This window comes from Eretmochelys imbricata, chromosome 19, assembly GCF_965152235.1.
Source record: "Eretmochelys imbricata isolate rEreImb1 chromosome 19, rEreImb1.hap1, whole genome shotgun sequence".
Lineage (NCBI taxonomy): Eukaryota > Metazoa > Chordata > Testudines > Cheloniidae > Eretmochelys > Eretmochelys imbricata.
In genome coordinates, this window is record NC_135590.1 from 8639561 (window position 1) to 8927341 (window position 287781).

A 287781-nucleotide genomic window follows, 5' to 3' on the forward strand; every position below is an offset into this window, starting at 1 on the left:
TTACATAAAGTGTTCATTAGGGAAGCCATTGGTCTAACAGCATCTTTCAGATATTTCCTGTGGCTCCAAAGGGTGAAGAGGGTAGAAAAATAAGAGGAATGCTCTTGTTCGTGGTATTTGATTTGTTGTATTTCACTGTACGGTAACTGAGAGACATCTCAGTCAAGTTCAAATCTTTCATTGGGTTTAAACAAGTCCAGTTTCAATATTTCTTTTTCTCTTTTGGAAGAGCAATGTGATTCTGTTTTAACAACATTTTGTCACCAGATCCCATGTTTGTATTTTAGTATTAAACTTTCTGGATTTAATAAAACAAACAACAGCCGATGAGATCGATGCATATCTACCTGTTCCTGGCTTTCAAATGACACCATTTGCATAAAAATAGATGGAGAAATGGCAGAGCCTTTCTCTGGAAATTCATGAACTAATTTACTCAGACATACACTGGAAATGCTATTTTAGATATAAGGAATAAAAAAACATACAATAGACTTTGGATTATTCTTACAGCCCTTTCTGTTGGTAGCTCCTCTCTCTAGAGGCAGCAGAGGGATGTGTCTTGTAAGATTTTAAAGAGTCCACACCAAAGTATTGCATCTCTGCCTCCTTCAGGCTTTGGGCTGGGGTTTAAAATCAAAACCCAAATCTGGGTATGGTCCCTTCTCGGTAGAAAGAGAGAAACTGAAACCTTTGATCTGAATTCTCTCCCCAGTGGGATATTCAAATGGCAGACTTTGTAAGCGTTGGCCAATCTCTGATCTTCAAGGAAGTAAGAAGGGCAGCGGCTGCAAGGGGTGCAGAAATGCACCCCCCTCCCAGTTGTTGTTGCCCATTTTTCTACTAACACAAAAGCATCGCCAGCATTAAGAGCTGCAAGGCCCCAAGCTGCCAGAAGGGGAGAATCAGGCAATGAATCAACTGCCCCATCACTGGCCAGGAGGTGATACCGGGGAGGATCTGACAGCTAGTTGTCCACGGAACCTTCCACTCCTGTTGCCTCTAAATGAGTGGGGATCCTTCCCAGGTGGATATTTGCACTGCTTAAAGGCAGCCTGCCCCTCCTCCCCCTTATACATCCTCCAAATGACTGAAGCTTCTAAATCAATTGCAGGGCATAGACTGGCTTTTGCAGCATTTCATCTGCACAGAGATGGAAGCAAGGTGAAAACTGGAGCCCCGTCTTCATTCCTGCAGGCTTGAGCTGTACTGTGCCTTTATGTAGGGCCCTACCACAGGAGAGGGAACCTGCAAACAATACATGCTTTGTTTGTGTCTCTGAACCCTGGGCACAAACAGAGGCTGAGCCCAAACATTTAACTACCAAATGCATTAATTACTATCCCTGGGGAGGCAACACATGCCAGTAACCAGAGAAAACCATGTTGCTACTTGGAAAGGGACATGGATTGTTAAATGATTCTTAAAATGCAATTGCCACCACTAGAAGTTGCCGATTTCAATTTCCTAGAACTATTTGTCCTTGAAGCTCTGCTTGAAGAGTGTTAACCTAAGCTGAACAGCTGCCCAGGGGCACAAAAATTATGAACTGAAGTCAGCTTCAGCATGAATTAATATTATGGGCTAGATCCTCGCTAGCGCCATTGGCTAAATCACTAGCTCCATTGACTTCAGCCGTGCTATGCTGATGGACATCAGCCCAGGATCTGGGCCTGTATTTTCAGCAGTATCAGGTGCCAACTTTGGGACCAATCCTGCAAGGTGCAGTGCCCTCAGCTCCTTTAACTTCAGCACTTCACAGGATCAGGCCCCTTCAGAATGTGAAGTTAATGCTAAAGTCTGACATTCGGTCACTCCCAATGAAAATGAGCCATCTAGGAACAGCTGGTTGTGAGCTGTAGCAAATGCAAACCAATTTGTCCCAAAGAAAAGTTTGATTTTTTCCCTGTACCACCCGTAAATCTGACAGGCTAACATCCGCTGATGAGATTTCGTAAACAAATACTGCTTGACAAGGGGGTAATAAAATAATAATGAGCAATATCATTGTAGTGAAATACTGGATGATAGATAGGAGGTGATGGATCTAGCCGAACTGCATTCAGTTTAGCAAACCTGCCTGGGTGGGAATTACTGGGGCTACATTCCTGAAGGGGGGTATTTTAAATTATAAGGAGGAAACCACTGGAACAGCATATAGGGGCACAAGGATTTAACCTCAGCTTTCCCTTCCTTTTGGACAGATTCTCACAGGAAGGACCCTTGAAGTACCAAGGTCCAGACAGGATGTGTTAAGCTCAGACCGAGAGCCCCACGTCTGAATTTCCCTGTGTGTAGCAGTTGAGTAAGAATGTTTAATAGTTTTTAATCATGAGAGGTTGTGTGGTTCAATGCTTAGTGCAGGGGATTGTGAGTCAGGGTCCTGCCTCCTATTCCCATCTCTACCTTTCTGGATGGCCTTGGGCAAGTTACTCTGTCTCTCTCGCACTCTCTTTGCTTCAGTATGCTCTGGTTTAAAGTGGATCTAAGAATCCTTGCTTAGTTTCCAGGAGCGCTGTGCTATTGTAGGAACATAAAGTGCCACACCAGACCAGATCAGTGGTCCAGCATTTCCTCTCCATGCAGAAGATGCAAAAACCTTTGCAAATAAGCAGTTACGGAACAATGTAGCTATAGAGTCTCTTTGTAATGTTCGCCAGTTAGTGGTTGGCTTATACCCTGAAGCATGAGGTTTGTATCCCTGCCAAACTTTTGTTTGATTGTGTTTTCTTATTAATCCTTCCTTGGATAGTCTCATTATCCACAAAGGCAGGGATTTTCAAATGAGTCTAAACACACACATCCTATTTAATTTCAGTGAGATTGAGTTCCTAATTCCTTTAAATGCCTCTGAAAAGTCTATCCATAAATATGGATCCTTTTTGAATCTTTGGCTCAGGGGCATCATGGGGCAATAAGTTCAAAGGCTAATTGTGCATGGGGAGGGGAAAAGCATTTCTTTTTATAAGTTATAAATGTACTGCCTTTCATTTTCAAAAGCATTTTAAGATTTAGGGATGAAAAGAGGCTGTACAAATACCAAGATGCTAGAAATGCAAAATCATAATATATTGCGTAACGGTTCTGTAGAATGGAAGCCATGAATGCAATACAGTACAATTAACAGAAAGGGCATAGCCTAGTGTTCTGAGGATAGAAGAGAGAGAGAGGCGGGAATCCCTGTGTTCTAATTCCCTAGTTCTGATACCAGTTCCCTCTTTAGCTTTGGATACACCACTTTTCTGACTCATTTCCAACCACTGCAAAATGTGGACAATGCTTATTCCTACATAAAGGTGTCATGAGGATTGGTTATTTATTTTGTAAAGCATTTAGAAGGTAAGTACTAAGTATTAATTATTATTATGGAAACCTTCCAAAATAACACATCTACCAATCACAGAAATAGGAAAACATCTGAAAGCTTTCACGATTCAAAACCACTGTGAACCTCATTAAAGAAAGAAGCTTCCTTTTAATGGAAAAGATGAGGGGTCAAGGAGTCCATTGAAATAGAAGAAAAGGTCACCCACAAGTGAAAGAGCTTAAAGAATGTTAGAAAGTAGGTGAGGCTAATACAGCTGGATAGAAATAAACTGATCCTTAACCACCCTGCAAGCCACCACCATATGCTGCCTTTTAATAGAGAAGAAACTCAGTGGTGATTAATGGTAACGGTAATGGACTTGGCACACTTTGGAGCTCATTTATATCCCATCTGGGGTAAACAGAATTTTTGGGGGGGAGGGATAGCTCAGTGGTTTGAGCATTGGCCTGCTAAATCCAGGGTTGTGAGTTCAATCCTTGAGGGGACCATTTAGGGATCTGGGGCAAAAATTGGGGATTGGTCCTGCTTTGAGCAGGGGGTTGGACTAGATGACCTCCTGAGGTCCCTTCCAACCCTGATATTCTATATTGCTGATAAAAATGCAACATAGCACAAAGGGTACTGCAGCCCAGAACTTGTGACTTAACATCTTCACCTCTTAGCTTCCAGAATGTGGACATCAGCGTAGAGTTGTGCAGGACAGCTGTTTCTGTACATTAGAAATATTGCCCTCTCGTGCTGTGCTCCTTGAGGGAGAAGTGGGCATCACCTTGTTTACCAGTAAGCTAAGTTTTACAGTAGTTTGACATTTACAGAAATCTGCAATTTTAACATCTTACGTTGCAAGATGGTGAATTTATATACCTGAAGGCTTCTTCAGTCCAAATGCTGGAAGCTGAAACTGGACAAATTCAGAGTGGAAATAAGATGTAGTATTTTAACAGTGAAGGTGATTAAGCATTGGAACAATTTACCAAGGGTTGTGGTGGATTCTCCATCATGGCAATTTTAAAATCAAGACTGGATGCTTCTCTAAAAGAGTGGTAGCCATGTCAGTCTGTATCAGCAAAAAGAACGAGGAGGACTTGTGGCACCTTAGAGCCTAACAAATTTATTTGAGCATAAGCTTTCGTGGGCTAAAGCCCAGTTCATCAGTGAAGTGGGAGTGGGCTTTAGCCCACGAAAGCTTATGCTCAAATAAATTTGTTAGGCTCTAAGGTGACACAAGTCCTCCTCGTTCTTTTCTCTAACAGATGCGCTGTAGTTCAAACAGGAATTATTCTGGGGAAGTTCTGCGGCCTCCGTTGTGCAGAGGGTTGGACATTGGTCTCCTCTGGCTTTGGAATCTATGAAGCTATTTAGTCAGAGAATAGGTACAGCAGGGGCAGTAGGAGCTTTCCGTGCACTCCCTGTCGCAGTGTGTCCTAGTCCCGATTCAGAGGAACCACCTCTGGAATGAGTGTTTGTCAGTCCTTGGCCTCTGAGCTGAAGCCACCAATAGAGGTGGTGGTTTTGTGGTGTGGGTGAGTTTGCTGGGAACTGGTCTGACCAATTCAGTTCATCGGGGGCCACCAAGCTGTCAGCAGATGGTAATGACTTTCAGCCACTACCAACCTGGGATTGATATGAAATGCAAGGAAAGGCTCCAAATCCTGTTAAGTCCCTGACTCCCCCGTCCTCCACTGGTTAGTGGCATGAATCACTCCCTCAGCCCTGTTGTTGAAGTGTTAGTTCATAAAGATACAGCGTTGCAAATTGGCAATGCTGGTGTCTCAGTTCCAATCTTCTCTAGGGGAGTAAACTTCGTCCCCCCTCAATATCTGCGTACAGGGTCTTTTGAAGTATAGGGAGATGAGAATTGATTGCAGTTAACACAAACGGAGATTCTCCACTGAAGCCCCTAGACACAGCTAGACCCTGTGGTTCCCTCTAGCTGCCAGACTGACAAGACACAGCATGTGCTGCCTAGGGGGTTTCTGTATAGGGCCTCTCTACATCCTCGCCTGGACTAAGCTGCCACAGAAGAGCCAGTTGATAACCCTACACTGATACACCAGTTTCTAATGTAGAATGTCTCATTCCAAGAACTACAGGGATTCCTTGGAATCGTTGCAAACTAATAAATAAATAGCCCTCCTACTGACTCTAATGGGAGTTAAGCCCTCCTACAGACTCTAAATAGTTAAGAAGAGCTGCAGAGGACCCATAGAAATCAGTCTGAAAAGACTCTCTCAGGTCAACTGTCCAACTCTGCTACCAGTGCATCAAATTACTTGTAGAAAAGGGCAGTCAGATTGCCTACAATGGCATGCAGCCCATCAGTGACTGCCACTAACAAAAATCCACAACTGTTGAAAATGGGCCACTAGATGGGAAGGGCTCTAAGTTACTACAGAAAATTCTTTCCGAGGTATATGCTCAGGTCTAACTGATTGCCATATCTGGAGTCAGGAAGCAATTTTCCCCCAAGTCAGACTGGCAGAGACACTGAGGGTTTTTCACCTTCCTCTGCAGCCTGGGGCATGATTTAAACTAGTGTAAATGGTGAATTCTCTGTAACTTGAAGTGTTTAAACCATGATTTGAGGACTTCAGCAACTTAGCTAGAGGTTAAAGGGGTCTTTTTCAGGAGTGGGTGAGGTTCTGGGGCCTGCTGTCTGCAGGTCAGAGTAGATGATCACGATGGTCCCTTCTGCCTTAAAGTCTGAGTCTATGAAAACACCACTTGCCTCTTTCCCCCTCTCAGTGAAAATTTGGTCAAGTACATTTAAAAAGGAAAAACATTTTTTTAAGATGACACATTTTGCTCAACTCAAAAATGCCTGCTGGGGGGGTGGGGAGGCTATTAAATTAACACCGCACACTCTGTTCATAATATTCTTCCTCTGATCAGTGTCTGGCTGCATGAACCTCCTTGAGTACAAACTGGAAAGTTGTATGACAGCATGTACAGGTCACATAACGGAGGGCCACACAGCCCTGCTGCACCCCGTCCTAGGGATGTCCCAGTGGGGCAGCCTCACTGAGTGGAGGTAATTTGGTACAGCTGTGCTTACTTAGATTCTGACTCTTTAAAAGGGTTTGGGCCACAGAAAGTGCGGGCATGGGGTGAAGATATGACAAAGCTGCTCTGTTCATAATTGGTCGGGAGACTACACACTGTTCAGTTGCATGGAGAGAGTGTGATCAGAGGCTGTGCTATTCTGGTTGACCACAAACCTTGCAAATAAACTGGAAAAGGCAGAAGGTGTGGTTTTATTTTGTTGCTTAACCTAGATCTGCTGTGAACTTTCTCCCGGGCGACTCAGGTCCTGGCCCCACTATGGGAGAGAAATCAAGACAAAAAATCTCCTCCACATTTCTTTCCTGACTAGGTAATGTGTATTTCTCTCTCCTGCTCCAGATGTTTCTTTTGTGGTGAAAGAGGCCTGCCTCCTAGCTGACAGGCATGTAGACAGATGTTCCCTGGGCTGGGCAGCATCAGACAGATAAATTGTGGATGGCTGGGCTGCTGCCTAGCTCTGGTGAGCTGGGTTTCACCTCACAGGCCATAACAGCAGCTCTACAGTCTGGGGCAGGAGGAGGAGGGTGCTGGTTTCCTGCCCCCTCTTTGCCAAGCACAGCCCCATGAGGTGGCTGCTCCCAGACATTAGGTCATTGGGCAGCGCACCAGCAGCAGCGGGCTCCGCAGTGCCCCCCTCCCCAGAACAATCTTAGGCAAAAATAACAATCCAGAATTAGACCAGGGTGCGGTGGGAGCATTTCTCATGGAATGGGCGTGTGTGGGTGTGTGAGAATGTGCAGCCTGGGTGGGCATCACCCCCAGCAGCCTCTTTGCACCCCCCTCTCCCCTTCTTACCCCCCCCAAGGGCAGCCTCCCTCTCCCCTCGGTGACCTCCCTTTCCCCCCAGGGCGACCTCCCTTCTCCCTCACCTCCCCCCCCTCCCCACGGCAGCCCCACCATCCCCCCTCTCCCCACGGCAGCCTCCCTCCCCAGGGTGACCTCCCTCTCCCCTCCCTTTCTCCCCAGGGCGACCTCCCTTCTCCCTCACCTTCCCCCCCCTCCCCACGGCAGCTCCCCCCCCACCTTCCCCCCTCTCCCCACGGCAGCCTCCCTCCCCAGGGTGACCTCCCTCTCCCCTCCCTTTCCCCCCAGGGCGACCTCCCTTCTCCCTCACCTCCCCCCCCTCCCCACGGCAGCTCCCCCCCACCTTCCCCCCTCTCCCCACGGCAGCCCCACCATCCCCCAGCAGCGTCTTCCTCCCCTCAGCCAGCCCGGCTCTCGCTGAAGGGATCCCCCCGTCTCCCTTCCCCCCCGTGCCAGGCGGAGCTCGGAGGAGCGGCCCCCCCGGCGCAGCTGCACCACAAGCCCCACCCCTCGGAGCTGCAGCCCGAGGCCCACTCAAGCCCGGGAGCCATAGGCCACGCCCCCTCCCCCTGGGACCCCTGAAGTCCGCCCGGCGGGGCACCCCGTTTGTCCCAGCCCCGCCCGCCGACCACGCCCCCTCCCATAGAGACTCACTGATCCGGCCCCGCCCCCTGGGGCCCCGCCCCCCTCTGGCGTCCCGGCCGCCGCTGGCTGAGGCCGTCGCGCGGGGCTGTCGGTCAGTCACTCAGTCGCTCGCAGGGCGGCGGCGTCTCTTGGTCCGGGCGCGGGGGGAGAGGAGCGAGCCGGCGCTGCCGGCCGGGCGGAGGGAGCATGGCGCTGTCGGTGCCGGTGAACGGGCTGAAGGAAGGTGACAAGGAGCCGCTCATCGAACTCTTCGTCAAGGTACGGGCGGCTGGGGGGGGCTCGCCCTCCCCCCCCGGGACCCCCCCTCAGTCTCCTTCGGCCCCAAGGAGACTGGCCAGCCCCCCGGGACCCCCCCCCCCAGCTTCCTCCAGCCCTAGGGAGACCGGCCAGCCCCCAGGGACCCCCCTTCAGCCCCCCCAGCTTCCTCCAGCCGCCCCCCGGGATCCCCCCTCAGTCCCCTCCTGGGACCCCCCCCAGCTTCCTCCAGCCCCAGGGAGACCAGCCGCCCCCCGGGATCCTCCCTCAGTCCCCTCCTGGGACCCCACCCAGCCCACTCTGGCCCGCCCCCCCCTTCCCTGAGCGCCAAGTCTGAATTCCCCCTCCCCCACCCCGGACTCGGTGATTCACCCCCAACCCCCCCCCCCGATAGCCCTCCCCTCCGGTACCCCCCCCCCGCCTTGAGGGAGCCGCAGTGGCCAGCGCCGGTGAGTCCCGCTCCGCTCACCCATCCCTGGGCGGCTCCCTCTGGGCAGCGCTAGGCTCCGAGCGGGGAATTCCCCCGCGTCCCGCCTTTGGGCGAGGCCTCCGCCTCCCCCTCCCCGTGGGTTTTCCCGTTGCCGCCTTTCTCCTCTCCCCCCCAACATCCTCCTCCTTCGCCCAGGGTCTCCCTCGCCATGCCGGCCGGGCTGGGGCTGGATGCACACGGGCTCGCTGTATAAAGGGATCAGAGTTTAGAGGGGGAAAGGGTTTTTTGTTTTTTTTTTTTGGATGAAACTCCCCGGATCTCTGGAGTGGGAGAGAGGAAACGGCCCCAAGAGAGGAGAGAACTTCAGTCTTTAGAGGTCCCTTATTAATGCGCCCCCCCTTTGTTGCAAATGTAACTTTATTTTGTGGTTTTCATGGAACCCCTCCCTCCCCCCGGAGTCAATAATCAAATTAGTTCTATCTCAGCCCCTTACTGAAGCGGCACAGAGAAGAGATGTCTTCAGCTGGGATTTGAAAAAAGAGATGGAGAGCCGACGCTAGGGCATCTGAAGTCATGCTCTGGTGAAATCATTGTGTTATGCAGACAGTGAATAATCTGTTACTCACCCGTTCTTGGTGTGAAAAGTGGCACGTGAATTTCTTTTGTTTTTACTTAATTTCCTCAAAGCCTTTTCTTAAATCTGCAAGATACTTTTGTCCTCAGTGGCTGCAGGTAATGCCCTCCTTCCTGCATGCAGGGCTGGAGACAACTGGAGACAGGGCACTCTCTGCAGTCTTCAATTTAAAAAAGAGGGTGTGTCCCAATTTGTGAAATTTTCCTGGGAAGTGGAAGCTACAAACATAAAGGTCTTGAAGCTGTGACCTGCAGTAAATATGTACATATAGTTAGCAAATGATAATACAAACCACAGACATATTTGAAGATACTAAGAATATGTACATACTTTACAGAAAAATTGTCCAAACAGGGAAGAGCTAGCAGTTGTTGCTATTATAATTTCTTCATAGCAGACAATGTGCTCAACATTGAAATGGCAAGGAATAGCTTCTATGCTCCATATGTCAGTGCCTCACAAGTGCACCACAGTTCACCTCCCTACACTTTGTTGGAATAAGTTGGAATATCCGGGAACATTAATAAGCTTTTGCTCCTGTGCAACAATTTAACTATTTTGACTGAAACATAATAGGCCTTTAAATACACAACTAATTTTTCTTCCAGACAAGGAGAGAAGTGTGTGGTGTTGCACTGTATTTGCATTTATCATAAAATAATGCAAATGCCATATGGTTCTCAAATGTGTTGTATTTGTATGATGTAAAATCTTGGTTCCTCTGGGGCTCTTTGGTGATGCAACAGCATCATCCTTTCTGCTTCAAAGGGGGGAAGACAATTCGGGGGGAAGTGGGGAATAAGTAGCAATTTTTTTTGTTTACCCATAGGTTAAATTCATCAAGGGAAAAATGCCTCGGGGGACTCACTTTTTAAAAACCGTTTTTAACGCTTCAGATGAGGTTTCTGTCCACTGCCAAGAGAGGATAATGCAAGATTCTTAGTCTCTTTTTTGGAAACTGCTTATATCAGCCACAGGGATAGAGTTGAGGAGTTAAAGCTTCCACCAAGACCTTCTTGAGTTTGCGCTGAAGTTAAGTGGCCCACTTTAAAAAGAAAAAAAGAAAAGCTAAGATCTTTCCATTATTTAAAAGTTTGTATCAAGTCTGTACCAGAGGATATACCAGTAACCACCCAGAGAAGACACTGCAGCAGAGCATTCCTGTTTCGTTTGCCCTTTTTGTTCAAAATATTTTAAATCATAGAAGCACAGTTCACATGGTGACAATAAAACAGTAAAATATAGATAATTCCAATTTGAAATGTTAGTCACAACTGTCTGTAATGTTTATTTAATATTATAATAGCACCCAGAGGTCTCAATGAGGATTTGAGCCCTATTGTGCCAGGTAAACCTATGAAATTATTGAAAATATCACCCTAAGTCACTGACTATGGTGGACTTATGCTTCTAAGTCACTGAGGTGCTTTTGAAAATTCAACCCGATAGCGTCTGTCCTGAAGAACTTCAGTCAAAAACAAATGGAATATGAAAAGTGTTGGAAGAGGGATAAAGCCAAATATATACATATCTGTGTATGTATTTCTTGAGATTTATATTGTTGCATCCATCTGCTACTCTGGGTGACTTTGACAAATAACAATACAACAGAAATAGCAGCAAATTTCCATAAAAATCCCCAGTGAAACTTTATCTCTGTCATGACCCAATAGATGGGCCTTTCCCTACCAAATGTGTGTCAACTATAAACAGTTGCCTTCAACAGGTCCCGACCACATCAGTCCTGTCTTTGCATTTTTTCTGATAAATTGGCCCATTACATATTTATATAATTATCTATATCTACCCTACTCTCCATTATTAATTGTCTGGTTTCTTATAGACTTCAGGGCAGAGACGGGTCTTGAGGTGGGGTTTGAAGGAGAAGAGGGAAGTGACCTTGCGGATCTGGTTAAGGAGGGCAACCCATGCATAAGGGGTTATGAAAGAAGGCACAGAAATGTTTGCATGTAGGACATGTTGGTTGTTCTATAATCAGGTACCAAGAAGGATGCTGGACCCCTTAAGGGAACTTACTGTTCCTCTTCCATTATCCTGTTTCATTCCATAGTGTTATATGTATATGGAATACATGTGTGCTATTTTACAGAGTTTTTTGGCATGAATTTGGAATGACCGCATCAAGGGCTATACATGAGTATTGCCTACCACTAGGAATCTCTCCTTCTCAATTTTATGAAATTACCATCTCACAACTCCCAGCAGGGGGTATGATATCTGCCTTTAAAGTCAAGTCCTCAGACCTGAAGAAGAGCTCTGTGTCGCTCCAGATCTTGTGTATGTCACCAACAGAAGTTGGTTAAATAAAAGAAATTACTTCATCCATCTTGTCACTTTAAAGTCAGGATCAGCTTTTTTTAAAACAAACAAAAAAGCTAGTAACTGGTCCAGGGCATTATCTTGCCCTTCCTGATGTTTTTTAGGTCAGGGAAATCTTAGAGGAAGATCCTGCATTTGTAGGGAGAGAAGGAAAAGTTTTTTCTGGCAACTTGATTAAAAGGCCATTTCCACTTCCTATGCTCTGTAACCTATCCCGCATTGTGCTTAAATCACTCTGGGAACAATAGTCTGTCACTCAGTTATTGTTGAGTGGGGAGCCAGCTGGTAGGAAATAGCAGGACTATTAAGGTGGTCATTTCCATACAAGCTAACATCAAATAAAATAGAACGTTTAAAATAAGACACCTATTAGTTTTTAGTTTAACCTCAATGGCAAGCCAATTTGGTGTTGTAGTCAGGCATTATGTTCCATAACCAGGGAGCACGGTGTATATGTTCCAGTTAATCAGAAGATGCAGCCCCATGTGTGTGGAATAGGTTAAAAAACATTAGGACATTGTCTGCAGTCAGTTAATGAATGTAAAACCAAAAGATAGCATTGAATAGGGAACCTAGATAATCAGTTTCCAAAGTGAATACTACAATCTTTTGCTCAACCTGTGCACAGTGAGGCTTTTAAAATAGAGGTAATGTAATGGAAAGACTCTGACCAAGCAAGAAGTCTGGCTCATGAAGTCTTTGCCAAATGACCTGCATACACAGGATTGCAGGAGCTGGACTGAAATAAAATACAGGTATGGATTAAAGTTTCAGAAATCTATGAAGCATTAGTCAGTCTGGCTATATTCCCAAAATTTAGGTCTTAAAACCATCTTACTGGGTTGTGATCAGTGACAGAACTGTCTAGAGGAAAATGTGTGCACATGGTTCGCTTTCAATCATGTACAACTGTAAAAAGCTGTTAGAACAATCAAAACAATTTGACGGTTCCTCTCAAGGCAGTATTTATACTGGGGGCTGTAATTCATATTTGTATTTTCTGTGCTGAGGCATATTTGAAAAGTAAGCACTAGATGTAGAGATAGGAAAACAGTTTCTGTTGTACAAAGCTATTGATGTGATGTGCGAAGAGTAATGTATGGTGTTGCTTGTGGAATTTATGCTGGTGGTCTCTGGTAATGAATAATTTTAGTATTTGTATAATTTGTCTTTCATTAACCCCGCTGGTGGGCTGCCTGCAGCCCATTTTAACTTATAAATGCAAATGTTTGCTAAGTCTTTCTTTACGAGCTGATTTGGAGGAACTAGTGATGTATCTCATTCCTCATGTGCTTTCAGGGTAGCTTCCTAGCATGTTCACGTGAATTATTGATAAGAGAGGCCTGCTTCCATTGTCTAACAGGAATGTTTTTAAAAGACCCAAGTGGCATCTTACAGTAATGAAGACTGAAATGTAACGAGCATGGGGTATCACACATAGCAACTCAGGCAATGTGATTTGATTAGAGCTCTTATAAAGCAGCCTCTGGTAATTGCAGTTCAGTTTGTCTTGTCTGGATTTTACTTTTTTCTTTCTTTCTTTTTTTTAAGTGTTGGGTTAATGTTTCTTTAGTCAAATAAAAGCACTCATCTGTGAAACCTGATGACAGAGTACACAAAACTGTAGGGTTTGTTTAAGATGGCATGCAAAAGAGCTGTGGATGAAGGTTGCCCAACAGCAGGGTGAAAACAGAGCACATCAGTATTCCCAGACAGTTTAGGAAAGGAGGGGAATGCCATATTACACTGAAACTACAGGGAGCATTTGAGAAGGTAAATTATAGGTAGCCAGATTGGGGCTAACATCCTTACTCCTGAAAAAAAGTGCTATGGGATCTTTAATAACTGTGAGTGCCAAAGACCTTGGGTTTGTCATATGTGTAAGAGCGCCTCTAGCAGCAAATGCCCCATGTTGAAGCATTGGTTCAGTGCTGAGTGAGAGGGAGGAATACACTGAATTGCCAATGTTCAGTGTTTTCTCTTTTGCCTTCTAGTCACATTTTGACAAGGCCCATCCCTAGTTCATTTAATATCTTACATCTCATGGGTGGTATGATAGCTGTATATTGATTGTAACAGGTCACCCTTCAAACTGCGTCATTGCCATACTTGTTTGCTTTGACAGCAAAACCATGCAATCAAAACAAGACCCAGTCAGTAAATAAGCAATGTCCTAAGAAGATGATCTTGTCGGGGTGGTTCGTCACAAGGTAATCTCATTAGACACAGTCATTTCTCTAGGTACAGTATTCTCAGCAAAGGATAATCTTGTAATAACCTCTGCACCTGAAAATTTTCTCACCCTACATCTGAAATACATTTGGTGTAAAGATAAACATTGTGTTATGGGTAACAAACATCTTGTTGTTCCTCTCCACCTGGTGATCCTTTTCTTTGTCTGCTTTTATTTGTGGGGCAGGTGGGGAGTGGTTTCCCAGTGTTTGAGAGCAAATATTGGCAAAGCATAAGTGATTCTTTATACACTGAGGATTAAATGTCTTGCATGTCCTCAAAGGCAATTGATTATAATGAATCATACATTAGAAACTGGCATTGGACTTCTTCCCCTTCTTTGGTCAGGCAAATCATATTTCTTTAAAAACTGTCGTTTGCTTTGGAGGAGGTATTAGTGCTCATAACCATAAACCCCATTGTTTTCTCATCTGCATCTGTTTTCTAATATCTTTTTTTTTAACAACAAAAAAAGGAGAGCTGTGATACTTGGTACAATATTCAGCTTTTTTCAAAAAGTTTCAAGTTTCAACATTAAGTTCTGTCTAATGTTTAACCAGCAGAAAACAGGATTAAAAACTTGGAACAATTAACCATTAATAATGGTTACACATGTGAATTAGCTTCTCTTCGACTGGAGGTCACTTGCAACATTTTGCTGAATTTCTGTTGTACTTGTTTTAACCAATAATTCTATTTCTGGTAGGTATTCCCCTTTAATGCTATAATTAATGTTTAGGCAGTTCCATTTATGAACATCTTAGCTTTTTCAAGTTTAAAATCTGCATTTAGTTTCTCAAGGGAGCCTCTGTTTCACTTTGCAACTGGAAGATGTCTGACAGTACACTGATTTCCCCCCAGTGCTGAGAGCATTGGCTGTGTGTGGATTTGAACCCATTTGTCTTCTGGCCCAAAATCAAGTGCTACAAATAGGACCATGCTGATATCTACAGTATATCTTGTGAGGAAAACAGACTTTTGCTTTGACATCCTCTGAAGACGCTGTAACAGTTTACACCATAAACACTTTATATGAACATGGCGACTGCCAAGAAAACCCTCTTCAGATGGGAAGCATCTCACCCTGTGTATTGGGAGCTTTATTAGTACTGTATAAGCAATAAAGGGGGGGAAAATGAAAAGCTTTTGTGTACACAAACCTTGTGACTATTTTGACACCCAGTAGAACAAAGAGTTTCAGCACATCAACCTAATAGAGATCAGTAAACAGAAAAGCACATCAAAGGCTATGGCAGACTGAATCCATTGATGTTTGAGATGCATTTTTTTAACGTCATTGTCCCTAATCATAAGTATATTAGGGAATGCACAGAATCATGGGAATATAGTACTTATGAATGCGACATCAGAGGTCGAATGTAAGTATTTGAGAAGGTGACGCTAGCTGACTGCTGGAAAGTAGCACACTTGTGAGGAATGTTTGTGTAAACTCATGAGTTACCCTTAGAAGTGAGTGGGAGAGTCCATAGTTTCAGATAATCTTTCATTGACAGTACCCTGAAGACAGTACTGTATTAGCATCCTAAGAAGTTAGGCTGCAAGGGTAATGATTACCTGAAGTGACTCAAGGTCGCTGTCGAGTACAGCAGAGGTTCTCAACCTTTTTCTTTCTGAGCCCCCCCCCCCACCCCCAACATGCTATAAACTCCACAGCCCACCTGTGCTACAAATACTATTTTTCTGCATATAAAAGCCAGGACTAGCATTAGGGGATAGGAAGCAGGGCGATTGCCTGGGGTCCCATGCCACAGGGGGCCCAGTGAAACTAAGTTGCTCAGGCTTCAGCTTCAGCCCTGGTGGCAGGATTCTGGGCCCCAAGCTTCAGCAGTGGGGCTTTGGTTTTCTGCCCTGGGTCCCAGCATATGTAATGCCAGCCCTGCTTGGTGGACCCCCAGAAACTTGCGGTCCCCCCAGGGGCCCTGGACCGCTGGTTGAGAACCAGAGCAGTGCAGGATAGCGAGCATAAACTAACTTGTGGAGGAGGCAGTCAGACTACCTGATGGAAGAAACAGTTCTCCTTATAAGAATAGTTGGAATGACGATTCCTTTTTTTCCTTTGCATACTTATCCCCAGGGTGGACAGAGAAGAAAATTCCCCGTTCTCTACAGCTAGCTTTTCACATCTCCGCTGCAGGCCTTTCTTGGTGTTTTGTCCCCAGTGTCTCAGACCTTGTTCAGAGACTGGAAGTAGCTTATGTCAGACAGCTATATGAATCGAATACACTAGCCATGCATAGGCTGAGTTGGAATGAACTAGCAAAGAGAGTTCTACTACAACAAAAAGGGAGATGCAGAACCTAATTTCTTTACCTAGACCCATGAGCTGAGTGCTTCTCATTCTCCAGAGAAGGCGCGAGCTCTGAGTTGCATTTCATTATAACATCTGCGTCTGTTAGTGCAGCTGCTAGTTAAATAGTAAGTTCTGTGCTTCTGAGACAGAATGACTTTTGTACTTCATGAGGTTGCATATTTGTTTAAAAAGTTTAACCCTTTCAAAAGGGGCAATTGGGGACTTGAATTTGTGTTAATATTTCTTGTTTGGTTGGCTTGTGAGAATTTACTCATGGGTTCATAGACACATTTTTACAACCCGGACGACAATTATGACACCTAGCTTGACATGCAAAACACAAGCCATAGAATTTCACCTAATGATTCCTGCATCAAGCCCATAAATCCTGATTGAGCTAAACACATCTTTTAGAAGGATATTTAATCTTAAAATGAAGTCTGAGTGGAACTTGTATACCTGTCAGTAACTGGTATGTTTTTTTGGGTAGAGGTTCTCTATATCAACCAGTCCCCTGTAATTGAGGTTGGCTGCATTCAACTTTTTCTGGAGGTTGTTGGCCTTTTGTCCTGGATTATCCAAAGAGGGTCACTTGAGCAATGTAGGGGCGGTGTTCTGGGCCAAAACATATGGCTTTCATGGTACTCTCACTCTGTTGGACTAGGGAGTGAAGGACTGAGCTTGGACCAAGGATATAGGTGAAACTAAACTGAGTTAGTAATTTTTTTTTTGGATGCCCTACTGCAGCAAGATCTCTGTCGGGGGACAGTTTGCACAGAAAACTGATGTAAATCTATATTTGTAACAAAACCCAACTTATTTGTAAAGCACTTTGATGATGGGAAAACATATAAAGTGATCTTTATTAATAGGTTTTATTTACAAAGTTTTTCTTGGAGCTACTCAGAAACTGTGAATAAACTTAATTTGTAAAATTGCTCCGATTTGATCTATTCCACCCTTGAAACACTTAGTACTCAAAAAGGCAGTCCACTTATATTGTGCTGATCACAGTGGTATCGGAGTGCCTGAACATATTCTTGATCTTCAGGAAACTTCCTGATTAACTTTCATACTTCTGTGACTTCAGGCAGAAATTTAGTCTTTGGTTCTGTTAAACTCCTTTATCGGTCTCTTGCTAAAGAGGAGAGTAGCTATAAAACTTAGGTTGAATATCTTCCATTTCAAGTAAAAATTTGCTGTTGTGGCACAGTCTGATTTCAGTGTGTAGAATGCTGCATTTGCTTATATTAAAGTTTAAAACATTAAACCAAACTCCACATTAATTACAAGGCTCTTTGTGTTGCAGTGTTTTAAAGAGACCAAACTTAATCTTTGTATTGTTGGCTAGACAAAGGGCCAAGGGGCCTTCTTTATGCAAGGAAAGGAAATGGTTTTCAGTTCTGTAGTTTAAATGTCCATATTAGGTATAAACTAAATATAGGAGTGTAACCCAGGAGTGAAGTCACATCTGTATAATTTCATGAGAAGACCTAATGAGATCAGTCAGTGCTACTGGATCGGCTTCAGATTCCTTCCCCTCCTCCTTTTATATTTTTGGCTCTGTTAAAATATTACCAGATTGGCAAGGGCCTGTTGGTCTGCATGTTGAGCTTCCTTTATTTAAAGGAAATAGTTTCTACAAAGAATCAGTATGGCTATAGAGAAGTTCAACAAATGCAAGTGTATTAAAAAAAAAAACTTTCAGAGCTAGGCTATATTTCTCTCTAGCAGAACTGGCCATACAGATAATTGTTTTAATGATGGGTTTGAGGTGTATTCGCTCCCAGTAGATGAGAAATAGGTTTGCCATAATCTATTCTAAGGCGAGTAGAGTGCATGCAGATGCTGAAGATATGATTGCAGATTTCCATCTCGAAAAGATGGCTCCAAATGAATCTACTAGTGTGCCGGCTGTTTAAAAAAGAGCTTTGTCAACTAAGATGCTGCTGTTTTCCCCCTACAGATATGGAAAACTCCAGAGCATGTGCAGTGTCAGTGCTTCATTTTGATTGGCTTTAACAGCTTGAATTATTTTTTTCACATGCACATTCCTGATATGAAGCATAAGGCAACTGTGAGACTTTGGAATCCTATTGTTTAGTCATATTCTTCTGGCTTTATCAGAATATCAGACCCCTCAACTTTCTACTTTTGCCTAGCGTTATGACATTAAGTGTCACCTGAGCACTCCCCATTGCCTATAACTCTCCTGATCCACGAGGATTATAATTATGAAAACAGTTTAACATAACAACTTGAATGACTTGAACTTATATTTTGTTTGAACAAAAATTGCTCTTCCAGGAGTTTTTGCCTTCTGTGCTTTGTTTTTACCATTCCACTCCACTAATTTACCCAACTTTTTCCCCTTAATTTATAGATTAGTTTACAAAATACTCAGAAGTTTTTTTGCATTACTCTGCACACCTACCAAGTTATGAACCTTTAACTGTCAACTTTATTCATGTTTCTGAAGTCCAGTGGCTGGGGATATGATTCTTTCTACTACAGTTTTATGAGCCATTGCTGTATTTTGTGAGGAGGCCAGGCCAAAGCTAGGGAGTAGGTCTGTTGTGCTGTAGCCAGAGCACATGCTGTACCCTACCAAACTTAAGGGAGGGGGGGAAAAGCTCTCACAATAGCTGTTCCAAGCTCTTGTGCTAAGTATGCAAGTTTGAATTCCAAGCACTTTGTTGAACAAACTCACCAGAGTGCAGTTAACTTTGTACTTAGATTTCCACTAAAATATTGTAACATTTTATGTCAACCTATTACACACAGTGGATTTTAGTCAGTTTTATCACATATTACTTTATTCTTTTGTAACAAAAGCCTGGCTCATTTTCTCAGAGAATTTGCACTCAACAAGTAGAGATTGCCGAGGAGAGACACCAGTAGAATATCTGATGTGCCAGTTTTTCATGCCATTACTTAATAGGTGTTGTGGCAAGGCAAGAAAACTTCATGCATGTGGAATATTCCACACAATCCAAGCTTTTATTCATGTGATTACATTCCTTTGTCCACTGAAGGACTGACCTGTATGTAATGTAGATTTTGACCTGACCACTTAGCTGATTCCCATAAGGATGAGTTCCTGATGAATAACAAAATAAGAACAACTTATATATTTTAATATCCTGCCATGAAAACCTCAGATTTTTTTTAACAGAATTGCACTTTGAGAATTGGGTAATGGCAAACATAATTCTTCTGGAACCATAAAAAAAGTCTCACCTTTCCTTTCTTGTAGAGCTCTAAGGAACTAAAGACAGTAAGTAATTGCATCATCAATTCTGGTTCATACTGGTTACTAGTACAATAATATCTCTTTGTATTGTGGTGGTTTATTTGAAAGGTGTAATGTTGGGTTTAAGGTGGAGATTCCTATCCCTGCATTGGTGATAGTTAAGTACAGAGAGGGAGGGGTAGTTCACTCCATTCTTTCCTTTGTTTTTGAGGTTACACAGAAGAATACCAACTGATGTGGCCAGGGATTACTTAAAAAGATCACCAACTAATTTCATGTAGGACCACCAGAGTGTCATCAGGCAGCAATAATCTTTTGTCACTTCTTACCTAGGCCAGGTTTCAGCTAATAACTTGTAAGAGAAATGTTCCAGATCCTGTTGTCAATCTTTTGAGCCTTTCAGTCCCTCTCACTTCCCTTCCAGTTTCACTGAATCAATACAAAATTCTGCTACAGTCTGGTTAATGTACTTTTATTAGCCCTACTATAACTTCTGGTTATCAGATTTGCCCATTTTTTGTTTTCATTTTGATAGGTCTGCCTAAAAAGGCTCTGGATATTTGAGACTTGCCCAAAGTTACTTTTGATGATCTTTGCTATACAGATAAGAATTCTCACTTTTGAGATTGAAGAATACCTTATATCAATTTAGCTTAAGGCAATAAGGAATTAATTTATATGGAATTAACTTAAGTCACTCTTAAATTGACTTAAGTGCCCAAACAAGGGGGTTGCTCTGACTTAACTAAATTGATACAAGTTTTGTGTGTAGAGGAGGCTATAGTCTAGCTGCTGTAGATTCATTCATTCATTCCTTGGTGTGTTTCCTCTGAAGTTGCAGAAGGAGAAAGCTATAGAAGTGACTGTAAATATGCTAGTTCTCCTATTTGGAAACTCTTGAAGTAAATGTTTGTTTCCCTTCACTCTTGTAAGGGTTTTTTGGGTAAAATTGGCCTGAGAATAATACATACCTGTAGCTACTAATTTTGTCCTTTCTTATATAAATTAGATTTCAATTTTGGAAATATTTCATTTTCTGAATACTAAACCAGTTTGTGTTCCTCAGTAACTGGTAATGTAGGATGCGTTTAGTGTATAATTATACTGCTCTGGTTCTTTTAATAGAAAATAGGACTTTGGAGGAAATGGCATAACGTAGTGGCACTGCCCTTCCTGCATTGGCAATAGTCTGTAATATGCTCTGGGTATGTCTGCCCAGGAAAAGGAATATGGTGGGCAGAGGTAAATTTGAAGAATTAGATATTTAAAGCTCTCACATAGTAAGTTATTTTACACAACTTCCAGAGTTTAATATTAGGCATTTCAGTAGGATATGTTTCCAAACATCTATACACCCAGACTTTTTTTTTTTTTAATGTTTATTGGTTCTTTTTCAAATAGCTCTGATGCGGCAAAGGAAGACAAGAAACCCAGATTGCTTCATCGGACCTGCAGTGTGAATCTGAGAGCTCAATTTTTGCCCTAAACTTGTTAGTTATAACTGTACTCTGTGCTTAGAATTTTGTGGATTGAGCTGAGAATACATATAAAGCTTTCTGTACTAGATACCGGAAACAGACCTGAGTGTGCTTAGACACAGTCTCACTAAATATTTATATAAGCACAAATCTCCTGTGGTTTTTCTTGATTTCTGCTTAATATTTAGTTAATCAAACTGCTGTATTTTTATGCTTTTATAGAAGTTTTCAGATATTCCGCATCTTGAAACTGAGATTTGCCTTTGTTTGGTCTGATTTTGCTGAGAGTCTCCCATTGGTTAATTTGCCCTCAAGAGATAAACAACTTTGGTCCTAAGCAGTTGCTGAATGTGTCTTATCTATGGACAAAAGATATCAGAGGAATGAGTTTTGGATCTCATAAACATGACAGACGTGTACTGCAGGAAGCTTCCCAAACTGGAACAAAGAAATGTAAACAGCATAAACTATTTAGTGAATGTTTTGATTTTACCAAATCTTAGCTCTAATACCCTGCCACACAGAGGTTATGAAGAACGCTGGCTTAGAGGGAAATGTTCTGAAATGTGTTCTGTTCTATCCCCATATGATTGGTTCTTGTAGATGTACTACTTTCTTCTTCATGTTAAGATCCACGTAGCTCTTACAGGTTTCAGAGTAGCAGCTATGTTAGTCTGTATCCGCAAAAAGAAAAGGAGGACTTGTGGCATCTTGGAGACTAACCAATTTATTTGAGCATAAGCTTTCGTGAGCTATAGCTCACTTACAGTGAATAATACTTCAGCCTGCTTGCAGCTTGGGAGTAGAACTGTCAGTCACAGTCACCAGTTGAGTGACCTGTTCTTTCCCCACCCTACCCCTTATCTGCCTCCACAGCAGTGGGCCAGTTCTTTTTTTGAGGGAAAATTCCAAATTCGAGTTAAAATTTCTGACTTTTTGTGCTGGATGTGTCTAATTCCCAGCTGTCTCTCTGGACTAGGTTTGCTTTTTGGGCAGACTTTCCCCTCACCTCTGCTTCCCCTTCAGAGCTGTTTCCATGGCAGGCTTCAAGGAAAGAGTTAGGCTGAGCAAAGCTAGAGGCAAAAGGAACGGTCTGTCTCCTGTTTCACCCCTTTATCGACTGCCTCATTGGGGAGCTTCGCTGGGTGCGGGGGGAAGATTGCAGTAATTGGGTCTCCTTGGCCCTGCTCCCTGAGGCAGGAAAGGAGGTAGGCAGGATGTTGCCAATGACTATTTCCCTAACTAGAGCACAGTACCTCCCTGAAAAATTAATTACAAAGATCTTAAAAGTGGGGAGGGCTGTTCTGAAATGAATGTGGGTGGGAAGTTAATATCACACTGTAGAAGCCACCATTACAAAGGTGCAGTGGTGGGATCCTCAAAAGGTTGTTGTTGCACAGATACTGAAATACAACGGGCTCACTCCAAAGTGATTCCTTTAGAGAGATTTGCTCATTAGCAATTGATTTAACTCGAAAGAATCACACTTCCATTTGTTAATGGTTTGCCTGCAGTTGGCTTCTCTAGCTCTGTGTTACACCCATACATATAAGGAACAGAACATCTGCGATGGAGAGAGGTGAGTGGAAAACGGGCTAACAGTGCTTTCGGTAAAGTGGATCTAAAATAGACAGCTTCAATTTTAGAATTTGAATGACTCAACTGCTCCATTTCAGTGCATCTTGGAGACACACAACTTAGATGTTCTGAGTTCTTGTATTATAGCAGGACCTGCATCTACCACTGTTGTTAAGGGCTTGCCAGTGTTCTGATTACCAGTTCAGTAACTAATATAAGTTCACAGTAACTCTGCAGTAAAACATATTTGCTCTAGGCTGAAACTTGGCAAGAAGATCTTTATGGCATTCCGAGAAGTCTCTGCCTTGTGAAATGAAGTCTTGCTGGCTGTTAGCTCTGTGTGTGGACTAGGCCTCTTTGTTGTCCTGACCTTCAGTTTTTCTCTTGCATATTATGGCAAGGAATTCTTTCAGGCTCTCAGCAATATCAACTTCGTTGGTCACTAGCTTCCCACTTTTCAGAGTGGTAGCCGTGTTAGTCTGTACTGTATCAGCAAAAAGAAAAAGGACTACTTGTGGCACCTTAGAGACTAACAAATTTATTTGGGCATAACCCCCATCTTTTCATGGTGTGTGTGTATCTATATCTATCTGCCTACTGTATTTTCCACTCCATGCAAAGTGCAGAGTCCAAAGAAAATCCTGGAAATATGCAAGTTAATTGTGAGCAAGTGGGAGCATTGCATGTTGGATTCAGAATACATTTTGCTTTCCTGAACTGCCACTGTAATTGGACACTTGGGTTTTTTGGATGACACTGCATTAATATTTTAGACAGAGCACTTTCATCTTGAAGTGATCCTAAAACTATTCACAGTGCATATAATGTCACTGAGATTCAGCCATTTCTCAGCAGAGAACAACAAATAACTGGCACACAGCATGCTGCACAACAGTAGGGACATGGGACATTTTGGTCAGTGCTATAGCAAACGCTTAATCTTATATAGTTCTTGCATGGACACTAGTTTTTATGTTTTATCTGAAAGACTCACATGGTTAACTATATGGAACTCTATTTATACAGCTTGGTAAGATAAAGGTCCAAGTTGGATTTGAACCAGTAGTACTGGACAGTTTTAGGTATTTGTGTATGGACCTCTAAACCAATCTTTCATACCCTTTCATCTCTCTGTGGGATTTTTCAAAAAGCTGCATACATTTTTCCCCTCTGATCACTTCATGAATTACCTCACTAATCCGTCTAAAACTGCTTCTCCATCTATAATCCTATGTGGATCCAGTGTTTTATTTAACTTTTTTGTGGGTAAACTTACTGCTCATGAAGTTCAAGCTAACTCTGCTAGCATGCCCAGTACCTGGTGCATCATGCTGGTGTCCTCATAACTTCTCTAGTATATTTCTATCCTGACTGGCAACATCTCTGCTGTCCCAGTATTGCAGAGCCCAGGTTTTCTTCCTGCTCTGTTTAGTCATTTGTGTGACATCAGTCTCCAGAGGTGAAACTTATTGAGTCCTCAAATCCATTTAAATTTTTTATTCAAGGGGCAGGGAGTTCTCTCACTAATGTATCCAGCAGCCTCAGTATTCACCTTCTTTCACAATAGACTACTCAGATTTTTTTACTATTTTGCACCCCCAATCCCGCCCGCTTCTTCCAAACCTCATTTTCTCTACTCTCTGGCATATCAAATCTGGGAAAGTTTCCCTGGCTAGTTACTGATGAATTAGGAAATAATCCTGTGCAAGGTCTTCCAACATTCTGCCCTTTGCCTCAATTTTATTTACAGAGCCAGAGGCTGGGATATATTAAATATCCCACTGCATGCACTTTGACCTTATTATTTCTGCCTCATAGCGTGTCCCTGTTACTGATTTGCTATTTGAAACAATTCTACCTTGAGTCCAGAATTATACCCCAAATTTAATGATACTCTGGTTCCATAAGTTCCTCATTATGTTACATGGCCTTCAAACTCCTCCTGCATATTTCCACACTGCTCTTTTATATTCCAGTTCCTGTCCTGCTGAGCTGAAGAACCACATGCTATCCAGTTCTATTAAAAAAAAAAAAGGGGGGGGGGGGAGGGGAGGGGTAGGAATGGATATGAAGGGGAAAAATAAATCTAAGATATTTCACAGCTGAACATAAGCATAGCCATAGTGGATCAGGTCAGTGGTCCATCTAGCCCAGTATCCTGTCTCTCTCAGTGGCTTGTGCCAAGTGCCTCAGAGGGAATGAACAGAACAGGGCAATTTCAAGTGACCCATCCCGTCATCCAGTCCTAGCTTCTGAGCCAGCTGTCAGTGGAGTGGTAGATTTTTTTTTTTTTTTTCCCCCCAGCCAGCTTACCCTCTCATTTGGACCAAACTCTTTGACAGGGGAGCAGTCAGTAATTTAAAAAATGAAGCTGTGGGCTGTGATAGTCCTGGTTCTCATTGCCCTTTTAACAATGCCTGCTGATATATTTGCCCAATTGCTATAGTGTTTCTCCTGTTAGCTTTATTTTGGGGGGGGGGGCAGGGGAGCTAAAACTCTCCCTTCTACTTCCATTCTTTGGCTCTCTTGCTCCTCCTTTCTTCTATAAAATGATACCAAAAAAAATATTGCAGAGGTGGTTATAAAGACTTCGGCTATGATGTTTGAATACCCGTCCCTTTCTACTAAGATTTTACATACTATAGAGTATTTTAATGTACTCGTCAGTTACGTTATAAAGCGATTGAGCCTGTTTTGCCATTTTTTTCTAAACAGTGTTAAATTAGCACAGAAGCAACTTGAAGGAAATATAAAAATTTCTCTTCACAGAACTGTGCATCATCTACCATAATGAATCTGCTGTAGCTTGAAAAGTTTCTAGCTTAGTATCCAGGCTGTTGTCAGTGTCATCTCTTAAACTGGGCATGACTACATTGTAGTTCAGGGGCAAGGTTACACTTCGGGTGTCAGCAGCTTACCTTTCTTGACAAGATAAGTTTTTCGGAGCTAGTGATCCCTTAATCTTTAATGAGTAAAATATTCACTTGCAGGTGAAAAATGTCATGTTATCTGCACAACATGGGAGGTAAAAGATAACCCTTGCCTCTAATCTCTCTCACTGTACAAATGAAATGCCAAGGTGTGGTGACTCAGATTAATGGATGAGTGGAAAGAGTGCTGCAAGTATGAAGTTCTCCTAAACCTTTGTTAAAATTATTTGTGCAAAGTTAGGTCTGATTTGAAAGAAACACATATTTGTCCACTATCAATACAAACCCTACAATTGATGACACTGGCATGATTTAGTGATATCCATTAGAAATAGCCCTACATCATGGTTTTTCATTTATTACTTGCGTGATGATTCTGAGAGAGTCTTTACTAAAATTAGTTTTATGTTTGCCAGTTAAGTGACAAAGCATTAAATAAAAGATCAGATCTGTGCTAAATGATTCCAAGCAGATTATTATTCCTCCATTGCGTCTATATAAATCCATGGTATGCTCACATCTTGAATACTGTGTGCAGATGTGGTCGCCCCATCTCAAAAAATATATACTGGACTTGGAAATGGTTCAGAAAAGGTCAACAAAAATGATTAGGGGATAGAACAGCATCCGTATGATGAGAGATTAATAAGACTGGGACTTTTCAGCTTGGAAAAAGAGACAACTAAGGGGGTATGTTAGAGATCTATAAGATCATGACATGTGGAGAAAGTAAATAAGGAAGTGTTATTTACTTCTCAACACAAGAACTAGGGGTCACCAAATGAAATTAATAGACAGTGGGTTTAAAACAAACAAAAGGAAGTATTTTTTTCACACAATGCACAGTCAACTTGTGGAACTCCTTGCCAGAGGATGTTGTGTAGGCCAAGACTATACCAGGGTTAAAAAAAAACTACATAAATTCATGGAGGATAGGTCCATCAATGGCTATTAGCCAAGTTGGGCAGGGATGATGTCCCTACCCTCTCTTTGCCAGAAGCTGGGAATGGGCAATGGGATGGATCACTTGATTACCTGTTCTGATGCACCTGGTATTGGCCACTGTTGGAAGACAGGATACTGGGCTAGATGGACCTTTGGTCTGACCAAGCATGGCCATTCTTATGTAATTCAGCACAGAAATAAATCAACACTTAATATTTTCCTCCCTAATGTGAAGTGAATTGGTGGTACTTGGCTCACTGAAGCTGCCATAGAATGTTGCAGCGTGATCTCAGTTATGCATAATTTCATGGTGTCTTCGGCAAGCTAGTAAGTGTCATTGCATTTTATGGAGGTGGGGAGCAGTGGGCTTGATTTCAGATGTTAACTTAATGTGCTGAAATCCCTCTTTTCCTTACTTTTTCCCTCCCCACAAAATATAGTCTGGAGCAAAACTAGGGCATCTAGGCTTAACTCTATTAGTTAATTTTAGCATTGCAATTCCCTGTTTGAATAGGGAGGGAATATAGTCAAATGGTTAAAGCCACAGGGCTGAGAGCTGAATTCTGGTCTCTTCCTGGTTTTGCCACTGATCTGCTTTGTGACTAGAGTCATTTAACCTTGCCATGCCTCAATTTACCCATCTATAAAAAGATCTAGCTCACAGATTTGAGACTTCACTCTTGTTATTTGAAGTCCATAGGTGAGGTGCTACAGAATTCCAAACTACTGTTACATTGTTTCCCAGGATTATTGTTGTATTTCAGCACAACATCCTGTTGCAGTGGAGACAATCAGTACTTATTTAACAACTAAAATTATTTACCCAGGGATTCTCAACCTCTTTCTTTCTGAGACTGTCACCCCCCACCCCCAACATGCTATAAAAACGCCGTGGCCCAGCAGTACCACAACTGTTTTTCTGCATATAAAAGCCAGGGTCAGCGTTAGGGGGTAGCACACAGGACAATTGCCTGGGGCCCCACACCAGAGGGGGCCCTGCAATACTGAGTAGCTTAGGCTTCTGCTTCAGCCGTGGGTGGTAGGGCTTGGGGCCCTGGGCTGCAGTCCTGTGTGGTGGAGCTTTGGCTTTCTGCCCTGGGCCCTAGCGAGTCTAACACCAGTCATTCTTGGTGGACCCCCTGAAACATGCTCACAGCCTCCCGGGGGGCCCCGGACCCCTTGTTGAGAACCACTGATTTACACACCATATTTTGCAGTGCACTACAGAACATTTGCTTTGAGCACAAGTATCAATGTGCAGTTATGATGTAATGGTTTGAGGACTTTGCCGACTGTTAGAACTCTCCTACCAATGTTGTTCAGAGTGAAGCTAGTTTGACTGCCAGAATTGTTTACATGCTTTGTTTTTAATTATGGAAAGAAAAACTAACTAAAATTCAGATCTGTCTCAAAGTTTTGTCTTCAAAATACCACTTGAGTAGCTCCTCTTTTTTCTCATTGTAACAAATCGCACATGCCGTACCCCCAAAATATGTCAAACATCAGGCCTATGTAAAAATGGCCCTCTCATGCAAACAGTCACATAGCAAAATTCCTTAGCTCAACGGGACTGAAGCCAAAAGTTCCTTGGCATTCTTACTACATTCTTTCATTTTCCAGAATGTGCTCAGAATTTTTACTCCAAAATGTCCCAAGATTTTTAGTGTGTAGACAAAAACATGCATTCAATTTATAGCCCCTCCGTTGCAGATTTTTTAAAAAAATGGATCTAGATTTTATTTAAATCACAGGACGTTGTTTAATGGACTGTAATATTTCTCATCTGATTCGAATCATACAGAAAACCGAGACAAGCTAAGTGAAAGCAGATGCTATTGGAGTTAATTATTTATTTGAAAACTGCACTTGGGGTGGGAGAGGAAAGTGACTAATAGAAGTTAATACTGTATTTCTAATCTATTTCACCTTTTTTGGGTGGGAGCAGCCTCATAAGTTATATATTGTGCACTGCGATATCGTAGTAGCCATTAAATGTAACACTACCTAGAATGTTGCATCTGCTTTCTAAGAGCATGCTTATGAGTAAATATTTGAAATAATGATTGGAATAGTTTCAAATTTCCAAGATTTGCTTTGGTGCAGTTCAGTGGTTTTTAACTAAGATCCTTTTAACTAAGTTTTGGACCTGTGAGCTAGATATAAAAGCAGTCCTGCTTTGGGCTCCAAACTGACTAATCTTAGTTCTGTCCCCATGGTGATCTTATTAAACAAAACTATTTGCTGCACTTGAGATTTGTCTATTCCGGTTGCAGCTCTTGTAATCTTTCACTATCAGTGCATGAAATTCTACAGTGGAATTAAAACTGAAGTGATGGAAGACATGGCCTTCCATCCAGCACCAAGCTTCTTTGAAACAGTTCCAGTTTCACAGCTGATAAATTTTTAGAGATTGTGAGATATGAAATGCTTTACATCTGCAAGTCATTAACATTAAAATTCTTTTCTGCACCCTGTGAGTACATCATTTTGGAGCTGAATGTTACTACTCCTTTCTATCAGGCTGACAGGCAGCAGAGGCTGCCAAGGCTAATGGTTTCTTGGCACCTTTTCTTGAGCCGTAATTTCTCGCGCAGATTGACATTTTCATAGCCAATCCTTTGATTCTTTTTTTTTAATTTCAAAATCTCTTTGCTGTAAATGTTTTTTGCCGTTTTAAATTATCAGTTTTCAAACCTGGCCATTCTAGTTTGGTACACTTAGCAAACTGTGGCTTTTTCATCTCATTTCGAAGCACTTTACAAATCTTCTCAGCACACCTATGAGATAAACCTTACATTTTTGGCACAGAGGTGGAGTGACCTTGTCCAAAGTCACAAGTTGTATGGCACACAAATGAGCTTATGAGCCCTTACTCAGTCCCCTCTTGTAGTCATTAGACTAGCATATCATAGAATATCAGGGTTGGAAGGGACTTCAGGAGGTCATCTAGTCCAACCCCCTGCTCAAAGCAGGACCAATCCCCCAATTTTTGCCCCACATCCCTAAATGGTCCCCTCAAGGATTGAACTCACAACCCTGGGTTTAGTAGGCCAATGCTCAAATCCCTTCCTTATGTGAAGTGAGACTTAATTTTTTACAATGACCAAGTTAACTTGTGAAATAAAGTCCTGTACAGATGCTTGCCTGTTATGCATCAGAACTGTGTTTCTGCATCCTCAGAACGCCAGTTTGGAGCGATGGGATTTAACTAGCACTCCTGTATCTTGGACAGCCTTGAAGAAACTGCCAGTAGATGGTGGATTCAGTTACCTACACTGGGACTAGCATTCAGGCTAGGAATATGCTTCATCTGGTGGGAGGGATCTTCCATGCATTTAAGGCATGTAGGAAAGTCCAAGCGATTGCCTCATCTACTAGAGCCCAAGGTAAAGCTGTGTAATTGAAGGTTTTTCCCAGTCCACATATAGAGAAGGCCTTTGGCCAAACATGCTACGTGAAACAGGTTCTTTACTAGTTGAGGGAAGATTGAGACCCTCTGCATAAAGTGAAGAGGAAGGACTATTACCAGCTTTTCAATGAATTGAGAATAGTTCTAGACCCTTGGAATCTTGAACGTACTGGGCAAAATAAATCTTGAAAGGGAGACTGCTGTAAGTAAAAACTAGCCCAAATGCTGTGGTGCTCGGTAAAGTGTAACATGTTCGATCCTGGAACTCCTTTGCGTTATTGACATGGTAAGACTTGGGTAGACCAGGTATACTTTTTTGCACCAGTATAACTACAGCTATGTGTAAAGTCTACCATGGCATGCATCCACAGTAGAGGTTTGCCCCGTTGGAACTGCATTTATGAAGCTATATTTGTGCAAAAGCCCTCAGTAGCAATAATGCATAAGACATGAATTTAACTGCCAAGGTAATAGCATGTGTTAGAGATCCCTCTATCCATAAAGAAGCACTCTCATCTGAAACTGGCTACGTAGTGAGTGCTGATCCTGGTGGCACAATCCATTCTCACCAGTATGTTATGATATAGGAACATCTATATATAACTTTATTACTGAAGGTCATTTGATAGTGTTGGACAATTTTTACATGTACACAGTAGAATAGCTCTGTGGATTTGTCTAGTATTTTGGCATAGTTTGGTTATATGGGCCTTCTGCTTAGTTTATTCTTCTCCTACCAAAGGGGCGTGGGAAATCAAACAGTTAAACTAGTGCAATGGGACCTACAGGAACGAATACTTTTAAATGAAAATGTTAGTGGTGAGAAGCTAGTTTGTAGTATTCTCTGACCAAAGTATACTGTTCATTCCCTTAGGAGTTGCTCCTTGCTGATTACTGTCGTGGGATGGGGTGAGCTGTTTACAGAGACTTTTCATGTTTCAGTATCATAGCCGTTACATTCCCACTGGCATACAGTAAAATTTAGTATCTCCAGTGTACTGAATACTTTACTTTGAGCTATACTAAGGAGGCACAATCTGCAATTCTTTAGCCTGGGTTTTGTCTTTCTCTTCCTTGAAATCTTACATGATGATGGTAAAAAGGTGACTAAAACAGTCTTCTGTCCCTTCTGTAGCAAATAATTCAAAAGAATGGGGCAGCCTGACAAAAGGGATATTTTTGGTAACAAGACTAGTGTTTGAGGAGAAATGCTGAGAAAAAGGGGTTGTTGAAGTTTAGTATCATTACGAAGCTCTGATGATGGAGTCCTAGTACAAGCTTTGCAGTTAAGGCAATAGCTATGTCTCCATTATAAACCAGATTTGTGACTCCTTTCTAGCTTTGTGTGTGTTTAAAATAAAATCAATTAACTCCACCTGAAATTTCTAGTGGCTGCCTTCCAGAAGCTCCTGTGGTACTTCTGATTTTTAAAACTGTCTCATAAGTATTTTACTAGTTGCAGAATGTTCTGACTCTTTTGCAACATCCTGTCTGAAAAGTGACTTGGTCTGCAGATTCCAAACTCTGTTTGTTCAAGTGTCCTTATTTGGGGGCTTGTGCCTCTGAGGAGTTTTGGAATGTTTGAATGATTACTGGTACTTCTGCAGTTGTTTACTGACTTGTGAACTCTCTGAACTTCATGCAGTCTGCAGGCTGAGAGTGATGCGGGCATTGAGTTTTACAGGATCAGAACCACTGAGTCCAAGAATCACTCTGTTTCTGTAGAGCAGAAGTGCTGCAGCTTGTCGGGACCTGGTGGGTCTTTTGGGTACCAGTTCCTACAGCATATTTGCATCTTTAGTGTTCATAAGAGTTCCCAGAGTGAGGATGCTTTTCTAAGCTTATAAACCTCATTGAAGTGGATCTGTATGAAGAAACTCTGCCCAGGACAATTACTGAATATTACAGTAGCACAGCTTTTTGCAAAACTTCCATCTGCTTCTCAACTCAGGTGACTAATCTGACGAAATGGAGGAAAGTCCCTGGGGAGGAGTTTCTACTGTAGCGTGTTCCCAGATGGCAGATACACTATGATCAATACCGAGTGTTAAAAATCATGAGTTAGGCCCCTCAAAATCATGAGATTAGTTTATCGTGAGGTTTTAAAAAAACATTTTGTTTTCAGTTGCTTTCTAGTCTCTGAGCCTTTAGACATTTTCACATTTTCAAGCTTGTCTACAGAACCATGAGGGCTAGAAACTTACATTTCAAAATAAAAACTGAGATTCTTGTATAGTAATTAGTCCAGGAGCTGGGACTTCAAGCAAAACTCCAAATCTAGCTGGACTTGTGATAGTCATGAATTGGCAACAGTTCAATGATCTTTTATTTTTATTAGATGACTTCTATGGAGGTAGGTAGGATAAAACTTTTTCAAACTTAAAAACTGAATCCTTCTAATGGTCAACTTTAGATGTACTTCTATTTCTTACCTTAAAAATAAAGGAATTTAATGACCATAAAGCCCTAAGATTGATGAAACCTTAAGATTGCTTCTAGACTTCTTTAATACTTAGGCCTTTTTTTTTCTTGAACTACTGGTCAAGTGTTCTAATTACCTGACTTTTCAATGTTTAACTACAAAGTTCAAAGGTTTTAATAGATTTACCATGATGTCACTTATAACTGCAGATAGTGAATCTTGCTTTTCATCAAAAGATCCACAATATAATTGAGATACAAAGTCACTAGTTGCAATTGGCTGACTGCAGTACTTCTCACTCGATGAGGGGTAGCAGAAATGCGGTAGAACATTATTATAGCAATTTTCCCCAAAAGAAGGGAAATAAATGGAAAGATCCACAAAGAATGATCTGTTGGAATGTTGCTATCAAAAGGTGTGTTCATGTGAAGAAGTTTAGTTGCCACTTAATGTTAAAAAGCTCATGATTCATCTAATACTTGAAAGATGAGCTATTTTTATGTACATCAAAACTGTTTAAAAATATCCATAAACAGTCATTGAAGGAAATGAGAAGCAAATGGGTTACTCAGCTTTGCAAGTATGCAAAACCTCAGTATAATTCACATCTCTACTAAAATGCCAGTCCTGCCTTTGTTGCAAAGAATCATTGTACAAAGGTCACAACAAATGACTAATAAAAAGCAACTTGGCAACAAACAAAACAGATTCAGGCATCCAAGTTGATGCTCCCAAGGGAGGCATGCACTTCACACCTCTCCTTAATTATCCCTCACTGCTGATTTCCTTTGAGTCATTGGGAGCACAACAAACCAGTGCCTGGGCAAGAGCTAATAGTTTAAGAGTTATTAGCTGTAGCTTTTCCCATGGTTGGCACCTTATTTAGGATGGAGATGTGTGTGGCCAGTGTGTCTGTCATGCTCCTTTTAATGCTCACCACCGTCTTACAGTGTAAATGTATTTATATTATTATTACCTGAATGTATTTATAAGTCACATCACCAGCACATGGGAGAGTAGGGGTTTGCATGGTGCTGCCAGATGGGAGGGAGAGTAGAAAGTCTTCTATACTCTTGAGATTAAAATGCATATATTGCAATTCTCCTCCCTGCCCTATTTGTTCCTCACTGTGACTTCTTGGGATGAGGGGATTCAACGTCAATGGCTCATACAGTTCTCACCCCCCCCACCCCCCGCCCCCTTTGGGGAAGTCAGTTGCGGTTCCATTTGTTCTGATGGTTTTGTGAGATGAACATCTGTCCTTTGGGAATGGGACACAGACTTCCCCCACCCCCAACTTGGTTTTATGCAGGTGGCTGAACAGCCATCCGGTGATAACTTTCAATCACTACCAGTCTGTGTTGGATTCAAACCAAAACCTTATATTTGAGACAGCCTTCCACATGGAAACAGACTCCTAAAGCAACTCCCTTATCTTCAATGTATATTTCTACCATGGCTCCTGTGAGAAATTAACTCACCGAGGTTAGTTGTTTAGAGGGGAAGTTGGGAAGCACAATATATCATTTTGATGGTATGGCTTATCCCTCTATTCCCATCCTTCATATGTTGCTTATCTTAGATGGTAAGCTCTTTGGAACAGGAATTTTGCCTTACCTGGGTGGACAGCATCTAACACTCTGTAGGATATTCTTAAATACAAATAATACTTTGGCGTGTACATTCAACCCCCAGTGTAGCCAATCTGGAAGTTCTACCACTAGCCACTTAAGTGCAATAGGATTGATAGAGCTTCCTGCCACAGAGGGTTAAAGGATAAAATGAAAGACAGATGTCTAATAGAAATATTTTTAATAAAGCTTTTAAATCTGTTTTTCATGCACTATACTAAGGATGGTAAACGCAACAATTCTGGAAATATTAATTTAAAGCATGCTGAGGAATCCCCTCCGTTGGGTATTGTATGGTAATATCTGAGGATATCCCTCCGGGTACTTGAGCAGGACTTTTGAACAGTCAAAGGACTGCTCCCAGAGAATCCTTCGCAGTCTTTACTCTGAGCCCAGTGTTTGTCAGGATGAGACTCTGGGAGTTGTTAATGGTGCATAATACAGATGCTCCCCAACTTACGCAATCATTCCCTTCTAGAAAGCCTTGCGTAACGCAAATTTTGCGTAAGTCGGAAACATTAAATAAAAATTTCCGCAACTCAAAAATCCTATTTCTGGCTTATGGAGCTTTTTCCATAAGTGTGAATTAGTGTAAGTCAGGTCTTGCGTAACCTGGGGAGCATCTGTACCGGCATGGTGCAGGCAGGATGAGTAAAACTTAGTCATAGACCTTACTACTGAGTCTCTGCTTTTATTTCAGGAGCTTCCAGTAATGGGAGGGGTGTGTGTGTGAGAGACACTGAATGAATGGATTGTGCAGCTACTGCTACCCTTTGATATTAATGACCTGTTTCTCTTTCACAGGCTGGCAGTGATGGTGAAAGCATAGGAAACTGTCCCTTTTCACAGAGACTTTTCATGATTTTGTGGCTCAAGGGAGTAGTGTTTAGTGTCACAACGGTTGACTTGAAGAGGTAAGAAACATTGTTTCTCTGCCAAATGTACAGTAGCTTCATTTCTCAATCTGATGTGTGTTGTGTAGGTCTAAGGCTTCCAGATTTTACTTAGTACATCTTATTTCAAACATGACTGACTTCTTGCACCAATTACTGTGCCATGGGTATATTCTTTAAAGCACTTATGGTCGAATACTAATTTGGCGGTGTCTGTCACTGCACGATGGTTGCAAGATCTTGCCTGATTTGAGTTCTCACATCTGTTTACATTATTGAAAGCCAGCTTTAATGTCCAATGATGGCTTCTGCAAAGCTAACTCATGGGAAGACATGTTAATGGATGCTGCCTTAACTGATAACTGAACAAGTAACATAGGACACTGACTTAAACAAGAACTATAGATAACTAGCTCATAATCCATACACAGTTTGAGAAGCTGATTCAGCTTCTTTCAGTTTTGAACAAATTCCTATATTTACTTACCTTTTTGAGATGTGGAGATTGCTCTCAAGGCCTCAGTTACTCTTATCTTTCCTGTTTTTTATTTTTAATGTGCTATGCTTGCTTGATCATTTATCTGGAAAACTTTTGCCATGCACAGAGGCTTAGATGATCAGTGCTTCATTAACAGAACAACCATATTCCTGTGTGAGACACTGAATTGTATCTATATGACTAAATTGTCACACATGACACAAAAAATGTAGCACTTGTCAAATTTTCAGCAAAGTTTCCTTTTTTTTTTTTTTGCAGCTTCATCGAGTCGAGTTAATATCTTTAATGCCCTGAACCTCAAAGGCATTGTCCTTTTTAATATGAGTGGCTCAACACAATTCTGGTTAGAGTGAGACAAACGGGACAGTAACCTAGAATCAAATATTGTATCCGTGAGCTAGGAGAGAAATATACACTTGCTTCCCAAAGGCCATCTGTAGTGTATGCCATAAATAGGATACAAAATAAAGTATATTCTGTCACACAGATCACTTTATATATTCCTGGCTCTTATTAACAAGGGGTGAATGGAGTGTATCTTAGTGGGAATTATATGACCCAATGTGGTTATAGCTTCCTTAGCTTTCCAGCATACCTGAAAATTTATATTGCATGACAGTGAAAGTTGGAAAGCCTTTCTGTACCACACCACACAGAAAATCACTCAGTATAATTAAAAAATATTTTGTCACAAGGCACACACCCTTAATATTTCCTAGAACAGATGAGTTTTTTCCAATCCAGTTTCTTTAAAGAACACACTAATAAGTTGGTCTCTTACAATTAGCCATTGAAAGTGAATATTGTATTGCAGGATAATAAATATGCAGGACATTCAGTAATGACAGATTATGAAAATCTATAATTCAGAAAAGAACCCAGCATGGAATGGCCCTTGCATTTGGATTGTGTCTGGTTTTTAATGATGTACTCTTACTGCATAACTTAGTAGTTTACATATGGTCTTGTACAAATAAGAATTGCTTCATAATTCATTGCAAAGGAATTTTGCCAAATGAAGAATCGTTGGATGGATCCTAAAGATCATCTGACCTACAGGCAAACTACCCATGAGTTTGTTGGGTAATTGCAGATTGTGGGACGCAACTCTTAGAATCCTCCTTTTCAGATCTCTAAGATAAGCCCTGCTATCATCACATAATAAAAACAAAGATGGCATTTTCACAAACTTACATTGGTAGAAGGAACACTTTCCCAATAAGAGAATGAGTAGAAATCCAATGTAATATAGTCTGCTCTTATTTAGCACTTTACAAATATCAGGTCTGTATCAACCTATGCCCATTTGTAAATGGAGAAACGGTAGTGCAGAAATGAAATGATTAGCTCAATGGACATGCAGAACCGTATGGTGACAGAGCTGGAAACAAAACCAGGTATCCTGATTTCCCAGGCCTTGACTCTGCCCACTGTGTTACCTAATGTTAAGTTCAGTAGAGTGTTGTTTTAGTGTGTGGTACGAAGTAAGTTTTTTTAATAAAACTAATCTGGGTTGAAAACAAATGTTTATCAATTTGGCTAACTTTGAAGTGGCAGAAGAAAGGAAAGCCTATAGCATTCTAGACTTTAATATTACTTACAAACTTAATTTTTCCTATTGGGAGTAAAGAACATAATGTATTGTGTTTGCCTAAGAGTAAAACCAAAGAAGTATGTGGATATTGCAGTCAGAGCTTTTTTAAAAAGTCTAGCAAAAGGAGGCCAGCATGAGACATCCTGAACTCTATTTCTAATAACAAACTAGTTGATTTAGCTTTTGTTGATATTGCTAGCATTGGAACAGAAACCTTTTAGCACCACAGATTGAGGTTAACTCCATACTGGTAATCCAGTGTAGCTATTCACTGTTCCTTCATACAGCCATGAAACAGGACACATTTAAAAGAAAAGTCTTTGACATGCCTGCATTTGTAGCAATGTTATAAAGTTCTTTGGGCTGGATAAGATTTCCTTGTAAACATTGGTGTTGCTTCCAACTCACATAAACTACATGTACTGAACCTTCCATTTAACTGTGTGGCTTGTAGACCCTCCAAAACAGGCTTCTACAGGGTTTTAGCTCTGGGCTCTCACTGCTGTTATTGATTGCGTACTTTAAAAACCCAGTGCAACTTCTGGAAAAAAAAAATTAGAGGACCATGTTAATAGACCCATTATGTATTTATAAGCATCAGAAGTATCTGGGTCACTTCTTCTCATGTCAGACACGTAATTAGAAATGCAAAAGATTTCTGTTCAGATTGCATTGTTTCTGTATACCCTTCGCATCTGGGCATTAATGGAAAGAAATTTCAGGTTTAACTTAATTTAAACCTCTTGCAGTCATCCTCTCTCCATCCTAATAAGTCTTTCCTTCTAGTTCTCTAGGTTTTGATTTAGGGGAAAAAATGCAAAGTAGATTCAAAACTGAGAAATAGAACTAGAGAAAACCAGCTGGGATTTTGTTTTGTACTTGACCTTATAGTGATGGATGTGTGCTCTGTGATAGAGGGACACATCTGCAGTCACTACAAGTAATTAAAATCTTGAATAGTGGTGGGATATCAAGTGAATCTTTGTTTAAAAAAAAAAGTTCAAAATAAGGCTAACATTTTGCTGTTAACTTGTTGATCAATGTGCCTGGATTACCAGTGCCTAGCAGTAGTGCTGCTTGGCACATAAGAGTAGTTGAATGTTTTGATTAAATTGGAGCCTTATTTACATGTAGGTTTTCTACCATTTACCAAGAGAAGAACGGGTGCTGGCATTTGTCCCCATATTCATAATAGTGCCATTAGGAATGGCTTCCAGGAATACAGTATTCAATGAGTATCATATGCTCTTTTATACTTTTTTCCCCCCAAGTTTAACATGCTGTACATATTCTTAAGCTTCACTTTCCAAACTTCGCTACTCCTGTTTTGTCCCGTTATGGACAGCCACAAACTTGTGAAAGTTAGGTGCTGAGAACTTTTCACTCATTAATTTATCTCACTAACTTAGAAATTGTGGGTATACTTGCAAACCATCCTCTTGCTTGACAGTACAATACAATTCGTATACAATAGCAGGCCTAGTTTGCATTAACTAACTTTTGACACTATAAGGTCAGTGTTTGGCCTTAAATGAAAGATCTAAGGGAGCTCTAATTCAATTCTGTAGTTGTCTTAGCAGGTCATGGTTTGGTACAAAAGTTCACAAATAAGTAACTTTGGGATACACCAGAAGAACTGAGTCTTATTTGATTTACTTTTTATGATGTGTATTTTCCTTTCCTAAATTGTGTTAAATATAGTAATGTGCAAACAAAAGAATATTTTGCAGTTCTCAGTTCAACTATTAGTTACTAGGGGCACGAGAAAATATGCACACAGACTGAATTAAATGAGACATACCAGCATTTCAGTAAGACCAAATGTTTCTTGCTTCTATGCAGTCAAAGACAGAGGCTCTATTCTTTCCCTTTTCAGTAACAACTTTTTATGTGCAGAAATTTAACTTGTTCTAATGACTGGAGCAGTGTAAAAACTGTTAACCTTGTAATAAAATTCAAGGCAAGTGTGTGTTCAATTTAATTTAGAAATCCTGTTTGGAAGCATTAGTTTACACCTTTTGAGATTCTATTTTTAGACTATTCTTCAAATTTATAAAATTGACACCCAATCCATAACTAACCTCCACCCCTAAACATTCAAGGACTGCCCATACATAAAATCACGTCTTCAATAGCCTGTGTAAGGTGGAGGAAAGTTTTCTATTTACCAATGTATTTATCCAGTGATTCTTGGAGATTTTGCTTCAGCATGTATCAGATAAACACCACTCAATCATGCTAACCCACTGCCTCGGCTTTTACTACGCTATTCAACTTTAAGAGCTTGTGTACACACAGAGTTGTTCCTGATCAACTCCGTGTGTGGACAGTTATTCTGAAGCAAGAGGTCTGGAATAAAAGAGTCTACACTTGGACATGATTAGGAGCAGCTTTTGTGCTTTAAATTTACACCCTACCATAGTCCATGTTAACCATCGAGTTCAGACAAGATTACTTTCCTAAAATATGGTAAATATCCAGACTAGATTTCAGTTGTTGTCACCAGATAATTAAATGGGCAAATTGCTGTTAATAAGGGCCTGTCTACGCTGTGCCTTAGTCTGCACCAGCTGGGGTTTAAATTCTAATTGGCCCATGCTAGTGCGTGCTAAAAGTTTGCTTATGTGCATTAATGTAGTCCTGTTCCAAAAACATGGGCCAGTTAGTGTGCAACACACTGGTGCTCGTTAGATGTTGCATCCTAGCTGTTTGCAGAGTAAGGCACCATGTAGACAAGCCCTAACATAGATCTGAGCTGTAAACTTCGTATAGCCCACACTTGCAAATCAAAGTAGATATCTATATGGTGACTTTTTAGAAGCTCAGTGACAGAGACAAGAATTGTTTAAAGATTTCTGTTGCAGCCCCTAGGGCCTAGGCACAATATATACTAAAACTTTCATTCTAATTTTCATATAAGGGCTAATACTAGGCCACTTTGCTATCCAGTCAAGTCATTTATAACCAAATTCTGTTTTCTGTAATTTCTGGGATATAGCTTTTAAAGCACACCATTGGCCTCTTACCCTGAACTTCAAAGGAGTGAAGACAGGCCATGTGGCCTGAGAAGATTCTGATAAGCTCTTTTAAGGACATGCCACTGCATTCATAGGGTAACTCTACCTTGCAGCTGGGAAGGTGCTTCCCAGCTCAGGTAGGCAGACATGCTATCTCTCCTCAAGCGAGTGCAGTAAAAGCAGTGTAGCCAGGTATAGCATAGGCAGCAGCACCAGCTACTTGCCGGAATACAAACTTGCCTAGAACACCAGATACGTACTTGTTCAGCTGGTTTGAGCCACTGCCCAGCTACGCTGCTCTCTTAAGCATGCTAGTTCGAGCAGAGCTGGTACATGTCTGTCTGCCCAAGCAGGGAAACATGCTGTCAGCTGCAGTGTAGATGTACCCATAGATAATCAAATAGCATTTGAGATTGTGGCTTTGAGGTTATGGCTTGTAGTTCTAAGATAAGTATGATCTAATGGTTAGCATAGCAAACTGTGGGTCATAACTCCTGCATTCTGTTCCTGGCTGTGTACTTACTGGACCTTAAACTCTGTGCCTGTTACCTCATTTTCAAAATGGAAGGAGGCAAACATCACAGCATTTGAGGTTTTGTTTGTAAATTGCTTTGAGATCCTTGGGTGAAATGTGCTGTGTTGACCCAATATTCTATACTGCACAGGTGTCTATACAGTATTCCACATGCTTTGTTTTCATATGTGCATTTTATTTAAGGACACAGTGCAGCTAATAAATTACTTTAATGTCATTTGAAATCATGTGGAAACCTTCCCTTTTGATATTTCATTAGTGTGAAGTCTTGTCTGTTTCTCAAATTAAACCTTCTCCTTGATAGCATTATTGCAAGTGGTTTTGGCTGCATTTATTTATCTAGTCAATGTGCAAAATTGGAAGGGAGCCAGGATGGCTTCCTGCAGTTGTTGCGGGTGTACAGAGCTGTATTTTAATACAAAGTTAAGGTATGAATTGACTCGCAGAGCCCTCTGGCATAAAACAGTGGGTGGAAAGGACAAATAGGAATGGCACTCTGCAATGAGTGAGAACTACTTCGGAAAATTAAAATTGCCACATTTGCCTCAATATCTGACTTCTACCATCTTCACTAAAATGCCACCAGAGTAAAAGTGGGTGTTTAATCTTAACACTGAGGTGCCTGAGTACTGACAGTACAGAGTGAAGTCTCTGGTTTAGTTTTGCATGTAATTTCAGCTGCATGTAATTCATAGGTATGCTTGTAGCATAAGTACAAATGATCCTGTGTACATCTGCCAAAGCCTTAGAGCCTTTTTATGGCTATTGCTACTTCCTTTGTTAAAGGGTTTGTGTTGTAGCCAGGGAATGAAATCTAGCATATCTTGTTTAAATTCTGTAGGAATTTACACTGTCTGATTGCTGCAGTACTAACTGGCATACCTATAGTTACTTGATTAACTAAATTTAAAGATGTTATCCACACACCCCTGTGCTTTTCCACACGAGTTGGAAACAATCTTCCTTAAACTTACTGCTGTTAGCATAGTTTCGCTGATTAGTGTGGACAAGGGTTTTGGTTTGAGAATCATGTTATCAATTACACCCTAAAATAGAGCATGAAAATAACCTCAAATTCCTATTTATGCTTGCCAGAGAAAACTGTTCTTGACCATAAAGAATCACTGGCTTCAGTCCAGGATTTAACTTCCGCTATAAGACTGATGAAAAGTTGACACATAGTATTGTAATTCCTGTTTGAGTTAAGACTGTCACACTAACATGGAAGTATTGCATTCCATGGGGGTTTCTTATAGGAGAGAATTTAAAGGGAGCTATTTTTAGATGAGACTGGATTCAGAGCCTGCATCCTTTATTCCTATCCCGTGCCTGAACTTCTCAACTTCTGCACTCGAACATTAAATGTCCCTCTGCTTCCCTATGTCTGATGCTACAAATGAAATAGCAGATGTGCAAACACACCTTGTGTTGAAAGGAATAAATTACGCGAGTCAGAATGAATGTGAGTGGACGGATGCACGTGTAGCTGGCACACAGCTTTTTAGATGTGTGCCTGCAATGTCGCATGCTGTCACCTCTACACCACTACCAACTAAGGGAAAAGGAGCAGCCGTCAAGTGCCCATAAAATAAACTAGCTAGGCTTGATAAATACAGCGTGAGAGACATTGTGGGTAGACATCCCGGAAAGCAAGAGGTGTCACCAAATCTCTTTATAAAAAGACTTGATGCCTCCTTGCTCATCTCTGTAGAATCTAAGTACTTATGACTGTGCCAGTCAGTGATATCCTCCTCTTCCCACCCCAAGTCCATGGTTCTTGCCAGGAAAATCTTACTTTCCTCAATATTTACTTAGAGAAAAAAAAATAGCCTCCTATTCTTAGATTGTTACTAGGGCACACTTTTCTCCTTACTGCTTGTTGTTTTTTTTTTGTTGGCAAAGAATGGCATGCGTGGTGTTTTAATTTATTTCTGGTTTAATTTATATCCATTAGGAAAAATTTGGATGTGGAGAGGTAGAGGTATTAGGGATGCAGACAGGTTCCATGCAGGTTGCTCTATGTACCAACATACATTGGGGGTAAAACAGACCTGACGGTGAGGAAAGAAGTTACAATCCTGAACATCTCAAAATAACTATATACAGTAGAACCTCTGAGTTAAACACCAGAGTTACCAACTGACCAGTAAACCACACACCTCATTTGGAACCGGAAGTATGCAATCAGGCAGCAGCAGAGACCCCAAACAAACAAAACAAAACTGCAAATGCAAGACAGTACTGTATGAAACATAAACTGCTAAAAATATAAAGGGAAAGTTTTTTAAAATTTTTTTGATAAAGGTAAGGAAACTCTGTGCTTGTTTTAGTTAAATTAGAATGGTTAAAAGCAGCATTTTTCTTCCGCGTAGTAAAGTTTCAAAGCTGTATTAAATCAATGTTCTGTTGTAAACTTTTGAAAACACAACCAAAACATTTTGTTTAGAGTTACGAACATTTCAGAATTAAAACAACCTCCATTCCTGAGGTGTTCATAACTCTGAGGTTCTACTGTATTCTACTATTCCTATAAAGGAGATCTGAAAACAGCTAATTAAGAATTAAAGCAAACTATGAAATACCACAAATACACTGAGATTAAAAACTTTACTAGTGTAGTTGTCATGAAATTGCAAGGCATTGAACTCCCTTTCATATGCTGTTGCTTACTGAAAACACAGTTTCACCACTGATGCTCGTGTTAACTCTTGGAGGGGCAGAGCTGGCATGCAGAGATTGGCCTCAGACAGTACCTCTATAATCAGAGGTAGCATTGATAGCTGGGATCATGGTTGTACTGTGCTCACTTGTTCCTTTTAAAATTGTTTTGTATCACATTTGCATTGCACCATAGGAAACCAGCAGACCTACAGAACTTGGCTCCAGGGACTCATCCACCCTTTATTACCTACAATAGTGAGGTGAAAACAGATGTGAACAAGATTGAAGAGTTCCTTGAAGATGTCTTGTGTCCACCCAAGTAAGTATTGTGTGGAAAATGTATTTGGAAACAGGTTATTTGGTAACAGTAGCATGGGTGTCTGGCCTCAGGTTTGTTGGTGTTGCTTTGTTTAAATTCCTGTTTATGGAGAAGCTTCCTGCAATAAATAGTGCAAGTATTATTGCTAACCAAGGTTAAGATGCTTTCCATATCAACAAACTAATGTGGATTGAGGCCTTAAATATTTCATCCAGAAGCCACATATTTTATAAATACCCATTTGTTTAGGAAGAAATCAACGTGGAAATAGACTAGAGGTTATCTGTAATCAAGGGTTACCATTTTGTACATGCATGTTGGAGCCTGAATATTTTTCATTTTTGGTGGTTGAGGGTGGGGCTGTGAGCTAGAAGGGAGGCAGGATACGTAGGCCTTGCTAATAAGATTGTATTCGTGTAACTGAAAATGGGGCCCCACTTCGCAGAACTATATATCTGTGCATTAACATTAAATCATTAGGGAAACCTATTTTCTGGTGATCTCCTTATGGTCTTTTGCAAGATTTGTATTTGCAGACATTCTTCTAGAAGTAAAAGACATGGCATTCAGCCGTTTAGGTTAAAATGAAAAGTTCATTTCAAGTAAGGATGGTAAATGTCAGTGACTTGCATGTTTTCCATTAGAAAGCTTTTCCTCATTCCTTCCTAGCTTATTGAATAAGAAGAAGGATAATCATTGTGTATACCTTGCAGAATCAATCATATCTATGTGCAAGTTGGCAGTAGCTTTCTGTGGCTTGGGCCCATCTTGCCACGCATGATGATAGGCTCCCCGCTTCTAAATGTGTACGTGAGGCTAAGGTTGAGCCTTAAGCCTGTCAAAATTGTGATGGAAAAATGTGAATACATGTTTTATTCATTAGATTATGTAGTGCGAGAGCAGGAACCTGTATCAAGTACCCTTTAAACGCCAACTGGCAGGCTGTGGTGTTGATCAGACATGGGTCGTCTCTGGCTAGCTGAGCTCTCTCTCCTCTGAGCCTTCAGGAAGAGGAAGGATTTCTGGAACATCACACTTTTCTTTTTCTCTTGTTCGAAATCTTGTGGTCAATGACCACGTATCTTCTGGGACAGATGGTTTTTAAGTCACATGTTTTTAAAAATGTCTCTTTTCCCTTGGGCTGGCAGGACTAACGGAGCAAAGCAGACTGTATGGCTGTGTATAGTTATTCTACTGTGTATCAAACCCAATTTTCCATTCCCTGAGCACTGGATTGCAGTGATAAGGGGGGCAGCTTTCCACTGTAATCCCCCTCTATTATGTTAAAAGCGCCATGTGCTTGATTGTATATGCTTGCTCCAGAAAGCAGAAGAGTGTAATTATAGTCTTTACCCCAGGGTGGTTTAAGAGAATCTGGAGCAGGACTTGTCCAGTTCTCTACAAGTAGAAAATTCATTGGGACAGATAATGTACTTGACTGTCCATAAAACAAGTCTTCTCTCTTTTCCAAACACACACTTTGCTTTAAGAGTGTTTTGAATTAAATTAACATCTGCGAACATTTTCATATCTTTTTGGGGCAACAGGCACTATGTAGATGTAAGAGTAAATGAACTGAGATATTTTTATCCCACATAGGAAAGGGTCAGAAAGTTAAGGTTACAAAAAGTCTGTTTCTTCGAGCTGAGAACTATGAACATCAAACATACCAGTCCATCTTAAGCTGTTCTTGGAATAGAAAAGAGCCATTGTGTTTATTCAGTCATCTGAAAAAAGGAAGGTCAAAAGGGACTGATCAATTACCAGTGAGATTGTTTTACTGTACACTAATAAAACCATCTCTTGTTGATCAGAAAGCAACTTTATTTTTTAATCTAATTTTTTTCTGATTGGATTTTATGTTGTAAACCACTCTTGAGTTTTGACTACCTTTTTGTGCAACATACTGTAAGTGCTGTCCTTACCTAATGTGTGAACCCTATGTATAATCTGCAGGGGTTTGCACCAATTTTAGAGGAGTCTAGGGACAGTGAGTGGTCTCCAGTTAAAGGTGGGCTTGAGTAAAACCCTGGATCTCAACCATCTACTCTGAAGTTGTTCAAAGTCTAGGATAAACTTCTGGGAATGGCCTCTGTGTATAATGGGTTAAATCAAAAACTCTGATCGAAACTTTGAGGTAGTTGACATCATTGAGCTCACCCTTAGGCTCTCATTGCAATGAGAGCTGTGACTTCAGCACATGTAGACGTTATTTAAGATTGCTTTGAACTAGCTAGCTTAAACAACAATAGCAACAACACCATGGCAGCCTGAGCTCTGCAACCCCACCCAGGACGTGGGTATGTACTGAAGTGGCTTACTTGTGCTGCTGTCCATGCTGCCGTGACTTCATCGCTATTGGTTTTTGAACTAGTTAGATCAAAACTAGTTTGTGTATGTCTGCATTCGCTGCATCCACACCTCTTACTGCAATGTCGACATACCCTTGGGCTTTGTCTACACTAGCACTTTTGTCAGCAAAACTTTTGTTGGTCAGGGGTGTGAAAAAACAGCCTCCCCCTCTCCCCCCAACCGACATAAGTTTCACCGACAAAAGTGGCTACACAAGAGAGGCTACACAAGAGACCTTTCAGCAGCGCAGCTGCAGTGGTACAGCTGTCCTGCTGTAAGGTCCATAGTGTAAACGTAGCCTAAGTCTCAATGGCTACTCCACGAGAGGGAGGGATCTGGGAATTAAGAATTGCTATTAAAATCGCTTATTTTGATATTCAGTGAGTAGTAGGGGAATCCTCTGGGGGAAAGGAACAAGTGAGTGGGTGGTGGTGCATTTGGACACCACTACTCATTTCTGGCCCTGTGGGAGGGTTCCAAAAGTCACTTCAAACCTAGTTCTCATTTAAACTAGTTGATTAACATTAGACAGTGACAAATTCTCTTCAAAACACTTCCCACACATCAGTATTACTGTTTACTTTGCACAGAGATATTTGATAGGCATATTTTTTAATTGCTTAACATGGTTTTTATAAACCATTTTCAAATTAGTTTTGATGCTCCTGATCAAATTACATTACAACAGAACTTAGTAAGGTTATTTTTTTTAATACAAGACTGTAGTCATTTGCTCTGTCTCGTGGCTATTGGTTTTGGGAGATGAAAGTTGAAAAAACCGCATATATGGCAATTTTTAAAACCAACTGAATCTCAGTTGAGTAACCAGTATCATTTGGGAAGAGAAACATGGAAAACAAACATTTTTAGTGCTATAAATTTATGTCTAGTCTCAAAAAAGGCAGCAGACAAGTAATACATAATATGAACACATTTGGTTCTTATTTTAGGGAAAAAATAAAAGGGCACTAATACCGAAAAATCTCTAAATATAACTTCAGCAGAAATCTAGAAAGCTAGTCAACATGTACATGCTTCAAGTCTCACACTGACTGAATATTCCAATTTTCATGTTTAGGAAAAGTATCAGTGCAGTCTTGACTTAAATAAGTATAAGTTTGCCTGTCATTAACTAGGCAAGAATGAGCACTATTCTTTGTTCAATGTAACTGACATAGCAATATTCAGGGCCAGCCTAAGGGGTGGGCAATGAGGGTGGCTGCCACATTGTTCCAACACTCAACCCTTTTCCCCCTGCTCAGGGCTCTCTAAACATCCTAGGGCAGGCCCTGACAATATTGCTTGTATTGATCAAGAGATTCCAGTTACACAGTGACAGGGAACCTTTTAAAAATATCCCTACTTCACAGAACGGAGCAATAGGACAGAGATCTCAGTATTCAGGAGAGCAGTGTGTTTCCCTTTGCACAGGGTTGTGCATTAACATTTTTGTTTGTAAAGCTTAGCTGGGCATTTTATAGTCTCCTGATCTTTACAAATATGTAAATAACATAAAATGTTAAAGGTCTGCTGGTGAACATGTAACTAAAACCCACAGCCAGCTCAGAAATGCTAGCTTTGTGACCCTCAGTGTAACTGGATACCCATTTTACGTGCTGTATGTAGGTTTTTTTCATATTCTCCAGTGGAATTGGCAGGTCCTCTGGTAATCCTTATCGCAGAAATAAGCACTAAAGTTCTTCAGAATTCCAGGTCCTGACTCATGTTATAGATAGTTTAGTCACATTGAGATAAGTCTAAAGAACAATTTAAAGGGGAAGGCACTTGGGTTAAACATAATTTGTTTTTTTAAAATTCCTTGCATGTTGTTGATACCAATTTAAGTTAATAAAATTGAGTTTACCTTTCACTGTTTATGCTGTTCAGTATTTGCAGATCACTGAGTTTTACAGTGAAAGTAGAACAGCCAGTTTCACATTTGGCAGTCAGTTTTATTTTCTGATTCTGATGGCACTGTTTCATTGCAACTGTTTAAATCAACACAGTTTATTGATATTTGTTTTAAAAAAACGCTACCAACATTTCCATTTGGATCTTGTAAACCTAAATTTTGGGCCTGAAAATGACTAAATTGTGGTGTTTTTTTTTAAAAGGTGCACATAATCTAGAACAATGGCTTTCAATCTTTTTTTCATTTGCGGACCCCTATGAAATTTCAAATGGAGGTAAAGACTTCTTTGGAAGTCTAAGACATAGTCTGCATACCGACGGGTCTGCTGATCACCAGTCGAAAACCACTGATAGTGTGTTAATAACCTAAGTAGAGTGTACACATTTCTTTGCCTGTTTAATGCTAATAAATACATGGCTGACTGGTCATATTGTTTCTGCTGAATATTACAGAAGAACTGCTGTTGGAATATTTTCCCACAAACAATTGCATCTTTCTGCTTAGGTACTTAAAGCTTTCACCAAAGCACCCAGAATCAAACACCGCTGGAATGGACATCTTTGCCAAATTTTCTGCATTTATCAAGAATTCCAGACCAGAGGCCAATGAAGGTAGGAGACCTCAGTCCTGTAATCTCTGGTGCCTGGGTATTTCATTGGGTTGTGGGGACGGTAATTGAAGCTGTCTTTTTTTAAGTGCTTATAGTTTTGTACTGTTTTCTCCTCTCTGTTTACATCTTTGTTCGTCCTTTCTCCAAGGTAGAACAGGGTATGGTAGAGGTTTTGTGTCCAGGCAGCACTGCTGATGTTCACAAATAATTTTCCTGAACTAGACATCCCTTAAATCTGATTCTTGTTTTATGAAAGTCCAGGGCTACCCAGATCACCTCTTTGATGGGTGTGTTTAAACTACGTAAAGACACTATTTCAGGGCAAACGAAGGTATTGTAGACAGTTCTGAGGGCTACACATGCAATGTGGGACAGCACTACTTTCACTTAATCTCACTTCCTTTTTTCTCCTGGGAGAAGCCAATGTCTGTTACTAATTCTGATCTAATTTGATGGTCCTATTAATTGAGGGATTTATTTGCAATTCATTTGTTACTATTGGTACCATTAGTGGACCTGCCCCTTAATTGCTGGTGCACTTTAGAGGTGTAAAACACACAAACAAAGCTATTTTAGTTTGTAATGGCTGACTGTAAATCTGAAATCCTATTAATCAAAATCTCCTTGTTTGAGCAGGTAGCTTTTAGTTTTTTGGGTTAATGATCTCAGAACCAATGACTCAGTGTCTACCTTGAGAGAACCAGACCAGTTAATATTCATTTTGGGAATTTAACCATGACATGCAACTTCTTTGAAATGTGCAGTAATGCTCAGCTTGCCCCCATGCAGCCTCCCTGTGACATGCTGTAAACTGACTCCGTAGATAGTGCATTTCAATATCTGACTTTTTAGTCAGATGTACACTAAACTTAAGGATGTCTTGATCAGCTGGTCACGCTTTTAAACTGACAGTGTTCCTTTATAGTTAATCACATTTACTTTGAAATATTCTGTGTATTTAGAGATGTATTCTACCCTGGAAGCTTACTTTGGGTTCCCCACTGGCTACTATTGGCCTAATATTCAGAGATGCTAAGTATCCCCAATTCCTGTTGATTTCATTTGAGGCTGTTGGTGCTCAGCCCTTCTGAAAATCAAACCCCAGATGGGTAGAGGCAGACTTTGGCTCTTAAACTGTGCACAAAAATTCATTAGAAACCGACCTGGACAGCATTAGTAATTCTTAGTAACTTATTGAAAAGCAGAGATGTGAAATGCATTGATTTGCTGTCCATGATAAAGTGCTGTCCATGATAAAGTTAAGGACTTGTGTGTAAAAGCTGAGTTTTAATTAACCTTTAACTCTGAGAATGAGTGTACTTTCCCATAAACTAGTGCTGAAAATGTTCAATGCCTTCCTGCAGTCGCCTGAAGGCCTCACTCCGTCCCATCTCTGGAACCCACCTTCGCTCCCTTCCCCCACTGCTATAAGTTTCCAGTTTGAGAGCCGTGCCACTGGAAACTGGATAGCATTTTAAGAGTTAAAATGATCATAGACTCATTAACGTTCCCTGCAGCTTTTCTCGTGAAATTAAAGTATCAGTTTAATATTAAACATCTGTAAATTCACATTTCTCTTCCTTTCTGTCTTGTATCTTGCTGCTGCTTGTTTCAACCTTTGGTTTCTCTGAGCAGCTCTTCCCTAGAGCTAACTCTGGTCTAGATCCTTTGTCTAGCAAATACAAGCTGCTGTCATCCCAGTTGGTATCCTGCTGTTCAAAGGTCAGTTGCATCCTTTACATCATCCAGGTAGCTTCTGCCAGCTGGAGGCTTGTAAATCTAACTTGCGCACTCTGCCACTGTGGCAGAGTTTTCATGGGTTATATTTTTAGGTGAAGACAGCAAACATACCAGAAGCCACAAAAAGTAAATAAAATGCAAATGCCAGTTACAAAAGAGCAAGAAATTAGGCTGGTTAGGTAAACAGTCTCACTCACACTTACTACCAATCCATACGCTAGCACATTAATGAGCAGATGTCTGATAGCCCCTTTCAGTTATTGATACTCTAGTGCACTTACTGTGCTGTATCTGGACTATTAGTGTGATCTGTAATCAATTGCATACACTTGTTTTTGAAATATTTTTTACTCTTATAAAATAGACGTTAATTTTTAGGGTACGTTTTCAAACTTGTTGGATAATGGCATAATACTAGCTCATGACTTCTGTTACTACACACACTCTGGCTCCTGTTTATTGGGGTTGACATCCAAAGAGGGGTGTGTGTGTGGTGTGTGTTTTTTTTTTTTTTTTTTACAAGAGACACCAAATCTTGGTTAAAATGAAACTGCTAAGGAACTGACTTGATAACAAGGATGGTTACTCATTCCAGAAGACTCTGACCAGATTTGAAAGTGTGTATTATAGAGTAATTTATTTACCATTAGACTAGAAGCTATCTGGTCCACTGACTGCTTTTACTTTGAGTGATTACTGCTGCTGCTCAAGCATAATTTTAAGTAAAACTATGTCTAATACTTGCATTGTTGCTGCCAGGAATAACTGTCTACCCTCACTAACCTCATAATGACATAACCAAGCCGGACTAAAGGCACAATGGGTTGTTCAGTTTGCAACTTGTAGACCTTAGATTAAATTACTTATTGGTAAATAAGAACTCCCAGTTGCCAAGCAACCTTCTGCCCTAGGGACCTATTATAGCAGCTGTGTTCAAGAAAACAATATTCAGAACAATTCTGTTCAGTAGTGTCTCCCTGGTGGATTTTGTTGTTGAAGGTCTATGGACTCTTAGCTGTTACTTTAAAATATCATTTAATTCAAGATACAGGATTCAACAAAATGATTTCAGCATTTCTTAAGAGAATCCTAGTTAGGCAATGCTGTGTTCAAGCAGCATTCAATTGAAATACACCCATGATTTCTTAAAAATCTAGTAAAATTTGGGTTTTGGGTTTTATTACTTTAAACTGTCCTTATAGCATATGTAACCAGAGCATCCCTGTGTTAATGTGAGCGTTATGTACAGTTGACACTGACCAGTCTGTGCGCTGTTTGCACTGCACTCTGTGAAACTAAGGTAGCATAAATGTCTAGAAGTAAATAAGGTTTCTAAAATCTGTTCCAACAGCCTAAGGAGCTACTTTGAACAAGCAAGGAGATGGTTTTAAATTATTTTTACTTTGAAACCGTGAAGGGGCAGGTCACAGGGCTAGCTGCGCTTCCGTTTCCTTGGACGCTCTCTGTGCACCCCCTCGGGTGTCAGTACAAATGCTTTTACCTATCCTGGGTAGAATTCCGCAATTATCCCACTCCTAGACAGGGCTCTGGGCTCCCGCACCCTGTGTATTGAGAGCGCTTACTCAGCAGGTGGGACTGAATTCTGGCATCTACGGTTCTTCCTGATCAAACAGCCTTCTGAAAACCAAAGTGGTGTTTGTTTTTAACAGCAGGAACAAAGCATTTAGAGAAAAGAGGAGTTTAAAAGTCTTAAACGTGTCTCTATATTATTGTCTCCTGATGGTAAGCTAGGTAGCCCTACGTTCTTCAGACATCCCAGCATGTGTCTGCATGTCAATCTGATTGTCCCATCTCCCCCTTCTCCTGAGAGGGAGACTTTTTCAAACTCTCATCCTTTTAATCATCTGGTTCCCAGGCTTTTCCTGTATTAGCATTGTCTCTTAACCCTCAAGGGCTTGTGGAGAAGTAGCTTATCTTGAGCCATTGTTTCCTTCCTACTTGTTTTCCTACAACTCTCCATTAAACTCAACCAATATATTCATATAGTAAACATTCAAATAACTAGGTCAACATATAGTAGTAATAAACTAGAACAGAGCAATTCCATTTCTTCTATAAAAAGCTTATCATTATAAATACTGTCTGTGGAGGAGAGGAGGCTGGTTGTAAACTTGCACAGACTTGAAACTTGCCTATAAAATGTATAGAAGTTTTAGCCGGGTGAAAGGGGGAGATCTTGTTAAATATCTTTTTATACTGATCACCTGAACATGCAGTACCAAATTTCACATACAACTTAGTGTTCTTTAAAGATTTTCAGCTGCTTTGGACTAATGGTGGAAGTGAGCTGCAAACTTCCTGAATGCTGGGAAAGTTCAGATATGATGTTCAGATCCCAGGTTTTGATTTACACGCACTACTTTGGCTTACATCATTTTTAAAAAGGCGTAAAGCTTTAACCTTGCCATGTGAAAAGTAAATAGTAATATTTGGGAAGTGCTACTGCTTTCTGATAACACCCCAAATTTTGAGATTGACAAGCCATGAGCCATGCAGGATTGGACCCTTGAATCATCAAAGGAGTCTTCTTTTATTCCTAAATGGTTGTTGCATGAGAATGTAAGTAAAACACACAATCTTACTATTTTTCTGCAGTGTTTACATTTAGAAAAGAGATAAAATTCCTCCAATATAACCAGTGTTGTAGAACTAGGTTTGCATTGGTTTTATGGGCTATACTGCCCTCTGCTGTTGTCTTTGATTAATTTGCTTTTTCAAGAGTTCAGACTTACCTGCATGCAGAGTTGCAACAAATTTAACATGTGCTTTCAAAACTGAGAGTACCCTGGCTTAACCAGGAGATCTTCAGCGACCTGAAACTCAAAAAAGGAGTCATACAGAAAGTGGAAACAAGGTCAAATTATGAAGGATGACTACAAAAAAACCACAGGTGTGTGGGGACAAAATTAGAAAGACCAAGGCAAAAAAGAGATTAAACTAGCTAGGGTCAGAAAGGGTAACAAGAAAACATTTTACAAATACATTAAAAGCAAGAGGAAGACCAATCACATGATGGGCCCATTTCTCAATGAAGAGGGAAAGACAATAACAGAAAATGCAGCAACATGTGAAATGTTAAATGCCTTTTTGGTGTCAGTTTTCACCAAAAAAACAAACAAACTGTAAGTGATTGGGCAATTAATATAGTGAACATCAGTGTAAATGGGGTATGATCTGAGGCTAAAATGGGAAAAGAATAAGTTAAGAACTATTTAGACAAGGTAGATATCTTCGGGTTGGCGGGACCTTATGAAATGCACCCTAGAATACTTAAGGAACTGGCTGAAGAGATGTCTGAGCCATTTGCAGTTATCTTTGAGAACTTGTGAGGTCTAGGAAAAGGGCAAATATAGCACCTGTCTATAAAAAGAGGAATAAAGATAACCCAGGGAATTATAGACCAGTCAACTTAACTTCAGTATCTGGAAAGATAATGGAGCAAATAATCAAGCAGTCAGTTTGTAAGCACCTAGAAGATAATAGGGTGATAAATAAGTCAACATGGATTTGTCAGGAACAAATTATGTCAAACCAACTTAATATCCTTCTTTGACAAGGTAACAAGCCTTGTGGCTAGGGGGAAAGTAGTAGAAGTGATATATCTTGACTTTAGTAAGGCTTTTGATACCGTTTCATATGACTGTCTCATAAACAAACTAGGGAAATATAGCCTAGATGCACCTGCTATAAGGTGAGTGTACAACTGGTTGGAGAAGCATAGTCAGAGAGTAGTTATCCATGGTTCACAGTCAAGCTGGAAGGGCATATTGAGTGGGTCCTGCAGGCATCTGTCCTGGGTCTGGTTCTGTTCAATATCTTCATAAATGGTTTGGATAATGGCATAGAGAGTACATGTGTAAAGTTTGCAGACAATACCAAGCTTGGTGGGGTTGCAAGTACTTCAGAGGACAGGATTAGAATTCAGAATGATCTTGACAAACTGAAGAAATGGTCTGAGGTAAATAGGATGAAATTCAATAAGGACAAATACAAAGTACTACACTTAGGAAGGAACAATCAGTTGCACAAACACAATGGGAAATGACTGTCTGGGACCGAGTACTACAGGAAAGAATCTAGGGGTGAGAGTGGATCACAAACCAAATGTCACCAATGTAATACTGTTGCAAAGAAAGCCAACATCATTCTGGGCTGTATAAGTAGGAGTGTTGTAAGCAAGACCTGAGAAATAATTCTACTCTTCTTAGTGCTGATAGGACCTCAACTGGAATATTGTCCAATTCTGCAAACAAATTGGAGGAAGTCAAGAGGAGAGCACCAAAAAATGATTAAAGGTCTAGAAAACATGGCCTATGAAGAAAGTGAAAAAATTGGATTTCTTTAGTCTGGAGAAGAGAAGACTGGGTGATGGTGGGGGACATGAAAATCTTCAAATACATAAAAGGTGGTTATAAAGAGGAGGCTGATAAATGTTCTCCTTAACTTCTGTGAGGACAGGACAAGAAGTAATGGCCTTAAATTGCAGCCAGGGAGATTTAGGTTGGACATTAGGAAAAACTTCCTAATGCTAAGTAAGCATAGTTAAGCACAGAAACAAGTAACTTAAAGAAGTTGTGGAATCTCCCTCAGTGGAGGTTTTAAAGAACAGATTAGTCAAATATCTGCCACTGATGGTCTAGGTTATACTTAGTCCTGCCTGAGTTCAGGGTACTGGACTAGATGACCTATTGAGGTTCCTTCCAGTCCTATGTGTGTATGATTCTGATTTAGTTAAATCAGAGTAAATCTTGTGTGACTTATTTTGGTTAGGTATCAGAGTAACAGCCGTGTTAGTCTGTATTCGCAAAAAGAAAAGGAGTACTTGTGGCACCTTAGAGACTAATCAATTTATTTGAGCATAAGCTTTCATGCATCCGATGAAGTGAGCTGTAGCTCACGAAAGCTTATGCTCAAATAAATTGGTTAGTCTCTAAGGTGCCACAAGTACTCCTTTTCTTTTTTTGGTTAGGAAGAGATTTAAGATAAAATGACATAAGCCATTCTTAAATGAAAAAGAAGTGTCCACTCAGGGTTTTGCAGTGATTTAACTAAACTGGTGCAAGCTTGTATTTAGGCCAGACCTTAAATAGCAATAAACCCTTACAGGTTATATTTTAATGATTTTAAGTTACGTCAAACTGACAAAAACAAGGAAGAGCTAAGAGTTTGTCTACATGAAACTGGCACTGAAATAACTAAATCAGCTGTTAATTTATACCTTTAGTCACTTGAGTGTATGTCTGTGTGGATGCACTTGTTCTGGAATAGAGAGCCCTATCCTGACATAGGGATCTCTTATTCCAGAATAAGTGCATCCACGCAGACGTGTGCTGAAGGTGTGAATTACAGCTGATTTAGTTATTTTGTGTCAGTTTCCATGTAGACAAGACCTAAGATTGAACTTCCGCTTAAACTTCAGTTTGTCCTGTTTTGGTCGGTAGCACAGATTTCAATTCGGTGTCTAATGCTACCAGCTACCACTAACGCTGATTTAAGACGGACTTTGCCATGATAGCTGTGGCAAAGGAGACTGAATGTCTATTTCAGTGGTTTGGCACTGCCGTGGGTATCACAGCAATGCACATTCATGTAAGCAGCCTGAGTGGTGTGTAGGGCTACATAAGTGCCAAGTAACTATTATAAAGTGCATCTGCTGTACTGCAGTAGGTACAAGGAGATGAGTAAAAAGGTGAAATCTGGAGATTGGAATTTTGTAGATACACACTTCTTTCCACTTAATATACAAGTCCTGAATTCATATTTTTCTTAAAACATGAATTGTAAAATACAGATTGGGTCTATAAACTAATCCCTGCTTCGTGCATTACTGAGGTGCTTTAAGCTTAGCCAATTCTCTTACATTACATCAGGAAGAGGATGCAAGAACCAGACGTGCTTCCTATATAGATATCAATAGCGAATAGATTGATAACTCTTTGAAAACTGCTTTATGGCTTGCTTTCTTTCCTTCCTTCCTCTTTATTGTTCTCACATAAAACTGTATTCCTTTCCTGCAGCTTTGGAACGTAGCCTCTTGAAAACTCTGCAGAAACTGGATGAGTACCTGAACACTCCTCTCCCTGACGAGATAGATGAGAACAGCATGGAGGATATCACAGTTTCTACCCGCAAGTTTCTGGATGGCAATGAGATGACATTAGCAGACTGCAACCTGCTACCTAAACTACACATTGTCAAGGTAAATGATTTTATTGGGAGGGACTACAGTCATTTCAGTTACATTTCTTATAGTGTATATAATAGAAAAAATGTACAAGATCCTGGATCCCATCCCATTGCAAGGAACTTGGTAAATAAGACTGAATACATAAGTCTTCGTTAAGTGTAATCACAATATTAACACACTGCATAATAATTTAATGAAAGATTCTTGAAATGTGTGTGAAGCTTCTGTGCCTACCTTAGTTACTGTGACACCTAATAGATAACTAAGATAAAAAGATTTGTGGCCCAAGTCAAGCCAGGTTTTAATGTGCTGTAGAAACAAGGAAGTCATGAGACTTTAAGAAGAAAGAAGAACCATATGACTACAGTTTTTCCATGTTTCATTAAGCACATGTTTTTTCTGTCTGTATAGAAAATGGCCTTAGTAATACAAGTAAATTGCACAATGCCAAATATAGGACCAGAGGACAAGTTAGACACACCTGAAAGAGATGGGAGAGCATAACTCCGCAAAAATGAAGATTTTTCTTTATTACCAAAAAGAAAAGGAGTACTTGTGGCACCTTAGAGATGAGCTATTACCAGCAGGAGGGGGGGACGGGGACCTTTTGTAGTGATGATCTCGTTGGAATCTGTGTTTGAAGTTTTTTTGTTGAAGAATAGCCACTTTTAGGTCAGAAATTAAGTGACCAGAGAGATTGAAGTGTTCTCCGACTGGTTTATGAATATTAAAATTCTTGACATCTGATTTGTGTCCATTTATTCTCTTCTTTATTACCATGGTCTGACTTCTGTTCCCCTTGCCTTGCACTGTTCTAGGCAGTCTCACGCTGCAGATGGAGCCCCAGGTTAAATTTATATGCCTGGCTGTAGCAATAGTTAATCTGTAGTACTAGTTTGCTCATTGTCCTCGGATAAACTGGGCCATCTTGATTATCACTACAGAAGGTTTTTTTCTCCTGCTGATAATAGCTCATCTTAATTAATTAGCCTCTTACAGTTTGTATGGCAACTTCCACCATCTCTGTGTGTGTGTGTGTGTGAGAGAGAGAGTAATATATCCTTACTATACGTTCCATTCTATGCATCTGATGAAGTGGGCTGTAGTCCACAAAAGCTTATGCTCTAATAAATTTGTTAGTCTCTAAGGTGCCACAAGTACTCCTGAAGCATATAGTGTACCACCAGATCTACATACATACCAGAAGGGCAAGATGTACTGATTTTGACCTTTAATGGAAGTTACATTGTAGGGTTTATACTCTGTGAGGATAGTATGACAAAGAATGGAAGAATTGATGTAACTTAAAGGACATGAAGTAGTCATTGTATATATTTTTTTTGTTTTAGGTGGTTGCCAAAAAATATCGCAATTTTGATATTCCCAAGGAAATGACAGGGATTTGGAGATACCTGACCAATGCCTATAGCAGGGATGAATTCACCAATACTTGTCCCGGAGACAAAGAGATTGAAATAGCTTACAGCGATGTAGCCAAGAGACTCACTAATTAATCAGCACTTGCAAAAGAGATGACTTCTCACATATTCCATAACAGAATGCTTCTCCTAACAGACTGCTCTTTTGCATATAAAATAACAATTTATTTTGCATGAATTTGCAGTTATGCAATGTTACGTTGGATAGAGCAGGTACAGTAATTACCAAAAGTTCGCAAAACAGGAGTAATGAGGCTTGTTTTTCTTTACCTTCTATAGCAGCAAATACGAAGATTATCATTAATACAATTTGTGTTTAATGTTGCATTGGGGTACTCTAGACACCCCAGGATAAAGGGTTATTTTTCTCCACTCCTTTTCTTTTATCTATTAACTATAGCTAAACTTGCAAACATTTGGTCCATTTCTGTGTAGACACACTTTTTTGAAATTCACTGGTATAAGAAATATTTATGTATTTTGGAATTTACTACTTCTTAAAGGTCTGCATGTAGGATAAAATAGTTATCTACAACATATTGATCTGTACCTGCTTGTCTATCCCAGCCGTATACCAAAGGATCTTATTTCCAAAAAAGCCTTTTGCAGAATACTTGGCAATTTTTTTAACAAGAAAACAAAATACTGTTGGATTACAAACAAAAGACCCCAGAAATATGGCCACCACAGACCCAGATATGAATGCCCCAAACTGCAGGAGTTGGGACCTTGGTCTGAATTTTGTTTAGGGGCCTGTCAGAGAAAATGTTTAGGTATGGGCCTTCTGGAGCCCGATGAGCACTAGTTTAAAAAACAAACGGTGCTGTCTGAATGGAGTTTTGGGTCTCACCAGATACAGTTAGCAGAAGGTCATTTTGATGGCACATCATGAAGAAACCAAAAGAGCTAGACATCCACCATTGGTTCATTTTAAGAACTGCAAGTGGCTGCTTTTTTGGTAGTAAAGAGCCTTTGTTCTATGTAGGTCGTCTTAGTAACATTTATTTAGGAAAACTGTGCTGTCGTAACAATGTACATGTAAAGTTTAGGGTTCTAGTTGAAAATAGCTACTGTATATGATAGCTAGGAGTGCAATGATTAGCAATGCAAGACTGAACACACAGCAACTAGAGTAGAAATCTTGAGAATTTCTTTAAAGATATTTTTTCTGAAGCATGTTTAAGTGACCTTTAAAAGCGAATATTTGCCTTAACATACAGTATGCATTTTTCTAAAAGAAAAGCCCTCTTGTTTTCTCTTTAAAAATAATGCTCTGTGAAGTGCCAGCCTTCCTACGTATTAATTTATCCCCTGACTGTCACTTGTCTACATACCTGGACGACAGTTTTGCATAACCGTAATCATTGCACTACTATCCGTTTAGGTTTGCTGCAGCAACACTGAGGAATAGCACTGCAATTTTTTAAAAAGCAATTTTCAAATATTTCTAAACCAGGGAATAGTTTTCTTGTTTAAAACAAAAAGGCAAGGTTTTGATGCATGAAATAAATTACTAGGTTATTTTAGAGGCCATCAAACCCCCTACTCCAAAGAGCATTAACATATTTTTTGTAATGATACTTTTTTATATTTAACTGATTTTAGAAGTCTGGAAAGTGCTATTCCTTGTAGGTTGTTTTTCCAATATTAAACCTACTGCAATAACATGAAAATGCTCACAGAAACACTTTTATACACTAACATTTTGGTAAGCACTAGTTTTATGAAAAACAGCATGACTTTCTAAGCATCCTGCTTTTGCTATTTCATATATCCATAAAGTTAGCTTGAAATAAGTGATAGAGTACTCCATATTTGTATACGTGGCTTATGGTGCCTGTCTTGCCTTCTTAGGTCTAGAATTCCATTACTGTAACAACTCTCAATTGTTACCTGTCTTTTCAAAGACAGCGATCGATATGCTTAAAATCAAGCCCTATTATGATTTATTGCAGGGGCGTTCAGGAACTGAAAGGAAAATCTACAGAGCAGCCTGGTTAGAAAATGATTTGTAGCCTTCTTATATTCACTGTATCCTAAAGGCCCATTCAGACCACGAATAAAGTTTGTCTAGCAGTAAAAATCTTCTTTAGGGGTTTAATACTTGCCAATGCTACGTCCAGAGAGGGGAATTATTTCATTTTTTGTCAGATTAAAACCTAGTTTGGTTTTGTTGTTAATACATGGAGGGTAACAATGGGAGTTTATTGGTTTGGTGCTTTTTTGCCTTTGTATAGCTTAAGATGCTCAACTAAAAATGGAATATAGGAATCGGTTTAATTTTGGGTATGGTTTAGTCAATTGAAATTAATCTATTAAATTTAGATCAGGATGGCCCTTTGGAGTTGTTTAATTAGTGATCAGGCCCAATTTTTTTGTAAACAGATTAGGCACTCAGTATGCACACAGCTTGTGTGTGCTGGGTAACTGTGGATGCACACGATCATAATTAACCATTTGTATATACAGTGACCCAGTTTGCACACTCAGTTGTGGTAATTGGCCACAAAAAAGCATGCCTGTACACGTTTACCTTGTTAAAATATCAGGCCTGTAATCTACTATAAACCATAGATGCTTTGTAATTTCCCGTGAAAAATCTAATTATCATTCTCAAAACATGGATGTTGAATATAATATGCTACAACGAAGTAATTTTAATGGCTGACATGGTTAAAAGCTTGGGAACCAAGTGAAAGCTCCTGCTGTCTCTGGCACCCATTGATGTATTGCTTGTCTTAACACAATGAGCTATTGAGTGTCAGAGATTGGACGGCAACTAAAAACGAGCTTTTTCCCTTATAGTCACAGTTCAAATGAGCCTCTGGTTGGTTAGTAACTGAAAGGGGATATGCCATGTGGTGGCTGCTTGCTGACCTCTGTGAAATGAGTGGCTGTCTTTCTGATTTCCCATTGCATTGCATCACTATAGCTGTCCCATTTGTTGGCATCCTCCGTATAGAGCTTAGTGGAGACTGAACATCTTTCACCTCTACAGGTAGTCACTCCAGGTCAGAACCGCAGGGCGTTGGCAGGGTGGTGTGTGGCGGGATTAGCCATCTGTGCTATATGTATTTTTCAGTCTGACCCCAATCACCAGCACTTACAGTAACCCTTATTAATGGGAAACTCCCTGTCCTCATTCCCTCCCACTTTGACTGGAGAACAAGGTATACACATGAATTTGGTTTTTAAACAAAGTTTTCCTTTCTGGAAAAGACTTCCTGCATGTGCAAAACTGTTTGAGCGGGATGCATGTGAACCTTGAAATGATTTCATGCACTGCAAACATTTCCTATGTGTCTGTTTTTCTCTGGCATTCAAAGTCCCACATGGACTACTGCAGCTGTGTAGTTGCATAATTATATTTTTCCCATAAAATTGGTAATTTTCTGGAACGGGTCTGTTTAAACTGATTGAAAAGAATTCTGTGCATTTCCGTGATAAGATAAAGATGCAATCAACTTTCTATGCTAAAGAAGCAAATTAGCTTTTCATATCAAAGGAACAGACACGTTGGAAAAAAACAATGTGTTGAGCCAAACCCACGGATATCTATCTCCATGTAGGACACAGTGGCTAAGAACAGCAAAATGTACACTCTGCCATTCAGATAATGATTTGAACGTGTTAAATGAGCATCTTCAGAACAAAACTTTATCTATCCCAAGTAAGCCCACTTAGCTTGTGACACTAATTCTTGCTTTTTGTATGTGGGTGGGACGAAGTGGGGAGAGATGCAAACTCCGAGAACTGGACATCTGGAATTGGGGCATGGTATGCAGAAATACTTGACAAGTCCATACAATTTATTGTAGTATGCTTATGGATCATCTTTTACAGATATACCAGTATATTGCGGGCAGCTAAAAATAAAATTATATTTTCACTACCAAACAGATCTTGATGGTTTTTGTGTGCGCACATATTTCCCACAATTCAAGAGGGTGCGTTGTGATGCACTACCGTAGACACAATTTTTGTCTGACCGTTAAAGCCAGTGATAGGGCATACCATTCCCAGTTTTGCCATTGGTCTTGTGACCTCTAGGGCAAGTTGCATTTAACCTCGGTCTATCTTTCTGTAACTAGGTATAATATTTACCCACTCTGCCGGAGTGTTGACTAGAACAAGTTTTAAAATGCCAGTTTTTTCCACAAGTAACTTTTAAAAGTGATCATTTGTCAATATTTCCTATGGAAAATATTTTTTGATAGAAAACTTTTTTAAAATGTGGGGGTTTGGTTTTTTTTAAAAGACTTTGGTTTTCAAAAATTGAAAGACCAAAACATTTTACCAAAAAAGAAACTTTCACTTTGTAGTTTTTTTTTAAAAAGTCAAATTTTTTAAAAAAAGTCAAACATGAAAATGGTTTGGTTTTTTTGGTTGAAAAAACATTTTTCATCATGTTCCAACAAAATATTTCAACCTCAACTGTGGAGGCTTAACTGATACTTTGTTACAGAAGAGAGTTAGGGTCCCAAGCTGGGATACTTTGGTTCTGAGTTTCAACCACACACCTCTCAGGACTTCTGCTTGGCAATGTTTCAGCCTGAAAACTTCCCTCTTTGCTCTGTAACCTGTCAATACCTAGTCAATAAGTCTGGTCGTAAGTCATCAATTTCCATAGGAAGGTTCTAAGAAAATCCAGGGCATTGCTAAGCCAGCCATTCATCATCTAGCTCACCATGGGGGTGTGAAGTATATCTCGCATCTGATTTACAAAGAGATTTGTGTTCTGGAGAACGTGCTCCAGGATGCAGTCACCTACACTCAACATGCCAAACGAAAGACCGTTCTAGCCTTGCATGATGTAGTTTGCATTCTCTAATACCAAGGTTGCCCTCTGAAAGAATTTGAAGGCTAAATCCATGCTAAGACTACATGATCTACACCCTTCTACACTCATCTACACCCTTCTACTCCACCTTGGCTAGGTCAACTGATGGCATTAAAATGTGGTAATCCAAACAAGAGAGTTTACTACCTGTGTTGTTTTGAGTCATCCAGCAAAGGATGCAGTCCCCCGCAACAGAATGTGTAACTAACTCCAGATCCTTTGGGGTTTGTGGGAGATCAGAGAGCCTGTTTTTGCCATAACAAGATCCACAGTAATCTTGTACATTACCAGATTCCAGCACTTCCTTGAAATCTAAGTGGGACATATGCTGCCTTGCAAATCTGGAGAGCAGAATGAAGGGAAACAAGCAATCTGTGGGGTAGAACAGAAGACTTCTGCCCATGCACCACACAATACTTAAAGGATAGGTGATGAGCTTGTTTGCTTAGTGCTATTTGCTGCACTCAGTCTGTTTAACTGTTCTTTATTTAACAATCTCCTCTGTTTCTCTTTTACGATGCTTTAAAAATGGGTGCCTAGATTGTTACTATGTAAAATCCTGGCTGAGTGTCCCAGCCCGAAGAAACTGGCTGGTTGGCCTCAGATGCTGTGGAGACCACTCCGCAAACAGTGCCATGAAGATGGTCAGCGTGGGCAGGGAAAGCTTAAAACCTTGAAGGGAGCTAGGGGTAGTTACAAAGACACATCATGAATGTGTCACGTATGACCCCTGACCACAGCATTCACCCTATGTTGGTTTCAGTGAGGGTCCTGATCCCAACTTCCTTGAACTTCGGACAAGTTTGGGTCCGAACTTTGCAGCTGAGGCTAGTCTCTAAGGATGCGGCCCTGCTCCCAGTGAAGTCAATTGGAGTTTTGCCAATGACTTGATTGCAAGTGTCGCTGCATTTGCTAGTGGGAAGGGCCAGGACCGAAGTATGCTTGAATTGTCGTCCTCTCCTTTCTCTTTTCTACTTCAGCCTGTTCTGACCAAGCCTAATGACCCATGCTGAGCCGGCCACTAGCCTTTGGTATTTGGCCAAGGAGAGATTTGGTACAGTTGGAATACTGGTTCACCTTGAAGCTACACACAATGGCTGGGCTTGCATTGGTGCTCGCCTCTTGTGTGGAAATATTCTTTTGGGGGCTAATCAACTTATTTATGTGAAGTTTTTGCTGAACAGTGTTAGTTTATTTCTATGAACTGTTAAAATGGTTTCATTTTTACCTAGGGCTACTACATTTTTATTATATATATATATATATATATTTTTTAAAAAAATCCAGAGTTGTCTTGGTTCATTCCTTTGGCAATTAGTACATTTAATAGGGCTCCAGGTTTTTATTGCAGAGAGGTTAAAATATACTAATAGCTGAAAGCTGCTATAATAATTGGGCTATGGAAATTCCAGAAACAATTTCCTAATTACTTCCTCCTTCACTGAACTCCCTTATAAGCAGCAGTAAAATACAGTAGCGAGCCGGGCCAGGACACCCTGCCAATGCCTGCTAGCTGCACCCTGGTGGAGGACTAAGGAACCCACTTTTTGAGCTAGTTTGCCTCATTTGCTCAGAGGGTGGCTAAGAATTGGTCAGGAAGAGAGAGTTTTGTGTTCAGTTTTTGAGTTCTATTTCAATATTCAGGCCAGTCATAAAATTGATGGACGTATGTAGGTAGGTCCAAAGGCTCTAGGACAGTAATGTGCAATCAGTGCTGCAAGAGGCTACCTTCTCCAGCTCCTGAAAGGCGTCATGTATCCTCCTGAGCACTGAGGCTGCCCTTAAAGGTACGTAAAAATCCATGTCTAGCAAAGGGGATGGTTTAGATATCTGAAGTGTCAGGCTTGAAATGCTCTCTGGAACCAGAGGATGGGAGCTCGGCCTGGCTAACACAGACCCGCTTTCCAAGTGAAATAAAACTAGTTCCCTGCAGGTTAGATGGTGGGGAAAACTTTCAACTGAGATCTTGAAGTGCAGAGGAGTCCAGACTGCCCTAGGAATGCCAGAGGGCCTGGGGCCACTTTTCAGAAGAGCATAGGGCTTTAGTTTGGTAACCTGGCCAGAAACTCCCTCCTCATACTTCCCGCTTTGTTTTGTAATTTGCTATGCCCTGACTATTCACTTGCATTTCGGTAGGTGTGTATATGTGTCTATATAGAAAGAGCATCGAAGTGATTTGGGATGCTTTAGGGTGAATGTGCAGGGTAGAATTACCTATGCTGTCAATCTGGTATGGTAGCCAAGTTTACCAAAAACAAACAGTGACTTTTGAGGGCCCAGTTTAAGGTACCTTAAAGGGGCCTGATTTTTGGAGGTAATGTGTTTGCCACTTTCTGAAATTAAGAGGCCTCACATCCTAGCCTGTCCCCACAATGTACAAACAAATAATGTGGGATATGCAGCTAAATGGAACTTTCTCGCTGTAGATTTACAGCAGTTGGTCTGACTACATTTTTGACGAGCTCTGTCGACTGATGCTGGATGCATTCCTGGGTCAGATTAAAGAGCTCATGATTCTTTGAATCCGGAGAAGAGCTCCTGTGTTCTTCCCACTGGACAGAGAGATGAAAAAAGTTTTAAAGACAAAGATCAAACATGAGAACTTCAAAAACAACTGAATGAATAAAGTGGATTCTGGGGGACATTTCAACTCTTTTGATTGCTAAGAGAGAGGACTTGGTAGGACCAGGGAGAAGGATTTTTGTCAGTGTTTTTAAAATGAGGATTCCACATACGGAAGCTCTGGTTAAAGTAATATTGTTCAGTAAGTGAGCTTGAAGGTTAAACTGGTTGACATGTCCCTTTCCTTCCAGGCAACCAGAGTGCTCAAGAGGGTTGATCCATCTAGGGCAGAGTGGAAAGAAAGACTAATGGTGTTGTGTCCCTGACTGTGAATCCATGGGGCAAAGTTGAATTGTGAATGAATGGGAAACTTTATTGTCACGTGGAGTTTATTCGACTGTGGTGACGTTATCAAGGGAGCTGTGAGAAGCTTCTTCAAGACTCTGCCAAACACACCAAGAGTGTTCTGTAGGGAATAACAAATGCTTCAGTAGAGCAATGGGTTACGTGAGACAGGATCCCTTCCGCGTCGGATGTCAAGGGAGCAGGCTTGGTCCTTTGTTTGAGCATCTCAGAACCTTAACCTTTGAACCGCTCCAGGAGATGGGTAAGGCAATGTTAGCCCAATTTTACAGAGGGGAAAGTGAGCCATGGGGATTGACTGACTTGCTCAGGGTCAGACAACAGTGGCCATGATGGAAACTGAGTCCAGGGGTAGAGACAGCTCTAGTTCAAAGCTCCACCAAGAGTCAAGAGATTAGACTAACTAGGAGCTGGATCTCAACCATCACTAATTTTGCCCTTAATGTATGAGCCGAGGAGTCTTGACTCCTCCTCCTTCTCTACGGAAACCGTGTGATCACGCTCCAGCCTGCATAGCTGTGTCGCTTTATCTCCACACCTTCAATGTACCTCTCCCGTGAGCAAGTCCAGTTTGTCTCCTTGCCTGCCTCACTCTCTGCACGGCCCTTGTAGTCCCTGCTGCATGATGCTTTGTGCATCATGTGGAGTGGAACACAGCTCCAGTTGACTTATGGATTTGATCCCCGGAAGTCCAATCCATTGCCTTTGCAATGTGGCTCGGCTGCGTCCAGGTCCTGTTGCTCCCCTAGGCGTTAGAACCCCGTAACATGTTCCTCCTTCAGAGCCTCTACTGAATTTTGCCTGTTGTCCTGCATGTAAGGAGCTCACACTGGATTTTCCATCTTTCAGCTGTTCTGTGATGCCGCCAGGCAAAAGCACCTGAACAGTATCGAGCTGGAAGCTATAGGATCCAGTGGACTTGAGCAGAGGGTTTGGAACCAGGAGCTCTAACCACAGGGCTGCTGTTAACCGCTGTGCTCTGCGGCCTTTGGCAAATTGTCAGCATCTCTGTGCCCCTGTTCCCTGGCTGTAAAATGGGGATAGTTGTCTACATCCCAGGGATGCCAGTAGGAAGTAGCTTAATAGAGAGAGGGCTAATCCAAAGGGCCAGGGCCAACCTCCCCCTGCACCCACCCTTCTGCAAGTTGGATCTGAATGTAAAAGCTGGCCAATAACAATCCAGTCTTAACCCTTGTGCTTTGGAGCATGAAATCCACAACTGAATTTTGCAGCTCACGCTCCTCTCTTGTTAGGTGCCTCAAAAACACAAAGAGCAGGCTCCATGCTACTTGGCACAGCCTGGGCCTGAACAAGCAGCGCGAACCAGCTCCCCGGTGACCCTTTCCAAGGTCCTAGGGGCACAGTACAGGAAAACGCTGCGAGCCACTGTGACTCCTGGTTTTGTTTGTGTGGGGAATGGATATAGACAAGCATGTCGGCTCCTCCTTTGTTTTAATTTCCAGGCACAATATTTCTTATCGTGATTGAGGTTTTTCTTCGAGTCCTCTGTGTTTATTAAGGCAGTGCTTGGCTTTTTCTCTGCTGTCCCGCTGCAGCCGTGCTGTTAAGGATCACACGCATAACAGCATAACCAAGTGATCTGTGATTCTTTCATTTTTTTTTGGGTGCCTTGTGTGAGACTTCTCCACTGCTGAACTCCCTCCCTCTGCAGTCAGGCCCTTTAAGGAGTGGCAAGTGGGGAGGACCCAAAATCAAGAGTCCCTTCTGAAAACCTTGACCCCAGCATGTGAACAAATTTACCCGGGCTGGCTGCACTCCTGTGTTGGTGTCCTATCCCGTTACGCACTCATGGGTAGCTGTTAATGATGGTGCCATGCTGACTGATGGAGTTAATGTTGCCAACCCTGAGCATTCAAAAATCATGAATCACAGCCTTGAAAAAACCTGACATTTTTAAAAAAAATAACCAGGGCTCTTTATATTCATTTTCTAGTGTTTGGAGCCATTAAGGGCTCATGTTTTCCAGCTTTACTCTGTCGCCACTAGGGCGAGAAACTTTAAAAAAAAAAAAAAAAAAAAAAAGTGGAGATTTTTCATGTATTCACATGACTCCAGGAGGCAGAGCTTTAAGGAGAACACCAAATATTGTGAGATTTGTGATGAAATCTCAAGAGCTGGCAACACTGAAAACAAAGTAGCTGATGTTGTAATGGAAACGGAGTGGAGTTTGCTGAAGCTCTCTGGTTTTGTATGTTCCGATCCAAAGGGCCTAGTCATATGACACCCACTGTAATTCTGTTAGGGTAGGTCTTTACTGCAGAGCTCACTCCCAGCAGCCAGACTGCCTTTGCCTGGCTGTGAGTAGCCGGGCTGGAAAGCCATCCCTGACTGTGTCCTCATGAGAGCTGCACTTGCCCCTTGAGTCACTAGGACTTCTTAGGCACACCTTATGCTGCTTTGGGCTGCAGAGAACTGAGCCACTCGGATTCTTTTCCAGTGAATTGTAGGAGAACTTCTGTCCTGGGCAGCCAGAGGGAATTGTGGGAAGGCACTGGTGGACTGTCAGCACTGGTGTGGCTTAGCCTCTGTCCTTGCCAAGGATATGGGTAACCAGCTCATGTGTAAGGTGGCCAGTCCGGCCCGGCTTGCCTAGGTTGAAAGTGCCACCAAACTTGAGCGAGAGGGTTTTGTGTGTGGACAGCCAGGGGGTTAGCACTAGCATCTGGGGCAGAGCCTGAAGTAACTCTGCCGTGAAGACAGAGAGTGAATGGGGGCGTAATGCCACTCAGACTCCTCCACCCAGAGCTCTCATCCTGTGGTAAAGCCATTATTTAACCTTAACTGAAGAAGAGGAACGGGGCGGGGGTAAGCGCCCTCCCTCTTAGTGCAGCTGCGGGAGATGGATGGGGTGCGGTTGGTAACACATGCTGCCCCTGCCCCTGTGCGACTGAGAAGCAGGTGTTTGGTTGGCTGGGTCTCTAAATGGTTAAGCTTGTTTCTCTGCTGGGAGAGGCGCCTGCTGGCACTTCACGCTGTTGCGGGGGGGCAGTTCGGAGCATCAGAATGTCGCCGACATATTAGAGTTCTTTGAAGTCTTAACCTGACATGCAACTCGCCTGGTGCAGCTTTCATCCCTCTCCAGTGCTTCCCCAGCCAAGGCTGTTAATGGGAAACTCAGAGCCATAAATTTTTACTGTTAACATCTCCTGCGGTAAGGATTTCATAATGAGCTGAAGTCGCAGTGGAAGATGAGTGAAAGGCCTTTAAGCCAGCCCAAGTCCTGACCGGTTAGAGCCCACCAGGGCTGGGAAGAGCTGAACTTTAGAGCTACGCTGGGGGTCCCTCTCTGTATCGCTCTGTGCATCACTCGGGGCCTCGCCTTGCTCTGTGGACTTCAACGGAGCAGTGTGGTTCATTCTCCTCTGCTGTGAACTGGGGTGATGCACACCCCGTGGCTAAAGACTGAGACAGGAGCGGGAAGCTCTCATGGCACCTGCTAAGGACCAGACGGGGAGTTACAGGGGAGTGCTGTTAACCCAAACCAGGGAGAGGCAGGGGAAGCTTTTAGCAGAGGAGGGAGAGCTGGGCCCCTCTTATTTTAAATTCCTATACATGTCTTCCACTGTTCAGCCTCTCCACAGGTTAATGGAGCAGGATACAAGGCCACCTGTTGGGTATCCATTTTGCATATGAGGAAACTGAGGCACGGCGGTGCTGTGACTTGCTCAAGGTCACACAGTCAGCCTCAGTGCTGGGAATAGGACCCAGGAGTCCTAACTCTTAAGGTGCCTTGGGTCACACTGCCAGACTAGAACAAGTAACAAAAAGGAAGGCCTACTCATCCCTTCATTTCAAGGTGGAGAGCAGAGGAAACCAGGTGGGGTGGGGAAAAAACCCACCCCAAGCCAACGCTGGAAGATGGAGCAGCAGGGATAACGCCTGGGAATATTTCCTCTAGTGGAGGGACACATTGTCAGTCAAGTAGGAATTGAGGTTATGCTTCCATTTTTATTACATCATTGCTGTGAGCCTAATCCCTACCCAGCCTAGAACACACAGGTCTCCACAGCATCCGGGTCATCCCAATAATTTTGTATTGCACAAGGGGAGTCTATGCTGGATTGACTGCCAGGGAATTTCCTGAATGACGCTCTTCATGGGAGCCTGATTTTCTCGCATCTTCTGCTCAGTAGAAGTCTTGCAACTTCATGCCAAGCCACAGGCTGTGAGGAGACCGCGTGCCCCAAGAATGAGGATCAGGGTGGGAAACTGTTCTGCTTAAAAATGCCAAGGTAGCACTCCCGATTGGTAATAGTCTCTGACCTCTTCAATGAGGGTCCTAAGTGTTCCTCCAAGAGCTTTTCCATGTGGTTTATCCAGAACATCTTGTCCAGTTCTGGGAGAACACTTCATCTTAGTCTCTGGGACCCAAAAACTCAGTTCGACTCCAGATCATCATGCAAGCTAACTTTTTAGGATGGAACAAATCTAGGCCCACCCTGGCCAGGCCCAGACTCGGGTGAAACCACAATTCCAAGTCCTAGCATACCCTATGCAGGTTTCATACGTTTTCCCTAGCTACTAATCCTCCTTGAACGTAATTGGTTTGGACGTCCTACAGCTCAAGTAGCGACCCATCGCTTTGCAGATGGTGTAAGGACCAACTACTTTCGTCCTCATCCAATCTACATTTCAAGCTTCTCAATTCAGGGCGTTTCCATTTATCTCAACCAGCCTGACAACACCGGCTCCAGCACACAGCTTATTGCACCCTTGTTTACTGTGTAACCTGGCCCTCAAATCAAGCTATCTGTGACTTTATTCATGGCCGGAATGATCTATGCCTACCCCAAGCTAGTGGTTATTTATGCAATAGCATTTATAGATTGAGCCTGGATTGTGCTAGGCGCTGTCCATACATCTCTCTAGGTACTTGTGACCTCATGACTGCAGTATCAGAGTAGCTCACGATCAGTGAGGGATTTCACTCTCACAGAAGTCCAACGGGGTATGGAATCTTATTCCTGTTTTGTACATAGAGAACTGTGACTTGGGGAGTATTAGTGACCTTGCCCAAGGTCACATAGGAAGTCCGTTACCTAGCCTGGAACTGAACTCCAGTTTCTTGAGTCCCTGTCCAGTGCCCCTTTGATTTGACCATCCTTCCTACTTTCCCTGCTTCGCAGAGCTTGCAATCTAAACAGACAGGACAGCGATGGAGCTGAAACAGAGGCATGGAGAGGGGATGTGCCCGGCTCATGCTGTCACGTCTAGTCAGAGCCGGGAACAGAACCCAGGTCTCATAACGGCCCAGTCCAGAGTCCTCCTTCCCTGGCATCCCACAGCCTTGCAAGTGGTATTTGCTGCTTCCCTCCACTCCCGCTTGTCCTTTTAGGCAGCAAAAACAATCCCTGTGAAGCAGACTTGTTGAATAATCCTCCTTGGCACGACTCAGTCATTCCTCAGCCGCTACTGCCCGTGTGCCCACAGCTATTTATATTTGTGCTAGCTCTCCTCAAGCTCCCACAAGTGTGTATACACGAGGAGGGGAATCACGTCCCTAGCTCGTAGTGTCGATGTAACCTTAGAGCGTCCATGAGGGTTGCATGGGCTTACCAGGCACACTTCGTACCTACGGTACAGGTATAAATAGTTTATTACAATAATAAAACCTAGCTCTTCTCTTCCTATATAGTGCTTTTCATCAGATCTCAAAGCACTTTACAAGGGAGGTCAGTGCCAAGGGTTAGTAAAAGACTGAGGTGCTTTATTAGATGGTTAATCAATTGTTAGAGAGGCCAACAAGTCAGTAAGTTGCTCCTAATCCTCTACAACGCTTTTGACAGATGTTGTCCTGATCATCTATTACACGTATTCCTCATAGAATACCAGGGTTGGACGGGACCTCAGGAGGTCATCTAGTCCAACCCCCTGCTCAAAGCAGGACCAACCCCCAATTTTTGCCGCAGATCCCAAATGGTCCCCTCAAGGATTGAACTCACAACCCTGGGTTTAGCAGGCCAATGCTCAAACCCCTGAGCTATCCTTCATGCCTGTGATGTGCTTGGAGCATTTATTAAACAGGCTCCTTTAAGGATAAATATTTGAATCGGACTTGGCCAAAACCCAGAGGATCTGGCGTTGGAGGTCCTTTCCTGCCTGAGGTACTTCTCTGGCTTTCCATAGCGTCTGAGCACACGCAAGCGCTTATCTGTAACGTAGTTCATCCGCACTTACCCCCGTGAGGCAGGAAAGTCCCGCTATCCCCACAGGAAGTCTGCAGAGGAGCAGGGTTACCTTAACCACTGAGGTTCCCCGTACGCTGGGCTGGTGGCTTCATGGAACTCCATGGGCCTGAGTCTGCTGCTACCCCCATCAGTGACAAAAAGCTTCATTTGATTTCAATGGGAACAGGCTCTGCCCCTCTGTGAATCAAATTTCCATGCATTTATCTTACAAACTTCTTTTCCTATCACTTTTGAAGGGCTGGGTGACTGGGAGATGTCCAGAACATGTTGGCCTCTAGAGGTCACCCTAAGCTAGTAGAATATCTCCAAAGGCTGTAGCTGGGACGGGGAAGCTTCCTTACAGAGCCGTGTGGGGTAATGCTGCTCCACAGATGGAATCGGAAACATTTTTTATAGTCCCATGTCATTCCATTACTGCGAGAGATGCTCTTACTCTAGGGATTTGATGGCTTCCCCCCTCGCCCACCCCAAATGCCGAAAGCTGCTTTTTTTTTATTCGTCTGGAGAGAAGAATATTAATAAGGTGTCACAAAAATGTTTCACTTCCGGTGTTAATATACCTCCTGCTGCCCCCGTTAAAAAGTGTCTGGGGGTGGGGGCGGGGTGGGAAGGAAAGGCCATTGCTGTGTATCTGATCCATTAAATTCAGGGCCAGATCAGCCAGTGCCACTGGACCCTAAAATGTCTTTCACTTTCCCCATGTTCCTGATGCACTTGCAGTGGGGAGTCAGCAGCAGCATGGGGCTCAAAGGGCTTGCAGGGGGGCTCTGCATTTTATATGGGAGCATTACAAAGGCCTGCATCCTGGGGCTAGCGCTTTCCTGCTGATTGTGCCGAGCTCTGTGTCCCATGTTCTTAGCTGCTTTCCAAACACACATTCCTCTCCACAGAACCTGCTATACCGGAGCTGCGGAGCATGCGCAGAAAGACTTAAGTATTGGGGAGGGGAGAAATGCTTCTGGTGACAGGTTGACCCCCGTGTGGGCAGGAAGGATGGGCTAGGAGAATGGGCCCTGGCCTGGTACTCTGGAGTTCCATACCCAGCTCAGCCACAGACTACTTGCATGACCTGGGGCAAGTCTCAAGCTCCTGAGCCCCATTTGTGAAGAAGGGATGGTACTTCCCTGCCTTACAGGGATGTTTGTGAGGATTACATCCATTAGTGATGATGAGATGCTTGGATACTATGGTGATGAGGACCAAATAAGCCCTGAAAGTTACAATATTTCTTTTCAGGCTGGATGTTTGTCTCCAGAACAGTCTAGATACATACTTCACAAACCTTCCACTGTAAACTCTCTAGGGAAGAAACCATTTTTTGTGTGGTAGGTGTGTGTGAACAGCACCTACCACAATGGAGTATCCGCGTCCCTTCCAGCAATGCGATGGCAACAATACTCAGAGCCATAGAGCTCAAAGAGCTTAACAAGGGAGGGCTGTATAAAAACCTGAATAGAATACTGTTTTCAATGCGTCCTCTGCTGGTCATAAAACATCACTGTCAGAGGGGGAAACCTGCCCAAGGTCACCCATAATACACACCAGTCTTGCCCACTGAGTTCACGGTGTTCCTTATAATAAGGGATGAACTCCTGATTAGCTTTGGTCTAGGGCCACCCCCTTAGCACAAACTCTCTCCCTTTTCTGAGTACTGGATCTTTACCAGTCCATGATTTTACCTGTGATGCTGTCACGGGAGGTGTATCAAGATAGTCCATTGGTAACACTCTCTCTTCGCTTTTGTCTTTTTCACATCTCCGGTAAAGAAGAATGGTTTCACACGTCTGTATTTCCCAACTGCTTACCAGGTTTGTACACAATGCTGTATTCGTAGCCTCTAATCGCTGCTCATCTCTGGATTCTGGGGGATGCCTTTTGTGGCACAGCCTTCATCTCACTAAACGATGCGATCAGAGGTTTGTGATTGGAGCAAATTGTAAACCTACGCCCAGATATGTGTTTGTGAGACTCCTGCACCCCAAAGACAGCAGCTAATCCTTCTTGATCTAACTGTGAATAATTATATTCAGCAGAAGACAGAGTCTGGGATGCAAATCCAGTTGGTTTCTCTGACCCAGCCTCCTTCCAGTGAACCAAAACAGCTACAATTCTATAAGAAGTTGCATCTGAAGTCAAGATCAGCTCTTTGTCAGCTTGTTAATGGACCCGGACTTCTGAGGGCTTTGGCAATAGTTTAGAATCTGGAAACGCTTGTTCCTGAGCTGATTTCCAATATCATTTATTTCCTTTTAAGTTACATACACAGAGGCATTAGAAGTGTTGATCAGCTTGGCAAAAACTTACTGTAGTAATTCAGCAAGTCTAAGGGCTTGGCTACACATGCGAGTTAGAGCGCATTAAAGCAGCCCCGGGCGCCCTAGCTCGCTCCCTGCACACGCTGGCAAGGCACGTAGAGCGCTCCTGGTGCTCCACCTCGGCAGGAGGATTAACACTTGTTGCGCCTTGGCTGAAACGCCCCGGCGTCAATGTGAACGAGGTATTGCATTACTGCGCTCTGATCAGCCTCCAGAAGTGTCTCATAATCCCCTTATGTGGCCACTCTCTTCTCATTGTTTTGGAATCGCTGCAGAAATGCGGATATGCCCTTTGAAAGCTCTGTTTCTGACAGCCGGCTGCTTATCTGCTTCGAGACAAAGCAACCATTAGTGTGGAAGGCTGTGTGTGTGTGAGCGAGAGAGAGAGAGGTGGGGGGGAAAGAAGAGGGGTCTGCTGCTGTCTGAACTTACAAGACAGCATGCTGACATGCTCTCAGCCCCCCCCAGAACCCACTCTCTCCCCCCCCCACATATACACCACACACTCCCTGTCACACTCCACCTCCTGCCCCCATTTGAAAAGCACGTTGCAGTCACTTGCATGCTGGGATAGCTGCCCACAATGCACCGCTCCCAGTGCCACTGCAAGTGCTGCAAATGTGGCCACACCAGTGCGCTTGTAGCTGTCAGGGTGGACAGATCGCAGCGCTTTCCCGACTGCGCTCTCCGAAGGCTGTCTTAACTCAAAGCGCTCTCCATCTGCAAGTGTAGCCATGCCCTAAATAAGCCTTCAGCTCTGAACATGTGTTCTTTTCCAGGCACAAACCTGCTTCCTTTAGCCTGTTTAGTCCTTCTGCTAAATTTTGTCACTGTGGTACATCTGTGGTACTGGTGACTAGTATCATCCACGTGTGGAATGCCCTGAATCAATCCTTCCATGGTTCTTTGGAAAATAGCAGCAGCTGGGGACACACCAAAAGGTAACTGATGACACTGAAGCAGTCCTGTGTGAGTATTCACAGTGATATACTGTTTGAAACCTTCTTCCAGGATGATCTGTTGGCAGATGTGAACAAATGCCCTCCTGCTAAAACTGCAAATTCTTCAGTTTTTGGAAGTGGGTATTCTAAATTGGGAGACCCTATTTACAGTCAACTTATAGTCGCCACATATGCTTACAGAGCCAGCTGGCATCAACACTGACGCTGTCCGGTGTAGCTGATTCCGACAACTTTACAGGTTCAGTAATACCAGTTGCCTGTAGTCTTTTTAACTCACTTTGAACTTTCTGTTTCATGGCAAATGGTAGAGAACTGGCTTTGAAATAACAAGGCATGACATTTGGGTTTCTGTAGATTTTTAGCAGGAGCATCTTTTAAAGTGCCCAGTTCATATTTAAATACTTCCTTGGATGTATTTAACAGTTTCCAGAACTAGATCATCTTCTGATTTCAAGTGATGCACTTTTCCTTTCCAATCCAGTGAAAGGTCAGCCACCCACCCTCTACCGAGCAAGTTAGGGCCTGCAACCACTAGCAGTGGTCGATACCTCAGTGAGGACTGGTGGCAAGCCTTCACACTGGTGTCTCCCTGGATTTTTACTGCTTCTCTGGTGGCTGTTTTTAATTTTATCCTGCATTTCTGCAATGGAGGTGGTTCATTATCTATCCATAAGGTCTCATACTCTTCTTGGCTCATAATAATCATGCTACATCCTGTGACAAGCTGAAATCTTACTCCCCCCCCCCCCGCATTTACATTCAATCCAACATTAATGAGACCTCCTTTGGAAATATTTGTTTCCAGTCTACTATAGGTAGCATAAGCTACTTGACTTTCCTCCTCCAGGTCATGAAAGGTACCATGGCTGCTTTTTATCGTAGTTTTGTGTAGACTTTTTTAGTTTTGTTCTGACATATTCTTTGAATGTGCCAAGTCCATTTGCAAAGGTGACATTGTTCATTTTGAAACCTGCAGACCACTGGGGTGAATTTGCCTCCACAAGGATAGCACTCTCTGCTAGCTGATTGGATCTGCTTCCTGGGTTGCCTTGCAATTTTGTGCACAGTACTTTGTGTCTCCTGTGTGCTATTTCCATCTCCCCAGGCTCCTGTGGCTTGTTTTTGTGAAGTTTGTATATTTTTATTTGCAGATTCCATAGTCTGGGCCAATTTCAGAGCTGTTTCAAATATTAACTGTGGTTCAGACAGTAAAATCTCCTTTGCATTTTGTCATCATTAATGCCACAAAGTAATCTGTCTCTTGGCATTTGTCAGAGTCACACCATAATTACAATCTTGAGAGAGTTTCCTCAGTTGTGCCACAAATTCTCCTACTGTCTTCCTGGATTTCCCCGACCGAGAGTTAAACTTAAATCAATCTCCTGTTTTACTGGGTTGAAATGGTTTTTTAAACAGATTTACTAGCTTGTCAAAAGTTTTATCTCCAGCCTTTTGAGGGGTTAACAGGTTTCTCATTAAATGGTAAGTCTTGGCCCCTACCTTCATCTGTAATATCATTTATTTAACTTCACCTAATCATGGAAAATATAAGGTATTTCAGTCTTCTTCCCAAGTTTGGTGTTGCAGATTAAATGGTGAAATAGTCCCAAATGATGCAGCCGCTTCCCTGGTGTTTGTAAGGGCACGTAGGGCCCTACTTACAGATGACTTCCCAGACCTATTTCTTTCTTTCCCTTGCTCATTCTTGTGAGTTCAGCTCCACCTCTTCACCGCAGGCTGTTGCAGAAACCAGACATACTCCGACTTCTTTGAGTATGAACAGGCAATGCGTGTATATCTCGACAATAGCTCCACAGAGCCACGCTGTCCACACCTGCCAACCACGCACAACACTAGAGAGGTCACACGCTTCCCTCGGCAGGCTGATTTTATTAAACACCGTGTGACAGTGGCCAGAACACCCCAGCCACTCACAAGAGCCAAAGAAAGAGTGAGGGTTGGATTTAAGAGATGGTGTCTTACCCGCAAAAGACAATTCTCTTTGTTGTAACCCCCGGACTCAGTGTTTGCCAATAGGGAAGAATTGCCTATGGGGTTGACCAAGAAGTTCCCAGGTTTTTGTGTGGGGGCTCAAGCCAATATTAGCTAAGTCTTTAAGGAAAGTGAAGCCGCGAAGCATTTTGTGAAGGAACAGACTTGGCTGTTGGCTTTTGCCAACTGACATGTTGATCCTTTGCTTCCTGCTGCCTGTTCTCCTACCAGAAGAATAGCCCCCTCCTTTCCTGCAGTTCCTGCCACCTGCCCCGTTCACTAGCTGACTCCTGCATTCTTTGTTCCGTATCCTATAAAGATTGATTGCTCCGGTTGGAATTGTGTGTGACTGGGCAAGGCGAGACATTCCTGTATTTATTGACATGGCTGCTTTTGACTTGGGAGGCCAGCAGTTCTCAGCGCGCACGCTGCCTTCGCTCGCGAATGTGTGGGCAACTTAACCTTGTTAGTAGACAGCTCCGTGTGGCAATTCGATCCCTCCACACTGTGGATATGCTTTTGGAGGAGAACCCCCTGGCCACTTATGGTTATCAAAAACCCCATGGCCTTGTCGTAAAGACTCTAGGCGTTCGCCAGATTCCAATCGGATAACAGCGTTCTGCCAGAGGTTTTAATAGTCTACATGATTCTCCTTCACTTCCTGTCCTTGAACGGCTGTCCATTGTGAACCAGCTGCCGTGCTCCAGTAGAGGTGGCTGCATTTCAGTGATGGGCCAAGAAATTACTGCATAACTGATCTGCAGGTGCCTTCGCTTGTCTAGTTCAAAGCGTGTGTGCATGTGAATGGATTAAAAATGTCAGAAGAGACCTGCTGTGGGGAAATCGCTTTTCTGAGTGTTGTTCCTTTGTGCTGCTCTAGCCCCGGGCCATGCTGCTCCGCTCTCCTGCTCTGTTCCAGTGACAGCAAGAGTCCAATGGTGTACCAGGGAGTGAGTCTTGGGGAGCTTTGCCCGCTGAAGCAGGAGAAGACAGAACCTCTAGAGTCATTTATTTTTATTTTTCAGGAGTTCGATAAGTGAAATAAGAAAGTAAGAGGACTTTATATACAAGGTGTGTTGATATTATTCATACGTGTGTGTGTTGAGTATACACACGGAAAGAGAGCGTCACCCCCAGGGTGAAATCCTGGCCGCACTGAAGTCAATGGCAAAGCTAACATTGATTTTGGTGGAGCAGAATTTCATCCATTTGGCGTGTATTTTACTTTTTTTTACACACACACACACAGAGTGACTATAAGGTACATAATACTATATATTGTTGAATTATATACACGTGTGTGTATATATGCTATATACCACATACTGATAAATTCATAGATACATATATGTATTGTCTATATACCTCTATATAGTATGTTTCACCCATTGACCTACTTTACATGTGCATCTGTATGTACACAAATACACATGTATATACACATATGTAGGTGTGTACAGGAGGCAGTAGACCCAAGAGTTCTGTGGAAGATGGCAGGTGTAACATGGAATGATTTAAAGTCAAATGAAGATGTCGGGTGAGCAGGATGTAAGTCAGGGTATGGGATTGGCTACAATCAAAAAGATGACGATGGTGGGAACGCAGCAGAAGACAACAGGTAACCATCAAGTGATCCATCCCCTGTCACTCATTCCCAGCTTCTGACCACCGACTCGACGGCAGGATACCTTGTGCAGGGACGTGACCATGCTGGGATTAATGGAGTAACAAGCCTTGCACAGGAATGAATGGCCACGCTGTACTGCCCGCCATGTCTGCAAAGATGCTTTGGGTTAAGAAGTGTATGTGTGTACACAAACACACATGCAATGTGGCCTAAAATAGAACAGATTCAAATATATATAGACACACACACACTCATTGTGTGTATGTATATAAAATACATAAACATTCACATATAGAGAATGTCTTTATTGTCATCTATTTTTGGCCACACCAGATTGTAATACTGGCCCAGTGAGATGACTTCTAGCTATGAAAGGTGCTGTACAAATAAAGCTGCACTTAGGATTGTATTTTCAGAGTATTTTCTTACCATAGATTTTTTTTTTTAAAGCTCCTTTTGTTCATTTTGGACCAAGTTTGTCATATTTCTTAGAGTCTCCAGTGACTCCTTTTTACTACAGACTTTCTGGAGTCCTCCTTGTTAGACTGAGAATTGCATGATTCATTGTGTGCCGGAGATTTAATACTGCACATAAAATGCTCCTGTTTCAAATTTGTTTTCTTTCCCCCTCCCCAACCCGCTTTCTTTCTTGGCCTCTCACTTACATCCTGGAATTTTTTCACAAGATATAAAATAAATTTATTCACAAATATATCCAGTAGGATATGACCTGCCTGGGTTTTTCAGCTGCTGTTTTAAGGCTCACAAGGTTTGACTCTCTTTAACTTTCTCTGTGTGGCGGTTTGATGTGGGCGCACGTTTGAGAAGTGGAGTGAGAAGCGATTCAATATTATCAAAACAAAACGTTTCTTCATCGTCCTGATTTTTCCAATGGAATTCTAGTCGGGGGTGGTGGGAGGGAGGGAGTTCTCTGGCCTGTGTCATGCAGCAGGTCACACTAGATCACAAGGATCCCTACTGGCCCTTGGAATCTCTGGATCTTTTTGGAATTTCTGTTTCAAGAGAAATGTTGACTTTTCGTTCCACTTTGGAATGAAAACGAATTTCAGAATGTCGGCATTCCCTGTGGGATGGTCATTCCCTTTTTGGACACGTTCTCCTACTAATCTTGACCCTATTACAGCCAGTGACCTAGGGCCATTTCCCAGAGCTCTGTCCCCACAACGGCAGCCAGATTTTGGAAGGAGTTTAGCTCCTATTTAGGCACTTGAAGGGCCAGATTTCCAAAAGCTCTCAGCACTCAAAGCTGCCATTGGCCACCTTCTCAGGAGAGCTCTGGCCCAGATCCATACAGAGACTTAAGCGCCTAAATCCCAGAGGTTCCTGGCTGTGGATGGCAAGCAGAGGTAGGCACCTCCCTGGAGTCTGGATTTAGGCACCAAACTCTGTAAGGAGGCGGGGATTAGGGCACAACCTTCTCACTGGCATTTACATTAGCTAGCTTAGGCAGCTGCCTGCCTAGCGTGCTGGTTTTTGTGGATCCTGTTCCTAGACGCCGATCTCTCTCTATGCCTTGCATAAGTGCCCAGGCTTCCGAACTGCGGCTTTGTGGATTCTGTTGTGGTTCCAGTGATTTTTTTTCTAGGTGCCCAAAAGTTAGGTCGTGTGACGCTCCGTGGCACGAAGCCTGTGACCCTTTGTGGATCTGGGCCTCTGCTCCCAACGTGCACACCCAGCTCCGTTTGCTCTGAGCACGTGGCGACCTTCTTGGGTGCTTAAATGGGAGCTGAGCAGCTTTGGAAGTTTGCCCCTAGAGTCACCCCATCCCCTGGAGCCAGCCAGCTCGACTCATGGTTTTGGGTCATTGTGGATATATTACCCTTTCTTTGCCTGGCATTACTCCTTACCAGGCCATGTGGGTAAACTTATAACATTCTTGGCCTGTGTGAGTCTAATGTCCTTACACGACATGCTGGTCATGTTTTCCAAGGCCACAGGCAGGTGCAATTCCCATGGAAGCCAGTGGAGGGAGCTGAATTTGCCTACACCAAGGATGCATCTGGCCTCTTCTCTTCAGCCTGGTCGACGTCACGATCCACATGCACGAATCTTCCAGTTAATGCGGCTATGCTGTGATTCCTGCTTCTCTGGCCAAGCATACAGCTTCTCCGTGCCTGGAATTCCTGGCAGGCATCACCTCCCTGCTGGGCTTCGGGAACTACATGACACTTTGATGGGTTTCACTTGACTTATTTGTACAGTGAGAGGGACGGATTGGATCCCCTGATCCAATCCCTCCTGCGCTTTGTATCTTCCTCCCTCTGGGGAGATTCACAATTTGGTTTTAACTTTGAAGGCTCAAAAGTTTCAGACCTCTCCCCTGTCCCTAAGGAAATTCAGATGTTTTCTGTGCTCCACTGATGCTGCTGGCTCAGGTGACCACAAATCTAAATGGCTCTGGTTTTGTTCTGTTGTGGATTTCCTGTCTGCGCATTCGCCCCCAATTTTCCTCACAGTCCTTGTTTCAGTCAGCGATTGCTTCAGTTCATGTGTCTTCTTTTGTGCTTCCTGACAGACATCCCCAATGGCACAGGCAACCAATCAGAGATGAAATCTGGTTGCATAGCTATGAGGAAGGATCTCCGTACTCCTCCCCCTGCAAAGCCACTTAGAAGAAAGTTCCTACGACCCAAGAACCCCTTAGTGCCAACTGGCACGGGGGTTACAAAGTGTCCTGATTCTGGTACCTCTGTTCTGTTCACCAAAGAACGTCATATGAGCTCTTAAATGAAAGCTGGGGTCATACTGGTCATTAATGTCATTGTGCAATGTATGTTCAGATCTGATGTGAGGAGTTATGTATATACACTGACAACGTGTTCTTAGTCAGTATCAAGGTATGAATCACCAGCAGAGGTGAAACAGGTTTTCTGTCAGACGAAACCTTATTCACTTGTTTCTCTGCCAGGATGTAAATTAAGCATTATAAGCGAACACAGCCGGATACCCATTTACATACCAAGTCAAGGAAGAGAAGTGAAGTCAGCAGGGAAGCAGGACACAGGAAAAATAAGCCATATCCTGTCTCCGAGTACAGGCAAAGATGACACCCCCCTCATCCTGCACCTAGGAACTAAATGGGCAGTGCATTTACATTCATGAAAATGGGTTTTCAACCAACGTTGGTTGAAAAGTTGCAGAAGATGGTGGGTGAGAAACTTCTTTAGACAGGAGGTCAATCAGTTAAGTTTAGTCTCTAGAAAGTGTTATGATTTTGTTTTATAAGCGACCTTTTGTTTCCAGCATCCTTACTTGCTCTCACTTGAATCTCGCATCTTTGATGATAAACTTATGCTTGGCTTTACCATAAATATACCTCAGTGCTGTGATGTTAAGCAAAGTGGCGGTCCAGAGTGAACCTCACAAGCTGGCGTGTACTGTTTCTTTGGGGTCAATGGACCTGGTATTTCTGAGAATGTTAGTTGGATAAGGGGCTGGATACAACAGGGGAACACTTCAAGGGACTCAGGGACTGGGGTGTACTTACTTTACCTTGCAGGTTAACAGTAAGGACTGCGATAGCTCAGAGGGGAATGCTTGAGTGGCTAACAGGCCGGTGGTGTCAGGGGGCACAGGCAAAACTCCCTCACACTGGAGGTGGGGGGGGGTCACAAGGTGACTGGCAGCCCTGGGTACCCAAGAACCATCACAGTTCCAAATCTGGAATTCTTTTGACAGTGGCAATGAGGTAAAAACCATACACAGACTTCTAGGAAAGCTTGGTGGGTCAAAATGACATAGCATCTCCCAGGCACACATGTTAGTGGTTTTGAGGGCTACATTGGACTTACAGAATTAGCAGCCTTTGTAAGAACATAACAACATGTTCTAATGAATGCAATATGTCCCTAGGAAATTAACTCCTTCACTCTACTAGTATCCTGTGATCAGAAGAGGATCAGTAATGAGGAAGGAAATGTTTTAAGCAGAGATGGGCTTGAGATACAAAATCGACATCCACATTTCAAACACACCAACCTTTGGATCTAGGAGTGTTCGTCTGCATCTTTTTGAGTTGTGAAATATGGACCTGGTTCTGTGACTGGATTCCAGACTTTGGGATGGGGTGGGCGTCGGACCAGCTGCTTAGGGCCAGATAGCAAACCCATAGGTAAGTAGTTACTTACCTGAATGGACTCACTGATTTAAATGGGATTACTCATGTGAGTAAGTGCTTGCCAGTATGAGTAAGGGGTTCATAATCTGGCCCTTAGTTTGTGGGGAGTTTGGATATTCTGTTCTAAAGTAGATAGTTCTCCATTCATGTGAATCCAGGATGCTGTAATAGGGGTGCATAAGGGACATCAGAAGGGGTATGTGTCTCTGTTAAAACTTGGCCCTCCCAATAGTAATCCCGGTATAGCTAACGGCTTGGGGAATGAACATTCAGTGATACCTCTGCTGAGGGTAGAGAAGCAGGGCTGAATTCAAGACCACCTCCAGTATCCCCAATTTCTTTCTGCCTGATGCAAATAAAGAGATCAGCAGATACTATATTGCGCGCATCAGTGCCAAACTGAAATGAAGAATCATGGAGTCTGCCAAGGATGTACTAATAAAGAAAGGTTTCAGAGTAGCAGCCGTGTTGGTTAGTCTCTAAGGTGCCACAAGTACTCCTTTTCTTTTCGCTAATAAAGAAAGGATCCCAATGGTATTTTGAGAAGGAAAATTAAAAAAAAAACCCTATTGAATGCCAAAGAAGAAGTGGAAAGTTCAGATAATCTCTCTGAATTCAAGCACAAATGAAGGGACAGGTGAACAGAGCATTTTCCCCAAAGTGCTTGTAAGAGACACTTACTCTGGGTGCTTTCATTTTGCATAGCTCCAAAATTTGGATCCAGAGGCCCTGGTACGTATAAGGCATGAGTGGGTAGGTGAGTAGGTTAACAACCCCTTTGAGGCTATGAAATAACAGATACATGGGATTTGTTTATTTCTAGGGCTGAATCCTGGGGTCCTCAGGGTTTGCACTGACTCAGACGCAAGCAGATTGACGACAGTATTTTAGGTATAAACCCTTCCTGTGCTGCCCCAACCAACTCCATCAAGCGTTGAGCTCCAAAGGTTGATGAGGTCCAGATCTCGTAGACTTTGATTGTAAAGGCCACAGTCTGACTTGCCCTGGCACCACATCGCATGTATGGGAGCAGCAATCGGAAACACTATGCTGGTTTAAGAACGGAGATTAGCTGACTCGGTTTCACAAACCCACCAGACAAGCTGCCTAAATTTCAATCTGAGTTTGCCCCTGCGAGGGATTCTCTTTCTCGGGCCTGGCCGTTGCAGTCTCTAATCAACACTGTTATTGAAAGCAGATGCCAGGCAGTCGTGTCTGTAGCTACTAATGAGCACAAAGCAAAATCATATGGATTTTTCTGCCTAGTATTTCTCAGATTACCGGCCACGCACCCTGTGTTGGGGAAATGGCTGAGATGCAAGTTCACCTTTCAGCATCTGGTCAAAGTCACTGGAAAAATTCATTAAGGCCACCCAAAAAAGTATTCTCTGGAAATGCAAGGCCCAAACTGTAAGATGCTGCGTGTTATGATGCTGGCTCTGGTTATGGATATGTATATTAATAGATAAGGTGCCAATAGATGGCCCTGAATCAGGAGTATGTAGCATAGTTTCCCCGGTTTTGTAGGACCAACACTAGTTGCTGTTGTGTGCATTGTAACCAGCTTCCTTGGTGCAGCTCTTTGGATCCGCTCTTGACACTGAGCACTCACAGTGCCTACGGAAGTGAGAGGGATTGGAAGGCATTCTCCCCCTGGCAGGTGCAGTCCGGACGTGCTGAGAAGGCAGTGATGCCACCTTCCTCTGGTTCTGGTTTGTGGAGCAAACTTTTTCGGGTGGCTGGAACGACTGGGCCTGCAAAAATGCAAAAATGCATCTGCAGCATCTGCATGCTTGTCCCAGTCCGGTAACTGGACACATTCAACCTGAGGTGAAAAAACCCGAACAAACCCCACACGTTCCATGCACAAACGGGATCAGTGCACATGCGAACGGCACTTGGGTGAACGTTTAGCCAATCTGCGTGCATGTAAATGACTGCTTTGGGAGCGAAAATGTGTAGACTTACACATGCAATGGGGGTCTGTGTGCATGCGTGGGGTGTGTGTTTTGCAGGTGCAATCTTTGGATGCATTGCCAATCTGCCTCAGTAAACCTAATTCGTGGTAAATATTATTTATGTGCAAGGTTTCTGTTGGTTTGGATCTTGTTGATTAGCGGTGGGGGAGAGTGGGCTAATTACATAGTGCATTTTGTTTTACTTGAGACCTGTCATAAATATAAAGGGAAGGGTAAACCCCTTTGAAATCCCTCCTGGCCAGGGGAAAGCTCCTCTCACCTGTAAAGGGTTAAGAAGCTAAAGGTAACCTCGCTGGCACCTGATCAAAATGACCAATGAGGAGACAAGATACTTTCAAAAGCTGGGAGGAGGGAGAGAAACAAAGGGTCTGTGTCTGTCTATAGGCTGTTTCTGCTGGGGATAGACCAGGAATGGAGTCTTAGAACTTTTAGTAAGTAATCTAGTTAGGTACGTGTTAGATTATGATTTCTTTAAATGGCTGAGAAAAGAATTGTGCTGAATAGAATAACTATTTCTGTCTGTGCATCTTTTTTGTAACTTAAGGTTTTGCCTAGAGGGGTTCTCTATGTTTTGAATCTAATTACCCTGTAAGGTATCTACCATCCTGATTTTACAGAGGTGATTTCTTTGCTTCTATTTACTTCTATTTCTATTAAAAGTCTTCTTGTAAGAAAACTGAATGCTTTTTCATTGTTCTCAGATCCAAGGGTTTGGGTCTGTGGTCACCTATGCAAATTGGTGAGGCTTTTTATCCAACATTTCCCAGGAAAGGGGGGTGCAAGTGTTGGGAGGATTGTTCATTGTTCTTAAGATCCAAGGGTCTGGGTCTGTAGTCACCTAGGCAAATTGGTGAGGCTTTTTACCAAACCTTGTCCAGGAAGTGGGGTGCAAGGTTTTGGGAAGTATTTTGGGGGGAAAGACGTTTCCAAACAGCTCTTCCCCAGTAACCAGTATTTGTTTGGTGGTGGTAGCGGCCAATCCAAGGACAAAGGGTGGAATATTTTGTACCTTGGGGAAGTTTTGACCTAAGCTGGTAAAGATAAGCTTAGGAGGTTTTTCATGCAGGTCCCCACATCTGTACCCTAGCGTTCAGAGTGGGGAAGGAACCTTGACAAGACTGCTGTGCAGATGCAACAGCATAACAATACTTTACCCTCCTATAGAACCTCGAGGTCTCAGACTCTTTTACAAACAAGTGAATTAAGCCTCATAAGCTCCCTGTAAGAAAGGGAAGTGTTGTTATCCCCACTTTACAGTGGAGGAAATTGTTACTTTATTCATAAAGCTAGTCAGTGGAAGACCTGGGAATAGAACCTGGGTCTCTTAACTCCAGTGACTGGCTCTCACTATTATCTCTGGCTCTGCAGGTGCTACAAATAGTGATGAGTGGACTTGCAAATTATTATTTGTATTGCCCTAGTGCCTAAGTGACTCAGTCAGGGACCAGCACCCCCTAGTGCTAGGGGCTGGAACATGTAACAAAAAGTTCCTGCCCCGAAGAGCTTACATGGGCAGATGGCTACAGACACCGGGTTGGGGGGGAGTGCATGGGAACAATGAGACCTTCTGGTTAGCATGGTCCGTATTTTTGTAGGCCTCACTGCAAAGGGCTTGGTGTGGATACGGAACCAGAAGTTCTGCTACTTCTCTGCGTTATCCTAACTTTTCCAGTGTGGAAAACTGGGCTTGAAGTTTTAAGGATCTGGCTGTCTTGTGACTCGTAAGATGCCACGAAATGTTCAGAAGTAAAACAGCCATGAAGGCAGAGTCTGAAATTCCCGAGTTCTAATCCTACCTCTACACTGCAATAAAAGACCCACACCAATGACTTCCGGAGCCCAGGTCAACTGACTGAGGCTTACGGGGCTTGTGCTATGGGGCTAAAAATAGCCATGTAGATGTTTGGGCTCAGCTGGTGAAACCCAGGGAGGGTCTCAGAGGAACGTCAACCCTGCTATTTTTAGCCCTGCAGTGCAAGCCCAAGCCAATTGACCCAGACTCTGAGACTCCCTGCCATGGTTTTTTATATTACAGTGGAGACTACCCACTGACTTCCTCTGTGGCCTCAAGCAAATCACGTGGCCTCAGTTTCCCCACCTCTAAAATAGGGATAATAAGATGAGCTTCACAGGCCTGTTGTGAGGATGAGTCCACGCAGTGCTTTGATTATGCAAAGTCCTGTGTAAGTGCTAAGTCTCATTACGTACCATCGAAAGCTGCTGGTGTTCTGGTCACAAATGGAAAAAAGCTGGGTCTCTGGATAGCTGTGAGACCCTTTACTCTTTCCAGCTAGTTTCCTCGTGGCCAGGTCTGTGTGATTCACTGAAGTCAGTAGTGCTCAGACTGGCGAATAAACACCGATGAGGAACAGGCCGGCACTGGCCACACGCCTCACTCGTGAGCTAATAGGACTCCTCCAGCTCTGACATCCACTGTGCTCTGCCATTTGCTGGCAATGGTATTTTAATGGCTCTACTGTGGCTTGCATGGGAGAGTCATCAGAACATGTGTTTATTTCCTATGGCCGCTCCTGTAAACAAACAGATTTTTTTTTCCTTCCTCTGTGAAATGCTTAAGTGAATAAACCGGGTCTCCCACAGACTGCCGTGCAGTGTGAACTAGGCAGACCGGTCAGGCTTTAGACCCTTGTCTGTGCAGCTGGCCGTCTCGGGGAATACACAAGCCCCATCGAGTCTGGCCAGCCATTGAGTCAGGTTGGCTGGTAGAAGATCTGCTCCTACCAGGATCTGGGGATCAGGAAGTGATGGAGCCTGAGCTGGAGAGGCCGTTATATGAAAAACCCAGCTTGTTCCAAAGAGAAATGCCAGGGGCACAGAAGTAAAATCAGGAATCCCTTAATAAGCTCTCCACCCCAGGGTGATCTGGGCCCAAAGAGACGGCAGCCTTGAAAACGGCTCCTTCGCACTTCTGCGTTCCGACATTGCTGTAGCCGTGTTCTCGCTTGCCTTTTTCCAGCTGTAGCCAACATGCAGAAATTCAGGAGTTGGGTGGGTAATTTACGAAGGATAAAGGCAACAGGCCAAATTCTGACCTCAGATGCACGCCTACGGCCCTTCTTGGCTTCATGGGACCCTCCCATTTCACATCCAAAGGCAAAATCCAGCCCCGTAGCTTCACCCTTGTTTAGGGAATGTGGTGGGTTTGTCAAGATTAGGATTTCTCAAGTCAGGAGACTGTGGCAAATATAATGAAAACTTAGTGACTCAGTGCCTCATTGTACTTCAAGTGGTGGTTGTTTTTTCAAATAGCGTCTTTCAAAGCTCAGGCCCCGCTGGTGCTAGGAGCTGTACATATACACAATAAGAGACAGCTTCTGCCCCAAACAGATTACAATCTAAATGAGAAATTAGGAGAGCGGGAGGGTATTCTCAGCCTAGTTACAGAGGAGAAATAGAGGCTCAAAGAGGTGAAATGCCATACCATGAATAAGTGGCAGAGCTTGGAATAGAACTCAGATCTCCTGAGTCCCAGCTCAGTGCCTTAACAAAAAGGCCACCCTGGGGCAGAACTTGTCACTGCTCGTGTTCTTTCCTTTCTGCACTGTCTGTCATTCTGTAACTCTCACATGGTCTTTCACCCATTTTCACAATTAGTCATCGTTCCTCGGAGCGCTCTCCTTTGATTTAGGCTTTCCTCCTGGCGCCAAGATCCTGTCAGCTCTCCCAAGCTAAGCAGTAGTGAGCCAGGACTGTATTTGGAGGGGAGATGTCCCAGGAGCGCTTACAATGCTGCCGCTGGTTCGGGACACATCAGTACTGAAAGAATGAGCCAATGTGTGGCTCGGGATCAGGTGCTGCTTGCTTCTGGATGGGTTGGAGAAGCAAGATCTCTGCCCTGCAAAATGAAAGATCATGTCATCTTCTGCTGGCATCAGGGGGCTGGGCAGGGCAGGGGTTGTGAGTTGTCCTTCTGTCATGCCAGCTGGGTGGACTTTCCACTGCTGGGGTCCCCTGTGCTTGAGGTTCCCATGAGAAAGGATGGTGCCCTGGTTCAGGTGATAGCCTGGAGATCTGGACTCAATTCTCTACGACTTTGAGCAAATCACTTTAGTCTCTCTGTGCCTTAGTTCCCATCTATAAAATGGGGATAATACCTACCACACGGGTGCTGTGAGAATAAACACTGTGAGGTGCTCAGAGACCATGGTAATGGGGATCACATAAGCACCTTAGATAGTGACAGCCAGCAGAACCCTGGGATGAAGATGCTGCTATGTGCTAGTTTTGATCTTCACAGGTGGAGTTCTGTTTGATCAGAGGAATCACTCGGAGGAGCTCCATATTTCATTTCGTGTGATCTGAGGAGGACTCGGAGATCTGCCTGTGGTTCAGTACAAGCCTCTGGGTTTTTTATTTTTTGCTGTTCGTTTTTTTTTTTTTTTTTTTTAGCAGATGTATAGCTAGTAAATCCACCTCTAATTGTTGCCTTCAGGGTCTCCTGTAATGTGCTGTGAGAGCTAGTGGAACACTTGTTAAATTTTTACGAACCATTTAACACGCTGTGTTAGAACCAAGGGCCTACGTTTTCAAAGGTGGCTAGTGATTTTTGAGGGTCTGACATTTGGAGCACCCAGCCTCAGACATCTTAATGGGTCTTGATGTTCAGAGGGCAAGTCAGGCTCCTTTAAAAGTGTCTTAAGCCAAGTGCCCAAAAAATTGAGACACCCAAACCCACTGGCCAGTTTTGACGCTGGAGGCCAAGGCCTTTTGAGAGCTAGAGGTATGCTGCATGGTGTCCCCTACTTAAGGATTGATGGGGTCTGGGTCAACACCCGAGCTCACTGTCATGTGGGCTTGAGCAGATGGCATCAGGAGCTCAGTGGCGGGGTCTGAACTTGTATTGACCATGTGTGGTGAAACAAAACCAGTCATTTCCAGGGATACATTTTGGGGCCTGCTTGTTTTCTTTGCCTCACACCTTGTCGTCATTGATATCCACGCAAAATGCCACCAAGGCAGGAGTGCTTAAACAGAGGAGGCGCCCCTGATAGCAACTGCCGTGATACCATGGCGAGAGAATTAGGGCATCTCTTGGGGGAATTAGGCCTCAAGCCAGTTTAGAGCTTTGAGTCTGTGGGAAAGGAACACAACACAAAGTGGGTAATAATTTATGGGCATAATTAAAAGGATAATTATAATGAATTTAGCAGAGGTGAGGGAAAGGCATACAGTTCTAGAGTTGTTTACACACAGGCAGGGGACAGCTTTACCTAGTCCGGTGTAGTTAAAGCAGTACAAACCACCACCCTCCCAGTTATTCCAATATAACTCTTTTCACACTAGTGGTGGTTTTGATATAACCATATCAGTAAAATTAATCCCCCCTCCCCAGGCTGACACAGTTATGCCGGTTCAAAATCTGCCTGTAAACATAGCCTAAGAGTTGGAATCCACGCGACCATTGTGTGTCTTTGTCCCCCTCTAATGGCGGGTTCATGTAAGTGTCTGCTACAGCTGCTCTCTTGGGGGCATAATCCTTTAACTGAAGCATGATTTTAGTGCAAGACGTCCTAGGTTCAATCCACACCGATGACCCTTGGGGAGGGGCGGTCACAGAACATTCGGACTGGAGAACGTTCACGCAGGGCTGACCTGGGAGGCGCTGCAAAGGGACCCAGCCGGGTGGTTTTTAGATCCAGGTATTAATTTTTCTATTTCCTTCCTTTTTTCTCTTTCCCTCTTGTGCTTTCTTGGCTTTAGTCTTGTCTAGACTCTGCTGAATTTTGAACCCTTCTTTCCTCCTCGTTCAGTGAAACTCACGTTTATTCCTGGGGTAGGATGAACCCGAGTGAAACCCTGGTACCTTTCCCCTGCTGGGTGTGCCGGCGTGAGCTCCTGCTTGCTATAAACACAGCTCGGCGAGCATTCTGATCGCCTTCAACATCTCCGCTAAAGCTCGATTCAATAGCAATTCTGTTTTGGCTTCCTCGCCACCAAAGCCATGAAAACTGGCTCCCCAGCCAGCTGGCTGACTCAGCAAGATCTCATCCGGCCTTTTGCAAAAACTCATGGGAGGGGAGGAGGAGGAGGTGAAGAGCTCAGTAAAAGAAAAAAAATTTTCCTTCAGGAGCCCGTTAATCCTGCGAAGATTATTAGTTCCCCTTCTGAGCCAGCATACGCCAGACCATCCATTCACCAAGGAGTTGTTCCTCTGTTAAGCGATCCTCGTGGCCTAGGTGTGGGGTTTTTAATTTATTTTTGAAACCAACACAACCTCATTAAGCTTTGCCCCCACCCCGAAACACATGTGACCTGAACTCCTGTCCGCTGCTCGATTTGCGCCCCTTTCTCTGGGAGGCCTGTATGCTCTGGATCTCTTGGAAGATTATTTTGGCCTGTTCAGGACATGTATATCTTTCATCAACTCCCCCAGCTAACAAATGTGGCTGTCCAGGCCCTGTCAGTGTTTCTGTCAATATTTTTAAGTAAGGCACAGATTGCGTTCTGTTCTTGGAGGAAAAAAGCTGTCTGCTTCCCAAATAGCTCCGCTTGGAAGCTTTCTAACTAATAGGCTTGGAGTCTCCAAAGCACATTTCTCAACGATATATTTTGGGCACCTTCAGCATCTTTATACACTGGTAAATAGGAAGCAAGAGAATGGAATTTCCTCCTTTTGCTTGGTTAAAACCCAGTGTTTAGTTTCAGTTAAAGGGGAAGCGTCAGCGTGAGTGGGTCCCAGAATTGAAAGTCTGTGAAATCTCAGACCAAAGGAATCATGCTGATTTTTCTTTTTAAGCTGCTGTTTCTTTCCCCTGTAGAGTCTGCAATCCAAACACTGACGCAATGAGAACCTGAAAGCAAAATAGACTCTAAACAAAAGGGAAATGGACTCTTCTGCTGCTCGTTGCCCAGGTGGAAGGGAATGCAAAATGTGAACAAACGGCATACGTCGATTGTAAGCTCCTTGGGGCCAAGACCACTTTCTGGTCTGTGTTTGTATAGCACCTAGCACAATGCGGGTCTTGCTCCAAAAGTGGAGCCCCTATGTGCTATTGCAATACATGTAAATATTAATTTGGGACAGTGATTGAGCTGTTCACAAATTCTTTTGGTTTTAATACCCTGAGCAGCCTTTGCAAAATGGTCATGAAAAATTAACAGCTCAGCCCTTGTTTCTGTAACCCTTACTCACTGGAGGAGTATTTCCTCATGCAAGAAATCCAATTGAAGTCAATGGGAATACTCAGACGAGTAAGGGTTGAAGGATTGGGTTCCGGCGCACAATCTCCAGACTATGATGGTGAAAAGTATAGATCTTGATTGCCCTCCATTTACATACTGGTGTAAGTAACCCCACTGAGTTCTGTCGATTCACTCCTGATTCAGACTGGTGTGAGGGAGAGGAGAATTAGACAGGTCCATGGTATTTTACTGATCTGTTTTTTTTAAAAAAAGAAAAATTACTCAGCCCACATGAATGACCAAGAAGAATTTTGCAAGCTGAATTGAAGGGTTATTAGTAACTTTAGGTAAGGAAATGTATGGGCCTGAATCTCTACGGCCTTTGTACTACGTATAGCCATCTACACCCATCCAAACTGACCGTGAAAATGTTGTTTGCTGTGGTGTTGTAGTCGTATTGGTCTCACAATATGAGACAAGGTAATAGCTTGTATTAGACCAACTTCTGTTGGTGAGAGAGGCAAGCGTTCGAGCACCAGAGAGCTCTGAGTAGCTCAAAAGTGCATCTCTTTCACCAACAGAAGTTGGGCCAATACAAGCTACTACCTCACCCACCTTGCCCTTCTCAGTTAAAATGATGATGATGACTTGTATTATGGAAGGGATGCAGGATGGACACACAGCCAAAGATGGTCCCTGCCCTGAAGAGTTCTAGACAGAAAAGACAGATGATGGTGGGTGGGAGAAAGGGAGGTTTTTTTTATGCCCATTTTACAGATGGAAACAGGCCCAGAGCGTGAGCTGACTTGCCCAAGGTCATGCAGGCAGTCGGTGACAGAGCAGGGCACTGAACCTAGTGCCCAAGGCCTAGTGTTGCCAACTTTCTAATTTGCTTAACACTGAACACTCTTGCACCGCTCCCTGCCCCGCCCCTTCCCCCAAGGCTCCACCTCTTCCCCTGAGGCTCCACTCCCGCTCACTTCTCTCCTCCCTCCCTCTGTCGCTCGCTGACCACCCCCCGTCACTTAGTCCCCCATCTCCTGGGACTCACCTGCTCCCTGCACAGCAGGGGTTGGTCCCCACAGAGAGGAGCCAGGGCTGAGGCACAGTGGGGGTTGGTCTCCGGAGCGAGGGGGTGGGGAAGGTTTGGTCCCTGGAGCGAGAGGCCAGGGCAATTGGGGCACAAGCTGGGGGGACAGAGAGGATCCCCCAGCCTTGTGCGGTGGCACCTTTCTCTTGGAGCCGGGTCTGGAAGCCAGCCACTGCTCTCTGTCAGGTCCTCCATGCGGCTCCCGCTGCTGCTCTTCCCACCTCCCCGCCAGTGGCAACAACCGGTTACTGCGGCCAACTGGACTTGGCAGGTTCCCTTTTCGACGACACCTGGTAACCCTAAAGGCCTCCTTCCTCTACCAAGTCAGCATGGCAACATTTTTACTCCCTTTGAATAGCTGCAAACAATGGTTCGTGGCAGCTGGGTCTTTGCTCCCTCCTGCCAGTGGATGCCAGGAATGGCTCCGGTGGATCACAGGAGTGAAACCGTGTAGGTGAGAGGAGAACCAGCCCCACGGCTGGGCAGTCCACAGCCTCCCCTTTAAGTTGAGGGCTTGGCTGATTTTTAGTTGGTCTGTTGTTTGTTTTACTTTCCAGACAAGCGTCAGGGGCTGAGTGGGAATAGTTCGCTGACGTGTGGTAAATGTCTGCAGCAGCCAGGAACGCTGGCGTTCGTATTCTGCTCCAGTGGAAACTGAACTGGACTCTTCGCTCCCAACCTTGCCTCATGCTTGCAGGAGCGTTAGCCCGGGGCAGCGCGCTGATCCACCGCAATTCTTCACCTGGGGATTTGGCCCAGTTTCCTTCCAGATGCATATTTTTCATCTCCGAAGCTGAACCTATTAATACTTTTGTTGGCGAGTGCGCAAAAAGAAACAACCCCAAAACCCAACCCTCTCTTGTAAAAACAGCTGATTCAGATTCTTAATATCTTGATGTGGCAGAAAGAAATTAGCTTGTGCATGTGGGCTGAGAAACTCTGCCTATGCAGGAGAAGGGCCAGGGGTAGGTTTTTTTAACCATCGAAGTCTCCGTGCTTGCTTTATTTGAATGGCTTTGTGCTGGTGAAACCTGCCAGATTAACAGCACAGGAAGCTGGGCTCTTCTCCTTGCCCAAAGAACAGGTCTTGCCCTGCCAATGTGCATCAGCATGGAGGGACCACCTCTCAGGGTGAGACGGTAGTTTGGTCTCCATGGCCCATTTGGTGCTTTGATCCTGCCAAGAAAGGAGGCCAACCAATGCCAACTGCCAGGGTGGTTTTGGAAGAGTCCCATTATATTTTAAGCAGTGGAAGAAGAGGAAATAAGGAGGAAATAATAGGATTGGAGCCAAGCTGCGATCTCCCACGACGATGAGGACTTTAGAGTGGATGAAGGCTATTCCTTGTTAGTTCAGCCTTTCCCCTCGGTCTTGTGAGTCTGAGTGCGTGTCAGGAAGTTCCCTGCGAATGGGGGACGGTGGAGGGATAAGAGGGGAGGGGGGGGTACTGAGACTTGAGGGGTGGGGGATGCTGGCTTCATGCTTGGAAGAAGGATCTCAGGGGTTCCTACCTGTTTTTGGACCTGTTCCAGCCCTTCTGGGTCCCATTCTCGCTTCAGCCCACCTCCAGGCATGGGCAATTTACGTGGAGGCAGAGCCCCCCCACCCCAGTATTTCCATTCCTGCCCCCCGGTTCCTCCGCCCCGATCCAGCAGCCAAAGTCATGCAGGACAAAGGACATTGTTCAACACCCATGTGACTCTCGACAGCCACGTTCAGAAGTGGTAACGTTCCCTAGAACAGACCAGGCTACAGTGAAATCCAACTGAAATCACTGTGCGTTTGTACCGAGGCTTTGCGAATGACAGGATGAGTCTTGCCCTGGATCTGCACTACATCTTTGGCTCCTTGGCTGTTCTCTGAAACATGGCCCAGGTTAAAGGGAAATGAACCTGGACAAACCTTTGGCCAAAGGGGCTCTTCACATGAATTATACTCTGTTCTGGTGGTAAATGTTAGATATGGGCAGAAAGCCCATGAACTAATAAGTTCATGGAGGATAGGTCCATCAATGGCTATTAGCCAGGATGGGAAGGGATGGTGTCCCTAGCCTCTGTTTACCAGAAGCTGGGAATGGGCGACGGGATGGGTCACTGGATGATAACCTGTTCTGTTCATTCCCTCTGGGGCACCTGGCACTGGCCACTGTCAGAAGACAGGATACTGGGCAAGATGGACCTTTGGTCTGGCCCAGTATGGCCATTCTTATGTTGTAAACCAAGCACACACCTATTGTTAGTCACTAGCATGGATGGGTATGGAAGAGGTGCCCATTTTCTCTCCATCTCTACATTCGCTGCTCACCAAGAAAGTTTTCCAGCTTGGGAAGAGTGGTTTACACATTAAAGTCAGAGCTATGGCAGGTGTTGGGAGAAAGTCGTCCCTATGTCATGGCTGTTTGGTGGCCAGCGTGATCTGAGTCTGGACCTTGACTACTTGCCAGTAGGTGTAGCTATGTGTACATCACACAGACCACCACCCCAGCTGGCGCTCATTGGCCCCGTTTGCTGTCAGCTCAGCAGAGACGATGAGGACCGTATGGGTCAGACGGAGATGAACTCCCCCCTCAGCCTGGAGGGGATCTCTCCCAGGCAAGGCAATGTTTGAGGGAGTGGGGTTGCTACTGGCAGCCCTGTGTTATCTGTGCTCTCTGGAGAAGACTCTGCTCTGCCAGGGTTGGCAGGTGGGAATTTTTCTAAGCCATAAATTAGCTTGAAATCCCAGGGTTTTAAAACCTTAATTAAGCCTCACAATAGCTAGATAGAATTATATCCATTTTACAGAAGGGTGAACTAAGGCACAGAAAGGTGAATGCCTAGACCCACAAAGGTATTTAGGAACCTAACGCCCATTGAGGTGTTTTGAGGATCCCTTGAGGATCTCTGCTTCAAGTCACTTGGGAAGCGCTTATGAATAGAAAACCCCGAGACAGACAGGCTGGCCAAAGGTCACCCAGTGAGTCAGTGGCACAGTCAGTAATAAACGTGATTCTCAGTTCCCAGTCCCCAGGCTTTAAGTACCAGACCACAGTTTCTCTCTCATTATAGGCCGCTGAAGTCAGTGGGGGTCTTTCCATGGACTTCAGTGGGCTTTGGCTCAGATCTGGTAGTGGCAATCCTGTGTGTGTATCTGGTCCAGGAAACCAATCAGTGTCTCAACATCATCTAATCAGAGACAGAACTGGAGGGAGCAAGGGAGAGACAAAACAGGTCCCCTTTAAAATCTGATCTGCCCTACTGCAAATGGTAAAAGAGATGGAAGTTTGAGTAGGAAAGGGTTAAAGTTTATTCAGTCCACCTGTATATTTTCACAACCCTCCAGATAGCAATCGAGAAGGCAAGAAAGTGTACATGTAAAGGGGGTAAATTGACCCAAACTGTGCCACAAGTCAAGCTTTTAAAGCAAAGTTTATTTGTAAAATTGCAGCACATCGGAGAATCTCCCATTAATGGGTAAGTCTCTTTAAAGTCCTCTTTTTTTCCCACCGTTTAAAAGGACTGAGCTTTAAAAGGAAGAGGGAAAAGAAGTAATTAAGAGGGTTTTTTCCAGCTTACTAAGTATTTTTCCCTTGTAGGCAAATGCTACAGCTTAGCATTGCGCTCTGCACTGGTTTACAGGGGAATCTTTATTGACTTTCTTTTCCAGCTTCAGGTTGTTTCGAAGCCCATCCGAAAGCCTTTGACATGGGTGGGCAGTTTAAAAGTGACTTGCAAAAGGAAAGGGTGGACTGGTAATTACAACAGCAGATCAGGAGCCGGGAATAGAACCCAGGCCTTCTGAATGCCTTGCTCTGCCATTAGCAATCAGCCAGGATTAGATCTCCAGCCCAGATCCCATTGATTGCCTCGCCATGCCACCCATGTACTGTGGGCAAGTCTGCATCTGTTGAACCATCTGTAAAACGGGGGTAATGCTTCGCTACGTTAGTGGGAGACACAGGCTTTAATGTACCAGTGTTTTTCTGGTGCTTTGAGATCCTCAGAAGAAAAACTCCATATGATCTCTGTGCAAACCATTTGTAACTAAAGCAGGATGCCCGAGGCTGGGATTGTCAAAGGCCTGTGAGGCGGATAGGAGCCCAAATCCCACGGGGTTGGGAGATGGACACTTAACTCCATGCGGGTTTGTTCGTAATGTAGGGCCTGTAATGCCTCCAAGGGCCAGGTGCCCCAGAATGGGCCTAACATCTGTCTGTGGCTATGTAGACACTACAGCTTAGGTCGAGATAACGTATGTCACTCAAGGGTGTGAATAAAAGCCACCCCCTCCCTGAACAATGTAAGTTACACCGACCTAAGCGCTGGTGTGGACAGTGCTAAGTCGACGGGAGAGCTTCACCTGCCAACGTAGCTACTGCTGCTCGCAGGGGCTGGAGAACTCAAGGAGAGTGCTGCTGGAAGCTCTGTTATGGTCGCTGTAGCCTAACTAAGGTATTTCTGCCATCTTGGTATGGAGCCCTGCTGGATTGCGGAGTTTCCACTGACTCACTGAGGCAGATCTTTAAATCAAAAATACCCTACAAGTTTTTCAAAGATGACTGTGTATTATTTCATACCTAGGCATGGAAGCATTAGATTTTGATTGGTAAATGTCGGTTGAGATCACCATAAACACACAAACCCACAAAAAAATTTCCATTGATGATAGAAATTTACAGATAAGCAAAGTAAGAAAAATGCTGTTTGAGAACTTCTTCATGTATGATTTAAGGATATTTGCTTTGTATATTTGGCCAGGGTGGGGGTCGGGGGTTGACAGTTTGTGTTTTAGCGGTTAGAAAGCTTTAACTCTTTGAATTTCAGGATCTACTGTCCTTAAAAAATTGTCTGACCCTGCGCCATAACTTCCCACAGTTGTGAAAACTTAAATAGACCCAAATAGAAAAAAATGCATAAAACACCCAAATGTGAACATTTAAATAAAAAGTTTTTTTTAAAATAAACATCAATATGATCCATCAACATGGAAAAAAATCAAATTCTGCCACACATATTTATACCCCAAGGATACGGGGTGTTTGGGTTATCCTGGTATTATGATAGTGCTGGGATAAAAGAGAATGTGTAGGTGGAACTGGCTTAATACCTTTCGATATATATTCTTCAACTATCTAGCCGCATTGAAAGTTGAATTTGTTTTGCCCTTTTATTTTAGAAGAGGAAGAATGGGTGTGCCGCTAGGGTATGGATAAGAACTCAGGAAATGTGGTTTCAGTTCTTCAGTGTGCTACAGGCTTCTTGTGTGACCGTGAGCAATTTATTTAAACTTTCTCTGTCTCAGTTCTCCCATGTGTGGGGGATAGTTATAACAATACTTCATGGGGGGTGGCTGGGGCTGTGAGGGTAAAACCATAAAAAACATGTAGGGTGCTCAGATACTGCTGTGATAGGTGACCAGACAGGAAGTGTGAAAAATCAGGACAGGGATGGTGGGTAATATATATAAGACACAACCCCAACTATCGGGACTGTCCCTATAAATTCAGGACATCTGGTCGCCCTATGCTGTGATGAGGCTGTAGAAGGAACTACATAGATGTCCACTTTCATCAGGTGGCTTGGTGGGCAGGAGCATTCATGCAGCTGTACACACGTTCTGCATGGTGTGTACCAATGGCGGGTCAGGTTCTCCTTGGGCGGCAGTTTGCCCTAGGCCCTTCATTTGAGAAGGCCCCAAAACCAAGAGGCTGTGTGACCTGCGCCACTCAGGTTTGGCCTGTTGGCCCTCTCAGCCCCGTGGCCCTTCCGTTGTGAAGGGGGTTCAATTGTGCGCGTCATGTGAAAAGTATCTGGCGGGGGTCCCCTGCATGAGACCAGAACATTTTAAGCGACCGTTAGCCAATATTTGCAGAAAGTGAATTTTAAACTCATCGGCAGAGACGTTGGAGCCTGTTTCTGCAAACTACATTCATCTAGTCACAGAACAGAAATAACATCATGTGACCTCTGTTGGTGAAATTTGCCCCAGGGCAGAGGGCCACCAGACGACTATTAACTGCTTGTGCCCCATTCATGCCCTGGCACTGAAATGGCAAATTTGCTCTCTATTTCGCTCTGTGGCTACGTCCTCTCTGACAAACCCAACGTGACTTTACCACTTGCGGAAACAGAGCCACAACCAACCGCTAGTTTTTCTGCTGGGTAACGTAGGTGAGGTCAACGATGGGTGGGACGGTTTAATACTGGCCTCGTTATCTTGCAGTAAACACCACAAGCTCCATGTCTCTGCTAAGGATTTTACACTGAGATAAGTATCCTGCCTTTGTTATCTCGCTGTTAATAAAATTAAAAAAAAAAATTAAAAAAAAAAAACCAACAAAACCCCCCTCTTTGTTTTAGTGCAAGTAAAGCCTGTCTGACCTTGGGCAAGTCTCTTCGTGTCCCAGTGCTTCAGTGTTACCATCTGGGATGAGAACATGCTCACCCACCTCCTGGGAGAGTTGTTGATCTTAATTAATTTTAATGGCTCCAAAGCGCCTTGGGGTCCTCATACGCAAAGCGCCGGAGGAGGAAACTATTTAAAAGTACAGTACTTAAGTGCCTGCTTAATTACATCTTTGGGTGCTATGGTGAGCCCATTTCTGCAGATACAGAAAACTGTTTTCTTAGTACAAAAGTAATATTGAATACGAGTTAATTATAAGAAAAAATATAATTGATAATGTTTTTATTTCTCATGCTAGGCAGTGGGTAATTATTGTATAGCCACCTGTTGCTCATAGATACCTAGCATAGGAAAGGGTAAATAATAAGTCAAAATCTTACATCAAATTAGACACAGTGGAGTAGATTCTTTCCTGCTGTAACTTCACAGAGGCTGATGGGTGAATTGGATCCACCTTGCTAGAAATATTTATCCCCGAATAGTCAGGATCTTCTGAAGTCCTTATTCGGTTTTTACTCAATGTTTAACCCTACTAGTACTTAGCCCCTCTCGTTGCTTATTTGTATCACCGCAGCACATAGAAGCCCCAAACTGGGATTGTGCTGGGCACTGTATGGGCGCAAAAGACGGTGGCTGCTCCAAAGATCTTAAACAGTCCAAGCCTAGAGAGCGCTTTGCAAATCGGGTATCATAATCCCTATTGAAAATAGAGGCGCACAGAGGTTAAGTGAACCTGCCCAAGAGCAGGCCTGGATTAAAGAATTTGGGGCCCCTGTGCACTGTGGAAATTGGGGGACTGGGAGCTGCTCTTGGTGCCTTCTGTCTTGGACTCCCTGCTTTCTCCTGTCTGGTCCCCTTCAAGTCATCTACACTTAGACCCGTCTACAAGTTCTGAATTTAAATTGAGTCTCTCAGCCCTTAAACTGCAGGGCTGGCCATCTCCCGGCCAGGTTCTCAGAGCAGCCTGGCATGTGGGTAGTGCCCCTCTGCTCACCCAGACCTTTCTGTCTCCTTTTCCTTCCCTTTTCTCCCCCCTTTTCTTTATTGTGGCAGCTGTGAGTGCATGCCTCCAGGATCCGCGTAGGGGTGTGGTCAGTCCCTGTCTGCGAGCAGGGAAGACTCTCCTCTCCCTTCTGCCTCTGCTCGGTATAAGGTTTGTAAAGACTGTTCCAGGGGCCATCAGCTTCCGTAAACTCAACAGCAAAGAGCCCCCACCCCATACACACGCCCTGCCCCACACAGACCCTGAATGCCCCTCTCGCCCTACTCCACGCACAGACCCCTGAATGCCCCTCTCGCCCTGCTCCACGCACAGACCTCTGAATGCCCCTCTCGCCCTACTCCACGCACAGACCTCTGAATGCCCCTCTCGCCCTGCTCCACACACAGACCTCTGAATACCCCTCTCGCCCTGCTCCACGCACAGACCTCTGAATGCACTCCTCCCATCCCATCCCATCCATACCCCACCCTACACACAGATTCCCAAATGCCCCTCCCACCCCACATATACCCCAACAACCCTCCACCAGCCCCCACTTATCCTGACAGGCCCCCCACATCCCAGCACCCCTGACGCTCACCACAGCCCTCAGCAATTCAGCTCCACCAGCCACAGACTCAACATTCCCCCTTTGCCCCACCACTCACCCCCACCCTCCCCCATTCCTCCCACAGGCTCACAACTCACACACCCCTCCCAACATCACCACTTGTCCCCAACCCCTCACCCCACCAAGGGCTCATTCCCAGCCCCTCACCCACCACCCCTGGGACCATCCTGGCCACTTACCAGTGCCCCCCCCCCGCTGCCCCAATCCCAGCTGCTCAGCTCTGCTTGCTCTGCATGCCCGAGGCCCCATGCTGCTCGGGGATGGTGCGGCTGAATGGCGGTCAAGATGGAGGACGGTTGGGTCAGATTGGAGCGAGTAGCCACGGAAAAGGTCAGGAGATGGAGGCCCGTGCAAGTGCCCAAGGGTGCACGCTGGTGAATCCCAGCCTGCCCCAGTTGTCACTGTTGGCCAATGGCTGAGGACCAACAGAACCCAACTGTCCTGACTCCCAGGCTGGTGCCTTGTCCATCGGATCAGGCTGCCTTCCAGGGCAGTCAACGCCACAGTGCCTGAGGAAGGACTAAATGAAAACAGAGTTGACCATAATGATTTTGCCTCAGGGGGTCTGGTGGGCATTTTTCTGCTGGTTTCCATGGGGTTTGGATCAGATGGTAGGTGCTTCACCAAATGCACAGTCAGGTATTTGCATGAAAATACCTCTGGAAGGGTTGGAGCAGGAACAGGAATGAATGCCACTTGTTTGGGTTCGTTCAAATATTTAGGCACCGGCTAAACCCCCTGAAATGCACATTTGATAACTCTGTGCCATTTGACCTCTGTTTGATTTGGCTGAGGAGAGAAAAGTGTGGTTAGCTATCAGGCCGGTGGGCTAGGACAGGTACTGTTCTCTGCATGCAGACTAGCCCGGTACCCGCTAGCAAAGGAATGTGTGCTGGAAATGCTAGCTCAAGCCCCCATCCGTGGCATGGAGTCGCGGGGTTGCAGGCACCCGTTGTGATGTTTTATGCAGCGTGATGCAACCCAGACACGGTGCGGCCTTTTGTTATGATTGGGCTGCCCTCCACCCCGGCCCCATTATGTGACACTAATGTGGCACAAAGAACACCCGTTTGGTGATAGGGAAGGAGGAATGTGGCTTTTCTTGCCCTCTACGTACTGTCCAAAGTCACATGAAATCCATGGATCTCACATGCAGTCGTGCTCCAGGATGTCTCAGAGGGTGGGTGGTGCAGGCTGTGAAAGCAAGCAATTCCCTTTTGTTTGTGGTGAGGCTGGTACTGAGCGGAGAGATTCCAACAGCATGTAGAGTGCAGGGGGAGGTACTTTCCCCTGGGCCTTCTTGGTGATGGATTCTTCACCCAAGGGTGGCATAGTTCTGCAGTTACCATTCTGGCTGGGGAAATATTGCTCTGGGGTCCACCTACCAGATAGCTCCCAATGCCCCTGTTCACACCATTGTAAACAGGGGCTGAATGAATGCTTCCCTGACAGCTAGCTGGGAGGGGGAGAGACTTTGGGTGTGTATGTAAATACAGTTTGCTCCTGCTCTGCTTACATATTCAGCAGACAGAGCGGGGTCAAAGTGATCAACTTTGGCTAATGTTGGGTTACGAATCACCTTAGTACTGAATGTAGGGGTAGTGAAATACGGTTACCAATGTTGTAATTATTGTAGATATACAGGAAAGCAGGACTGTGCATAACCTGTCCCAAATAAGGGGGTCGCTCTCAGTTGAAAGAACCTCATTTAGCCAGGGGCTTGAATGCCAGAGCCTTGTGAAAGTAAGAGGGGTGGGGCTAGATGTCCCAGTTAGGAGGCTGCAAATGCTCATTAAGGGTCCTTCCTAGACTGGTTTAATCTGTTCCTCCCCACGGTTCAAAGAATAGAGATAAATATGCTTCATTAGGAGCCACTTTGTTATTTTAATTGCTCAATCAGAGCTGCAACCATTTGTGGTAGGACTGTGTTTCTGCCCTGCCTGCTAAGAGCTAAAAATCACTGAGAACTGAAATCACGTGAGATGGGGCTGTGTTACTGCCCTGCCTGCAAAGAGCTGAAAATTACTAAGAGACTGATGTGCAGAGGTCACAGCAGAGAGGCAGGTGGTAGCAGAAGGTGACTGATTGATAGTTGGCCGGTGAGCAAGTGGCTGGTGAGGTGGAGTGGTGCAGCATGCAGCCAAGCTGGGCGACTGGCAGAGAGGTGTGACAAGCAGCCAGCAGGACGGCGGGCGGAGAGGGCCAGAGCACAGCCCCACAGAGAGGGGCAGCAAGCAAGTGCTTGAGCAGCGGAGCGAGTAAGGAGCCTCTTTACTCTCCCCTCTACCCAGGGTGGGCAATGAACTCTGCAGATGCACCTCTGAACTCTGGGTCTGCACTGACCAAGGACAGCAACTGTGAGTGGGGTGCAGAGAAGGGTCAGGCACATGAAAGGGACTTTTGGGTTGCTGGACTTAAGAACCTGAGGGGAAAAGGACACTGCCCAGCTTACTTGGGGGTGGGTCTTTTGCTCATGGTTTATGTTTATGAACCCTGTTTGCGGTGTTTTCTCAAATTAACCCCCAGTTACTTCCCTCCTTTTATTGAAATGTTTCTTTTCTATACTTAGACTCTGTGCTTGCGAGTGGGGAAGTATTGCCTCTCGAGGCGCCCAGGGGTGGTGTGTAAATTTCCCAGGTTGCTGGGTGGGGGCTTGAGCCGGTTCTGTGTTTTATCGATGGAGAGGAGCCCCTAGATATTGTACCCCGGCCCTGGTTGCTGCTGGCTGCACCTGGCAGAAGGGTTACACAATAAGCTGTTGGTTGGAACACAGTGAGTTAGCGGTGGATAATAGCTAGGGCTTCATGGACTCCATGGCACAATGGGACCAAATTCTGTAGCAGCTGCTTTTAAATCCTGCAGCAATGCCTACATTCTGATGCAAGTTTGATTCATTCTGTCTCCATGGAAAAAACTTTGTTCCAATTGTCCTGCTCCTCCCCTACCCCCAACTACGGCTTATAACTGACACTAATCATGGGCATGCTCTTAGATTATGTCTACACTGCCCATCTGTAGCACTTCAGTGTACCCACTCACTACAGCAGCAGGAGGGGTTTTCTCATCACTGGTTAATCCACTTCCCTGAGAGGCAGTAGCTAGGTCAATGGAAGAATTCTTCTGTCAACCTAACCACATCTACACCAGGGATTAGGTTGCCTTAAATATGTTGCTCAGGGGCGTGGATTTGTCACACCCCTAAGCTGGATTGACTTAACCTTTTAGTATAGATGTGGTCTCAGTCAGTTGTTTTCATTATGTTCTCCAGATGGCTCTGATCCATGGGCCTTGGTTGTCATCTGCTCAGACTTGGCTCAGAACCTCCTTCACCCATGTGTACAAGGGGAAGGAGGAAACCGTAGCCAGCTGCAGTTACTTCTCCTCCTTGGTTTCCTAGGCTCTGGCTGTACAGCTGAGTGAAATTGTTCAACCGAAACTGTTTTTCTGCGAAAAATGCAAATTAGGCGACACTGAAGCATGATGCAAATTTGTCAGTTTTGTCAAATTGGGGAGAAAAGAAAGAACCTTTCAAATGTCAAATGACTTTTTGTTTAAAAATTTCCTTTAATTTTGTTTCTAATTTTAAAAAAATTAAAATGGCTCAAAATCTAAATGAAACATTTTGTTTGATCCAATATGGTTTTTTTGTTTGACTTTTCGATTTGCTGAATTTTTTTTTAAAAAGTTGCTTTTGGTTCAATCCAAACTGAATTTTCTCCCCCGATTCTTCCGCATTGCCAGCAAACTGAAAATCCACAGTTCGCCCACCCAGCTCTCCTTGGGTGCAGATCAGCCTACACTTCAAGCTGCATACTGGATACCACCCCTGGCTTCCCAAGCCCCTGCCTTGCTCTGTAGGAGAATGCAGGGAACAGGAGCGGTAATTCAATGAATTCCCTTCATGTGGAACGCTGGACAGCAAAATACAGCTGTAGGTAGGTCCCAGCAAGCCAGGGAAACGACAACAAGATATCAAGCACCTGACTGCAGCGCATGGTCCATTGCATGGCAAAAATGCTGAATTCCATGACATCCTGGAAAAATGCAACATTCTGCAGCCACAGATTCATGGAGTCCATTGGCCCCCATTTGTGATGAAGGGGGCAAATGGGGAACTTTTGTCAGGACAACGAAGGGATTCTGCGAGCTATGTATCTCTATCAAGCTGCAGACTCCATATGGAGCGTGGGGTCTAGTTGTCTTCTCTGTGGTCTCTTTGCCTCCATGTTGGACTGAAATTTCAAGGGACAGTGGTGCAGCGCTGACAAGGGAGGGCCCTCTCCTGAAATACAACCACCCTAGACAATGCACTAGTTCCCAACCGGGAGAACTGGCTTGTCAGGAGAAAAAGCACCTCGCAACGAGGTCACCTGTTCGGACTGAGCAGGAGGTCACCTGACAGAGGCTCTGGGAGGTTATAAAAGGCCCGCAGCTGATCTTTTCAGCCATGTTGACCAGCATGAGATGAGAGCAGCTGCTGCAGGATGGCTGAGGAGAACCCTGCCTACCTCAACTCGAATGATCCCCCAAAGACACCCAAGGGAAGGGTGAGCTAGAGTGAGGGGAACCATGTGGAGGGTTTATTGTTTTCATATGGGTCTGTGCATTTCTCGTGTGATTAAGTGAAGAGCAATAATGTGCAAAGAGTCCCTCTGTTTTATGCTACTTCTACCACGTGCCCGCTGAGAGAGCTGACCTGTAACCCAGACGGCCCACACCTTTAGTGGGGCTCTGGGAATGTGTGTTTAAGCTCCAGGGAGAGTCTGAGGGGCCAGCACTGAGCCCAGGAGCTAGGCAGGTGGGTCACCTGGTTGCAGCTCTCAGTGGGGGTCCGCATCCCCAGAGTGCACCTAGGGGTCCAAAGACTGGGACAGCACCTCAGCTCTGTTCGAACTCAGGAGGTTTAAATCACATGGGGGACTCAGTGTCTGGATTCCTGCCCAGTAGTCTGGTGAGCCACTAGCAGTGGGAGCCTGACCAGATCTTGGACCGCAAGTCACACCCCTTAGACCTACAGTTTCAGGCTATGGGCAAATTCTGGCAGACATTACTGCGTCAGTTCACATTTTAAAGGTTATCTTTACAACCATATGGGCTAGAAACATACTTTAGGGGCAATAAATGAAACCTGAGATTTAAAACCATAATTCTGCAGCCAGGAGTAGATTCTGCTCCATAGGAACTGAGCATTATTATTTAGCCAGTATGGCTAAGGTGCTGTTTTATAGCTACACCATAATAAAACAATCTCTTCAGACCAAGGCAAAGACCATTTGTGTGCCATAGACCGTGATCTATATTAAACTTCCTTCGTAACTAGAACCTGGAAGTGGACTAAAGGGAGGTCAGCGCACTGGAAATGGCAAGTTATCTCTGAGGCTGGGTGCATTGCTGTACTTGGCATCTTTTGACACACTCAGTGAAACATTCACCTTTTAAAAAAAATTCTACCCACATTTTCCACATTTTTTCCCCTCAGAGCCCCAGTTTGGATCATCTACCATATTTCCAAAGCCACAAGAAAATATCATATTTTAAATAAAACCTCAGGGTAAATAAAGGCAACGGTGCCGTGTTTATATTTAACACACTCTGCTTCTATTGACTTTACTACATGGGCTTTTTTTTCCCCTTAAACCCAGTGTAGTTTTCTGCAGATATAAGATAGAAAGGTGGAGAACATTTTTTAAATGTTCTGAAAACATTCCATCATCCATTGGAATCAAAGACCCATTGAAAACTACAGAACCCCTTACAGGCAAGGTTTTAATGAAAACCAAATTTTTCATTCCCTGTGTTTTTCTTTGCAAGGATTTCCAAGGGAATACAACTGAACTGGGGGGCTGATTTAAGGAACTTGCCTAAAGTTTCCCCTTCCCCAAGTTTCCCATTTACTTTAAAAAATATATATTTTTAGGATAATATGCCCCTCATATTTTTATACTTGTCAGAGTTCTTCCCCCCCACCCCCAAATCAAAGTGGAGTTGTTTTTCACTGGAAAATAAATTAAATCTATTAAATGGGTGGGGAAGGGGGAGAGATTGCAATATCCGCAGTTATTCCCAGTGTTGGTTGGTTGGTTCTTTTTCTTGGATGCCGTATAGCCCTTTGTAGCTGTATGCCCATTCACAAAGAGGTATTGTCTCCTGCTTTGGGCTGATGAGTCTGGAAGAAAGGCTTCTCCTAGGACTTGGGCCAGAATACAGGAATTGATAACTCATCACTTTACAACAACTGCTATCACTTGCATCCAGCAGAAAGATCTCTGATCTTAGACTCCTGGAGGCCCCTAAGGATTGACTGTTTGAGCTGGGCTAGAGTGGGAGTTGGTCACCTGGAGTCTTTCCTACTGGGGTTCTTGTGACTGGTGAGAGAAGCCGGTTATGGCACTGGATTGGAACTCAAAAGCCCCCCAGCTCTGCCTTAGACTTCCCATCCCATGTGACCTCGAGCAGGTTACTTAGGCCCAGAGCCTCGAAGGTGTTTAGGTGCCTAATTCCCATTGATTCCAGAGAGTTAGGTGCCTAAATACCTTGTGAGGATCTGGGTCTTAACCTCCCCATGCCTCAGTTCTCCATCTGTAAAATGGACATAATGAGACTTCCCTATTTGGGAAGTGTGGAATGATGCCTTACATGATTACTTGTCTCTCTTGAATTGCACTGTAAGATCTTTGGGTCAGGGACTGTCTCTTGCGATGTGTATGTACAGCGCCTGGCACAAAGGGGCCCAAATCTCAGCTGGAGCCTCCGTGCACTGCTGTCCTATTATTACTCTACCAGTAAATATTATTTATTCTGCTAAAGAGATGGACTCGAGCAGCTACAGCATTTGCATCCTGGCTTTGAAGCCCAGCAAAGTTTGGGGCCGTTCAGGCTTGTTTGGGGCCTATCAGTGACCAGCACCATCAGCTAGTAACATTTCTGAGGCACACTGGGAGCATTTCGATGAAAGGTAAGAGCACAGAGCAAGCCTAGATACCAAGGGGACAGACACAGGCTAAAGAGGACATAATACTAGCAGGTGGCAGGACCAAGTGTGTAGGTCCTAGCCTGATCTTTCCATGCCATCTTCCCAAGGTCAGGGGGAGAGTCGGGGGAATTTTTGGTTTTTACTTTTTCAAGGAAACATGCATTTTTCCGAGCCTGAAACTATTATTCTAATGTGGGTTGAATTCAACTAATGGCTTCTATTGGAAAAATACATTTCAAAAGAGTTTGTTTTGATTTCAAATTCGGCCAATTTAACCCCATCCCTCCTCACACACAAACACAAAAAGGGTGAAAATCACCCAACACGGCTGAATCTAAATGGAAAACTCGAAAAAAATAATTTTATTTGGAGTTGACTCAAAGTTCTTTGGTGGATTTGAAATGATTTTTGCTGGTTTGTTTTGAGTTTTTTGATTGGACGAAAAAAATTGATTTTTTTTTTTCCCGGTTCAAGCCTCCAAACTACCAAATCTGTTGTTTTCTCAGCTCTACTCCTATGTCCCCATGAAGGCAGAGTCCTGGCCTTTAGATCTGTCTCTCTCGTTGTGGGACAGCATCTTTTGCTTGGCACAGGCAGTTAACAGGACATGATACGTAATCAAGTGAGGAGGCTCACCCAGCTCCTTCTGGAAGGGAAACTTTAGGTGTGGAGCCAGGGCACATTCAACAACAATAGAGGGTGACATCTTGAAAACTAAAGAAAGGAAATAATTTTTCACATCGGGGGGGATGAAACTGTGGAACTCACTGACACAGGAAGTTGTTGAGGCCCGGAATTTAGCAATATTCAAAAAGGGACTGGCTATTGATATGGATAACCCTAGATAGTCTTGTTCTCATCATTAATTATGATGAAAATTCCAGAAAGGATACCAAACATCATGCGTCAGGCCTTAAACTGATATCTACTAGGGATCAGGATGAGATTTAATATGTGGGGCACCTTACCTCACATCTACTTATTGTGGTACACTTGCACCTTCCTCTGAAGCACCTGGTACTGGCCACTGTCAGAGACAGGATAACTGGGCTAGATTGGCCCTCTGGTCTGATTCCCTATGGCAGTTCGTGTTAAGCCCCATGTATGACCAGGCTCTGGCAGTCTAAGGACGAGGGTCTGAACCCTTCACCCCTCCAGTGATTCCAGCAGCATGCTATTTTGTGCCGCACCCTCGCTGGGTTCTGTTCTGGGTTTCACACATCCACAGCACCTTTTATCCAAGGAGCTTAAAGCACTTTTTACAAATGCTGCTGAATTAAATCTCACCTAGGCTGGGATGAAGTAGTTTTGCAATCCCTGTTTTACAAATGGGGAAACTGAGGCACAGACTGATTGAAGCAACTTGCTCAAGGCCACACAGGGAGTTAATGGCGGCGCCAGAAACAGAACCCAGGAATGATGGCTCTGCTGCCACGTGCTAACCACTAGACCACACAGCTGTAGACCAAAGCAGGCACTGAACATTAAAAATACAGAACAGTGAGGAAGGAAAAGACCAAGGACCCCTTAGGTATTAATCTCAGGCACATTTAGTCCTCTTGTTAACATTGCCCACTGGAACAATTAATTCTTTCAGTCTGGCTTAAACACCCGACTTTACTTTACAGACCATTTCATTTATGACCGAGAAATGAAATTACTGTGTCGGTTTCACTGCCTGCATCCAACCCTGGGTGTTCCAAATTCATAAGAAACCCAACAGCTGCAAAGATCAACAACAATACCTGCCAAGCTGGTGAAGTGCGAGCGGCAGGCTGCAGCCCCTGCAATGCGACTTGCTGGATTTTGCACAGCACCGCTTCCTGAGGGAGTTGAGGATTAAGCCACCGACGCTTTGCACTGCGGGTGCAAGTGGCATGGGTGACTCTGCTTTGCGCGGTTTCTTCCGTCAAAATGATCGCTATTTTAAAAAGACTTTTAGGGACCACGAGGCCTTGCAATTTGCCCATGTCTTGGCCCAGGCTCTGACCTCAGTTACACTGGTGTAAAGCAGGGGGAATGATGTTGGCTTTCCTGCAGCTAGACACCTATTGCTAGACACCAGTGTAACTGAGGTCAGAATCTAGCCCTTTGTCTCTGGTCCTTTGTTTTGGGGGTAATGATAATTAGGGAGCATTGTGCAGTGGAAGGTTTCGAAGTGCTTTGCAGACACCTGTAAGGCAAGCCTCGCAACACAGGCGTGGGCTGCTGCGCTAGAGCGATCCTCGCTTTACGGCTGGGGAAACAAGCACAGAGGCATTCATCCACTTGCCGAAGCTCGTGCAGCAAGTCAGTGGCAGAACTGGAAATGGAAGCTGGGGGCCTGGTCTCCCCAGCTCTGTTCTTACTAGAGGGGAAGCGTAGCCTTGTGGTGCACGCACTGATATGGCACACGGGCCATCTGGCTCCAGTTCCGGGCTTGGCTAATACTGTGTGCCCAATGCCCTGCCTAGCCAAGGGGAATCAGAGAGCTTTGTCTGTCTTGTCTAGTTACATTGTCAGCTCTTTGGGGATGGCGTGCGTTCATGGTGTTTGTGCAGGGCCTGGTGCAGTGGGACCTTGATTTCTGTTAGGGCCTCTAGTGAGCACCCTGTGATATAAACAGTTACTGCTGCTTAATGCTACCTCATCAAGGTAAGCTTTTGTGAGAGGCTAGAAGCTGACGGGGGCTATGGGCTTAGCTGGTACATGGGTAGGGTGATTACTTGACTAGGTAGAAGAGGGCGTGCGTCCGAACTCAGGGGGCAGAGACTGGAGAGAAAGGAGAGTTAGATTGTGCTTGGATAGTAAAGGGAGGGCTGTGACTTGACCAGCAGGGATGGTGCCCAGCTTACCCAGGGGGAGTGCCAAGGTGTCTAGTCATATGGTCATACAGCTCTGAACTCGTTGCCCGCATCCCCTTCCTTAGCTGCTCCAGCAGCCGGGCCGTTAATTCTTTCCAGAGAACTTTGGACACTATCTCTCAGTCTGTCTCAGATAGATTCATAATATTTTTCAAACAAGCTACAGTGACCCCCACCCAAGAGACCAACAGATTTTCAGAAGGGTCTTTTCAAAGGGGAACAACATTTAACTGGAGCCTATCAAAGTGCTTACTGAAGGCAGGCGGCTTCCTGCCATGGGCTGAGCAGGAGAGGTCCGGCTTTGCTTTCCTTGTGTGTCCTTCACTTTGAGTTTGTTTAAAGGAGTCACTAAAATGCTCAGGTTCAAGTGAGGATATGAGTCTGTTACAGCCCCAAGTAACTTTAGCTCAACTGGTAGTACATGCTTTTAGCCCTGAAGGTCCCTGAGTCAATCCCTGGGGTGTTGGCCAAGTGGGTGGTTGTGGTTACATTTGTGTGTAGGTCTGTGCCCACCTGGTACAAGGACGTGTGAGTATCAAACCTGCGCCCATGTCTGCGTGTGCCCATGTGCAGCTAGGCAGGGACAAGAACTCCTGTGTGGGTGTGGTGTTTTCTCTCCCTGGCTTGCCTCTGTTTTCCTAATTAAAACCATCTATCTCTCCCATCGTCTCACGTGAGTCAAAGGTACAGTTAATGAGAATAATTGTTTTCCATCTTCCCCTGACCTGCCCCTTTGATGTTTCACTTGCTTTCATTCTCCATCATTTGATACAGACAAGTATATACTCTAGCACACTGGGCCACGGTGCCAAAGATGTGTCACTTCCCTCAATTTTATGTCGGTAGATTAAGCCAAGAACAAAGATTCATGGATCAGCAGGACAGTTTAATTTATGCTGTCTTTTGTGTTTTCTGATCTGGCAACCCAGCCAAATCTCCGTAGGTTTCTCTGGCATGAGAACACCTTAGCTGGATTTGCCCTGCTACTGTCAGGGAATTCACAGTTACACAGTCGACTTTGTTTTCAAAATTATTAAATGACAGCCTGGTTCAGAAAGGCCCAAAATGTCGCAGGGGGGAATTTGGAGATGTGGTTTCTAGTCCTCGGGCAGCTGCTTTGTAAATAGCTGCCACGCATGTGAGACTTATTCCTGTGCTCTGTCACAACAGCCAGCTTCAGTGTGAGAGTTTGGGCTGCTATCAAAGGATGCATTTCCCAATGATTTGACTGACTGCATTACGGCATGAGACTCGTGTTTCGGTGAGAGGCTACGTAGCACGTTCCTCAAGGTATCACAAAGCGAGGCAGGTCTTAGGAGGGGTCAAGGTGGGACTCAGGTGATCTGGGTTCAAGTCAGGTTTTACCACTGAATCATGTGTGACCTTGTCCTAGGCACTCTTGAAAACTTTATGCTCAAGTGACTTAGGGAACCTAAGGCCCACTTTCAAAAGTGACTTATGGCCTGATGTTAAAGGTGATTTAGGTGCTTACCGATGCAGATAGGCACTTAGTGGGATTTACAAAAGCACTTGGGTGCCTAACTCCCATTGGAATCAACCTAAATACTTTTCAAAAGCTTGCCCGAAGTCACTTAGGAGGCCAATGAGAGTTAGGCCTCTAAGTGCCTTTGAGGATCTGGGCCTAATTCACTATTGAAAATGGACCTTAAGCTCCTAAATCCTTTAGGGGACCTTTGAAAATATAACCCTTCTTTTCTCTGTGCCTCCATTCCCCATCTGTAAAATGGGGATAATGCTGCTTTTCTCCTACTCAGCGCCTGTCCTCGTCGATACCCATCCAGTAGGTTTCACAAGAGCCTTTAAAGCTGTTTCACTAAGAGAATGATTGTTGGTCAGGGGTCTGGACACCGGCGTTGTCTTCTAGTCACTGGGAAAAGTTCACTGAGCTTCAAAGCGTCCATTGGGATGGCTAATGGAGGGGTTGGGGGGACATAGGTTATAGAGCTCTCCTGAAAGGGGCTCCTTCTCACGGGGCCCTGTGATGTTAGCACTGGGTGTATGTCCCACGGAGGTCTATAAACCTCTTGTCCAGGCTCTTCAAGGCTTCTGCTTTTGCAGGGTGGTCGCTGTCTTAATAGCACATCATAATTTTTTCATGCTCGTTACAATGGTTTTGGTTAAACATGCTATAGGAGTCTATTCATCTAGGGCTTGAGCCTGAGCCATGCTGAGCTTTTGCAGCTGCTCAACAAATCCCAGACTCAGGCCACTCGCTGGGGCTGGACAGACAAGTCCAGTGTGAACTGAATTTCTACGCGAGAACCCTGCCTGACGGGATGGTTTCTCTTTGAGGGGAGAGGTATCCACGTTCAGGTTTTCCAGGCTGTGTGATTTATACCTAGGGTGAAAGTGGCAAGTGTGAAAAATGGGGATGGGGATGGGGGTAATAGGAGCCTATATAAGACAAAGCCCCAAATATTGGGCCTGTCCTTATAAAATTGGGACATCTGGTCACCGTATTTATATCATCCAATTCCATATCCCAAGGGCTCCCTTTGAGTTTTGGGGTTCACCCCTGCCCCAAAACATTCCTGAAACACAACTGCATTTCACTTCATTTCCACCAGAAACCGGCTACCACCCCAGGTTTATGTGACACCGGGCCCCAGGACACATTTCAAAAGTTTGCCAGCTTCTTGAAATGCAGCCACCTCTAAGGCAGAACCCACCAGCTAACAGCGCTCAACAACTGTACCCAACGGTTTGGGACAGGAAGTGAAGAATTACAGTCGCCATGTGAAACAGTAGAAGGACAGCAGAATGTAATTACGAGCTCCAGGTCACCCATACAATGGCCATGGGACCACTTGGCTCATGCAGGGGCTACCAATGAAGTGAGCTGGAGCTCACGAAAGCTTATGCTCAAATAAATTGGTTAGTCTCTAAGGTGCCCCAAGTCCTCCTTTTCTTTTAGCAGGGGCTACCGTAATACTAGTAATAAACACTCCCCTAAGAAGGGTTCTTTTATCTTTATTAGCTACAAGCTGCCAGGTTCTTGCTTTCATGTCTCCAGCAGCAGATGCCGTCTCCAGCAGCAGAGTCCGCCCCTCACTCCAGTGCAGGGCTGACTCGGATACACATGCGCTGCCTCGCAAGTTGGCAACCGGGCTCCTTACAGTAGCTGTTCTTTCTCCCCGCCGACTCAGCCTGACCCTGAGGAGCGGGTGAGCGCTGATGAGAACGCAGCCCTAGCTGTCTAGTTCAAAGTGTCTGGCATTCCTTTCGGAGCGGCAAATGCCAGGCTGCGTCTGGCACAGGCTGCCTCTTGTTTGGAAAGCCTGTGAGAACCTAAACCTCTCTCTATCCCTATCTGTGAATCAGATCGAAAAACCAATCTCCCCCCAAGGCGTGAGGTCCGGCTGAGTAAGTGGATGGGAATGCCGTGGAAGAGAACGCGTTCCCAGACGCTTAATGAATTTTCCATGTTTGCCACCAGTTAGCTCCTAAATAGGCAGTATTCAAAACCGTCTTTTGCAACAGGACACCCCCGCGGCGGAATTAGCAGCCTCTAATGCACGTGCAAATCGGGTTGACTAGCAGCCTAACCCCCCCGCAGACAGTGAAAGTGTTGAGGACTGTCTCTCTCACTGTGGCTCCCGGGGAACCTGAAGCAGGGTCTAGTTGGGTGTATCTTGGGCTGTGTCTACACTGCAGTAAAAGACCCGCAGCAGGGCCACAGCTGGTCCGGGTTAGCTGACTCCTGCTCACAGGGCTTGGGCTGTGGGGCTATAAAACTGCAGTGCAGACATTCGGGCTTGGGGTGGAGCCCGGGCTCCGAGACACTGCGAGGGTGGAGGATTTCAGGGCCCAGACCCTAGCCCAATCCTGAACGTCTACACTGTTGGTTTTAGCCTCGCAAGCCCAATCAGCTGACCAGGGCTCTGAGACTCGGTGCCATGGGTTTTTTATTGCAGTGTAGACGTACCGTCTGTTACACTTGCTCAGGGTGGGCGGGGCTGTGAGTCACCTTGTTATCCTCCAGCTAGAGGCAGATTTGCTTGTGCGGTTTGGTAGCCCCCTGGGCTCTGCCAGCCCTTACTTTGACTCGCAGGTTAACAGCAGGTGCCCCTGAGCCCCTCTGAAATTGTCCCCCTGTAGAATCCGGACCTTGTCACTGGGCACGCTCAGAAATTACTACCTGATTACCACCTGTGCGCAAGGGAACAGCATCCATCCAGCTTGACTGGTACAACTCAGGATCAGGTTCTTTAGAACATCCGAGTTGTAAGATATAGTGAAAACAATCCCAAGTTTATTATCAAAGGCTAAGAATTAAGAGACAGTGAATACAGGTACTGGAAACAGAAATGGTTACATATAAAACAAAAACATAAAACGCAAATCTGGGGCTACATTTATCAATAGTTACCTCTCCTATATAATAAAGTAGATTTTCCTCCTCTCCCACCCCGAAGGAGTCAGTCTTTTGCCGAGATAGCTGGTTTTCAGTCCATCAGGAACCAAGCTTTCATAAACACACCCTGCTCTTCAAAGGCTTTCCTCAGTGAATGGAGAATACAGATTTTAAAACAATATTTTCAGTATTTAAAACAATATTTCCACCCACACACAGATGGCCTTAAATATTATGTGTCCAGTCGGACATAAGCTTTTATCAGTCACCGCACATGACAACAGTTAGGGCTAAATACCATGAAAGCAGTGTGTTGGGTGTAGTGAGTTTGTCAGGCCTGTTGGGAGCTGCTTACACAGGGGGACCAAGAGAGAGAAAGGAGCGAGCTGGAAAGGAAGGAAGGAATGGAGAGAGCGAGTGACAGAGCTAGTGCACATGCTGCTTTGTGTAGGAAATGTTATTTCCCTAGCAAGCAGGAATTTTCCTCACCCTCAAAAGCATGAAAATCCATCCCAGGCCCGTGAGGTTCAGCCCTGAGGGTACGTTGACACTGCAGTTCTATACCCTTTGCGCACTGGTTTCATTCTGCTATGGCAGGTAAAATCAAATAAAACAAGGAGCAGCTACATACTGACCCCCCCCTCCCCAAAACATGGAGACACACACTGACCCCACAAAGCAGTGACCCTAAAATGCCATTGCACGGCCTCCACCAAGCACTGAGCTTTGCGCTGACCTCCCACAAAGCCCCGAGACATGCGCTCACCCCACAAGCCAAAATTCGGTGGCTTAAGCTACATGCAACAAGCTGGCAGAAGGCCTGCTGCTGCCTGAAGGAAATTGTCCTTCCGCATTAAGCTAGCAGCCTCTACTGCTGGAACCTCAGAAATCAGGAGAGCAGCAAGCACTTCCTTCCGTTAGGGGGAGCACTCAGTCTGTGCACCAGCAGATCAGTGAGTAGGAGCTTGAGCTAGAGAGGTCCTGAGTACAATAGCCCTTAGCGAAGAGATGCCGGAAATAAAGGGACTCAGAGCAGAACAGAGTGACCAGATAGCAAGTCTTAAAAAACAGGACAGAGGGTGGGGGGTAATAGGTGCCTATGTAAGAAAAAGCCCCCAAAATCGGGACTGTCCCTATAAATTCGGGACATCTGGTCACCCTCGAGCAGAAAGAAACAGTCTGTATAGTAAAATGAGGACTTCTGATTGCTCACAGTGATCAAATACGGGCAGGATCTGATGAGAAACAGTCCAATGAAAAAGAGTCCCATTCAATTACATTATGTAACGGCAGACAGCTAAAAAGTGACAAGTTTTTGAAGTGCGTATATACCAATGCTAGAAGTCTAAGTAATAAGATAGGTAAACTCGAGTGCCTCGTATTAAATGAGGATATTGATATAATAGGCATCACAGAAACTTGATGGAATGAGGATAATCAATGGGACGCAGTAATATCAGGATACAAAATAAAGGGAGGACAGACCAGGTCGTGCTGGTGGGGGAGTGGCACTATATGTGAAAGAAAGTATAGAATCAAATGAAGTAAAAAATCTTAAATGAGTCAAACTGTACCATAGAAACTTGATGGACAGTAATTCCATGCTCGAATAATAAGAATAGAGCAGTAGGGCTATATTACCGACCACCTGACCAGGATGGTGAGAGTGACTGTGAAATGCTCAGGGAGATTAGAAAGGCTATACAAATAAAATACTCAAAAATAATGGTGGATTTCAACGATGCCCATATTGACTGGGTGCATGCCACCTGAGGACGGGATGCAGAGATAAAGTTTCTTGACACCTTAAATGACTGCATCTTGGAGCAGCTAGCTAGTCCTGGAACGCACAAGAGGAGGGGCAATTCTTGATTTAATCCTAAGTGGAGCACAGGATCTGGTCCAAGAGGTGACTACAGCTGGACCGCTTGGTAATAGTGACCATAATATAATTAAATTTAACATCCCTGTGGCGGGGAAAACACCACAGCAGCCCACTCAGTAGCATTTAGTTTCAGAAAGGGGGACTACACAGAAATGAGGAGGTTAGTTAAACAGAAATTAAAAGGTACAGTGCCCAAATGAAATCCCTGCAAGTTGCATGGAAACTTTTTGAAGACACCATAATAAAGGCTCAACTTAAATGTATACCCCAAATTAAAAATCATAGTAAGAGAACCAAAAAAAGTGCCACTGTGGCTAAACAACAAAGTAAAAGAAGCAGTGAGAGGCAAAAAGGCATCCTTTAAAAAGTGGAAGTTAAATCCTAGTGAGGAAAATAGAAAGGAGCATAAACTCTGGCAAATGAAGTATAAAGGTATAATTAGGAAGACCAAAAAAGAATGTGAAGGAAAGCTAGCCAAAAACTCAAAAAGTAATAGCAAATTTTTTTGAAAGTAAAGCAGAAGCAGGAAGCCCGCTAAGCAACCAGTGGGGCCATTGGATGATTGAGATGCTAAAGGAGCACTCAAGGATGATAAGGCCATTATGGAGAAACTAAACGAATTCTTTGCATCAGTTTTCATGACTGAGGATATGAGGGAGAATCCCAAACCTGAGCCATTCTTTTTAGGTGACAAGTCCGAGGAACTGTCCCAGTTGAGGTGATTCTGGAAAAAAACTGATAAACTAAACAGGACCAGATGGTATTCACTCAAGAATTCTGAAGGAACTCAGACGTGAAATTGCAGAACTACTAACTGTGGTTTGTAACCTATCATTTAAATCAACTTCTGGACCAGGTGACTGGAGGATAGATAATGTGACACCAATTTTTAAAAAGGGCTCCAGAGGTGAGCCTGGCAATTACAGGCTGGTAAGCCTGACTTCAGTACCGGGCAAACTGGTTGAAACTATAGTAAAGAACAAAATTGTCAGGCACATAGATGAACATAATTTGTTGGGGAAGAGAAGAGTCAACGTGGTTTTTGTAAAGAGAAATCAAGTCTCACCAATCTACTAGAATTCTTTGAAGGGGGTCAACAAGCATGTGGACAAGGGGGATCCAGTGGATATAGTGTATTTAGATTTTCAGAAAGCCTTTGACAAGGTCCCTCACCAAAGGCTCTTAAGCAAAGTAAGCTGTCATGGGATAAGCGGGAAGGTCCTCTCATGGATTGGTAACTGGTTAAAAGATAGGAAACAAAGGGTAGGAATAAATGATCAATTTTCAGAATGGAGAGAGGTAAATAGTGATAGCCCCCAGGTGTCTGTACTGGGACCAGTCCTATTCAACATATTCATAAATGATCTGGAAAAGGGGGTAAACAGTTGAAAAATAGATCCTGTCAAACTAACTTCATGTTGATAAATTGGAGAGGGTTCAGAGAAGAGCCACAAGAATGATTAAAGGATTAGAAAACCTGCCTCATAGTGAGTGATAGACTCAAATAGTTGAATCTATTTAGGTTAACAAAGAGAAGGTTAAGGGTGACTAGATTACAGTCTATAGTGGGTTAAACAAATATTTAATAATGGGCTGTTCAGGCTAGCAGAGAAAGGTATAACAGGAGCCAGTGGCTGGAAGATGAAGCTAGACAAAGTCAGACTGGAAATAAGACGTAAACTTTTAACAATGGACCATTGGACTAATTTACCCAGGGTTGTGGGAGATTCTTCATCACTGACCATTTTAAAATCAAGATTGGCTGTTTTTCTAGAAGACGGGCTCTAGGAATAATTTGGGGAATGTTCTATGGCCTGTGTTCTACAGAAACTCGGCCTAGATGATCACAACGGTCCCTTCTGACCTTGGAATCTATGAAATGCTGCCCCTGTGAGACGTGCATGTCTGAGGTTCAGTGGGGCAGTCTTCCGGCTGACTCAACAATGCCCCATTACAGCAACATGATGCTAGGGGGTGCTGCCTGGCGAAAGGTGTGGTCTATTGGCTGACATGTAAAACTGCTGGCCTGGGACTTTAACTGTTTGATGGCACTTTTCACAATAACCTAGTAGCTCCTGGGAAAATTTAATTTCAAGTGAGTTACGTGCTGCCTTGTGCCGCCTTTTCCCCATCTCTTGCTCATGTTTGCACCTGGGCAGAGTTCCTCAGGGCAGTGTGCACTGGGCCTCCTTCTTGGATCATTTTCCAGGGTTCTCTGCTGTCTCCCCACTGGATCCCTTATTTGCAACCCCCATCCCCCTTTATCATCCCCCTGTAATCTCTGAAATTCTGGGGTCTGTGGTCCCTCCCACAGCTGAGGGGCTGGCCTTCTGTTGTTCTGGTAGGCTCCACCCACCATCCCAGGACTTAATAGGCTGCTCTAGTTTCAATTGGGTAGAGTGTTCTTCCTCCAGTCCAAGCCTCTGCTGTTGTGTGATGCTTTTACCCTCCGGGATGGGGAAAGTGATAGGGTAGCTTTATACAGTTAGCATACAGAGTTTGTACGAAAGCACTTTGAGATGGTGGGTGGGGTATTGTTAAAGCCCAGGGCTGGGAACTCAGGAAACCTGCATTCAGTTCCTTCATCTGCTGCAGACTATTGAATGGGAATAATTATACTTCCTTTTCTCCCACGCCTCGTCTATTCAGAGTGCAAATTCTTCCACGCAAGGTCTGTCTCTTAGGGCTTGTCTCCTCGTCTGTCCCAGCGATTTATCTAAATCGATAGAAAAAATAATGTAGTCAACCCCTTTTTACACACTTGCACCTAGAGGGATAACTAGACCCACACTAGGGGATTGCATTGACCAAAGTACACCTTCTTTCCCCCTACTGGTTTAGCTAAATTGGTACAAACCTGTGTAGCCCCATCCGAGCTCTGTATCTGAATACTGCCGATCGCAATAGGGTCCTGATCTCTGGTGGGGGCCTCCATAAATAATAATAAGCAGTGACAGGATCTAATAAGATCAAACTGGACTGATTTCAAGGAAGTCCTGTGGCCTTTGTTAAGCAGGAGGTCAGAGTAGATGATGACAGTGGTCCCTTTAATTAATCTATTAATGTGTTTGGCTGACATGTGTTGTATACATCTCCAATCTACTCTGTTATCTACTTGATTAGTTACCTCCCTCATTTCCCCATACTGATTGGGACAGCTTGGCATAGAGGCTTCCAAAAATGATCACCTGATACAGGTTTAACCAGCATGCCTTAGAATTGCTGTTTCACATTAGGACCCTGACAAACCCTGCATGACTGCAAGGATCACCCGCAGCACCTGCATGAAGCCCATTCAAGGGCGGGGGCAGGTTAGAGACAACATCAGCTTTGCAAAAGCCTTGCAGACTGCTTGGGAGCTGTCTCTCTCCCTTGGCCATTGGTTGGTGATTCTGTGCCAGCATGACGAAGGGCCCCTCGCTCTTTTTGTCGCTATGGCTTTCAACGGGGCTGCGTGTCGCTCGGATCAGTTTGGAATGGAAAGTTCCTGTAAAGAAGAGTTTCATCTCTGGGTGCTTCCTCTTCCAGTAGCTATGGGGAAAATAGGCAGTTCCGCCTCTGGCTTCACTTGAAACGCGTTTCCGTTGGCCGAGGCTGTGAAGCTGAGTTCTCACCCATATCAGCTTTTCTTGTGGTTGCGTCGGGGTTTTTTCCCCCCCGCCCATGCAACCACGGGCTAAAGTCATGCAACCGGGTGCAAAGGCACATCTGAAGAATCACTCAGCATCAGAACTCTCTCACATGCTGCGTGCCTAATTCTGTGCAAGCAGCTTAGCGCTCCAGGCAGGGACTGGCTTTCTGAGCTGCGTTTGTGCAGCACGCAGCTGGCATCTCGGCATGGCGGGGACGCAAAATAATAAATAAAAAGCGTGGCAGGCCTTGGCTCTGGGCCTCAGCCTCCCGAGCCCCAGGAAGCTAGGCCGACGTTTTCACTGCAATCTGCGGCGTTGCTTTTCAGCTGTAATTGTGACACAGTGTTTGTGGACGCTGAGGGACTTTGTTCTTGTTTAATAGGCTTGGGAGTAGTGGGTCCAGCAGTCTGCTAGGCACCGGCATCCCTGACATCTATTCGTTTTTTTCTGCAACTGACATGCTACCGTGTGGAGCCTTGGCCAATTCATTTAGGGTTTGCTACGCATTTTGCTGGAGTCTTTCCATTCATTTCTTTAGGCTTTAGATTGGGCCCCGTGCCTCAGTTTACCCATCGGTCAGGCAGTGATCGTGCGGCTTGACTTCACAGCAGATGTGTGAGGTGCCGTTAATAAAGGGGCTGAGTTCTGTTCTCAGAATTGCTGGTGTCACTCTGGAGTCATGCCATGGATTTCAGTGGAATAGCTCCGGATTTACACCACCTTATTTTAGATTGGGAGCTTGGCCCAATTTTTTGTCTGCTGTTCAAGAGCAGAATTTCCTGAGCCGGTGGGTTATGAAAACACACCGATCTTAAATGTCCAGCACCTCAGAATTCTGCAAAGGGAGAGGTCAAAAATCAGGCCTGTAACGAGAAGCCAGTTTCCACCTGAGGTATGGACCTGTCTCAGCAACTCCATCTTTACATAGCCTGGGACATTTCAGCTCTTTTGCGGTGCACACAAGTTTGTGTGGAGCTGAGCTACGGGCTAAAGTCACTTAAAAACCAGATTGATCTGGTCTCTCTGGCAATGCGTAGGGTCTGCTGTTTGGCATGGGGGGGATACCCCCCCTAGCCCATGCGTTCTCTTGGGAGGATGGTGATAGAGAAAAAGGGGGGGGTTTTCAGCACTATGCCCTGCCAGGCACGTTTCCTTGGGCGTGGTTCTCTTTTCTCACCGGCGTGAAGCGGGGCTGACGCCATTGGAATCAGTGTTACATGAGTATAAAACCCGTTAGGTGCAGGCCCTCTTGCGCCAGTCAGTCCACTGCATACATTCTCTGCGCGTACTCCATCCAAAGGGATGTTTAAAATAAAGGGGGGGGGTGTGTGTGTGTGTCTGGGGGGGGAGGCAATCTGGAGTAGAGCTTGATCACATTGGGTGCTGAGCACCCTCTGCTTTCCAATGCAAATTCAGTACAAGTAGATGCTCTGTGCCTCAGTTTCCCCATCTGTAAAATGGAGCCAATTATCCTTACACAGCCCTCAGGGTGTGAGTTAAATGCCTTAGTGGGCCAAACCTCTAGCTTGTGTAAATGAGCAGAGCTCCGCCGACGAGCTGAGGACTTGACCTCATGTCTCTGAGATGCTTGTAGCTCCTCAGGGGTCAGGCACTGGGGCCGGGGGAAGCGTTGGGATTGAGTCTGTGTATTTGGACAACACTGGTGAGCAGCACGAGGAAATCGAACAGGCGGGAGGCACCGCAGAGACTTGTAACCATACATTTATTATTCCACGTGGAAAGGCCTTAAAATGATTACACAGATGCCTGACAAGATAATCACGTACATTTGATAAGAACATCGACGTTTATAATAGAAAAGCAGAACTGGCCACTTCGCTACGGCTTCTTACAAACTCGAGTCCACCTATTCACAAGATAGGCTAAGAAGAGGGGGTCTGATCCTGCGCTCGCTGAAGCTAAAAGCAGCAGACTCCTGCTAATGACTTCAGTGGGAGCAGACCCCCGCCCCTCCCCAGTGACAAGTGCTACAGGTAAAAAGATGGGCTACATATTAAATATAGGGAGTTACCTTCAAGTAGGGCTGGTATATTACACAAATAACCACATTATTTGGTGTTACTAGCATTTTTGCAATGTCCATCATAAAATTCCATTTAAACAAAACAAATCTCTGCCATCTTTAGCTACATAAAGAGCGTTCTTCTAGTCTCATTTTTTTGGTTGTTTCTGGCTTTGACCCTGCACACGCAAGTATAGGAAGCATTATTAAGAACTGGATCCTTCAACATATTTAAGAATTATATTATTCTAACAAATAAGACCAAAAAATTAGATTTTACAGTTAAATATTTCATAAGCCAGACAAAGGTTTTACTGTACAAGCGATTGTGCATTTAAAAAAAAAACAACAAAAAAGCAAATGATAGTGCAAAGCAAATTCTTTTGGCCAGTCTTGCGACCATTTGCATAAAATTGAGGTGTCTGTATTTACACCTTCATATGACAATATGTCATAAAGGAACATAGTTGCAGATATATATATATTTTTTTGGTTTTAAATACTCCATGAACACCATTAAATTGGTATGAAGAATTCCTTATTTTCTTTGTGCTTTCTATCAGTGGAACTATTGTACTGATAAACTTGAACGCATCAGAAGACAGGCTGCCATTGTCCAGTTTGACAGACAGATAGCAATCAAGAGGCATGGGCTTGCTGTTTGCTAAGGCAAGTGGAGTTTGCAGTTTTTAAATCCATGAGTGGTCATTGCAGCTTTACAACTAAATCCAGGTACATATGATTTGATGTCTCAATCCCATATTTAAATGGTAATGCATTTTATGTCACTTGATTGCTGGAAAGATACCCACTGAGATTTGACAAGCCAACCATCTTTGCTTTAGCTGTGGTGCATAGGATGGGATTTTCAAAGGCGCTCAAGGTGTCATTGAAATTCAACCTTAACTCACTCAAACATAAGCAGCCAGATGCCAAATAATTCTCATGATAACTTAAAAAAACCCACTGAGTAGTAGGAGTTTCATAATCAGTTAAGGGGAAAAAAAGGGGCAACTCTTGGCTTGTTCTACATCACCCTGCCGGAGAGATGCTTACCGCTTGGCTTGTTCTACATCGCCCTGCCGGAGAGATGCTTACCCCCAGCCACGGGCTCTGTTAAATACTCACAGGGTTAGTATGAATTTAGAACTATGCTTCAGCATTATTATTAATATATCTCCTCTGAAGTGGCTACATAACTAGAGGAGACCTCTAGTTCACATCCTGAAGCACCCAACTCCCACGGGGTCTTCCTATTTAATAGGACTGGGAATCTAATTCTAAGCCCTGACTCTCAATCACCCTTCGCCGTGTGCAGTCATTTACACCAGGGCAAAGTGGAGGGAAAATGCTTCCGCTTTAGTAGCCTTTTGTATCCATTAACACAGGAGCAGGACCCCCCTCTGCTTAAAGTACCTCTTGCAACACACAAGTCCTGGGTTCTGTTCCCATCCCTGCCACTGGTGTGCTACATTCAGTGACCTAGAGTGGGAGCTCTTACAACCCAGCTGCCGGCTGAAGTGGCAAACTGTTATCCAGGCAAACGTACCTTATTCACAGGAGTCGTCTCATCGTCTTCAATGGAACAACTAGTGTGAGTAAGGTTATGTTAGGACGAGGCCCTAATTCCTGTTTGAAGCACAGGGAACTAATTTATGTCAGCTAGCCATGCGGAGGGGCAGCATGGTCCAGGGAGATCCCAAGGACCCAGGAATGCTGGCTTCTAGCCCAGACTCTGCCACAGAGCTCCTGTGTGATGTCCCCTGTTTACTTCCCTACGCATTGTCTATTTCAGTTGTAAGATCACTGTGGAGGATGGTAACTATGTGTCTGTGCAGCACTCAGCACGATGGGCCGTAATCTCTGCCGAGGCCTCTAGCGGCTGCTCTGTTACCAGTGGTAAGCGTGGGTCAGGAGTGCCACTGTATGTGGCCTTTGACGAATCCCTCTACCTCAATGTACCTGTCTGTAAAATGGGGATAATAACAGTGCCCTAAATCACCACAGGGGTTGTGATACGAGGCATAATTACGCTAAGCACTTTGAGATGAGAAGAGCTATATAGTATGATTTCATTTGTCTAAAATAAAGCCAGGGGGTTACGTTTTATTTAAAATTGAGGGGTCAGTCAAATCTCAGTCAGTACTTCAAGAATCAGCCGACAATCTCTTTTCTTTAAGCACAAACGCATGGTGTGTAGAGCCACTCTGGGTGTAAAAATGGACGCGAATCATAAAATAAATACTAAGTATTGCCACAGCTGCCTGCGTTCCACCTGGAAATGAGCGAGGAGAAGCCGCTATGCTGGATTTCATATAATTCCAAAGGCTTCCGCGTCCTCTTTGCAGCAAACGTGTTTGTAAGTGCACCTCACACACTGGATTGTCCCAAACGCCTTCTTCGTCTCGGACGCAACCATCGAGACTAACTAGAAGTAGCAAGGAATTAACGTCCAGGTCAGGACGAAAGGAAAACACATTGTGTTAAAAAATTACATCTCATGTAAACATATGGGAAGGGGATTGGGGAGGTCGTCAAGCGTGGGATCAGCCATGTTACTGTTGAAAACAAACAAACAAACAAACAAACAAAAATCACAATATAACCACTTTCAAAATCATATCACAGCACTTGTTCACATGGCTGATACCTGCTCACTCGCTAGCAATGTTCTTCAGAGCCTTAACTGCGTCAGCGAGAGCCAGTCACACCTGTTTTGCTGTAAACAAGACTCACGTCTCAGCTGATGCGGGCAGCTCTGGTTTGTTTGGTGGTTAAAGGCCCTTTTCCGGAGGGGGCGAGTGGCTAAGGCTTCTTAGTTCATTCTTCCTGCATTTGCAGAGAGATGGACTGGCTGATTTCTTGGGCCTTTTTAAAATTTTCTCTTAACACCTATGATTCTGCAGGAGGACAGGGGTTTTTTTGGTTAAGAACGAGATGATGGATAGGCATTCTGAACATAGCCACAGCTGGGCAATTAACAAACATCTGATTCCACACACTCCTATATACAATCCACTCATTTCAAAGTGACCAAAGGAACCTCACTGAGTGACCAATTCAAGCCTTGTGGACGTGTGTTTTGAACTGTATACAGCTCTGGTCCATCTTTGCTTGCCAATTACCTATATTGGTGAGGGAAGGATCCTGATTTGCCTTCAGACTGGGAGACGTCCCGTGCTACGCCTCATTTTGATCTATTTGCGATTGACAGGAGTAACACATTGATGGGCGTTTTATTTGGTTCAAGTTACACGTGCCTCCTTGAGTCCTTCCTAGTAGGGTCTCCAGACAGATTCATCCATCCTCCCGGTAGTCGTCATGGCTGTAGGCGAGTTACTGTGACTACCATCCGCATCAACGCCATCATTCTGATTGGCAAGGTTGGGATTCATTAAGTTGTTGCCCACTGAGGCACTCGTGCAGGAGGACAGCATCCTTGTGGGTGAGCGCTCACCTCCCGCCACCATGGAGAATTGGTACGATCCGGACGACGTACCGTAGTACAAATGGTAAGGGGAAGGGTTGGTTTGGAAGGGTCCACTTTGGTTCTGGGTGGAGCCAGGGTAGGGTGGCGGAAGGTAAGTGTGGTGGAAGCGGGTCGTGGTGGGCATGCTGGTCATGCTGATGCCACTGATCCCTGAGGCTGAGGGCGTCGCGGGGTAAGGGAAGGCCGCTGACATCGCGCCGGGGTAATGCATCCGGGGGTCAGAAAACCTGGTCTCGGTCAGGGTCGGCAGTGTGGGAAAGGAGCGATCAAACTGACGTGGGTCAGAGAAGGGGCTCAGATCCGACGTGCCTGTTTGCAAGAAAAAAGAACATTGGCTGGTTAGGCTTTTCCTGCTGGAAAACAAAGACCACAGCTGACGGGCGCAGCTTTAGGGTGTACTTGGGGCTGACGCTTAACGGGAGAGTGAGTGATTTGTCCAAACAGGGTCCTGTGAGCAACAAGTCCAAAGGTCTATTCCTGCCTCTGCAACAGGAAAAAAGCCACACTGATCTAAACACCTTTATACGGATAGAACTGCATCCACACCATGGGACTGCACTGACTCCATAAAGGGATTGCATCCACACTTACGGGACTGCACTGACTTAACTGTATTGGTTTCTAAACTGGGTACAAAAGTGATAGGAAAACTGGGTGCAGACCAGCCCTCGCAACCAGCATTAGGCCTATCGTTATCCTTTCTCAATGGCGAGAGGATTGCAGCCTTTACTCAAATCAATCCGTGAAACAGAAGACATTCTAACCTATGCCTCATAAATAAACAATTTAGGAGTGTGAACAACAAAACACAAAGTAGGGATCTAACACCAATCAGCAGTTGCGTAACAAAGTCGTTTTGCCTAGTAGCTAGAGCACCGGACAAGGGCTTAGGAAACCTGGGTTTTATGCCTGCCTCTGCCACTGGTCTGCTGAGTGATCGTGTGCAAGTTACTTCAGCTCCCTGTGCCTCAGCTTCCCTATCTATAAAATGGGGCCAATGTGCTTGGTAAAAGCTCTTTGAGTTCTACTGATGGGGAGGGTGAGGTATCTTTGCTTGTATACTCTGCACAGCACTGTATGGTACTCTACAGCATGGTTCACAGCCTGGTGTTGGTGCAGTCATCCTTGCGTCTCCAGCACAAGAAATAAAATTCACAGTAAGAGGCACGTCCTAAATCTGCAGTTAAGCGGAGTTGTGGAAGCTACAAAAAGTCATTTGTTTAGGCCAGTCCGGTTTCCTGCCCTAAAAGCTGTTGTTTCTTATCCACGAAAGAACGGGGATAAGCTTATTTCTCTAGTGGTTTATCCGTCTCCAGCAGGAAAAAAAAAAAGCTATAAACACAAAAAAATTGTTTAGCCATTGCGTGGGCTGTGTAGCAAATAAACCGGCACAGGGCCCCAGACAGCCAGTCCCTGAGCCAGTCAGTCAGGCCCCCTTGGTGTACACACACGCACAAACAGAGCCAGGGAGGGAAAGCCGGAGTCTAGGCCAGGTCGTTAAGCCTTCGTGTGGGTGGCCTGTTCAGGCTGATAGCATCAGGGGATGGATCTGATAAACACACAGCTGAAAGCTCCCAGGCTGAGCCACCATGTCCCTGCTGCTTTTTGCCTCTGAGGGGATATAAAAAGAGTGGAAAACTTGGTCCTTCTGGCCGAAAGTCTGATGGAGGGGCAGGGAGGCCGATATAAAGGGGCGTCCCCTCTAATTCCCTCAGACAGTGGGGCAGCCCCCGTCTGTTTGGGGGGAGGTCAAGGAAATCGTCCACCACTGCAAACCCAAAGGATTTCCCAGGCAGACCAAGCTAGGAAAGGGAGTCCAAGATGGCATAGTTCCCAGGGGAGCACTGGTCCTTCTCATGACTGTGCCAGACTTCGGCGGCTGCCTTAAGATCTGTGGCCTCTCCCCCTGGATTCCAGCACGTCTGTGGGCTTGGGGGACCTGCTACAAAGCAAAGATGAGCCGAGGTGGTACGAGTCACTGCAAAGCCCACGTGCTCAAGGGCCGAGTGTTGCCCACCCTGGGTTGACCCGCCTGCAGTTCATTGCGTGGGGAGGGCAAGAGTTAGCCTCATGGTTCTTGCCACAACGGTGAAAGCTGCTGCTGGGCCAGTTACAACCTCACAGCCCCTGTGGGTGGGTCAGAGAGTGGGCAAGACGTCTTCCCAGCATCTCCACTTCTGGGCCCTTGAACTATTCCTGTTCTAACCGAGCAGCAGCAGGAGAATGGAGCTGGCCAAAGGAGGTACAAGAAAGGGGCTTCCCTCAGCCCCATTCCAAACACCACCTTCGCGGGAGACTACAGTGGAAAGCAGCTCTCCTCAGACCCATGGTCTCCATGCAACATGTCCTTAGAGTCCCAGCCCGAGCCACAGGCTGGCTAGCCCCACTGCTTTCAATGGAGTGGCACCCCCTTACACCAGCTCTGAATCTGGCCCATAGGGTCAACCCTGGCTGCTCTTTCTCAATCCCTGGACCAGAACACTGTCGTTTTTTTACTGTAGCTTTTTTCTGTCATGACAAAATACAAGTGATGGGCTCTTTCTCCATACACGTCTACACAGAGGGCGCTTTGTAGGTTGCACTGTATCCCTATGATATGAGCGTCCTGATCACCAAAGAATGACATGTTAATGGATTAGGAGGAGGGCAATAATACAGTTAGAAGCTGTGTTTCTGATCTGCCTTACACGCGTGTGATTCGACTAACTTTTATAGCTTAACTCCTGATTTGCACTGGTCTAAGTAGCTGGTCTAAAGCTACGGCCCACAATCAGAGCTGGCCTGTGGCTTTGTATCAGAAGCAGAATTATAACAATGAGATCCTTGCAAGCGGGTAGGAGCGGAGACTTATTTTAAAGGGGAGCAGATAGATTAGGCTACCCAGGGGTGGATGTGAGGTGCAGTGTAGGTACACTGCCTTTTTCTTAAATATGAGGCTAATAAATAAAGCCCAACCTTGATAGTGCTTTTTCAACCCAAAATGCTTTACAAATTATATGTATATATTGTAAAGCAGAACAAAATCCATCCATCCACCACCAAAATACAGCCCAGCAATGTTACTCAGCAGTTTGGGACGGGAAGTGAAGAAGAGGGCCCTGTCTTACCATGAATGCAGGGGGGGAATCTGAGGGCAGGAGAAGGGAATTATTCATGTTGGAATTTGTCCAGTATCTCCTGGCTAACACCCTTATGCTACTGGGAAAGGCACTGTGCGATTGTTAACCATTGCAAATGACCGAAGGACCTTCACTTTACATCTCATCCTAAAGGTAGGACCTCTGGCTGCACAATATCCTCCCAGGAAGCCATGAATCCACAAAAGAGATCTCCCATTCGAGCATTGGACTGTCTAGACCTGCTTAGCTTTTGACACCTGATAAGTTCCCAATACAAGAAAATGGTAAGGCTGCGTAAAAGGAACAGAGCCGTTCTGCGATAAGGGGAAGAGCACCACCGATTGCATCACAGCCCGTGGGGCCCCCCTCCCCATCGCTTCCTGCACATGCAATTTCATTTGTCATCTTTGGACTCTTCTCAGGGAAGCAGCCTCCAAATTTGCTACATTTCTCGTAGGGTTAGGCCATCCCTAGGAATTCAGCTTCACCCGATCGTCCAATACAGATGATGACCATCTCACTTTAAATGGTGAGCAGACCCACCAAGCTATGTACCACCAGCTGAGCCAAGAGGGAGTTACTTTCCTTCATTATATTTCATATACCCGTAAATAACATTCCATAAAAAGCAAATTGAAATAAAAGATAAGTTCTCAGGGCACATGTCCCTTTGCCTCTATAATATACTCAAAAGGGGGTTATTTTTAAGCTAGCTTCTTATTGGTCTATACTTGCACCGCTTGGGAATCCATACTTGCTACTATTTAGATGCAACTGTATCAAAGTGTTAATTAAAGGCCCTGTGCAGGGAGCTCTATGGAAAAGGACATGGGTAGAATATGAGGGTTGGATGGGACCTCAGGTGATCATCTAGGTGATCCCCCTACTCAAAGCAGGACCAATCCCCAATTTTGGGCCAGAACCCTAAATGGCCACCTCAAGCATTGAACTCACATCCCTGGGTTCAAACAGGCCAATGCTCAAACCACTGAGCTAGCCCTCCCCCATAGATAGGTCTATGGAAACTCCTTCTACGGCATGCAAATACTGCTAGCTTTCCAGGTGTCAGCTCTTACACCTCAGAACAAGCCAGTGACACAGAGATAATGAGCCAGATGCAATGGAATTAAACCAGGGCTGAATCTGGATCGGTATGCTGCCCTCTGTACATAATGCATGCTCATTAGCATTGAGTCCTTGCATGTTAAGTAGTGGTATGAGTCTCATCTTGACTCAATTTAAACTACAATGTACACTTTGCAGGCTCGCTGCAACACACCTACGCCTCTTAGACAACTGTCTATATCTATACACCTCTGACCGCCGAAATACAGCCACCTCAGTGCCGGCAGAGCGGTTTAACCAGGAAATGAAGACGAATATCTTAGCCATCTGAAACTATGGAAGGAACAGGGGGAGCTGGACCTAACTCCTCACGCTGGAATTTAGCCAGGAGACCTGTGCGAACATCATGCTTGCAAACAGTGGTCAGGACCTGGGTTTAACGTCTTATCCGGAAGAAGGTTTCAGCTTTTACAGAGCAGCAGTAAAACTAGCCCTGATTGTTTGTTTTTTTAATTCTCATCCTTCATCTCTGGGGGCGTTGGCCTGCCAGGAAAAGCCAAACAGTGGCCACGGAACAACACACCACCTCCCTGTATAATGGCATTCTTTGTGTTCTGATTCCCCACTCCCCCCCCCCATCCCACCCACCTTTCTAATACAAAGGGGGAGAAATGGCGCCATCCTGGAGCTGTAGAAACTTTACACCGCCAGCCAACTGGAAAGTGGGAAATATCCTTAGGGCAGATCCTGCCCAAACAGGGCAGATGGGGGAGGTTGACGGGCTGTAGGGATGGGAAAAAGTTTCCTAGTGTGCTGAATACCAGTGTTAGCTCTGTTTATAGCCACTCTTGGGTTGTATAACAACCTCCCAGAGATCAGAACGGGCGTGCTGCGGATTAGCGCTCCCACGGAATAGCCCCGACTGCTTGGGTGCCCGTTGCCTGCACTCCCGGACCGGGCAAGGCCCCGCTTTGCACAGCCACGTGTACGACTAGGTGTCATCAGGCCTTTACGGCTGTGAGAGCACCCATTCCAACAAGGAGTTAACACAAACTCTGGGCTTTAAGCTCAGGTTTTCTGAGGGGAAAGGCATTACCCGCCAGGCCTTACCGATTGCAGCTTTTTGTCCCTCACCGAGAGACACACTAAGGGGTAACTGAGTAAGGGACATGTGTCTATATTGCCTGCAAGCCACTGCCCCACCGTGCTAGCCAAACCCTGCCCCAGGCTGTCAAAACTGCAGCTGCTGAATGAGCGACAGCCCCTAGCGACAGAATGGGACATGGGCTGGACAGAAGTGGGGCTGGTGTAGTGAAGCTAAAGCAATGCAGGTGTAACACACCACTGACTGCGTGCTACAGGTCCCCCCACTCTGCCACCCCACAGATAATATGAGCTGCTATGTTCCGGCCCCTGCCTAGGGAACCTTGTCTCTGGTGCGCCCGACGTAGCCGCTCCTGCCTTTCGTTCTGTTCAACCTGTGGTGCGTTAGCCAAAGTAAGAGTCATCCCGTAAGCCTGGCATGCGTCATGTGGCTAGACAGGCCCGTGGCTAGCACCCAGAGCCCACCCTGAGACCGAATCAGGCCTGTGCCTGGATGCTCTTCCCACGCTGCAGCCGTTTGGCACCAGACCTGCCTTGCACAGGCCGCTCTGTGGACTGTGCCAAGCGGCACTCAGCCGCCAACTAATGCGATGTTGGGGGTGCATGTTTGGGCCACTGTGGGGAGAGTGTTCCTACTTTCACACGGGACACCAGACTCTGGCCCCACTTGGACTTGATCAAAGGACCCTCGGCTACAAACCCTGCAGCTCTCCCATGCTGGGTGACCGTCTCTTTGTGAAGCACTAGTTGCTTTTATGTCAGGCCTCTTTTCCAAGCGGCGCCCATCAGATGGCAATACCGCTGCAAAGTGATCAACACCTGGACGAGAGCTGACATTCTGTCCACTAGAGGGCAGTGGTGCACACAGACCCCATTCCGGACACTTTTAGACAACGACACACAGGTTGCAAGTGGAGACAAAAGATGATCTTGTGGCAAAGACACCGTCCGGGAGCTCTGGATTCACTTCCCAACTCTGCTGCAGCCTCTCTGTGTCACTGTGAACACGTTATTTAGTCTCCCTCTGCCTCAGTGTCCCCCATAAAATGGAGATACTAATAATATATTATTTCCCGCATCCAGGGTCAGGCTCGTCTGTTTAGACTGTGAGCTCTGTGTGGCGGGAACTCTCTCTAAGTATGTGTACGTACAGTGCCTAGCACAATGGGACCCTGCTCTCAGTTGCGGGCTCTAGGCCCCGCTGTCATACGTATAATGGTGAACCTGTGTTTCTGCAGCATTCAGCCAACTCTATCCCACAAGAACAAACCGAACAACAGAGCCTGAAGTTTTATACAAGTAATAAGCACAATTAGTTCGCAAACGATGAACTGGAATTCATCACCAAGCTAAAATTTTCCCTACATATTTGCTGGGCATCATTGTCCTCTAATGAAATTTGGAAGCATGTTCATCTTGCCCGAGTTCCTAGTCTGCTCCTGCTGCTCTCAGAAGAGTCACCCCTGACGTTCTGAATCATAATAGACTTGACAAGTTCCAAATAGAACAGCTGTATTAATTTCAGGTTTCAGAGTCACAGCCGTGTTAGTTTGTATTCGCAAAAAGAAAAGGAGTACTTGTGGCACCTTAGAGACTAACCAGTTTATTTGAGCATAAGCTTTCGTGAGCTACAGCTCACTTCATCGGATGCGTACTGTGGAAAGTGTAGAAGATCTTTTTATATATACACAAAGCATGAAAAAATACCTCCTCCCACCCCACTCTCCTGCTGGTAATAGCTTAGCTAAAGTGACCACTCTCCTTACAATGTGTATGATAATCAAGGTGGGCCATTTCCAGCACAAATCCAGGGTTTAACAAAAACGTCTGAGGGGGGGGTAGGAAAAAACAAGGGGAAATAGGTTACCTTGCATAATGACTTAGAGACTGGGAGTGGCTAAGTCATTATGTAAGGTAACCTATTTCCCCTTGTTTTTCCAACCCCGCCCCCCCGCCCCCCGACGTTCTTGTTAAACCCTGGATTTGTGCTGGAAATGGCCCACCGTGATTATCATACACATTGTAAGGAGAGTGATCACTTTAGATAAGCTAAAAGAAAAGGAGTACTTGTGGCACCTTATAGACTAACCAATTTATTTGAGCATGAGCTTTCGTGAGCTACAGCTCAGAGCTGTAGCTCACGAAAGCTCATGCTCAAATAAATTGGTTAGTCTCTAAGGTGCCACAAGTACTCCTTTTCTTTTTGCGAATACAGACTAACACGGCTGTTACTCTGAAACCTTTAGATAAGCTATTACCAGCAGGAGAGTGGGGTGGGAGGAGGTATTTTTTTCATGCTTTGTGTGTATATAAAAAGATCTTCTACACTTTCCACAGTATGCATCCGATGAAGTGAGCTGTAGCTCACGAAAGCTCATGCTCAAATAAATTGGTCAGTCTCTAAGGTGCCACAAGTACTCCTTTTCTTTTAGCTGTATTAATGTATTAGCTGTATTGACATGGTCTCCCACAGTATTCTTGTCAGCAAGTTAAAGAAGTACGGGCTGGATGAATGCACTATAAGGTGGGTAGAAAGTTGGCTAGATTGTCAGGCTCAACGGGTAGTGATCAATGGCTCCATGTCTAGTTGCAGCCGGTGTTAAGTGGAGGGCCCCAGGGGTCGGTCCTGGGGCCGGTTTTGTTCAATATCTTCATAAATGATCTGGATGGTGTAGATTGCACTCTCAGCAAATTTGCGGATGATACTAAACTGGGAGGAGTGGTAGATACGCTGGAGGGGAGGGATAGGATACAGAGGGACCTAGACAAATTGGAGGATTGGGCCAAAAGAAATCTGATGAGGTTCAATAAGGATAAGTGCAGGGTCCTGCACTTAGGACGGAAGAACCCAATGCACAGCTACAGACTAGGGACCGAATGGCTAGGCAGCAGTTCTGCGGAAAAGGACCTAGGGGTGACAGTGGACGAGAAGCTGGATATGAGTCAGCAGTGTGCCCTTGTTGCCAAGAAGGCCAATGGCATTTTGGGATGTATAAGTAGGGGCATAGCGAGCAGATCGAGGGACGTGATCGTCCCCCTCTATTCGACATTGGTGAGGCCTCATCTGGAGTACTGTGTCCAGTTTTGGGCCCCACACTACAAGCAGGATGTGGATAAATTGGAAAGAGTCCAGCGAAGGGCAACAAAAATGATTAGGGGTCTGGAACACATGACTTATGAGGAGAGGCTGAGGGAACTGGGATTGTTTAGTCTGCAGAAGAGAAGAATGAGTGGGGATTTGATAGCTGCTTTCAACTACCTGAGAGGTGGTTCCAGAGAGGATGGTTCTAGACTATTCTCAGTGGTAGAAGAGGACAGGACAAGGAGTAATGGTCTCAAGTTGCAGTGGGGGAGGTTTAGGTTGGATATTAGGAAAAACTTTTTCACTAGGAGGGTGGTGAAACACTGGAATGCGTTGCCTAGGGAGGTGGTGGAATCTCCTTCCTTAGAAGTTTTTAAGGTCAGGCTTGACAAAGCCCTGGCTGGGATGATTTAATTGGGGATTGGTCCTGCTTTTGAGCAGGGGGTTGGACTAGATGACCTCCTGAGGTCTCTCCCAACCCTGATATTCTATGATTCTATGTGTTCCATAACCACCTATTGCAACAGCAAAAGAACCTTCTGTCACATTAAACAAGTGATCAAGGGGCAATCTAGAGTGAACATACCATTTGCACAACCAACTCAGCGCATGCCAGGAAAGTCGGAGTTAGTACCTTGTATCTACACTCTCCTCACCAACCCTTCACTCCGTTTGAAATCAGAGCTGCTTTTTAAACTCTCTCTCTCTCTCTCTCTCACACACACACACAATCCACTGCATGCAACACACGCATCTGCAACGCGTTGCATCTGCAAATTTACGATGGCTTGACTTAGTTTATAGCTGTCCAGCCCCTTCGCTTTTTAGACCCTGGCAATTTGAGCTTGAGTATTTCAGCTGTCCAGTTGCCAATCAAAATATTTGAAGGAAATGTTTATTTTCTTCTCGAAATCACACCAGCTGCTGCACTAACTGAATAAGCCCATTTAGATGTAAGAATTTAACCATTGTAAGATTGACTCGAGTGCCCAACTACTCCAAAATCTGACCCAGTCGCCCAGCGGAAATGTCAGTGTTTTGGATGGGAGATTGGGGAAGCGTGGAATGTGTATTAAATAAAAGCCATGGAGAGGTCAAAGCCCTGACTGCTAATGTCACTGTCTCGTAGTTGGGCTTGTTCTGGCATCGGGATGGTGTGGAGGAGCAGGCCAGCAAGACACCCTATTTTGTGCCAGTGCAATATGCATGTCTTAAAGCCCCCCCTTCCCCCCTGCTTTTGCCACGCTTCAGACAAACCAGCTTTCAAAGCCATGTAGCTCTTTTCCAGCTAAAGCAGCTGAGCCCAAGTGACCGAGTGACTTCAGTGTCCCACCAGCTTGGGAGCCCATATAGGCCTTTTCTGGCATTGAGGAGCTAAAGGACAAGCGCTGTACCAAATGCCTGCTTATGAACGGCAGCAAAGCCCGCGTGGGTCAGCAGCGGGAGCCGCCGGCTCACGAGGCGCCCGCATGGGGACGCTTTGTGTCCCGCAGCAGGAGGGAGGCGCGTCTCTGACGCGGGGAAGAAGGTTCTGCCTCCTCGCTGAAGAGCTGCTAGCTGCCCGAGGAGGGCTGGGCAACCCAAAGCCGAGCCTCGCTGCCTTTCGGGGCCTGCACCGTTCCCACTGGACCTGATCCCCTGCCGAGCAGAGACATTCTGGGGAATGGGGGGGTCCAGCCTCCACGGGGGCCTGCAGCACGCCTCGGGATACCTGCTCTGGCGTGGAAGTAGCAAGAGCCGCTAACAACAGTGAATTGCGGTGCGGTGAAGCCACAGCAGCTCGGGTCACAGCAGCCCTGGCTAGCCACTCGACTAGCCACTGGCTAGCCCTGGCTAGCCACTCGACACGCGGCTTCCCTGCCATTGTTCTAGCGAGCTCGGGGACGTCTGCACGTGCTCCAGTCACCCCTCGGACTGAAGTGTAGCCAAAGTTCAGGGCACATGGGCCGGGGGGAGGGGCGGGGGGGAACAGGGGATCCACTGATGAATAGGTGACTGGCTTAGGTTACAAGGAGGACGGATTTATTTGGGGGCCATGGGAAGTCCCTGGGGTATAAATAATATCGGCGTACAGAGGAGGAAAGGGGGCAGAGGAAAGTGTAGGCTGAACACTAGCGAACACGTCTTACCGTGAAGGCGAAGAGCCAGTGGGAAAGCAGCGACGCTTTGCCCGGCCCGTCATCAAAAGTGCTCCACACCGTGACCGGGTAAAACTGTCAGCTTCGCCAGGAGGTGATTTAGACGCCCAAGTCCCATTTCCAAGAGTGAATTAGGCGTGGAGAGTGGCAGTCACAAGGGTCTTTAAGTGCCTAACTCCCACTGAAACATGGGCGTTAAGTGCCGCAACACTGTCGGGAATCCCACCCTGTGGTGCTTTCGAAAATTTTGCCCGCCATAAAGTGTCATCAGCCTCATTTTATAGATGGAGAAACTGAGGCACAGACAGGTAACATGTCTTCCCCAAGTAAGTCAGCAGCAAAGCACTGTATGTGTGTGTGTGTTTCCAGGCACACACATACACGTTCTGTTTTCACACATACACAACAGAGCTGATACATATAGAGAGCGAGAGAGTAAATGGAAAACTTGATAAAGTTTTTAAAAGATTTTTTTCAGCTTGACTATAGCTGTGTGATGTGTGTATGTACATGACTTGCAAAATTGACATGAAAAATCCAGCCCAGGGGGGAAAAAAAACTACTTTCCTGCCATATGGCATGATGATTGATGACAATGTAAACACGAATGATATTTTACACTTCTGTATATAATGTGTGTGTGTCAAAGACAGCGAGCGGTGGGGGAGAAAACTGCATCTCTACATCTCTCTGTGCCTCTGATTCTTTTCCCCCCTGTCCCTTCTAGTTTTTGTGCTCCTTGTACCTAAATTGTCTTCCAACATTCTTCTCTCCCTGCTCTTTTGTACTTCTAATGGCTGGTCCACCTGGGCGTGTGGGCAGTAGGTGGTCCACAGAGAGAGACAGTTTGTTCTCTGGAATATCAAATCCTCCTGCTTTCTAGAGAGGAGTCCAAACCCTCCCTTAAAAACGCCCATTCTCATGGCTACTTGTCACCTCTCACATCTGTGAGCGAGTGCATTTACTTTCAAGTCAGAGTCAACAAAGAAGGTGAGAAAAAAAAATGGTGAATGTTTCTGGAAAGAAAACAGAACAGAGTTTATTTTGGGGCATTGAAAAGCCAAGGTGTGAACAGCGTCCGTTGCAACCAGCAAAGCGGTTGTTCTGTATCTGATATAACTAACTCATGAACTACATGTGATTACTTCCTCTGCTGTGTCTGAAATACCATACAGCTTATCTGAGCATCTCAGGGGTACTTGCTCGAGCGTGTAAAGAACATTTACGACTTGAAACCTTCTGTTTTTGTAAATGTCTTGAAATTTAGAGCTATATGAACACACACAGAGCCCTCCGATCTACTCACCAAAATCCACCCAAACCAGCTTCTTTGTTCCCAGGTCCTTAAATTGACACACCTCAGCTTTGCTGGGCACTGGAGCTCACATTCCCAAAGCTATTTAGGTGCCTCACTCCCATTGATCTCCCATGGGAGTGAGGTACCCAGGTATCTTTGTGAATCTGGGCCTAAGCTAGCAGCATTCTAGCCCACATTTCACTATGCACCTGTATTGCAAAGAGCAGCAAAAGCCCTGACCTGCTGGTATTCGGTGAGACTGACAGCCTGCAGCCCGACTACCTCACGAGCTGTGTGTCAGGTCAAAGCTTGGAGAGGGGAGACCCCTTAAGGAACGCCATGGTGATTCAGTACGCAGCACTTACTTTGCTCTGTGGCCCCCAAACCTGCATCAGAACACAGTAGCACAGACCTGTGCAATGAGGCAGAGACCTACCGACTGTGCAATCTTCTTCTGGGGGGGTCTGGGCTAGATGATGTCAGTGAAGCATCAAGAGCTAAGTCAGTGTGGACTGAAGGAAAACCAAGATCCTGACCACTAAAGATCCCACGACCCACCCGCAAGAGAAGAGCTGTTAACCCTAGTATCGATGCCAAATTGCAGGTGCAAACAAAGAGGGTGTTTTGTTTCACTTCATGAATTGTTGCTGGTAAACAGCTGCCATGCTCTAATCCAGCGGTGGCTGCACATCAGTGATTCCTTTGCATACTCTTTATGAAATAAAGTGCTTAAGTGCTATTATTGTGTCTCATCGTGATGCTGCATTTCTTTACTAGGTTATATTCCATCTTTAAACATTTTAAACTCGATTCATTTCAGGGAGTATTGTCCAATGTGCAAATCTAATTCACTGGCTCAGAAGAGCAATTTAAAGACAGAGGAATACTCAGAGATAGAAAGAAGGCAGGAAACCCATCTTGGTATGTTCCTTCCTTTGAGGCGAAAATTATAGCCCACATTTTATTTTCTTCCCACTAATGCTTGCCTAACTTCCTTTGGAAACAATTTAGTAGCTGCCCAAGAAACAGCTATTTTAAAGCAACTATAAGTCAATCTGGATGGGCTCCTGGAGGACGAGGGAGCAGAAATGAACAGTATTGGCTAGGTCTATAATTTAGAATTTTAACCTTAGAACAGCCACATTGCGTTTCTGAGGCCAGGTCTACACTACAGTCATTGCAATGGCCCAGCGATGGCTCAGCAGCTGTGATGATGCAGGGCTGTAATGTAGACACTTGCTACCTTGCCAGAAGGAGGTTTTCCATCACTGTAGTTAATCCATCTTTCTGAGAGGCGGGAGCTAGGTCAATGGAAGAATTTGCCAGTTGACCTAGCCCCTCTACACTTGGGGCGGGGAGAGGGTTAGGTTGACCTCATCACACCATTCAGAATGCAACATTTTTCATGGCCCTGAGCAATGTAGCTAGGTCAACCTAATTTTGAAATGTAGACCATGCCTGAAACACTGGGGTACTAGCAGGCTATTCCACGAGACCTATTAAAAGTAATACAGTACTTTACAAACATAAAAAGAGGGGGAAGGAAGATTTTCTTTAAGTGAATATGGTAAAGCATTCTTCTGTGGCCTAATCTGTACTTGACAAATTGTCCTGGGTTTAACTAAATCGATCTAAAATCAACCTGGTGAGAACCCTTAATGTAGCTGCACCATGAGCGGGACTTTCAGCGTTGGCTTCGCCCTCTTTCCTTTGAAGTCAATGGATGCTAGGCAGCAAAGTTAGGTTTGCAAATTGCCCAAATAAGCCAGACTAATTTAAGCTGGAGCTAAACTAGTTGAAGTGCATTTACCCAAGGTGCTGCACTGGTTCTAACGAGATCAATTTAATTAAACCAGTGCAATTTTTCTAATGTAGCAGAGACCCGCATCTCCCTGGTCCTTTCCAGGGGATTTGCAAGAAAGGTGACTTATATTTCATTTTTATTTTGGATCCTTAAAAAGCATCCTATTTGTGCACACAGGTAGTCTCTATTACCACATGTCCCTCTGACTGGTATCACCGTACGCCCTGCTGCAGGCGTGATATTCGCACTCCCTGACGGAACCTTGTCTTTACACTATACTGTGAACGCTTCAGGCTGAGGGCTGTCTCCTTTTATGTGTTTGAACAGCACCTCGCACAACTGGGTCCCCGATCTCAACTAGAGGCTTTGGCCGCTACCGCTGTCTGCCTGAGTCTGCGGGCAGTTCGAAACAATAACTCTGTGAGGTACCCCCAGGATCCTCCCAGGGGTCTTGACTCTGAACCCTAATTTGGCTTGTTTAAAAGTCACCCTTGTTAATTATTTCGCTGCTGGCCATTTTAGGAGAACTGGCAAGCTACTGAACAATTGTTGGATGCCTGTGTTGGGGGAGCAGCTCCTGAGAGTTTCTGGGCTGGGGCATGAGGAATGCAAACTCCCCTGCACCATATTTAAAGTCGCTTCCATTCCCAACCCAAACCAGGGAAGGAAGAAGAAATGCAGCCACGTCCCCCATGTCCCAAAAGCCTCCCTTGTCCCACGGTCCCCAGGACACCAAAATGGACTCCCCTGGGGATTGAAAACCCGAAGCTCCCCTGCAGTGGTGGGCAAAACATCCTCCTTCTTCCTAGTAGCTTCTACGAGGCCATCGTGCCTTGTCATTGCCAAACTCTGCAGCACCCTGAAAATGTGGGTGAGGTGGGGAGGGCACGTTAAATGAATTGAATAGCAACATAGAAAAATAACAGGGGACCCTGCTGGGATTGTACTGGATGAATGGGGTTGCAGGGGGTTGTGATGCTTAATCCAGGGGTCCCTGCTATGTAACGTGGGCTGCAATTGGACACAGGGCCTTGGCCAGGAGTCATTTCTAACCAGGCTACCTTCTTGGCTTACAAGTCATCACCAAGCGAATCCCACTGCGTTACCTGCAGTAGCCTGGTCTTGGGGAAGAATGGCCTTATGGATTACGCACAGCCCTGGGACTCAGGAGACCTGGGTTCTAGTCCTGGCTCCAGCACTGACTTACTGGGTGACCTTGGGCAAATCGCTACATTGCTCTATGCCTCAGTTTCCCCAGCTATAAAATAAGGCTATTAATAAGCTTGGAAGGGACCACTCTAATTATCTACCCTGAATTCCCACCCAGCACAAGCCATTAATAGTAATGAGCTCACAGGGCTGCTTACAAGGATTGATGGGTTTACTGGCCTTCTTAAACGTCAAGTGCTAGGTGACACGGACCCGATTCTCACGGGTGCTGAGCGGCTTCCATTGCCATCAGCTGGAGCTGGGGGGGGGGTGGGGGGCTGCTCGGTGCCTGTAAAAATCACGCCCCATCATTCTGTGGAATACCACTGGTATATGGCCGGAGCCCACACCCACCCTAGTCAACGGAAAGATTCTCATTAGCAACAATGGGATGAGAGACGGATCAGGTTCTTCCGCATTTGGGTTCACTCCAGCAACTGGCCAGCCAACCCAGGGAAACAATTTTGAAACACCCAACAGGAAGGTGACAACGTTTCTTGTTTTCAAAGGAGCCTCTCTCCCTTTCCCCCCGCCCCACCCCCGCAACAACTGATACTAACGAGACCCATGTCAGTTATGCGGCAGTGAGTCATTCATGAAGCCCCTACAGCCCAGGGGCCCGGACGGCAGCTAGAGGAAACATGTTGCAAGTGCGTGTATAAATCATGTCACACTTTGCTTTGTCACCGTCTTTGGCGCAAGGAGAAGGGTGCTTGAGGTTTGGTATATGTTTGGGTCAGATTGGCAGTTTGCAGTAAGGACGCATCTTGTCTCAATTCTAAAAAGGTAGGAAAATTCCACACACGAGAAAACCAAATTCTGCCGGTCTAAAGGCACGCCGCCCCATCCACTTGTGTTATGCCATTGCTGGAAGAGACAGCAGTTTGAGTTTTTGAAATCCATCGCTCACACACACATCGTTATTTTTAAAAGCCACCATTTTGGGGTGGTTTGCTCTAAAAACAAGATGCCCTGTTCTCAGCTGCCCTCAAGGCATGGGTAGGTGGAGGTGGGCGGACGTTTGTGCCCCAGTCCCCAGGCTGATTCTGCACCGATCTGGTTCCCCAAGACTCTGATGGCCCCCAAGACCTGTTCCTGCAGCCAGGGATTGCACAAGTGCTGAGATGTCCTTTTTCCTGACCATGGTGACACATCCACAGCCGGTGGGCTGGCATAGCATACGGATATCACAGGAAGAATCCCCCATGACAGCGTAATCCTCACATCTGGATCCACTGGCTTTGAGTCTGTTTTGTGTTACTTCAGGCTTGTCCACACATGAACATTAGTCCAGAATAAAGTAAAGTATGAATTTAAAGCAGATTAACTATTCCTGATTAACTCCATGTGTGGATCCTGTTGCTCAGGAATAAGAGTGCCTGATTCTGAATTATTTTAACCCAGGGATGAAGGCACTCACATTCCGGACTAAGAGCATCCACACACACAGTTAACCAGGCATAGCTGCCCCAGAATAACTCTCCATGTAGACAAGCCCTTAGTACTCTAGAATGCTGGGTTGCATAGTATCTCAGGCCCTGCCCCACTCCTATTGAATCACTGGTAATGTTCCCACTGACTTCAGTAGAGCAGAACCAGGCCCATATTTTGGACAGAGAGAAAGAAAGAATCCTGGGGAAAGCTAGTCAACTATTAGGACAATTACATTTTTTCCTAGTACCACAGCTATTTGCTACCATTCAGACTGCCTTCACTGAACAACGTGACCTCAGAACAGCCTCAGGGAGTCTGACATATGTTCCTTTAACATAGCGTTTAATTTTTGGAGGCTGATCAACTATTCTAGTTAAGAGACAAAACCCGCAAGGTAAGGACCTAAGACAAATAGAAAAGAAAAAAGAAACAAAGATGGGAAATTTAGCAGCACGGAGCTGTGTCTGTGCATGCCCCATAATAAGGGAAAATTTTCAAACCGTTCTAATGATAGCTTGGCATTTCACAGTGCATGGGAGAGCCAAGTTTTTAAAACCTCAGATTTCACAGGGCTTGCTCGAGAAATATTGGGCCAGATCTTCTACAGAAGTTCACTAGAATTAACTCAGCTCTGCTGAAGTCAATGGAGCTATGCTGATTTATGTACCAGAGCTGATGATCTTGCCTCGCTTATTTAACACACTGCAGAGCCAGATGCTGACCTTAGTTACTCTGGTGTAAACTGAGAGCAACCCCTTTGTCTCCAGTTGCATTTACACTGGTGCCAAGTGAAAGCAGACTGTGGCCTGACGAGGGATGGTAACAGGAGTAAACTGCAGTTGCATGCAGATATATGAAGGGCCTGATTCTCTTCTCACTAATGCTGGTGTACACCAGGACTGACCCCACTGAAATGAATGGCATTTAACGGTGTGAAACCAGCGGAAGTGAGAAGACAATCAGGCGCTCTGAACTTGGGCATGGGTAAACTTTCCTTATGTGCTTCCTCACCGGCCCACCAGAAATGATCAGGCTTTTCTCTTCCTGGGAGGTTTTTCATTTTTAGATTTAATCTCAGGATGATTGTTTTACGGGGAGGGGGTGGGGGGTGGAGGAAGAGGGAGGCTATTTATAAACGCCAGGGGCTGCCTCAGTGAAAGGCTTGTGCAGAGGGTCAGATTCTGCTCTAAATTACCCCAGCGTTAACGCCAGAGTCACTCCATCAACCTCAGCTGGAAAGCAGGGTCTGGACCAGTATGTCCGTTTTCTATGCAATTTACAGACCGGAGCAGAAGCCTCGGCGGTGGCAGGCAGCGTGGAGGCAGGTGGGAGGGTTTTTCCACATGGCCAAAGCTGGAGCTGGCTCTGTCTCGGTTTGAGCAAGGCCTGGAGAATGAGGAAAAGGGTTGGCATGTACATAGGCAGGCCCAGAACACTGATCCTCCAGTGACTAGAGCAAGTGAGAGTCATAGCTCAAAAGTCCCCTATGCAACTCCAAGCAGGCATTGCCCACCCGAGGGGATTGTGTGTAGGCCCACTCAGGTTACAGTCGAATGCTGCTCTTCTAGTCCATATTGCTTCCCATTTTCTTTTGCTGGTGACGGTCACAAAACTTGCCCCACATTGCCCAGAATAGGGCCATAGCCCATAGGCGCCCATTAACAATTTATGTTCCAGAAAGAAGATTCACTCAATCCCTATTGACAATCTGCAGCGACACACATGGGTAGCCAAACTGTATCCCAGAGAAAAAGGATTTCCCAGTGGTCAGGGTGCTTGCCTAGGACTGGGAAGACCTGGGGGGGGGGGAGGGGGGGGGTCAAATGCTGGCTCTGCCACTGATTCTCTGTATGACCTTGGGCAACTCATTTAGTCTCTCTGTGCCCCTGTTTCCCATCTAGTCCATGGGAATAATGGCACTGCCCTACCACACAGCAGTGTTGTGAGGCTAGTTTGAAGATTCTGAGCTGCTACGACAATGGGAACTGTCTAAATACCATAGATAGCTTCCAGCAACTCCCCCCTGGCCCTCCCAACCTGTGTCATCTCTTTACACTTCAGAGCGAATCGTCTTCTTATACGTGTTACCTAAGAACGTGCCAAGACATAAGAAAAATTACAGGCCTGTTAACTCTTCTATTATTCTTGGCAGGGTTGAGTTCTAATGGCCTGGGCAAAAATTACGATCGTTGTGAATCACATGTGTGTCTGTGAGGGGTTTTATAATTATTATTGGTTATAGTTTGTGTTAAGTCGAAAGGACACTCTCAAGATAAAACGTTATAAAACAGATTTAGCTCCTGCTTACACTGGGGCAAATCCAGAGTAGCTCTGTTAACTTTACTGCAGTAACTCCATGTAACTGGGCACAGAATTTGCCCCCCTGTATTTTTTTAAAGTTCCTGATACCTTAGATTATCAAAAAGGAAAGAATGTTACACACCTAATTGGCTTTTCACCATTTCTGTTGTTGCTTGGCCTTTTGCATTTCAGTGAAATTATCCTGGCCAGTTTCACTTTGATTTCGAGTCAGTATCACTACCTGATTCTCAGGCACTTGCCCAAAACCGTTATGTAGGTTTTCAACAGGGGAACATGTCAGTTTTTAAAATACATATATATGCATAAAGTGAATCTTTTTAAATCATGAAAGAGCACGATGTCTATGAGGTCTCTAAAATTTCCCTCCTCTAAACAAAACTTAAACAATGGTTGTAAAACGAGTTGGCAGCATCCCTTTAATAGGCGATACTAATCTTAATTAAATTTCCCAGGAGAGCTCGTCAAAAAAAATGATAATTTCAATTAAAAGAATCTAAATAAAATTTTCACTGAATTTTAGTTGTAGTTATTTACCTGCTTTGGAGCTGGGGTATAATTTTCAAAGGTGCTTAAGTGACTTAGCCGCCTAAGTCTCATTGACTGTCAACGACGTAGGTTCCTAAAGCCCTGATCCTGAAAGATATGTAGGCTCCTAACTCCCATTGGTTTCTAAGGGAGTTTGGCACCTAACTAATTTTTAGAGTCTGGGCCTAAAAACTTAAGTCACTTTTGAAAACGAGATTTAGGGACTTTTTAAAAATTTACCCCACTAAACGAAAATGTGAAATTTCAATTTTTTCATCAAAAATTTGAATTTTGAAAAAAAAAAGTAACAAAATTATAGCTGAAAATTTAATTTTGTTTCTCATTCAACCCTTTTATTACTTTATATGTAATTTCCACTGGGAGAAAATGATGTGATTATAAATCACAGAAGTAAGAGGTGGGATAAAAAAACCTAGAACATTAAGCAAGCAAGTCTCAGGGGACGGGTCGCTGCAATGCAGGACAGTCTATTTTCAAATGCTTAGCCCAATCTAGCAATGAAATCCGAACCCTGTGCATGCTTGGAAGAACACACTGACATCTCCAGGTTAATTATCTATAGGCATAAGTAGCGATTTGTGCATTTTCACTTGCAAACACCTTGGATGCCCTCTCTCATTTAATGTGACCTTCCATCATGAGAGAATTCAAAGGGGAGCTAGAGGGAGTGCAGACCCCACCCCATCTGAAGGCGCCGCCTCTGACTTGGCTGGTGCAGTGAGAGAGAGATCTCCTCCTGTTTCAACCTCTTTTGACCCCTGCTGTCTCCTTTCTGAACTCTCAATCCTGCCATTTCCCCAACAGCAGTTTAACCCCTCCCACATGGGGACCTTAGGCCCCTCCCACATGGGGGGCAGGGTTAATACATCATCTGGCACACTCAAGGTTGGGGAGAGCGAGAGAAATTCCACCTCTCATGAACTGCACAAGGAAGATTCCTGGCAGAATCTGGGACACATTATCCAAGTCAGCCTAAGGGACTCAAGTGTCAAGGCAGGTGAGTGCTAATGAACCCAACCCGGTTACCTTGTATTGGAGTCTGAGTCTGTGACCCAAAGTGGCCTGGGGCGGTCAGGGATCCTCGGGGGTTGGGAGTTGTTGGGGTAACTCTCATAGTCTGGCGCAGACGTTCCAGTTCGCTATAGCGGTCTGTGTAGGGCTTGGCTTGGTCTTCTAGCTTTTGTCTGTGCCCTGAAACATTGTGAGAAAATCCGAGATTTAATCAATTACCCTTTGGCTAGAGAACCCTTGTCAATAAAAAGTGAGACTAGTACAACAGTTTACAGTTTGGTCGTATTACTTGTATTGCGGTAGCATGTAGAGGCCCCCAGCTGAGATCAGGTCCTGTTGTGCTAGGCACTGTACGGACACATAGTAAGAGACAGTCCCTGACCCAAAGAGTTTACAATCTAAACAGCAAGAGTGAGAGGGGAAACTGAGGCATGGGCGGAGGAGAGGAAGTGACTTGCCCAAGGTCACCCAGCAGTCAGTGGCGGAGCTAATGGGGACTGGGGAAGGGGTGACTGCCCCCTTTAGTGGTATGTGTGGTGCCTTTTCCAGCATATTATACACAGAGGCCGCTCTAGGCATAGGCAAGTTAGGCAGTTGCCTAGGGCAGCAGATCCGAGGCAAGTTGGAGCATGAGCTATCCTGTACTAGCCTGTCACGGTGCAGAATAATTATCTGTGGGCACTGAGACACTCATTCACAGTTCCTTAGTGTGCTTTGATCTAGTCCTTTTTGAAACGGGACCAGATCAAGGCATGTTAACAAACTGCTAACAGGTGTCAGCAGAATGCAGACAGTGTGCACCCTGCATGCATTAACACACGCGCAGAGGCCTCGGCATGGACCATGCTGCAGGAGGGCCCAGCCCACAGCCTGGCCCAGCCCCAGGTGGCCCCTCCCTCTCAACATCTAGAGAAAGACTATGTCCTCTTATAAAGGCCAGCTGGGCCCTGATTGGGGAGTGGCCTCAGCTGTGGCTGTTTCCCCAATCAGCCGAGGCCTGCTGCTTTCCCTAGCAGCAGCCTCTTGCAGCCTCAGCCCTCTCCCAGGGCTGATTTCAAGTCCTTCAGGGCAGAAGCGGGTGACCACCCCGCTACAGCCCCCAAGCCCTACCTTCACCCCCTCTGCTCCTAACCCTGCTACCCATTTCCCCTCGTGTCTTAACCAGCCCCCACCCCCACCTTCCTGGTTGCAAAACCCAGCTCCCCGACTGCCAGGTTGAGAACAGGAAGCCAGGTCTCCTGAGTCCTGATGCCCTCCATGTTGCCGTAGTCACCAGGCCCTACAACGGCTCTTAATTCATTTGGGAAAAGAAATGGAAACAGATGCAAATGACTGTAAATGCCATTTCTTGGCTCAGCCACTACACGCCTGGGAAATAAGTAAAGGACAAGCTGAATTAAAAATATCTTCATTGTCCTTGCTCATTGCACAAACGACAGAGTATTTCACTGCAGTCCCCAGGAGTCAAACTGTTCACAGAGAACTAGGAAGGAAAGATGTGATGGCTAAGCCACAGCAGTGGGAGTCTGGAGAACTGGCTTTGACACAGTCACTGTGTGCACGATCTTGGACATCAACTGTGCTGCTCTCGGCCTCAGTTTTCTCATCTGTAAAATGGGGAGAATGTTCAGCTGCTTCACTGATGTACTGCACCAAGCAAGGAATGTTTGTAAAGTACTTTGAGATCCTCAGACAGAAGCTGCTAGGGCAGGGGGATAATCATTCAATTGATGCCAGTCAGCCTGAAGCAAAGGGAGCATGGAATGCACTTGCCACACCATTTTCACATTTGACTGTCTCAGTCAACATGAAACGTCCTCTCTCTCTCTGGGCCAGATTCCAATCTCAGTTACACCAGCGCACACCTGGAGTGACTCCAGGGAAACCAGCAGAGTTGTTTCAGATTTACATCTGCACGCTCCACACGCTCTCGGGCTGAAGTATACAAGTCCGCCTGATGAACCAACACTTCGCACATCTGCAGCACCTGTCATCCAAGGACCTCAAAGCAAAGATGGGTAACACGTTATCCCAGTTTCAAAGGAGGGGCAACAAAGGGGAAGGCAACACGAGGAGTTAGTAGGGGAGGATTTTTGACTCACTGCAGATCACAGCTGCACGTTATCTGATGCAACCAAATAACATAATGTACAGGGACCGAAATGCAACTTCAGCTGGCTTTTAAAAAGGGACCCACTCAGCTCTTAAAGGCCCCACATTAACTGCTCCATATTTGCTCCTCCCTCCCCCCACACATACGGTTATAGTATCTCAAGTTACAATTTACAGCCAAGTAGAATGAAAGGAGTTCCCACACTTCCGCTTTACAGATCTTCTGACCACTGTCTCACTATTTTGCATTGGTTTGTCTCATCTCACTCACGTCTGCATTCTGCAGTCGCCCTTTGCATGGATCTCCACAAGCATGTAGGTGAGGGAAGGATCCTGTTGGGGTCTGAGTGCGAGATCGGAGCCTCACTTTGTAAAGCTCATTGTAAATGTATAGTCCTACATCTCTTATTGCTCATCATAGTTATTGAACTCAAACCTCGTGTTCCAAGGGACACTGTCGACTAGTTTAAAGCTCCAAATTCAGCCAATGAATAAATTTGCTGATACTTCCTCTGAAATCAGTGGGAACGGCACCAATCTATTGAAAGGCAGAAGCACCCTCCTTAGATTTGTCATAAAAGGGGCATGTGGGTGTTTTATCCATATCAGGGATAGGAACAAAATAACAACAAGAGGAATAAAAATATTTCCATTTTTTAAATCAATGTCTCTTTCCCACTTCTCTTTCTCTGCCCCCTCATTCTCCTGATGTGTTGCAGACCCAAACATAGCACCACCAGGCTAGTAATGGGAACCAGAAAGCAAAAATGGTTAAAAATGGATTCCAAGCTATGTGGAAGTGAGAAAAGCTCTATTCTAGTCTGTACAGGTCCTTATACTATGCTCACCACCAAAATACTGTGGGCATCAGCTTCCAGTTGTGCATTAAGCAACAAGACTGACATCCGTCACGTTTGGTCTCTCGCTTGCCAGGGGGAGTGGCGCACGCAGTGAAGTCTCCTGTTTTGGTATTTTAGAAGTGGCTAGTGGTTCTGGGTTCCTCACTTAAACATCTTAAAAAGGACTGGTTTCCAGACAGTGCTGAGCACCTGCACTCTGCAAACCTGGCCTCTTTAAGGTGTCTTGAGCTGAGCCCCCCCGGATGGAGGTGCCTAAAATCAGTAGTCACTTTTGAAAAATTGAAGCCAAGGGGCCATCTACCCTATGAAACTGACAATGGTAAAGCACAGTGATTTAGCAGAATGGAAGCCAACTCTGTTATACTGTTGTTTGGCCTGTTGACCCTGTAGCTAGGGTTTCAAAGGTGGCTTAGCGCCATTCCTATAGGCAGGGCCCAACTGTGCAAAACAAATTGAAGAAAGAAGCACATGAGTTAAAAAAAAAACCCAGCCTCCACAAATAACAAGCAGATTTTTGCACACCCTGTGCTGCTGAGACTTCCTGTCGCTTTTCTCTAGAGCTGGGAACGTCAGACTATGTCATGCAAGAGCGGAGTCACTATTAATGTGCTTCTTTCATGAGAACGTCCCCAGCTTTTGATTTCTGCAGCGGCTCATTGTATTAAAGCCCTTCACCATCAAACCACACTCAACACACAGAGGAAACCCACACGGACAAATTAACATGACTGCTGCACCCTAAAGAAAAGGAAGATAGTTTCCAAGCTCTGCAAACTCTGGGCTTCGTCTGAAGCCCATTGAAGTCAGTGAGAGTCTTTCCATTGACTTCTAAGAGTCTTGGCTCAAGTCCCAAGAACCCAATCCCAAGAGGTGTTGAGTCTTTTGCATACGGAACCCATCACTGCACTGCTGGGGTGTATTTTTGCCACCAGATAGCCCGCAAGGTTATAGCATTTTGCTCTCAGATGTCACCCAGCGGTCTCTCCTCCAGCTTAGCAGTCACATTCTGAAACAAATACAAGTAAATGGTGACTCATGTCTTTATGGAAATGTTAAGTCCTGATGTAACAAAACACAGACAGCTACTGACTTGATCTGCCTCTTGTCAACAAGGAAGAAGTTTTTAAAGACAGATGCAGTTTCCCAGTCAGGTAACTTTGACATGCAGCATGATATTAACCATGAGAGGTCACCTTATATCACTGATGTACTAAGATCGGTATCACTACATCAAACAAAAACAACTCCATTGAATATTTTCCATATGAAAGAATCGATGTGAATCTGACACTCTGATCAATAATAAAAAGCACGTTAGAAGTTCTGGGTGTTTCCTTGGAATGGCGACAGTGAAATACTGTACATAAGCCAATGAAACTGTAGCCCTTAAAGCTATGCTTTAAAGACATGCTTTCTGCATTAAAACATTTCAAAGGCAAAATAGGCCCTTCTCTTTCTGTTAGAACTTTGGAAACTGACAAGGCTTCAGAAACTCCCTGATTGGAACTTTTCATGTGCCTGTGTGGGGTCTCCCCATGGTTCTACACAAGCATCTCATTTCCCTAGATTGCTAAGGAGCCAAATCACCATCGTTTTGAACGTGTCTGCGCGACTGCAGAGCCTAGCTAGCACTTGACTCTGTGTTAGACCAAAGGTAGAAATAGATCCCCAGGTCCAAAGTCTCCATCCGGGTTTTGAACGCTTCCAGAGTTCAGCTCTGCAGTGTTTGGTCTGGCCCATTAGGAAGATAGGAGCCATTTGCAAAATACAGCTATGCATCCCCAAGCTTGAATGCTCTCAGCTCAGGGGTTTTGGCCCACACCCCAGTCGAACAGTAGGTGCAGCTATCACTGTGAAGGGCAGGGAACTTTTCTTTTCTCTCAGTGACTTTGGAATTCAGATGTCACAGTCATTTAGTGCGACCTCCCCATCAGCATTGGCCCTTGCACAGCGATGGTGGTCAGGGGGAGATAGTTTTTCTAAGCAAAGACTTGTCACTGCTGAAGTTGGTCAGTGTAAACTTTTAAAGGTGTTTGGCTTTTTCAGGAAAGGGAGGGGCACGCGTGACTTTTGCATTTCGTTTGCCTGGTTTCCGCTAAGAAGAAGGTGGAGGTAAGAAAAAAAATCCTGCTAACTTGCAATGCCCCCTTAACTAGCTTGTCCTCAGCTGAAGTGGCTTTAACTGGAGCATCATCAGTGGAAAAGTTCTTAATTCACCCATCCTTAAATGGAGACTGCGCTGAAGGAAACCCCATCAGAGGTGTTCTCATCTGAGATGCCCTTAAACAAAGGCATTGTTAAAATACCAACAGCAAATTCTAATGGTTAGACATGAAAATGGCAAAGTAAGGACCAGATTCTGCCTCTCTTACCCCCCCCTGGTTAGTTCCTTGTTCTATGAGACATTCTGTTGATTTCAATGGCGTTATTACACGTGGTAAGTGGTCACCGATGGATGAAATTCATTCCTGTGCAGACAGCCACTGCAAGGCTTATGTCCCACTTAACACCTTGATATAGGCCCTTCAGTGGGTCACAGATGTTGCGCGGGGCCTCTGCAGGGTGTGAACTTCACCTCGAGCTGAGCACCAGCTATACAATCAGGTCCCCAGTGTGTCCTGTGTAGACACAAGCTGGATTTGAAATGACTAGCCTCCTCCATAGGGCCTGAGTTATGTGATCTCCACCGTCTCAATCAGGACAGATGGCGAAAGAGAGTTTATTTGCGCGCTCCCATCAATTAAAAATGGCACTGCTGATTTTTACCTGCAGGCTGAGACGAAGCGTGGGAGATGCCAGGCTACAAGGGCTCGCGCTGAGAAAAGTATGAGCAACCGAAAGAGTTGCGGGAGGGAAAGAACGGAAATTGGAACTCAGCCTTGAACCATAGCGTCTGCTGTTGGAAGGAGCACACATCCGCCGTCCACACATCTGCAGCTAAACCTCTGCCTGTCAGCCTACCTGTGCAGGATGGCGAATGGCAAGCTGTTTGGGCTGGCTTTATAAAGTGAAGCCCAGACGTTAAAGGGAGGGGGAAGGGAAGGACCCGTCTTTTCGCCGGCCTAACAAAGTCCACCACAGATAACTGATTATGCACATGTTTGAAGTTGGCTTGCTTACGCCATTCGGAAAGCGAATCAGTCACGCCGAGTCTTTGCTTTGGCTTCCTCCTGGCTTCTCAAGACACTGCCGCTACTGTCCTTTCCCAGCCTTGAAAGAAAGAGCAAAGTGTCGCAACACCCTTCAGCCCGCCTGTTCTGTCGGAAGATTTACACTGACTTTAACAACCAAAGGAAAATAATATTGAAGGGCGGGAGGGAGAGGTTGATGATAATTTATAAAGATTTTTTAGCCTGTGGTGGTCTGTGATGAATGGCTGCCTATAAAGGGATGAAAATAAATATCCCTTTTTGAAGGAAATAGATTGGCTCCAGTCCAGCTGGCAGGGAGCAGAGAGAGATATGTTGCATTTACAGTAGGTCTTTACTGTCTGAACTCAGAACAGTGGGAGAGATGTTCATTATACACGGCCTGGTGCTGATTAGCTGAATTTAAAACCAGCCGACTGGTCCGTCGCCGCCTTACTCTCCTTTCGTGGTTGGGAAGCCCTTTAACTCTTTCTCTGCTCCTTCCAGCCTTCCCCGCCCCCACCAGGCTGACTGATGTGGCTGTTTATGGAGCAGACTCTTCTGCCTGGTTTTGTGTTGGCGGTGTTTTAGTCTATCTCCTCAGATCCAAAAACCTATTTAATACCCTGAAAAAACAGGTCCCTGCTGCAGGTGCCTGTGTGTCCACCTAGGCTGCTATTTTCAAAAGGGCCTAAGTGACATTCCATGTTCAGAAGGGATTTAGACACTTAAGAGTCTCAGTCCCATCGACTGATGACGCAAGTCAGAATAAAAGCACTTTGCCGGGGGAACTATGTGGGTGGTGTGACGAATGGGAACCTCCACCTTCGGTCTGGGCAGAGCACAGAACACCTGCCCAGTAGGTCCAGCAGCCCAGAGGCTGCCTTCGAGGTGCACTCCCATGTAGGAGGCTGGGATCAGGCGGATCTGTGCAGTTCACAGACCCGCTGGCCATACCCCTGCTGTGCCATCGGAACCTGCAGGCGGCGTCTACAGCATCTCTGCTTCCTAACCCACGCGATTCCTTGATCCTGGTCTTTATGGGACGAAGAAGAGAGGCAGGTGGGGAGCCCCAGGGATTTGACACCTTATCTGCACCCCTCTCTGCGTGGTATTGATTCATGGGAAAGAGGAACACAAAATAACACAAAATCATTTTGAAGCACCTTCCTCTACCGAATACAATTTCTCTCCAGTTGATTTCAAAGGGGGCCTCTGGTATCCTGCAGTCGAAAAGCAGGGCCCTGGGAACAACTTAATCGCACTCTGAGTCAAATTCTCTTCCTTTCTCTGCCACATCATTTGAAGTTATTGGTCAAACTGCTACACTCTTGGAAGCACAAGGGACGTGGTGCAGCCCTGAGATCTGTGATGCTCTTGTGGTTTTGTTTGATAGCACAGGCACTTGAGCTGTTGTAGTCCCCGAAATGAAACCTTTCTTTTAGCAGCGACCTTTTTTCTTCTGCATTTTCACATTATCCTCTCAGATTTGCTAATCCTGCCAAACGTAAGCCGGGATAACCTTATTAGTAATTTAGGAGACACGTTCTCAAATAGGCCTGAATAATTCCCTTCAATTCTACACCAGCCTTCATTTTGGGGGCATCCCAGTGCATTCATTACATTCTCACAACACCCTCTGAGACGTAGGTAAGTAAATACCCTGATGGGTAAACCGAGGCACAGAGACGTTGGGTCAAATTCAGACCTGGTCTTATTGAACCATCGACTCCTCTCCTCGCTCATCAGTGACACCAGTCTTGCTTGTAGGCTTCTCCCTCAAGTACCTCTGCGTTCTCCCCCTGGCATGGGAAATCTTCTCACCAAAGGCTATGTCTACGCTATGGACCTTACAGCGGCACAGTGCTCTCCTGCTGGCATAATTGGGGGAGGGATAATGGGGGGAGGGATAGCTCAGTGGTTTGAGCATTGGCCTGCTAAACCCAGGGTTGTGAGTTCAATCCTTGAGGGATCTAGGGGATCTATTTAGGGATCTAGGGCAAAAATTGGGGATTGGTCCTGCTTTGAGTAGGGGGTTGGACTAGATGAGCTCCTGAGGTCCCTTCCAACCCTGATAGTCTATGAATTAAACCATCCCTAACAAGCAGCGGTAGCTATGTCAGCGGGAGAGCATCTCCCGCTGACCCAGCGCTATTCACACTGGTGCTTTTGTGGGTGAAACTTTTGTTGGTCAGGGTGGGTTTTTTTCACACCCCCTGACCGACAAAAATTTTACCGACAAAAGCGCGAGTGCAGACTTAGCCTAAATGTGTCAAGTCACCATCTTGTGTTCCTTTAAATCCCTCCTTAACAGAATATTAGGACAGGTTGTCTGATGGAGTAGGTCAGCTATGCCAAATCACGCCAGCTGAGGATCTTGGCTGTGGGTTTCCAAAAGGCTTTCAAGTGGGAAGTGTTGCAATCAGATGGATTCCATAGAAAGATGGTTTTGTACTGCACAACTGACATTGTTTCTTCTCTCTCGTTCTGTTGTAGTGTGTTGCTTAGGATGGTAATTTTAAGTGAAATCATTTTAGTTATATGCTAGTGATTCTAAAAGGGAAGCTGGGATTTACTACATGGACTGCACGCAGCAAATGAAATACCTAGAGGGGTGAAATCACTGGAGCCCGTAACATGGTCTTTCAATATTTCTGTTAAAACTGAGATTACACCCTGGACCAGTACAATACACATTCAGAAGAGGCCCAGTAGCACTGAGCATAGAAATAATAAACCTTTGTACCTGTAGAGCTCCTGTCACACAAAGATCTCAAAGCACACGACAAAAAACTAACTTAACTGAGGTAAGCAAATATGATTATGCCCATTTAGCAGGTGGAGAAGCTGAGGCCCATGGTCACATAACCAGTCAGTGGTAGAGCTGGGAACAGAACCCAAGAGTCCTAACACTTAATCAAGGGCCCTAAACACAAGACTGCACTTCTCTCAATGCAACGCACCTCCAAAAAAGGCAAATGGGATCTCGGATGTATGAGCGAAGAGAAGAGAGGACATATTAATGCCATGGTACAAGGAACTGGTAAGACCTCATCTGGAATACTGGGTACCGTTCTGGTCACCCATGTTCAAGAAAGAGGCATTCCAAGTGGAACAGGTCCAGAGACAAGCTCCTAGGATGACTGGGGACTGGAGAGCCTGTCTTATGAAAAGAGATTAAAAGAGCTTGGCCCGTTTAGCCAGAACAAAGGCTGAGAGGGGAATCTAATTGCTTTCTATAAATGCATCGGGGGTAAGCACCAGGCTGGGTGAAATGTTATGTTAAAAGATAATGATGGCACACGCACAGATGGGTGTAAACGGGGCATGAACACCTTTAGGCTGGAAATTAGAAGAAGGTTTCTCACCATCAGAGGAATGAGGCGCAAGAACAGACTCCCAATAGGAGCTTTGGGGGCAAATAACGTCATTAGTTTTAAGAGAGAGCTGGATAAATTTCTGAGAGGGGCTGTACGGCAGTCTTGCTTATGGTGAAGAGCAGCTCTGACAGTCTCTTCCGGTGTATGTTTGACATTCCTAAAATCTCATGCTTCAGGGCTACACAGAGGTGGAAGTAAGCCGGTCCGGTCCGGCGTACCGGCAAGAGCCAGTACGCCGTGCCGGACCGGACCGGCTTCCCCAGACTGGCAATTTAAAGGGCTCAGGGCTCCCTGCAGCAGCGGGAGCCCCAGCCCTTTAAATCACCGCCGGAGCCCTGCCAATTTAAAGAGCCTGGAGCTCCACTGCCCAGAGCCCCAGGCCCTTTAAATTGCCCTGACCCCTGGGGCTCCCAGCCGCCTCTGCAGCCAGAGCCCCGGGGCCTTTAAATTTTTATTTAAAGGCCCCGCCTCTTCCGGTTGAGGCCACGCCCCTACTCAGGACTCCGGTGTACCGGTAAATCCTTTAAGTTACTTTCACCCCTGGGGCTACAGCTGGTCACCTGCAGGGGTCAGGAAGGAGTATTTTCTCCCCCAGTTTATCCTGGCCACAGCTGAAGCTGGGATCTGGAACCCACTGAGCAAGTGCTCTGAGGTCGCACTCAGCTTTCTCTCTCTCATGTGCTTAGCTTGTGGCACATAATAATTTAGTCTCCTGTGGCTGTAATTTTGGTTGCTGGGTGTAGTGTGCAGGTGCTGGGTAGTGTTGGTGGCCTGTGACATACAGGAGATCAGTCTGAATGATCAAGAGGTCCCTTCTGGCCTTACCCTCTACTTCTCTTCGCATTTCGTTACTTAGGGCTCATTTCTTGAGGTTATTGCCCTCAACTTTCCTTAAAACTGGAGGGAACTCAGCACCTTGCAGAGTCAGGCCCATAACGGGTTAAATGAATACATATGCATGGAGCCTGGACTCAGAAACATAAGAAATTAAAGGCCCATAGCAGCTAACAGAACTTCTCAAGTTACATGTATCAACTACAGTCCAAAATTACCTCTGTAGGTAATGCATTGTCCAGGTCAGCCATGCACGACGGTTGAGTCCCACCCGCTGGGATCGAAACACAGAAGCAATGGGACTACAAATGCAGGAATGGTCCTTTCCAGCAAGTACTGATTTGCAAGAACTTTTGTGCTAACCTGGAAGCTCCCGAAACCTAAGCTAGAGTCTCCTCTGACTTCGGTTACTCCTGATTTACACCATTGTTTTCAAGAGGAGAACCAGGCCACTACCTTTATTCCATAACTGAGGTCCACAACAACGCAAATTGCAGATCCTCAGCAGGTGTAAATCAGCATATCTCTGTTGAAGAAAGAGCCCATTTAGGTTGATATGCCCAAGATGGTAACAGCGGCTACTCAGTAAGACCCCCTATTCAACAAAACACTTCAGCATGACTCATTTAAGCAAATGGAGTAAATAGGACTATACACATGCTTAAATTTAAGCACATGCTTAAGTACTCTGCTGGATCAGGGCCTAAAGCAGTGCAGATTTAGTGGCTAGGGAGTGTCATGATAGCAGATTTGGCCTTTGTGGGTTTCTTTATTTAAGTTTCCTACGCAGCCCATCAACCGCACAGCATCTGATGCAAATACCATGAGGAGAAGGCAGCAAAGCTCAGTCCAAGCATTCTCTTTGCCCGTCATTTGTCTTCATTAAAAGAGCAAACAGGACAGGGACGTGAGGAAGGAACTTCCAGGCCTCCATCCAGAAGAAGCACGACTGCTTAGTAAAGACATTTTGAGGCAGCCGATTTGGCTGTCAAATGCAGTCACTTTTCAAGAAAGACCTTCCCCCTTTCTTTATGCATTCTAACCCTGTCCATGAACTTCATGCCTTCTGACTAGAGTTAGCTGGAAACCTGATAAGAGAAGTTCCCATGAAAAACATCCACTGCAAAAAATCCACCATTTTTCTTGAACATTTTTCATGGAAATTTTGGCGCTTTTATAAGAAAGGGGTGTTATTATTAGGGCTGTCAATTAATAGCTGTTAACTCAAGCAATTAACTCAAAATAAATTAATTTGATTAAAAAAATAAATTGTGATTGAATCGCAGTTTTAATCTCACTGTTAAACAATAATAGAATATCAATTGGAATTTATTATAAATATTTGTGGATGTTTTTCTACGTTTTCAAATATATTGATTTCAGTTGCAACACAGAATACAAAGTGTACAGTGCTTACTTGATATTACTATTTTTGATTACAAATATTTGCATTGTAAAAAAGATTAAACAAAAGAAATAGTATTTTTCAATTCACCTCATACAAGTACCCTAGTGCAATCACGTTAGTGAAAGTGCAACTTACAAATGTAGATTTTTTTGTTGCTTAACTGCTCTGAAAAACAAAACATTGTAAAACTTTAGAGCTTACAAGTCCACTCAGTCCTACTTCTTGTTCAACCAATTGCTAAGACATACAACTTTGTTTACATTTACGGGAGATAATGTTGCCCACTTTTTATTTACAATGTCACCTGAAAGTGAGAACAGGTGTTCGCATGGCACTTTTGTAGCTGGTGTTGCAAGGTATTTACATGTCAGATATGCTAAACATTCATATGCCCCTTCATTCTTCAGCCACCATTCCAGGGGACATGCTTCTATGCTGATGACACTTGTTAAAAAAATAATGTGTTTAATTAAATTTGTGACTGAACTGCTTGGGGGAGAATTGCAGGTCTCCTCCTCTGTGGTTTTACATGCATTCTGCCATATATTTCATGTTATAGTAGTCTCGGATGATGACCCAGCACATGTTGTTCAATTTTAGAACACTTTCACTGCAGATCTGACAGAACTCAAAGAAGGGACCAATGTGAGATTTCTAATGATAGCTACAGCACTCGACCCAAGGTTTAAGAATCTGAAGTGCCTTCCAAAATCTGAGAGGGACGAGGGGTGGAACATGATGTAAGAAGTTTTAAAAGAGCAACACTCCAAGGCAGAAACTGCAGAACCTGAACCTCCAAAAAAGAAAATCAACTTTGTGCTGGTGGCATCTGACTCAGACGATGAAAATGAATGTGCATCAGTCCGCATTGCTTTGGATCGTTATCAAGCAGAACCCGTCATCTACATGGAAGAATGGACTACAGTACTTGTAGGAGGTGAACTGAAAAATACGATTTATTTTATCTTTTTTACAGGGCAAATATTTGAAATAAAAAATAATAATATAAAGTGAGCACGGTACACTTTGTATTCTGTCTTGTAACGGAAACCAATCTATTTGAAAATGTAGAAAATATTCAAATCCCAAAACATTTAAATAAACAGTATTCTATTATTATTTAACAGTGCAATTAAAACTCCGATGAATTGCGATTTTTAAAAAATCTCACTATTCATTTTTTTAATCGTTTGACAGCCCTAGTTATTATGTTTGTTAAGGTGGAGCGGAGGAGTCTAGAGACTCAGACAGAAAAGCCTGAAGTCCCTGTTCATTTACCAGTGATTGGGAACTACTGTTACAAAAAGCACCCGACTTTTCCCCCAGTTGGCGAGAATGTGCTCTGTAATGCATTACATTCATAAAGAATGCTCCCTGGTACACAGAAAGACTGTAAAGGCTGTTTACTCTGGACAGATTTTAGTTATTAAATAAAGCAAAATACGACTTAAAAAATTAATGAAAAGAAAACCATTACCAGTGGCCTGTGAATTCAGCACTGCCTAAGCTACAACGCGAATCCCCAGAGAAAGGGGCATAGGTCAGTAGCTGTTAAAGATGGGCAACAGAATGATTGCCATGGATTTTGTTTAAAATGTGCATAACAATGATCCTGTCCCCAATATGCATGGATATGGAGAGCCCTAAACACAGCAGGGCTAGTGCTACTGTGCAATCTGGCAGATGCAGACGTAGCCCAGGAAAGCTCATGCTCTAATAAATTTGTTAGTCTCGAAGGTGCCACAAGTCCTCCTGTTCTTTTTGCGGATACAGACTAACAAGGCTGCTACGCAGAAATCTATGCACCTTAGGGTCAGTGTGAGATCAGTGCCGCAGCAGGACTCTAGGGGGCACTATGCTGCTGGGGTCCCATCATTCAGGAGAGCTGTCAAACTGAGCTGCTGACCATGCGAAAAAGCCTCTAGCCAAATTTCAATCTACATTTTTAGATTCAACTACTCTAAAGTCTCTCTGCCATTCTGACAAATTATTCCTCTGTCCCACACCGTGGTGTAGTGCTACAATGAACTGTTGAGCCATAGCTCAGTGGTTTGAGCACTGACCTGCTAAAACCCAGGGTTGTGAGTTCAATCCTTGAGGGGGCCATCTAGGGATCTGGGGCAAAAATTGGGGATTGGGCCTGCTTTGAGCCAGGGGTTAGACTAGATGACCTCCTGAGGTCCCTTCCAACCCTGATATTCTATGATAATATTGTGTTACACCCCAGAGATGACCGCATTTCAGTGGCGGACAAAGAGTAACAGCAGGACTTCAGTAGTATAGCTGGTCAGGAATTTTTCTGGAGAACTGTTGTTGGGTTTTTTTGCTGAAAAACGCCAAATCGTCAAATCCAAAACTTGTTTGTGAAACAGGGTCAGTTCTGACAAATCTCCCAGCTCCAACCATTTCTGGGAAAAGGTTTCATAATTGTCAAAATGTCCTTTCTAAAGCAAAAGTTGGGGGGAGGGGGGAGGGCTGGAGTGAGAAAGGACTTTTTGCTTAGAAATTTTAGTAAATGTGGCATCAAGAAAAGGTTAAAAAAGAAAAAGTTTGAAATAAGAAATGAAACATCGAATTCTAAATGAAACATTGCGATTGACCCAAATGAATTTTATTTTTATTTTTTTTTGGCTTGTCAGTTGGTGAAAATTTTCGAGCTTTTTGTTCTGATTAGAGAGGGTGAAAAAATTTCCAAATCTCAAAAAATCTTGCAAGATGGGAAAACTACTTCAGGCCCAGCTCTCTTCAACAGATGCTTTGCCTGGGTAAGAAATGAGAATCACAACGTTCTCTCCTAACATCCTTCACCAGTGTAGCTGAGAACCTCCCAGAGTTAAGAATTAACAGGGAAGCTAGCATCTGTTATTCAAGGTTTCCTTTTCATCCTCCCCTGAGAAGAGGATGGGTCCCAACAAATGATAAATCAGCATATTTTAAAATAATTTACATACTTTAAATTAGAACCAATTGTAGCAATTTTCTATCCACAAAGAGCCGCCTGCGAAATGAAGACTTCAGTCATTTCGTTCAATTTCATTTTGTTTGTTTGATTCCCCCCTTCCCCCCCCCCATTTCCCGTTTTTCACAATTCCCGTCCAAACTGGGGAATGTTTTTCTCTGGCTCAGGGTACGAAGAAAAAGAAAACCCCTAATAATACCCCAAACTATAACCCCGGGGGAGCATTTCAGCAACTAGCCTGCTCTACATTATACATAAACATCTCAAGTTCAAGTTTAATTCATCCCCTTGAGAAACTATTTTTTTGCCAAGATAAAGATCTTGAAATGTACTGCCCTGGCACAATACATCCTGTATCCTGAGTCTGAAATCAGGCTTCTGAGAAGCAGCCCCCTCCTGTATTAATTATCCCGTCTTCTGGTACGGTACCAACGTGGCATAAAATTTCCTCGGGTGAAACTGGCAGCAAATGCTCCTGGTTATCACGCTATGGTTCTATGCTGTACATGGATTATGGGCATAACACGAACAGCTGGGTGTGTTCAGCAGAAAGACCCATCTTCGCCCCACCACTGACACCAACAGGAAGGCGTTAAACCGGGCGGAAAGCAACTGGGGAAGCAACTGGCACGACAGCATCCTCTCTCCCTCCTCCGGATCCACCCCAAGTCCATGGATTTGGGGCCGCACAGATCAAGGGTATCCACAGCTGGGCTGGGCAAGGACTGTTCTCTGTGGCCCCTTCAAACAATATCTTCAAACAAGCAGATATTTCCTTGTGGAAAAGCCAAGCCGCTCTTATTAGCATCATCTTTCACAAAATCCCACTCAGCACATTGATAACAACCCCTGCTCCCAGAGAGGGGTGATGGAGCAGTAGCTGGGGCAGCTGGAGGAACCATGCTTCTGTGGACAGGGGAGGTGATAGGTCCACCATTGGATTCCCCCCATGGATCTCAGGACATCCACAGGTTTTGTAGGTACCATTCCCTCCCCACTCCTGTGTGGGGTGTGATGGGGGGACAATTTGCAGGAAACTGTGAGTGAGTTCCTGGCCTTTCCACAGATTCCAGCTTGGTTCGGAGTAAGCTTTCAGACCAGGATCTCTTTGGCTGGAAAAGAGAGGCTGGCAAGCTCATACATAACACAATACACGGGATCACAGTCTACCCTAAACAGGAGGCTATTATTAAAGAAAATAGACAGAAGCCACAAAGCAGGCTTCTTCCACATGGCTTGAGTTCCAGCTTTGTCTCCCTTGTTTACCAGGAACCACACCCTGTCTAGAACTCCATACAGCATATAGAGACATCTAGTGATTGAATAATATGCTGCATGCAAAAATATTACAGTGACGACAGTCTATCCCACAGTATTTCACTACCTTGCCCAAGCCAGAAATCAGGAGTGGGGAAAACAAACAAACAAGAGCATCTCAGAACAAGGTTTAGTTTAAACACAAGTGAAGCTTCAGGGAAGTTCTTGCTCTTCCCAACAAGGACAGATTAAGGTAGGGGCTTTAGGGGCTGCAGCCCAGGGCCCCAGCTCAAGGAGGGCCCCGCAAAAATAAATCACAGGCAGAGACTTCCAGCTCTGGGCTGCTAGAAGTCCTGTGGTGCAGCGGGGTGCTCAGACAGGATGCGTGCATGCTGTGGCCCTACGCCGCTCCCAGAAGCAGCTGGCTGCTATCACATCTCTGCGGCCCCTGGCGGGTGGGGGGAGGTTGCTCCACGCGCTGCCCCTGCCCCCAGCACCATCCTCATAGCTCCCATTCGCCGGAAACTGGCCAATGGGAGCTACGGGGGCAGCACTTGCGGGTGTGGGCAGCTCACGGATACATGCTGTCCCCCTCCTCCCAGGGGCCACAGAGATGTGCTAGGAGCTAGCCGCTTCCGGGAGCAGCGTGGGGCTAAGCCTGCCTTAGCCCTGCTGTGCTGCTAGCCATGAGCCATCTGTGGTAAGCACCTCCCGGCCGGAGCCTGCACCTTGCACCCCTTCCTCCCCCAGATCAGAATCCCACTCCTACATCCAAACTCCCTCCCAGACCCCGCACTCCCTCCTGCACCCCAATCCCCTGCCCCAGACCCCTCCTGCACCAAACTCCCTCCCAGGAAAAAGACTTGTATACAGGGGCTCCACAAAATCTAATAGCCCCGGGCCCACAAGAGAGTTAATCCGGCCCTGCTTCCCAAACCAGTAACCCTTGCCCAGACATCCAGGCCTAGATTCTTTGCTACAATCCTCTTATTCTCCAAGCAGCTACTTTCAGCTGTTCATTCATAAGCCACATTACTTTCCCCACATCCCAGGGATGTATAGAGATTGTTCATATCATAGAATTTATGGCCAGAAGGAGCCACTGGATCATCTAGTCGGACATCCTTTGTAATGCAGGCCATGAATTGCACCAGTTTACCCTGTATTGAGCCCAGATGCTACAGGGAGAGAATCATAGAATTGCAGGACCGGAAGGGACCTCGAGAGGTCATGTAGTCCAGTCCCCTGCATTGAGTTCCGTGTCTGTTCTAAAGTTGCTTCCAACTCTAATAAAATCACTATAGAAATTACTCTGTTTTCCTTTAGGAGGAAGTGTGCTGTGGATTTATGCAAATCTGCCCGCAATGCATGTCAACGTGATAAAAATATCCTTCGATCGCCCCTCCCAAAATACTACTTGCTTGCTTCACCTGGGCTGGTGGGCAAGCAAAATATCATTAGATTGTCATCATCCCAGTCTACCCAGTGGTGGGTAGATTTTATAACTGGCCTGGTTTGTTTTAATTATTTTTGCAAGACTGCCACAGTGAGTCAATAGTCACCCAGACCTCAGTGTAAGTCAGTGAAGCTGCTTTGACTGCAATGGGGCTACACTGATTTACATCACCCGAGGATCCAGCCCATTAAGTCTAACATGGGTTCAAGAGAGGAAAAAACACAGTTGTCTTTAATCAGAGCTGCAACATCATGTGTGGAGAAGTGGCCTTACAGTTAAGGCAGTGGCTGCTAACTCAGGCCCAAGTCCCACTTCTGCTCCGTGACTCAGTTTCCCCACCTGTAAATTGGGGGGAAATAACCTGCCTCCCAGGGGTATAGCAAGACTTAATTCATTCAATGTGAGGAGGTTTGATCCTGTGGTGGAAAACAGTGCAGAACTATTCTAATAATGAACAGCTTCCTTAAAGCACTGTGAGTTCTGTAAACAGCCCCATTGAGAAATTTTTTCTACCTATTGTGTGGCTCTCAGGTCTTAGTTTCTCAAAACTGCTAGCAATTTGCCTTGAACGAAGTGCAGTTTACCAAGGGGGGGGAATGTAATGAGTGCATTCATGCACCATTTAATTTAATTGTTTGACCCCCATGCAGTCATATTTCTGAGAGGTAATTGGAACATTTCTTTTTTTTTTTTTTTACACAGTGCAAATAAAGGAAGCCCTAAAAAGCTGCTCTTTGTTACTAGTAATTACCGAGGAGTCAGAAATTTGGCCAGACTTGATAATTGTTGTCGTTTCTTGAAAGAAAGAAAAAAAAAAAACAAGCCCAAAGCTGGCAAAGAAACAACCAACCCTACAATTTATTAAACAAGTCGTTTCATATGTGTTATGGTGTTTAAGCCATTAAGGCATGAAAATATGAAGCTGGTCAAAGAATTATTTTGCAAGGCCTGAGCCTTTTAATAACCTCCCCAAGCCGAACTCTGGCTTTGCTAGCAACACGACCAGAGTTTGGCAAGCAGGTGCCATGTGACATGGTGGAGGGCATTTGCTCTCCTGGTGTAACCAAAAGCAAACATAAAACCACATGGTGTGAAACTGACGGAGCCAAAGCCCACTGAAATCGACGGAGAGAGCATCAAGGGGCTGTGGATCAGGTGCTCTCGGGAGAGACACCAAGCAGGAATGAATCAGTGCTGAGCTCAGATTCAGAAAACAAAATTGAGATGAAAGGTCTGGAGAAAACAATGGCCCTTGTCTCCGTTCAGCATTTCCTGTCGATGTGGTGGAACGTTGTGAGAAGGGCTAATAGATTGGGAAAGGGGTGGGGGGGGATTATTTTTTAAAAACTCTCTCAGGTTAGAGTGAAGAAACATATAACCCTTCTTTTTTTAAAAAAGAAATGAGAACAGTCTGTAACATCTAGGGACACAGCCTGCCCGGGACCTGACCTGGAATTGTGGGGACTCAAAGAAGGGCGGGTGGCCTGTCAGCCTAGCCTGAAGCTGCAAAAATCGTGGGTTCTAATCCTGCACAAAGAGACAGCGAAGCTGTGAAAATTGCAGCAGGCAGATGGGCATGGCTTAAGAACCTGTTAGGGCTTCCCAGAAAAATTCTCCCAGGTTTCATGCTGAATCCTGGGTGGACACATGCTCAGTAAAACAGATAATTATGTGCATCACTATCAAAGCTCTACCAAGTACTTAGAGGGATGAAGCTCTTCTCCAACCCCTCCCCCCAGCTCCTAGGCAGCTCCAAGTCCAAACTTCTCACCTCACTTCTACAGGCCAGTTCCTCAGCTGGTGTAAATCTTATGAGGCCAACAGTGCTAGCCTGATATACACCAACACGGATCTTTATGCAGTGCTTCATTTGTAATGAAAGCCAAGCCTACAAGTGCCGGGACTCAGCCCTGGCACAAATTAAGCACTGTCCTTGTAGGAGCTGGAACCAAAACAGGATACAAACATCCCTAAACTTCGTGGTTCATCTCTATTCAAAAGACCAACCAGCATCTCAGGCTCTAAACATCCCCCTACTCCAGAACGTTCTGTATGATGTATTGGTCAGGTGAATTTGTGCTTTGAAGCTTTTCCTCTCACCTAATCGTGTAGTTAACTTCACATTGCGTGCTTTACAATATACAAGGACTGTTTCATCAGCTGTGTACAATGCGACCCACATCCCCCACTTTACAGCACCCAAAAATCTCCCAAGCCTTTCTTTCGGTGACCCAAATCCCAGAACCCTTTGCAGCCACATAAGTCCCAGGATGGTTCCCCCTCCTAATGTGGCTCACGGAGGATCACTGCTGAACAAGACTCAGATAAGAATATTCTTTAGAAAAGTGGAATGGCCATGTTGTTTTGGGGACGGTGCCTTTAAGGGCTGAGCTTCCCACTCGGAGAGTCTGGGCCATGCAGAATTTTTAAAGAAAAAATACACCTTTCAATAGCTCTTTTTAAAAAGAGACCTTTACACCAGTTCCCGAATCTCCTTCGGTATCAGGCTGCATTCTGCCCTTAGATGTGCAAGAATGGGCAAAGGAGAAGGAGCTAGAAACCTCAGTGAGGTGTTCAGATTTCATGACAATGGGTGTGGTATGAGAACCGAGATAGATAAGATAAGATACAGAGCGCGTGGGCAGCAAGAAATGAGGCGTGCCTGCCTTTGATATAAATATACGGCAGGATGGGGTGGTGTGATATAAAGGGTTTTAATCGGTATGGGTTTGGGATGGCAAAGTCACAAACTAGTTATGTAGACCATCCCAAGTGAGTGCTGATATTTAAGGAATTTAAGAAGTTTATGGTGCTATGTGCTATATCCATCCATCTGCAGGGCTAGGCTGCCTTGGCTAAGCAGAGATCCCACTCCGATCCCTTCCACCGCCATACAGATAGGTATTGAAGTAACAAAGGGGCTTTTCCCAGCTGGATTTCCTATCCCTGTAGCTCTCTCTCTCGGAGTTCCTCTCTGCCTTCTATAGCCCTGAGTCAGAGCTAAAGTGACCCATCTAATCCAGCTGCCGGGGTGAGTCAGCAGAATAGCTCTGTAATCCCCTCACAGTGTTCGAAAGCTTGACCCACAGAGAGTGCCTTAAGCCACCTGAATCCAAACATACTAGTGGAAGAAGGGAGAAACTAATAATAATTTCACAAACTTCTAAAAATAGCTTTTCCATAGATCATGTCATGACTTAAAAACCCAACATGTTACTCAGGCCTGTACGCCAGGAGCTGCACGTGATGTAAGACTCAGGCTATTAGAGTGGCCATCACAAGCCATTAACAGAAACATGACCGCAAGCACAAAGTTGGTGTATTACATCCACATATCAAATCAGTGGGAGCTGCACAATATCATCACTGAATCAGGCCCATTTTACACAAATAGCCATTACTATGCATTAATTTGTTCATAATAAGAGAGAGTTCATTCCTGCCAGAGCTCCAGTGGACAAGGAAAGTGGCACAATGTTAATTAATTCATTAAGTAATCATGAATATTGAATTTGCAAAGGAAACGTATTGCAACATTGACAGAAATCATTTCATCTTTCAACATGTCTGATTATTAATAGCCCCACAGTAGGTATAAATGAAGTTGTGACCTGTGGACTTTACAACAGACCTGCTGGAAGTCTGGGTGTTAGAGGAAAGATCCTTCTACAGAAGCAGAATTCTGAGCTGGAAGGATTTCATATTTTCCTCTTATATCATTTAATCCTTTACCTTTGGACCAGAATTAATAAGTAACAGAAAAGCAAACCACTGAATGAAAAGAAATGAACTTCATGCATTAAAATAACATTATGGCCACTCAGACAACATTAGCCTAGAATGAGCAATGGATCACACAGAGTCTTCCCTGGGATGAATATATAGGCTGGGCCATTTTTGTGCATTTCTCATTACAGTAGCCTGCTTACTTGTCTACTCGGGTTTTTGGCTGGAGGGAGAACATCTATTTTAAACAGGTTTTCCAACTGTGACTGTAAACATTAGAAACAGGCTTGACGCTTGGAGCTGTCTTAGCCCTCACGATGCAAATAGGGAAGGCTTTGAACATTGCCTGCTCCTGTTCCTCTGAAGCAATGATCAGATCACACAGGCACTGGCTGCAAAGGGATTTGCCAAAGGTTTCTTACCCAGAAGAAACCTTTGGCAAATCCCTTTGTCCCTGTTCAAGTTCTCCTTTCAGGGCTGGAAAAGTCAATCTTCCTCGGGGTTTCTTTACCAGCCCCGTTCGGGAGGAAGGATGGTCTTGTGATAAGACACTGGGCCGGTCTCTGGGAGAGCTGGGTTCGATGGGCTCCATTAATGGTTATGATTAGCATTCATTCGTATGATCGTATTGCCTAGGAGCCCGTCATGAAACAGGACTCCATGGTGCTAGGCGCTGTACAGGCAAAGAACACAAAGACAGGCTCTGCCCCAAAGAGCTTACAACCAAAATATAAGGCAGGAGACAAAAGGTGGATACCGACAGATGGAGAAGCACAGGGAAACAATGAGACAATGTTGATCAGCATGACGGACAGCTACCTAACTGTGGTAAATCATATAGAATGATAGAACTGGAAGGGACCTTGAGAGGTCATCTAGTCCAGTCCCCTGCACTCAAGGCAGGACTAAGTATTATCTAGACCATCCCTGAGAGGTGTTTGTCCAACCTGCTCTTAAAAATCCCCCATGATGGAGATTCCACCATCTCCCTAGGCAATTTATTCCAGTGTTTAACCACTCTGGCAGTGAGGAAGTTTTTCCTAATGTCCAACCTAAACCACCCTTGCTGCAATTTAAGCCCACTGCTTCTTGTCCTATCCTCAGAATTTAAGAAGAACAATTTTTCTCCCTCCTCCTTGTAACAACCTTTTATGTACTTGAAAACTGTTCTCATGTCCCCTCTCAGTCTTCTCTTCTCCAGACTAAACAAACCCAATTTTTTTCAATCTTCGCTCATAGGTCATGTTTTCTAGACCTTTAATCATTTTTGTTGCTCATCTCTGGACTTTCTCCAATTTGTCCACATCTTTCCTGAAATACTCCAGTTGAGGCCTAATCAGCGCGGACTAGAGCGGAAGAATTACTTCTTGTGTCTTGCTTACAATACTCCTGCTAGTACATCCCAGAATGATGTTTGCTTTTTTTGCAACAGCGTTACACTGTTGACTCATATTTAGCTTGTGATCCACTATGACCCCCAGATCCCTTTCTGCAGTACGCCTTCCTAGGCAGTCATTGCCCAGTTTGTATGTGTGCAACTGATTGTTCCTTCCTAAGTGGAGTACTTTGCATTTGTCCTTATTGAATTTCATAGAAATAGAAACAGAAATAGAAATAGAGCTGAAAAATTTTCAGGGGAACAGTTTTCTGTCAGAAAATGGAATTTTTGATGGGAAAAGGTCAAAATGAATCATTCCAGCTTTCCCGGTTCGATAACGTTGAAATTTTTTGTATATAAAGTCAAACCATTTCATTTCTCATTTTGGTTAGACTTTTAAATTATATCCCAATATTAAGATGATAGGATATTTACGTATGCAATATTTAATATTAGAATGATTCAGCATGATTTGCCACTATTAAAAAAAGGTCCAAATTGGCTTTTTTTTTTTTTTTTTAACTTTCATTCCACAGGAAATGTCAGCTTTTCACTCCAACTCGGAACAAAAACAGATTCTGAAATGTCGGCATTTCCTGCCGAATGGAATTTCCATTTTCCAGCCAGCTAGTTGTTAAATTATTGGTTCTTTCGTGACCCAGGGCAAGTCATTTAATCTCTCCGCATCACAGTGCCTCGCCTGTAAAATGGGAATAATAACACTTACTTTCTCCCCTCCTTTCTCTGCCATGTCTATTTAGATTGTAAACGCTTCAGGGCAGGAGCTGTTGCTTATACGGTGTATGTACAATTGGAACGTGACTTTGGACAGGGCTGTAGGCACTACTGTAATGTTGGTAAATAATAACCACCACCAACCATCGTGCTGTGGAAAGCCTGCACCAACTCTTATAGCTCAGGGGCAGAGTTCTCAAGAACAGTGGAGGCTAGTGGACAGGCAACTGGGAGACTAAAGCACCTAGACGCTAATCCTGCTCTGAAACCGACTTCCTGTGTGACCTTGAGCAAATCACTTAACGTCACCAGGCCAAGCTTGGTGACACATGTGCATGCCCACTGAAGTCAGTTGGGGTTGAGCATGCATAACTAAGAGCGGGAAGCTGGTTTTCAGTTTCTGCCCCCCTAAAAGGGGGGTGATGGTACTCATCTACCACAAAGGGCAGGCTGTGAGGATTAGATGTGGGCCCCTTTTCTACCTTCAGTTATAGCCATGTAACCCTGGTGAATTGAAGTGGGTTACACAGGTGACAGCATGAGCACCCATTGTATGTAAAGCTCCACCTATGGCCTATGCTTCAGGCCGATGACTCATGGCTCGGGTGAAGTGGGATTAGGGGGTACCCTCACATTGCTGAATCCACTCTGAAGGCCAGTGGCTCACACTATAAGACAATAAGGAAAGGGGGCGGGGCTTAATCATCTCCATATCCCCAAAGGGAAAATCAAGTATTCATTCACAAGGCCCTTGCATGTACCCGGCCCCAAGGAAGCAACTTTGCTTGCCTCTTGGAGAAGAGCTAACCTACAGATGTTTAACATCTGTGGGGCTGGCAGTGGATGCTGAAGGGAGCTGTGCCAGGTGAGGAGGGAGGGTTTTGGTTGCTCAGAAGTGGGATCAGCTAGTGGCTTTTGGGGGGAGTTTGCTCCAGCCTCCTGCTGCGGTGTGAACTGTTCTTAATGTGACCCGCCCCTCCCCACTTGGAGTGTTTGGGTGGCGGTTGGCAATTCTGATGACATTTTACAAAAGTAAAAAAATGTCAAACGTCTCAGCTGCTCCCAAACAAACACAAACAAAAAAGTCAATGACACATGGGTCGTCTAACTCATACCAGGAGGAAGGAGTTTCCCTAAGAATAGAATTTTCAACTGAAAAAAAAAAAAAAATCTAAACGGGACGTTTTTTCTGCCCAGTCATGATTCTTCATGACACAATGTGATCACACGATGCAAAAAATGCATGTTGTGACACCAGGTTGCGAGATGGCGACATTTTCCCCAGCCTGAAATAGTTTACAGGCCACCTAACAGTGCCATGAATGGCACATGAAGAATGAGGAACTGCCCTGGTACATTTCAGACACGCGCTTGCAAAATTCAGGGTAACGGCCGCTTTCATATTTCGGCATTATGTTTTGCAGGGTAAATTAAACAATTCACTGCCTCTCCCGCTATCTAATCTTAACATCTCTCTAGGTTTTTATACCATTACCATCACTATCAACGCCCAGTCCCTGCAAGGTTTCAAAGTGATTGGTTTAAGAACAATATTATGGGCCAAATTCAGCACCGATTTAAGCAGGTACAGTGAACAGGACTGTCAATAGTAGATGTACCAATTTACTCCAGGGTTGAATTTGATGTTACTAAACAGCTTCAGACTATTGATTTTTCAGTTTTCTGCCTCCCGTGGGTTGCTAGCTGCTGTGGATATTTAAAGTTCTGCACAAGAGCTGCAGTTTACCGACGTTTGGGCTCTCTCTAAATAAAGAGCTTGCAAAGAAAAAAACAAAAAAGGAAATTCCACAGGAAGTTCAAATATTTTATTACTTCCTGTTTGAACAAGCATGTCAACACTTGGCATTTGAAGTGCAATTTGTTTAGAACTTCAGGTGTCAGCTTAAGAAATGTTATTTCCAGATCTAACCCACAACCAATTTTAGCGCAGTAATAAAAGTAATAAATGAAAAAGAAAACAACCTCAGAATTTCAGAGTAACTCTTTCCCGTTGCAAACAGCACATGATCTGGCATGCTGAGGGAGGGTACATGCTGCAAAAGCTCCCATCACGTTCGTTGAATGGCCTCTTTTTCAAAACCCACCCCATCACATTTCCCGCACACACTTTTGCACACAGGACTGATTGGTGGGGAAAACTGCAGGTGCAAATGAGAGATTTGCCCAATCCAACTTCCTGGCTGCATCTCATTAGATCAGTTACTACATTCTCTTGTTATTTGTGCCTGCCATTTGTGCAAAATTAGGGACCAGATAAAGGTCCCTCTGAAAATGAGAGCCTTGATGACTTGAATACATCGCCCTGACTCTTTTGTTCTTACGGGATTTAAACAGGTAAAGAGCCGATGAAGATACCTCCGTTGCAACATTCACCCCACAAGCTAGATTTCAACTTCCAGCCCAACCCGCGGCTCCTGGGTTTTGGTCTAACCTAATGTAGATATAGGAGCATACAGAAAAGGAGTACTTGTGGCACCTTAGAGACTAACCAATTTATTTGAGCACAAGCTTTCGTGAGCTACAGCTCACTTCATCGGATGCTGTAGCTCACAAAAGCTTATGCTCAAATAAATTGGTTAGTCTCTAAGGTGCCACAAGTACTCCTTTTCTTTTTGCAAATACAGACTAACACAGCTGCTACTCTGAAACCTGTCATAGGAGCATATGTACTTATTAGAGCTGGCTGAAACACGGAATTTCAGTTCTGCTGAAAATTCTGACATTTCAAAACGTGTTTACATTCCGAATTGGAACAAAAACACTTTCACAATTTCCCATGAAATCCCCTGGATGCAGATTCCTCTCCTTAAAATGCAGGGATGTTCTGATCTGGGGTTGGGATCTGACCACATCTCTAGTTTAAAGAGATGCTTGAGGATACAGGTGCAGAGACCAAAACCCAGGACAAAGCTCAATGTTCAAAAGACCTGGGGGTTGGGGATGAAGAAAAAATCAAAACCTCAGTCCCAGCCTATATGCGTGGCCTCAGAGGTACTCCACACCCATTCCTGCAGGCTGGTGATGATGTTGTATACAGGGGCTGGGGTGTATTTCTGGTTGAAAACCCTACAAAAACATCTGCATGTGGACCTCTCTCCATTGCGGAAGATGATACAAATGGCTGATTCTTTTAGTACTAAAGATGGCTTTCTTTCCATACCCGGCTGGCCCAATGGCCTTCCCAGCCCTGTAACCCCACTTCCACCACTGGCCGACGCCTGGTGCTGCAAAAGACAAAGACAAAGCTTTCTGCCAACTGTATAATGCTGGAGATGGGGCGGGTATGGGGAGACCATTGCTACCCTTGCAGTGATCAGCTAATGGCCAGAAACAGGGGATTAATAAGAAGAAGAATACTAAGCTCTAATCAATACATCTCAAACTGCTTCACAAAGGAGGTCAATATCATTATCCTCATTCTATAGAGGGGGAAACTGAGGCATAAAGAGGTGAAGTGACTTGCCCAAGGTCACCCAGCATCAAAACCAGGAATAGAACTCGGGTCTTCTGAGTCCCCGACCATGATTCTACTCACTAGACACGACCTCCCATAGAGGAGGAGCATGACAACCAGCCATGAGTTTTACAGCAAAATAACTGCAATGTACGCACACAAACAAACCAAGGAGAGAGGTTGCTTCTGGCTGAAGCCCATAGTAACCCAGCCGGTTAGGAAATCTTAGCCCACACACCACACAGTTACCTTCAGACCATTAAGAATCTTTAATGTAAATTCTCCATATTGAAATTCAAAGGAAGAGTGGAAATGATTCAGTTTGATTGTTGGCAAGTGCTGATTATTGGAGAAGTCAATCAAAGAAAACCAAATTGTAAAAATATGAACTATGAAAGCTTTTGTTAGAGAGGCAACGTGGTACAGGGAATGGATTGTCAGAAGACCTAGGTTCTGAACCTGACGATGACCTTATCCAAACTCCTCTCCCATCTTTTGTCTATTTATATTACAAATTGTTCAGGCCGGGGCTGTTTCTTACTATGTGTATGTACATCGCCAGACACAACAGGACCCCAACTTCAGCTCGAGCACTACTGTAATAGGGAAAAACCCCATTGTTGCTTAAAAAAATTGCATCCCCTGGCCTCTGACCATTTCAAACAATAACTACCACATCAAGCCAGCCCCAACATTCAAAACCTCTGTGCTCTTGTCCAAAATTTTTTAAAAACACCACCAACGCTCCCGCCCACACGCATACAAAAACTAAACCAAGTCAAACCATTTCACACAGAGCCCTGATGCTTGTTACGCTCTGATCCTGGTCTGGCATTAAGAGGAACATATGGCCACAGCATCAACAGAAAATATTTTCTAAAGCATATTTAGAAGGATCAAAATGTTCCCCTTTAATCTTGACACTGACAGCTCTACAGCCAAAGAGAACAAATTCTGCCTTATAGTCCAGGAGGGTAGCACTGCGTAATCCTCAATAAAGGAATGTAAGGTCTGGGCAAAGCATTCCAGTTCATTGCCAGGCAGAAAGCAGAAAGGTGGCAACTGGGAGCTAAGGAGCAGAAGAAAGGGCTTGATCTGCAAATACGAGAAGTGATGCAAAGTAAATGGTGGGGAGGGGGTTATGCTCCTATATAGCGTTATTCAGCCAGAGACAACCCATGGGGGAGGGGGGAGGGCAGAGTGAGGGCAGTGGCTTCAGCCGATGTTACTAAGCATGCTCAGTCTGTGTGAGCATGCTCAGTACAAGCCAACTAACAAATCGGGGGTGGGGAAGCACATGACCCCACATGACACCCCCAAACACACACACACACGCATCACCTCTGCACACATGGTTCATGACTGGGGCTCCTTGGTGCTACCGCAGTACAAATAAATAATAATGCTGGAAGAATTCTTCCAACTGATTAACGCAGAGGACTTTCCCGGTGCTCCCAAATCCAGCGGAGCAGCCATGCAAATCTAGGAAGGCCCAAACCAGCTCGGTTCAAGTCATGTGGGGCAGGCAAATTTGAGATGCCCTCAACTCAGCTCTGTCCAGAATTTACATTTGATCAAAACAAAACCTAAAAGCAACAAAGGTGGTTCCATGACTGAGCAGTGCGGAGAGTTTGAAACAAACGGACAGCACATGCCAACCAAACGCTGCAGTGCTGGGAACCTGAAAGCGAAACTGACTGGGAACGAAAGAGGGCAACTGGCTTCAGTGCTTTGCATGACTCTGATGGAGAGAAATGCATAGAGAAAATGAACCATGAAAAGGAAACGGGACTTAGAAAGCCCTTTCTGTTTTAATAATCTCAAAAAAACACGTAAAGAAATGGGCTTGCTTAGGGTCCGACTACTAAGCGGCGGTGGGCACCATTGGCTGCAATGAGACAGCTCAGGATTTGAGCCAGTGGTTATTTTTTAAGCCGACAGCATTTGCCTGCATCCCGATGGCTATCAGGGACGGAGCAGTAAAACCATATCCCACCAATCATATTCACAGTGCTACTTGGGTAAATACACAGGGTTGTATACAGGCAGCTTTCAACACACATAGTCAGCGTGTGCTTACAGCATTCACCATCTCAAAGAAACCCTGCACATGCTGCAAATCATCCTCTCTTACGAGCGCTCTCATGACATGCCAGCACTGGCATGCACTTTAACCAATAAAAAGGCCAGCACTTTGTGCCAACCTGCACCGTAACCACCTGACTGGGCTGTGCGCTGGCAAGGAAGCATCTTTCACACACATATACGCGGTAATGTCAGCCTGGTCCACACACACACTCCTACTCACCCACTTCCAAATAAAATACATAACTTACTTCTTGGCTCCCGGGGTCCATCCACAGTCACTTTAATGGCTCGGTGATAGGTAGCGACTTGTGTGGGGTTTGTGAACACTGTGATCGTCAATGTAAAGCTTTTTCCTAGAGGGGGAGAGAGAAAAAGAGGAGAGGCAATGCACCTGGGTTGATTTCTTCTGTAAGCAGAGTGCGGTCTTAGGCCTGGAAAGCCTAGGCCCGGATTTCAGAAATGATCATGAAGCCGCAAATGCTGCTGTACAAATGAAACTAAGGGATTCATATATTTAAATTTGCGAGGCTCCCTTTGTTGCTGGCAGGTACCAAGAAATTGACCTTGGTCCCACTGGAGTCAACGGCAAACCTCCCACTGAGAGACCTGGGCCCATTTCAGAATCAAAGCCAGAGCCCTCTTTGGTGCATTATAACATTGTACATTATTTTCCCCCTCTACCTAGAACAGCTTCCTTCTTCCCATGTGCCAGGGCATTTCCTCCTCCCCATGCACATCCAATCCTCGAAACCCAATGCTGTCAGCTCACTTCCCGTCATTACTCGCAGACCTGGAGCTCTCTGCTCCCCAGTGGCTGGGCACCGAGGGCCCGACTGTGCAACCATTGTTCGTGCCACCGGTCCCAGAAAGAGCTCAGGGCATGAGCAAACTTCTCCGCATGAGTCAGGGTTCCAGAATTGGGCCCATAAAAACAAAGTATTTTTCAAATGCTAGATACATACATTTGGATGATAAGGATAGATAGATAGATAGATAGATAGATAGATAGTAAAGACCTGATTGTGCAAACACTTACTACCAAGAGTAGTACTTACTACCATGTGTAATTCTATTAACTTCATTGGCACTGCACCCAGTAGTCAATATTTGCATGATGAAGCCCTGATTCTTTTTGAATTTACTGTCACGAACGTCCTTCTCTGAGCAGACCTCTCTTGCCTCTTGTTTTCTGTTCTTCCCCACCCTCCCTCCCTTCTTTGTTCTGTTGTCGTTCTTCGCCTCATTATCTGGAGACAGGGGCCGAAAGAGCTGAACCCTGCATCTGAACGGCCCCGAACTTTGGGAGCAAAGATAAAAAGGAAACAGGATCCAGACCAATCCCCTTGCTTTCAGTTTTGCAAAACCAAAAGCAGACCAATGAGGGTTTGAGGCTCTGATGATCTGCCTTATTCAGACTGTGGGTTCGTACTCATTTGCTTACTTGTCTGTACAGCACTAAGTTGTACTGGGGTGAGGGACCTAGATCAAGAGACAAGCTGCCAGAAAAATGATTTAAAATACCAGTCTTAGGGATGAGGGGTTAAATTACATTTTTCAAGTTAATAGCGTTTATTTTTAGATAGGGACAATGTGAAACGGCCCGAGGAGCATCTGTGTCTTTGTTAATAATGCAGTAGCAATATTTTACACTGATATAGACACACTTTGTTTCACCCAGAGCTCTGAAAGAACTTTGCCAAGGGGGGCGCTATCCTTATCCTTGTTTTACCGAGGGGGAAACAGAGACACAGAGAAGCTAAATGACTTGGCCAAGGTCACGGGGTGATTCAACAACAGCAGAACCAGGAACAGAAATGAGGTCTCCAAACTCCTCCCCCATCATTCCAACCACTAGACAATACTCTTCTCTACAACCAAGAATACAACCCAAAGGACAGATCCTCAGCAGGTGGGAACTGCCATAGCTGACACCAGCTGAAGATGTGTCTCCAAGAATCTTGCCTCCCGACTGCCTTCTCTGACTGTTAGACTATATTCTCTCAGAGCTTGGAAGAGAAAACCAGGAGTTCTGATTCCAGGCCCTACGCCCTAACCATTAGATCACAGCTGCCCTTCTGGATTGGACTATGCTCAGCACCAGTGTTGGCTCATTGATATTATCACCAGACTCACTGTCTAGCCTGAATGCAGGATTTAACAAAACCATTCTTATAATGGACACTACTCTTGCCAGCTCTCTGGACTGCTTGTGTTATGAGTTTGTAGCTGTTTCACCTTGACTACCAGCCACAAAGCATTTTTGCTACCATATATCTCGTCTGGACAAATCCCATTCTACTGCCCTTAGGTCCTTGTGCATTCATTACACACACACACACTCACGTTTTCACTGGTTGTCATGAACTATAGCTGAGCAAACACTGTACAGAAAAACAATCATTCCAATATCATTTTTTAGATGTCTACAATAATTTTAAAGGGATGCCCTATCCAAAAACTTTATGCACCCCAGACACCAGTGACAAAAACAAACGTTATAATTAAATGATTTATTCATCTAAAATCAAATAGAAATTTAAAAAAACGGAGTCTCTCCCCGTGGGTTAACGTTCCAACATCTGTTCTACTGAAAATATTTCCTTGCAGGATAATGGAAAATGGCTAATTTTAAGTGGATACTAGAGAATATTCATGTAAAGGGTGACATTCACCTTGATGCAGAGAGCCAGCACAGAGTTTAAGATCTCAGATTAGGACTTAAATGGAGCAAATACCTTGTACTGGCTTTCTGCATAGAGGTGAATTTTCCCCAAAGTAAATTTCAGTATCAAATGCAAAGTATTTGCACTCACATCCTATGTTTAAGAGTTCTATTTATGCAGGCTAGGAAACACAAATAACGTGACGTGACCTTTGCATCCAATCAGAACTAGCCAACACAGTGAGAACATCCCATAGCAAAATACTCTCAGTGAAACAATTTACAGATCAGGAATTATTAGCAGAATTTATTCATGGAGCAAATTCAAATATAGGCAATACGATTAGAGACAATTTCTGTCTGTTTGCGTGCAATTCGCAAACAGAACAGGAGGAAAAAGTCTTCCGGTACATTATTTGTTACAAATCTTAGCACAAATACATGAACAATAACGTTCAGATTATCAGTCTGGTCTAATGCATAGCCTGGACATTTAGGAGATTTAAACCCTGGGTTCTATTCCCTGCTCTGCCTATTTTACGCAAATTACTTGACTTCTCTGAATTTCAGTTTCACCCTCTGTAACACAGGGTTCATAATAACACTTTCCTCCCTCACTGGGGGCATTGTCTTCAGTGGGAGCAACCTGTATTCTTCTTATAACAATATGTGATGCTTAGTGTTTCTAAAGCACAGTAGCAATCCTCAGATTAATTGCATTATACAGTGCAAATTATTATTATTATTATTATTACTCAGCATCAATTTACTCATTGCCATCCTTCTTTGGTGACAGACTAGAACAAGTACAACTTGAGTAATTTCAACCCATCTCCCTCCCCAAACACACCACTATGCACATCAATCATTCTAGGCAGTCTGACTGCATAAGAAGGCCTCAGTTCAAGTCCCAAGCTTCCTACTTTGGGCAAATTGCTAATTATGGGCCAGATTCCAAACGCTCTTACTCACATTGAATAGTACCTTACTCCATAAGGAGTTCTACTGATTTCAATGGGGCCGCTCCCAGAGCAAGATAATGTTCAATGGATCTTTGTGCAAGTCATTCAATCTCTCTGTACCTCTGTTCTCCATCTGTAAAATGGGGCTAAAAATATTTTTCTTCTCCCCCCCACTCTTTGTCTCGTCTATGATTGTAAACTCTTTGGGGCAGGGACTTTTTCTTGCTATGTGTTTGTGCAGCTCATGGAATAATGGGGCACCAATCTCAGTTGGTGCCTATCAGTGTTACCTTAATAACAATAATAATATACCAGAATCTAGTATGATGAGATCTTGGAGTAGATTCTAATCGGGTTTTACACATACAATTTATGCATCTATATATAGCTGAATCAGAGGCCCAAATTCGGCTCGTGTACAACATTCCAAATTTCTGTTGGTGTAGACAAGTGCAGAATCTGGCCCTCTTAGAGATTTAAAAGCTCAAACAGGAGGAAGCAATGTGTGACAGAGAAAGCAGAAACCTGACAGAAATCATTTCTATCACTAATTTTTTAAAAAAGATATTTGGCCAAATTCTGCTTTCAGCCTCGCTATTCAGGAAAGCGCTTAAGCATGGTGCTCAATTTTAGCCGCATGTTTAAAGTTAAGCATGTACGTAGGTACTTTCACATACCTACAGATAAGTGATGTATAGATAAATTAGAAAACAGACACACATTCCAGTGCAGATTCCAAGTAACTCCATTGAGCTCAGCTGAGTTATTTTAGATTGAAGAGAGAAGAATTTGGACCATTGGGCCCAGGTTGTGCATTCTTGCCCCCCAAACTCCTATTGACTTCCTTGCTGCTCAAGGAAAGCAGGATTGTCCCCATTATTCAGCACAAGATGAACATGTTAGGGTCCAGTCTTGACATAGGCCTAAGTCATAAGTGCACATGGGGCCTGATCCAAAGTCCATTGAAGCCAATGGGTGTCTTTCCACTGATTTTCATGGGCTTTGATCACATCCATGATTTGGGAGACAGACTGTACACCTAAGTGCTTTCAAGAGACAGTGAACTCCTGATGTTTCCAAGCATGAACATGGGGACCCAGGGGAGGAAAGTTAATAATGAATTCAAGAGTCATGCTGAGATTGGGTTAGATTCATAGGGCAAGAAGTATCCTCCAGTCTGACCTCATGCACATCCCAGGCCACAGAACCTCACCCACTCGCTCCTGTAATAGGCCCCTAACCTCTGGCTGAGCTACTGAAGTCCTCAAACCTTTATTTTAAAAACTTCAAGTTACAGAGACCAAGTTTTAGCCACCATTTACTCATTTGGGTTGGAAATTTGTGCAAGAAAGATGGAAAAAAGAGAGTGCCTCAGAGAATAATTGACTACAGAAATGAAAGCTGTTTTCATAAAAGAAAAACATTTTCCATCCATCAACCTGCAACCAGTTAAGTGGAGAGTTTTAAAGAAAATCTGCAACTTGGAAAAGGAGCCAACAGGAAAACGGAAATGTCTGAAAGAATGTAAACTATTCAGGTTTCATAAAGAGTAACAAGTAAACAATTATTACATGCAAATAATTTTTAACATCACTGGTTTTAATTAATGCCAAGAAGTCAAACTATCTTTGACATTTGTATGTATTCATTTGAAAAGTTAGAGAAAACACTGCCACTAAAATATTGGGTTTAATTTTTTGAGATGAACGAACTGCTTAAATCTGCAATGATGAAATTTTAAAATTTGATGTCAAATATGGCTGTAATGAATAATGCATGACGGTAAGGGATATAATACTTGCCTTCAAAAGTTGTCTGGCCTGCAGTATAGATAAGGGGATTCACAGTAGAACTGTAGATAGTGATATAGCACAATGTCATTTCATTGATGGTTGTTTTGAAAAGTTGGCTTGTACGTCTGCTGCATTATGATTCGTTTAAGGTTAAATTATCGTGTCATAGCTTTTTAAGACCAGAAGGGATCATTAGATCATCTAGTTTCACCTTTTGTATATCACAGGCCATAGAATATCCCATTAGTCCTGCATTAAGACCAATAACATGCTGGACTAAAGTATATCTTCTATGCAGTCTTGCTCTGAAGACTTCCCTTCGTAGTTTGTTCCAATGGTAAATCACCCTCCCAGTTAAAAAGTTGTGCCTTATTTCTAATTTGAACTTGTCTTGCTTTAATGTTCTATAACTATTCAATTTAACAAATTAGTTTAGTCTCACACCTTTAGAATATGACACTATGTCAAGGTATATACTTCACTCTGGAATTTCTTCTCACAAAAGAGTTTCAAATCTTTTTTTGTTTAACTCGTCTCCTAATAAGTGTAGCATTTAACCTGGAAAGACCGTAAATGGATTATAATAGTCAATGATATATTTTACTCATAACTTCTTTTTCTCTGAGGGGTGAGGGTCGGGTAGGGGAATAGTATTAGTCACACTTCAATCTCTCCATCTACAAACGCTAGTAATAGTTATAAGCTTGTGCTGACGATGTCCAGTCACTGAAAATATTTACTTCCCTTCTTATAAATCCTGAACAGATGTAGTATAAGTGACTGTTTAAAGTGGTACTGAAGAGACATTTGGACCTTTATGCTGCTATCCATTTAGGGATTAATCCAATGGGGATCTTTTCATAGATTTTAATGGGCTTTGCATCAGGCCTGCAGTCTGTAAAAATGGATACGTGTCTTTTTGTGCAATTTTAGTGTGAAAGAGTGAGAGACAAAAGAGAGCAGATTTAGGTTACAATAATCCACACCTTTGTATGTTAAAAATAGATTATTTTCCCTCTTCACTTGTGACGTTTGTGCATAAATGTAGGTAAAGCCCAAAAGAATAGCTGTAATGCAAACCAGTGGAATCCAGCATTTACTGACCCTAATAATAATTGAATGGGCCCAACTCTGATTCCACTGAAAGCAGTGGCAAAACCTCCATTGACTTCATCGGAAGCATGATCAAGTCCCGCATCACTCATTTCAAAAGCTGGCAATTGTGGTGCCTCTCATGAAATTACACATAGTTATCAATCATTTCCCCTCCTCCCCACGCTTTAGGAGGCCATTCCACTTCTACAAAGACATCTCCACGCTGATTTGCAGTTGCTTTAAAATCAAAGCACCGTACAGTTACGTCGGTGACAGTTACCTACCTCTGCCACTTCGCCCAACAAATCTCAGGTCATTAAACCTTGCCACTTGATTTTTCATGACTGCGGAGGCATTTCTGAGCTCTGCAGAATAATTCTCATCATTTCCAGCCATGACCGTTACTACAGTCCCATCAGGTACATCTCCAAGGGCTACCACCTAGGGATCAGTGGAACAAGGTTATTTTATACTATTCGTTATTCGTAATATTATTATTAAGCTGATCAAAGCAGGCTCATCATTCTGCAACCAGACATGAGGAATTGTCATTCTGAGTAGAAAAAAGTATTGATTTTTTTAAAAAAAAATTTAAACTGAAAAATATTTCTTTAAGAAAATTCAAAAGAATTCTAGTTCCTTTCCAAATTCTAGTTCCAAATAAATCTGGCAAATTATGTCCTGATAGCTGAATGATCCCCCTGTTTTCTTAATTGGCATATTTGTATATTTTGAAATCCCTGGGTTGTTGTTTTTTTTTTTTTTTAAGTCAAAGTCGAAATATTGTTAAAATGCGAACAATTTTCAGTGAAAATTTTGCCTATGTAAAAATGGTAGGATTTCTCTCGTAAGAGATCGATCTCTATATAATCCACCTGCACTGGTCGCTAATAGCATTACCCGAGAATAGAAGAGAATTACACGTCAAAAATTTCATGGTATGTCACGCAGTTACAGACTCTAGGATTTCATCTTTAACTTCCACTTCAGAAGCTAAGCTCCCGATTATACACGCCACAACACACGCAGCTGTAGCAGAAAATTCCACAGAATCATTGCAAATATTGTCAAGATTTCATTCTTTAAAAGGGCCAGGTGCAGCTGTTATTCCAAACAGCTACGGAAGCCAACACAAACTATCCTCCTCAGTCCTACGACATACAGCCGGGCCTGTATTCGTTTCCAAATAATTGCTAAAGGGAGTCTTCCTGCCCCCACGCTAGTTTATATAAATACCTGTTTGTAAAAGGGGTCAAATAAACCGCTGGAGCTGAAGAATATTTTAAAAGCCATTGAATGTAGGGGCTGCAACATCCTGAAAGCCTCAAGCGAAGAGGGCTCACTTTTGCTATTCTGCAGAGACAGTTTCCCTCTAACCACTTTGGATCGAAACCTACCAGGGTTCTCCTTTGATTTCAGCTGCGGGCGGGGAGTTGGATGTAGCGCTCTCAAGCTTTAGAATTTTGGCAAACGGAGACTCTCAGAAATAAAGGAACTCGTATTTCCCCATCGACTTTCCAGATTTGTCCTTTAAGATCTTCTGTAGTGAGAGATCTCCCTACTATTTAAGACCATCGGGTTTTTTTTTAAGCAGGGATTTTTGTTTTCGTTGTCAGCCTTTTCTTGGTTTAAGAGGGGAGACAACATTCAAAAGTTATATTTACACTCCTATCGCTGAAATGTATCTTCTTACTTTGATCCTTTCCCCAGGCTTATTTGCTCAACGTTTGTGCTCTTAAAAGATCATCTGCACCAATGGCGTCAAGCCCCTTTAGGTTTATCTCCTGGTCTTGCTCAGTCTGCTTTCTCGCAGATCTATCATTTGAGCAAAAGAAATTAAACTCGAGTTTTAAAATAGCATTCATCACTTCCCTCCGCCCCCGAAACACAGCAACACCGCTCTGAATGTGCTGGGTTTGGTTTTCAGTTTCTTTATATCATTTTTATATTAACTCCCTTCCCCATACGTTCAGATCAGATACATTTTCTAGTCACACCTCCCTAACACACACACAGAGTTACTTTTTGCAATACATTCTGTATAGTGTGCATAGCCAAAAAATTTACAGATGTGTCCCCATAAAGAAACTTTCCTCTGTCGCCTTTCCTTAGCTAGCTCTGCAAGACTTTCGTCCTTCTTTATTAATTCCAGCCTTCAGTTCCTGGTTTGTTTGTTTTTTCCCGTGTCTACAGTTTAACACCCATTCTTCCTAAGAAACCGAAGAGAAACTCCATAAATCCCTAAAGGATTCGCGTTCAAGTTGACCACGAACGATTTATGTTCGCCTTTATTGTTTGGCCTGATCATGAATCCAGAATAAGGGAAAATATTTTTTTTCCGTTGTCAGACTTGTGTGGCTTCTTAGTTTGGATCCGTGGGGAAAGCTCGCCTGGATCTGTGTAAGGTGACTGTCACTTATTTTTGCGATCTTTCTTCCTCGGATAGTTTTTCCTCCGTTCAGTCTATACCTCCAGACACAGAAACCCGGTGGATTTTTAATGTTTAAATATCCCACAGGACCTAACGGAGTGAGTTAATTACAACCGGGACAAAAGCAACGAGGAAGCAACATGGAAAGGAAAGAAGCTGCTCTTTAATGTAGCCCAGTTGTCTCTGCAGTTCACTTCTTCCCTTTATTATTTCAGAGCAGATCTTCCCCCTGCCACTTAGGTAATTAGCCTCTACTCTCATTAAACTTCAAAGTTCCCTGAGAGCTCCTAACCCTATGTTATATCGGAGATGTTATAACCGCAGGGCAAAGCAAAAGCTTGATTAAAAATAAATACGCGCACTGAAAGTGAAGGCAGAACTGATTTAAAATGAAACGGGGGGGGGGGGGTGAGCTGGGGTGTCAATATTAAGGTTTATTTTCGTGGGTGAGTTTCTCCCCACATATCCTCCCCACTAAAAAAAGCCTCTCATCCTTCTCCTCCCGTCCCCAGCCGTTGCACAGGGGGATCAGACAGGGTTTTAGCTCATCCCTTTGGAAGAAGCCACATCTGGCTGGTCTGGAAACATCCCCCCTTTCCCTCCCCCCCAGCCCCTTGTCTTACCTTGAAGGCCACCGGCAGGGTCTTGTTGCATCGCCAGTGTGAAGGCAGCACCGAGCACAAGAAGTTGGGGCTGTCTGTCCGCACCAGCTCGCCCGCGTGGTCCGCCAGCACGTCCACCACCGAGCGCACCTCGGGCCGACTTCGGGAGCCCGGCGCCGGCGCGCTCAGCGCCCCGCTGTTCTCGCCCATCTTACCGCAGGGGAAGGCCGTGGAGGGAGGTGTGAAGCGCCTGCTGGTGCTGGGGTCTACGGGAATACGCATCACAACAGCGGGCGTTAGAGAGCCGGCGAGCGAGGGGCGCGGAGCTGCGGAGAGGCGCCCGGAGCGCGGAGCTGCCCCTCTCCAAGCCAGGGGCCGGCCGGGTCCGATGCAGCTTCTCGGGGCAGCGCTGTACAGAGAGCAGGGAAAGAAGCAGCGGCCCAGGGAGCCGGGGTGTGACCTGCGCTCAGGAAACGCGCCTCCGCCGCGGCCGGGGGCTGGGCCCCGCAGACCAAAGGAGCCGGGGGACAAGGTCGAGTCACAGCTGGGGCGAAGGGGGATCCCAGATCCTGAGGGTCACCCGTGGGCTCCGGCGCCGTCCCCAGTCACTTGGCCTCTCCCCGGAGAGCGCTGCCCCGGGCTGGCGTCGCGTGGAGGCAGGGCTCGGGTGGCGAGCTCCTGGGCTCTCTCCTCCCTCCCTGCCCGCAGGAGCCGGCCCTGGAGTCAGGCAGCGAGTCCCCCTCTTTGCCGGCTCGGGGCGATTCGGGACACACACAGAGCCTGGGCGCGCCCGGGTCCCTTGGCAGGGGGCAGGTCTCCGCGCAGCTGGCCGGAGCCCACGCTGGGTCCCGGGAGGTTTCCTTCCTCTCTGGTGCTGAAGCCGCTTTGCCAAGCGGGGCGCGCTGGCCGGGCCTGTCCTCCAGCCAAACTCCTGCCCGCGGAGCTGCGCGAGTTGACACCCGGGGGCCCGGCCACCCAGTCTGGGAGGAGACGCGCCCCCACCAGCCCCCCCCGGCCCCGCGCAGGAGGGGATGCCAAGCGGGTCCCAGCGACAGCGCCGACGTCCTCTCCTGCCCGTTCCCAACACAGTCCTCGCCGGCTGCGGGGCGCCAATCCTGACCAGTGCCCGGACCCCCAAAGCTTGGCTCCCCCACCCCCACTTCTGGGGCTCCCAGGTGGTGGTGGTGGTTTGGAATGGCAGACGCGGCCCCCTGTCACCAGAGAGCCCCGCGGAGCTCTGACACCAACCCAAAGTGCCCGCAGCAGGCTCTGAGATACCCTATTTACTCAAAGCAGCCATGGGGCGGAGCTGTCCGCTGACTGACGGGGAGGAGCGCCAATGGAGAGGACCAGGACGGGCTGGGGACCCCCCCCCCCATTTGCACACGTTGCCTGGGAAAGCGATAGAAGCAAAGGGAGGAGGGGGCGGAGCCAGGAGGAGAGGGAGGCGGGATCTCAGCGGGAAGCCCCGCCCCCAAGCCCCAGACTGGGAGGAGGACGCACCTAGCGGACCGGTGGCATATTAAAAACACGCACAGACAGAGCGCTCCATTCAGCGGGGCTTCATTAAGTGGCTGGAGCCAATTAAAACGTTGCTTTGCGGCCTCACCTATTGCGGGACGCAGCACAGTGCGAAAGAGCCAACAAGGACGCCACAGGCGGCAGTTGTCCCTGATTCTCCCCAAACTTTCACACGCTGCAGAGACACATGGCTCTTAACCTGAGAGTTCTTCTAGATGTCCGCCTGAATACGCGGCTTCTAGGCAGCTAAATGGCGGCCCCCACCAGCTCGACGTGTCTGAAGCCGAGACGCAGCCCTGCCGCCTCGGAAAGGGTCCAGCAATTCCAAAAATAAATGGTCAAAATAAGAACCGACCTCGCCAAGACACCGCAGAGCGATGCCATCCCATGTACCTTCGCAAAGCGCTAGCGAGGTGGCAGGGAGACTGACGGATTTGCTAGGAGTTTTTAAAATGGTCCAGCCTCAGAAGGGGGGGGGGGGATCTAGGGATTAGTTACTACTTATCAACTAACCGCTGTGTATCAAAAGATCCCAACCGACAGCCCTCATGATTAGTCTAATACCTGCAACAAGTCGGATAGCTTTAGCCACTGTGTAATATATTTTCAGAGGGAAATTGACACCTGACCCTAAGAATACAGTGTGCACAGGAGTTTGGGGGGCTTTCATTTTATTAACATGCTGCCTCCGCCGTCTTACTTTCCCAAAATGAAATCGACAGAGGCACAGATAGAAATGCCGATCGTTTCAGAACAAAGTCCTGTTTACTATTATCCTTTTTTTAAAAAAAAAATGTCTATTTTAGCAACTCTTAAACCAGTCATGATCCTTCCCAAAGCGTTTGTTTGGATTTAAAACCAGGGAAACACGTGTTTTCAAAATGGAATTTTAACAAGAAAATCTGTAGGGGGCAAAGTGATACTGATTCTGCGAGAATAAAATTAATTGATCGTTTGTAGTTTTTGTTTCATGTTTGCATACAATTTTGTTTTACAGATGAGTCGTCTTTCTAATAAAATATAAAAACCGATGCAACGAAATGCACCGCAGAATGGTCTATAAAATCAAAGAGTGTTTTTGTCACATTTTTAACACAAATATTACCAACGGGTCTAATGGAAATAGAGGCACCGTCGCACACAGTTTAACTGCTGACTTATTTCTAAAAGGAAGTTATTTTTCTGCACCATCATGTCCAGGGAGGTGGATCGATTGCTTTACTTCAACAGCTTCGCTGGTCGGTTTTGCAAATTCCTTTATGGGACATGGCATGTTCTGTATAGCAAGCCATTCTGTCTACACCAGATCAGAAACTGTTTAGATTCTGGGCTGGGTAAATTGTTCGTTGGACTATGTAAAAAAAAATACCCCATAATAAATAAACACAGGTTATGAGACACTTTTCTTTTGAGGTCGTAGATCCTGAAAGAAGGTTGAGGTTGCGGCACATTGAACTCGATTAGGGGCTTTTGTCTTCCAAATCCCTCCAGTTTCTATCTGTTCCCTGGAACTTTTTAGCAATATCATTTTATAGGGTTGTTTACTTTGATCTTTTCCTACAGAATTCTAATCTAGGAAATTGACAAAGGAGCCAACATTGCAATGTTTGTTAAACAGAAGAAACCCATGTCAATTTCACTAAGCTTAACGTTTTTTCCCCTTGTGCTTTCCAAGCCGATTTATGATTTTTCAATAACCAAATATCTGTGAATGGTTTGGTGATGTATTAAAACGGATCCAAACATGCTTATGATGAAAGTTGCTTTTCTGTGCGTGTGTGTGTGTTTAGACTCCTCCGTAATGAAAATTAAATGAAAAGAAACCTCAAACTTAGACCGTCTTGAAACACAATAATGGAAAATAATGGGGGAGGGGGGAGGACGGGGGAGAGGGGAAGGAACGGGGCGGACGGCTGGATGAAATCACAAAGGGAGAAATCCAGAATAACAGATTTCTATTTATCTCACAGCTGTGATTTTAATGTATGTGTGTGTGTCTAATAAACTCTTAACAATGCTGCAATCCTTCCCTTTTTAGGTGAAAGTCTGAGGTCCGTAGAATCATTCCTATTCTTTTCCACAACAAAAGAGATCGACATAGCCATGTTCCACGGAAAGCACCAATGTCTGGTTATACTTACACACAGTAACTGGGGAGAGGTTTGAAAACAGGGAAGAATACAGCCCTGGCAGCAGGGCGCGGATAGATGGGACCCAATTGCTCTATCTCTTGGAAAGATTTTTTTAGAAGGGGTATCTTCAAACGAAGCCAAGTTCCTCCATGGCTCCACTTAAAGGGCGTGTTTTGGGTGGGGGTGGGGGCTCACAGATGTTGGGAGGGGGGGTTGTCACCCCCCCCCACCCACGCTTGCGCGTTGGAAAACCTGGAGGGACGGCTTAGCCACACCCAAGCTGAACGGCCGAGGAAGTGAAGTGATGTGACTCAGCCGCTAGTTGGCGCTTTAGCCACGTCTCTGAGCGGCCCTTTGGTGCGATCGGTGCAAAGAGAAAAGGGACCCGGACAGCTGGGAGCTGCTTTGCCGGCTTGGGGCTGCTCCGGTTTCTATCTTGCGCAGAATCAGAGCACCCCGTTTGCCCCCCACCCACCCACACATGCACCTTCACGTCTCCCCAACAATCCCTCCCTCCCCCCCCAACCTGGCTCCCTCGATTAGACCCATCAAAATAACCACAGGATGATTGTTACATTCCGCAGCCAGGGGGTTCCCATTGTACCCAGCCAGCTTTGTTCAGACGCCGGGCTTTAAAAGCAACGTGCTCCCCAAAGATCCGGCGGTGCGGCCCGGGAAAGGTACGTCTGTTACCGACCCCTTTCTCCCCATTGAGGAGATACTGAGGAGTCTCCCTTTCACCTCAAGGGAAGCATCTGCCGGTTGAAAGCTTCCATCGACTTCCCAAAGGGGAACTTCATGTTACAGGCTGTATGTGTCACAAGCTTTGGGATCAACCTCACGGGAGGGGAAATCCAGGAACATTCCTAGGGTTTCAGAATTTATTTTGACATGTAAACTCGATTTGCCTGGGTTTTTTGTTTGTTTGTTTTTGTTTTTAAGTTAAACTAGATACATTTACCCCTCCCCCCGATTTATTCCCGGGTAATGTGATGAGAAGGAGATGGGGGTCTCTTTACAGAGCTGAGCTGCTTTCTTAACAGGAATTTTTTGATCAGGCCAGGTTTGACCTCACAGAAGTTGCCAGATTGTCAAAATCTCACTCCGCAGCTGCCAGGGGAGAATCTTTGACTGGTTTATTTAGCTGCCTAAATAGAAGCCGGGTTCTTTGGAGCACCTGGTTTTTAGAGACTAAAGCAAAAAATAAATGTCTAACATTTCCATCTTTTCCCAATGATCGAACTCTGCTACTTTTAAACTCCTCGCGTCAAAAGGAAGCGGTTTAAAATGGCCGGTACAACCTGGGAACGACCTGTCAGTGGAAACGGATTCGAAGGATCCAGATCTAAAGTGGCGTGAATCACAAACGATCGCGGATATTTTCACTGATTGTGACCGGCTCTGATCTGCTAATCTGAGCAACTAAAAGTTGCCAGGGGATTGACTACGCCGAATCTCACAGCTAAACTTTCCCAAAGCCAGCCCCAGGGCATTCCCGAATTCAACAGCTCAAAAGTTTGGCTGCACTTTAACTTCACGCCTAAAATAAAATAATAAAAAAAGATAAGCTACCCCAGACTCTCGGGTGTCATTTTTTCTATACACTTGCAGCTCAAGAGAATTTCACCAGGGGTTTAAAGCACCTGAATGGAGAAGCCAGAGATAAATGCTGGTTTTCTCTCTCTGTAATCCATACACAATATGGGGTGTGTGTAGACACACAGAGAGTTCGCCAGACTGCACTGCATACAAAACGGGGCAGACTGCTCTTACATACAACATCCCCAAATGGCAAACAACGCAGATAGTCAGTTGCAGGGAGCAATTTTTCCAGTGATCCCGCTTGTTCCAGCATTTCTCGGTTGCTCCACCGCTTTATCCCGGCTAACAAAGGCTTTCACCAAAATATTTCCCACCCAAATTGCAATCCCGACCCCCTTTCTGCTTGGGGAGCAAATATTCTTTGCGATCTACCCCTCCAGCCGCCTTTGGGGCAGACGGTTGCTCACTTTTTATCTCTGCAGGAGCCACGGTGCTAAACGGTGCTAAACCCAGTACATGCCAGGGGTGTTTTGAGAAGGACTGAAAGTGAAAGGGGGAGGGGAGGACGAAATAATGGCCTCCATATTCCCCCAAAGCAACCTGGACACCACCGACATTCTTGTATACGAGTATGAAATAAACACAGAGCTGCTTTCCCCCGAGCCAGATCTTATAGTGTTTAAAGTTTCTCCCCCCCCTGGTTTATTAAAATGCCCTATGGACTGAAATCACCTTCATCCCCTTACGCTACCACGTCCATGGCAAAAGCCAAAGCGATTTCCCCTGACCCCTGCAACCAGACACATTCTTCGCCCACCCCTTTTGTTTCATTCCTAACTCTGTAGTTCCCCTGTCCATACGCATCATTGTCTTTCTCCGAGTTGCAACGCTTGGCGTGGCGATCCAGTTTGTAGCCCTACGATCTGCAAATGTGGGATGGTTCATCTTGTATGGTTTGATCGCCAATTATACACCCCCTCCTCACCCCCCCCCCCCGCCAACTCCTTCAGGCAACGCGTTCCTTAAGCAGCACGTATTTATGGAGAAATAATGTAATACAAATCAGACCCCCCCCCCAAGAATAAATGTAGCATGAAAACAATTTTCTATTCAGTAACAAGTTGCTGCATACCGAATGCACCATTATTGTTTAAAATAAAGAGGTTGGCTTATTCTGCAACCGAAATCAACATATTGGCCATCATCTTGATACTCGCGGCAAGGGAAATTCTTGAATTTATTTGGCCGTTTACATAATGCACCTCTTGCAGGCCGCCTCTACCGGTTGCATGCTGGCATTAAATACACACATGGGGTTCGATTAAACCGAATGATCTGTTTATACGGTATTCAGTGCAGTTCGGAACTAGACCCATCGGGAATTTCGTTTCGTTGATTCGGTCCTGTTGCTTGGCTATCGAGGAATGCACTCGATGGATTTTATTTTCAGGGAAGGAGCGATTTAGAAATATCTTGGCGTTAACATATTTCGACACTCCTTTAGAGTTTAAACAGTTTTGTTTTGTTTTGTTTTTTCAAAAAACGATCTCTGTGGGTAAGTTGCTTGAAGGTGGGTGGGTGGGAGCCTGATGGGTTTTATAGATGGGAAGGTATTTAGATGAAATCACTGATTTTAGCTAAACCCATCCAGGGCTGTAGGTTCTGATCGGTTTGAAAGATTCTTTTCCAAGGTGCAAACGTGGTTGGGTCAGTTACACTGACAGATTATTCAGGCGTTTTCTGCCCAGTGCACAAATCCCCCTCTCCACCCCCATGAAGAGACTCTAGCAGAGGGTGTGTCTTGCTTTAGGGCCGGGCGGTGGAGGGCTGGCCTGGCTGACTGCGGAGATGGAAGCCCTCACTGTCTCTGGGCCTTTTCATTGGCTGTTTTTTGAAAGCCTCCAGCCTGTCATATCTCAGAGAGAGCTGATTAAATTCAGTATAGAGACTAACCAATTTATTTGAGCATAAGCTTTGGTGAGCTACAGCTCACTTCATCGGATGCGTACTGTCCATACCATACTGAAGTGAGCTGTAGCTCAGGAGAGCTTATGCTCAAATAAATTGGTTAGTCTCTAAGGTGCCACAAGTCCTCCTTTTCTTTTTGGGAATACAGACTAACAAGGCTGTTACTCTGAAACCTGTCAGTATAGATAGACAGACATCTTAAAGGTGCAATTCCCTGAGCTCTAGGACTCATCTGTGCATGATCCTTTTAGAGAAACAGATTTGTTTTATTGTGCGTAATGTATAAACCCTTATTTTAACACTGAACCTCACAGATCAACCCCCAAAATAGCCAGGAAGGGGCTGCCTCTGGACTGGTTGATATTGACCTGAAGAAGAGCTCTGGGTAGCTCCAAAGCTTGTCTCTTTCACCAACAGGTGGTGGTTCAATGAAAGATATTACCTCCCCCACCTTTTCTCTTTGACTTTGTGTTTGGTTTAAAGGTCTTAAATAATTGCTTCCACACTGCAGTCAGGTTTGTATTCCTTTGTCATGCTGCATGCTTACACTGTGAAGCTTTAAAAGACGCTCAAAGTTTGATCAGAAGATGCCAGTCCCATTGAAGTTAATGGCAAAAGGACCATGACTTGACAGAGAACAGGGTAAGAGCTGTTGAGCTCAGGTAAAATTATGCAGATACAAATCCCAATTACCCAGCCAAGTTAAATAACTTATTAAAAAAAATATTAGTTGCCCTTTATTGGTGATTTCAACGGTGGTCACTATATGAAAATTAAGGTTGAGTGTGCACTATCAAATACTGTATCATCTAGTTTTAAAATAATATTTACCCTTAAGAATGAAGGTCTATTTTAAAACTTTAAGGACATCAGCAGAGATATCATTGGATTGTGCTGGGTGAATGGTAAAGCTAAAGAAAAAAATCATGGCATTTAGAGTCCATCTATAAAGGAGCTTAGCTCACATTTAGGCCTCTAAACCAGTGGTTAGATTTTCAAAAGACCAGAACATCTTGGGGGGATGTTGAGTGCTGAGCACATTTGATAATCTGTCTTCTATTGTGGGTGCTTGAAAACCTGACCATTAAAGCCTGTTCAGCATTTCCAGAAGAAAAATTAGTAGATTAGAATTTTAAAAGGTGTCTGTTTATCTGATTCAGAAGTAAAATCCTGATATTTGAGGTTTATTTGATTGTTTTAAATTCCCTTCTGTTTTCTTTAAAGGCAAGTTGCCGCTAATAATGTAAAGGGATTATTCCTAAAATGTGACACACACAGACAAAAAGCCAAAACAAACAAACAACATATACAAACCACTCCACCCCAGAAGACATAAAGTATAACCAAAAGGTGACCAGTTCTGTTTTCCGGTTTACAGACGCTACAAGGGACAGGGCCGTTCATTTTGCACAACCACGACCATATTGTTGAGAACACACATGAAAAAAGCGTAATGAACAGAGCTGTTTGTCAGGTTTCATGGGCACATGCAGAATTAAGGAAGTAGGAGCTCAGAGAGCAAGTGGAAAGGCAAGGTGGCTTCTGTGGGGAGATTAAAGGGAAACTTGCAAAATGAAAGCAGAGAAGCACCTTGAAAATAGCCTCCAGATTCCTAACTTTGGACCAGGTGATCCCACAGACCTATCTACCATAGAAAGAAATGGGAGTTATGCCTATGGACTGTAGGGCAATGGGCTACCTTCTGTCCATAGTTACAAATGGGATGCAGTAGATGTTTAGCTTGTAAATTCTCAGTTCTGCATTTGTTCAACACCTAACCCAATGGGTGTCATGGTCCATGACTGAGCATCAGAGTTGCTGCCACCATCTAAATAATAAACAACAATAGGGTTTTCATTGGAAGTGTATTGGTACTTTATTGATTTAGCTTTATGCAAATGCTAAAAAGGGCACCTAACTGTATGCTCTAGGTGTTCCTAATGCAACTTGTAAATACGTCACAAACATACCCTGAGGGCGACAGAACAATTTAACATACCCCGGTGCTAGCAAGACATGCAACTCAAAACGCTCAAAGCCTCCTCCCACTTCAACAGGTCCCCTCTCTGGTTTCCTGTCCCTTCTCCCCCTTGTTTTCAACTGCTTGGGGTAAAAAGATGAGCTATTCAGCCTGTCTAGAAAAGCAGCAAATTCAAGTTATTTCAAATCAGTGGCTTTTGGTCCTTTACCCTGAGACGCTATGGACTCAGTTCTACACTTACATGCAGAACTGAGATGGTGACATTTGATTTGCACCTGTGTAACTGGGGGCAGACGTGGGTCCCAGGAGCCTAATTCACCATTGCCCTGCACCTTATGTCTTGATTTGCACCCATGCCAAGTGAGTGCACCAGGGTGTCAAATGCTCTGGCTCTGATCTGGGAGCCTTTTACACACAGGTTGCCCTGGTCTGAATGATGACACAAAGTGCAAAACAGTGCAGGATCAGGCCCAGAGATCGACAACGTGGCCAGTGGATCTGGGTGCCCATCCTGAAACACGCAGCGCCCAGTTCATGGTAGTCTGGTGGCTCCTTTTGCAAAGGAGATGCAAAGCAAACACCCAACCCAGAGAATACCCCTGGCACAACAGACCCTCAGCACTGAAAGAAGCTTAGAGGCTTGATTCCCTTTCCACTCACAAGAGCATGTCCTCATTCTTTTCAGTGGAGTTACTCCCAATTTATACCAGTGGAAGTGGGAGGAAAATCAGGCCCCATGTGTGTTTTACAGTGGGGAGAAATTTACACAGCTTTCATAAACTCAGCCTAGTCCTTCCTTTTGCAAGGGAAAACTGAATTTTCCAAGCTCTCTTTCTTGAGGCTGTGGTGGGAATGGCAGGAATGGAGCCACAACACCTGACCTATCACAGACCTTGTTTAGTCTCTGATCTTAGCTCTCCTCTGAGCACATTCTTTATTCCTTTGCAAATCAGTAAGTACCGACTGGTGGGAAATAGGTTTTAGAGCTCTTAATAGTTAAGCTTTCCCCTTTGGTAGTGAGTGCATTTTAGAAAAGGTTAATAGTGAATAAGCCCTAGGATTTGCATGTGCCTCTTCTAAAATACTTAATACTTTAAAGCTACTGTTCCTGTGTCAGGGAGGTCAGCAGGCCCTTAAATCACTGCTTGCTGGGATTACTTCACTTACAATATCCTCTGTAGTTTTTAATTCAATTGAGCTGGTATTTAGCAACAGATCCATTCGCTTTAACATCAAGGAAGTAAATGCATGGTCTATAGGAAGCTTTCTATTAAAAATTCATTGCAAACTGTGTCTCAAAGCTCTCAGGAGCAACCATCTCTCAGCAGGGCCATTCGGGTGTCTGGATCTGTTTTGCAGTTAAGGGACGGGATCTGAGAGCAGCATGTGGGGAAAGGGACGTGCCATTCATTCATAAATCAAACAACAGAGGCTGGGCCCAATGGGGAACAGGCTGTGACATTTTATAACCCCAGAGTGCCTCTTTCTTTGAAAGATCAGATACTGTTAACATTCGTATTGTGGAAGTGCCTAAGAGCTCCAGGGATGGATCAGAACCTCACTTTGCCAGGTGCTACCTAAACACAGAATTAAAAGATGGTCCCTGCCCCCAGCAAAAGTCAATGAGAGTTTGTCTAGGCAAGGCAAACAATAAGAAATCAGCTCTTGGGCTGGGATTAGCTCCATGTACAACTCCACTGACTCAGTGAACTTGTATGGTGCTCAGAAACTGCAGTGATGCATTTGTCCCAAAGAGTCTTAATCGGCTTGACCGTGAGTGTTTGTGTGATTGATTACACCTGAAAACATGCTGATGTGGGAATGGTCCTTTTTTCATGCATCGGGCCTGCTTTTCTGACAATCAAAACCAAGTCTTTGCTCCCATTAGCCCTTCAGAAGCCAGCAGGCCTCTGAGAGAGTAAACTCAGTTCCATTTTGCTGGGTGCATTGTCAACAGAATCGTAAGCCAGGCTCCAAATGAAGGATTTTTACAATTAGCAGCAGTGTGAGAAGCAGGAGGACTCCCTCCAGCTGGAGTTTAAGATCATAGGGGTGAAATCCTGGCCCCAAAAGTAAATGGCAAAATTCCCATTGACTTCAACGGAGCCAGAATTTCACCATTGGTGTTTGCAAGACCAGTAGGCCTTCTTTTGTCTAGTGGTTAAAATGTGTGTCTGGGAGCCAGAAGAATCACTTTCTATTCTTTATTGTGCTTATACACTTGCTTTGTGTCCCTGGGCTTGGTTCTCCTCCCATTTACACCAGTGTAATTCCATGGATTTCAGTGGAGCTACTGCTGATTTACACCCACGGCAGTGACAGAAGAATCAGGTACACGTACACACACGTGCCTATTTGGGACCCAATTCTTTACTCACAGACACTGGTATAAATCAGGAGTAACTCCACAGAAGTCAGGTGATGTGTAAAATAAGGGTGAAGAGAATTGGGCCCAGAATGTGCCACTTTCTTCACACCGGTCACATGAATGAGCATTCCGCCTTTTGCCCTAGAATGACTGTTTAAGATTATCTGAAACCCAATCAAAATGGATGTTCGTTTTGGCGGGATTTTCAAAAGCATCAAAGTGACTTAGAAGCCTAAGTTCCACTACTTGAGACTTGTGCTTTTAAGTCAGTTAGGGCCCGGTCATCATAACTACCCTCCCCCTTCACTACATAACAATTAAGGTTATACTCTGTGTACAACTGACAGTGAGGTTGAGGGGTTTTTTGAGTGTGGGTCCCATCTGCTTCTTCCACTCTTTTTTAAAAGACCCTAATGACTGTCAGTCCCTTTTTAGTTCTTAATTAATTTCAGAGTTCAATTGCAAATAGGAAACAAGGCAGCTTTTGCCCTTACGCACATGAATATTACTGTTCCATTTAATGTGGTTACGTGTGGAATGCTGTTATCCATTCCTGCCTGCAATAAAAGCCACATGTTTTTAAAATTTTGCACTTGAAAAAACTTTTAGGAAAGGAATCAAGTATGTTTTGTATGCATGGCATGAGATAAAAACTAGTAATAAATATTCAAAGAACAGTTAGAGCTTTATGCTTGATTTAAACAAGTGAGCGCAGGGCTAAGGCCGTTCAAATAATGAAAGAATGAAATCCCAACTTTCTTTTAGGAATGTGCTTATGAAGAGAAAATGAACTATTTGTGTTGAAGGGTTATAAAGCACCGAAAGACAGAACAGCCCTTTCAAAAGCGATCAAGGGTTGCTAATGGAAATGGGAATTTAGGGGCTGATCCAAAGCCCAGTGAAGTCAATGGGTGTCTTTCCCTATGGATTTAAGTGGAATTTAACTGGTGCATAAGGTCTTGAGCTGGGCCCTATGTGAAAGCGGTGAATTTCACGACTGGGTGGAGACTCCATTTGCCTCAAAGGTTTATCATAAATAACACCGCATTCTAACCCGAAATGCACATGCCAGATTTTTCTCTCAGGTACACTGGTGTAAGTCCAGTATCCTTGAAATGCACACTGTGATATGTCTGACTCTCAGATACATCTTTCAGAGTAGCAGCCGTGTTAGTTTGTATTCGCAAAAAGAAAAGGAGGACTTGTGGCACCTTAGAGACTAACCAATTTATTTGAGCATAAGCTTTCATGAGCTACAGCTCACTTCATCGGATGCATAAAAGTGGAAAATGCAGTGAGGATGTTTTTATACACACAGACCATGAAAATAATGGGTGTTTATCACTTCAAAAGGTTTTCTCCCCCCACCCCACTCTCCTGCTGGTAATAGCTTATCTAAAGTGATCACTCTCCTTACAATGTGTATGATAATCAAGGTGGGCCATTTCTAGCACAAATCCAGGTTCTCTCTCCCCCCACATCTGAGTATCAAAAAGAAAAGGAGGACTTGTGGCACCTTGGAGACTAACCAATTTATTTGAGCGTAGGCTTTCGTGAGCTCCAGCTCACTTCATCGGATGCTGTAGCTCACGAAAGCTCATGCTCAAATAAATTGGTTAGTCTCCAAGGTGCCACAAGTCCTCCTTTTCTTTTTGCGAATACAGACAAACACGGCTGCTACTCTGAAACCTGAGTATCAGTGACTCTGGATGCAGTCAAGGTTGTATCAAATCCCCCGCCATTACAATCGCTTTGTAGGATGCTAGTGTCAACCAGCCACTGGCCTTTGGAACCCAGTGAGGTCTAGCTCTGTTCACAGCAGGTGTGGTCGACCCAACAGTCAACTCACCGGCAGCCAGGCTATATTAGTACTTCCAGGGTTGCTAGCACTGGAAGTCGAGCCATGCTGGGAGATGTCCCTAAAATCCACACTGTAGACGAGGACCTGTGATGCTGCAAAGGCAATATGCTGAGCCCTCCAAAAAGCGCAAGAAAGAAAAATTCCAAAGGAAAGAAAAAGGGGAAACGTCTGGATGACGGAAAGGGAAGTGAAAGTCACATGGCAACGAAAAAGTACAGCAGAGTCAAAACAAACAGCGTTATAGTTTATTATTTATAATCTGGTAGCACGAAGGAGCTCCCATCACGTATCAGGATCCCATTGTGATAGGTGCCATAGCAACACAGATCAAAAAGTCTGTGCCCCTGGCATCCAGTGCAGCAGAGGGGCAAGATCTCGGGCCACCATTTGGGGCTGATGTGGAAATCTGTTGTCCTAGCACAATGAGGTCCTGGTCTATAACTAGGGCTCCTGGGGGCTACGCTAATACGAATAAATAACGGTAATAATCTTGGACGCAGAAAGGACACCTAAAGCCAACTTTTGTACAAGGTGGTCCCTATGGCTTTCAGGACACTGTCCTGGCACAGGTGCCTTGGATGCTATCCACCAGCAGAACATCTGCTACCAGCGCCTGCAGCCATCTCCAATAGACGGTGATCTCGTCAGAGGGCACAAGTCAGGCAGGATTGGGCTGGGTCATTACTTAGTCAGGTGACCCTCAAGGAACACCAAGGTGCTGCAATGACAATTGTTGGTCATTTAGTTGGGGGTGCCCTCCCCTGTGATTCTGCACTGAGCCAGCACCCCAGGATGCACAAGGGGCTGTGGCAGACGTCGTCTGTCAGCTGTAACAGTGATTTGCACTTACATGTCACCTTTTGCCAGAAGATCTCCCATAGCCACACAAAGCTACTCCAGTGCCATTAGCCTCATCTGCCAGATTAGGGAAACAGAGGCTCAGAAAACTGCAGGGATTTACCCAGGATTCTAGAACAAATTAATGGCAGCCTCCATGCCCCTGATTCCCCATCCCCAGCTCTAATCACCAGGCAATCCTGCCACATTATGTCCATAATGGGAGGTAAAAACCAGGCTCCTGCCTGTGTGGGATCATTGCACACTCAGTGGCCCTTTTCCTACGAGCAATGGGAGTTAATCCCAGTGTTCTGGCCAAATTCCAATTGAATAATCCCATTCTGCCTCCCCAAATCCCCCCCACAGTTTCCACGGGACACGGCGTTCTTTACAGCCTGCTCTAAACTGTTGCGCGGGAACAATTTATAGAGTGTGGGTGCTGAGAGACATTGAACCAACTGTAAACCCTGTATGTGATGGAAACCGCTTTAAGCCAGGGGATGAGATTACTGGTTCTGTGGATGAAGGGAAAGCAGTGGATGTATTGTTTCTTGACTTTAGCAAAGCTTTTGACACGGTCTCCCACAGTATTCTTGTCAGCAAGTTAAGGAAGTATGGGCTGGATGAATGCACTATAGGGTGGGTAGAAAGCTGGCTAGATTGTCGGGCTCAACGGGTAGTGATCAATGGCTCCATGTCTAGTTGGCAGCCGGTGTCAAGTGGAGTGCCCCAGGGGTCGGTCCTGGGGCCGGTTTTGTTCAATATCTTCATAAATGATCTGGAGGATGGTGTGGATTGCACTCTCAGCAAATTTGCGGACGACACTAAACTGGGAGGAGTGGTAGATACGCTGGAGGGGAGGGATAGGATACAGAAGGACCTAGACAAATTGGAGGATTGGGCCAAAAGAAATCTGATGAGGTTCAATAAGGATAAGTGCAGGGTCCTGCACTTAGGACGGAAGAATCCAATGCACCGCTACAGACTAGGGACCGAATGGCTAGGCAGCAGTTCTGCGGAAAAGGACCTAGGGGTGACAGTGGACGAGAAGCTGGATATGAGTCAGCAGTGTGCCCTTGTTGCCAAGAAGGCCAATGGCATTTTGGGATGTATAAGTAGGGGCATAGCGAGCAGATCGAGGGACGTGATCGTCCCCCTCTATTCGACATTGGTGAGGCCTCATCTGGAGTACTGTGTCCAGTTTTGGGCCTCACACTACAAGAAGGATGTGGATAAATTGGAGAGAGTCCAGCGAAGGGCAACAAAAATGATTAGGGGTCTAGAACACATGACTTATGAGGAGAGGCTGAGGGAGCTGGGATTGTTTAGCCTGCAGAAGAGAAGAATGAGGGGGGATTTGATAGCTGCTTTCAACTACCTGAAAGGGGGTTCCAAAGAGGATGGCTCTAGACTGTTCTCAATGGTAGCAGATGACAGAACGAGGAGTAATGGCCTCAAGTTGCAGTGGGGGAGGTTTAGATTGGATATTAGGAAAAACTTTTTCACTAAGAGGGTGGTGAAACACTGGAATGCGTTGCCTAGGGAGGTGGTGGAATCTCCTTCCTTGGAAGTTTTTAAGGTCAGGCTTGACAAAGCCCTGGCTGGGATGATTTAACTGGGAATTGGTCCTGCTTCGAGCAGGGGGTTGGACTAGATGACCTTCAGGGGTCCCTTCCAACCCTGATATTCTATGATTCTATGATTCTATGCAGCAGCACCCCCAGAACCCCTAGGTCCAGCACCTATGCTGTTGCATGGTGTTACTGCCTACTAACCAGCTGCCATATTTCGTCCCAGAGGTGGCTGCACTGCAGTGGCGTAGGGAGGGACCCCTGTGGGCGGTCTGAAGCTTGGAAAGCCCTTGGGGACGAAAGCTCCTCTAGACCAGATTATCAACACGTATAGTAATAGAATACATTGTTCTTCATTCATAGTAACATCACCGAGCTGACACGGCGAGGGAAGAGAACGTGGAAGGACTAAGGAAACCAGCACTAGCGAGAAACCTTGCCTCAGTGTCTACCAATGACTCATTCTCATCCAGGTCACAGGACAAGTCTGGGATTGCATCATAGACCACCGTCCGCTCCCTATAGATGCATTGATTTCACATTCATCCTGACCAGACAGTGAACTCTGAGAGAGTCATTCGTGCATGGCGAGAAAGTAAATACCAGTGCAAATCATCTAGGCTCCTATGCAACCCTCCGTACGACCAAGATTTGGAGATGCGACCGGTGTTCTTGTGTGGCTTCGGCTTGGGTTCCTAACTTGACATACCTGAAAAGGGGCCTGAATTTCAGTGAATGTTAAGCACCCATCTTCTTAAAAATCAGGCTCCCTTGAGGTGTTTCAAGTGGGTCACCCCACAACGGAGGCTTCTGAAATCACTAGTTACTTCTGAAAACCTTGGCTCGGGTTTGTGGTAACCTGCTGCCGTTATTAGTATCGAACAGGAAACTCAAATAACTCATGATGTTATAGTTTAATACGGCATCTCGAACATATGTTGTGGCCTCTTCATTGTGGTATTTGTACAGCACAGAACCAACAAAACCAGCTATGCAACCATGTGTGAATACACCATATTCACATAACTAGTCTGTGGATGACAGGACACTTAAAAGTCAGAACCACCCAAGAAATGTTTCAGCGAGCTTTCAAAGCAACTTCTGATGGGTTCAGCCAAAATTATGCAGCTGCCAACGCACCATCAGAGCCAAAAATGAGGAAACAAAACCCATACCTTGCTCTTGCAATATCACACAAAAGTCTTTGATATGCAAGTTAACAACAATTCAGTCCCCAGCATCCTAATCTAGATGTTTGAAATTTTGAGTAGAAAGGAGACAGGAAAGAAGTGTCCTAAATTACAGGTATTCTCAGATTATTTAGAACCACCACTTCGGTAAATCAGCTCTCAAAAGGGGACACTATCATACCAGATCTGGGCAAGGATGCTTCTGGGAAAGGCATTTTAGGATCCGACAGTAATTGGATCCAATACTACAAATCAGAAGTCTTGATGGGGAGAGGAGAGATGGGATTTCAGGGGAAAGGATGACTGCAGCATCAGTGGGTAGCAGAAGAGTGAATATCAATACATCCAACCTTCCTGTCAGCATCAAAACACCCCCATAGTCAGAAACAGTCATCATTTTCAAAGCCATGTGGGTGCTAAAAGGGAAGCTGTGTGAAACTCAGCCATTTTGGACTCCTAAGAAGGAAGGCATCAGGTTCCATTAGCATAGGTACAGGGTAAGGAATAAGAAGAAGTAAATTTTATTCCCAGCTCCACCACCAACCTGCTGTGTGACTTTGGGCAAATCAGTTAACCTTGCCGTGCCTCAGTTTCCCCCATCCATAAAATGAGGACAAGAATATTTTTCACTCTTTTGTAGGCACTTTGAGATCTACAGCTGGAATGTGCCAATTGTAAGTATTATTTATTGCTCAATAGGGATTCATATCTCGTAAGTTTTGCTTTAAGTGTGGAGTTCGGATAAAACCACAGTTGAATACTAAGACTATTTTGAATTTATATTGCCCCTTTCAGCAAAGGGTCGCATGGATTTTTTCCCCAAACCCTAAAATGCAACAGAGACCACCGAGGAGCAGGTCCAGAATCACATGGGCCCCAATTCAGGAAAACACTTAAGCAAGTGTTCAGTGTTTAGCATGTGCTTAAGCCCCATTGAAGTCAATGAGATTCAAGCAGGTGCTCAAGTGCTTTCCCAAACTGAGGCCTAGTTACTCATTCCCCCATCAGCTGTCACAAACATTCACAAGCTTTTCAGCCAGTGCTGGGTCTGTAACAAAACCTTGGACCAAGCAAAGTTTCAAGGTTTCATTACAAAAATTTTGCTCACTTCTAACCATTATGCATATAGCGATTGAAGCCAGAGCTAGCTAGATGGATACAGAGAGCGAGAGAGCGGAAGCTCACTAGCTGGCACTTATCGTTACAGGAGTGCTCTGTTCCTGTATAGCTGTAAATAGTTTGTTAATAGATAAGGTCTCATGAGCTGGTTTTCAAGTCTGTGTAGCTCAGTTCCTGGGCTTAGCAGGATCAATAAAACTTGTTCTGCACTTAAGTTGCTACCTCTTGCAGCTCTGTACATCAGCTCTGAACACGAACGACACAGAGACCCATTGCCAATTGCTGTTATGTGTGAATGGGAAGCACACACTCAGCTGATGGGCCCTGTGCTGAACAAGGGCCAGTGCAGAGCCAGAAGTGGGAGATCGTTTTTATACAAGCAGTAGAGTTTTCTCATTGCACTGATGATGAGCACGGCATAAGAAGCCTATAGATAACTAAACATCTCATGCCCTGTGGATTCTGCAAGATCAGTCTCTACCTTGTGGATATTGCTGGATGATATTGACCCCTGGATGTGCCAGAATGATCTGGCCCTACAGTAACAGAAGCAGCTATTATAAGGATATTGTCACTTCTGTCAAGTCCCTATGTCCCCCCCTCGGCCAGTGTGTATGATGTGCTCCCCTCTGTGCCCAATCCAGAGGATGTGGGTCCATTCCAGACCCTGGCTATAGAGGCTGGCTCTGTAGCCCAAGCAGGAGAAGCTCATGCTTGGAATTCTTTGGTTCAATTAATCCCGGGTGCGAAGGCCAAGAGAAGAGACTTATTGAGATCTTAAGGACCTTGGGCGAAACGCTGACCTCGCTGACATCAATGGGAGTTTTGCCATTGACATCCTTGACACGTATTTTTGCCCAGATACTGCTTGCCCTTTAAAAACCCATCAATGTGTCTTCAGGACGTGGACCCAGTTTCTCTATGATATTTAGGTACCTAACTCTCATTGATTCCTAAGTATCTTTGAGGGTCTGGGCCATGGTCCTTGGAGCTGAGGTGAAGCTAACTAGTGTTATACCTCTCAAGACCCCAAGACAGCAGCCAATCAAGCTCAGGGGTGAGTCGATCACTCCCTCTTGACATCTGTATCAGCCCAACTCGCCCCACATTAAAACCACTCCTACTACCCCCTCGATTTGGGGGCTACAGGCCCCCATATTTTTTCCCTTCCACTCCCATCCCCTTCCCTCCTGCATTGGACTCCACTGGATTAATCTCCTCTGTTGTTTACAGAGGGTGGTTTCTATTAACATGGTTATGTTGTTTTATCGGCTTTGAACCGTTGTGCAGAACGCTGAGCACCTCCGCGAGGACTGGGGGGAGGGGAAAGGGAGTGGAAGGGGTGTTGTATAAATAACAATGAGTTTATTATTGGTATATGTGGTTTGTCACATCACCCAGCCTATGAGCACTAATCTGTGGGAGGTTTCAGAGTAACAGCCGTGTTAGTCTGTAGCTTTTTCAGCATTTCCTTTAAATTCAGATAAAGTTTACAATGCAACAGGGATTTCGGGTCAGCTGGTATTTCTTCTGCAGAGGAAGGACCGGTAGAGAACTTGCAAACTGACACTTACAGGCAAAAATCTGTGCTCTGGTTCATCCTAGAAAGGAGGAAGAGAAAGAATGGAGAGAAAATGGCACAAGAACAAGGCAAGCTGTAGGACCAAAATGAGCCATTCCGGGCTAGATCTTCTCCTTTGCACTGCGATAGTGCTTAGTCACTCCTCTCAGAGACCCAGCCCGGGTGCAATATAAGCGCAGAACAAAAAGATAGAATGTAAAATGACTGACGGACTCCAAAAGCAACTCTAGAGGAATTAGGAGACCCAAGATAGCCCAGACCCACACTAGGCATTGCTTGCATAGAGAGCGTTTCAAATGCACTTGGTTCACTTTGCTGCACAGATCTCTGGGCCATTCTGCTGGAGCAAGGAATGGGTCACTGGGCCAGGAGCGCACGCGTGTGTGTGTGGTGGGGTGCCTTCTACTGAAAAAATACCATGAGAGCAGATGTTGTGTATGTGTTATTGTCATTGACCCCTGTGATATTTAATGTGAGAGCCGGTGAGTAGGATGGAGTGGGGAAATTGATCTAAACGGAGTGGCGATGTGGGGAAAGGGACTGGAATAAGGGAGGTGAAAAGGTAGAGAACCAAGGAGAGGCAATTCCCATTCCAAGTGCCCTATTCCCTTTGAATACAAACTCCATTGATGTTACCCCTCTCGGCCCCGGCTTTGTCTTCAAAGGGAATAGGGCACTGCCCCACTTTGACAAATATAGTCACTGTGAGAGGACATGTGCCTTCATCCCAATTCTACGCACTGTTCTCAGCTGTTAAAGGAACCTCCTCCTTCATCTTCTGGATGAAAGACCCATCCTGGGGGAAGCCTTCTAAGTGCCCCAGACTGTGAAGCCCATTCAGGTGCAGATTGCAAAGAGGCAGTGAGTAGCCAAGACCCATAATTAACCAGGAGGAAGTTAAACGAGTCCCCATTCAGATATGGGGGACAGCCGTGCTGCGGGTGGCATAAGAGAGGAGGGAAATAAGGCAGAGAAAGAATGAGAAACCAAGAAGCAGAAAACACCGCACAGGTTGATCCAAAAGAGAAATGAATGAGAGAATGGGAAAATAAAGGAAAAGAAAAGAGAGAGAGAGAGAGAGAGAGAGAGAGAGAACTCAGCAGCATGGGCGAATGGGGCGGTCCTGAATGGACAGAGACTTGACGGAAGAGAGCGTTGCTGCTTGGATCGGAGACAATTCTAACTGGCCTTCCTTGGTGTTTTAACCCACAAGACCCATTTGTCGTTAGTATCTGATGCTCACACACATGCCCCAGGTGTAGGAATAAAGGTGGGATTTTATTCCTGGTCACTGTGACATGGGATCAGCACCCACTCTGGAAGGACAGGCTGCACCCGCAGAGGCCAGAGCAAAGCCTCCGGAAGGGAGTAGCACTGAGTGTCCAGAATTCTACAGTGTGTGGCAAAATGGAAAGAGATACTTGGCAGCCTGCCGCAAAACACACAGAGATCAATGGCAAGCCTCCAGCTGACTTTAACGAGCTTTGGATCAGGCCTTTGGGGCAGGCAGGAAGGGAGAAGGACTGGGATTCTGATGCAAAAGTCTTGCCCAGTTTCAACAGGATAGCCTGCATTTACTGTAAGTTTAGAACACAGGGTAAATCTAACCTAGCTCCAGTCGGGGCTGGGCACGCTGCCTGACTCACAGACAGCAGAATTCCCACTTGATGCCATTGAAGGCAGCTGCATTTTTATCGAAGGGCAACATGTGGCCATAAAACTCTCCAGGGCACAAAGGGCTCCTCTAAATTCCCCTTAGCCAACGTTTCCCACTTGCACTGGTCCTGGATGGGGTTCCTGCATTTCAGATTCTAAGGCCAGATGGAACCGTTGCGAACCTGTATAACCCGGGCCAGAGCACTTCCCGGAATGAATTCCTGTTTGAACTAGAGCAGGTCGTTAAAAAAAACCCCAAAAACATCCAATCTTGATTTTAAAATCGACAGTGAAGGAGAATCCACCCCAGCCCTTCAGAAGTTGTTCCAATGGTAAATCACCTTCTCTGTTGAAGATCTGAGCCTTCTAGCAGAGTAACCATACTTCCTACTTTGGGTGTAAACTTGTTGCCACACATGCCTGGAAGGAATTTGTGTCCCCATGTTTAGCATTGTGCAATTGGCTAGATGCATTATTGAGGGGTCACAGGCAGGGTAGCTGGCTTGTGGGATCAGTGATCAGTGGGCTGAACAGGTCTTCCCCTTCACTAACTGCAATGGGCCAATTCAGATGCCCTTACCTTACACTGATTAGTAAGGTTTCAGAGTAGCAGCCGTGTTAATATTCGCAAAAAGAAAAGGAGGACTTGTGGCACCTTAGAGACTAACCAATTTATTTGAGCATAAGCTTTCGTGAGCTACAGCTCACTTCATCGGATGCTCACGAAAGCTTATGCTCAAATAAATTGGTTAGTCTCTAAGGTGCCACAAGTCCTCCTTTTCTTTTTACTGATTAGTAAGTATCTTACTCATTGAAACAGTGGGACTAGCTGCCGAGAGCTACTACTCAATGTGAGTCAAGATGAAAGATTCTGCCCCCCCCCGCCCCCACCCAAAGTCTCAGATCAGTAGCTACACCTGTGAGGAAAGCAATCAGGAACCTGCATCTGGTTCCGTGTCCCAGGGCATGAGCAGACTGTATGTGCATCGAGACTCACTGTTTTCTTCCAGGCACTCAATGATCACACAAGTTACAAATTAAAGCATGAAATCACCAGCAAACACAGCTCATTAACTCTGCCTAAAAGCACAAGGCAGAAAGAGCTAAATAAAGTCATTAGTTAGGCCCGGCTGGGAAACCATTTTCCAGCACCCTGGCCCTGTAACCACAGTAGATTCCACTGCCAGCGTGTCACTTACTGTAACTGATTGGTCCTTTTTCACGCTTAAAAATAAAATCTCCATTTTTAAATAAAGCTTGCTCTGCTCAGGAGTCCTGCTTAATTTCCTTTTGCGCACAGAGTTCCTGTCCAAATAGCTGATTTCGACTAACAGATCGCAACATAGCAGCTCAAGGCCGTGGTTAATCGGGACCTTAACAGTGACTAGAGCATGGAGGGTTAACAGGCAATTTGTCACCAAACGCCTTTCACTGACGTAGGCATAAATAAAACTAAGGTTTGTGCAAAAACGAGGTGCGGCTTTGCTTTGAAACTGAACACACCACGTTTCCAATGGGCATAATTTGAATCCTTACCCATGTGTACAGGCCAAGACCTGCGGGTATGTGCAATAGGGCATAGCTCACCTAATCGATTCCCTGCCATTGCAAGGGCCACTCTCAGGCACTAGTAATCAGTATCTATTGTTTTCTGCCTGTGGCACACAGCAGTGTAATCTCCTGAAGACTGAACTACTTTAACTAAAGCCATTGGGATCCGTACAGGGGTATCTGGGTGAAGTGTAATGGCCTGTGCTAGACAGGAGGTCAGACGAGAGGAACTAACTGTCTCTTCCGGCCTTAAACTCTAGGAAAAAATACCGTAGGAGGTTGGGTGACATGGATGGCTCAGGGGAATGGGATCGGGAGTCTCCTGGTTAGGCGGCCTGCTCAAATCCAGCCCTAGTCAATAGTGACCCCGAATTGTTACCATCACGTGGCCTTTGTGAAATGTGTTTGGTGGGGGTCAGGCCCAGCTCATAGTGCCCACGCGACAGACATCAGCGCAACTGGAACCAAATGTTGGCAACGTCCACAGAATGGCCCCAAAATGACTGGGCCAGGGAGAGCTTCTCATCCCAGAAGATGGCTTCTCCAGGTCAGGAGCAAGGCACATTGGAAAAGCAGTCTTTTGGGGCCTTTTCCTTTCGGTGCTAAGCCCCCTGTGACTCTCAGTCATTGTATGGGCGAGGGACAGTGCACGCCAGGTACACAGTTACATAACAAGTCCTCCTTTGTTGCCAGTAAGGATAGCCCCTGGAATCTTCAGCACAACGAGCAGCCCCCTCCCACTCCAGCTAGAGGAGCAACTCCATTAGCTGCCTGGTAGCAGTAGTAGGCTCTTAGTCTCTGGGTGCACCAGCCAGTAGAGGGGAATATGACACACTTAGCCAGCATGTTCCACGTGCAACTTTTGAAATGACTAGTTATTTATAGGCCACGGCTGTCTGACAGTTTGCATTGATAGGAACAGCAGAGATCCCTTTTGTAAGAACATCACACAGAGGTCAAGCGGTTTCAGTTTCACATGAAAACCTAGCGCGAGCTGCCAGCGGTAAGTGTGTCCTGAGCACACAAAAGTTGCTGTGGCAGCTGCTAGTTGACGGAGCACTCCCCAGATGTCTGACTCAGTCCATCCATCCTCCCCTTTTAAACCACAGGGGGAAAAACTTTTTCAGAAGGGATTTCTATTGCCGACACTTGGCTCTTCTCGAGCATCACCTCTCGGAGAGCCTCCAAGAGCCAGATTCTGACATCCTTTCTCAACCTGAGTACTGCCTTACCCTGTGAACACTGCCACCGGTTTGCTCCTTCTAGCATATTTGCTTGTGAATGAATCATCTCTGCACTGGAAACACCTTTTTCCAGATAAATATTCAACAACTGGGGCATAGCCCAAAGGGAAAGGCAGTGTTGTCCAGTGGATAGAACACTTGTCCGCGATTCAGGAGACCTCGGTTTCATTCCTGGCTGTGCCACTGACCTGCTGGGTGATCTTGTGCAAATTACTCAAAGTCACTGTCTGTCTTGCCTATTTAGATTGTAAGATCTTCAGGCAAAGACTGTCTCTTGCTATGCATATGTACAGCACCTAGCACCCTGGGTCCCCAATCTCACTGGGGTACTCCAGACACTAGCCTAATACACAGAAATAATAATAAATTACCTTTCCAATGACACATGGAATGATCTTCAACTCCTAAAAGAGCTCAGTGAAGGAACTCACGGGGAATTTATTTGACACAAGTAGCCTCTTTTTCTGGTTGTAAATTGTCTTCCTACTGCTTCAGATTTTTTGATTGATTTGTTTTTTGGAATTATTGACCAGCTTCATTTCTATGAATAATTCTTGGCTTGCAGATTTTTTACCAGCATTCAAAGTTTGAGCAGTGTCTTGCGTTTTGACTAGGCAGAGGTCACATGGTGTTGCTTCTGATCCCTGACTGGATGAATTTATTTCTTAGTATCCGGTTACCGGTACAAATGCTCACATTTACCATTCAAAAGTTGTTATGCTCTAAATGCTCCCTAAAGAGAGCTGGTTCAGCAAACACCCGTGCCAGCAAGCTTGGTTGCTCTAAAATATTTGTGGAAAGCAATTGCACAGGGGACTCAGGCCACTCTCTAACACAGCACTTATGCATCCATTGAAGCACAGAAATGTTTCCATTGACCTCAGACTCGAGGAGCAATTCACATGCTTGAAGTTACGCGTGCGAATAAGTGTTTTGGTGGCTTTGAACACAGACAAATCAAATGCACAGCTACTTAGTGAACACTCATTAATCAATTTTGTTTTGTTTACCCAGCTCTAACTAATAGTGTAAAGAGGGATTCAGGTCTGCCTGTTCCATTCAAAGTTCCCAAGCCCTGTGATCATCTGATTGGATGAACTCATTTTGCAGAAGTTTCTCTTAAAGTTTGTGTGCAAACAGGAGGCGTCTGTCTGCCTTGGTCAGCTGTCTGAGACGACGGCTAAAACTCAGACTCCCAGCCTCAGCCTAGACAGGGGGCTAGGGCTGGAGCGGATAGAAATGGAGAACTTGTCCAGACCAAATGGTAGTGGCTTTTTTGGTCTAGCGTGAGCACTGTGACGCCGCGGTAAGAGTTTGCATCTTATCTGTAAAGTACAGCCTCAGCTGGTTCCTGGGTTCTCAAGCTGAGTTTTGTATCTGTCTGAAGTTCTTGTCTGAACCTCAAAAGCTGGAAGCGATAATGTGGTTTTTGAGGATATTTTGAGATTTTCTACTAAAACTGAAGGGGGGGGGGTGCTCCCTGTGAGGAAGGTGAGGAAACTGGCAGAGGTTATGCCCACACTGCAGGCGGGAGGCGTGACAGCAGCACATGTAGAAACACCTGACCCAGTGTAACTCGCCAGTTCTAGTAACCAGAGCAGCGAAGCAGCATGGGCAGTGGCCACTCAAGTATGTACTCCGGCTCCTGGCCAGGTGGGGCTAGCCCGGGCAGCCCCCTGTGCTGCCCCAATACCACTGCTATTGTTATGCATGATCAAAGCTCGCTTGGATACGTCTCCTTGCGCTGCCATCACGCTTCCGGCCTGCAGTCTCGACAGACCTAGGGACTCAGGAGGTCTGGGTCCAATTTGCAGCTCTTCCGTAGACTTCCCAAGGACTCTGTGCCTCAATTCCCCCCTCTGTAAAGCTACCAGGACAATATTTCTCTTGTCTATCGATTGCTGCAAGCTCTTCAAAGCAAGGCCAGCTTAGGGTGTGTCCACACTCCAGAATTCGTTGGCGTGACCTGCCCTCGAGTTGCTTCCCACACAACAGTGTGTACAATGGAACCCTGATCTCAGTGGGGGACTCTGGGCATTAGGTTCACAGAACTTTACAGTGTTCAAGATAGGCCATGCTTACATTCTTGACATTTCAATTCCCGGGATGATGAAACTAAAACATTTCAGAGCCCTCTCTGCCAGACCCTGAACTTCACTTCCACTTCCACTTCGGTCAGTGGGAAGTTGAGTTTCCTAGATTCTCACAGGATTGGGCCCTGTATCTATAAATAGACAGGAATCGCTTTGCACACCGCTGAAATGCTGTCTTCCTCATTCAAACCTCAGCAGCTACAGGTCAGTTCTACCAAAGCCACTGGGGGAGTTTAGACAGACAGACCGTCATTCCCAATTTATAGAATTTGGCCAGGACACCTGAGTTAACATCCCCACTCTTGTGAAAAATGACATTTTCAGTGTCAAACCCATGGTGCAGTATTTCTGGAGATGCCACCCTTCAGATTAAACCAAGGGGTCTTCTGACAAACACCTGTCATGGATGGTCTAGGAATACTTCATCCTGCCTCAGTGCTGGGGAATGGACTCGGTGACCTCTTGAAGTCTCTTCCAGTCCTACCTTGCTATGATTCTGTAATATCCACTGGCTGTCCAGGTGGAAAACAGAAATCCCAGAATGCTTTTCAAAATGAATAGGGGATCACCCTAGGGTCCTGATCAATATTCCTCCTGCAAGTTGCAATGTTCCAGGTGGCACATGAGCTATTGCTGAGTGCACCATGTATGGGGGCAGCCTTGCATTTTGTCGAACCAATCCCTGCATTAGGTTCATTGAATTCACTGCTCTGAGCCACCTAGACACTGGTCTGAACTAAAACTCCGGATCCAAACACCTCCAATACTTGTGGGTGTTCAAAATCTGAACCCAGATCTAGATTCAAATTTTGCAGCGGGCTCCCTAACTTGAAAGGGGTCCAAACCATCCCCCTCTCTTCAGCCCCCAGATCTAAACACCACCAAGCATTGGGGTGATGGAAATGTGGCTCTAGATTTTTAAAGCTTAAGCCCATCTCTGATTCTCACCAGTCTGAGGCCAAACCAGACACGCTCTGGTAGCAGGTCAAATCACAGGAAAATCTAGGTCTTGTCTGCACTGGGGATTAGCCCCAGTTCCAGACACTGACATAGCTGGCCCAGTGCACAATGAAGACAAGGTAAGCCATGATTTGCATCCCTGCTCAATACTGGGGCGAGCTCCATCACTGAAGATCACAGTGTTCCTGGTCTACATTGGAGGTTTGCACTGGTCCAGCTACACCAACATGTGCCCAGTTTTAGCTGGGATGGGAAAAAATTGCCCATGGAGAAGAGGCCCTTATACCAGATCAACACACACCCACGAGCAGCTGTAGGGAAAGCAAATTCTTGCTCTGTTTGAAGTGGAGAAAAAGAGATTTTTTGACAGCTGGGGTAAGAGCTTTGCTCTCAAAGAAAGCGTTTGCATTTTTCAGCTGAATGCTAGGTTGCTTCAGAACGTACACATGAGAAAGTTTGGGGTCTAGCCATAAAATCCTAATCTCCTTCTAATAAATTCAAACAGCATTTTTGCATTACCCTGATGTTCTATAACGTTCTTTCAGAATGAACAGAGATGATCCTTGATTACCTCTAGAACTGAGATTAGAGGGATTAAGGCAGGGGAGTTTAAACCCAACATACAGGTTTTGATTTCAAAAAGTTACCATATTTGGGACTAACCCTGAAAAACTTTCACTCAAACAAGTTGTTCCATTAACTTCAGTCATGCAAGAAAGGAACATTTCTGAAAGGGTTGCAGGACCGGGCCCATTGCTCTCCAGTGTCCCTCCTTTCAAGAGACATCACTAATTTTCATCCCAAAGTTCCACACGGTGGTGGCATCCCTTCATTTTTGTCACTGAAAATTATTTGCATCAGAAATAAAGACACATGAAACTGAGATTTCAGAAAGATCCATTTATGTGAAATGAAGGCATACCCACAGCATCTGAAGTTTCTTGTATGAATAATTTTTTTTAATGTCCCTCATTCTCGGGCTTTGTCACACTTGGGGTTAGAGTCTCATCTGGGTTGAACTGGTTCAGCTTCACTGACTTAAACAAGAGTTTTGCCGATTTGCACCAGCTAACCATCAGGCGCAATGACTGTGCCCTTCATTTAGATTTTAGCAGGTTGAGAGGCATGACTGAGTCCGTCCTTCCAAATGTCTCCCAGACATTTTTCAAAACACAGTTTCAGTTAAAACAATTTTAAAAAACAGATTAAACAGTCCCTTCTGACGTTTGCAACCTAAACATGGCAGCATCAAGCTGTACCACAGGAGAACCAGGAAGGTGAAACTGACAAGAAACCCTAATGTGAAACTGACAAAAAGCAGAAAAGTGAAACCTACTGATCCAGCTTCATTGCCCAAACTAGATGCAAAAAGAAAATAAACTACATTAAAAATGACAAGTAAATCAGATTCTGAAAATTCTTGCAGTTTAAAAGGTGCCTATTAATACACAGATAAGGAAGTTTTAAAATATGTTCATGGGATTATTAATAAGGGTCTAACACACTCTGATATGGGTATGTAGCTATAACATACAGACACCCGTCTGATGTTAGAAAGGTGTGCAGAGAATAACTGCTCTGTGTGCCATATACCAGATGAATCTTTATGGCAAAGTCCCTAGCAATGAGACCAGGCATATTTAAAGCCTCTGGGCCTGGTTCCCACTGAAATTGGTGGGTGTTCTACCATTGACTTCAATGGAAGCAGGAGTTGGGGCCATTGCTGGTTCTCTGAAGGTTGGCAGCTTTGCTGAGTTTTATGGAGAAATGGAGGGCTCATTCCCTGGGTGAGATTTTCCAAACCTACCCAGCCCTAATAAAAAAAGGTGTTTAATTATAGGGTTCAATGCGAATGGGCACAAAAGCGGCCAATAAAACCCAGCATTGTACAAAGGAGCTGAGTGTAAGGGTTTAATTTTGGAACGGCACATCTGATTTATTCGTCACGCTTTTTGGCTAGTGCTGTCCCTACCTCCTCCTAATGAGGGAAAATGGCAGCGGTATTTCAGGAATCTCCACTAAGTAGTTTACTCTCAACTTATAGTTAGTGAAATCACAGCCCTGTGTTCTGTCCTTAAATTATCTCCAGGCATATGCTTTGAGTTTAAAGAGAACTGCACACTCTGTGCAGGCAATTTAACATCTGCCAGTCTGCATTTGTCTATACCAGACATTTGGAGAGTAAGGCCAGGGCTGCTTTCGTTGGTGAAAAGGGGTTTGAAAATCTCTGCTATGAAAAGTTGGATTTTACTTACAAGTCTGATGCTGGGGGTTGAGGGTGCTCAACACTTCACAGGCCCAGACCCACAGTAACTTGGACACATCCGAATTCTGTAGATAACATAACCAGAATGAACTCCCTCTGTCTTTCCAGGGAGTTAGGCACCAAAATGCCTTTGAGGGTCTGGGCCACCTTGAATTGCAATTTACAGCTCTGGTTACAGTTCCTGATCCTACAAACAGGCACATGCATAATTTTATTTAGTCCCATTGACTCATGTACATTTGCAGCACTGAGCTTGTAGGGAGACATGTGGAGAAGGGGTCTGAGCAGAGACCTAGGACCTAGGTGTTCCTACCTTCTGATCTTGATTCCCTATACTGCCTCTGGCATCACATAACCTCTGTGTAAGGAAACACAGGAGGGCTAGGAAAGATCAATGGTTAGTTCCAGTCACATGTCATGAGGCAGGGGTACAAAACGTTGACCCCATGTCACATGGCAGAGGTCAGCCTCTACTTGGTACAACCCGTGCCTCAGTTTCCCCAGCAGCAAAATGGGGGAGAACCCTCCTTACTAACTGACATGGAGGCTTGTGAAGACATTAAGTACTCAAGGATGCAAAGTGCTGGAGCAGTGCAAGGGTGTTATTATTCCTAAATGAACATTAGCATGTATTTCCGTTTTTATTCATTTGTACGAGTATTTTAATATTTGTATTAAATGGATTCCCCTCCCCCCCAATTTTCATTATTTTTTGTTCCTTTTTTTCCTGGTGATCATGGAAAGCCTCTTCCCCAGTCAGATTCATCCCATTAATAAGGCTTAACTTTTCTTCCTAGAGCATTATTCATTTCAACCTTGTGCACCATAGGTATACAATAAAATGGCAAATCCTTGAGCTTATTAAGTATCTTGTCGCCCCTCTGCTGAGCAGTAGCAGATTTTGGAGCACTGTAGGTTGTCTCCTCATTGGAGAAGAAATCAGTGACACACAATCCGGGTGTATTCTTAGAACAACTTGTTTTAGACTGCATACAGCTGTCCTTGAACAGGGATGGTCACAAACAGCATTCAGGCAATGCCTTCTTTCAGGAATCTCAGCCAAAACACTGATGCCCAGTTTCCAGGGAGCAAGAATTGACTCTAAAGAGATTAAGGCAGAGATCAAACTTCCCTACTGCTTGCCACAGCTTCCCAAAAAGAAACAAAATCACAAAACTGACAACAACGCAAGCATTTCTTCAAAACCCAATCAGTGCACCAACATTAAGAACTTGGAAGACCTATGTTTAACAGCGCCGCCCGGTAAGTCCCATCATAACAGTGTTTACATAGTAACCAAAGCCAGCCTAGCATTTTACAGACAAATGAAAGACACAATCTCGCCTCCAAGCAACTTACAAACTCAGTCCTGCATTGTGAACGACACAGGTGGTCCCCTGCACCTGCGTAGACCCTCACTGAACTCTGGGTCTAGGCCCTGTGGTGCTCCACGCAAGGGCACAAGAGACAGCCCTCCTATGAATAATGTTAATAACGTCAAGGCTGGGTTTGCAAGCTCAGGCTGTATAAGCCCAACCTTGCTCCCACTGGAGGGAAAACTTTCACTGACTTCAGTGGAAGCAGGATCAGGCCTCCCATACATGTATGCTCTTCTTGGCACCATCCAGCACACAGCAGTATTATTAAGTCCATTGTGTTTATTTTGATCCCATCACTGTAGTGGTAATTGTAATGTTTCAAGAGGGCTGGAGAGTACCCCAAGCACTCTCTGAAGGCTTACTCTCAGATAGAGAGGATCTGGCAGGGAGGGTTCACCAATAAACAGCTGAAAACAGAAATTAACGGCTATTCCAGCAAATTAATCCATATAAACTGTCAGCTACTTCGGTGTTTTCTTACCTCCCCCTCAGGAGCATTGTGAGGACTAATTAGGGAAGGTTGTAAATATGTAAGAGCCCCAGGTACTGTATTACACATCTTGGAAAGGAGTGGAGTGCTCAGTTCTCAGTTGCTCTGCTTATTAGATCCTGTGCCCACAGGGAGCACTTTTCCTGGATCTCAAACTGCTTTTCCAGATATGACACTCCTGCAACACAGGTCAGTACAATCACCCCCATTTTTCATATGAGGAACGGTAAGTGATCCGTCCCAAAGAACAGAGTGAGACAGAAGCAAGGCTGGGAACAGACCCCAGGGAAGGACGGCAGCGTCTTGCAGCTATGCAATAGCCATGAACTACAGCAGTCGTCATTAGTACTGTGCTGCGAAATATCCATAGTATGTATGGCACTTTACAGCTGAGCATAGATAAGGGGCCTGATTCTGATCTCCCTGGCACTGGTGGTTTTCCACAGGTATAACTTTGATGGAGTTACTTTGAATTTACACCAGTGTAAGTAGTAGGAGATCTGGGCCCTAGACAGGCAAAAAGCCTGGAAAACAGGATGCAGCAAAAAGGAGACTCAGGCCCTGCGGATGTGGAGTAAGCAGACCGAGGATGTGTAAGTCAGAGTCGAGTCTGGTCTATTACCATAGCTCTTATCACTCCCACCAGTCGGTTTTGATTTTTGTAAGTTATTTTCTTAATAGCCACGTTTTGTTGTGAGATCACATCCCCATACAGCTAACATCACAGGCCACTTACCAAATAACCCATGAAGCCCAAGGATTACGAGGCAGCATAACCTCTCAGGCGTGCCTGCTCCTGAGGGATGTCATTTCTTTTCATGTCAAAACTGCCTGCACTCCACCCCAAAGCAGCCTCTTCTTCTCTTTTATTGTGGAGAAGAAATTTACATCAGAAGGAATCATGAAACTGATGTTAGGGGGAGAGTTGCTCGCGCTAAATGAACAAATCCCCGCAGCATCTGAAAGTCTCCCCACATGAATAATTTTTATCTCCCTCATTCTGAGGGGTTGTCACACGCTGGGTCAGCTGGTGTGAATCGGCAGAGCTCCACTGACATACAAGGAGCTACACCAGTTTACATCAGCTGAGAATCTGGCCCAGTGATTGTATCCCTCACTTGGGTACCGGGAAGTTGAGGGGTATGGAGACTATAAGCCAGCTGACTGGAGAGTGCATCAAAAATCACTCCCACCATCAGCAATAGTTCATGCCCTTCTCTTCAGGGTTGAGTTTTATTTATCTAAAATCAAAACAATTCAGCACTACATAAATCAAACTGGTAAATCAGGCCCTGTCTCCACTGGAGCCCTCCTGCTCCCTGCAGGTATCACTCTTATCTAAGCTCCAGCCTCTCAGGTTATGTCCACACTGCAATAAGAAATCCACGGCACCAAGTCTCAGAGCCCAGGTCAGCTGACTTGGGCTCATGGGGCTTGGGTTGCACGGCTAATGTAGACAATCAGGCTCAGGCTGGAGCCTGGGCTCTGAGATCCGCTGTCCTCGCTGACCTGAGCCAGCTGCTGCTGGTCTTTTATTGCAGCATTGACCTACCCTCACTGGGCACAAACTCATCACTTGGGAAGCAGCTAGTCAATTGCAAAAGGGGTGGAGACAAAGCCCAATTCCCTTAAAGGGCCGTTCTGCCTTGTGGCAGAGGGTAATGTTGAATGAGGCTAATTTTTCAGTATCTCCCTTCACGGTCTATTTCAATAAAACACTTTTTGCCTTCCCCCACTCCATGTTGGTTGTTTTTATATTTTCTTTTATTTAATAAAAACTCAAGTAATACATTCCTCATGCTCCCACTGTGCTCACTTCTTCCCGGGAGAATGGAAAACAATTTATTCATTTCTAAATGTGTTTATATTATGGAAAATTGTAGATGCTTTGACTGTCCCATTCCCTTCAAAAATCATGTTTTTAAAAAAGGCAAGGAAGGAATGGAGAGGAAGGAGAGCCTAGTGGTAAAAACACTGGACTGGATTCAGGACTAGAGCAGGCTGAAATTTTTTGGCCGAAACTTTTTGTCCACTGAAGAATGCAGATTTGGGTCGATCAAAACATTTTGCAATGTCATATCGAATTGGCTGGCTTGTTTTGGTTGAAAAACCAACCAACCAACCAATCATCCCCAACAAGTCAAAATGTTTTAATGTTCCTATTCAAAACAACTTACCATTTCAAAATTTGCTTCTATTTTATTTTTTAACCAATTAAGAAACTCAAAAAGGAAACCAAACATTTAATTTTGAGTTGAACAAAACATTTCATTCAGTCTGAGACATTTTCCCCCCCCAGGATTTCAGATTGGGCAGTGAACCAAAAAAATTAGTTTTCAGTACAGCTGTACTCAGAAGCTCTAGGTTCAAACCTGGTTCTGCCAGACTCCCTGAGACTCCCTGTAATCAGTTTGCTTGTCTCGTTAGATGGTAAGCTCTTTGGGACAAGGGATTGTCTCTTACTGTCTATCTGTACAGCACCTGACACTAGGAGACCCCCATCCTGGTCACTACATATTGCTGTGATTTATTTGCACTAATGATCCCATAAGTTCCTGTCTTGTTTCTTTCAGTATAATCCATCCCCCTCATTACTAATTCACACTATTGTCTCTCTCTTGTTTTTCCCGATGTTTATGCTAAACTTTAAAATCGCAAGGGGGATATATCTGGAATCAAAATGGCAGAGAGTTCTTATCCCAGCTTCAGTGAGAGCTTACCTGGGTAACTGTCACCCTGCGAAGAGCAGTCATCCACATTTTAAGGCCAACAGTTTCAAAACTGGCCATTCATTCGTTTTCAGGAGCCCAACTCGACACACCTTGCTTTGATTTCAAGAGGTGTTGAGAAAGTATGGAGCACGGGGTCTTCAGCAACTCTAGAAATTAGGTCCTGAGGCATCTCAAGATGAGGCACCCAAAATTAATGGATTCTTCTGAAACCTTGGCCGTAGCCTTTTAAACCCACGTTAGAGTAGACCCAGAAGAGCGAGTCAAAGTAGTTGATGGAGCAGGAGCAGGGACGGCAGTTGAGCGGCGGGATTTATAGCCAAGAAGTAGCGCAAGTGAGAAATCTACCCTGATAGGGCTTTAAAGGGCTAAGGCCAAGTTTTCAAAAGAGCCTACTAATTAAGGGTGGATCAATTTTTGCAGCCTCTGTGGGAAAGGAACTGATGGGAAGAAGGCAGGGGAGAGGAACAGGTACAGGAGAACAGCCATGGGACTTATTGCTCAGAAGTAGCACAACTGAGACACGCCCCCTTCCTCTCCAAAACAGGCTTGCAAACACTGAGCTACAGTCAGGCACCGGCAATAACAGTAAACGACGATATCACACCTTGGTTATTCAGTGCTGACCACTATTTGACACCCAGCAACTCCCTTTTCCCTCTCCCCTTGTGAGGTGTCCATAAATGGCTACCTTGCTGCTTGGTTCCCTGCTTGGCCCATTGTGCGGTGACCCAGATCCTCAGAGGTGTTTAGGCACCTAATTTCCATTGAAATCAATGGGAGAGAGATGCCTAAATATCTTTGAGCATTGGGGTCTGGGCTCATTAGCCTGTAGCTCCCCTCCGCTACCTGCCTAACCCCAGGTCTTTGGCCTGACACTCAGAGGCTTTAACAGATTTCTCAGACCTCCACGATCTCGAGACTTTTAGCTGCATTGCAACTGTGCAAATGACATTAACCAGAACGTAGCAGGAAGAGAGCGATGGATCGTCTCCAAAGGGCAGAAACCAAAGGGACTGGGCTGAGAGGAAATTCTAACGCTTTGCAAATTCCTGTTATTTACTACGCTTGTGTGGGTGATTTGTGTAACTGACCAAATCAGTGCAAACTACAAATAGTCCAGTTGACTAGACAATTGTGCAGTGTTGGTTAGCTTCCTACATCATCCAGTCAGGGAAAACGAGTTTTCTTCTTATAGCAGATGTACACTTAGTTCCCTGGGTTCTCAAAGGGCCACCCAGAATGGCAGATCAAAGTTGTCAGTCAAATTGGATCATTACTCTGGAGTCATATTCTTAATAGATAGGCTCTTGAGGGAAAGCGGTTGTTTTGGGGCAAACACTCTCAAAACTTGGGGCGGGGGTGGTTTCAAAATCCAGATCCTAATTTTGCAACCAGAGTTAGATCCCCACCTTGCAAACATTGCTGTACTTAAATTTACTACTAAGAGTAGTAACTTCTTTGCAGGATCAGCGCCTGCCTTTCATTATTATTTATCTAGTGCCTTTGATGGGCATCACACGTTACACAAACATAGAAGAAGACTCAGTCCCCACCCTTACGAGTTTACAGTATAAGACCTGGCTCCAGCAAACCCTTACACATATGTTTAACGTTAAGCATATTAGTGTGTGCAGGATTGAGACCTAACAGCATGACTGCTGTTCCCATTGGAATCAGTGGGAGTTTATCACTGATTTCAGTGGTGGCAATATCATACCTTACATCAACTGATCATTCACCAAGGAATGGCAATAGGCCCAAATGAGCAGAGTGAAGGGGAAGAGAGGCGGTAGTAAATAATGGGAGTGCCCATTAAATAACAATATCTGGAGTGGATTGTATATGTCACTGGATGGGAGGCCTTACACTACAGACATGCACAGAGAGAGTCCCTTCTTGCCTGCTAAACCGCTCTGCTGCTTGTGTCTTTAGAGCAAGAAGCAACGCAGATCTAATGAACGGGGATTCAACGTGCGGCTCTAATATTGCCAAAGCCTATGAGCCACAAAGCCTGCAGCACTTACTCCTGGAGCTTAGTATAAAACAGAGTCAGCTCACAACAAGGGAGCCATGTGGTGAGTGTCAAGAACCAACCATTCAGAGCAAACCTTATATTTGTGGCTTCGTTCTCTTCCAGGCACAAACCAAAGTACCTGCAAGTGGTTCTATAGCAATTGTAAAAAAAAAAGAAAAGACAAAAGCCACCCGCTGCGAATGCTGAAGTTATTGCAGCAAAACCCTTCTAAAAGACACGTTCTCGTTCAACCACAAGTTACTGGGCTAGACGCAGAAGTCTGGGTAGAGTCTCTGGCCTGTGTTATGCAGGAGTTCAGACTAGACAGTCATAATGGTCCCTCCTGGCCTTAAGAGAGACGAGCCAAATTCTATTCTCTTGCTGATCTACTCTGGTGTAACTCTACTGGTTTCAATGGGTTTACACCAGAGTGAAACCAGACTCAGGCCCTATGAATTCCTAACATTATTGGAGTCAATGAGCCACATGCATTCATCCGGGCAGCGGGTTTTGGGCCTTTATAGAGAGCATTCCAAATACAAGGCTACTCAGGAATGGGCTAGACAGAGGATTCTCCACGAGGCCATAAATCACCTTAAATTAGGGAAGTTTGGACTGGTTTTCAGGTGGGAAGAAAAATTCCCGGTTCAGCTTTCGGCCGGGACAGCGATGCCCCTGCTGAACTTAGGGGGGATTCCCGACTTGAGCAATGTACAATGCTAGGAGTTAGCCACCCTGTTGTTTTTCTCAGAACCCAGTATAAGTGGAGTTTTTCAATATCCTGTGTGGGAGTCGTGTGCAACAGAAATAAAAAAACCCAACACCTGGGTTTTCAGACGGCCCCTTCTTCCCATCTGCTGTTCTCACACTGTCTGCTTCTCCTGTGAGAGACTGATGTGTGAACTGCTCAATCAGAAGGAAGCCTGACCTGTGTGTACATGGGACCTATTCTGAGAACTTTCACATCGTTCCCATTGACTGGGAAACCACTTCCTCTGTCTGCAAGAGCAGCTACCTCATTTGGAAAGTTACTCTTGCACACGATACCGTGTTCTTTCCTCATTGGCTTGTCTGACTTGTGAACCGGGACTGGGAGGGAGGGAAAACAGAGGAGACAAATTTACCAAACAGGTGAGACAAGAGAGAAACATTTCCAGAGTATCGATTGGTAACATTTTGACAGCCCTCTCTCTGTGGGGAGGGGGTGTGAAAATCATGTTTGTAACAGAGATCAGAGCAGGACTCTACATTTTATAGAGCTGGACCCTAAAGCCCTTTGAGTTTTTATCTAGTCTTTACTCTGGCAATTTTGGTAAACTGAGGCACAGAAAGGCTAAGGGACTTGCCCAGGGTCACACTGGAAGTCTGTGCAGAGCAGGGACTTGAACACAAGATTCTGGCTAGGGTCCTAACCACTGGACCATCCTTCCTCCCACAGACTTCCTCTTCCATTGATTTCGTCTGGTGTCTTGCCCGGGCATGGACTGCAGGCTCTGGTCCACAGGTTTAAATGTTCCTGATCCATAACAGGACCTCACTCATTCTCCTTTTTTTCATTCACCCCACGGCAACGAGCCTGGCTTTGGCCATCTTTAGGACACGCTGCAAGGCACATCTGTATCCCCAGGCTTTCTCTGGGGTCAGAGCTGTGTGGAAGGAGTGGGGTCGAGGATGACATCTATGTGAAGAGACTGATTAAAAGAATATTTGTATTTACAGAGCAGTAGCACTCAGGAAGTGCTTGGCGCTTTGCAGGCAGCAGGGAAGAGACAGTCTCTGCATCAAAAAGAGGAAGGATGGTTCAGTGGTTAGGGCCCTAGCCTCAGACCTAGCTTCAATTCCCTGCTCTGCTACAGACTTCCAGTGCGACCTTGGGCAAGTCATTTAGTCTCTCTGGGCTTCAATGCCTCGTCTGTAGAACAGGGATGACAGCACTGCCCTACCTCACAGGGGTACTGTGATGACAAAGACATTAATGAGAGTAAGGCCCCAGGATATGACACAGTGGCGGGGTCATCTACACGCCGTAGACAGACAGACTGAGCTCTGGACAGGCAGTGCTGTGGATTGAAGGGCCTCTATCCTGGGAATCTTTTGGAAATTTCAGGCCCAATTCTTTGTGGCCATGCCCCTTGGGGAGCCATTTATGCCGATGCAAAGTGAGCGTGAAACACCCCCACACCACTTTGCACTGATGTTAACTGCTGCAGATGGAACGGGGCAACACTGGACTGGGCCCTTGGACTAAGATTTTCAAAAGCGACGAGTGATTTTGGGAGCCTCCATTTAGAGCCCAACTTCAAGGACCCTGACTTTCAGAAAGGGCTTAACACCGGTTCTTCTGGGGTGTGGTTAGCTGGGCACTCCAAAGCAGTTGGCCCTTTTGAAAATCTCAGCCTTTGTAGATGGAGTGTTTTTGTAAGAAGTTACACCTCCAATATCTCCTGTTCATGACATGCTTTGGGTGTGAGACAGTGGGCCGATGCCACAGGGATTGGCAGGGCAGAAAACCCTGGAGGGGTAGGTCAGACGTGAAGGAGGTGAAAGCCAAAATAACTTTTCATTTCTATTTATTTATTATTATTCAGCTCTGCCCAGAGCTCAGTCTGTCTGTGGTACATATTTGGCACCCGTCACTGTGTCATCTCTTAGGGCCTTACCATTATTAATATATTTGTCAACACAAAACTCCTGTGAGGTAGAGAACAACACAATATTCCTGTGTCACAGATGAGAAACCAAGACACAGAGAGACTAAATGACTTGCCCGAGGACACACTGGAAGTCTACAGCAGTGGTTCTCAACCAGGGGTTCACGTATTATTCCTGGTAGTACGCAGAGATCTTCCAATGGGTACAGCAACTCATCTAGATAGTTGCCTAGTTTTACAACAGGCTCCATAAAAAGCACTAGCGAAGTCAGTGCAAACTAAAATTTCATGCAGACAATGACTTGTTTATACTGCTGTATACACAATACACTGAAATGTCAGTACAATATTTATATCCCAATTGATTTTATAATTATATGGTAACAATGAGAAAGTCAACAACACGTCCGTAATAGTGCGCTGTGACACTTCTGTATTTATATGTCTGATTTTGTAAGTAAGTAGTTTTTAAGCGAGGTGAAACTTGAGGTACGCCAGACAAATCAGACTCCTGAAAGGGGTACAGTAGCCAGGAAGGGTTGAGAGCCACAGCAGGGCGGAGAGATGTTTAAAAGTCCTGAGCGTTGACCTAACTCTGTCCCCATTGAAGTTAATTGTAAAAAGCCCAGTGAGTTCAGTGGGAGCAGTTAGACCAATGCTGAGTGCATCCCACCCATATTGTCCATTCTAATATATATTGATCATATATGTAGCAGTAAATATATATACTGTAATTTTAGTAACATGTAAGGTTGATGATATTTGCAATGGGTAAAAATATGCTGGCGGTATAATTTAGAAGATATTTTGTATAATATATACAATGGAAATATGTTGCATAGGGTGAAAATGATTAGCGTCTCTACTGAACTAGCTAGAGTCACCCATTGTGCTGTCCATGATGGAGCCAGGTCTGCTCAGCTATGCATCAGAGCCTCTACACTGCAAGCAGTTAATGGAGAGTCTCCTTTGACCCAGCTGGTTGGGTTTTGATGTGATGAGGTAAGATGTCTGGATCCAGAGCCAGATCTGACTTTCCAGGGAGTTTAGATGCTGGAGGCTCCAATTCATGCCTGTCTCTAATAACAACGCTCTCAAATCACGCTCTAAAGATGTGCACTGAATCCAGGCTAGGGGTAGTTACTTCAGGTCTTCTGCCTGCCTTGTACATGTTATTTTCATAGAATCATAGGACTGGAAGGGACCTTGAGAGGTCATCTAGTCCAGTCCCCTGCACTCCTGGCAGGACTAAGTATTATCTTGACCATCCCTGAGAGGTGTTTGTCCAACCTGCTCTTAAAAATCCCCAATGATGGAGATATCACAACCTCCCTAGGCAATTTATTCCAGTGCTTAACCACCCTGACAGTTAGGAAGTTTTTCCTAATGTCCAACCTAAACCTCCCTTACTACAATTTAAGCCCATTGCTTCTGGTCTGGTCCTCAGAGGTTAAGAAGAACAATTTTTCTCCCTCCTCCTTGTAACAACCTTTTATGTACTTGAAAACTGTTCTCATGTCCCCTCTCAGTCTTCTCTTCTCCAGACTAAACAAACCCAATTTTTTCAATCTTCCCTCATAGGTCATGTTTTCTCGACTTTTACGATAACATGGCTTCCAGGTAACATGGTAGCATCCGTTAGGCATGAAGAAGCAGGCAAGGTTAAAGAGAATTGATTCACTGACCACATTCTGAGCTTTTATCCTCGGCTGAGTCATTTGCTGAAGGTATTTTGCCTCTCAGACCATTTTCATTAGCTTACTGGCTAAGGTTCTGCCTGTCTATATCCCCTTTTGTAACATGCACACAGCAAGCAGCTCGTACTGTCTGCATGATGCGAAACACAAAGCTGGCGTGTCTCAGGCTGTGTTAAGCACCAGACAGAGTGGTTACATTTCAGTGAGGTTGGCGTTAAAGGAACTAGTACAATTTATTATCCATAAAATCATTGTAGAAACCTAAATGAAATCTGAATGCCTCTTGGGCAGATTTTACCCAGGGAAAGGACCATGCCTCTGATGAGATGACACTGCTTCCCTGACCTAACAACATCATGATAGAATATTATGATGTGTGAAATTCAAAACGTCCCTCAAATCCCTCTTTAGTACTCCCATCTGACATGCAGCCTAATGCAGGCAGAAGTGAGCTACGTTGTGCATGCAAAGAGAAATGTAGCAACATGTCTGCACTACTGCAGCCACGGCCTGCCTTCTTCCCATCAGTTATTTATCTTATCCACCTGTTGCATCTTGTCATTAACCAAGATTGTATGCCCATTGAGGCAGGGCCTCTCTTTTTACTACATGTTTGTCCAGCACCCGGCACCAAGGGTTCCAAATCACGGACTCAGGCCTTTAGGATCTTCTGTAAATAATAACCAGATCAGTTTCTTCTTTAACAGCAGCTCCCAGTAGCAAAATACCCTACACTTTATCCATTGTGATGTTGATTGTATCTGGTTTCTAAAGACCCATCTGTGGCTGGGACTTAAAACCAGGAAGCTGGCCATAATAATTAAAGATCACATGGGCCTCTTGTTAAAAAACAACTAGATATTAGCTCTACTGCCCTAGCCAAAACACACGTCGGGGGGCTCCGAAACGATCTGTAAATTTGAGTGGAATCTGACTAATAATTTTGGCCAAAAAAAAAAAAGAGGCCCCCCCGAAATGTCAAAATAGTTCATTAAAAAAAAATTACCATGAGCCCTCTTGAGAATGTCGACTCGATTCAACCTTCCAAACATCTTGCCTCAAACCGAATGGATTTTGGATTTTCATTTCAGCGAGAGAATTGAAAACGTTCCATTTCTGTTTGAAATGAAACGGGGTTTTGTTGTTGCGGTTGTTTTTCAGTTTGGCCCACCATTCTGAAAGTTCAATTATTTGCTCAGCTCTCGTTAGGAGTCAGGGGTGGGGGATTTGATTCAAATGGGCGGGTCCCCCAAATTGAAGGCGGATTGTGCAAATTGCCTTCTGAATACTTTCACTCTTGTTTGTCCCGGGAACGCGCCCTGGACACCAGTAGAGTGGCATTATTCATGGGCCATTTGCCCTGCATGACTGGTTGATCTTCCTCGGGTTTGATGTCATGATCCCCTGCCCCACTTGCTGTCTGACCTCAGTCTCTCAAACACTCTGTGTCTCTGTGTCACCCTCTGTAAAATGGAGGAGGCACCAGTCTTTGTTGAGCATTTTCCAAGCCTCCGATGAAAGGAACTACAGGCATGCAAGTGAGTGACCTCTCCTTCTCTGCCCTTTGCCCCATGAGTGACCGGCCCATGCAAGGTTTACGAGAGCAGTAGCCCGTCTGGGAATTGCATTAAAGAGATAAGGTAGGTGAGGTAATTAATATCTTTTACTGGATCAACTTGTTGCTGTGAGAGACGAGCTTTTGAGCTGACACAGAGCTCACAGAGCTTCAGGACCTGAAGAAGAGCTCTGTGTAAGCTCGAAAGCTTGCCCCTCTCACCAGCAGAAGTTGGTCCAGTAAAAGATATTCCCTCCCCAACCTTGTCTCTCTAATATCCTGGGACCAACATTGCTACAACAACACTGCATACAACAATGGGAGCTGCATTGTCATTTAAGGGATTGTTCATAGAATCATAGAATCATAGAATATTAGGTTTGGAAGGGACCCCTGAAGGTCATCTAGTCCAACCCCCTGCTCGAAGCAGGACCAATTCCCAGTTAAATCATCCCAGCCAGGGCTTTGTCAAGCCTGACCTTAAAAACCTCTAAGGAAGGAGATTCTACCACCTCCCTAGGTAACGCATTCCAGTGTTTCACCACCCTCTTAGTGAAAAAGTTTTTCCTAATAGCCAATCTAAACCTCCCCCACTGCAACTTGAGACCATTACTCCTCGGTCTGTCATCTGCTACCATTGAGAACAGTCTAGAGCCATCCTCTTTGGAACCACCTCTCAGGTAGTTGAAAGCAGCTATCAAATCCCCCCTCATTCTTCTCTTCTGCAGGCTAAACAATCCCAGCTCCCTCAGCCTCTCCTCATAAGTCATGTGTTCTAGACCCCTAATCATTTTTGTTGCCCTTCGCTGGACTCTCTCCAATTTATCCACATCCTTCTTGTAGTGTGGGGTCCAAAACTGGACACAGTACTCCAGATGAGGCCTCACCAATGTCGAATAGAGGGGAATGATCACGTCCCTCGATCTGCTCGCTATGCCCCTACTTATACATCCCAAAATGCCATTGGCCTTCTTGGCAACAAGGGCACACTGCTGACTCATATCCAGCTTCTCGTCCACTGTCACCCCTAGGTCCTTTTCCGCAGAACTGCTGCCTAGCCATTCGGTCCCTAGTCTGTAGCGGTGCATTGGATTCTTCCATCCTAAGTGCAGGACCCTGCACTTATCCTTATTGAACCTCATCAGATTTCTTTTGGCCCAATCCTCCAATTTGTCTAGGTCCTTCTGTATCCTATCCCTCCCCTCCAGCGTATCTACCACTCCTCCCAGTTTAGTATCATCCGCAAATTTGCTGAGAGTGCAATCCACACCATCCTCCAGATCATTTATGAAGATATTGAACAAAACCGGCCCCAGGACCGACCCTTGGGGCACTCCACTTGATACCATGTCAGATGAATGTTTGTTTCATGAAAGCTTTCACAGCAAGTAGCTGTTTGGCATGCATGGCAGTCAGTGAAGGGTTAAACCACCACTCTAGGCATGTTCCCTGCCTCTGCTCTCATTAATCACAAGTGGAAAACTCAACTAGACACACGCAGCCAGGGGGCTGGAACAGTTTGTATAGTGGGGGTGCTGAGACCCATTGAACCAAACTGCAAACCCTGGATATAATGGAAACCACTTTCCAGTAGCTATACTCACAGCTGGCCTGTGCCAGACAGTTTGGGCTCATGGGGCTTGGGCTGCAGGACTGTATCATTGCATTGTAGACTTCCAGGATCGGGCTCTGGGACCCTCCCACCCCTTAGCACTAAGGGCCTGATCCTCCACTGTTGACATCAATAGGAGTAGGAATGGGACCCCATGGCGCCTTAGTGAACACCCCAGTTTTTCCTCCTCCTTTCTCCAAATCTAGCTCAGTTTCCAGGCAAAAATCTTCTCTCTGATCTGCCTCCCAGATTGCTAAATGCCTGAGGCAGTCCTGTGTGTGCAGTGACCCCAGGATGTGCAATTAGATTCCCATCAGCTTCACACTGACTTCAATATGTCTGCTGATGGTCTAAGAATTAAGCACATGCTTAAGTACTTTGCTGAATTAGGGCCTTAGATTCGTTCATCCCAAAGAGCGTTACAACCTACACATTGGAGTCATTTTGCCCAACACTGAATTGCAACCACCTCTACCTTGAAACCCAGTAACTTTTTACATCGTATGTGCTGTCTTCACTGCTATTGTTCCCTGTGCTAGCTGGATTTGAGCTAGCTCAGGGGAGCTACTTGTACACAGCTTTTGCAGTCTAGACATACCCTTTGTTAAACAAACAGCAAAGACTTCAAGATGCGGCCCACTGAATTAGTCTTTGGTAGCACGGCATCAAAACATACATTTGGGCTCTGTCATTTAAAGGGTTCCCCACTTCTTTTGTGACCTTGGGCAAATCATTTAATCTCTCAGTGCCTCAGGAGCTGTAAAGTGGGGATAACACTCCTTTTGTCTTGTCTATTTAGATTATGAACTCTTCATGACAAGGACTGTCTCTCATTACGTGTCTGTACAGAACCTAGCACAAGGGGGCCTGATCTCAGTTGTGGCCGCGAGGTACTATTGTAAGACTAATAAATATTGCCCATGGGGATCAGATTTCAGGACCGGGGCCTTTGATTGTAAGTGCCTCAGATCCAGGAATGCCTGTCTCCTTCTGCTCTTAGTTGGGACCTCTCAGTGCAACCACAGTAAAATAATAAACAATGCTTTCCAGGATTTTAGGACATAAATTAAACAAGAAGAGAAAAGGGACCAGTTTAGCTCTGCCACATGAGGAGATTAATGTAGGTACTATTTAGAATGTGGAAAAATATTCTCCTTTCTTTTAGTTCACGGAAATACTCCAGAAAGACTGGATCAAACCACAGACATTTTCGCCTGGAATCTACTCCTATCGTACACTGCATTATAGATGAGTCATTCCTACACTCCCATCTTCCTTCACTTTGAGATGTGGCGTTTCACATAACACGGCAGAAGAGAGAGAAAGAGAGAGAGAGCGAAATATTGTCAGGGTTACAGTTTTCCGTGGTTAAAAAGCAACACAGAAATCCATTAAAAGGAAAAGTTTGTAGAGCGGGAATCCTGAGGTGGTGAATTACAAGAAGATTAAAATAAGAAAGCTCTGCTTGCGTGGAAGTGGACATTCCCTCCAGCCTACAACAAATGAGACAAGTGGGGCATTTTATCACAGTGCCCGTCCCATGAAACTGGAAAGAGTTCTGTTCAAAACAAGCAACCACTCAGCTAGACTTGGCTTGGGGAATAGGGCAGTACGCTGGCATGGGAAGGAGAGAGGTTCTGCAATGACCTTGGGAGCCCGGTAGCTTGTTGGCCCATCGGGAGAAGAAGAATGGCCTTGGTAAGGCACTGGAGTGTGAGTCAGGAGATCTCCCTTTGCCACAGACCCCTTGCATACCTTGGGGCAAGACACTTCCCCTCCCTGAGCCTCAGTTTGCCATCTCTAAAATGAGGCTCATCAGTCTTGTTTGCTCAGATTGTAGGGACTGTCTGTTACTAGGTTCATGGACAGCAACTGACATGGGGGGGCCCATCTTGGCACAAGGACCATACCAATGCATGGTTATTATGGGACTTCCTAGAGAGTTAAGGATGCTCATCATTGCCCATGCTAGGGCCTATAATGAATGCTGATTGGTATCTCCCTCCATCGTTTCCTAGTTTGGATCTGGAGCGCGGTTTGGCCTATGGACTGCTGTTTTCTAGCCCCTGAATGCAGCGGTTTTTAAAGTGTCCTTTCAGGTGGACCTTGGTGCTTGTGATAGGCTGTGCTGCCTGGATACACCTCGAGAATGATATCGTGTCTATCCGAGGCTGGGGGAAGGGAGCAAAGCCTGAGCCCACCTGAACCCCACCACCCTGGGCTAGGGGACCAAAGCCCAACCCCCACTGCCTTGGGCCACGGGGGGTAATAACTGAAGTCCAAGGGCAACAGCCCCAGGCGGGGGGCCTGTAACCTGAGCCCCGCCACCCAGGACTGAAGCCCTTGGGCTTTGATTTCGGCCCCAGCAAGTCCAACGCCAGCCCTGATGACCCCATTAAAACCGGGTCACAACCCACTTCGGGGTCACAACCCACAGTTTGAGAACCACTGTTTTATAGGCATTATTGGTTCCTGGCTCTGCCTTTGGTTTGCCGCCAAAAATGGACGGGCTAAAATTTCATCCACAGGAACATTACAGAGAATCGCTGTCATCTCTACCTGTGCATGGCCTTCCCATTGCTTTCCTGGGCTTTACAATTCTGCCCTTTTGCGACACCCACACGGATACTGCTCTGACGTCTCCAAGGAGACTCTGGACTGAGTTGCACGCAACGACCCAGGGCTCAAGTCTGCTCATCGTTACCACAGTAGAAATCCACAGGAGCACGGCTGGAGTCAGCGAAGTTACTCTGGATTTACATCCCATGTAACTGAGAGCAGGATGTGGCCCAAACCATGTGGCACATTGGCCTACAAGTGTTTACTGAATGACCGAGACCACAATCTCTAGAAAACAGTCATTGTGAAACCTCTGACTAATCTGCTCTGGTCTGTTCCTTGGTGTAATTCCAAGTTCAGTGACATTTCTGAACTTGCAGAGAAAAGAAGAAGAAATAATGGCTCATCTTGGTGCTTTCGGTTGTACCTGTTCCCAAGGGAAAGGAATGAACGAGCATGCTAATATATTGCTAACACAAGAGAGACCTGAGCTGTGGAAGTCAGATCTGGCTTTGAATCTGAAATTGAATCTGAAACGTAGGGGCATTTGCTTTGGATGTTCCAATCTGGGTAATTATAGAGCTAGGCTTGTACTACAAAGCGGATCCAGATCTGGATCTGCAGCTAAAACTGCTGCAAAGTTTCATCAGCTGCAGACCCATTGCTCCATTTCAGACTCATCTCTGGCAGCTAGCAATACAGCTGACTTATGCTCCTGGAGGCTTGTTGCTATTTGCTGCCTCAGCAGTCCTGTCTCCTTGTATTTTAATGAAACCACAGAAATTAGAGATAGAAAAGACCTATCAGGTCATCTGATAGGTCCTTCTTCCAAGCAAGTGCAGAATCGCTATTGTACAATGGGGTTTCCCTGACTTCCTTGGGGGGCTATTCCAGAGTCGAGTAGATTTTGTTGTAAGGAAGTTTTTTTTTCCCGATCAGAGTCATCAGTGGGGAAGATCTGGTGGCGAGATGTTCAGGGGGTCTAGCAAAGTCAGTTCTTTTATTTGAGTCACTGAGTTGGATAGCTGCTCAAGAACTGTCTCGTCTTCTAGCCTCAGTTATGGGGAAGACAATTTTTTTGGAAAGGTTCCAGAAAATGCTCCTGAAAATGTCAAGAATGCTTTGTGCAGGGCTGGAGCCAGTGCCTTCGGACTTCCTCGGGCAAGGGATAAAACAGATCAAGACAGCAAAACCAAGATATTTTTGGGCACCACTCACACTTCAAAAAAAAATTGCAAATGTTTCCTGGCCTGGGCAGGAGAAGTTGCTTGGAAGCAGATCAAAACTGGCTGCCCATTTGATCTGTTCCTGTCAGATCCTTCTGGTGGGTCGTGATTTTTTATGCCTGTTGCTCTGTGGTCTCTCCAAGGCATAACCTTCGCATTTCATAAGGATAAGGCAGTTAAGGGAAGTCGCTCTTGTTCTCTCCTGAGGCATTTGACATAGAGCCCTAGTTGTTTACAGATGTGTTGAGAGGGCGGAAGTGTTCATGCTAACACAAGAGACTCAGCCAGGATTGTGGTGAACAGAGTGATCACAAGGAATATTACAGTTCTGCACCTTCTCCCCCCTGCCCAGGGTAGTGGCTTTGGTCAAATAGGGTGGTCTTTCAGCTTGGACAATTTAGAAGCCGTTTAGAAATAAAATCAACAAGCAGTTATTAGATTCAGGGCCAGAGTTTTAAATTGCTGAGGTTTTTGATTGGGGGAGGGTGTTGGAGGGGGGAGCTTCTCAAGCTTCTCTTAGGGCCAGCATGTTGCTGGAGTCTGGAACCAATTTACTGGCTTTCAAGTGGTCTCCTTTCAGAATAGCAGCAGACAAGAAATGCTGGGGACACCTTGGTAAGACATGCCTGTGAGGAAGTCAGTTGCCTCTTTGTCCCAGGGGCTCACTCACCTTTGGTTCTCTCCATTTCTTTCTACAGAGAAAAGGGTTTTAACCCCTAGGTGACCAACGCTAACAGCTGGCGATGGGGTCGGTGGGAGTGGAAGAGGAGCCTGCATGCCTAGATTGCTTTGCAGTGGGTTTTACTGTCAAACAGAAGTGACTGGAAGGAGTCTCCCTAACACAGAGTCAGCAGGGCTTCCCTCAGCCCAAGTCTGCAGTAAAAGAGAGGAAAGGGCCAGTTTGTTTCAGCTAAGGGAAAAATGAAGATCTAAAGCATGATTCAAAGTTCCAGGTAGGAAGAAGAACCAAAGACCCTTTCTCCTGGTTCTCCTCTCTCAGCTCCAACCTTCTTCCCAGCGGCCAGCCTTCCCTAATGCCTGCAATGGTCTGCAGCTTCCCACAGCACACCCAGCGGGGATTAATTCCCCAGCCCTGCCATCCTACAGCCAAGGCAGGCATCACTGAGCCTTTCTCTAGCCAGAGGGAAAGGATTAGCCCCTTCTCTGCCAATCTGTGTGTAATAAAAGTGTGACACACGGGATTGACGGTAAAAGACTGAGATCTTGGTTTCCTGGCTTCAGTCACATGACATGGGACACGGTTGCTAAGAAGTCTCTGATCTCTATCATATGACAGGGGTGAGCACACACTAACCTCTGGAGCACGGTGGTTGGGGTACACCCAACACATCACACAGAGCATGCAGTCTGTTTTTGGATTATCACTCTCTGCAGCAAGCGCTGGCTCATGGAGGGTGTTCCACTTCTCCCAGGTTAGACAGGACATTTTAATGGATAATACTTTAGAGGGTGGGTAGGACTTGTAAGTCTCTGGAAAACCAGAGCCACATAAACTAGGAATGCAGCGTGAGAAATATCACTGGAGATAGAGACAGGGGTGAAAGGAGGCATGCGTTATCTTCTGGTTCGGGGCGTGCCCTGATTGTAAAGGGTTGTCCTAGCCTAGGGAGTTGATCAGAGTGGACCTTCCCATTTGACCAGGAGATGGTCCAAGGAGATGGATGCAACAGTCTTAGAGTGGGAAGTTCTCTGTACCGAATATCATGCTGTGTCTCCTGTAGTCCTGCATTTCTTCTCTGCTTTAAGCTCTGTGTCTATCTAGGTATCTGTTTAGCATCAGAACATCCCTACAAGCTCAGTCAGTATTAGGCCCATTTTGCAGATGGGGAACTAAAGCCCAAAGAGATTATTAAAGAACTTGTCAAGGTCAAACAGGAAGTTTGAAAATTGCACCCTCATCTCCTGATCCCTGCCTCCCTCTTGTTGGCTGCTGTATTTTTAAGAGCTCTGTTGTACGGCACTGCTGATGACTCTGATTGATATGACAGTAGCAGCTAGAGGCCTCTCCCTAGATCATGGTCCCATTGTGCTAGGTGATGCACATACATAAAGTAAAACACATCCCTGCCCTGAAGATCTGGCAATATAAACAGACACAGGTGGGAAGAGAAACAGAGGCGCAGAATGGAGAAATGTCTTATGCAAGATCAATGGCTGAGCAGGGAGTAGGACCCAACTCTTCTAAGGCCCTACCCACTAGACCATGTTGTCTCAGCTAATGTTGAAATTTTGCATAGGTTTGGTTGCGTAGATAAAACCCAGCCTTAAACTCCCAGCAGAAGACCCTATCCGCCTTCCTCACACAGGCAGACCTCCCATTGAAACTGAAGTCACAGAGTTTCCCGGGGAAAAGCAGTAGGACTGGGCCTGTGGTGTAGAAGGAACCAAGGTAAGCCACAATATGTTGCTGAGATGTAGTAGACTTCACTGAGGGGCATGTGGCAGCTGTGGATGATGATGGAAAGGAAAATCATAATTTTCTTTTCACTGGGAAATGTACAGATGGAAGCGTTTGACAAGCCACTCCTTTGCGTTACTAGATTTACGGGGCCCAAGTGGCATTTACTGGAAAAATATAAAATGTCAGTGATCGGAAACCCAAGCCTGTTCGTGAACTCAGGATCATCCTAGATGGCTTGCAACAGAGCATGCTGCAGAGATACCATGCTCGGAGCTGGGCGACTTGGAAGCCAAGGATGGCAGGCAGCCACTGGGTCAATAATACGTAGAGCTACTGACAATTTTGTGATCTAAGAAGAAACAGCGTGAATAAGCACATTCCTGACATCCTTGAAGTCAGCACTCACGAGCGACCGCAGGCAAACTCTGGCCTCAAGCACCTGTTTTAAAGTATCCATAAGGACTTCTCGTATACTACAGTTTCGTGTGTGCTGCGGTCATGCCAGCTTCCGTAAATCCTATTCCACAAGTTAGGCTAGTTAAGTACTTGGATGGGAGACCTATAAGCAACATCTCCAGGATGAGGTGTCAGTTACCATTAATAATTAGGAGCATGGAAATACTGAGAGACCCCAATGGAGATCAGAGCCATGAGGTACTGTACAAACACACAGAAAGAGACAGTCCCTGCCTCCTTCAAGTAAATAGGCAAGACATAGGAGATGAAGTGACCAGCCGCACAGCATGGGGCAGAGCCAAGAATAGAACCCAGGTCTCCTCAGTTCTAGTGAGGAGTCCCAGCTACTAGACTACACAGCTCAGCAAGAGAGAATCTCCTCAGTGAGACAGTACCTGACCAGCAGGGTGCTAGGGGTAATACTTGAATTAGGGGAGAAAGTTTATCCTTTTTCAGGTGAAAAGTTGGAGTCTGGCAAAACCATCCTCACCAAATTAAAGCACTGGGGATGAGGATGTGTCTGCTAGTGTCCTTGTGGCCCTTAAAGATCCCATTGTATTTTTTGAAACAGCAGGGGTGCTAAACCCCTTGCCCTGGCCCAATTTCAACCCAGGCAATTTCATTCCATCTCTCTAAGTTCCCTTCCCAATTGGATCTCCAGTGAAAGGTCTGATTAAGGATAGAGTGAAATTGACTACCTTTAAGACCCGTCTCTGTGAAGTAATGGAGTTTTGCCGGCCCCATGGACGATTGCTTATGACCCGTTTCGCTGTCTATATTTAAACTGCCCGGTGGGCACTAATTCCATTGAAGTTCTTGTGGAGTTGAGGGTGATTGGGAAGAAATTAGGCCCAGGTGATCATTTCTCAAGCCTTGGCTGGCATGACACAAGCTAGGTTAATGAATGTGACGTTTGTGGTTCAATGAGCTATGCTCAGAGAGGTAGACTGAGCTGCCAACGGGATAGAATCATAGAATATCAGGGTTGGAAGGGACCTCAGGAGGTCATCTAGTCCAACCCCCTGCTCAAAGCAGGACCAATCCCCAACTAAATCATCCCAGCCAGGGCTTTGTCAAGCCTGACCTAATGGCTCTACTTCAAGCAGTTTCAAGAGCAAATTACAGTGGGCAACAGTTCTTGCAACCAGCCACAGTCCTCAGTGTCAACGGCCTTGATGAGTAACATAGATTGGAGAAAGATTCCCTCCAGCACAGTTCAATAACTCCTCTTCTTCACGGAAGACATGGAAAATACTCTGTGATCATGTGACGCCTATGGAAGAGAATGTATCTGTGGGGGCGAAGAAATCCAGTCTTCCCCGTATGCCCTCACCTCCCCTTGTTTCCCTGGGAGCTTTGATTATTCATGGTGTGCAGGAATGAAACATTAAGCACTAGACATCAGTGGGGTCACTCCCAACTTAAATCAGCAAATTTAGGAGCAGAATTTGGCCCTGTAGTATTGGTCAGATTTTCAAGATAGCCCAACGTCTCACTTATTTTGGTGACTGTGTGGGAGCTGAGGCTCAGATGCTCAGAGGTATGTAAGAGCCTAACACCTATTGAAATCAGTGGGCATTTGAGGCTCTTGGCACCAGGACACTTATGAAAATTTGGCTGTATCTCTCCTACATGCGTACTCCTCCCTTCTAAGCAAGAGTGAGGCATTCTCTGACTTTGTAGGAGTGTTCTGCACCTTCATTGCATTTCACTCTGCATTTATGTGAAGAGCTGGGAGAATTATTTGTAGACAAAGAGTTTCTCCTGTATAGTCAGTCATTCTCTGGTCTCAAATTCCCCTCAAACAGCCCATTTTTCTAAATTAGATTTTATATCCAAAATTGTTCACTTTATGGAATTATATTTCAGCCTCTGCCAGTTACTTGGATTGTGATTGGTCATCCTAAATCACATGGCATTGCTTCTGTTTCATGATTGGGTAAGTGAAAAATACTGCAAAAAAGGACGGGGGAAGCATTTCCAGTCTGAAGAGTGAATAGCTTTTGGATTTGTTTGTTTCATTCCTTAAATATTTGTGCAAACAAATAGCCATTTGCATGGACAGGCACAGAAAAGCAATCACAATATGAATGTAGCTGAATCAGAAAGCTATTTGGAATTCAAATGAAAACAGTAATCACCCAGATCCAGCTATGCACCCAACTGCACTGGAAAAGACACATCTAATCTCTTAAAGAAACAAGGATTTCTTGTCCTAATTGTAAACAAATGTTTCCCAATTTAGCCATTCTTCATCTTCAGTGTAATCTTTTTTCTCTCCCCCCCTTTTAATAAAAGTACGTCTGAAACAGAAATGTTTATTACTTTTATAAGTTCCTATTTGTATGGAAATTGAATTCAAGATGTGATATTTCTGTCTCTCTTTTTTCTTATGACCGATCCTCAGCATTTCTTCATCTGGCTTGTGGCGGGAAAAGCACAGATTAAAAAGAACTGTGCAAATGTTTTTTATAAACTTCTCTTATTTTCTTGCCATAGGACTGCCTTTAATTAGCTCTGTGGAGTACAAAGGATGCATAATGACACCATCTCATAGCGGAGGATATAAAGATCTACTGTATTTATTGCTGAATATTCACACTGTACTTCAGTACTTTGATAAGTGCCAACCTTGGACTAGGTTCCATTCTCATTTACACCGTTGTAAATCCTGAGTAACTCTGCTGAAGTCAAGGAAACTACTTTGGATTTACACCAATGTAACTAAAAATAGAATTTGGCTCATTATTCTCACTTTCCAACACACTCCGCTCAGAAGAAAATTCAAATACAGTAAATGTACTGGGACAGATTTAATCATGTTAATCCATTTAATATCATGTAACCTTTTGGATTGTTGAACACTACGCCAAATTCTGGTCTCTGACACTGGTAAAACCCTGATATGGTCCAGTAACTTCTGTAGTATTTTGCTAATTCTAGATAACATTCAACTTAAGATTTATCCCCAATCATTTTAGTAGATGGGTATCAAGTTGATTGATTTTGACACCGTTTTCTTTCATCCATTTAGTTTCAGTATATTGTGTTAAGTTGCTATTTGAGAATTCTTTTTTTTTTTTTATGCTTTTTCTTAGGAATCAGCTTGAATGTTTTATCTTGTTTTGGAAATACAGCTACAAAACAAGTACCAAAAAATCCAACAAACCCCCACAAGTTACAGTGTTCTGGCATACCTGTAGTACTCTCATGTTAAGGTTTAATCCTGCATTCCTGAGGCGTCTTCAACTCTCAGGGAATTAATGAGGGATCATTTGGATTGCGCAAGAAATGAAAGATCGAGTCCATCCTGGTTTTCATTCAAATGTTTTAGAACTGAGAACATGCCAAGCTCCCCAGTTCAAAATAAGTCAGTGAGAAGACCATCTGCACATTCTTTATGTCCTGATGAGTTGCGTTTTTAAAGTATTCTGTAACCAGCCTCCCAGACAATAGGACTTGCAATAGCACAAATTGATTTTGTGCAGTTTACTGGATTTACAAAAGCAGGTAACGCTGAGAAACACCCCCGATTTTAGCAATATGTCACAGAGCACGAGGTGGTCCCTCTACACCAATAGGTTGAAAAAATGGCACAGTCCCAGTTTGCAGTATTCTCCCAAGTAACAGAGCGACAGAATGGTATTCTGGAGCCTGCTTCCACACTGATGCACTGCAGAAAAAGGTGCCTTCCCCATACAACAAAACATAAATGCAGTCTAGTTTTTAAATTCATTGGGTCAAACCCTAGGTGCTGTGCTTTATTTTTACGCAGGCAAAAGTGCTGAGTAAAAATGAAGTGAGGGCACTCAGATTCAAGCAACAGTTTTCACACTCTGACTCTTTTGCTGGTAATAGCTCACCTTACATAATCACTCTTGTTACAGTCTGCACGGTAACACTCATTGTTTCATGTTCTCTGTGTATATAAAATCTCCCCACTGTATTTTCCACTGCATGCATCCGATGAAGTGAGCTGTAGCTCACGAAAGCTTATGCTCAGATAAATTTGTTAGTCTCTAAGGTGCCACAAGTCCTCCTTTTCTTTTTGCGGATACAGACTAACACGGCTGCTACTCTGAAACCAGACTCTTTTGGATGCTAGTACTGAAATTTACAAATAAAACGTTCATTGTGTGGCCTAGTAAAGCTTTCAACTCAGTTGTGGTCCCCAGTTTATATCGATACAGAAAAAAAGGGAGCGGAAAATGATCCGACGTTTGCTCTCTGTAAACAAGACCCAATTCAGCTATGCTCTAGGACGGAGCTAAACATCCATGCTGAATGTCAGAAGTGTAAGGTTCCTCTGTGATAACAGGAAGATATAAAGTCTCATCTTTGTGCATTTGCTGCAGGGTTGGAGCAGAAAGAGTAGGTGGAATAAACTTTGTCCAAAGCAATTACATTTCTGAAGTGCCTTTCAACAGTGAAACACTAGATGCTCACACACACTATAGCAAAGTCTTTCAAGCCTACCTTTAAAGCAACCATCCTCAAACCCTCTTGTGCCCTGGAAAGCTAGCTTCCCCCTTAGAAATGGAAAATGTTGAGTGCTATTAACTTTTGCAGTTCTTACCTGATGACTTAAGTTCTTTCCTTTCACCTGCTGGTTATGCCTATTCTAAGGCATCCATCCCCACAGTGCCTGGATACTAGCTACTTTGGCTCACATGGGGCTATGCAGGCAGAATAGGACTGAAAGAAATATAGCATATATCTAGCACCAAGCAATGCCCTCTGGACAAATTACCACTCAGTTAATGTTCATGATCCTACAACCGATTTCATGCCACACCTGGTGAGTCAACAACCGTGTGAAAAAGTCACCCTGAAGGAAAAGGCAGGGCCTGGACAGAAGAGCCGAGACGATCCAGAAGCTCATCATTTCACACAGCAATGGAGTGCTCTAAGCCTGGGTCACACGCACAACAGAAAACTCATTCCATGACAGCCCCCCTGTGTGAGCAGCTAGCATGCAACTGAAGATATGCCAGCGACGTTATTAAAATAGGCCGCTCTTCAGCGACAAACAACAACGTTTCCTGCCTTGAAGGAGATGAAAACAAGGGTTCTACTCACCACGGAGGAAGGTGGGCGAATAGGTTGCGAACGAGTCAAAGATGCTGTTGGAAGCCATGACCCCAGCCCAAGATGATTCCTCGGCCAGTCCTTGTGGTTTGTTTATATTCCCCCCGCTAGTCTTGAAGAAATAAGTTTGAACTGAAATAGAAAAGAGAGAGAGAGAGAGAGAGAGAAATCCACAAGGAAGCTAAGTGCCTGTTTGTAACCAAGAATCTGGCTTTGCCGTGCCACAGGAATGCTTAGCCACAAGGTTTTCAACAGAAGCATATGCACGCTGGATCATTAGTACGAAAGGGGGGGAAGAAAACAGGGATTGCAAAGAGATAGACAGAGGGTGGCGTAAGGTATGGAGAGCAAAATGAATGAATGAATGGAACTTACCCTAGACAGACAAAAATACAGCTGGTGTTAACAACTGGGGTGGGGGGGAAAAACCTCCTCGCTGAGGTACAGGTAGTCTTCTAAATTGGAGATTGCAGTTTGCTTGTGGTTCTGTGGTCGCCTATGAGGCCTGAAAGAGTGTTAACTCAACCCCGGTTCTGAGACAGAAAAGACTCCAGCTAGTCATTCACTGAGTGGAAGAGGAGAGTCAGCTGACCCGTGATGTCAACGGGGCATGAAACATCTTTGTGGCTTCTTCTTCTTTTTTTTTTTTTTTTTTATGGTTTATATTTATTAGTTCATGGGAGGCCTGGTTGATTCTCCCGGACCCTATGGTGAATGACATACAGAAGCAGAACTTAGACGCATTCAGACATTTCCTTTTAATTAATTATATTGTTGCCCTAGAAGAGACAGAAGAGAGACTTCAGATTTCTAATTGGTTGATTGAAGTAATAACCCATTTACATTCAGTGGTTTTCTCCTTTTAACTGCCTTTTCTCCCACATTTACCACTTGTCTGTATCATAATTTTTAGCTGTTCATAGCTTTCTAACTCCCAGCTCTCTTGGATGATTATTGTTACTGCATGTCGAGACTATTTCCATATGTGTAGATGGGTGGCTCTTCTTCACTGGGATTTTATGTGAATTAGTATTAAGCAAGACACAAAGCACATGCTGCAGAATAAACACTGCTAGCTGAAGAGGAGGAACTACAGCCATCCATCATTCTTTAAAGGTGCAGAATCACATTCCAGGGAGAAGAAGGCCATCAAACTTGCAGGCTCCTGAGTCTGAAGCCTTTGCTCATGCTGGGTAGTGCTTATTCATTGGGGTCAATGTGCGTGTTGCCTGGGTAAAACAGCAGGGACTGGCACCTTGTTTTTCAGGAGTAATAGTCACCAGCTGATTATTAATGACAATGCTTTGATATCCATGGGTGGGTACGTGCAAAGGGCCAGATTTTCAAAGGTATTTAGGCATCGAAGCAGGTTTGGTGCCCAACCCACTTTGGTCCTTTTTGAAATCCCACTAGGTGCCTATCTTCATCTTTAGGTGCCTACATACCTTTGAGGATCTGGCTACATGGCCCTCAAAATAAGGCTTAAATGGGACATAGACTTTATACTGGCCTTCTCCAAGGGGTAAATTTCCCCTGGTCAGGAAATAAACCTCACAACATTCCTGGGAGATGCACGTTGGGCCATCACATTTTAAGCAAACTTCCCCAGTGGTTTCCCAGGGAAGTTCTGCATAAAATCCTGTGGCACTAGATGGTGCAGGATTATTAGTAAAAATATAACTTAAAGATCCTTCTGAACTGGTAGCGTCAACATCTGCAAGGCCTTCAAATCCCTCCTTAAAACGCTCCTTTGCCTTGATGCCTACAGAAAATTTGACAACGATGAGGCAGCTGGTGCACGAAGACCACCGCCAGTCATGCTGACCAATATTGTCTCCCAGTTTCCCTGTGCTCCAGTGTTGGTCTGTCTGTATCCATCTGGTGTCTCTTGTCTTAGATTTACATTATAAGCTCTTTGGGACAGGGACCGTCTTCTAGTTCTGTGTTTGAATAACCCCTAGTGCAAGGGGGCCTGGTTCCTGACTGGGACTCTTAAGAGCTACTACCTTACAAATAACTAATTTTCCACTTACACTTGTAAGTTTTGGGCTTACCTTTTTCCTTACTCACAGTGAGTAGTATTGACTCATGTGAGTAGTTATTGAAGATTTGGCCCAATACACATGCCCACGCCAAAGGTGAAAAACACACACACACACCCCAAACTGAAGTAATGACACATCACTTAGAAATTCCGCCCAGAGAATCCTAGAAATCAGAGATGAGAAAGACCAATCTTAGGTCATCTAGTTCACTCCCTTGCCAGTGTCCGATTGGTGCCTACAGTCCATTTCCCAATCCTTTGAACAGCATGATTTTTAACTACCACAAGTGCTTGAACCGCGGGGGGACCTGATAAGAGTCTTCAGATATGTTAAGGGTTGTTACAAAGAAAACGGTGCTCGATTGCACCCACTGTCCAGTGAAGGCAGGACAAGAGGTAATGGGCTTACTCAGCAGCAAGGAAGATTGAGGTTAGATATTAGGAAAAGCTTTCTAATTATGAGGGTAGTTAAGCTCTGGAATAGCCTTCCCAGGGGGTTGTGGAATCCCCATCAAGAACTGGTTAGACAAACACCTGTCAAGAATGGTCTAGGGTCCTGCCTCAGCATGGTGGGATGTACGACATGACCTCTCAAGGTCTCTTCCCGCCCTAGATTTCTATGATTCTACTCACTTCCCTTGGAAGATCATCCCACTTTAACTGTTCTCAGGGTCAGGAAACTTCCTGATATTGAACCTAAATTTCCCTCTCATGCTCTCCTCTTTGCCCTCAGTCAATCCCCCATATTATTACTGGTTTCCAGTAATGTCCCCACTGTACACACCCAGACAAAGGCCCCTTGTACCAACCTTAATATTTCCTGTTTCTTCTTAGTGTTTACACCCTTCAGGTATTCCCAATTGGTTATTAGGTCCCTCCATGTTAGTGGTCAGTTAGTCAATGTTAACCAGATTCTGTTCTCACTGGCAGCAGTATAAATCCAGAATAACTCCATTCACATCAGATTCTGCTCTCTTTAATCAGGCAAAAATCCCATTGGGTCAAATTCGGTTCTCCACTACACTGGTATACTAAATTCACAGTAACCGATGGATTTCCTCCATATTTATCCCAGTCTAGGGGTCTCATCCAAGGCCCAATGAAGTCAGTGGGGGTTTTGCTGTTGGTTTAAAAGAGGTTTTAGTTTGGGCCTTACATGAGAACAGAATTTGGCCCTTTATTTTTCTGAGTCATCATTAGTTTCTAGAACCAAGTTGACGCAAGGCTGGTATTATGCCTATAGTCCGCAGTGTTATCTGGTGGGCACATGTGATCATGTCCTGGTGATAATGACCATTCAAATATTATCCTTTCTCTGTGTGTTTTTTGCAGAGACCTACTCACTATCATGTCAGGTTAAGAATTAGTTTCATTGGGGCCCTATAGGTGGAGAAGTGACTAACTAAAACGCGGAGAGATTTTTCTTCCAAAAAAAGGCATTTGAGGAAGTGAAACTCATAGTAAATTAAGTCTGAATGAAATCTGCAGGCAAAAAGTACCAAGGTTTGTGGTATTTCCAGGGCATACAAGTATGATACAATAGCATTTATACAGTCCGGCGTTCACCACATTTTGCTGCGCGTACCTGCGGGCCCCAGTCTTGGCTTTCACATAAGAGTGCAGCGGTATTGGACGTATTAGACATTACGGACTCCCGGAATATTAATACTGAGATGTGTAAGAGCTGATCTCATTCACTGTGGCTCAAAACCCTGGGACTCTGTTTGCCCTTCATAAAAGTGGCCATACTCGGTCAGACCAATGGTCCATCTAGTCCAATATCTCATCTTCTGACAGCAGCCAGTGCCTGATCCATTTCTGACTAACTAAAAGAACCCCTGTCTCCAGGGTGATAACACAAAGTTGCAGGGAGGGGAAGGTATGCTGATCGTTTTGCAACACAAAAGGAAGGGGGAAATATCAAATGATCTTTTAAAAGTTTCAACGCAAGCCATCACCTGCAGGGCCTGTGGAGTAAGGACAATGTATCGCCTTGTATTTTTTCAGACCACAATGTCAACACGCTCCCCTTTCCCCAGACCCCACTTCTCCACATTTTGCCAGCTGGCCCTGCAGTGCTATAAGCGTGCAAAGCTCCAGGACCGCTGGCCATTTTCACAAGTCCTTTGACAGGGCTTACATCAGGGTCTATGGTGAACTGGAGGGGACAGAAGATTCCTCAAACCTTGCCCCGCTTTATAAAGCAGGGATTTCGTCTCCTCTCTCTACACATGCCTTGATCTTACTGAAGTCATTGATGCATGTGCAAAAGGTGGATAATAGACTTATTTTTCCTATAGTGCAACATTTTTCATGTTTGACACAGCAAGACTAAAAGTACGTGGCATGAATGTGTGCCATGGTATCATTCAGATTTTATGCTATTTTTTGATTCCTTGGCCCCCATCCTTCATTGAGGAAAAAGGACTGGGAGTTTCAAAACCACTGAATTCGTGCAAAGCAGAGTTAGGCCAAGGAGGCACACTCTGGAAAACCCCGCCCACTGACCACACAGTGCAATTTAGAAAGTGGAGACAAGGAACAGAGATGACTTAAGCCCCCTTCCTTATCCCTGATCCTTGTGTGCTGGGCTGGACCCCTGACGCAGCTGCTCAAATTTACACCAACTACAAATGTCCCCTAAGGTCATTAGGCCAGCTGGGGATCACTAAGTGGTCACACCTCCTTTTCCCGGGCCACACCCCCTAACTCACCAGCCAAGGTGGAGCAGAAGCTGCTACCCCAGGTTTACTCTACTCTGCACTGCGTTAATCCTCCCGGGGCACAGATAAGTTGGCTTTACAATTGCTTTGCTCCAGCAGGGGTGCAAAACAACCTAAGTATAGCCAAGGCTCCTGCCCCTGAGTGCTTTCCTTGTTATACTCATCTCTGAAATTATCCCCAGCTGTTTTCTTTATGATAAAATTCCCCCTGCTTTAAATTGCTGCATTTTTCCCATGGGTGTGTCTCTAAATCTAAATACTCCAATTTTGTTCATGCAGTCAAATGCAAGGGCTCATTATGTGGTCTAGAAATTGATGGGTATTCCATGTGTTATCTATATACTGTACCAGAAGCTTACAGTGTGTTTCAAGGAAATTAACAACTAGTTTAGGCATTGCATTTCATTATGTACATTCATATGCATCTATGAGTGTGTAACGGATAGGCTGATATATTTTATTTATTTATGACTATTTACACATGGAAATACGAAGCACCTATCCCACATTCTAAGAACTTCTGACAAACTTCAGAAGACAAAAAAGTATTAGATCTGTTTACGAACGGTTGGGTGGGGGAGGAGGTTGTTAGCTTAGGAGCTGTGAAGTGAAATGGAGCCAAAATTGGGTAAAACAGTGAGCTCATAAAAAGTACAAAAGAATCTAAAATTATTCCTTTGTTTTAAATTGGATTTTTGGTTTGAGACTCAGCCATCATTAAGGGTATGTACATGTGCCCAAAGTCTGGTGGAATGGGTGTATTTAAAAAAAACCAGTTATAGATGTCCATGCTAATAACTGTTAGATCAAACAACTCACCCAATAGAGAGAGATACGTCTAGCTATATAGATATTATATACACCTACATGAGCACATTTCTTCAGGCCAGAGACCACGTCTCACAGGTGTTGGTTCAGTGCATAGGACCATGGGGTCCCACTTCTGATTAGTCTCTCTGGATGCTGTTGCAATATGAATATTTAGTAACAGCTCCTCTAGGATTGCTCCTCAGAAGATTGCTACAGCTATCTTCATTAGTGGACACACAGTTTGAGATTTTAAACACTTCTGGGAGACTCGGATGAAAAGGGATCTGCATTTGTTTTTTCTTTAGTTGAACCCATTAAATAGCTGCACTGTATTGCAGTCACCGAGGCCATGGATATTTGACCCAAACTGAAGCTGATTTTGAGAAATGCTGGGCACCCCCCGGTCCCACTTACTTCAGGTGGAACCCTGGATGCTCCCCACCTTTGAAAATGTGTTGGATCCTAAGCCCGGTGAAGTCAAATGTTTCCAAGTTCTCCAGCAGGCTTCAGATCAGGCCTCTTTCTGGTGTTACAAAAGTTGGAGCCCCAAAAACCCTCAAAACCAGCGAGTGCATTTGGAGATGGTAGACTGTGGGGTTGGGACAGTTTTTTGTTCTGTATTTGTACAGCCCCTAGCACAAACGGTCCATGACTGGGGCTCCTAGGGGCTACGATTATACAAATAAAAATAACAACAAGCCGACTTTGGAAAACCAATTGCACAAGCCTATCGATTGCTGGCAGCAGGAAAAGATGCAAAGGCCCCTGTTCTCTGCCCTCACTTATACTTTGTGCATCATCGAGCTGCATTTACCAGCTCTAGCCCCATTCACACACTGAAAAAACCACCTTCCCTGGGGGGAGGGGAGATCTGAAGAGAACCCCGCAGCCTCTTGGAGATCTGCAGTTACCCACAGGCTGCACGCAGCCTTTAAAGAGCTGACATTGCCCTTCAGGAGCGGGCTGTCTGGAAGAAGCAATTTTTTATGCATTCTCCTCCGGCGAGCAAAAAAACAGAACAATGTCGTCCTGTCAGAAAACCAGGCAAGTCAAGTCACAGGCTGCTGCAGGGCAGCTCAGAAGCAGGCAGTTTGGCGAGGCTGCCATCAGACCCAGTGCGCCACAGGAAACCACTAACTCTAAACATGAGACAAACGCTAAGCCATGCGCGCCCACCCCTGCTTCCACGAGTGGAGAGGAGTCAGATGCAGCAGAGCGCGGTGGCGTGTCTGTGTGTTGGGGCCAGCTCTGCAGCATGTTCGCTCATCTCCATCCACAAGAGAGCCAGAGGAGCCTTCCTCTGGGCCTGCGTTTCTGCAGGGAGTGGAGTGGGTGGAACCAAAGAGCTGAATTCTGGGACTTGGTCCTCTTTGTACGTTTCCCGGCTCATGCCAATGGAGAGCTCAGGAAGTTGGACGTGGCTTATTAGTACCGCCGCGCTGCTTTTGTGAACTGGCGACGGACCCATCACAATTAGGCCATGCTTTGCCCCTGAAGACATCCAGCTGAACACATAGAGGGGCAAAGCAGACTGGGAGGACGCTGGCAGCGTCAAATAGGGTGAAGTCGGCAAAGGCAGTGGTGAGGAGTAGGGATCAGAATGCATTACTACTGCTGTTCACAGTGAGTATGTGGCAGCTGGACTCGTATCAGATGGGGAGTGCCAACAGTAGCGATTAGTATGGGCTAGCTAAGTCGGCACTGGCCTGAGCATCAGACGACCTGCGTTCTCGTCCCATGTGACCTTGGGCAAGTCACTTCCTCTGTTTTCCTACCCACTTTGTGTCTATCTTGGCCGTTTAGCCCCTGGTGCCCAACCTTATACACAGGAGGGCCACATAAACTTAAGCACAACCTTGTGGGGGTCAAAGAGATTCTACATATTTTAATAAGATTTAAAGTCACCTGTTTTTGTTTATATTTTAAGTTCAGCTTGTTTCGTATATATTTAGATAGGTTGTTTCTTTGTACAGTGTTCTCTACTTATACACTTGGGTAAGCTAAAAAGATGACAACATGACGGCAAAACGCTAATGAATCGGCCACCAGTATATTGTGATGAAGCAAGCCACAGGCCTTATCAAATGCCCTGGTGAGCCATGAACGGCCTGTTGGCCGTAGGTTGGGCACTGCTGACTGAGACTATATGCTCTTGGGCACAGAGACTGTCTCTATGTGTTCATATCCCTCCCCAGCCTGCTCAGCTGGAGCGTCTGTGTGCTACCAAAACAAATTATTAATTATTATTATTATTGAGGAAACAGACAGGAGATGCGTCTGTCGTGCCCTTTATATTGCAATCATCACATGAAGCCTCACAGAAAGCTTGTACCGGGAGGTGTTCTCTGTGAAGCTCTTCTCCCTGAGAGGGTGGGGCTATTTTTCAATACCGGGGGGTGGGGGGGTTACCTGTTTCAAGGTTCGATGGCATCCACTATTAGGGCACGTTCCTTCACCCCCGTTTTGGAAAGGTGGCTTTGGGTGGGTCTACAGGTTTTTTAAGGCACAGCCGGAATGTGGCCTGTAATGAGACATGGCAAAACGAAGGGACAAATACATTAAAGGGGGACATTTGTATAGTCAAAAGACAGGTTTTCCCTTATTGCCATATGGAGGAATTCCCCCTCAGCCCTGAAGGTAGGGTGGCAGCACAAGAGAGTGGCAATGGGCCATCGGCCTAGTCCTGGCTTGGTGACCGCACAGGCAGGGGGAGCTGGCCCTCTGCACGCCGGTGAATTTCTCCCCAACGTGGTTAATTCAGATGACGTATCACCAGCAACTGTCGGGTGGATCCATGAAACAGGCTCACTCCGCCCCTGCCCTACCCCCACACGCTCGCTGGCCCTCCTCCTTCAGACTCCCCCCTCAGCCTTTGTCTTCTCACTCCCCACCCCCCAAAATTGGCCCTCCACATGATCCACTCCCATGCTGAGGGGCAGGGCCAAGTGACAACAATGTACCTGACCAGCCAGCCTCTCCCCAGGGCAGTCGTCTCTTCCCTTGGTTTGCTTTTGCCTCTCACCCACCTGCCCACGCTGTGGCCTGTGTTATGCTGACAACAGGGGTCCCCTGTCGCCTTGCAATCTATGACTCCACAAACTACCCCTACAGGCTGGTCTATTGGGTGAGCTCTATCGATCTCCTTCTGCTGATAAACTCCTCATGACGTCTCCTGCCACATCCAATTCTATCTCCCCAGCATCCCATTGGAGGCTCCCCAGCATCACGCTAGGAGGCTATGCCATCTCCTCAGCCCCCAGAGAAGGAAGCCGGGCCTGGAACCGAGAGCGCTCACCCACTGCAAAGGACGAAGGTACTGCAAGCAGCAGACAGGTGCAAAAGGGAGTTTTAGGGCCATGCAGGTTTGGCTCTGCCCTATTTAAAGGCCCAGCCTGAGAAAAGCATGATGGGGGAGAAAAAGATCCTATAAGAGGATAGGCCCTGCAAGGAGGGCAGGGTTAGCAAGGAACAGTCACAAAGGAAAGAACAGGGGGCAAGAGAACACCTCTACATCAGTTTCACTTTCAGCCTTCCTTCCCTCCTCTGTCCCCTCTCACTTCGAATTCTCTGCCTGAGGTTCCTTTCTAGCTCTCATGTGGCCCACTACGTTGGAACAGTTCCCTGTTCTTGCTCACCAGCCTCCCCACCTTCAAAGCCACGCCCCCACACACACACACTTTTAAAATAATCCTTCCTACCTCCTTCTCTTGCTATGAATTCCCCTTTCCTGGAATATTTCTCCCGTATCTGTTGGCCTTACCTGCCTCGGAATGCCGGGCCTTTGCCCGGGTCTCACTGTACATTTATAAAGCACCGTCTCATTTTAGGGGCTGTACGTGATTTTTAAGAATAGTGACAATGGCGGTGCACCCTGACCACCGAAAGGGTTAAACAAACGAGCCAAGCATGTAGTCCCCATATAAGGCAGGCAGTGCCGAGCCAGAACTAACCCCAGCAGATCATAATGCAGCCCACAGATATTTATGTGGAGGTTGGAGAAAATATGAAGCTGACCACTGTGCTCGGCGAAGATGTTAGGAGGATATTCAGTGAAGATGAAATTGCTCCTTCCGTTCTGGGGACTTCTTGGCTCAGGGCGAATTACAGGCCCTGCTGGAAATAGAAAGAACCAAATTCTGCATTCACCTCCACACAGGCAACTCCTGTTGACTTCCATGGGAGGTAGGCAGGCAGATCTGAGAGCTGAGTTTGTTCCAGAAGCAACAGAACTGCTCCTGGTAGTGGAAGTAAACATCCTTTTACTTGATGTTGTACGCTGCAGGCCCGTTCCTATTGAAAACAACAGCAAACCCTCCATTCGCGTCAACAGGAGCAGGACCAGCTCCCTGTATGCAGCCCTGATCCTGCAGTGAGATGCACTCAGGCAGACCCCTGCACCCGTGAAGAGCTACGTGGCGCTCTGTGTAGGGGAAGGGGGTCCACCTACATGCATCTCATTGCAGCATCAGGGACTTAGCCACGTCATGTCTAGTGTGTTATGGTACCAATTTCTCGTGGCTGGCGGAAAAGACGCCCACTCATCTTATTGACCATGGACAACAATTTGAGCCCCGGGTTTCACCTGTCACGGCTTTTGATGCCCCTTCTCTTTTCTCATGAAATTAACATTACACAAGGTTGTAATTCTCCAGAGTGGCCTTTCATTATTGAAACGTCACTGATGGTTTTTAAGTCACTGCACCACAATCTGGGCTTGGGCACCTCAAGCTCCTTCAGCATTTCAGGGTTTCAAAAGGAAGAACAAAAGAGACTTTTCGATGGGTTTTTTTTTGGCATCACCCACAGGTTTCCTTCAGGCTACATCACTTATATGGCGTGGATGAATATTATTCCATACAGTGAAGTGAAACTGTCTCCCTCAATGACCCAAAATATTCTCATTCAAAAAGACGCCATTTCCCGCAGTGGATGTTAATGGCTGGTTTTCAGATATGCTGAATGCCCCCGACTCCACTGAAGCAAAGAGGTATTTCAGATGCTCAGTGGCTTTGAAAATCAGGCCATGAATGCACTGAAAAGTCCTCTGCTATATATATATAGTAAGTCCTACTCTATTGATTTATGTTACTTACTATACATAGTCCCAAGGTCTACTTGTTGGGGTTAGAATGGCCTAATGGCTAAAGCAGTGGCCTAGGAATCAGGAGACCTGGATTCTGTTCCTGGCTCTGCCACTGAGCACCTGCTGGACCTTGGGCAAGTCACTTCCCCTCCCACCCTTCATCTTTTCTATTACATTGTAAGCTCCTCAGGGCAGGGACAGTCTTTAACAGTGTTTGTATAATGCCTATCCAGGCACCACTGTAACAATAACAAGGTCCCCTATTTAGATCCCCATCCTGTAATAAGCTCCACACAGGGAATACAATGGCTGGAACCTCAGTCACTTCAATGGGGCTCCATGAGGGCACAAGGATCCACTTGTGTGGAGATTCCTGCAGGATCAAGGCCTTAATTCTGCACCCACAGAAAATGAAACAAATGAGACTAGGATGCTGTTAAATCCAATGCTTTAACTGTTGCTAAGGCCGGTGGCTCTCAACCTTTCCGAACTACTGTACCCCTTTCAGGTGTCTGATTTTTCTTGCGTACGCCAAGTTTCACCTCACTTAAAAACTATTTATTTACAAAATCAGACATAAAATACAAAAGTGTCACAGCACACGATTACTGAAAAATTGCTGACTTTCTTATTTTTACCATATAATCCTAAAATAAATCAACTGGAATATAAATATTGTACTTACATTTCAGTGGATAATATATACAGCAGTATAAACAAGTCCTATGAAATTTTAGTTTGTATTGACTTTGCTCGTGCTTTTTATGGAGCCCATTGTAAAACTAGTAGGCAACTATCTAGATGAATTGATGCACCCCTCCTGGAAGACCTCTGCGTACCCCAGGGGTACATGTACCCTTGTTGAGAACCACTGGCTTAGGACATACAGGAGCACTGGCTTCACTCCACCTCCAGGGCACGGCAGGGCATGAAGAGGCAGGAGAAAGTCATATATAAAAATATCACTGAGACGTGTTCCCTGTCCCTAAAAATACAGTCAAAAAATTCTGTAAATGGAGTAGTCTAGCTCTCTGATTTCTGTACCATAAAGTATGCAAATAACTGTCTGTGCTTTTCCTGTCTAGGAGTGGTATCAAACAGCTAGCAAGAACAATCTTATTACTCTCAGTAATAAACATTTTTTGAAAGAAAGAAAGAAAGAAAGAAAGAAAGAAAGAAAGAAAGAAAGAAAGAAAGAAAGAAAGAAAGAAGAAAATCTCATGTTAACTGGCAACTCTGGAATAAATTATTTTTAGTATAAGGGAGGCAAAATTGCTAAAAAAGAAGCAGGGTTTTATGGATAATTTCAACTTCCCACAATGTACTGCAACAAAAACACGGCCACTTAGAACTGCTCATCTGTCCCTATGTGGTAAGTTATGGCCAGTCAGAACCTCACACCGGCAGCAACTCAGCTCCACCTGCTCTAGCCAAAGGACAGCCCCTACTAGAGATGAGCAGTACAGGGGTTGTGATACCCAGCTGATCATTTCAGATCGCCACGAGTAAAGGACAGTGCCTCCCCATCCACCCACCCACATATCTATATGAACCGAATGAGGCATGGGGTCCTGGGGAAAAACTAGTATGTGATCATGGAATTAAAGACTGTGCACAAAGGGGAGGAAATAAAGTTGTGGCATTTCCTAACTTTTGAGGGCTTGACTTTGCAACCTTAATAACGTGATTTTAATGTAGCATTTGTGTACGTGCACGCACACTATTCTCATTCACCAAAATGCAATGACACAACTCCCCAAGGATGTTTACTTCCACTTCCCCATTACATGTATTTTGCCTTTGGTTCAACTGGATGCAAAGTGAAGTAGACATAAATTGAGCACTCAGACCTGGGGTGCCCTGCACTGCATGCTCGTTATCACTACATGCTTATACTATTAGCCAGAAGTATTAGAGTAGATAACTGCTGTGCCTCGAGAACCGAAGAGGCTGGTTGTGCTGCCATCCAGTGACTGCAAAAGCAACCTGGGAGCTAAAGCCAAGGGAATTTGAAATTAATTCCAGGCTCCAAGGAATTATCCACTGAAGTGACTAGAGCCTAAGGCACATACTGTACGACCGAAAAATGAATAGGCAGCTCTATCATAGAATCATAGAATCATAGAATATCAGGGTTGGAAGGGACCTCAGAGGTCATCTAGTCCAACCCCCTGCTCAAAAGCAGGACCCATACCCAATTAAATCATCCCAGCCAGGACTTTGTCAAGCCTGACCTTAAAAACTTCCAAGGAAGGAGATTCCACCACCTCCCTAGGCAACGCATTCCAGTGTTTCACCACCCTCCTAGTGAAAAAGTTTTTCCTAATATCCAACCTAAACCTCCCCCATTGCAACTTGGACCTGAAACAATCAATACAGGGATGATGATAAAATCCTTGGAGAGCAGATTATTGCCTTTGATTTTACCTCTCTGGATCATAACACTCAACACTGAGGCGCGGAGCTCAGGCTGTGGGGCTATAAAACTGCAGTGTAGACAGTTGGGCTTGGGCTGGAGCCCAGCTTCTGAAACCCCACAAAGGGCCGGGGGGAGCTCAGAGCCCTGGTGCCAGTCCAAGCGGGAACGTCGACACTACAATTTGATAGCCCCACGGCCCGAGTCAGCTGACCCAGACTCTGTGACGCAGTGCTGTGGGGTTTTCACGCACCCTAAGTGACCACTTGTCACTTCCAAAGCTCTTTGCAACAGTCCTTTCAGCCCTGTGAGGCAGGGGAGTCTGATCACCACCATTTCACAGATGGTGAAACAGAGGCAGGGAGAGGTGAAGAGACTTGCCCAAGGCCACAGAGGGAGTTGGTGTCAGAGCCAGAATTAAAACTCAGAAGCTGAATCATCCTGGGAGATGCTCGTTTCAGGTCCTAGGTCCGTGCTCAGATCACATGGTGCTCAGTAACTCTTGACCTTGTCCCATAACCCTCAATTTCGATTGGATTCTAGAATCAGAGTCAGAGCCATATAGGAGGGCGAGCGTGAGGTCTAGTGAGAGCCAGGACTCCTGGGTTCTAACCTTGGCACTGCCATGGACTAGTTCTGTGACCTTGGGAAAGTCTACAAAGTGGGTACAGGTAATGCCTCCCCCTCAACAGGAGTGCTGCGAAAATGAAGTAAGTTTTGTAACTTGCTACATAGCCCCTTAGCCATGACACAGCCCTCATCCTCTGAAGATCTCAAAGTGCTTTGCTAAGATGGCTAAGCCTCAGTTTCCCCCTTTCAAAGAGCTCCCACTTTCCATGGCACCTTATCAAGCTGAGAATATGGTCTAGTCTTTAGTACAGGCATCTGGGTTCTGCACTTTGTCCCACTGGCTCTTGCACCCACTGTCTCACTGAATGAGTCAGTTATATCTCAGATTCTGCACCTGGCACATGTGCCATATGATTTTACAGATAAGAGCAACGCGAAGCCATGGGCAGCCTGGTAGAGCTAAGAGAGAGGCCAGGCAAGCCAGGAGCCACGATGCATCTCACACACCCACTGCCTTTTGGTTTAGGGTTACAACGCATCTACTGCTGCCAGATTTCAAACCCCCGCGTTTGAGTGTCTTGGCGCTGGGGGTTTGGCAGATGGGGTCTGTTCTTGGGAGCCTGGGTTTCTGTTCAGAGCCATCTCTAGTTGTTTGGGTGTGTCTGGCAGATTTCAGAGTCCTCCACTGCCAAACCAGAATTGATGCCCAATGATCCATCACGCCACCCAGCACCAGCCTGGAGTTCTTCCTCAGCGGATAGCTCCATCCTTTCCCCAGGCAGCTGCAGGTTTTGCCCCTGGTAGTCCCTGCCTGCCCATACTGCTTTACCCATCACCCTTTTCACGTCTCCCGACACCATCCGCCTCGCACCCAAAACTAACCCAAAGCCTTCCACAGACACTGCCATCAGCACAAATCTCTCTCTCTCTCCCCTGTCCCCCACCCCACTCTTCTAGCCCCAGCCTTCACATTGTCCCCTCACGCAATCTTGCCCTGTTTCAGCAAGAGACTTCTCCTCTGCAGCTCCTGCCGCCTGTTTGAAACACAGGTCAGCCATGGGTCAACACGCAAGCATCAACCCTTTGCCTCAAAACCCCTCCTAAGGATCCTGAATGGGGTGACACGTGAGTTTCATTTTCACTTAGCCCAGGGAGGTTTTGCTGCTGCTGACACAGATTTCAGCTGAGGCCAAAAGAAGTGCAAAACCAGAAAGGCAACCCAGGACTCCTTCCCAGGACAGTGAGCATTTCCCCACGGCTGCATTGCTGAGCTCAGTGCCCCCAGAGTGACCTAGCTGAGCAGAAGCCCAGTCTTGCTGCATTGCAGCCTCTTGGTCCTGACCTCAGTTCTGTTTCACCTGGCATTTGAGAAGTTCCCATGCATGCACCACCGAGCACATTACACATACCTTTAAACCAGGGCTGAATTCAAAGCAGCACATTCACCCCGAACCCTCAGACACCACGGAAATAGGCGTGGTGTAAACACAGAGAGAGCAAGATTAGCTAGAACTGTCCCTCCAAACTCTGAGGAAGGGCAGATTTGGATCCAGATGCAGACTTAACTTGGACCTATGACCAGATTCACGAGAGTATTATTCATCTAGCACCACGAAGGAAAAGGACATGCTACGAGACACATAGAAGGAGATAAGAACGCATCTAAGCACAGGTCAGAAAACAGAACAGGGCAGCAATTCAGGTGCAGGAGGTTGTGGGGAGATCTTTGGTGATGAGAATGGGGTAGGTTTTGAGGAGTAAGGTGGCAATGGGCCAGCAAGAAATGCAAAGCTGCCGTGCATGAAGGATGGCACCAGGCTGAGCAGGAGAATGATACTGTTGCCTGGGAGCAGTTTAAATGCTACAATAATAGGGGCAACAATAGACCCCAGTGAGTATGTAGACAGGGAGTGACATTAAGGGAGAAGCAAGTGGTTTGGGAGGAGTCCAAGAAAGGGAGATAGAGACTGGGGGGAGGTTATGCAGCAAGGAGCCTGGGTACACAGAACTAGACAAGACACAATAGTCAAGAAGTCCCACTGACTTCTTGAGACTTTGTTTCCTGTTGCCCCAAACCATTAATAAGAGCCTGGGATGCGCACAAGGTCCCATAGACACAAAGGGTCAAATCCAAAGTGGATTCCAATGGAGATGCACACCTCCTTCCTTCCACTTCCCTCCCCTCCTCCCACAGCAATCCAATGTGAATCTGGCCCATAGAGAGAGAGTCTGAAAATAACCCAAACCTCAGCTCATCCCTGGAGGGGTCAGAAATTCTCATTCCACTTTCAGTTTTAAAAAATCTGCCCATTCTAAAAAACCAGGGGAATATATAATAATCACCCATCCATTTTAACTATAGCCCTTGCTAACAGCGATGCAAAAACAAACAACAATTTATGGCAAGCAGCAGGGATTTTTGTGTCTGGTCTGTGGTCTCAGGGAGTGTGCTATCCAAGGACAGTGTTCCAAGCAAGCCAGGAAAACCCAGAATATTACTGGTGCGCCCTCGTTTGACTGATCTCCCTTGGAGGCGACCAAATTATAAATCAGTCAAAGAAGCCTGATTTAAAGGAAGCCTGTATCTTTCCCACACTTTTTCTTGTTTGTATTAAAGGCCCCAGCTGAGACTGGAGCCCCATGGTGCTTGCCCCTGGATAAACCCTTACGCCAGGTCTAGACACAGGTTTTGTACTATGTCAGTTAGGGGTATGTTAGACCAGTACATCCCCTAGTGTGGACGCAATTATATTGGTGTCTTATACTGGTATGGCTTATTTCCCATCCAGTGTGGGAATAGCTCTTCCACTCTAAGCACGTGTGTAGCAATATAACTGTATCCAAACTGGGGAGGGGAGATAGGTGCCCGTTAACTATGCTCATAGTGTTAAAGCCAGGCAATGTTTGTGTGTAGAGAAGGCCCTATCCCACAGGGCAGGGAGTGAAACCAGAAGTGCCCAGGGACCCAGAAAGCAGTCCAGTATAAAACCCAGGTTTCCAGATTCCCAATGCAGCACCCTATCCACTAGGCCACAGTGCAAGGTACCTGCCCGTTTTATGTGGCCTTTCGGGGTTCATTCAAAACCAACACACTTGTTTGGCTTCAGTTCTCTGCCCTTCCTCCAGAAGTTTGGCAGCAATCTCATCCGTCTCCAGCCCTCCGGTCCATTGCCTCAGCCCACTCGGTCTGGTAATGTCACGCACTGAATTGTGGGATGGGGGGCGGCCGGGAGTGAATGCCCAGCTGCTGGCCCTGGGACACCTGGCTGCTAACCCCAGAGTCCTCGGTTAACGTGCTCTGCTCTCATTAGGCGTCCTGTGGTGGGAGCATCCTCCTCCCTCTCCTGCCTCACCAGGGGTCTTCAGAAAACAGCTTGGGATCGGCCATGGAAAGCTCACGCTAGCCCCGCAAGGTGCTGTGATTGTCAACGGGGGACTACAGCTGCTGAGAAGAGTCAGGTACAGTAGAATCAACAAGTGCCACTCACCGCTCTGAGCCAGGACTGAATCAGACCCCACCCAAGCTCATTTGCTTCTCCCAGCCTGCCCCACGCCCCTTCAGCTACTCTGCCCTCTATGCTGGGAACACACCACCCATTCCAATCCGCCTCGTCTCGTCCTTGAGCAGCCTCCTAACCATCACCATCCTCCCTTCTTAGCAATAATCCTCACCCCCTCCCTTGCCCGAACCATTGCCCGGTATGCTGACTGCCTTAGACCCCCCCAAGCCTACAGCCCACTGTGCACATACACAACGAATTTTCAGGGCCGGAGCCTTAGAACATAAGTGATTTGGAGCAGGGAGTGTTAGGATTAGTCTATGTAAATATGTCAATTGGGTTAATCTATGTAAAATGGCTCAGAAATATACGATGATCTAAAGGCATTGTTTGGAATAATGAACCAAATAATACTTTATATGTCCTTAATTTTCACCACCTAGCCAGTATGTAACTGCTAGGCAGTGGGCTTGATTGTTTCTATGCTGCATGGTGTGGCTGTCTTGTCCTGTGACTCTTTGGTTACATCTGTTGTATCGAAATGTTAAAACTAATAATATTCAGTCAAAATGCAACAGCTCTGCCAGCGTGTGTAGGTGAGCTAAGCCCCTGCTCTGCATCGAGGCTGGTGGGGGATGATGTTTCCTGGTTTGGTTTGGAGTCCCGGCGGGAGGATTTGAAGGCTGCGTGTCAGTGGCTTGGGACGAAGGCAAAACACTTGGTCAGGACTGGAAGGCAGACACATGAGTCTGACTTGCCAGCCCTGAGAGCACCATGTATGTCGAGCCAGTCGTTTGATAAGTGCCTTTGATGATGGGGAAACACAGCCAAAGAGCGCACAGACTGGAGAGACCATCAAAGAGATACAATCATGACCAAAAGTCTGACTGTAGGTGAGAAATCCGACTGGGGAGTGCATTGACACAGCTTGAGATTGTGGCGATACGAAGGGAGGAAATAAGCATTGAGAGAAATTGCACATTATCAGCATCCTGTAGTGGAGAAGGCAAAATTCTTTATATTTGTTTCTTTTTCTGTCAGCGGAATATGGTGCCGCATTTTCTTTACCAGACCAAGGCCCAAGAGACGTCTTGTGAGCATGAGCCTAGAGCTCTTTTCCGATGACCAGGGTTCTTTTCTCAGCTCTGTCACTAATTCACTCTGTGTTCTCAAGCAAGCCACTTCCCCGCCCCGTGCCTCAGTTTACCAGTCCATATAAAAGGGGCAACAATACTCATCTCCCAAGTGGGGCTTGTGCGACTTAATTCGGTGGGGTGGGCTCTTTGAGGTGCTCACACGGATGGTGAGGTATTCTTAATGAATGGGATGCTGACAGCTAGTTTAAATAAGCCCCAACATGGATTTTTGTCAAATAATCAACCTGTTTTACGAAACGTTTTATTTTCACTTTTGAAGAAAATGAAGTGTCAGTGCAAAAGGGTTTCAAATATAGATATGTTTGTGCTGTGCTGAAAGCCCCAACAATGCCCCAGCTGCACCTTGACAGCACGCTCTGCCTTGGGTTAAACTAAGGCCCCTATCCTGCAATGTGCTCCATGCAGGACGGATTCCCTGTTAACGTCAATGGGACGCGGTGCATCCACAGATCCTCAGCTGGTGCAAACTGGAACAATCAATTGAAACTGGTATAGCCATTGAAGTCAATGGAGCTACACTGATTTACACCTGCTCCATATCTGGGCCTGTTTTTAATTCTCTGTCGTGCAGCCCTCATTCTAATGGAACTGCCACATCCTCGGGGTCACTGGGTGTGGCTGTAATACGAATAATAAAGATAATTAGAATAGCCTATAAAGAAAAGGAGGACTTGTGGCACCTTAGAGACTAACCAATTTATTTACTGATGCATACTGATGCATCCGATGAAGTGAGCTGTAGCTCACGAAAGCTTATGCTCAAATAAATTGGTGAGTCTCTAAGGTGCCACAAGACCTCCTTTTCTTTTTGTGAAGACAGACTAACACGGCTGTTACTCTGAAACCTGTCATTGTAAGGAGAGTGATCACTTTAGATAAGCTATTACCAGCAGGAGAGTGGAGTGGGGGGAGGTATTTTTTTCATGCTTCTTGTGTATAAAAAGATCTTCTACACTTTCCACAGTATGCATCCCATAAAGTGAGCTGTAGCTCACGAAAGCTTATGCTCAAATAAATTGGTTAGTCTCTAAGGTGCCACAAGTCCTCCTTTTCTTTTTGCGAAGACAGACTAACACGGCTGTTACTCTGAAACCTAGAATAGCCTATGAGACCCCAGAAGTGAAACTAACTAAAAACAGAAGCCCGGTTTGAACTGAAGTGAAAAAACTAAACAAAGATGAGACAAACATGGTGAAGGGTAGGGTTGATTTTGTAAATTCTTACTAATCTAAGGAGTTTTTAGCAACACAGATCATGAATTTTTAATGCCATCTTTTATCTTGGTAATGTCACTCCACCTATCAGCAACTATCATGTTTACTTATTTTTTCGCAACAGAAGAAACAGTTTTGATCATTATCTTATCTGACAACTGCAATGTGTTCTCAATTCAGCTGCAAATCAGGGGTGTGAAAATATGCAGGATCAGAGCCTCAGCTGGTGTAAATCAGCATGGCTCTACTGAAGTCAATGGTGCTGTGATGTACAGATCAGGCCCACAGAACGTGTTCCAAAAAGCAGAAGCAAGCAATGTTGGTACAGAATCGCCCCAACACTTCAGCCTCTGTTGTAAAAGTAGGACATCAGACATCTTAAAATGTGTGAGTTCAAAAGATCTTGGGTTTCATATAGATCCAGACACTTTGGCCAACAGTAAAGTGGCTCCGTTTGGGATTTGTATCGTGTAAATCTGTAAAGGCTGGTGAAAAGGGCACCGCTTTATTGATCCAACAGCATCATCTTTTTGGAAAGCAGATATGTTTATCAAAAAATGAAATCAATAGGTCTGAGTTGGACAGCTGACCTAGTGTGCGGAAGACAAGAGGTAGCTAGAGTCTTGCTCAGCTTCAGGAATAAAGCAGCTGTCTCTTTTGCCTTTTAAAACCTGGGATGCAAATGTACCATTGTCAAATGCCAAGTCACCACGTGGTTTGTCCCAGCTGCATCCCCTAAACAAGGGGATCAGGTTTTCTGTAGCAGCTGTGCTGGCTTTAATATGCTTTTCAATGATATTTAATAATTGTTAGCCCTTCTATAGTGCTTTTTATCCTTAGATCTCAACAGATCTTACAAAGCAGCATTCATATCATTATCCCTTACTTTACAGATAGAGAAACTGAGGCAGAAAGAGGGGACGGCCCAGATCCCGTGATTTCAATGGAAGTTAGGCGCTTAAATACCTGTTAGGATCTGGGCTGAAGTGACTTAACCAAGGTCACGCAGCAAGTCAGTGGCAGAACTAGTGCCTTAGCTATGGAACCATGTTGCCTCCTCTTTACAAAATGAGATGGGCCCTGTGGAGGCAGGCCACAGAGACAATCTGTGATCAGCAGAGAGGATGGATCTCTAGGCTCAGTCCCTAGGTCTACCACAGACTCCCTAAGTGACCTTGGGTGAGTCTGTTGTGTCTGGAGACCTGTTCTCCCTTGAATCCTCTATCTGCTACTGTACTAAAATCCTCAAGCCCTAGGGTACCTGGGGTATATTTTCTGGATTTAAAAGAAAAATAGCACTGATGTATTTTTTCCCCTTTCTTTTTTATGGGGAGGGAAATCTCAAGAGTTTCAATTTCACAGGTCTTCACCTCTGAGACAGGATCCTCTTGTGTGGCCATTTGAATCACAAGTTCCCTGGGCAGGTTTGCAAGTAGAGGACTATGACGTGTTTTGGTTTGTTTTCTGTTTCACAGTTTTGGGAAAAGGATTGGCTTTTATTTCTCTTTGTTTTGAAGTGTGCAATACATGAGAACAAATGTGGGCTGCAGTTTGCTATCAGGGAGCCTTTGAAGTGGTTAAAAAAATGAGCATTATCCCCACAGCCTGTGGGCAGAGGTGGATTCGGAGACTTTTTCCACCATTAAAAAAGAAAAATCACACCCGTACACGCACACACACACTCCACCCACGTTCCAGTTTCACTGAGCCACATTACATGTCAGTCTCGAGGAAACCAGTAGGGGCTAGGTATAAAGTACAGAGGAGATTCTTTCCCTTCGACCTGTAGAAATTCAGGCTGTTTTATGGAAGGGACACAGAGCTATAGGGCCTGGTTCTCTTCCCATTTCCACTAGCATTGATTTCAACGGGGTTACTCCTGGGTGAGAGAACAGTCAAGCCCAGAGACTGATAGACGGGAAAGCCCAGATTCTCCAGGGTATTTAGGTACCTAACTCCCATCGATTTCACTGGGAGTTAGGCACCTAAATCCCTTTGAGGTATACCTATCTAAGCATTTATGCCACACTCGTCCTTGTGGTATCTGATTGCCTAGTTTGTGGGTTCAGGCCCCAATCCAGCAAAGCACTTTAAATATGCTAGTACACCCACTGGGTGCAACTGAAACACTTACGGGGACGGTTTCATTGTCGCCATCTCTCACCATTTTATCATGAGGCTTGCAATGGTTGGGTTTTTCCCTTAAAGCCCCAGCTCCTGGAGTCAGGTGTTTATGTGAGACACTCAGGCTCTGGCCCTCATGGTTGGGGAGAAAAGATTGAAAACATGAACCCTAAAAGCTCAAAACCCAGAAGGCCAGTAAAAATAACCCAAATACAGCATGATGGTGAGGTATTATTTTGCAGGCAAGACCCAGCCCATAATTTTTTAACATTTGGGGCTTTAATGAGGTGCCCAACCTCCATTAGCTGTCAAATTGCCCTTTGAAAATCTCATTCCACATGCTTAAAGTTAAGCAGCTGCTTAAGTGCTTTGCTAGAGGAGAGCTCAAGACTAGGGCAAGGATTAGATTGGAGTTTGGGTTAAGGAATCCTTTTACTCAGTTTCAAGTCTAAACAATGGGTTCTTCTATCAAGAACAGAATTAAACCCTTTTGACATTCAAGTTCCATTTGGCTCTAGCAAAATATGAGTTCCTGGCCAATGCACTTTTTCTGTTCCTGTTGCTTTTTTAAATTTCCTTGGCTTTCTTAGAAGCATGGCAGATTTCAAACAAGGAGTACCTCACAAGTTTCTATTCCATATCAAATACATGTTGGTATATTTATATTAAATACAAAGGAACAATGGTTTGTGGAACTCTCTTTGTAATTATAAAATATATCTGCCAACAGAAATCTAATTAATTCTATAGGTTTCAAAACATCACTGGATTTGCCCCTCCCATTTAGGATTTACATTCAAACTTTAGGCTTATTGCCTGACATTTACAGAACTTTTTACCATCAAGCTGCTTTACAAATATTACGAACTAACAGAAGGGGTTGAACATTTTTCATCAAAACATTTTTTTCAATGAAAAATAGCTTGTTTGACCAAACTGGAAATTTTCATTCTGGCTGAAATTTTCTGGGTTGGTTTGTTTTGATGTTTTTAAAAAAAAAAAAAAAAAAAACACACACAAAAATCTCTCCCGTTTTGCTGTAAAATGTTCCAAGTTTCATTTTTTGGAAAAAACATTTGTACTGAAAACTGAAAAAATAATGGGTTTGTTTTCTCTCCCCCCCCCCCCCCCCCAAAAAAAACCCAACAAATACTTGCGGATTTTTTTTTTTAATAAAATTTCCCCTGAAAAATAACTGACATTTTTCAACCAGCTTCACTAATCAATCTACTAATTAATGAATCTATTTACGAATCTACCTACTACCCGTTTGTGAGAGCAATATTATTAACCCCCATAGTATAGATTGGGAAACTGAGGCACAGAGAACAGGAGACAGCATCACAGAGTGAGTCATTTTCTGGGCCAGTTGCTGGAACTTAGGAGTCCCTTGCGCCAAACCCTTGTTTCAGACCCTCAAGACTACAGCAGAGTGGGATGGCACTGTGAAAACTGGGACTTCTCCATGGGCTATGCTGCCTTATTAAAGACTAAAGGCCCCTACAATTCACCCACTGGCAAATGAATTAGATGTGCTCTCCAGGCTGCAGGCTGCTTAGCAGTATGATCATTGGCTGTACAATGCCTAGCCTCCCACTCTGTATTAGGCAGAGGAGATTTTTAAAGCCAGATTGCACTGTTGTGAAATGGGCGCTTGTATTTTTATAGGAAACGTCATTCAATATTTTTTTTTAAACCACCTACTGTAAAAAAAAAAAATCTTTCCCTTTTTGTTTTCTCTCAGTCTAGATAGGGTCAGTTTGGTTTTGCTCGCATTCCCTTCTAACTACACCAGTGTCAGTGGAACATTTAATAAGCATACGTCTCCTGGAGGAATGTGTAGCTGATGTACTGCAAGGAGAGACTTAAAGAGACAGGATCTCTTTTTCTTATACGTCTAGGAAACCCACACAGTATTAAATACATACTGTAAATAGATTTTCATATTGCCTCAAATTGAGAACAGTTTCCATGTACAGTTTTACTAGGAACATAGGGATTACCATGCCACCAAGACTAGGGGCCAGTCTAGTTGGTATCTTGACTATCCACATGCTGAGTTCAGAATCTGGTCCACTAACACCAAGTTACTTCTAATTTACTCTGGTGCAAAGGAGATCAGAACCTGGAACACGGTGTTTCGTTGGACTATACTATGTCATGGGAAGGAAACTTCTTGCAAGAGATAATTTTATGTCCTGAAGCTTGTGGGCTGATTAGCCTTGTCATGTGTATCCTAGCTAATGTACCTGCAGATGCAATTCCCAGTCATATAAAAGTGGAATGTTAATTTAACAAGATTAAACAAATTTGCCATAACAACATCCTGCAGCAGCAAGTTCCACCAGTGTTAATTTTATAGTAACTTGGGTTTTAAAAAAAATCCAAATGTATCATCTTTTCAGTCCATCAAGTGCCCTTTCTCTCTTGCATGGTGGGAAAGCATGAATGCCTAGTGAGCAGAGCAGGGGCCTAGCTGTCAGAACCCCAGGATTCTAATCTTCACTCTACCACTGACTGGGTCACTCTGTGACCTCCCTGCAAGTTGCTTAACTTCTGGCCACCCATAGCATGAAAGCAATTCCCACCTCATTATGAAGTGCAGTGTTTGCAATAGACACACTCCTTGGATGAGCTGCACTGGGACCTAAGTGCACCCAATTAACTTTACCCACATACGTCATTATTTTTTAAACCTCATCCATATCTCTGCAATCCCAGCAACATAAGAATGACCAGACCACAGGTCCATTTAGCTCAGTCTCTTATCTCCCGTGTTGGCCAGAATCAGATTCTTCTAATCAGGTCAGGTTCAGACAATCCTGCCAAACCTGCAGTTGGAGGAATCCTGAGGGTAAGGGGTCCAGCCACACCAGTGACAGGTGGGGACACAAACCAAGCTTCAGTGTAAGCTGTTTCATGCTAACTGATTTCCGTGGGGATAACAACTTGGGCCCTCTGGGACATTGGAGTGGTCTCCTGCTTTCTCACCATCCTGCCTGGGGAACAGCATAGGTTTCCCATGGCTCCTGTTTAACAGGAAACGGTAGCTATTAGTTACTGGGCTCAATACAGGAATAATCAGGGGGAATCCTCTCGCCCAAGTGACACAGGAGGTCAGACTAGATGTCTAATGGTCCCTTCTCACGCTCAACTCTATGACCCTATGAATTCCGAAGAAGGCACAAGAAGTCAAGTAATGACCAACACTGGCCATATTGAGGAAAGCACAATTTTACAGACAGTTCTCCTGCGGGTTACCTGTCTACAGCCAAACTCTGCCACTGTGTGTATCCCTCCGCTGCCTTCTGTGGTGTCTCAGGGTTGGAAGCCAAGGCAGAATTTAGCCCAACCAGTGTTTGTCTTTTACAAGGTAAAATAAAGCTTTCAACTCCAGCACCCCGTAAGGTATTTCATTTTGCCCTTTCATTACAGGACGTCAGGGCTGTCATCTGGTTTTCAACTCTGGTTTTTCTTGCTGTCCCAGGAAAATCACTTTGTTATGGTCCATCTTTATTGAGACCAGATTCCTTTCTTGGCCGACGATAAAATAATGGAAGGGCCAGCTAACAACAAGCCTCACAATTCAGTCTTAAAGGTCACCTTAAGCAAATGGTTTGTGCCAATGTGGCTTTTAATTATTTCAAATTCACCAGCATTTTTTCACTTGAAGGAGGGATGCATTTTATTTCAGTGAATGGGCTGCGTGCGAGTCCCTGGGCAAAAAGCCTCTTGATGTATTTCAGCTGTGTTGGACAGTGTATCAATTAGAAGCCGCGGCAGCCAATTAGATTGCTAGGAGGGTGCCAATTAATGATTTTGTTTTTTTAATTAGCCGGTCACAAATCAGTGGCTAGATGCTAAAGAGTTGGTTGCTGTAGAAAACCCTACAATAGATAGAAATCACTGTCATCTGAGAGCGGTTGTTTAGTTTCCCCCCCCCAAGAAATCTTTGTGACTTTCGCATCTTTTTCAGGAACCTGATCAACAGCCCTGGGGGCTCAAGAAAGAAAAAGGGGTTTGTGGTTAAGGCACTGGACTGGTGCCCAGGAGCACTGGGGTCCTGGCTCTTCCAGAGCCTTCCGATGTGATCTTGATCCTCCAAGGTAAGTAGGTGCCTAACTCCCATCTGAACCTATGCGAATCCCCAGCCAGGGCCTTAGCCACAAGACTAGCTTCCAGGGCTGTCAAGCTAGCAACTGCAACCAGCACCAGGTAAGGAAAAACCCACTGCAAGGAAAGACTCGGTTTGTTTAAAATGTCTACCTGCACCACGACAGATGCCAACGAAGAGCCAGAGGTCTGTGTATTCCCCCAGCGCTGCCATTCTCTGCGTGGAAATAAACTGCCTCGCCTTTGGCATGGTGTTTGAAGCTCTGCACCCACAGCAGCTCAGTGGGCATCACATTCACTTCAGAGCTGGGGGCCTCAAAAATCAAAAGCCCATTTGCAGTCAGTTTCCAGCTGTGAGGTGATAGGACATAGCTGTTATTCTGAGCTGCTGCCTTTTTATTTGTGATCCCAATCCAAGATATGGACGTTAAAGATCCCCTGGCACGTATAACCAGAATGGGTGACTATAAATCTGGCTACTTGAGTAAAAACAATAAATAAATCCACCCCCAAAAACAACACATTTTGCTGCAAATTTAGAGGGGAAAGCAAAGTTTATGGAAACTCCATGTGGGAGGAAATAGCCTCTCTAATTTGGGAGCTCTTGGAAAACAATGGACATTTTTAAAAAAAAAAACAGGAATGTGTCTGATTCTGCATTAGATCAAAATAGATTCAACCCTAGTACAAGTAGTTTGTAATGAATGAATGAATACCTTTGTGAAGGAAGTAACCTGGGAAAAGGTAGATAACAATGGGTAACAGGGCTGCTCCTTTAACAGCAGGCTTGGAAGGGCTAGATTTTTATCTGTAACTGTGGGTAAATGTCGATTTCACCAAATACATGGCAATGAAAAAATATTTCCATCGATAATAATCAAAACTGACTGGCAAAGTAAGAAAAATGCGGCTTGAGAACTCAACAAGAGTTTGATTTAAGGCTATTGACTTTGTATATTTTGATGTGTGATGTTGACCATTTGTGTTCTAATGGTTATAACCTTTCACTTTTTGAATCTCAACATCTTTGGTCATTAAAGAACTACTGTCTGACTTGCCTATTGTCTGGCCCCCAGAATTTCCCAGAACTGTGAGAATTTAAATCAATAAAGATTGAAATAAAATGTGTAAAAACAAACATTGATATAATCCTTCAAAAAAAAAAAATCCTGCCAAGCCTGTTTACCAGGGAACATACTCCTTATGTAGCGAGGTTACATTGGTCATGGAAAAAAATGGACTTTTGCCACTCACGGTAGTTAACTACACCATGGTTTCGGAGGTATTTTCCATGCTAAATACAGGGAATGCCATAAATACTGGAAGAAAGGTAAATACTTTTTTATTGATGCTTGTAATGTCCTGAGATATTCAACTCCAGATTCCTGACTCGGACTTGCAAACAACCAAAAAAGAGATTGCCACCAGATTCTCCATGCCAGGTTTCATAATGAACAAAATGCAAACCAGGTGTAGGACTTTGGGAGTTTAATGAGTACTGTGTGAATGCACATGAGGTGCAGATATGACCATTAAAGCTCAGAGCTGGGTGTCTTCCCCTTGAGCAGGCTATGGCTACACTACAGAGCTTACGGCTGCACTGCAACAATTAACCTGCTAGTGAAGATGTGCTGTCCACGCTTAGGTCAGTGTAACTTACGTCACTCGGGGTGGGGGGTGTTATTCACACTCCGAAGCGACATAACTTATACCAGCTTAAGCTGCAGCATGTGCATGGCTTCTATGCTTTGATTTAAGGAGTTGCCATGAACCAGGAGCATAACAGCCCCCAGCAGACATTGATCCAGAAGGCTAAATTCTGCCTTCAGATTCAGTCCACAAAAATCAATGGGGTTGCAGAGGTATCACTGTGGGTAGCATATGGATATGGAGATTCCAACAGGGTGTCTTGTGGCAGAAAGAAGAACAGAATTTGGCCCAGGCTTTCTATTTCACAGACCTCCGTTTTTGGAAGCTCACCACACATTGCGTAAAAATGACCTGGGGTCAGTGGAAGCAGTGTGGTCTTGGGGCTCAGGCGGTGGTCTGCCTTGCAACACTCCTGGGTCTGAGTCGGCTGCAACCTTCCTCAGTGACTTTGGGCATGACCAGTGGCATTGTGTTAATCCACAGGATGTTAAACATGGCTTTGTAGATAAGGACGGAGGTTAGGTTAAGCCTGCCATTCCAGTCGGATTTAACCATTGCTGGCTGTTAAACATCAGATGGTCCTTGTCACCATTGATTGACCATTGTGTAATTATCACCAGGCCTTCCCAAGACTGTGTTCTAACACAACCTCATTTTCTCTAAAAGAGAAATCCTTAAGCTCCGGGCCTGAGTTTCTCCATCTCTAAAATGGGGATAAAGACAAATCTGTCAATATTTTGAGGTGCCAAAATACTTTGTTGGCGGGGCAGATAACAGATCTATAAAGGGGTACCTGAACCGCCTAGGAGAGAAGAAACACCGTTCAATGGACAGTGCACCAGACTAGGAGTCAGGATACCTGAGTTCTGTGGCCTCTCTGTGTGACCTTGGGCAAAGCACTTTCCCTCTCGCTCTTTGTCTGTCTTGCCTATTTAGATTGTAAACTCTTTCAGCTACCTTTGTCCCTTACTTGTGTGTACACAGTGGGGTCCCTGATCACAGTCGGGTCCTACTGCAATATAAATAATAAATACTAGTTTACTACCAACTGGTCACGGGTCCGATTACTAGTCTCTACATTGCAAACTCTATTTTTGATTTAAAGGACGAGATCTTTATTAGACAATTACTGAGTTACTTGTTTTTCTCCAGAAAGAGCAGATTCAAACCAGAAAGGGCTAATGATTTAAAGACTAGTGGTGAAATTAATTAGAGGGATATATAATGTGGTGTTTTCATTCCCATTCATGAAACGAATACACTCCTTCTACTTTTGCTAAACAAAACAACACTGCCTCATTTCTGTGTGTGAGAGTGTGTGTATATTTTTTCCCCCTTTCTTTGCCGTCAGAAGTTTCTCTTGATCACATCTGTGGCAAATCTGCCGCTAATCTCAAACTGACAGCACAAAATAGGATGGAAAAATGGAATGGCTGAAAATTGATCTGAGTGACTGATAGCACATGTGGAGCCTGAGGAGAAGACGTGAACATTAAAGCGACGACAGCTAGTTTTAAGCTCCAAATTTAAGTTCTTCTAAGACCTGGTCTACACGACAAAGTTAGGTCAACATACGTCACCTTGAATCCACCTATTTGTGCCTGTGTCTACACTCACATTTGTCTCCAGCCAATGTAAGCGTCCCATTGCAGCGACACAGTAAAACCACTTCCCTAAACGGCAGAGCCATTTTTTACCTACTTAAGTCAACGCAGCGCGAGTGTAGATGATGCGTGACCCGTGTCAACCCTAACAGTAGTGATCAATGGCTCCATGTCTAGTTGGCAGCCGGTGTCAAGTGGAGGGCCCCAGGGGTCGGTCCTGGGGCCGGTTTTGTTCAATATCTTCATAAATGATCTGGAGGATGGTGTGGATTGCACTCTCAGCAAATTTGCGGACGATACTAAACTGGGAGGAGTGGTAGATACGCTGGAGGGGAGGGATAGGATACAGAAGGACCTAGACAAATTGGAGGATTGGGCCAAAAGAAATCTGATGAGGTTCAATAAGGATAAGTGCAGGGTCCTGCACTTAGGACGGAAGAATCCAATGCACCGCTACAGACTAGGGACCGAATGGCTAGGCAGCAGTTCTGCGGAAAAGGACCTAGGGGTGACAGTGGGCGAGAAGCTGGATATGAGTCAGCAGTGTGCCCTTGTTGCCAAGAAGGCCAATGGCATTTTGGGATGTATAAGTAGGGGCATAGCGAGCAGATCGAGGGACGTGATCGTCCCCCTCTATTCGACATTGGTGAGGCCTCATCTGGAGTACTGTGTCCAGTTTTGGGCCCCACACTACAAGAAGGATGTGGATAAATTGGAGAGAGTCCAGCGAAGGGCAACAAAAATGATTAGGGGTCTAGAACACATGACTTATGAGGAGAGGCTGAGGGAGCTGGGATTGTTTAGCCTGCGGAAGAGAAGAATGAGGGGGGATTTGATAGCTGCTTTCAACTACCTGAGAGGGGGTTCCAAAGAGGATGGCTCTAGACTGTTCTCAATGGTAGCAGATGACAGAACGAGGAGTAATGGCCTCAAGTTGCAGTGGGGGAGGTTTAGATTGGATATTAGGAAAAACTTTTTCACTAAGAGGGTGGTGAAACACTGGAATGCGTTGCCTAGGGAGGTGGTGGAATCTCCTTCCCTGGAAGTTTTTAAGGTCAGGCTTGACAAAGCCCTGGCTGGGATGATTTAACTGGGAATTGGTCCTGCTTCGAGCAGGGGGTTGGACTAGATGACCTTCAGGGGTCCCTTCCAACCCTGATATTCTATGATTCTATGAACAGTCCTCCAGCAGCTGTCCCACAATGCCCCATTCCCTGCCACAGTGACTGCTCTGGTCACCGTTTTAAACTCCACTGCCCAGGGTTCACAAAGACCAGAAGCCACCCCTCCCCCACCTCCAAAAACTCCCCTTGGGGCTTTGAAAAGCCTTTTCCTGATTGCCCACCGTGGCAATCTAGCAGCCTAGCAGCCTAACCTAGCAGCCGTTAAAGTGCTCTTTCAAATCCTCCTTCAATTGCACAGCTCCACGTTGGGCTCCTGTAATAGCCCTGACCATTCAAAGTCAGCAAACAGCCACTCCACCTCCGCCCTGCACCCTGGCAGCAGCTTTTCCCCCTTTGCCTCACAGATATTATGCAGGACACAACAGGCAGCTATAATCACGGGGATATTTTTCTCACTGAGATCCAATCTAGTGAGCAAAAAATTCCAGCAACTCTTCAGTCTACCACAAGCGCATTCAACATGGCGGAAAAAGGTGGGGAAGAGGCAGGTGGGGGCGGGAAGAGGCAGGGTGGTGCTGCAGCCCTGGGAGAAGGGCTGGAGTGGGGGCAGGGCCGGGGGAAGAGGTCGGGTTGGGGGATGGGTTGAAAGGGGGCGGGACCTGGGGTGGAAGAGGGTCGAGCACCCCCGGGTAGAGAGAAAGTCGGCGCCTATGTATCCATAGGGCACCAGGGTGTCACATGCACTGCTGTTTGCACAAATAGTTACACACAGTAAAATTCCCCCCCCGGTGTAATGGCACAGACTGACTCCACTGGAGTTACACCAAAGATCAGCATGGCCCCTTATTTGTAAATACAGAGGGCCCAATCTGGAGGGCTTTGCTCATTGTCTGCTCAGTCCTTACACAAAAAACAAGCAGGACCTGAGGATTTAACCCATGACTGGAAAGCTGGCGGTATCCCTTGAAGAGTGACTTAGCAGGTATTGACCCTGCTATGTGGCAAGCAATTATTCAAATAGTGCGATTGCAAATCCATGTCAAAGAAATCTATAAAGGAGGGATTAAACCAACTGGCTTTTGTAAATGCCGGAGCTTTTGTTCCCAGTGGTCTGATTCCTGGTGTGTTTCATTGAAAGGCAAAAGCATGCCAAAAATAACTGCAGGTCATTACAGCTCCTAACCAAACGCATACAGAGTACCGCTTGACTCTGGGTAGCGGTTCTGATTCTCCACTGCTTGGCATGGTGTGCTGTCATCCACATCTGTGAAGGTGGGCGTGATACACAAACAGATTAGAATTGCACCCATTTGGCACAGGTGTTAATGATGACACAAGCCACTAGGCAATGTGCTCCTCCCTCTTCCCCCCACCCCTGGAAAAGCATCCCTCAAAGAAGGCAGATCCCAGTAGAGCTGTGGAGGGCTACGGCCATCTGTACTGAGGTTTTGTGCTCTGTTGGTGGTTCTGGCCACCAGCATTCCCACCCACCGTTCCTTGGCAATGCACTCAAGCTACCAGAGACTTCCTCCCTGTGTGTTTGCAGCAGCTCCCGGAGGGTGCACAGGGAATGTACTAATTTAGGGGGTGAACTGCAAGCTGTCATCCCATCCATGTGATGATGAGCGTCCACCTATAAACTACTGTCATGCAGTCATATGCCCTAGCTTATTGTGACATCCCAATCTGAGACCACATTTGAAGCATGGCGAGAACTACCTTTCTGGCTATGTAGACTCCCTCCTCAGGCCCTACGTTACCAGCACTCCCAGCTATCTTCGAGACACCACTGACTTCCTGAGGAAACTACAATCCATCGGTGATCTTCCTGAAAACACCATTCTGGCCACTATGGATGTAGAAGCCCTCTACACCAACATTCCACACAAAGATGGACTACAAGCCCTCAGGAACACTATCCCCGATAATGTCACGACAAACCTGGTGGCTGAACTTTATGACTTTGTCCTCACCCATAGCTATTTCACATTTGGGGACAAATGTATACCTTCAAATCAGCGGCACTGCTATGGGTACCTGCATGGCCCCACAGTATGCCAACATTTTTATGGCTGAGTTAGAACGACGCTTCCTCTTAGCTCTCGTCCCCTAATGCCCCTACTCTACTTGCACTATATTGATGACATCTTCATCATCTGGACCCATGGAAAAGAAGCTCTTGAGGAATTCCACCATGATTTCAACAATTTCCATCCCACCATCAACCTCAGCCTGGACTAGTCCACACAAGAGATCCACTTCCTGGACACCACGGTGCTAATAAGCGATGGTCACATAAACACCAGCCTATACCGGAAACCTACTGACAGCTATTCCTACCTACATGCCTCCAGCTTTCACCCAGACCATACCACACAATCCATTGTCTACAGCCAAGCTCTACAATACAACCACATTTGCTCCAACCCCTCAGACAGAGACAAACGCCTACAAAATCTCTATCAAGCATTCTTACAACTACAATACCCACCTGCTGAAGTGAAGAAACAGATTGACAGAGCCAGAAGAGTACCGAAAAGTCACCTACTACAGGACAGGCCCAACAAAGAAAATAACAGAATGCCACTGGCCGTCACCTTCAGCCCCCAACTAAAACCTCTCCAACACATCATCAAGGATCTACAACCTATCCTGAAGGATGACCCATCGCTCTCACAAATCTTGGGAGACAGGACAGTCCTTGCCTACAGACAGCCCCCCAACCTGAAGCAAATACTCACCAGCAACCACATACCACACAACAGAACCACTAACCCAGGAACCTATCCTTGCAACAAAGCCAGTTGCCAACTGTGTCCACATATCTATTCAGGGGACACCATCATAGGGCCTAATCACATCAGCCACACTATCAGAGGCTCGTTCACCTGCACATCTACCAATGTGATATATGCCATCATGTGCCAGCAATGCCCCCCTGCCATGTCCATTGGTCAAACTGGACAGTCTCTATGTAAAAGAATAAATGGACACAAATCAGATGTCAAGAATTATAACATTCATAAACCAGTCGGAGAACACTTCAATCTCTCTGGTCACTCGATTTCTGACCTAAAAGTGGCAATTCTTCAACAAAAAGGCTTCAGAAACAGACTCCAACGAGAGACTGCTGAATTGGAATTAATTTGCAAATTGGATACAATTAACTCAGGCTTGAATAGAGACTGGGAGTGGTTGAGTCATTACACAAAGTAAAACTATTTCCCCTTGTTTATTCCCCCCCTCCATTGTTCCTCAGACATTCTTGTTAACTGCTGGAAATGGCCCACCTTGATTATCACTACAAAGGGTTTTCTCCCCCCCCCCCACCACTCTCCTGCTGGTAATAGCTCATCTTAAGAGATCACTCTCCTTACAGTGTGCATGATAAACACCCATTTTTTTATGTTCTGTGTGTATATAAATCTCCTCACTGTATTTTCCACTGAATGCATCCGATGAAGTGAGCTGTAGCTCACGAAAGCTTATGCTCAAATAAATTGGTTAGTCTCTAAGGTGCCACAAGTACTCCTTTTCTTTTTACCTTTCCAATGACATGCTATGCATGACCGGCCCCTTCTAATTGCTCCTGGGCAGCTTCCATTCATTGCATTCAGATTCCCCCAAATGACAGATGGGATTGTTTAATTTGGTGTTTGCACCACTTCACGTTGGGGAGAGAAATGTTCAAGTTACCTCTGGACAGCAGCGTCTAATCCTGCTGCTTCAAGGTTGCTGTATTTTTGATAGAACGACTTTCAGTTTGAATGTGGTGCATCTGCCTCATGATCTCATCAGCTACTTGAGAGCAAGTGCATTGTCCTGGTCAGGAGTTTCCCATACACTATGAGAATCACTTGATTGGTGGGCTTTCCGAGGAACACTAGTCATCTGGTCGCTATGGAAAAGAAAGGTCAAACCCTTCTCTCACTTACCCCGGTGTAAATCAAGAAGAACTCCACTGAAGTCGATGGAGTCAGCCTAGTGGAAGACAGAGGACAATTGGGTCCAAAGTGTTTATTTCAGCATAGAAAAGTAATTCTGGCCTAGGTTTCCCCAGTCAGTTGTTTGACTGGCCATTTGAACACACAGCTGTTCCACTTGCATATGCAGTTGCAGTAACTATGCTTGCAAATCACATACCACCAGAGTTTGGTAAATCCAGCCTTATAGTTCCAGTGCAGAAATAACATTGGTTGAAAAACTACTGGAGTGGAGGTGCCCATCAGGGACCCGGCCAATTTGTTCTGATATTGAAATCAAAGACCTTAGTTCCAGTCGAATGAAAATTCCCTTTCAAATTACACTTGGGGCTTTCTTTACTTCTAGGACAGTAGATCTCAAGCTATGGCCCATGAGGCCCTTTCTAGTGGGCCTCAGAGGAAACATGAGGCTTAAGTGGCGCAAAGGCCTTGTACTTGCTCTCTGCACAGGGGTGATTTCACCCCACGTGATCCTAGGAAAAGTCACTTGGGACCTGATTTTCAGAGACGTTAAATCCCTGCACCTCCCACTGAAGTCAACCAGAGCTATAGGTGCTTAGCACCTCTGAAAATCAGGCCAGTCTCATCTCTCAGTACCTCAGTTTCCTCCTCTTTAAAACAGGCATAGGCCTATCTACTCAGCAGGGGTGTTGTGAGGCTTGAAGTGTTGAGCTACACAGTGAGAAGTGCCAAGCATTATTGTCAGTCGTGAGCATCATCCCATAGGAATCAGCAGGGAAAAATGTCTTTGGAAGTGAGGTTGTGGCCGTTTCAAAACTTGTGCATTTCTGAGACTGTGATGAAACCCGCACAAATGTTGGTTTTAGCATGACCCTCCACTGGGTGGAGAAAGAGGTGGAAGGATGGTCCAGTGGTTAAAGTCTATACTTGAGACCTGAGCTCTCCAGGTTCAAGTCCCAACTCCACCATTCTAGTTAATACCAATGGGTGGTTTGGTACGGTACCTTTGATGGTCTGGGCCTTGGGTTCCCTGCACATCACATGGGGATAGTAGCACTGCCCTACTTGCCAGGGGTGAGGATCAACGTGTTAAAGGCTGAGGTGCTCAGATGTCATGGTAATAATGGGGGGCCATATAAGTATCTAGCATAGATAAGAGAGCCTTGGGTGAAAGCATCACGCAGCAGGGAAATAGTGAGGTACTTAGTAAAAAAGCTTCCCCAAAGGCCCCCAAGCTTCTCAGAACACTTGGCTCCTCTCCGGGCCCCTGGTGCGACGTACACGTTCTCAGTTGCCGTATGCAGCAGCTGCGCTCATTTACTGGAAAGAGGTGCAGCAGGGGCCCCAGACGTGCCTTCCTTTCTCACAGCTTTTTTCAGGCAGGGCTCAGAGCTTGAGCGAATGCGTCATTAGTGAGCACCATCTCCCTCTTGCCGGAAACGCAGCCTCAAAGCGCTTGTCACGAACGCTGTCCTTTCAGGCGTCAGGTGACTTGCAAGGAAGCCGAGGCCCTGGAAGGCGGCTCTGCAGAGAAAAGGGCTCTCTGGGTGAAGTGCAAAGAGCTGAGACTTATCTGCAAAGATCAGCTGTGCAAGGAAACCACAGAGCAACACCACAAAGCGGGAGAGTTTGCATGCACCTGGATTCCCCAGGCGCCTGCAGCCCCCCGTAACTCTTTTCTTTCTCTACCTCAGCTCCTGTTTGTAGGGGAGCTGAGCCAAGCCTTTCATTTCAGCACCCTGCCCCGGATTTCACACTTCTACCATGCCAAGCGAATGTGACCTGTTTTCACTACTTTTCAGTTTAAGGGTTGGGGAAGTGGGAAGAGCACAAGGGGTTGAAGTATGACCAGTGGCTGAGCAGCAAATGCATGGTCAATCCACAGCTTTTGGAATCTATTTAAAGCGCAGACCGTGGGAAACTTCTTCAGACGTGTGCGGTTTTCTCTAAACGGAGGGACTTGTGTCTTTAGCTGTTGACGGGTGAGTCACAGTCAGTGCAAGAGAAGAGAGAGAGAAGGGGGGGGGGGGGGGAAGCATCCATGGCAATTAGAACCTCTGCATCGGAGGACACAATGTGTGCAATTATCTCCCCTTCCAAAGATTCAGGCTGGATCTGTCAGAGGAGCCAACTCCAAAGGGTTTTGTTTAAAACCCTTATGTACAATTGTATCCCACTAATGACACATGACCTTTACAAGGCCTGATCCTGCAGACCCCTAGCATCCAGGAGAGCCTCCTGAAATCAACAGGGTGGGGCGCTTACCTTCTCACCCTAAGGAAGGGGCAGCACCTACCTACACCACGTCAGGAGCAAAGCAGACCCAGGCCCGGCCTACACCTAAAACTTAGGTCGGCCGGGCGACATGGCACAGGGGTATGAAAAATTCTCCCCCCTGAGCAACGTAGTGAAGCCGACCTAAACCTCAGTATAGACACCACTAGGTCAACGGAAGAATGCTACCACCTTTAGAGGGCGTGGGTTTACTACAGCGAGGGAAAAACCCCTTCCGGTGCAGGAGCAAGCGTCTATGCTGCAGGGCAACGGAAAGGCAGCTGCAGTCTGACTGAGTGTTCAGAGTTCGTAGTGTAGACACAGCCTCAGTGTCCCAGTCCCATCCCTGGTTGGTTCCCCTCTTGCTCCATGGGGCAGCAGTCTACCCTTGTAACTGCCCCCTCAGTGCCAGCTCAGCTGCCTCCTACCCCCTCCCATCCCCCGTGAGGGGCAGAGAGTGACTGACAATCTGACCTATGGAAATGCTCACGCTAGCCGGGTCGGCTCATGGAACAGAAGGTGTGCAAGTCCGAGCTGTATCGATTTCTAACAGGCAGTTGCGTGAGCCACATGTGGACACCTACAGCCACACCTGCAGCATTTATACACACAGCTGTTGCACAAACAATTCCCATGTTGGGCAGGAGACCTGGATAATAGCCCCTTGCCCCGGGCAATTAATGGTTTGCAGATACAGAGCCAGGTCCTCAGCTGGTGTAAAGCGATATAACTTCATTGACGTCATTGGGCCAGATCCTCAGCTGGTGTAAATCGGCATAGCTCGGCAAAGTCAATGGGACAGCTCCTCAGCTGGTGTAAACCGAGATAACTCCATTGACATCAATGGGCCAGATCCTCAGCTGGTGTAAATCGGTACAACTTCATTGACATCAATGGGCCAGATCCTCAGCTGGGGTAAATCAGTGTAGCGCTGCGAAGTGAAGGGGGCAGATCTCAGCTGGTGTAAATCAGCACAGCTGTGCTGAAGTCAATGGAACTACACTGATTTACACCAGCTGAGGATTTAGCCCATATTGTGCCAGGGGCCATTTTCACAGGCAGAACTCCCTGTGAAAACTGAACCTTGATAGGTCTCAGAACTGTTTTCTGAACAGCTCAATTTATAACCTCCTGGGTTAAAAAACCAAACAAACGACCCTACCTTCATTGATAAGTGACGCTGTAAAGTAGCTCCACCCAGGAGACATCTTTGCCACAAGCAAATAAGGGGCTAGATCCCCAGCTGGTGTAATTTGATGCAGCTCCACAGCCTGCAAGGAAGTGATGCTGATTTACACCAGCTGGTGATCTGGCCCATGATGAGGATTTCCCTGCCGGGGGAGCATGTGCATCTGATTCCCAACCCCTGGGGCCACACATTGCTGCCGAGTCGGTTGAGTTAGACTGCTTTGATTCCGGGATAGGCGAGTTTCATTTCTGAATTCTCTGGGCACATTCTCAGCTGGTGGAAATCAGCACAGCTTCCAGTGAAGTCAATGGAGAGATGCTGATTTACACCACCCAGGATCCTACAACTGCTGCTGCTACTGCGGTGACTGCCGCTGCAGAGACAGGCAGCAAACGGCAGTGAGTCAGAGGATTTTATTTATTTTTATTACATTATTTCCCCGTTTTTTTTCCCCTAATGAAACAGGCTTTAAACCACAACCTTGTGCCCTGCGCTGCCAGCCACTGTAAAAATAGGGAGTGCCAGGGAGAGGAAAACACAAGGATTTCATTGACGTGATTAGTCCAAGATGGGAATGAACATAGCGTTTCTTGCCTCATTGCAAGGGTGTGTTGGAGGTGGGGTGGGCGGGGGCAGTGAATGGGGAGGGGTGACTGTGGGTGGGACAATAGAGGAGTGTAGGATACTGGTACTAGACTGTGTGATCCCTTTCCGCTCGCTCTCTCTCTCTGAAAAAAGAACCAGGAGATGTACTAATGCATCCTGTCAAGACTAAATAAATAATACTTGGCTCTTACAGCTCTTTTCCTCGGAACGTCTTAAAGCATTTCCCAAGTGTGAGTCAGGATTATCATGTCTGTGGTACAGATGAGGAAGCTGAAGTGCAGATTGGCCCTGGCCAAGTCACAGTCCTTGGGCCTGGTAGTCCGAAGTGCTGAAGCCAATGGGAGCAGGAAGAACTCAGCACCTCCAAAATGCGGCCCAACACGTCTGATGCTGGAAACCCAGCAGTTGAGGTAGCCCAACCCAGTGGTCACTTTTGAAAAATTCTGGCCCAAGTGACTTGCCCAGGGTCATGCAATGATCCAGAGACCAAGCCAGGCAGAGAACGGAGGAACCAGTTCCCCAGCTGGCATGACTCAATGTAGTGCCACGTAAATCAACAGAACGACAGCAATTTACAGCAGGTTTAAAACAAATAAAAGGAAGTTCTTCTTCACACAGTGCACAGCCAACCTGTGGAACTCCTTGCCTGAGGAGGTTGTGAAGGCTAGGACTATAACAGGGTTTAAAAGAGAACTAGATAAATTCATGGAGGTTAAGTCCATTAATGGCTATTAGCCAGGATGGGCAAGGAATGGTGTCCCTAGCCTCTGTTTGTCAAGAGGGTGGAGATGGATGGCAGGAGAGAGATCACTAGATCATTACCTGTTAGGTTCACTCCCTCTGGGGCACCTGGCATTGGCCACTGTCGGCAAACAGGATACTGGGCTGGATGGACCTTTCGTCTGACCCAGTATGGCCATTCTTATGCTCTTATGTACAGCAACTAAGACTCTGGCCTTAGATCTGAACTCCCACTGCTGTGCTTTAATCACATGGCCATTCAGCCTCCCAGTGAGGAACATTTCAGAGTTTAAAGTAGCATCCTTCATGATACAAAGAGATCATAGAGTGTAAGCCCAGAAGGGACCATCGTGATCATCTAGTCTGACCTTCTGCACATTGCAGACCACAGAACCTCCCCCACCCGCTCCTGTGACAGACGCAGAACCTCTAGCTGAGCTACTGAAGTCCTCAAATCATGGTTTAAAAACTTCAAGTTATAGAGAAACCACCATTTACATGAGTTTAAACCTGCAAGTGAACCAAGCCCCATGCTGCAAAGAAAGGCAACCCCTCTCTCCCCCCGCCAGGGTCTCTGCCAATCTATCCCCGGGGGGAAATTTATTCCTGACCCCAAATACGGTGATCAGTTAGACCCTCACATGTGGGCAAGACCCACCAGCCAGACACCTGGGAAAGAATTCTCTGTAATAACTCAGAGCCCTCCCCATCTAGTGTCCCATCACCAGCCGTTGGAGATATTTGCTATGAGCAGTCGCAGATCGGCTACATGCCATCGTAGCCAGTCTCATCCTACCATCCCTGCCCTAAACTTATCGAGTTCAGTCTTGAAGCCAGATCTTTTATTCCCTGGTCATTTCTCATATATTATTTGATATTGTTTGATCTTGCTCCGCTCTGGGCCTATCTGAAGATACCTTTTTGTCCGAGATATTGCTTTTTATTTCTCTCCTGTTACCACCCCCAGAGGGTTCATAGTCACAGAGAAATTAAAGTGAATTATTCTTGTACAGCAGCTATAGATGACTCCTACCCACTGCCCTTTCCAATCTAGCTACTGCTTGTCAACCAGCTAACAAGCCCAAGCACCTGTGAACAAGTCAATTAAGGACACTGGAGCTGTGGAATGCTGCCTCATTTCCAGGTCATCTAGCCTGCCGGTCGCCTGACACAGGTAGAACAGAAGGGAACCCAAATAGAGAATGAGTGAGAGTTCACTTCAGCCTTAAGAAGCATTTTCCCTTCTTCATCGCTTGGTTGTTTAACCTTTTCTTTACACGTGGGAGGCTGTACGCGTTTGAGCAGAGAACTAGACAGCTGCTTATTGGGTCTATGCCTGACCCAATGTCTGTTGTCCTTTGGCAGGTCACATAACCTCTCTGTACCTTGAAATCTCTCCTGAAATGGAGATAATACTTCTCTACCATGCAGGCATATCGTAACGCTTCATTAATTAGAGCGTGTAAAGTTTGAGACGTTTGGAGGAAAGTCACTAGCGAAATACACCACATCAATACTTGATTTTGCTGATAAAAGGCTTAGTGCAGTATTAGGCCAGTCATCCAAGTACTCAGTCCAGGAAGGATTTTCTACACCATCCCCTCCCTCCCTAAGATATTGCCTCACCTTACTATGGCAAGTTCCAAAGAGTGCCTGTTATCCCGTCATCCTGAGACTGGGCAATGGTCACGGCACACAAATAGCTGTTTAGAGCAGTGGTTTTCAACCTTTTTTCATTTGTGGACCCCTAAAAAAATTTCAAATGGAGGTGCGGATGCCTTTGGAAATCTATTGTCTGTATATACAGTTGAATTCTGTTCAGTCAGGTTTCAGTCTAAGTCTTTTGCAGACCCCTTAGACATAGTCCACGGACTCCCAGGCATCCACAGACCACAGGTTGAGATCCACTGGTTTTGAGAACATCTTCAGACCAGATGGCCTCAGAACTTGCTTCTGGCAGAAGTCCCACAACGTACTACAGAGCTGAAGAGGTCCTGTATATCGTGCACTGGGCAAGCACCTCTATGTCGATATATTATACAGACTGTTGCTTAGTTGGCATTACTGCATTTCAGGCACACTGGGAGATTTGGGAACAGGATATAGATACGAGCTAAGAAAATAAAGCAAAGTAGCACTTGCGAACAGTAGAATAAGAACTGTGAATTCGATTTGACTGTGACCCTTTAATTTGTTTTCTGCAACCACTCGTATGAGTAATTGGGAAAAGCAGCAGCAAATGGAAAGCCGGTTCATGCAGAGGTTCACAACAGCACTCAAAGGCCCAACGCGACGCTCTCTTGAGATCTCTTTGTTCATAAGAGTTTCAGTTACCAGAACAGGGAACAAGAACACCATTTGACTCAGGGGAACAGTCGCGGAACACAGAACAAAGAGACAGCAGATACTAGTAAGAAACGGAGGGGAATCTGCCTACAGAAATTTAAATTTCCACTAGAACAATTTGCATTTCCAGAGTTTGGACTTTTGGAGGGCCGGAGGAGGCAACGGCAGTTCAGTTGTGTGCACAGACCTGAACAGATGCACCTACACCTGCCTTCTCTGAGGGAGCCAGAAACGTATCCGCTCAGATTTGCGCCTACAATCCATTTCCAGGAGCAATTTAGCCGTTTGCCTTACGTCCCCTCCTAGGGCTCGGCCATATCTCAGTTTCCCTCAATTTCTCCTTTGGGCTGCAATAAGTCAGTGCGTTAGTCCTCTAGCCAGAACAAGAGTCCTCCCCTTCTGGGCAAACAAGAGTCCCAACACAAAATAAAATGGTCCTTCCACCAGACGACAGCCATCACTCCTTACCCATTGTGTAAGAGTGCAGTAGCCTTTCACCCCATTGACACGGGGTTTTACAGGCCTCCGGCCTCACTGCCTTAGGCTTCCTCCCACTCTTTCTGCAAGTTCCAGCCTCTGCACAAGCACAGGTGCCAACATCATGACTGCACTGTCTCAGACACTTTCTTTCACTTGAGCCACCCCAGCCCAGGCTCTCCATCTCCCTGTCTCTGTGCTTCCTCCAAGCCCTTTCCCACAGGCTGTTTCTTCACCTCTCTGAGCTGAGCAGCCGCACAACAAGCCTGGCCTCATCTATGGTCACCTTCCTCCTGAGGGACACCTGCTCTTTATATTCTCTGGCACTTCTTCCCAGCATGCCCTGCAGCAGCTTGCAATTCCCAGGTTCCCTCCGGGGACTACATCTCCCAGACTTCCCTTGTTCCATGCTGAAGGAGGATGAGGCTCCGCTTGACCTGTAGCCTCCCTTAAAGTGCTAGCACACACTTCATTTCACGCAACAGTATGGAAGCAAATCCCACTGACAGCTGGGGAGTCACACTGGGGGAAGTTATACCCCCAAACATCTCAGGGTACTGATCTTTTTTCTACCCAAGATAATTTATCAAACCCTCACAGACATTTGCAGGAAACTCTAAATGAAACTTCACTGAGATTTAAGTTTTGAATTCTTATAATTACGTCCCATATGAATCATTATACCAAGGCTTAGTAAGTGACTCAACCCAAGAAAATCTCAAAACCACATTTCATTCATACCTGGAAGAACCATGAGTAGGGTTGGGGTTTTTTGTTCTAGTTATCAGATTATGCACTAATATCTGCATATACATTGCTATCAAACTATCCAGATTCCCAGCTAAGATCGATAGGTTATTAACCAGCTTCATTATAAAACCTAGCAGGGGAACTCCTCCAGTAAAAACAAGGAGCAAGCTATATTTTTTCCCAATGGATTAATTCTCCAGGCACAGCCTCTGCTAGGTCAGTGCTGTGACAGGGGGGTGGGAAATTCTCAAAAGATAAAGATACGGCTCACAGAAATGCTCCCAAGTTTGGAGCTTTCAGATCCTCCTCCCAGTCTATCAGAACCTCCTATGGAAACGGACAGGTATGGAGAGGCCCTGTGATCTAGTGGAGTGTTTCTCAATGACGAGTCCGTGGACTGGTAGTGGTCCCTGAGATTTCCCTGACACAGTTTAGGAAGGCAGCATGCCGGTGTCTGGTATCAAAAAGGTTGAGAAACACTGGGCTTGTGGACAGGGCACTGGATGGGGAGTCAGTTAAACATGGAAGGGGACCGCTCACGGAGACAGAGCGATCTGGATCACTTGGTAAGGCTGGGCTCAAGCAAACAATGTGTGTTTTAATTCGGGCTGTCAATTAATCGCAGTTAACTCACGCGATTAACTCAAAAAAATTAATCGCGATTAATCACAGTTTTAATCACACTGTTAAACAATAGAATCCCAATTTAAATTTATTAAATACTTTTAGATGTTTTTCTATATTTTAAAATATATTGACTTCAATTACAATACAGAATACAAAGTGTACAGTGCTCACTTTATATTATGATTTTTATTACAAATATTTGCCCTGTAAAAATGATAAGCAAAAGAAATAGTATTTTTAAATACACCTCATACAAGTACTGTAGTGTAATCTCTTTATCGTGAAAGTGCAGCTCACAAATGTAGATTTTTTTTTGTTACTGAACTGCACTCAAAAACAAAACAGTGTAAAACTTTACAGCCTACAAGTCCACTCAATCCGACTTCTTGTTCAGCTAACCGCTAAGACAAACAAGTCTGTTTACATTTACGGGAGATAATGCTGCCCACTTCTTATTTAGGCGTTCTCATAGCACTTTTGTAGCCCTCACTGCAAGGTATTTACATGCCAGATGTGCTAAACATTCATATGCCCCTTCACTCTTCGGCCACCATTCCAGAGGACATGCTTCTATGTCAAATAATTCATTAAAAAAATAATACTTTAATTAAATTTGTGACTGAACTACTTAGGGACAAATTGTATGCCTCCTGCTCTGTTTTACTTGCATTCTGCCATATATTTCATGTTACAGCAATCTCGTTTGATGACCCAGCACTTGTTGTTCATTTTAAGAACACTTTCACCGCAGATTTGACAAAACGCAAAGAAGGTACCAATGTGAGATTTCTAAATATAGATACGGCACTTGACCCAAAGTTTAAGAATCTGAAATGCCTTCCAAAATCTGAGAGGGATGAGGTGTGGAGCATGCTTTCAGATGTCTTAAAAGAGCAACACTCCGATGCGGAAACTACAGAACCCGAACCACCAAAAAAGAAAATCAACTTTCTGCTGATGGCATCTGCCTCAGATAATGAAAACGAACATGCGTTGGTCCACACTGTTCTGAATCGTTATCATCCAGAACCCGTCATTAGCATGGACACATCCTCTGGAATGGTGGTTGAAGCATGAAGGGACATGAATCTTTCATGCATCTGGCACATAAATATCTTGCGATAGTGCCATGCGAACGCCCGTTCTCACTTTCAGGTGACAGTGTAAACAAGAAGTTGGCAGCGTTATCTCCTGAAAATGTAAACAAACTTGTTTGTCTGAGCAATTGGCTGAACAAGAAGTAGGACTGAGTGGGCTCTAAAGTTTTACATTGTTTTATTTTTGAATGCAGTTATTTTCTACACAATTCTACATTTGTAAGTTCAACTTTCATGATAAAGAGATTGCACTACAGTACTTGTAATGGGGGAATTGAAAAATACTATTTTTGTTTTTGTTTTTTTACAGTGCAAATATTTGTAATCAAAAATAAATATAAAGTGAGCCCTGTACACTTTGTATTCTGTGTTGTAATTGAAATCAATATATTTGAAAATGCAGAAAACACTAAAAAATATTTAAATAAATGGTATTCTATCATTAACAGCATTTAATCATGTGATTAATTGTGATTAAGTTTTTAATTGCTTGACAGCCCTAGTTTTAATACAGCTAAATGTAAATGCGTACATCCTGGAATAAAGAGTGTAGGCCACACTTACATGATGGGGGATTCAATCCTGGGAAGCAGGGACTCTGAAAAAGATTTGGGGGTCATGGTGGATAATCAGCTGAACATGAACTGAACGTGTGGCCAAAAGGGCTAATTCGATCCTGGGATGCATACACAGGGGGATCTTGAGTAGGAGTAGAGAGGTTATTTTACCTTTATATTTGGCACTGGTGCGACCACTGCTGGAATATTGTGTCCAGTTCTGGTGTCCACAATTCAAGAAGAATGTTAATAAATTGGAGGGTTCAGAGAAGAGCCACAAGGATGATTAAAGGATTAGAAAACCTGCCTTATAGTGATAGGCTAAATAGATTGAGCTCCTTGAATCTAACAAAGAGATGGGTCGGGGTGACTTGATCACAGTCTATAAGTACCTATATGGGGAACAAATACTTAATAATGGGCTCTTCAGTCTAGCAGAGAAACATCTAACAGGATCCAGTGGCTGGAAGCTGAAACTAGACAGATCGTAAATTTTTAACAGTGAGGGTAATTAACCATTGGAACAACGTATCCAGGATCATGGTGGATTCTCTGTCACTGACAATTTTAAAATCAAGATTGGATGTTTTGCTAGAAGATCTGCACTAGGAATTTTTGTGGGGTGGTTCTCTGGCCCATGTTACACAGGAGGTCACACTAGATGATCACGATGGTCCCTTCTGGCCTTGGAATCGATGACTGTTTGTTTCCCCTCCCAACTTTTGTCTCGTCTGTTTAGACAGTAAGCTCTTCGGGGCAGAGTATGTACAGTACCTAGCCTAATGGGGCCCTGATCTCAGTGGAAGCCTCCAGGGCTACCGTAATATAAATAATAATAATGGGCATTGTTCTTCTGGAGGCCTTGCTCTTCTTCTGCATGGGTCTTTCAGATGAGATCTGTCCACTCTGTATGGACAACAGAGATCCCATGGTACTCAGGTGTCTGACCCAGCATCCTTGGCCAAAATGTCTCCACCCTACTGAGGTGGAGTGTGCAGTGCTCTGACTGAGTTGCTGCTCTCCACCCCAGAGGTGGCTGCATGTCAGTGGTGCTGCACAGACGTAGCGTACGAAGCATGCAGGGAGCTGCAGGAATGGAAAAGATTGTTTCACGTAAGACCCTGGCCGCAAGGATGCTGCAGAAGACCATACAGGGTAAGCTTACTGCAGTTTTTGTCTAGGAGAAGTGTGCCTGAGTGGTGAAGCATCCTGGGAACATCAGACTGCCTTCAGGGAGGCACCCAATGGCTTAGAGAAATCTGGAGAGCAGGACTTGGAACCAAGGATCCTGCTCGTACAAGAGTGGAAAGAGCATCCTGCACTTGGTATGAAAAGCTGAGACACCCCAGGCCGTCCCAGTCTTGCAGCCCATAGACATTTTTGAACTTAGCAAGAACTCTGTGGTGACACAAAGACACGAGCCAGAAGCGACCTCATCTGTAATCTACTCAACTGATCTGAAACCAGAGCAGCCAAGGGGACCTGACAGAAGATGACAGTCAGAGGGAAGGGGATCTGCATATAGCAGCCTTCAGATAGGTCAGGTGATCCTTCGTTCCAACTCGCTCACAAACCCCGAGTCGGTGCAACATCCTGGGTCTGACTCTCCACCGCCCCGGAGCTTGCACGGCGGGTCTGGAATGCTGCTCTGCCGTGGGGGGGGGGGGGGCACAGCGCTGTCCTCGTGAAGTCCCTGGCAATGACCTGCTCTGCCAGAGCTGCAAGGCCAGCATCAGGGGCCCAGTCAACCCGATTGTTCCCAGAAGCACTCTTCCACTGGTGTCACTGTGAAACCCCACGCCGCAGGCTGCTGCTAGGGGGCGCTGTGCTGCCAACAGTGCCACCTCCAGGATAAGATGCAAACCAGAGCACCTTGCGGTCACTGCAGAAACCCCAGGCGATCCGGGTTTTAAACCCGGGGGCAAGTATAGTCCACTCCCCATGGTCGCTTTCTCCCTGCTGGTTCAGCTGGAAGAGGCTCTGCTCACTCGCTGCTCTCCGCCGGCTGCAGCGTGCCCACCTGCCCTCAAACAGCAGCTGTGTTTCAGCAGGAGGCGAGCCGGCCCCTGTGCGCTCAGTGCTTTGTCAGATGCTTTGGGACGAGAGGGGCTCTGCTAACCTGGGATCCTTGTCACTGATGCGCAAGGTCTCCACGCATGGGGAAATTCATCCCCAGGCTTAGATTCCCATGGAGTGGGGCTTGCAGAACTCCACCCACCCCTGCCCTTGGTGCTGCTGGGCCCCTCATTGCCTCCCCTTGGGACCAGCCCAGATGGCGGGGACAGCGGGGTGGCCAGTTGGAGCTCCCTGGATCCAGGGGCCACAAACCCGCATGCAAGGGGTGCTCAGGGATCACTGCCTCAGTTCCAGCCCAGGGAGTGTAGCAGCAGCCAAAAATGGGGCTTCAGGACTGTTTTGCATCCTCCCCACTGGTCAGGAGGTGGATTCCACCACCCCACTCCCCACATCTCAAGCCCCATTTCCTCCGCCTCTGTGCACGCTGTGGGGGAGGGACACCGAGCTTCACCCCTGAGGAGCTGAAGTCAGATTGTTTTCTGGTTTAGGTTTTTTTTTTTTTTTTTTGCACAGACACAACAAAAGCAACTTCCGGCCTCAGGGATGGGGGGTGGGGGGTGGAACCAGACAGAAGGTGCTCAGCCATCACGCACGTCGGGCTCCTCAAAGCCGCCGCATCTCCTGTTCTGCCCCGGAAAGCAGAAGTCTGTGCCGGGGTGGGGGAAGTCGTCGGTTTTTGATGGCCCTCAGAGCGGTTTCTGCCATTGCCGTTGCTTCAGTGCAAGCTCGCGGCAGCCAGGCTGTGCGAGACAGGATGCTGTCTATGGGGGAGGGATGGGAAGGCACGTCCCGCAGGTAGGCATCACACGTCACCTGCTGCGTCCTTGGGGGGGCGCGTCCCGCAGGTGGGCCGTCACACGTCACCTGCCGCGTCCTTGGGGGGGCGCGTCCCGCAGGTAGGCATCACACGTCACCTGCCGCGTCCTTGGGGGGGCGCGTCCCGCAGGTGGGCCGTCACACGTCACCTGCCGCGTCCTTGGGGGGCGCGTCCCGCAGGTAGGCATCACACGTCACCTGTCGCGTCCTTGGGGGGCGCGTCCCGCAGGGGGGCCGTCACGCGACACATGCCGCGTCCTTGGGGGGCGCGTCCCGCAGGGGGGCCGTCACGCGACACATGCCGCGTCCTTGGGGGGCGCGTCCCGCAGGGGGGCCGTCACGCGACACCTGCCGCGTCCTTGGGGGGCGCGTCCCGCAGGTGGGCCGTCACGCGACGCCTGCCGGGTCCTTGGGGGGCGCGTCCCGCAGGTGGGCCGTCACGCGACACC

At 45.1% G+C, this 287781-nt stretch overlaps 2 protein-coding genes and 1 long non-coding RNA gene across 4 annotated transcripts in view; 2 read left to right on the top strand and 1 right to left on the bottom strand.

Annotated features, from left to right (window-relative positions):
- The window catches only part of LOC144277283 (uncharacterized), a 19699-nt gene extending 19205 nt beyond the window's left edge, over positions 1-494 (top strand). For both annotated transcript variants that reach the window (XR_013348429.1, XR_013348428.1), the window contains one exon: positions 1-494. This exon is cut by the window's left edge and continues 130 nt beyond it. This is a non-coding gene — a long non-coding RNA (uncharacterized LOC144277283).
- Positions 495-7933: 7439 nt separating this feature from the next.
- Positions 7934-61351, top strand: CLIC4 (chloride intracellular channel 4). The gene is made up of 6 exons (XM_077837979.1): positions 7934-8098; positions 34493-34602; positions 43081-43206; positions 47975-48081; positions 55859-56040; positions 57378-61351. Exons 1-6 carry the CDS (start codon positions 8027-8029, stop codon positions 57540-57542), a joined length of 762 nt encoding a protein of 253 aa, XP_077694105.1. The 5' UTR covers positions 7934-8026; the 3' UTR covers positions 57543-61351.
- A 60747-nt stretch (positions 61352-122098) lies between these two features.
- Positions 122099-240191, bottom strand: RUNX3 (RUNX family transcription factor 3). Its single transcript, XM_077838052.1, has 7 exons — positions 240076-240191; positions 239692-239832; positions 184399-184643; positions 181629-181785; positions 175081-175185; positions 146052-146216; positions 122099-126214 (listed from the first exon to the last, which is right to left on the bottom strand). Exons 2-7 carry the CDS (start codon positions 239747-239749, stop codon positions 125691-125693), a joined length of 1254 nt encoding a protein of 417 aa, XP_077694178.1. The 5' UTR covers positions 239750-239832; positions 240076-240191; the 3' UTR covers positions 122099-125690.
- Positions 240192-287781: the final 47590 nt, after the last annotated feature.

Coding starts and splice junctions, on each gene's coding strand:
- CLIC4 (XM_077837979.1), top strand. CDS start 8,027: ATGGCGCTGTCGGTGCCGGTGAACGGGCTGAAGGAAGGTGACAAGGAG. Junction 34,603..43,080: donor ACAACGGTTGACTTGAAGAG/GTAAGAAACATT, acceptor ATTGCACCATAG/GAAACCAGCAGACCTACAGA. Junction 48,082..55,858: donor CAGACCAGAGGCCAATGAAG/GTAGGAGACCTC, acceptor CCTTTCCTGCAG/CTTTGGAACGTAGCCTCTTG.
- RUNX3 (XM_077838052.1), bottom strand. CDS start 239,749: ATGGCTTCCAACAGCATCTTTGACTCGTTCGCAACCTATTCGCCCACC. Junction 175,186..181,628: donor TGTTGGGCGAAGTGGCAGAG/GTAGGTAACTGT, acceptor CTCCCCCTCTAG/GAAAAAGCTTTACATTGACG. Junction 126,215..146,051: donor GACTCAGACTCCAATACAAG/GTAACCGGGTTG, acceptor TCTTGCAAACAG/GCACGTCGGATCTGAGCCCC.